The sequence below is a fragment of the Mustela erminea genome, chromosome 9, assembly GCF_009829155.1.
Source record: "Mustela erminea isolate mMusErm1 chromosome 9, mMusErm1.Pri, whole genome shotgun sequence".
Taxonomy (NCBI): domain Eukaryota; kingdom Metazoa; phylum Chordata; class Mammalia; order Carnivora; family Mustelidae; genus Mustela; species Mustela erminea.
This window is the reverse complement of record NC_045622.1, coordinates 66,753,398-66,986,290: the sequence shown is the minus strand read 5'-3', so window position 1 is coordinate 66,986,290 and position 232,893 is coordinate 66,753,398. Positions and strand designations below refer to the sequence as shown.

At 48.4% G+C, this 232,893-nt stretch overlaps 1 protein-coding gene across 11 annotated transcripts; it reads right to left on the bottom strand.

The window, feature by feature from the left end:
* Positions 1 to 8,613: 8,613 nt before the first annotated feature.
* Positions 8,614 to 220,848, bottom strand: LOC116600015 (F-actin-monooxygenase MICAL2). 11 transcript variants are annotated; one of them, XM_032359952.1, is made up of 37 exons: positions 220,668 to 220,848; positions 194,998 to 195,069; positions 172,039 to 172,379; positions 139,555 to 139,762; positions 136,155 to 136,271; positions 134,697 to 134,798; positions 132,171 to 132,326; positions 128,758 to 128,858; positions 124,274 to 124,531; positions 123,026 to 123,141; positions 122,038 to 122,164; positions 121,318 to 121,408; positions 120,466 to 120,613; positions 119,160 to 119,359; positions 118,673 to 118,779; positions 110,147 to 110,215; positions 107,150 to 107,299; positions 105,568 to 105,690; positions 104,281 to 104,499; positions 103,978 to 104,079; positions 102,619 to 102,744; positions 98,431 to 98,493; positions 93,493 to 93,600; positions 92,275 to 92,461; positions 91,060 to 91,148; positions 89,690 to 89,792; positions 73,889 to 74,072; positions 69,779 to 69,960; positions 65,030 to 65,104; positions 60,410 to 60,564; positions 57,833 to 59,162; positions 41,287 to 41,402; positions 36,487 to 36,579; positions 33,417 to 33,510; positions 18,306 to 18,405; positions 15,738 to 15,811; positions 8,615 to 12,440 (listed from the first exon to the last, which is right to left on the bottom strand). In XM_032359952.1, the coding sequence occupies exons 3-37, from the start codon at positions 172,300 to 172,302 to the stop codon at positions 12,256 to 12,258; spliced, it is 5,922 nt and encodes a 1,973-aa protein (XP_032215843.1). In that variant the 5' UTR covers positions 172,303 to 172,379; positions 194,998 to 195,069; positions 220,668 to 220,848; the 3' UTR covers positions 8,615 to 12,255. The 11 variants fall into 11 exon arrangements, 10 of the variants coding, with proteins under 10 accessions (XP_032215844.1, XP_032215845.1, XP_032215843.1 ...); XM_032359953.1 differs by lacking the exons at positions 102,619 to 102,744; positions 103,978 to 104,079; positions 104,281 to 104,499; positions 105,568 to 105,690 and having other exon boundaries at positions 8,614 to 12,440; positions 18,306 to 18,408; XM_032359954.1 differs by lacking the exons at positions 93,493 to 93,600; positions 102,619 to 102,744; positions 103,978 to 104,079; positions 104,281 to 104,499; positions 105,568 to 105,690 and having other exon boundaries at positions 8,614 to 12,440; positions 18,306 to 18,408.
* Between the last annotated feature and the right edge of the window lie 12,045 nt (positions 220,849 to 232,893).

The window sequence follows — 232,893 nt, the reverse complement described above, 5'->3', positions numbered from 1 at the left end:
TAATCCTACCTTTCAGGGTTGTTTTTTTGAAAATTATACTTTCTTTCTGTCTCTCTCACTCTCTTTTTTTTTTTTTTTTTTTTAATTATACTTTAACCAATGCCTCTTAACTAGCGGAAAGCAGGGAGGTCATGCTGACTGCTAAAATTTTCACCTAGGAGCAAGGAAAGATTACAACACCCTCCCAACGCCAACCACCACCTTGATAAATCTTAAAGGGATATGGAGAAGCCAAAATAGACTATGTTTTACATCACTAATAATTCTTGTTCAGGATATTGGATACATAAACATATCTCCAACATCTGATCTCCAACCCTGTGAACTCCTGTCAGGGAATCAGGAGACACACAGCTCAATATCTATGTGATCGCCGGCAACTCTACTCACTTATCTGGGTCTCCATTTCTCCATCTACAAAATGAAGTGGAGGAACAGAACAGTGGTTCTTTAACCTGATTGTGCATCACAACTCCTCAGGGAGTCGTAATAAACATTTACAGGCCCCATCTCTAGAAGTTCTGATTCAGTACATCTGGGGCGAAACCAAGGAATAGGTCTTTTTTCACCAGTTGCTGGTGTCTGTAAGCAAGGCTTAAGTCCTAAATACGGTGCGATCAAAATTATACATGGAGATCTCTTAAATTTTGCTCCTGCATGCTTTTGCTTTCACAACCCTCTTTGGTAATGTTTATGCATACTAAAGTTTGAAAGCACCTGAGCAAGACTACAAAAGAGAAACAGTCTTGGTTGTTGAAAATTGGCTCTCAGAAAATACCAGCAAAATAAGCTGTGGAGAAGACCAAGCTTGAATTTATTGTACACCATGGTAAGGAGAGCTCTGCCTTGGCCAAGACTGGGTTGCGTCTTGGCCTGGGGGAGGGCAAAGTGGCAGATATTTATAAGGTTTTGGAATCTGGTTTAAGGAAGGTCTTTTAATGAGGGGGTGCTTGTTTAATTTTGGCTAACGATTGTACTAGTTTAGGATTGGTAGGTAAAAGGCAGCTCTTTTAAAAAGTTTTGAAGACTAAATAATCTTTCTGATGCTATTGCAAAGTTTAAAGGTTTTACGTTCATTTCAATAAGGTTTTGGGAGAAGGTCTTGAAAAGCATGATAAAGTTTTTTGTTTTGTTTTTTTTTTTTTAAATTGGACTTACTTATTTGAGAGAAAGAGCATGCAAGCGAGCAGGAATGGGAGTGGTGTGGGTGGGAGGCAGAGGGAGAAGCAGACTCCCCACTAAGCAAGGAGCCCAACATGATGCTCAATCCCAGGACCCTGAGATCATGACCTGAGCCAAAGGCAGGTGCTCACCATAAAGTTATTTGTAACTCTTATCTTTCTGTGAAAGATATTTTTGGAATAGTTATGTTGATAAAGACAGTGAAATGGTGAAGTCCAATTAATGTAAACAGAACCTGTATGGGTATGAATGGTTTCCAGGGTCTACATATTTTGCAAATGTCTTGTTGACAAACCTTCCTGCCTGTGAAATAATTACCAATCTCTCTTGAGAGATTTCCGTTGGGGTATGAACAGTGAGATATAAATCAGTGCCCCTCAAAGTGTAGTCTGAAAACCAGTGTTGATCTGCAAACAGTTATTGGTCCTCAATGATAGAAATACAGAAATTTAGTGTTTAGAAACTTTTATACGAATTTAGCCATGCAAGTCTGTATTTGTTTAGTATAATAAGAAAAATTGAAAGCTGCTATTTGGAATATCTTTTTTGTTTTTTTTTTCCTGGTAATTCTTTTTCTATTGTATTTTCCAAAAATGTTGGTCTGGGTTGGATTCGTCCTTAGCCATTGATCATTTGGAAAGCACTGTTCCAACTGCTCCAGTGTGCTTACAGAGTTCAGACACACTTTTCTGATAGTATGTGTTTATAGTCCTTATGGATATGATCTAGTTTCTGCTCAGAAGATTAAATGAGTTAATATATGAGAAGACATTTACCCACGGCCTGGCTGGGTAGAATCTAAAAGGTGCTTAATCAAGGACCTCATGCTGTTCTTTGATAAGATGCATAGAAAACCCTGCACCAGCCCCCTCTATAATATCTATAATAATGGCTCCACTGATGAGCTGCCCCTCTCATGCTTGGTCATTGGTCTCGCCTTATCCAAGGGTTAATGATAAAAGCAGCTCAAAAATGAAATGTGTGCTACTGTGAGACTCTACTGAATCTCCAGGTCAGTCTCTCCTTGAAATCTAGACTAGATATCCTGCCTCCGGGAGAGTGTGAATCCAGGCTCCAGTCCTGACTCAGTGGCTGAGTGACCCTGGATGAATGGCTGTCCTTTCTCTACTTCCATTTCTGGGAAATGGAATCGCTGGGAAAGTGAGGGCAGTGCTTATTAAAGCTAAAAATGTAACACACCCCTGGTGATCCACAACTTCAATCTAGGTTAGACCCAAAAAGAATGAGTACATTTGTGCACTCTGATACATCTTCTAGAGAGTTCATGGCAGCACCATTCGAATGCTTATAAAAAGTTGAAGCCATAAATAAATTGTGATAGCCGCACAATGGAATATTATACAGCAAGAATAATGAACAATTTGCAACCACAAGGAGCAGCAGAAATGGAGCTCACAATATTGAGTGAAAAAGGATCAGATGCACCAAAAAGATAATTCTATTCGTATAAAGTTCAAAAACAGACTAATCTCTGATGTTACAAGTCAGGATAATGATGAGCCTTGAAAGGGGGGTGACCAGAAGGGGGCAGTGTGGGTGGGAAGGCATGAGGGGAGGCTATGGACTGGTAATATTCTTTTTCTTGATCTGGGGGCAGCTTGCATAGGTGTATTCACTTTGGAAACTCATGGAGCATGCACTTAATACTTTCAACAATTTTCTATATGTATATGGTTCTTCAATATACAATGATGGCACCGCCTGCCCTTTAGGGTCCCTTTCATCTCCATGGCCTCCTCCTCCAACTCCCTGGGGTGGCCCATATCACTCAGAATTCCATTGGTCTTAAACTAGATCTCTTCGGTCCCCAGACCTTCCCTTAGGAGTTTCTAGCGGAACATGTGCTGCTCTCAACCACCCAGCATTGCTCCCATCCTGGTTCTTTCATCTTCCCTCAGTGATTCCCATGGGAGGCGGGGAGTGTAATTTACAAGGCAGGAGCAGGTAATGGTGAAGGTTGGGGGTTCGAACTGCCATTCTGCAGTCAAGTAATCTGTGCCATTTTGTGCAAATGATGTCACATCTCTGTGCCTCAGGTTTCTCATCATAATGAGAACAAATGAGCCCTTGCCTCACAAGGTTGTTGGGAGGATCAAGAGAATGTAAATAAACTACATTGCTCAGTGCCTAGCAGATAACAAGTCCTAGCTCAATGAAGCGTTGATTATTACATTTCTTTGGAGACTCATAAATGATATCATTACCTCCACTTTACAGGTGAGTAACATAAAACTCGAAGAGTTTAAATAACTTGCTTCAGAGCACATAGCCAATAACTGAGAGATTAATACCATAGCCTTTAGAATCTCTTCACCCAAATATCTGTAGAAACCACAATTTTCAGCTGGGCTGTGGTTCCTCAGAATAAAGACTGTATCTTCCAGCTAGGTGCAGTCACATGACTAAACTATGACCCAGGGGATGAGACCAAATGTGTTATGTGACAGCTTCCAGGAATCCTGACACACAGATGGGGAAGGGGCATTTAGTTTCTCATGTCACCAGACTACATAACATGGGCCAAACCTCCCACTGAGAACTGGAAAAGATGGACACTGAGTGTAAAGTCAATCTTCTTGAGAGCATTGGAAAGCTAATAACACAGGGCCACAGTCTCGGAGAAGAAGGGACCCCAGAGAGGCGAGCCCATCACTTGGGACTACTTTCAACCAGTTTGAGAAGAGAAAGCTGGGAAGCTGGGAGGTTGAGCAGTGCAAGCTCACAGGGATAAGCAGACAAATGTCCAGAGGTCACCAAACCAGGGACCTCCCAGGAACCTCCCCCTGCTTGCTTTAGTTTGGGACTTGAAAAGACTGTCCTTTGGTAGACAAAGAGAAAATAAAGGCGTTTACATTAAAAAGCACAACTGAGAAAAATTGTCAATAGCGGACCCAAACTGAAATAAAGTGTATGACATAAAGAAAATTATTCCAGACGGAAGCCTGGTGACACAGGGAGGAAGAAAGCACAAATAAAAGGATAAATTCAAAAGGAAATTGACTAAATAAAGTAATCATAATGTCTCATAGTGTTTAAAAATATAGAAATCAAATTAAAATGCACAAGCAAAATCATTTCAATTGGTAAGTGAATAAATGGTGTTAGAGTTCCAAGGTCCAGGCACTATCTGAGAAAGAGTGAAGGTAACAATTTATATTGGACTTTGATAAATCAAGCAATCGTGTTGTAGCCTGTAGGGTAATCATGAAAGAACAGTGAAAGAGTAACTATTACTGGTAAACAATGGAGAGAAAATTGGAGTCTGCTCCATTCAGACAGATTTCATAAATCATATTTTTGATCTGTACCTGTCATATTTAAGCAGCTCGTCTTTTGCATTCTGTTTCCTTTTTCTTTTGCTGTGTTACTTTTTGTTGTTGTTGTTGTATAGATTAAAAGCCCAGAATATAGAGGTAACACATCTCAAATTAAACTCAAGTCAGACTGGAAGAGGTTTTCGCTGGGGAAAGTTGTACATTTCCCAAACGTGAATACCATCTGTTATGGGTTGAGTTGTGTCCCCTAAAATATATATTGAAACCCTAACCCCAGAACCTCAAAATGTGACCTTATTTGGCAATAGAGTCATTGCAGATGCCCTTAGTTCTGTTAAAATAGGATGTGAGGCAAACCAGATAAGAATGCGCTCCCAACCCAGTAAAACCAATGTCCTTGACAGAGGAAAGTTTGAGCACAAACATGCACAGAAGAAAGATGACGGCAAGACACACAGAAGACAGACAGCCACTGAGATTATGCTGCCATAAGCCAAGGGATGCTTGGGGAGGCTTAGAAGGAAGCATTGAGGGAACACACCTTCATTTTGGACTTTTAGCCTTGAGAACTGTAAGAGATTACATTTCTGTTATGTTAAGCCATCCAGCTTGTGGTCCTTTGTTATGGCTGCCTACCAAAATAATATATGTCTAAGGGACAAATGTCCCTTAGATCATGAAGAGGGTCCTACAAAGGGTCTGGATCTTAATTAATAATCAGAGTTGTCTGACCACATCAAAGCAGAGGAGGCTGGTTGCAGAGTGGGGGTGCTGGGCAAGGGTGCTGGTGGTGAAGAAAAGCCAGCCAGAGCCTCCTGGGGACTTCTTTGATCACTGAAAGTGAAGAGAGCTCTCCGGATGAAAAGAATGTGTGAGAGATAAAATGGCTCTGGAGTGGGACACTTAAGTAAGAACTCTTAAGGGAGTGTGCCTCTTGGGAACTCTGGGATATTAGCAGTGGCCTCTGAAGGCCAGGCTGCCAGCGAGCATGTCCTTCAAGAGCGCTGCTTGCATGGGGTAAGGCAGCCAGATGGCAGGGTGGGGGGTGGCCGAGTGAGGAAAGCCCTCAGGGCAGGGAAAGTTGAAAGACCTAGTTGGTTTGTGACAGGGGAACTGAGGGTGGGGTGTTGTCAAGGATCACACAGGACGATGCCATTCAAACGGCCAGTGATTCAGCCATGGCAGAATGTGTCCCAAGATCTTTGAGACAGGTGGCCCGCTTATCTATCCTTTTAGAGTCCAGTAATGAACTGTAGACATTAGTGGGGGATTCATCACCTGGGCATGGTAGCTGAGGGCCCACTACATGCACAGATGGGGCCCTAAAATCAGTGGCTGCTACTTGAGTAGTCTAACAAAGGACTGGAGAATACTCTAGAAGAACAGCAAAAGGGGCAGAGCTTTTAAGCAGAGAAAGCAGTGATCAGACACTTCAGACACAGCCAGACAAGAATTCCTGGAGTCCCAGTGATTCTGTTTGTGTGTGGTCCATGTCACAGGCCACGAATATTACTCCCAAGTCTCCCTTACCCTTTCCCATGCAGGCGTGATTGGAGGAGCAAGGTCACGGTTGTCACGGTTGTAATCGGTTATAATCCACCTTCCTCCCACACCTGCCTCCAGACTCCTATGGCCTGGAGGAACAAGTCTCCACTCCCATCTTTGCTTGGGATGTTTCCTTGTAGGGAGGAAGGTGATAAATATTACATCTAGCCATGAGCTGGAAGCCAGTCACCATGGCCAGATGGTGTTTTCAGGGTGTACTTGAGAAACCGTTGACCAAAGAGGTCAGCAGAGCCCAGCTCGGAGACACAGAGCCCCAAAAGGGATGTGACGATGCTCTGGGAAGTGTGGTCCCTGGCCTAGCTTACAACTTCTACCTCCTCTCGTGGGAACTGCCCCCATTCTTCCCTGTTCTGCTGAGATTTGAGATGTCGTTTTCTGCTTCTGCTGTTGGGATTAGAAAAGTTCAAGATTCACCATGGCCATTCCAATGACAAAAAGCATATTCTGGCCAATCCCATTTTAAAACTGGAGCCTAAGTACAGCAGACAGACTCTTGCAAGGAACCTGGGAGGGAGGGAGGAAGGGAGGCAGGGTCAGCTCCATTTCATAGACGAAGACATCCAGGCATAATCGAGGTGTCCAGTGAGCAAAGGCAGAACTGGAACTTGAGCTCTGAAATAGAGACTCTTAGCTCCAGTTACCATGTCTGGAATGATCACCCTTGTTGGGTTTTTCTTGAGCTATCTTTTCAGCTCACACACTTAAGGTGTTGGGACTACTATACATAAACACACATGCATTTCTCCCAAACTCTTATGGGAACATTTTCAGTTATTCTGGGGATGGAAAAGGAACTAAATTCAGATGTATTCTAACCTACTGCCTCAATAACAGGTTATTTGGTTCCATTTCACCCAGGACCATGAGTGCTGTTTTTTGGTGACTTCTGTCCTACTCCTCTCTATCTGCATGACCTAAGGACCTACAAAAACCAGCTGGTCCCCAAGACACTCCATCTGTCCTCACCTTCTCCCATCCCTTCAGTGCTATGTTCTTGCTCCCCAACCCTTGGGACCTGGGATTTGATGGTGTCCTGCCATGCTTCTCTATTTGGGGCCAAAAGGTGCCCTCGAGGTCCACGGCAGTGTGTCAGGGGCGTTTGGTAACCTGGGATAAACAAGATGCATCTTTCTAGAGTATCATGCTTATTGAAGATTTTTGTGAGGGGTGGTGGAGGTTAGGTAACTTACCTATTCTAGAAGATTGTTGCCATGTGAGAGTATAGCTAGATGCAGGTTGGAAGGAAACACAAGGCACGCCAAAGGGATGGCTTGGGCTTCCATGCCTAGTTTCCCCGGAGCAGGGCTGGGCAGAGAGCTGCTGGGGGAGACTGACAATGGGAACCAATCTAGGAAAGGAAGGGAAGGAAACAGCAGGTGCAGGCCTGGGTGAGGACACAGGGTAAGGCTGCAAAGTCTGGTGGTCGAGGGCCCAGGTTCTGGAGGCCAACATCTGGGTCTAGCCCTAGTTTCACTCCTTCGTACCTGGACAACCAGGTCAACTGAGCCTCTGTGGCTCAGTCTTATCCCCAGAATGGGCTATCTGAAGGATTTTGCTTCCAAGATTAAATGGAATAATGCACTCACAGAGCTTATTATAGCACGTGGCAGGTGAGGTGAGCTGAATTCACAGTACCCAGCACCACGATCAGGGTGAGAGGGCTCCTCGGAGGAGCCCTGACAGCATTGGTTGGGCTTTTCATTTTTCTAGAAACAAGCTGGGAAAGGGAGTGAGCATGACACTACCACGCATGCCCGGAAAGCTGAGGGCTGGTGAGTTGCAGCGAACGGGCCAGCTAAAGGTTGAGAGTCTGTGGCTCTGAGAGCCAGAGGAGGGCAGATGAGCCACAGCACGAGCACAAGAACATTTGTAAAGTGCCATCAAAAGTGTCTGGCCTTAGCTGCTGCTTCCCCTGCTGTCGATATGTTAGTGCTTGCAAAATAGGGGCTCTTATCTGCAGTTATGTTTACTTTTTGTTAATATTCAATGGGAAAAAGTAGATCATGGCAAATATTCCATCAGCAGACAAAGCTTTTCAACAATGGGGAAACTCAGTGTGAAATGCTGGGGACTGGCCACTTGGCTAACCTGATGTGGCAATTCTGGTGGATTGTGCTGCCACATTTCATGAAAATTTGCATTCACTGGGATTAAGAACTGAAACAAATAAACTTGGTCTTGAAAGTATGCATTGAAGAAAGAGGCCAATTCGGTGTAGGCGGGAGCATTCCTGCTGAGCGAAAGGAATACAAAATCAGGCCAGGCCAGGTGAGAAGGTAAGAGGAATTGGGAGGTGGAACCAGGATTGGCTCCTTATCTCCCCTTCCCCAGCTCTGAGGGTCACTTTCTTTGCTGCAACAACAGACTGGAGGCAATTCACTCCTCTTCCCATTCCAGTCTGATCCACTGGCCAGGTAAGTCCTTCCAGGTGCCCCAGTGGGAATAAAGCATCCAGCTGTTAATTCACAGTCTCCCCCATGAAATCAAAGCTTTGCCCTGGTCCTTTTGAAGAAAGAAATGGAATGGATGCTGCCCTCGGAAGTGCCAGACCAAGCCCACAGGAAAACGTTGTGATTGCTTTAACAGAAAACCATTTATTTTTGGTTCATTTCAGTATTTATAGCAGCGTACATGTAACGCTTTTCAGTCCACATGAATAGTTTCCAATGCTTGGAGCAAATTAATCTTTTACAAGCTACTCAGCAGTGAGGTTAGAAGATAAACAGTAGGTGAGATAGTACACGCTCCCCTGTATGTGAACCTTCCTATTACAGTAAACCCCATTCGAGCTCACCATGTCCAATGACTGCCACTCACTCTGTTCATGTGGCAGCCCCAGCTGTCCCCTGCCACCTCTGCCCTGCTGAGGCGCTTCTCTGATCAGCCACCTGGGTGGGACTTACTGCCATTTTCAGTTTGGAAGGAAAAGCCTGTAAATCTGCTTCCCGGGAAGACAGACATTGCTGAATTGTCATTTGCCTCCAGAATGCAGAAAACATCAATTTCATTGCAGCTCATCAGAGTTGGAAACACCTGCCACTTCCTTTCTCGGTTGCAATTAACATGCTGCATCTCAGCATTGATTGATTCCAAGCAGACTGACACTGCCCAAGTCAAGGTTTAAAGGAAACGGTAGAAGCTGGTATTACTTTTCACAGTTGTAGAAACGAACTTATTTTAATTGCCACAGGAGTGCTGCGGTTGTTGGGGTTTAAAGTCCTTATGCTTGAGACAAATGTGAGTAGACTAAGCTGATGCTTATAATAAAAATAGTTATCTTTGTATTTATTTGGGAGTGGTACTTGTTTATTTATTTATTTATTTACTGTTTGTTTGTTTATTATTCTTTGCATTTATTTGTGGGTGGAGTGGGGGACGAACATTCTTCCCTCATGCCAGTATCTGCTCTGGGCAGCGCGACCCCACAGGCCGTCAGAGAATGTTTGTTAAACGCACAGATCAACCAACAAATGGTTTGGAAGAGGAAGCTTAAGAACTGTCCTCTCCGTCCCTCTTAATGTTAAATCCTTACCTTGCGACCATTGTGAGCCCTTCAGTTTAACTTAGAAGCTGTGCGAGACTGCCTCTAACACATGACCCGAGGCTGGGGCTTTATGTCTCATCCAGAGCCCTACGTTGTCCGGCTTTGATCATGAGTGCTCTTTTATGGGACCGAAGAAGTTGTTTTCATCATAATCCTTCCTACTCGTATTGTGTTAAAAAAAAAAAACAAACCCATCTTTAAAATGTACAGTATTTTACATTTTGAGGGTCTTACAACATTCTTTATTTGTGAATAAGGAATGGAACTATGGAAAATAATTCAACAGCCACATTATTTATGTCCTTTTGGAAGTGTTCGTTGAAACTGTCACGTACCGCCAAGCTGAAAGCCATCGTAAGTAGAAGGCTGTTACGTACGAGGTTTATGTTCCAACTTGGCCAGATAAGACTCAGCTTTAAACTACAAACAGTCTGCAGAAGAAAAAGTGAACAAATTGCTTCCCTCGTCTATTAACAGAAGACGAGGGCCAAGAAACACCTTCTTTCTTGGCCCTCTTGGGAGAACCTTTCTTTTAGATGAAAACAGAACAAATTAAAATAAGTGGCAATTAATTCTTTTTATAACAACAACCCAGACACTATACATGTGAGCAGCCTCCGTGAAATGATAGCACGCTTTCACGTAACTGACAGAAAAGAATGGGTTTGGATATTTCTGAACATTCTAGAATAAAAACCGAAGTTCTGTATCTCTCTTCTTTAAATGAATTAAAATTCCTGAGTATCCATAGTCTTAACTTTAAATACCTAATGACTGAAAATGTTATTTTCACTACCTCTATAAATCTTTAATACGCTGCAACTCACTGTCCCCAACAACTGGGTTGTCTGTTAAATAGCTTATATACCAATATCTTAGAGCCCGTAGCATAACACAGGAAAACCAGAAATAGGAGGAAATCCTATTAGCAATTTCCACCAAATATATAAATAAATAAGAATAAATAGCCATAAATGGCACAGTTTTGATAGCTCGATGCTTGCACATATTCCCTCATAGAAGAATTCATGCACCAAAAGATCTGATTCTTTTTTTAAAGAAAGGGAAAAGGAAGAGAAAGGAAGGAAAGAAGATAGGAAAAGAGAATTGCAACCTTTGGAATTTGGTATGCCATGGAAAGTTTCCATTTAACACCTCCTCGAGTGTGGGCGGGCTTGGGAAACCCAGTTACATTTCTAATTTCCGGCTTGTCAGCTGGCCAGATTGGCATGCGTGGACAGTATCTCAGTCAGAAGTGGTTCACGGTCAACTTACGTTGAGGAGAGTTAGGTCTCTGGTCAGAGTCAACTGTCGCAAAGCACCTTCTGTTCAGCGACCCATTTACACACTTGCAGAAATGAGAGAGGCCAAACACGTAACAAAGAGTTCCTCAGTCCGTCTCTTGTCAGTGACAGACTGAATCTTCAAAGAATCCCACTGAGGGAAAACAATCAATTTCTGACAACAGATCGCTATGTAAAACATGGTTCGCATGGGACCCATCAGAAGGGCCCAGGAATCCCTCGTCAGTGCACCAAACTCCATCTCTTGGCTTTCTTTTCACATTGAAAATGTCATTTAAAAAATCCACGACCCAGTCTGGGATTTGGTCCCTACATTTGGTAAATGGGGTCATGGCACTCAGCTACCTGGGGGAAGTCGTGAAGTGATTTCATCCTTATCCCATGGAGTTCAGAGGGGATCCCTGGATAAAGTGTTGGAGATGCTTGTCTTTGGACCCGAGAAGACCGCCTTCAGGAAGCATCCTCATCTTGGATCTCTAGTGGGTGTGCTTTCGGTAGCAGCACCTGCCTCAATGACGCTTTATCAACAAATGAGTTTCCCTTTTGCCATCACCAATAGCCATGTAAGAAAAGCACTGGAAAACTATTCATCTTCTAGAAATTCTTTTCACTATGTTCCAGGGGCAGAGTTTTCTTTCCTTTTCTCTTTCTCTCTCTCTCTCTTTTTTTTTCTGTTTTGTTTTTTAAACAAAATTAAGGCTAAATGTTGTCTTCAACTCTCTTTGCTTATGTATATTATATTAAGGCTTACAAATACAACTGGTAAATTAAATCCAGGATTGAATTAACACCTGCTATATGAGTTATTTGCTTTATGTAACCAGTAATCTCAAGGTTTCTCTTTTTTTCTCTGGAAACACAATTTAAATATTAACCTAATCTTTAAACTGCGGCTGCTTCTTTCTGACATTTGGAAACCGGTCATCCATGCAAAAAAAAAAAAAAAAAAAAAAAGGCAAATATGGATATATTAATGAAAAGGCAGCTTCTTAAAAACCTGGAGACGTGTAACTCAATGAATTGGGAAGATAAATGGTAAAGGCAGCAGGAAAGTCGATCTCCATGTCCCCTTCTCGGGAAAACAATGCTGGTCATCTGCCAAGGTCACCTCCAATGTGAGACCTGCCAGAGGGACTGCTGATCTCATAACAGTCTTTGTATTTTCTTCATTAGAATCTCTGGAAGGGTCTCGGGCAGCTGTACTCCAGATGGGAGAATTTTCATGTTTAAGAAAAGATGGCAATAGGGCATCGCTTAAGTTCCAAGTACCCCAGATCCTGCCAAAGGAATCGTGAGTGCATGGGGTGTTCCTGGCCCCATCCGTCCTCAGCCAGCATCCAGGGGGCACGCCCCTTGGGCCTGCTCATGTCCTGCTCAGCTGACAGCCCCTGGAGAATATGAAGCTTTCAAAGTGCTGGTCTTCAGCCTTTTCTTTTATGCGCTGCTCCTCTAAGGAGTCCACGAGTCTGTCCCTTTGTTCAATCACTTGCATCATCTCGCTGAATATTTCTCTCTCCTCGTTCAGATCATTCTCATCTTTCTGGCTCTCTAAAAAACAAAAAGGGAAAAGCATGAGACCTCAGGTAACGTTTGGCCCAGGGAGAGAGCTCTTGGCGTGGACGTTTCTTGATTGTTTTGGACTTGTTTCTGCCTTTTAATTTCCACGGAGAAAACAAGGAAATGAATTTAACACCGGGGGACTGTTCTTGAAGCCACAGATTTGTAAGGACTGTGCTCTGTGTGGCAGTCGGCTCAGTTTTCATCTTGGGGCTACAGATAAAGCAACAGGGGGAAATCCCTTTGTGAGGGAAAGAGTATCCACCAAGCCTGACCTAGTCCTCCAGCCTCCTCTCCCCCGCAAAAAAGAAACCAAACAACAAAAAGGCTGTTTTCCCTAAACATGTCTGAACTGCAGCAAAGAAATCTACGTGCAAAGTTCTGAGTAAGCCATCTGCATCAGCGGCTACAATTTAATATGGAGAATCCTTTTCTTCATGTATAGTTCATGACAAATTGCAGCCTTTGAGTGGAGACCATGCAGGAGCAAAGCAAGACTCCTGTTGGCCAATGGGACTGTGTCTCCAGCCTGTGACTGTGTTTTCCCTTTTGCCTTCAGAGTACAAGAGCTTCTTCCTAATTGGCCTGATGCCTCCAATTGCCTGGGGGACATGAGATGGCTGCAAAAGGAAAGCAAGAGTAAGAAACAGGTAGTAATGGCTTTCCGACAGTCAAAAGAGATGTCAAGGCAGATGGAAGTCTTGTCATCCAGACTACTGCCTTGGGAGAGGACATTATAATAATACCTTCGCCCCTTCCCTTCAGCAAACTGGGGACTAGGCAGTGAGCCTGATCCTGGAGCAGCCAAGGGCCTCTGTTTCTCGCAACAGGATTAGTTCTGAGGACAGGATCAGGAAGAAGGTATACATGACAAAAGGGAGATGGAAAAGCATCATTTTCTTTCCACCGCATGTTTTATGGGAGAGAGAAGAGAAGCAGAGGATGCTTGCCCTGTGCTCCAGCCTCTCTATTGTGGGCCAAGAAATGTCATACCATTTGATGGGAACACTGGGGGCCAACGGATTCTTACCCTGCCCCTCGGATGGAATTCTGGGAAGAAGTTGGCTGGAAGGGCGCCTCATGTGTGAACATGGGGCAGTACGTTGTGGTTGGGGAGAGAAGGGTCTGAGTCTGGCTTTCCAGCTCTCCATCTGCTGTGTATGGCCCAGGTGGGACCCAGAAGTGCCCACCAGTCCCGGAGCCATCAAAGGTAGCTGTTCTATAGGCCCCCAAGAGGGCTTCCTCATGTTGAAGAGTGATATGGTCCCACAGTAGAGACGTGTGGCCAAGCTGAATGGAGGAGGTGCCAGGGAACACCATTAGGCTCCAGGCACACCGAGGAGGGCCCAGGTTAGGGCGGATGCCAGCCACACTCCTTAGCTGCAAATGCCAGCAGAGAGAATGGCAGCCCGATGACTGGACAGCTGTGTGGGGGCTCAGCCAGTCAAAGCAACCAGTACAGAGAGCTAATGCCTCAAATTCACACAAACTTGCCTTGGGCTTCCCTGGCCTCAGGGAGAAGAACAGAACAGAAGGAAAAGGTTGCCGTCTCCAAGACTGAGCATTTTCATCCCAAAGAGACTGAGCTCTTCCTACACGGACTGTCTAAATTATTCCACAGACTGAGTTTACTAGAGAGGGATACATTTCTTTTCTTTTCCTTTCCTTTTTCTTTTCTTTTCTTTCTTGCTAACTAGGGGGATAAAGCTTTTATGGAAGATGAGCTCAGGTATAGTCAAAATGAAGAATATTTGGGGGGGGGGGGTGGTATACCAGAGAGGAGTGAAGAAATGTATGATCCTCGATCTTCATGAAAAATTAAAAAAAAAAAAAAAAAAAGGGACGCCTGGCTGGCTCAGTTGGTTAAGCGGCTGCCTTCGGCTCAGGTCATGATCCCAGCGTCCTGGGATCAAGTCCCACATCCAGCTCCTTGCTTGGCAGGGAGCCTGCTTCTCCCTCTGCCTCTGCCTGCCACTCTGTCTGCCTGTGCTCACTCTCTTGCTCTCTCTCTCTGACAAATAAATAAATAAAATCTTTAAAAAAAAAAAAAAAAAGAAAATTCAAAGGTGGCTCATGGGGTCTGTTGGTGGTATTTATTTTGCCACCCTGAAATGGAGCAAATTGAAATTTTTATTAAATGTATAAATCAGATATTATGTTGTATATTTTGTTCATCTAGGTATATCCCAGTGTTGGTCCTTATTTGGTAGTTAACACAGAAAAAAGCTTCTCTCTCTCAAAGTTGGCTTCTCATCAGGGGACTCATCTGAGTCCATCTGACAAATACAAGCGACGTATACCAACTTTATCTATTCTGTATAGTGAGTGCAGCCCTGTAAGGATTTTGCTAGAAAAAGAATTTTTGGCTATGAAGAAAGTCCACAGATCACTACTTCATGGGAAAGAGCAGGCGCCCCTGAGTCTGTGGTGGTTTGTTCTGGAACCTTAGCCCCCTTACCACTTACCTCGCGCATGCCAAGCATGCTGAGATTTCGTTTCTAAACTGTAAAATGGGGATAAAATGCCTAAGTAAAAATAACCATGATGATGACTAATATTTACTAATATCCAATATTTACTAGGTGCTTGCCCTGTACCAGGCAACCCCATAGGGAGGTGCCATGTTTGGGCCATGAGGTATAAAGAAATCATTGAACTTGTCCTTTCAGACCTGGGTCTAAGGCACAAACAGTGAATATACCTGGCGTGCTAGAGCCAATGAACACATAATCAAGACAGCAAGTCAACTGAATTCCTTTCCATTCTCCCTCCTTTGTGGCGGTGATCATTTTCTCACGTGTGCCCTGGCCTGGCCCACGGGGGGACGGCTGTTTCTGGTACCAAGTCTAGTGCCCTGCAGAATGAGGCCCGCCTTCGTCAGGCACCTGTGTCCTGGCCCTCATCTCGGTGTATGACAATCCCATCTGCACACTGGCTTCTCCAGATCCCAGGGCAGGGGAGCTCTTCTCCATGCACCAGGCCCATACTAGACTCTCAGCAAATATTTCTAAACTGAATAGAGGGGGGAGTGAATGAACGATTTTGTTCTCTTAGCTGGTGCGACGGAGTCCAATGCTGCCCTCATAGGCCAGATGAACGAAGCCAGCCAGAGCGTCTCGCTGGGCAGCCCGTGGGCTTCCCCCTCTCCAGCCTCTCCCTCCGCCTCCAGGCTGCTCACACAAGGTGGGTGGGGTGCCCTGCATTGGGATTTGGGGCGTGCTCTGAGCAAGTGCCTTTCTAGGGAAAAATATCCTTCACAGGGGCCCAAACACATATCCCTGTACTCACCCTCCTTGAGCATTTTCTGTCTTAATTTCTGTTCCAGTCGGCTTTGTTGATCTTCCAATTCCAATTCTTGGGCCCTGGGGGTAAGAAAATGTTCACACCTTGTAAATACTGAAGATCTGCCTAAAATAGTCAGTAAGCTCAGTGACTATAGTTACTATATTCTTTTTTTTTTTCTTTTTAATTAAAACTGGGGTCTTGGAATATCTCTAAATGGAAAGGTCTGGGGCTGAAGGAGCTGAGAAGGGCTGATGGGTTCCGCTGAAGGCCAGAGATGAAGGAGCAGCTGAAGGTTGGGATGTGATCCCAGGGGGCATCTGGAAGGCCACTCAGGCCGCCCTCTGGGGACGGATCATTAAGAAAAGGATAGTATAATCTGGGGGAGAAGCAATGACAATCTGAAACTCTTTTCTCTTTTAGGGGCAACATGACTTCGAGTATTGCCTCTAACAGCTCCCAGATCTCTGATTGTGGTAAACAACAAAACCAGGAGGAGGAGACAGGAGACATTTTGTTCAGGCAGAGAGCCATAACCTCCGCACAGCTCTCCGTCCGGTGGTAGGAGATGTGCAAAGAAGAGTCTGTGATGCTTTTGGAGTCATCAGGCTGGGGTCTCTGTGCTTCCGCCAGTAGAAACAGCAGAGTCAAGGAGTGAAGTTCGTTCTCGGTGAAGGTCAGTTAGGCACTTCTTGACCTTTCGATGCCTGGGGCTATCCGACATGTGGGCAAGGGGCCCACATGCCAGGCCGTGTGTAATGTGGAGGTTCCCCCCTTCGGAAACCCAACTCTGGAGCGCATAGGAGAAATCAGGACCACACACAGATGTTGTGGGGGTCAGAGATGGTGGTTGAAACCCTGTGATCCCTAAAAGGAAGACTACAGAGAAAGGAAAGTTTGAAGACAGGAGCTTGGAAATGCCTACACTGAGAAGCCAAAAAAAAGAGATGTAGCCAGGAAGGAAGCCATCTGAGCTCTGAAAAGTGATCAAAACAAGTGAAGCAGCATCACAGAAACCCAGAGGAGAGAGTTTTGAGAGAGAAAAAAGAGGCTGAGGTGAGAGAGGCTCACTGCTACAGAGACACCCAAGTGGGGAAGGGCTGGGAATAGGGCCTCTGTTTGATAGCACCTGGCCTTCCCTTCCAGGCCCTCTCGCCGTGTGCATGGAGCTGCCACAGCTTTGGGGTCATTTTGCTGTGCCCTGTTGTTGCTGGGACTGTGGTCCGCTCATTCTTCTTTCCACTGTACTCAGCACAGTTCCTGATACAGAGGATGTGTTGGATATGCTTTTGTTGAATGAACGTTGTGATTCAGATCTGGTCCAGAGGCAGATGGTAGGGTTGTGTAAAAAGGGCTTTGCAGTCAGGTGGACAAGGACAGGTGTTGCTCGGAGTCTCAGCACGTGTATCAACTTAAAAAACAGTGATCGAAAAAAATAATTGCTAAGGAAGATGCCTTCTTCCTCATTCCTGGGCGTTCTTTCCATGTCCATGGTGCTCAATGATTATAACTCCTGGCCGCCTTCCCCAGAAGAGTGGAGACCACTCTTACTCTCACCCCTGGGAGAGGCAGATTTGGGAAGAAACTAGGTGAACTCAACTCACACCCTTTTTTTCTTGGAATTAGCCAGCCTGGAGCAGACCTGCCTTCTTGATTACTCTGAGCCTTGCCATAGATCTAGGGCAAGACTTCTCAATCTTGACACTATTGGCATTTTAGGCTGAATAACTCTCTGTTGGTGGCGGGAAGAGGGGCATCCTGCGAATCGTACAATGTTAAGTAGCACTCTCGGCCTCTCTTCACTAGATGAGAGACCTCATCTAGATGAGCACCTGCCAGGTGTGACACCCAACTATGTCTCCAGATATTGGTGAATATCCCCTGGGGGGCAAAACTGCCCCCAGGTGAGATCCGCTGGGCTAGAGTAAAAGACTTGCCCCTAAGAAGCAAGTGGGTCCATTAACTTTTGTGATGCCATAGGGGAATATGGGTAACAATGGGGTAAGGTTAGTGCAGTGGGTTGAATGGTTACCCCAGAGATATGTCTGCATCCTGGCTTGAGTGACCTTCAACTCGGTCCCAGTGTGATGAGATCCAGCTCCACATTCTGATCTCCCAGCAGCCTGCAACCTCACATTTAGAGTCCCTCAGTATGGTAAATACTCAAGGATGTGGCCAGGCAGATCTTCCCAAGTCCTTCCAGGGTTCATACCCAGAGGCCAGAACATGCCTCCCCATCACAGGTGCATGGCTGCAGGTGCCCCCCCGCCCCCACCGGCCCAGGGTGGGGGACAAGGCTAGACTGAGAATACCTTATCCAAATGCTCTCCAGCTCCAGACCCGTCACCTGACATCTATTTCAGCCACAGGACTCCAGAGAGAAAACAGACAACGGAAGATTCTCTGTGCTAATGCCAACATGATATGCAAGACGCCAAATATCAATTTGCCTCAATCACAATTCTGTATGCACGAGGAGAAGAATTCTTGGGACTTCAACCTGGGCGGGCGAGCCACCCCTCTCCCACCCCCTTTGCTTTTAGGACTCACTGTTATCTGTGTTGCCTTACTTACATGATCAGTAGCTCCGACTCATATCGCATTAATTTATTCTTCTCCAGAGCCAGCTTAAACCATTCCTGCAAAAGCTGTGCTTCATCTTGTGTGCCTGAATCTGCTTAAGACATCAACAGCAAATGTGTTAGATTGGCGTTTCTCTCCCTGTGATCAACCTGGTTAGGAGCTGCGTTAGTGGCCATGTTTGTAGCGGAAAAAGGCTCAGCAGGTGGCAGCCCCCCGATGGCCTGTTGACGCCTCGGTTGCAGGTTGCGGTCCGACAAATCACACCCCCCTGGGCATGCTCTGGGGAAGAGGTCCTCTTGGACACCGAGGGCAGGAATCCTTTGGCTCCAACAGCCATGTAATCTTGATAACACCCTGCTGTAAATGAAACTTCTCCTGCCTCTGAGTATGTCCTCTGTAAAACTTCTGTATGTTTACACATCACATTCTCCACCAAAGAAAACCCTAGATACTCTCCTGGTTACTATCTCCTCCTCCCTTTCTTCTCCCAAATCAAACGATTAATGAGTGCCCAGGTGGGGTGTGGCTCCCTTCATGGGGCTGAAACACCCACGCCACATTTAATCATAGAGGGGTGGCGATGGATATTTTTAATTTTTGCACGAAGAAAAGCCAATAATGGGAAAAAAAATGTTACCAACTCTGAGTCTCACTGGGAGAGCTAAATTCATATCTTCTTATAACTTAGATTACGACCTTTATTGAACGTAAGAATAACCATGAGAAAACTGACACTGCTTTTAGATATGCAATGCTAGATGCTAAAGGTTTAGAAGATATAATGATAAAACCTGGGTGTATTTCTAAAGTAGCAACATGGAGGTGGCTTTTTAGTATTTCACCCTGAAATGAGGACACGGGCTGTATTGCAAAGCCCATGGCCACTCTAGGAGGATTTGTACTGGAGTGTCCCATAGGCAGAGGGGATGACAGTGCAGAGGGAAGTTATACGTGACCTTGAGCCTTTACTTCTTCACTGGTTAAAGTGAACAACAAGACATGCAAGTAATGTAACAGTAATAAGCTACTGTTTATTAAGCAGTGATCACACGCAAGTCAGCGGGTTCCATGCATTACATGGGACGTCATATTTAGTCCTTGTGACAGACTCACCAGTAGGGGTGCTTATTGTCACCACTTGAGAGCTGAAGAAAGCAGAGGTTTAGAAGATTAATTTTCTTGAGGTCACAGTTAGTAAATGGCCGAACCAGGGCTTGAACTCAAGTGACCTTTATCCTAAGCCCAGGCTTTCTCCTGCTTGTATAGCACTCCCCCTCCTCCTCACTCCTTCCCTCCTTCTTATAGGCATGTAAGGTAAGTCACACCCTTAGCACATTGCCTTGTTCCTAGTAAGTCATCCATAAAAATGAGTTCCCTTGTCTCCCTGTCTTTTTTAAAAAATGATTTTACTTATTTGAGAGAGAGAAAGTGGAGGGAGAGGCAGAGGGAGAGGGAGAAGCAGGTTCCACCGAGCAGGAAGCCTGAAGTGGGGCTCCATCCTAGGACCCTGGGGTCATGACCTGAGCGGAAGGCAGATGCCCAACCGACTGAGCCACGCAGGTGCCCCCCTCGCTGTCTTCTTGACCACCTTTTTGTTGATATGGACAGTTGGGTCTAGAGAGATTTTATTAAGTGCCCCAAATTACATAATTAATGGGTAACTGGTGCTATAACGCAGATCTTGACTTCTGATGAATTCATTCATTTGTCCATTTGATCCATCCTTTCATCCATAAATTCACTATGTAATAACACCCATGTATTGAATAGGTATTGGACACTACTTTAGGTACTAGAGATACAGTGACAGGTAATGCTATATATCATGGGAGGGAGGCTTTTCCGGGCCAGGATATGAGGCTTCCTGAGCAAGGTGGCACTTGAACGGGTGTGTTGAAGAATGAGTAACACCTGGAGAGGAAATAATGAGGATGGGAGAGGACATTTCTAAGAAGGAACAATGTCAGCAAAGACATAGGGATGGGACAGAGGTAGTAGAGACATAGATCAGGCAGGGCTAAGGGGGAGGGAGGGGTGCACGGTGAGGTCTGGGAGTGTCTGAGGATCTCATCATAGAAGCCCTTGAACGTCACACTAGGATTCTCGTACTCTATGCTGTGGAACACAAAGGGACACTCAAGGTGGCTGAGTAGGATAATGTAAGTGAAGTTTTACCCAGAAAGGATTAAAAGGGAAAGAGGGAGGGAGAAAAATAAGCAATATATTATTCTTCCTTAGGTTTCTTGGGTGAGTGAGTGAATGAATGAATGAATTTATAAATATGTTGAATACCAACATCTCCTAAGTCACGTTCATGGTGCCAAGGGCAGGGATGAATAAGCATCAGTTTCAACTCTTAGGGAAACTGGGAGCTTGCAGTTCAGCAGGGAAAGCCAACACTGCACAGTCAAAAAGAATACAACATGTCCCTTGCTATGACAACACAGAAGGGAATGAAAGAATAAAGTATATAGACCAGAGATCATATACAACATAGAAGTTACTTTAAACTCAGACTTGGGACCCAACTTGCACGCTTCCACCCCCCACCACGTGGGCTTGAACAGTTTGCATAGCCTCCCTGAGCCTCCACCTTTTTTTATCTGTTACAGAAATGTAGTGGGATTGACTGTGCACACGAAGACCTTAACCCAGCCCTGGCAATGGCATGTGGTTTAAGCTCAATAATTATGGTAACAGTCATTTTTCAGGATGCAACTGAAAGCAAGTCTGAATCAAACAGAGTATCAACAGCTCACAGTGGAGAGACCTGCCGTGAGGCTACAGAGGTGTCTTAGCTGCCCTGTGTCTTCACTGGGCTCCTACTACCTTGCACGTGAAGGTGGTCTTTCCACACCGGCAGTGGTGAAGTCTGATGACTCCGGGTTCTATTTCTACAACTGATCTTTTCTTTCACCTGATTCAAGACTTTCTGTATCTTGTGAAATATCATCTTGTTTATTCTGTTCCGTCATAGGGGAATCTTTGGAATATTTTATCTAGCTGACACAGTCCTTGCTTTGGGATTTCTGCAGAATTGATAAATGGGCATCTTGGGCCTTTATGCAATATTGAAAAACAAAATGTCAGATGGGACTGGACCAAGAACAGAGCCATCTGGCCCATCATTAGGGACCCTTCTCAGGCTTTGGGTGAGGCTGTTCTACACACTGTGAATACACCCGATCATCCAGCACACATGTCTATATTTTGTCCATGAGGCTGTTACAGGAAACTTTGGTAAACTAATTTCCTGAAATCAAGCTTCACAATGTCTGCCATGTCCACTGGCACTACAAACCACACAACTCCACCCAGAAAAGGAAATGACATTTGTTTTCACAGCTTCTCAGTAAACACCAGTGGTTCCTAATAATCTCTAAATTTCTTTCTAAATATTCACAATTTCTTTCATAATGCTTTCTAGAATTTTGACCAGGATCAGAATTCCTATTTCTTTCCCATGTGATGTGAAACATAGAAAATATACTAGCATTCAGTCTTTGATTCTGGAATTCTCCATGGGTTTCCAAAGACGGAGTTTACATCTACCCAATATTTCAAACACCAGGAGGTTAATTTGGTTCATTCAACCAATTCTGAGTAATGCCACACCCAAGACACTAGTCTATATACTATCTCTCACCTGGGCTTACAAACCTGAATTCATTGCTGTCTCATTTTTCTCATCTAGATTTCTCATGCAGTTTCAATTCCCTCTTCTAGATGTGTTTAACATTTCTAGATTGAGAACCATTTTCCTTGATAAAGAAAACATAAAAGCTGAGAGTTGGAAATTCTGTCTTTTTTCATCATGTAACATTACACCATCTGCCTCAGCACTGGGCCTCTCCTTTCCTTGTTGTCGATCCAAAAGAAACAGCTTTAAAGGCACTATTTTGCTATCTTTAGAGTTTTTTGTTGTTTATTTGTTTTTGGGGGTTTTTTGCTTTTTTTTTTTTTTTTAAATTCCAGATTCGGCCTCTTTGCTGCATTATACCCACAGGTTCAAGCCAGACTTTTACCCTGCATTACATGTCTCCTTAATCTCTCTTATGTGTCCTTCTAAAACGTGGTCCAAGAGAGAACTGCCTAGCCGCACTGATTTCTACTTATGCTACTATACTCAACAGACACAAGCTGAACTGTATTGTTCCATCCAATTTTCTTTTTTTCCCATGAAATAATTTACAATAGTTTTTTCTTTGTTTGTTTGTTTTTTGGAGTCTTCCTTTCCTCAACAGTCAAAATCACTTTGGGGGATATCTTTGAACCCGCAATTGATCTGTTTCCCTGTTGATGGAGATCTAAGTTGCTCTTCACGTTCTGCTCTGCAATATACACTTGCAAATGAACTTCTTGAATAGTATGGTATGCAAAGGGTCGGTCAGTTTCACAGCAGAAAACCGAAGTGTTTTCCAAAGAGCTATGACTGTTTTTACTCCCACTAACATTGAATAAAAAGCTCTGTTGGCTTCTTATCCTTGCCACATCCTTAGTGCTATAAAGGTTTTTAAATTTTGCTAATTTAATAGTTTAAAATAGTTTCTCATTGTAGTCTTCATTTGCATTTTCCTAGTTACTAATGAGTATTCTTTCTGTGATATATATATTTTTATTATTTGCCTACTTTATTTTTTTAATTTAAATCCAATTAATTAACACATAGTGTTATTATTGGTTTCAGAGGTAGAGGTTAGTGACCCATCCGTCTTACATAATACCAGTGCTCAGTACATCGCGTGCCCTCCTTAATGTCTATCACCCAGTTACTTCATCCTCTCACCACCAACCGCCCCCCCCAGCAACCTTCAGTTTGTTTCCTGAGATTAAGAGTCTCTTATGGTTTGTCTCCCTCTCTGGTTTCATCTTGTTTTATCTTTTTCTCTTTTCCCCTATTATTCTCTGTTTTGTTTCTTAAATTCTACACATGAATGAAATCGTATGATAATTGTTTTTCTCTGATTGACTTATTTCACTTAGCAAAATACCCTCTGGTTCCATCCATGTCATTGCAAATTATTTGCCTATTTTTATACAGGCAAATATTTGCTTCTCTATTTCTTATTGATTTCCAAGAGTTCTTTACATAGGCTAGAACACTGATTCTTTTTTGTTTATATTTGTTGCAGATGTAGTTTTTGAAGTAGCGGCTTATCTTCTCTTTTCCTTCATAGTGTCTACAGACTACCAGCTTGAGGTTAAAAAGATTCTTTCTAACTTTTCAAGTTTCATTTTTCATATTAAATCTTTCATCCTTATGAAACTGATTTGTTTGTGTGATGTAAGGCTCAATTTCATCTCTTTCCTCTGTTGAAAACCACTTGTCCCAGAATCACTCATTTCCTGTGATCTGCAGTGCTACTGCAGGCTTATACCAGGTTTTTGTACATGTGAGATTATGTTTGAATCTTTTGGTGGCTTTCAGTGAAGCATTAAAATTGGCTTCATAAAGGTTCTGTACATTTTTTGTTTCATTTTTTCCCTAGGTACCATATGTTTTTATGCTAATGCAAGTGACATCTTTGCTCTTTCATTTTTTAATTGCTTTATGCTGAGATCTAGAAATCCAATTGCTTTTTCTATTTTAAGCTTATATCCCATAACAGTCATACAGGCTCTTCTTACATTTAATAATTTATTTGTCCATTTTGGGGTGCTTCTCATGTGGATAATTCTATTATCTGGAAGCAACAAAATTTGCTTCTTCCTTTCCAAACCTTAAGCCATTTTCCCCTTGTCTTACTGTACTGACTATCATCTCCTGTGCAATGTTGACTAGAAGAGGTAGTCATTCTTCTCTTATTTCTGATTTTTAAAGAAACGCTTCTAATATTTCACCATTTAACCGTGATGTTTGCTATAACATTTTCAAAGATACCTTTCAAACTAAAAACATTTACCCTGTTCTAATTCCTTTTTTGCTAAAAGTTTTTGTCCCAAATGAGTGTTGAATTTTGTCAAATGATATTTTCTTCTTATATTGAAAAGACCATGTGATTTTCCCCTTTCATTTGTTAATATGGTGATTTTTAAATCACCCTTAGTTTGCCAAATTTTAAAATTAATTGCATTAAATATTCATTTATATTCTTTTATTTTTTTGTGTCTGCCATATCTATGGTTATGTCTGCCCTTTTCAATCCTAATCTGTTTATTTCAGTATTCTGTTTTCTTTTTAAAAATCAGTTTAAGAGGGCTGCTTTTAGTCTTTTATTAGTCTTTTCAAAGAACCAACATTTGGCTTGCTTGGTCTTCTCCCTTTTACAATGAATGACTCTATTTCATTTCCTTCTGCTTATTATCTTCTTGCTTAGGTTTATTTTGTTTTTGCTTTTTCTAAACTAAATTGGAGGCTTAGCTCATTAACTTTCAGACTTTCTTCTTTTCTAATAAAAGTATTTAGGGCAATACCTCTCAATAGAGTTTTCACTATATCCCCTGAGTTTTGATTGACTGTTCTCCTGTATGTAAAGGTATATTTTGGTATATTTTAAATATATTTAGATATTTAAATATATATACTTTTATGTATTATATTTTTTTATATATTTAAATATTTGGAATACTTTAAATTTCCAAGTATTTTTAGAAATTTGATTTTTTCTTTGATCCATGAGAAATGTATCTTTTTAAAAAAGTTATTTATTTATTTATTTATTTGACAGAGAAAGAGAGAGATCACAAGTAGGCAGAGAAGAAGGCAGAGAGAGAGGGGGAAGCAGGCTCCCCGCTAAGCAGAGAGCCCGATACGGGGCTCGATCCCAGGACCCTGAGATCATGACCTGAGCTGAAGGTAGAGGCTTAACCCACTGAGCCACCCAGGCACCCTGAGAAATCTATCTTTTAACTTCCCAAATGCATGGTTTTAGAAATTATCTCTTGGCTTCTCACTTCTAAGTTAAGTACATGGTAAGTACATGGTACTATCGGATGTGGTCTGTGTAATTTAAGTTCTCTGAGATTTATTTTACGAACTAATATGGTTAATTTTTATAAATCACCATGTGAACTTGAGAAGAATATATGTTCTCTATGTTGGTGGTAGAGGAATTTATAAATGTCTTTTAAATTAAGGTTATTAGTTGCATTGTTCACATTTACACCTTTGTTTGGTCTGCTTGACTGCCATTGGCAGATATTCTAAAATCTCCTGCTGCAGTAGTAGAAATTCTCCCTGTAGTTTATCTTTTTTTGTTGTTGTATATATTATGAGCGTATTATTGCCAATATATACGCATTTAAAACTGTGATATCTTCCTGGTGAGTTGATCATTTAAGACTTATGTAATAATATGGGGCACCTGGGTGGCTCAGTTGGTTGAGTTTCTAACTCTTGGTTTCACTCAGCTCCTGATTAGGGTCCAGGGATCAAGTCCCACATCAGGCTCAGTGCTGGGAGCCCCTCTGGACAGAGGGAGAAGGACAAGCACAAAGTCTGCTTGTCCCTCTCCCTCTGCCCCTTCCCATGACTTGTGCTTTCTCTCTCACTCTCAAGTGAATGGATAAACAAAATCTTTTTTAAAAAATAAAAATTATGTAGTAATTTTATTCCTGTTTATTTCTAATCATCATTTTGGTATTAAAGGCTATTTTATCTGCTTTTAATGTAATTACCTCCAGATTTTTTTTCTCATTTCTTAAATATTTTTGTCATGGAGAATTTTAAACACATACTACCCCCAGCTGTGTTTAGTTAGTATACTTGTTGTGTATTTATATTTTATATGGATTTGCTAAACAGCATACAGTTGTCTTGTTCATTAACTTTCATTATGATTACTGAGATATTTGGAGTTCCTTCTATGTCTTACTTTGTGCTATCTTTTTGTCTTTCTAAAATGCTCTTCTGTTTTTATTTGGAATTGAGTGGGGATTTTTGTTTGGCTGATTATTATTTTTAAAAATTTCTTCTCCCTTTGTTTCCTCCAACAGATTTGGAAGTTACTAATTTTATTTCCATTGTTTCAGTGTCTACATTTAAGATTTGAAAAGGTATTTTTAATATCTTAACAAAGTTGACACTGTCTGAGCCTTCTTTTAAACAATATAAGGGTCCTGGGACACTTTACTTCCAATCATTCAACTCCAAACTTGTACCTTGTATCCAGTACTTCAGTTCTGTTTTAAAAATCCATATTATTTTATATCAACAATGTTTATTTGATTTACTTACATCAAATTATTATTTTTTTATTCACTATTTCTTCTTTCATATATCAGACCATCCTTCTGCATATATCCTTTTCTCCTTAAAGTATATTGTCTAGAATTTTGTTTATACATAGTTAACTCTATTTGAGAAAAAAAAATGAACATTTATTTATTGTATACTTGTTCTTGAAATACAATTTTTCTGTTATACTGTTCTAGCTTGAGAGTTGGGTTTTTGTTCTGTTTTGTTTTTAGCTGTTTGACCCTTTTACTCCACTGTCTTGTAATGCCCATTATGGCTGTTGAGAAAAGGGCAGTTAGTAAAACTTTTGTTCCCTTTTGAGATGATTTATCTTTACTCTTTATCTACTTAAAGATAATCTCTGCCCTTGATGTTCTACATTTTCCCTTATTGTGCCAAGGTACGTATGGATGTATTTCAAATTCACCCTGATTTCTGTGTCCCAGAACCTCTGTCTCTATAGGTTTTTGTCTTTCACCCACTTGCAGAAGAAGGAAGCTAACATTTATAAATGCCTCGTTGTCATGTTTCATCCATTATCTCTTCAAATAATACATGACCTTAATTTTCTCTATTCTCTCCTTCTAGGACTCTGATTGAACATGCACCACACCTTCTTGTTTCATCTTCTACATCCATCCACAAACCACACTTCCATATTTTCCATCCCCTTCTCTCTCTCTGCGCTGCGGTCTGGTTCATTTCCTCAGATATACTGTCCAATTTACTCATTCTCTCTACAGCTGTGTCCAAGCTGCTGTGCAATACATTCAATGAGATTTTAATTTCAATGAATATATTTTTCATTTTCAGACTCTCCATTAATTTTTTAAAAATACTTAAAAAAATATCTGGTCATTTTCTCAACTTTTTACTCAGAAAAACTTAAACCTAAAGGATCAAGCATTTTATTTAATTGTTATGTTTCTTTGGTCTTCTAGTCTCATCTAGAACAGTTCCTCGATAGCCCTCCGCCTTTTGTTTTTGTATAGCATTGACATTTGTGAGTTATTTTGCAGACTGTCTCTTAGTTTGCAATTGTCTGATTATATCCTTGAGGTAAAATTCAGGCTAAGTATTTCTGCCACGTATGGGATGCTGTGTCTTTCTTGGTCCATCACAGCAGGAAGCTCACGATATTACATTTGACTGTGGTTACGGCTGGTCAAGGCAAAGGTGGTGTTGCCTGTCAACTTCTGTAGTGGTTTTTTTCTGCTTGCTCATTTTTCTATGTCATCTATTTCTGCAAACGTTTGTCACAAGGACATAATATATTCGGTAACAATTTATAGAAGTTGAAGTTCTTGGCCATTTAAATTTGTGGTTTTGGCCATTCTTAGTGGCTCACTTCCTTGTGTTTTGTAGGATTATTTATTATTATCATCTCACAGTTTATTGAACTTAATTTGTCTGAATCCCGAGTGCATTAACTTAAGCGTGGTTTCTTTCACAGAGGATCTGTACTTGCTGTTCAGGGAGCTGGAAGAACTGGTGTGGTGTGGACTCCCGAGGTTAGTGTTGCTCCTTTTTGTTAGTCCCAAGGCTTAAACTCTAAAACCACTGATATTTATCCTTAAGGCAACCCTGGATTTCTTTTTTATGCTTGCTTCCTTCCTGGCATGTGGAAGTTTCAGCACACTTGTCTTCTTCTCTTCCTTCTTCTTGGCCCTAAGAGGTTTACCTCGCTAACTTGGGAGCCAGTGGTATTTCAGAAAGTAGACTTGTGGGGAATAGGCTGTTAGAGCGTCTAGTCTACCATTCTGCTGCTCTGGGCTTCTTGGGAACTGCATTCTATATTTCCGGCTGAGTCAGCCACTTGGTAATGTAGTTTCAAATATTTTTCCAGGTAAAGATTATTATGATCATGTTTTTTAAACCTGAGGGTTGCAAAGTTAACTTAATGGGCTACCACAAGCACTAAAAATAAGACAGACTGGAAAGCACTAGTCATTTACATGTAGCAAAATTCAATGTTATTTCTTGATGAATTGTATTCAATTATGTATTTATATGTACTAACTTGTGATATAAAATGCACATCTTGCTGTTGTCATGGTGGTTTTTTTGTGTAAAGAAATCCTTTAGGGCAGATAACCTTAATGTGCCTGGAATCCACACAGTGGAGAGGACTCGAGGTTTCTTCCTCAGGAAAAGAATCTCGGGGTCACCCTCACAGGGCCTATCTTTGTTGTGAGGCCCCTGACTTTCTACAAGGTGGTCATGGAGGCTGAATCCAAGGGGAACACACAATCAAAGGATAATTCCTATTTGTCGAGTAAAGCAATCTGCAGTAGACCCTGAGCCTCTCTGCACGTCTCTGCTGAGTGTGCCAAACGGCAAGTCCCTACCGTCCTCCAGCCCCAAGCCACTCCTGCAACCACCCAAGGAGATAATTCTGAGAAGGAGGTCAGGATCCCACAGGGTGACTAGTGTACAGCTACCTGGTTCCTGGGTAGGGGCTGACTTGTTCAGTGCTTGCTATAAAGGCTGCTGAGTGCCCTGGCCTGAGCTCCTGAGCTGTGGCACCATCCACCGTGTGCACAGCTGCTATCTGGGCCCACCAGGTCACATGGCCACACTCAAGTAGAGGACAACTTGTACCATGCTGTGTTCCCTCTGCTTTCTGGGAAGTGAGTAAAACACTCCCATGCTCTAATGCACTGAATTTCACTGTTTACTTTCAGCGTTTCAGCAAACCCATCTAAATTCCTGGCTTGCTGAGCCATCATTTTTGGAATCTTTTTACTCCTGGCCATTTTCTATGAATGGTGTTGGGACTCAAACTCACAAGTGCCTGATTCCAGTACCTGCGTTCTTTTCAGGACACCTCATTGTTACATTACCAAGGAAAGTATCATTTCTTCTGCTCCTCAGCAGCCATCAAGATGGAAACCACAGAGTGTAAGCCAAACTACTTCCCTCTTCCTGACTAGTTTAGCACTGCAATTTCTCTCAGCATAACATGTGCCCCTGCTGCCACCTACCGGCAGCCTCACACATCTGCTATTTCTTTGTAAACTCCATTTTTGCGAAGGAGAAGCCATCTGGCTCTTAGCAAACCTTCCAAACAAACAACAAGCTCAATGCAGACAACCAGCTGCTAAACCTTCCCCCAGAGTTGGTAGAGCTATAAGGGAGAAGTAATTCCCATATACCTCCCTTAGGGACAAATCTTTTCTCCTTCTAAGTTGCTCTCAGTTTCCAAGAGATTTCACCTGCTTCCATGTATTGAAAGAAATCGCAGATTCTGTGATCCACACCATCTAAATTTGGATGGTGGTCTCCTGCAAAACTGGCGAATTCCATGGCCCTAGCACTTAACACTGGCCACCACATTGATATCGATAACAAAGCAGTGGGTAACAGCACCCTTGACCAAGAAGGGTCTAAGTGGCTGGCAAAGCGTGGCTTGTTTTCCTCCTAGAGGGTGGGGCCTGGGGGCAATCATGCTCCTGCACATCCTGGACCATCACTCTGGGCAGCTAGGAGCACCAAGGGAATCCATTCCCTTTTCCAAGGACATCATCCATCCGTGACACTTCTCCCTGCCTCCCAACACCCACCCCACAGGACATCATGACTTATCATCCAGGGTGGGTGGTTGGATTTTTGTTTTTCTTTGTTTCCCTTTCCATGATAAAATGGGGGAACAACCCTTCCTGGGGGTGGGGGAGTTTATTTCTGACTGTTGGGAAGAAAGAAAGAAGGAATTGTTGTCACGACAATTAGGAGCTCATCAAAGCTTCATTCTGCTCATCAGCCATCATTGCCCTCCGTCCTGCACCCCCGCATGTTCCTCTAATTCAATGCCCGCCTAATGAATAACTCCTAGGAACAAAAGAGCCTTTCAGGCTGGCGCACGTAATTATTAGAGGAGCCTTGCATAACTGTCACAGACTACTCATGTTTTCAGGCCTGTCTCTAAATTTGGTTATTCACAACCTTTATAGCTCAATATTATTGCCTAACTGTGATCATTTTCTAATTATCCTAATAATACCTATTAAATAATTCCCATTAAATCACTTGAACCAGAGCAGCACAGGCCAGCTCAAATACAACTTAACCTAATAAGCATTGGTCATTCATTAAGCACCAGGGCAATCTTTTAAAGGGGCTGAATAGAATATTAAACTGCAAAGGAATATTATTATTGCACAAATGTTATTACAAGTTGGAGTGTATTAATTTCGATGCCTGGTTTGCACATCTTCCGTTTGGTTTCCTTCGGGGCCGCTCTCCTTGACTCGACTCTTCCAGGCTCCAGCCCCGCGTTGATCTGCATCTGTCACCCGCACAAGGACAATCAAGGGAGGAAAAGGCCCATAAGCTGAACAGGGGAATTAAATTACTAAGGATGTAACGGGAATGAAGGGAATCCATCTTCTGGCTGGGTCGACACACCTGTGAAAACGGAAGCTGGCTTTCTTCAGCTGATAATTCAAAATATCCTTTCTGTACACTTGGGGAAGAGGGAGATTTTCAGAAGCTTGAAAAATCTCGTGTCTAGAATTTAAATTTTAAGCGGTAAAGATTAGCGAGTCAAATTACAGTGCATGTGCGTGCGGATATTTAAGAGTACTTCGTAAAAAAATGGGTATCGGTGGCATTTGTTGAATGTCTGCAACGTGGCAGACACTCTTGAGAGGCATTCTGCCCACCAATGCCCTTAATTCTCAAAATGACCCCGTAATGTGAGGGTTATTAGCTCCATTTCTCACGTATGGAATCTGCAGCCCGAGAGGCGAAGCAATTCTCCCAGGGTCACGCAGCCTAAATGCAATGGGGCAGAATTTGCACACAGGGCTCTTGGCCACCTTTCCCCAGCACACCATCCTGCCTCCCCCGCAAACTGAAATATGCCCCAGCTTTGCTGGCTTATTCTTTCCATGTCTAAGGCTCTCACTGAACCCTGTGGATTCCCAGACACCAGAGCAGAGCCTTCTTGATGGGGAATCTGGCTGTGCAGCCAACAAGGGCAGTTACTTGTACGGAATGTCCCAGCAACAGCTGTAGAGGTAGGCAGGGACCTTCACTCCAGGCAAGAAACAGTTATTATTTTTGTCATGAAGTCTACTCCTGATAGGTGGATTTGGGTAATCTTTGCCAGGAAATGCACAGTGTATTTTAGTAAGAAAAGGAACAGAGGCGCCTGGGTGGCTAAGTGTCTGCCTTCAGCTCGGGTCATGATGTCAGGGTCCTGGGATCGAGTCCCTCATTGGGCTCCCTGCTCAGTGGGGAGTCTGCTTCTCCTTCCGTTCCTCCCTCACTCGTGCTCTCATTCTCTTTCTCAAATAAATAAATAGAATCTTAAAAAAAAAAAAGAAAGAAAGAAAGAAACAAATACTAATCATCTATCCCATGCCAGAGGCTATGCTAGGACTTCCACATAAACCATTTTAGCCAATCCTTACCACAAATCAAAGACATAGGTATGCTGATCACTCCCACCTTACAAACCAGAATCGTGGCTCAGAGGGAGAAAGTCAGACCCCAGCATGTCCCTGCCACTCAGAAACAAGCAAACCATGCAGCTACAGAAGCCCACACCGCGGGGCCCCTCACTTGGTTGAGACCTCACAAGGCTCCGGGAGCAACCCTCCCAATTTTGCCCATGGGACTTTGTACAAATTTCAGGCCTCACAAAATCCAGGTCTGCCCCTATTGGTGCCATCACTCTCAAATAACTGAACTTTTAAGAGAACTGAAATCCCAACCTTCCGCTACGTTGTTGAACAAGTACCATGTTGCTTATGCAATAGCACATGGAGATGTTTTCAGGGTCTAGTTTTTCACATGTGATATCCAAAACACAGAAGGCTAAAGACATCACATTCGAAAACTAAAGAGACAATGCCACTCCACCCCCACTAACTGTAAGCGTCACTCCAATTCACTAGACGTGAATTAGTGCTGGGGCAGTTTCCCAAAATGTAGGCTTCTTTAAGTCATCCCTCACCTCAGAATCCTTGGCAGGCTCCTTGCTCACTGAGGCACTTCATGTCTTTTCCCATCTGGACTTTGCCGGTGCCATTCCCTCTTCCAGAACAATCTCCTCACCTCCTAGTGAAGAGGTGAATTCCTATCCTTCCTGTGGTTTCCATCGCCATGGATCACCCCTTCCAGGTGCTTAGCCAGAGCACCCTTCTCCCCAAGTTCAGTGAGAAAACTCGCGACTATGTTCCCATGTCCCCCTCCCCGAATGCTGTTCCTATCCCTACCCCTGTCCTTCTGTGGTACAGTCTGTTTATTTACATGTCCACATCCTTCAGTGGACCATGGACCTCTCAAAGGCAGAAACTGGGCTGTGCTCATCCTTATAGACCCATTGTCTTCATGTCTCCCACATCGTAGGTCTTCACCAGAGTAATTCTGTTTGGATCCAAGAGTCTGAAGCTATTGGTGGAACACTTACCATTTCTTGTACCAGACAAGACACTAATTGATTTTCTTTATTTTATATAGATATAGATATATAACATCTTCTTTAAACCTTATATCAGTTCTAAAGGAAACCACAAATATCCCCATTTTAGAGGAGAAAATGAAAGTTTGTAAAGGTCTAGGACGCAATTGGCCCAATGGACATGGCTAGAAAAGGAAGAAATGAGGACTTTGAGTCCAAGTCTGGGTTCTGATTCACTTCCAATGTTGTCTGAACACCCCAGTGGTTCTTCTGAATTTCTCATCACCCGTGGATTGCAAAGAACATTCACATAGAGATGAGATGGTCAGGCTGGAAACCCAGGTACAAGGCCCACAGGTTGGTAGGACCCTAGGAATTTCCACTGGGACCGTCAGTTTGATATTGGAAACCAGTGATGCATGTCTGCATTAATGGTTCCATGGGGTGACGGCATGGCTATACCGGCACTATTCTCAGACCATGGACGTGGGCCCACACCCACCTCTCCAGGGCTGCCTACCTGCTTCCCCTCTCAGCGCCTTCTCCAGCCTCACGCCTTGGATCTCTGAAGCCCTCTGGCGCTCCTCGACCTCCTCCAGCTGCCTCTGGATGGCCTGCAAAGCCAGGATTGTGTGTCACACAGGGACTCTGAAGGTGCAGTCACGTGGCGGGGGGGGGGGGGGGTGGGGTGGGGGGGGGCGCTCAGCCTGCTACTTACTTTTTAAGAAAAAGAGGCCCTGTTATTATGATGTCCCTCCTTGGGTAAGGACCTCTGAATTCCCAAATAACGAGATCTTTTTTTTTTTTTAAGATTCTATTTATTTATTTGACAGACAGAGATCCCAAGTAGGCAGAGAGGCAGGCAGAGAGAGAGATGGGGAAGCAGGCTCCCTGGTGAGCAAAGAGCCTGAAGTGGGGCTTGATCCCAGGACCCTGGGATCATGACCTGAGCCGAAGGCAGAGGTTTTAACCCACTGAGCCACCCAGGTGTCCCCCCAAATAACAAGATCTTGACGTCTCCCTTCTATAGTGTGACGACATAAAGCAAGGAGTCTGTCTAAAAGCTCCATCTGCCCCCATGGAGACGTGAGAATGGTCGTCCTTGACCAGGCCAACCACACAGATGTGCCCTTAGGCAGAGGATGCTGGGCTAGATGGGTGGTCCTCATGGCTCCCAGACCCTTCCGCGCCTTTGCCTCTGACAATGGACAAAGCATACGCAGACAGGCAGCAACTACTCAGAGGACGCGGTTCTGGGGGTAAACACGGAGCATGGTCGCATTCCATTCTGCCAAGAAGAGCCAGCAGATACCTCCTGAGAAGCTGGTCTGGAGCAGGAGACCCCAGGCCAACTCCCAGGCTTGGTGCACCTTGCTCGGCGTGTCCAGCTCCCGTCCTCAGCTATAGATGGTCCCTCTTCTTTCACTGTACCAGGGGGCTGACGCCCAGGGGCCTCTTAATGGGCAAGTGTGCAGCGGCTGTTAGTAGCAGATGATGAACACAAGACCCAGTGAGGGACAGCCTCACACCCTCCGTAGACTCACTGTTGGTACCAGTCAAACTTGGGTTTGGGTTTGCATTTACATTCCCAGTTTCCCTACCGGCTAGTTCTCTCTTGTCGGTGTTAGGAAGGAAAATGAGGGGAAAGACTTTCCCATGTACATTCTGTGCCCCATCGGTTTCCTCCAGTTTCAAACAACATGCTGCCAGAAGGCAGATCTCATGGCACAACAGACTTGGCACCTGGCCGAACAGGGACACAGAAGGAGCCGGCAGCTGTCTGGGCAGGTAGAATGTGCTGTCCCTCCTTCACCTCCTGGCAGCCGTCCCACCCCCGCTCCTCCTCAACTGCACATCTTCTCGGTCTCCCCTGGATTCGGAGGACAGTCACCGAAGTACCTCCAACCCCATAAAGACAAGCAAGTGGGGGTCAGGCCTGAGGGGCCCCCTGGCCCTCCTCCTCCCAGCTAAGGGGGTTCACATCCCAGGGTTTAATGTAAAATCTGAAATTGACGGGAATTCTGTATAACTTTCGTGCCCTCTGTCTCTCTTTTAAAGACAATTCTGCTGTTATGAATCCATCTCTTGATGGGATGACATAGAATCACTCTTGGAAGGGAAACACTTAAATGACTTTATGACCGACTATCATGCATTTATGGCTATATGGTGATTACAGACTGAACTGTTTCGTGCCCCTCCCCCCCATTCATATAGTGGAGCCCTAACCCCCCAGTGTGACTGTATTTGGAGACAGGGCTTTTAAGGAAGTAATTAAGGTTACGCAAGATCATTGGGGCGGGCCCCCAATGCCACAGGACTGAAGACCTGATGGGAAGATGAAGTGACATGAGAGACATCTCTCTCTCCAGCTGGGCCCAGAAAGAAGGCAGTGTCTACAGGCCAGGAAGAGAGGCTTCACCAGAGCCCAGTCCTGAAGGCACTTTGATCTTGGGTTTCCAGCCTCCAGAACTATGAGAAACAAATTCCTGTTGTTTAAGCCACATATTCTGTGCTCTCTTGTTACGGCAGCTGAGCAGACTAATAGAGCGGCTGTTCTTTGGAAGCCAAGGATGAAAATCTTGAAGACTAGAAGGGGCTGCTGTGAGCACTAGCAGTTGAGGCTCCCAAAGGCTGTGGTGGTTCTCATCACCACCTGCAGTCCAGAGGGAGCAGGTAAGGAGGGGGAGCGCCAGTCTGCCAAGCCACAGCATGAAGACAGCTCCTCACAAGGCCGTGTTACAATGTTTCAAGGAAAGCTGTTTCAGAAGTTGAGAGGGGACAAGGGGACTTTCTGGGGATTTTCCCTGTCTGTTGGGTGAAAGGGGTGGCTCCCTTGTCAGTCGCTGTGAAGGGTAAAGGATGCTGGGTTAAGAGGCTTCCTTCCTCAATGGAACTACATAGCCAAATAAAGGGGGCAACTGCAGGAAGGAACAGTAAGGAACACTGAGTGAATATGAGAGGTCACTCTAAGTCCTTCTGTCCTAAAACCTCGCTGTTTGTCAGGGCTAAGTCTGCTTATGTTTCCTTTGACTTTCTGTTTCCTTTGCCTGTTTGTGACAGATGAGGGCAGACCCACTGGGGCAGAAATGTTAGTGCTAACAACCAAGACGGGAATCTGTATATTGAACTGCTAGATGCCTGGGTTTGTGACGAACCCTGGAATAGAGAGGGCTCCTAATAGCTGTCAGTTCAGCAGGGACACTGGCAGGAAGTCAGGGGAAAGTTGTATCCTCGCGGAGGACAAGACCAAGTCCACTGCCAATGTGGCAGTCAGGGCTTGGGATGGTTCCCATGGCCCTGTGTTGGCTGTCATTCCAGGCTCACTTTGTACAACACACATTTTCAGATGGAAAGGCAATTGGGAGTGGGCCAGCTCTACACCTGGGCTCCTCAGGCCCCAGGGTCCCACCAGGGACTGAGTCAGGGCCTTTAGGATGCCCACGAATCTGGTCATTCAGAGAAGAGAGGCTGAACTTCCCCCCAACCTATCTCCCTCAGTACAACAGAGACTTCCAAGGGGCTTTCCAAGCCATTTGCCAGGTCCCTGACCCCAGGCTCAATCACCCAAGTCAAGTTTGTTTTCTGACCTGAGCTTTATGAAGTCTTTTCAATTCTTCTTGCTTAACCAATTGTTTTGTTGCCCTCTCCAGCTTCCTCCTTCTTCTGAGCGTCTTCCTTTCCTACAAAAACCAACAGAGAAGAAAAAATGGATGTGAGAGAAATGGGATTAAAATCTGCCAAATAATGACACAGGCTTCTATTTGCTCCAGCCAAGCTACTGCTTAGCTTCTAGAACAATGACATCCAATACAATGTCTGGTGATGATGGAAATTTCTGAATCTGTGCTAAAATATGCAAGCCCCTAGCCACATGTGGCTATTGGACATTTGAAATGAGCTAGCATAAATAAGAAACTGAATTTTAAACTTAATTTCACTTGCATGCATTCAAGGATAAATTTAAATGGCCACATGTGGCTTGTAGATGCTCGATTGGGAAACTGGTGTGTATGTTTGGGGTTGGGAATGGTGTCTATGTAGATACGTAGAAGGGCTTTATAGAGAATTGACTTGGTTCAGTTGAGGAAAGGAATAACACAAAAATTATATTCTACACAGGTGTTACCATAAGGACCAAGAAGAATGAGCCTGAGAGGAAAACACAGACACACTCAAACATAAACACCCACACACACACACACACAAACATGAAAACCATTTAACAACTTTAAACCTCAGGTTAGGTCTACATTGCTTAATTAAATCTGGGAATAGAGGAATATGTCTAAATATTTCTAAGATAAGTGTTTCTTGGCTTAAAGTAGCCATAAGATTGCTCCCTTTCCTACTTTATTTTGCTTGTGCAAATATGTCATTGATGTCACTGGATTTTGTGTATGCCTGTGCTTATAAATCCAGAACACTCAAAATCTATTTGAAATAGAAAATAGAAAGAAATTGAAAACAGAATGTGAAATAGAAAATAGAATAGAATATTGAAAATAGATGTGGATCTTGGTAATATCACTTCCAGGTTTGGAAGACCAGAGAAAGAAGAAATGGTATGGCCAGACCCACATATTGGAAAGCAGAGGAGACACTTCTGGTTGCAAAGAGAGCAGAAAATACTGGTGGAGCACTGGGCCCTGGTGCCTTGCAAAGCTGACATCAAATCTCAGCCAAGTTGTGTGAGTTTCAGCCTGCCACACAACTTTCTGAACTTCAGAGCAATGAAAATGATTGAATGCCTATCTTGTAGGGATGTTGTAAGAATCAGCAGGGAGCCTGTTTCCTCCTCTCTCTCTGCCTGCCTCTCCGTCTGCTTGTGATCTCTCTCTGTCAAATAAATAAATAAAATCTTTAAAAAAAAAAAAAAAAAAGAATTAACTGAGAGAATGTGGGTCATTCCCTTCATAGAATACTTGAAAAGGATAGGGGATAAATACGTAAATATCATGATTTTTATTAGTTTTCATCATGATTATTATTAGTGGCATGATTATTAGATCATCGTATTATAAATTAGCATGATTATAATGTCCTAAAATCAATTATTTTTCATATACGTGTGCATATATATGATATATACCCACATACATATATATATAGATACACATATCTATATATATTGCTCTCCTATGTATACAAAGTAAATGTTAAATTTAGGCTAGTTTTACTATCAGTTTGTCTTCTTGGAGCATACTCATCCACTTTCTACATATTAGATATGTAAAATTATATTAATATTAGATAATAATTAGATAATATTAGATAACATATTAGATAAAGATTAGAGCATGCTAGAGATTTCTTTTTAATGTTGGCAGAAATAGATATGAAATTAAAATTTTGTTACGGCTAGCCTGGTGCCTGGGCATTCAGTATCTGTGATTGAACTGGATGTTTGCCCATTAAAGGGAGTATAAACCCACAAGGGCAGAATGAACCTAACAGGCGTATTCCAGATACTGCCCAGAGGAATCCAGGTCCACGACAGAGATCAGAGATTATGCCTGAAAAGCACATTCGGGCTGCAGGGCCCCGCAGATCCTGGTCATTTAGTCACCCATTCCGTGGATATGGTTGGGGAGACTATCATGTTCCTCAGCAATCAGCCAACTCTGAGGCCTCAGAGTATCTACAGATCGTCAGTGAAAAGGTTTATCTTGATGAAATTTCATTTTTCTAGAATTTTCCTTAGTATCTAGAATCCCAAAGACCTTTTTCATCCTTGAAAGGAAATTCTAGCTCTCAGAACTGAAACTTATTCCATATCATATCATCTTCATTTCTAGGAGCTAACTTCTAGATTGACTGTCAAACACCCTGAACAGAGGATCTGGGACATTTGGGGGGGCAGGAATGGAACCCCACCATTAGACAGCCAGGAGCTTTCTGGAAAGGTTAAGGCAGAGGGGCATGGTGGAAACCCTGGTGGTTGTTGCCCAAAGACTGCCTAACTCCATCACAAATATCTCTTGAGCTTCCATTATATTAATTTATATAATAAATCCCAGCACGTCGTGAGTGCTACATGGAAGATATTACACAGATTATTTCACATGTATTAGCTCATATATCCCTCAACTTATATTAATAATATAAGGCAATCAAATCTTGGACCAAAATAACTTGCCCAAGATGGCACAATTAGTCATTGGCCAGGAGTTAAGCCCAGGTAGCCTGAAAACGGCAACCACATTTTCAGCTGGTCTACACGGCCTTTCCTAGGCCAAATACTGTGCAGGCACATCAAGGACCCCTGCCTTATAGAAATGTCAAGGTTTCCTCCTAAATTAAGACCATTTAATATAATTTCAAGGGGGGTGACTTGACAGCATCACACCATGTTAATACTTCAAGCAGCAGAACTGCCAAACATTTCCTGCTCTATCAAGAGTTAGCAAACCAGAACGTAGAGGAGGAAAGAAAGCCACTATTGCCTTTTATTAAGAGATGTTGACATAGAAAAGAAGGACGATTTGTTCACAAATGCTCATCTAGTCTTATGATGAGCTGGGCACGGTCCTCACATCCTCACGAGTGGCAATGACAGCAGAGAGAGGCAAGGAGAGAGGCTCGGGGCGACAAAGGAAGAGACAAAGGACAGAGAAAGGGAGAGATCTGGCAGGACCCAGGACGAGTGCCTGCTCCAGTTTCCCAGGTCCAGGCCTGGCTTTGGGAGTGGAGAGGGTGGGGAGGACCAAAGCGAAGGGAAGGGGTGGAGTGTTCACATCCTGTCTCCAGTTTCCTGCGCAAAGGTTCATTTGAGCTGATGTGAGCTCTGTGCCAAGGGGCTGGGGACACACCTGTAAAGAGAGGAGAAAACCCCTGTTCCTTCAGGGTGGGCCCTTGGGAAGTAGTAAAGAAATAACTTTTGGCCAGCTTCCCTTCCTGTAAGAGTGGTCAGACACCAGGTGAAGCAGGCAAGCTTTTCCCCGCTGCAAGTTTAAGTGCTGACAGGCTCTGTTCTGGGCCAGCAGGAGGACAAGGAGCTACTTGCAAGGCTTGCCCTAGATCTCACAGTCTTGCTATTTGATGTGTTTGGGCTATTCCATTCTCTTCTTCTCGAGTGTTGGAATGGCTGTTAGCATGACTGATGAATGCGTGTATTCATTTGAATACCGACTTAACTCAAGGTCACTGAAAGGGATGAGAGGGACAGGAAAGAAACCCCAGGAAATCAACATAACACACCAAATTCATTTGTGTTGAGTACTGAACTAATCAGAGGTGTCCATGGTTAAAAATGAAAAATGCATATATATTCTTTTTCATTTGCATTCCCTTCCTCCTCCCTCCCTTTTACCCTGTCTCTCCCTCTCCCCCACCACACACACAGACACACGTGCGTGCACACACACACACACACACACACACAGTCTCTCTCTCTCTCTCACTCTCTCTCATGCCATGTCCCAGCCCCCTCCTGACTTGCTCTAAGCTGGGCCGTGGGGAGCTGGAACCCCTGAGTGACTTGAGATGACGCCAGAAGTTCCTAATGCCAGATATGGAAAAGTTGAGTCTAAGTAAATAAATTTGGTTCTCTCCCCTTCTCCTCAGATCCTCACTGCTCCAAAAAATAAACACTGTTAGCACAGTGAACTGCTCCTCTGTTCTCCTGGGAAGCATTTTAGGTCCAACCATTCATCCCTCAGTCCCAGTGAAAATGCCCTGGCCCCAGTGGACCAAGAAAACAACAGTGAGGGTTGGTCATGGGATGTGTCTTCATGTCTGTGACACACAGATGCCTTTAAAGACATATAACAATGTTTGTGTTTTTAAAATCTGTGGGTATGGAAGTTGCTTAAAGTGTTTTCCAGAAATACGGTCATGAAGCTAAGAGGACAGCCATCTCCCTAGCCAGCACGCAGCTAGACCCTTCCTTTCCACAGCGGGGACTCTTGGAGTACCCACGTCTGGATGCAACTGCATGGTTCATTTCATAGTTCTGATTAGAATAAACATAACATTTTCCATGCAATCTGCCTCTAGTGCTTCTTAAATGAAGCTGTGTTTCCCCCCGGGAAATATGCATCTGCTTGTTGTAATTTTTTTCGATGGTTTGCTTGTTGGACCACATATTAAACCCACTTTAAGAGCTGCAGTCACCAAATGATTTTAAGTAAATATGTCTGGTTTGTTGTTGTTGTTGTTGTTTTTTCTTTCTGCCGGTTGAAGTTTTTGAGAAAGGCAAGCTTCTAAAAGTTAAAAAAAAAAAAAAAAAATCATTCTTGGTGTTCCAGGTAAAAAGCGGTTGTTGTCACATGCAATGAAACGTGATCCTAATGAAACCACTGCAGCTGGAGTCCACCGCGGGTCTGAAACCTGGAGGGTAAATGGCCCCCACAAGCCAAGACCTTCTTTGGTTGGCCAGGTGTTGTTACCTTTGACCGCAAGGAAGGCTGGGGATGAAATCCTTCATCTGCCGAGGAGGAGTTGCTGGAGGAAGTAGAAGAGGCAGCCCCTGTCACCTGCCCTCGGCTAGGTATGTGTTTGGAACCTGAAATGGGAAGAGAAGAGCTCACTGAAATCCCAACTTCTTTTCCTACCGTGTGGCCCAAAGCTCCTTCTCCCTCTGCCTTCTTACCATCATTCCCTTCCTCCCTGCTCTTCCCTCACTGCACCTGCCGTGAGCAGGAGGAGGCAGTACCTGAGGGCAACTGAAAATTTGGCCCTCCATGCTAATTACATTTCTGGGTCCCTGCCAAGAGCTTTGCAGCTCTCCTTTCATATTAAAAAAAAAAAAAAAAGGTATTATGCAGAAATCAATTAATTCCTTAAACACCATTTATATGGTGTGTTGCTTAGAACACATTCGGCGATGAAATCTATTATTAAAACGCTTGTCTGAAGTTAGCTGAGTTACCTAAATGCTCGGGTAAGGTTCGTTCTGCAGAGTAATTGAATGCAAAAAAGTCCGAGCCAGCTCTTAAACAAATCGCCCTTCTGTGGCTCACAGCATCTGGCACCCATTTTTACTACATGACATCTGCTCAGTGTAAAAGAGCTGGCGTCAGAATGTCTGGTCATAGAAAAAAAAAATCCCAAATGTAATCAGAAGCAAAAGGACGCTAAGCCTGAGGTTTTATCACATAGTCTCATGCAACATAAATATTTCATTAATTATGGCTAAACAAATGCCACTTTTATTTTCCCAACTTGCAGATATTATCACATCATCGAAGTGATGATTCAAATGCCAGGAAAGGCAGTTGAAGATAGGGAGGGCTCGACAATGCAGGACCCAGGGGAGAGCTGGAGTCCAGGAGCTCGGCCAACCTCAGAACAAGAGGTAGATGGTTAGAGGCGGCAAAGGGCCCGTGTTCGCTAGAATCTCTTTGTGATCTGGCTGGAGACCGTGTGTGGTAAAGTCCTCCAGGTGCCACAGGAGGCTTTTATTCTTTTCAGCAAGGACATCTGTCCCTGGACATCCTCCTGATGCGGAGTTAATGAATGATGTTTCGATGAACCTGCGCTGGATACTGACTGTCATAATGCGTGAGGAAGCCACGAAAGGAAATGTACAAATCTTCACTCTGCCGTGACAGCTTATATCCGAATAGAAATACGTGCTGGGTGGAGAGGGAGAAGGAGAAGCAATTCCATGTGACTCACATTCTCTCCAGTCTGCCTTTTCCTCCCCATAATTTTCAACTATTTACCCCAGTGGGAGAGGCCAAGTTTTAAAAAAGAAGGGTAATTTTAACCTCTGGGAGCACATTTACATATGCTGTTATTCAAAGCAAAATAATGCAAAACATCTATATACAAGCACAGCCTCCCCAGGGAAGGAGTTAACTGTTTTCCACTACAATTTGCCAGATGGGGAAGCTCAGGTGAAGAGAGCATCAGAGGGCAGCATAGTAGTGGAAGGGGCACCACTGAAGGTGAGCTCAGATTGTCCTCCAACTCCAGCTACTGGGTTACTATGGAGTAATGTAGTCACAGAGTGTTCACTTCTTAGTGTGTGAGCTTGAGGAGCTAACTTCAATTTCCTGAGTTTTTGGAGCTCACAACTTCTGACTTGCAGTACTATAGTAAAAGAATAAAGGTGATCGATGGAAAGAGCCTAACACAGTGCCTGGTTCATTGAAGATAGGTAAATAAATCTTGTCATCGTCAACAGTAGCAGCAGCAACTGCCTCATTGTTCCCATTGACCCAAATCAACAATACTGTAATATTAGCAACACTGCCTAATTAGCCTCCATTGTACAGAGAAGTGTAGTGACCTAAAGTAGAAACTTCCAAAAATGAATATAATAGTCCCACTGAATCTTATTTTGAAATCGAGAAGAAAATATTTCCAAATATACTGCATTTCTTAAACTTCTGGCCAACATTATATATAGTTACCTCTGAATCTCTCCCCCGTTTACTCTTTTCCATCACAGAACCATCGATTCCAGAAATTTACTTTTCAGTTGCAAAATTAAAAAAAACTTGGCAGCATTGTTTCACTCTGGCTATGATGGAGTGACTGATTCTGGGATTGATCTCCCACCACAAAGCACCAGAAATCAGGACAAAATATACCATGCATCTGTTCCCAGACATTAGACAACAGGCAGTGCAGAACTGTGATAAAGGTAAGAAGAGAACCAAATGAAGTCCTACAATCACACTAGCTTCCTCTCTCAGGTTCACTGAGTTGAAAAGACAGAGGTCAGGGTTTGGGTGAGTGGAGGCAGCTGGAATGTTGGGGGAGGGGGTAGAGGAGAGAGCTATGCAGAAAAAGCACAGGAATAAGCACAGAAGTCCCCTTGAGTCTATTGCTTAATAGTAAACTTTAGATGCATAGAGTGTAACTAGATGACACTAGGCCTGTTACTGTTGGGAAGTTATAGGCTAAATAACCTCTAAAGCTTTTTAGAGGATTGAGAAATCCTCAAGTTCCACTCAGCTAGGGTAGAACAAACTTTGCGGGCATTAGAATAGAGGCCACAGAAGAGTCATACTTTACTAATAAGGATAAATTAGCCCTAGGGTAAAGGTTATTATAAACTGCCCCAAATAAGTTTAAAAACAATCTTGAAAGAAACAAATTGATCTTCAAATTACCCTACTGTCTGACAAACATTTTTACTGTTTATATAACATTCTTTAAATGAAGAAACAAAGTCTAGACACCCTACAATGTAATCGTCATCAAACCTAGCAGCGAGAAAGCAACTACTAGATATGTAAAACAACAGGACAATGAACTCATCATCAAGAGAAAAATCAGTTAATAAAAGCAGACTCAGAGATAATGAAATTAGCAGACAAGGATTTGAAAATAACTATTATAAATATGCTCAAAAATGTAAAAAGACAGTATGAACAGAATAAGCAGGTAAAAAATGCAGAAAAAGAACTAAATGGAACATAAAAATATGAAAAATACAAAATCTGAAATGAAAATTTCACTGGGTCAGCTTAATAGTAGATTAAACATTAGAGAGAAAAATAGGCCGTGAAATTAAATAACAGCAATAGAGATAATCCAAAATGAAACATAGAGGGGGAAAAAGACTGAAAAACTGAACAGAACTTCAGTGATCTGTGGGATAACATGAGGTGGTCTAAAATACATAAGATTGGAGTGCCAGAAGGATAGCAGGAGATAGAAAAAGTCATTGATGTAATATTGTTGAAAATCACACAAATTTAATGAAAATTGTAAATTCACAGTTCCAAGAAGCTCAATAAACCACAAACAGGGTAAACATAAGGAAAATCATAGCAAGTCTCATGATAATAAACCAGACAGAGAAATAAAATCTTAAAACCAGACAAAGAAAAATAATATATTACATACAGAGAAACAAAGATAAGAATGTGCATGGACATCTCATCAGAACCTAAATAAGCCAAGGGATAATGAAACATCATTAAAATGCTAAAAGGAAAGTCTGTCAGATTATAATTCTATGTCCAGTGAATAATTCATTTAAAATGAGGGGAAAAAATTAAGCCTTTAGGATAATTTGTTGTTAGCAGACATACATAAGAAAAATGTCAAAAGAAGTTCTAAAGCAGAAGGAATATAACACATGGAATGAAGAGCTCTAGAAAGAGTAAATATAAAATAATTTCCCTTTCGGTTTTTAACTTCTTTAAAAGATAATCAACTATTTAATGTAGGATAGTGTGAAATAATAAGAAATATATAATTTGTTCTCTGTCCCTCATTCCCACCAATATTTGGTCTTTGATTCCAGTTCCTGACACAGAGCTCCTAAAATGCTTATCATTCTGAGTGAAGAGTTCCCAAGTCCCCTGACTGCCAACAAGCTGAGAACAACCAGAGAAAATACATCCTTTTCTGGAGCACATTGAATATTTACTAAATTGGTGCTATGCCACACCATAAGGAAACAACTGGAGTCATACATAGTATGTCTTCTGACAATAGTGAGATTAAGCTGAAAATCAACAATATAAAATATAACTAAAAAATCTGAAAATTGTTAGAAATTATGTAATACTTTTCTGAAAACCAATAAAAGTAAATTGAAGCAGATGGGATAAGAATATGTCATAACAACATAACTAGAATGTAGCCGAAGTAGTGACTTGAGGGAAATTTAGAGCTTTCAGTGTAGACACTGTGCAAAAGAAAAGTTTAGAATCAATGTCATAAGATCTATTTCAAAAAGCTAGAAAAAGAACCAGCAATGAACCTAAGAATCTAAAAGGAAGAAAATAATCAAGATGGAACAGATTATGAGAAATGATAAAAACAAAACAGAAATAAAATGGAAAATTAACAAAGCAAAAATAAGATTCTTCAAAATATATAACATTGATGACTTCTAAAAAGAATGATTAAGAAAAAAGAGAAAGAAAACACAAATCACCAATATTGAGGATGAAAAGTATTCAGGACTCTATTATACAAACTATCTAAATTTGAAAATTTGGATAAAATGGACAAATTCATTGAAAAACATGACTTACCAGAACTGACATAAGAAGAAATAGAAAATCTGAATACTTACGTATCTATTAAAGAAACCAAGTCCATAATTAAAAACCATCCTACAAAGAAAATACAAGGCTAGATGACTTCGTTTGTGTTCAAATGTTTAAAAACCAAATAACACCAGTGTTAAAACAAATAAACATACAAACCTCTTCCAGAGAATAGGAAAAGATGGAACACATCTTAACTTGTGTTACAAGGCTAGCTTAAGTTTGAATCCAAAACCTGACACAGATATTGCAAGAAGGAAAATTTCAGACCAGTAACTCTCATAAACATAGCTGCGGAACTACTAAAAACAACTAGCAAATCCAACATAGTGACAAATAAAAAGATGATACACGATGATCAAGTTGGGTTTACTCCAAGAACACAATAATATCATAATATTTTCAAATCTCTATTAAAAAAATCAGTGTAATTCAGTACATTTTTGATTAAAGTAAAAAAATGATTATCTCAATAGATTTTAAAAAAACATTTGATAAAATTTACTATTACTCATGATAAAAAGTCAGAGTAAGCTAAGAATAGAAGGAATCTTCTTTAGTATAATAGAGAGTACCTATCTTAAAAATTTACAGCAAATAATATATTCAACAGTGAAATATAATCCCTCTGTTATTGGTAGAAAAAGACAATGATGTATACTCTTAACATTTCTATTTAGCATTGTATAGGAAGTTGTAGGCAGAGCAATAAGGCAAGAGAGTTAAATAAAAGGTATACAAATTGAAAAGAGAAATGTCAAACTGTAGTTGTAGACAACATGATTATTTATTTAGAAAATCCTACAAAAAAGCTCTTAGAATAATAAGTGAGTTTAGTAAGGACATGATAAAAAGTTAACTGTGTTTCTTTATATCAACAATGAGCACCTGAAAATCAAAATGAAGAAAGCCATTCCATTTATAAGAGCAACAACAACAAAATGAAATACTCCAGGGATACATTTAATAAAATATATGCAGAATCTACACACTACAAACTCCCTAAGAGAAATGAAAGAAACCCTGGCTAGAGAGATATTCCATTTTCACGAACAGGAAGGCTCAGCAGTTGTCAAATCTTCTTCAATTGACTTAGAAATAAAAAAAACAATCCCAATCAAAATTCTAGCAGGTTTACTCTGTAGACATTGATAAACTCATTCTAAAATTAATACAGAAACACAAAATACCTAGAATAGCCAAAATAATTTTTTAGAACAATACTGGGGGACTCCACTACCTGTTTTCCAGACCTGCTCTAATGCTACAGTGAGCAAGAGTAGAACGCTATTAGTGTAAGGATAAACATATATAGCAGTGGGAAGATTCAAGGGCACAGAGACATATCACATGTATTTAGTCAGTTGATTATCGTGAAGGTGTCAGAATAACCCAATGGAGAAAGAATAGTCTTTTTAACAAGTAGTGCTGACAACTAGATATCTATAGACAGACAAACAAACAAAAACCAGAACAAAAACAAAAAACCTTGACTTTTATTCACTATAAAAAGTTAATTAGAATTGGATTACAGATCTAAGCCTGAAAGCTAAAAACTGTAAAGTTCTGGGAGAAAACACAGCAGACATTCTTAGTGACTTTGGTCTTAAAGATTTCTTAAATATAACTCAAATTACAAAAGAGAAAAATTAATAAATTTGACTTCATCAAACTAAAAAATCTTCTATCTTTTGGAAGATGTGATGAAAATAAAAACACAATCCACTAACTAAGAGAAAATATTTGCGAGTAAGTATCTGGTAAAGGATTTATAGCTAGAATTTTAGAAACTCTGGCTAAATAGAAGACTAAGAATATTGTACATTCTTAGATCAAAAGACTCATTTTTCTAAAGTTATCAAATGTCTATAAATTGGGACACCTGGGTGGCTCAGTTGTTAAGCATCTGCCTTAGGCTCCGGTCATAATCCCAGGGTCCTGGGATTGAGCCCATTCCTGCTCAGTGGGAAGACTGCTTCTCTCTCTCCCACTCTCCCTGCTGGTGTTCCTGCTTTTGCTATCTCTCTCTCTCTCTGTCAAATAAATAAATAAAATCTTTTTTAAAAAGTCTATAAATTAATCAATTAATGGCTATCATTTATAATCGCATCAAAAAGTCAAATACTAGAGAATATATCTAATGAAAATAGGGCGGGATCACTACAATCATAAAACATGGACAGAAACTGAAGAAGACCTCAGGGAGGCGTCATGTCCATGGATTTGTTAATTCTCTCCAAATTTATCTCTAGATTCATTGTAATCCCAATCAAATGTTCAGACAATATTTTTGTGGAAATTGATTAACTGATTCTGGAAGACACACGGAGGCCAAGAATAGGCATGACAATCTTGAAGAAGAACGAAGTGGATGGTCTATTCCAGGCTGTGAAGATTTATTATAAAGCCACTTAATGAAAACAGTGTGACTCAGGCACAGGGACAAACCAGTCGGTGGAAAAGGATAGAAGGTCTGAAAACAGACCTGCCTAATATATGACAAAGTATCACAGCAATGACTTGGTGGGTAGGGTGGAGGAAGACAGCCTTGTTAATGAATGCTCCTGAATCAAGTGGATAACATAAAAAAATAAACAAACCTTTCCTCTACCTCACAGAATACACAAAAATTTAGCAGACTAAACTGTGAAAGGTAAAATAATAAAACTTCTTTAACTGTTGTCCAATAGAAATATGAATCATACATGTAACTTAAAATTTTCTAGTAGCCACATTAAAGAGTGTAAAAAGAAACAGATGCAATTAGTCTTAAACGTATATTTTATGTAGCCCCAAATTTCAAAAATATTATCATTTCAACATGTGGTCCTATACAAATTATGGAAATATTTTATATTATTTCATTCATACTAAGTCTTCAGAATCTGGTACATGTTTTATACATTCCTATTTAGGTTACACTTTTTTAGTGGTTAAAGCCAAATGTAATTCAAAAAGCAAAAAGTTGTGTTTAATAGAACATTTTCCATTGATTTGCTATTTAAATGCAAATTTCTTAACATTAAATTAAAAATTCAGCTCCTCACTCATACTAGCCACATTTCAAGTGTGAAATCATGACTACCATATTGGATGGCACAGTTCTAGAAAGTAACACAGAACATCTTTATGACTTCAGAGTAGGGAAAGGTCTCATCACTGGCATATAAAAGCAGCAATAAAGGAAACTATTGATAACTATGGCTGCATTTAAATAAGTAATGTGTGTACTTATAGAAGTTTATTATTAATATTTCACCTTTAAAGAGTGAAAAAGTGAGCCTGAGAATGAGAGTTACTTATAATACGTATATCTGACAGAGAAGACTTTTGTCTAGAATCTACACAGGTTACAAATCAATAAGGAAAGGGCCGTCTACACAGTAGAAGTATGGGCAAAAAGACTTGACAACACACCTCACAAGAGAATATCTAGATAAGCATGTGAAAAGTAGTGTAACATCACTAGCAGGTAAATGCCGATGAAAACAATAATGAGATACCACAATAAAAATGGTGGCAACCAAGCACAAAACAAAACTGAGACTGTCAAGCATTACAAAGATGGAGGTCAAGGGGAGTTCTCATCTCCTGCCGGAGTCTATACTCACCGGTACAAGCACTTTTGAAAACGGGGGACGGTACCTATTAAAGCCAACCACGTACAGGCCTACCCCACGACCTAACAAGTCCACTCCCCGGCATATACTGACAGATTCTGTCTTTGAACAAAGTCTAGGCAAGCTCTTCTGAACCGTCCTCTTAGCTGGGCCTCAACCTTGGCCTAGAAACACTGCAGACTCTCTGCATAAACAATTTAGCCCACCCACTTCCTCCTACATGGAAGGAAATAGAAAGAAAAAGTACCTTCCTGAGAAAACTCAAAGGCTAACAAAGGAATTTAGTGTTTGTTCTAGCCACACCTGCTGATAGGTGGTTGACTACCCTTTTTTAGAGAAGTTGCTAAAAAGGGTTTTTAAATGAGAATCCTTCCTCTGTCCCTTTGAGATGTGTATGTATCTCCTACCACTCAAGGATGTCTTTCTCAAGCACCTGAAAGCCAGTCCTTTGAAATGCAGTCATCGGGAAGGATGGGACCTTTGTCTCCCTGTCTTTATGTGAAGACAGAATCCAAACTTCAACAGTCTCCGGCTAACACACGTGGCTGGCCTAATCAGCACTGATGCCCACAGGGCCTTTGTCATTTTTCACTGCCTTGACGCTACTGAGCCTCTGTTCAGCCCTTCCTTGTCCCTCAATCACCCTGTGAAGCCCCCAGCCACCTCTGTGGAAATCAAAGGGGAGTTCAGTTCATATAGGACTCTCTCTCTTCTGTTGCAATACTCTATTATAGGAACCATCCTTAACACTTTTCATAGCATCTGGCTTTATCTTTGACAATAGCCAACCGAAACAATGGGTCTCCAAAGGCTCAGAAGCATTATTCACCCTAGAAAGCAACAGAAAACCCCTAAGTGCCCAGCATCAGATGACAAACAAGTTGTGGCATATTCACACAAGGGAGTAAAAGGCAGCGAGGCAAAGAAGGAACCGCTGCGGCTCGTGACAGCGTGTATCCCGTGTATCCCCGCCCCCACCCCAATAAGCCAGCCACTGTATAGACATGCACGTTCTGTTGTTGCAGAAGCAATAGGCTCAGATTCAACACCGGCTGAAGGTAGGCAGGGTTCAGCGGGGTCCTCTGTGCAGGGTCTGACAAAGCTGCAGTGGAGGTGTCTGCCGTGCCGGGGTCTCAGGGGCAGCTCAGGGTTCTCTTCCAGCTCATGCAGTTGTTGGCAGAATTCCGCTCTTGGTGGTTGTAGGAGAGGGGGCCGTTTTCTCGCTGGCTCCCCCCGGGAGGTCGTCTTAGCTCCCAGAGGCCTCCTTGCCACGTAGGGCCTCTCCTAACGTCAGTTCACTTCTTCCAGGCCAGCGGGATCTTATCTTTCTCACCCTGCGAGTTTCAGGAAAGGACCCCATTCTTATTAAGGGCTCCTCCGATTAAGTTAGGCCTACCCAGGATAATCTCCCTTTTGATTAGCTCAAAGTCAATTGGTTTAGAACTTAATTACATTTGCAAAATCTGGTAACCTAATCACGGGAGTGAGATCCATCATATTCAAGTTCCCACCAGAATCAAGGGCAGGAGATTCTACAGGGCAGAAAGCATGAGGTCCTCTCAGAATTCTGCCTACCATAATACTGAACGATCCAATGTTTGTACAGTCAAAAACCTGCTGAAGTAATCCAAGATGATAGAAGTGAGATGGTAAGCAAGCACTTTTGTTGGGAGTCACATATATGTCGGAAGAGGCAATGATGGAGACTTCTGAGTGTAAGGGCCTCTTTAGCCAGAGCGGCCCCACCTCGGTTGAACAGCCATTTTGTTGTTTATGCAGTAAAACTTAAATTTCCCCCCTCTCCCAACTTATTTAAACGCAAGTATGGAAACCAGTCCCAGGTAACAAAGCCCAAATACAAGGCTGGGTCAGGTCAGGTAGAGATAACAGCCCCAATGCAGGGATGAATCGGGTCAGGTGGAGACAGCCAATCAGTAAAGCGCACATACTGTCTCCCTAGCTACCAAGGAGTGTGGGCCCCACCTTTTGGGCGCCAATTCTCACCAAGGTGATAGGCTAGTTCAAATGTCTACTATGGAGTGAATTGTAGTTCAATTGGACACCCGTGTGTGACTGTGCAGCTTTCTCTGTGTGTTACAATCTCATTAGCCACCTGTGTGTGGCCAGGCTCAACCACATGGCCTTTGCTCTATAAAAGTTAGTCTGTGAGGCAGGGAGGGGGTCGTGCTCTCTGTAAGAGGCGTGGCCCCAGCCGGTCAAAATAAAGCTTTTCTTGATCTTTGCTTTGTATCAGTCTTGCTCTTTTAATTACGGACCCATTACTGGGGGACCCAACATTGGGACCTAACACTGAGTGCTGGTGATTTTCTATATCTTGATCTCAGATGTAGTAGTACAAACGTGCACTTTACAAAAATTCATCAGTTGTGTACTTAAGGTTTGTGTATTTGCTGTATATGTTTTATACTATGATCAGGACTTGATGCAAAAATTTAAAAAGACATTGTCAGGGTGCCTTGTTTAATGATATGCAAGAATGATAATCTGTGTTAAATTTGTATAAAATTGGCACTGGTAAGCACTTGAAATCAGTTTATGCCCCTAAGTAATTTAAAGAGAAGTTTATGGGGCACCTGAGTGGCTCAGTGGGTTAAAGCCTCTGCCTTTGGCTCAGGTCATGATCCCAGGGTCTGGGGATGGAGCCCCGAGTCGGGCTCTCTGCTCAGCGAGAGAGAGCCTCCTCTCTCTGCCTGCTTCTCTGCCTACTTGTGATCTCTGTCTGTCAAATGAATAAAATCTTAAAAAAAAAATAAATAAAGAGAAGTTTATATATACTGTTAATTTACCCAGAAAGTTTTGTTGTAAAAATAATAAAAATTAAATTTCAGCCGATTTATTCAAGTGATCATAAATTAGAGGTATTTCCATTCAAATATGTTTTGAAAGTTTCTCATTTTCAATTAAAATGCTGTTTTTCGGGGCGCCTGGGTGGCTCAGTGGGTTGAAACCTCTGCTTTCAGCTCGGGTCGTGATCCCGGAGTTCTGGGATCGAGCCCCGTGTCGGGCTCTCTGCTCAGCGGGGAGCCTGCTTTTCCCTCTCTCTCTGCCTGTCTCTCTGCCTGCTAGTGATCTCTGTCTGTCAAATAAATAAATAAAATCTTAAAAAAAAAATACTGTTTTTCTCTCTCCATTGCTTGAGAGTATACCCACATGTTAAATGTGGAGATAGCAATGTCAGTGTGTGTGTGTGTGTGTGTGTATGTGTGTGTGTGTGTGTGTGAGAGAGAGAGAGAGAGAGAGAGAGAGATTGGTGGGTGGGCTGGGCAGGGACAGGGAAATAAAAGGAAACTAATGCACCTAATCTGATAGGGTAGGTAAAATCTCTTAGGATACTGATCTAAGAACATCTGCAAGAAACACAAAGCTCTTCCATGAAATGGACCCAGACACTATTTCCAGAGTTGGTCAGCCTTAACCTACTTCCATTCTCCTTCTGTTCCAAACCAAGGAAGTCATACCATTCCCTAGTAAATATAAATGAAGCAGTTCTCCATGATAAGTAAGTCAGGAAAACACATTCACCTCCAGTTACTGTAATCAGCATATATAAAAGCCATATAAATGTGAAATAAATGAACTAAAGGCCAATCTTACTAATAAATTTGATACAAAAATATTAAATAAAATATTAGCAAACAGAGGAGCGCCTGGGTGGCTCAGTCGATTAAGCTTCCATCTCTTGGTTTCTGCTCAGGTCATGATCTCAGGGTCCTGGGATTGAGCCCTGCATTGGCTCTTTGCTCAGCTCAGAGTCTGCTTGTCTTTCTCCCTCCCCCTCTGCTGCTCTGCCTCCTCCCACCTGCTCTCTCCCTCAAATAAATAAAATCTTTAAAAATATATTGACAAACAGAACAGAAAAGCATATTAAAATAATAAGACATCAGGACCAAATGGTATTCATTTCAGCAATATAAGGATGGTTCAATACCAGTGACTTTATTATATAAGTCACAGTAGTAGTCAAACTATGGAGAAAAATAATCAGACAATCACCCCGAAGTGTACTGAGTGACATTTGATAAAATTCAACAACCATTCATGAGTTAAATACTTCCAATAAAATAGGATTAGATGGCAATTTCCTCAGAGTGTTTAAATTTATCCTGGTCAACCCAGAAGCCAGCCAGCATCATGCTTAAATGGGAAAACATTCACATTAATGAGATGCATTCTCATTAAGGTTAGGAATGTCATAAGGAAACCATAGCACTACGTTTATTTAATATTGTTCTGGAGGGTCTAGAAACCAAAGAAACTAAGGTAACAAAATAAATTGGAGGCATACATCTTTTAAACAAGAGGTAAAGTTACAGTTTAAAAAATATTACTTGTTTGTTTATTTGAGAGAGAGCAAGCATGAGCCAGGGGAGGGGCAGAGGGAGAGGGAGGAGCAGACTCTTTGCTGAGCAGGGAGCCTGATGTGGGACTTGATCCCGGAACAATGGGATCCTGACCTGAGCTGAAAGCAGATGCTTAACCAACTGAGCTACCCAAGTGCCCTAAAATTATCATTATTTATAGATTTGATGATTGCACATTTGGGAAGGACCCAGGAGAGGCTATTGGAAAGCTTTTACAAGCAAGGAGAACTAGCAAAATGGATGGGTGCAAAAGTACTCTACAGAAATGGGCACATTTCAGGTATACAAACAATAGTAGGAAGATAGATCAAAAGATTTTATTGACAATAGCAATAAAAACTAATATATGGCAATAAACTTAATAAATATGCACGACCTATAAGACATAAGGTTTGAAATTTTCCTAAATATTCTGGGGGCACCATAAAAAAGAGCATATGGGAAGGCAATTCATATCATACGGTTGTGAATTCTTGCCAAGTTTATTTGTAAACTTAATCCCATAAAAGTAGTCATAGGATTTTTTGGGTATATAAAGAAGCTGATGTTAAATTCATACAGAATATCAAACAAAGCGGGAAGAACCAGGAAGTTTTTGAAAGAGAGGATCAATCATGGGATACTTTTCCTACCTAATACATACATAAATTTTAAAAGGTATAAATATATAAAGTAACATAATTAAAACAGTGTGGTACTGATAAGTAACAGACAACTCAACAGAATATAATGGATGGTATTGAAATCAGTCCAAGTACAGGAATCTGATGCATGACAAAGATGTCATCTCACATAAGAGAGGAGAAGATGGGTTAGTCACTAAATTACTTTAGAATAACCAGGGAAACAGCTTAAAACATAAACAAAAACAGGGTTGGATCCATACCTCACATGTGATGTTAGGATAGTTTCCTGATGTAAAATTTAAATGTAAAAAAGTTTAAAACAAACAAACAAAAAAGACTAAGAGCAACTATAAGAAATTTCTTCTATAAACTTAGAAGCGGCTCTTTCTAATCTATTATATAAAGCTGAGGAGCCATAAAACGAAAAATTGCTTATAACTACTCTATATAAATAAAATTTTTATATAACAAAACCCACCATAAACACAGTTAAACACAAACAAGAAGCTGGGAAAAAATATGTGTAATTACCATCACAAAAAAGGGCTATATTTCCCTTTTGATAGAGTCCCTTCATATGATTCAGAAAAATACCAACAACCTTCAGAAAATGGAACAAAAGACAAAGGTGATAGCTGACAGAAAAGGAAATGCAAATGACTTTTTAACATATGAGAAGATACTCAATCACCTATCAGACTGGTAATGATTTAAAAACAGGGGCGCCTGGGTGGCTTGGTGGGTTGGGCCTCCGCCTTTGGCCCAGGTCAGGATCTCAAGGTCCTGGGATAGAGCCCCCGCATAGGGCTCTCTGCTCAGCAGGGAGCCTGCTTTCCCCTCTCTCTCTGCCTGCCTCTCTGCCTGTGATCTCTCTCTCTCTCTCTGTCAAATAAATAAAATCTTTAAAAAAAAAAAATGAAAAAAAAATGCTGGGTAGCACAATGGTTAGTGCAATAAGGGAAACACCACCCTCATCTTCTGCTGAAGGAGCGCCAGGTGATGAAGGACAATTTGGCAGCATCTCTCAAAATCCCTGGTCCACAGATCCTTCGTTCTAGAATTTCTACTTCCAGTACTTCCACATCTGCCAAACGCCCCAAGTTCCCAGGTCATTATTGCAGCACAGTTTACAACAGCGAAAGATCAGAAATAAACTTGCCATCCTAGGGGACTGGCTACCTACCTCCACACCCACACAATGGAATACAGTGCAGCTATAAAACATAAAGCTCTTTATGTGCTAATATGTGATGATCTCCAAAATAAAATTAAAAGTGTAATAAAAAGTGCTTCTAAAACGCGAGCGAACTACCTTAATGTGAAAAAGAAAGACTATGTTAATTTGCTCTTATATGCATGAATTCTGTCTGCAAGAATGCCCAAGAAGCTGGTGATCATCATGTCTGTCCTCAGGGACATGACCCGGATGGCTCAGGGACAGGGAAGGGAGATAGGACTATTTATTCTGTGCATTTTGTATCCTTTTCTTTTAAACCACATGAATTATTATCTATCAAAAAATGCACAATACATCAAAGTTTACGACAGGATATAAAGGATGTAGTTAAACTCCAGCCTGTTTGTGCTTATTCTGAGCCTGACTGAAAATAAAGTCTCTTGTTAATCTATGTAGCTTTCTGATTAAGGAAACAAAGAAGGAAAATAATTTTTCACTTGAAAACTGAAGCTCTAAAATAAAAGGTAAATAAGAAAAAAGTTAGCAAAAATAAATAAAAACAAAATTGCTCAGGGATAGGAGGGGTGCCTGGGTGGCTCAGTCAGTTAAGTGTCTGACTTTGGCTCAGGTCACAGTCTCAGGGTCCTGAGATCAAGCCGCACATGGAGCCCCATATTGGGCTCTGCACTCAGTGGGGAGTCTGCTTGAGATTTTCTCCCTCTGCTCCTCCCACCGGCTCATGCTCTCTCTTTCTCTCTCAAATAAATAAATACAATCTTTAACAAAATAGGGATAGGAAAATCACAGTTTGTTTAAAGCCAGCAAATAAGTATCAACAGCAACAAAATAAACCATGTGAGTGTTTAACTAAACTGTCTCTAGGGATATACACCAAAACTTTGGCAAGGAGGAGGGGGGGAGAGAATAGATGTTACTTTAAAAAAAATAAAAAAGATACTGCAGTATTGTTGGAATATTCCAATTCTCCGATGTATTAATTACTTCAATAATTTAAAAAATTACAATCAGATTTAAAAATGAAAAAGCCTAAGTTTCCATTGGTAAGAAAACATGAGTGTGTTTAAACAGTAAATTAAAAAAATATAAGCTTATGGGACGCCTGGGTGGCTCAGTTGGTTAAGCAGCTACCTTCGGCTCGGGTCATGATCCCGGCGTCCTGGGATCGAGTCCCACATCGGGCTCCTTGCTTGGTAGGGAGCCTGCTTCTCCCTCTGCCTTTGCCTGCCATTCTGTCTGCCTGTGCTTGCTCTCTCTCCCTCTCTCTCTCTGATAAATAAATAAAATCTTAAAAAAAAAAAAAAATATATATATATATATATATATATATAAGCTTAAAAGAGGCACCATTTTTTGACTAGTAAAACAGCAATGTTTTTAAAATGTACTCAATACAGTATGGTGAAAAAGGTATTTCAGACATTAGCACTGAAATATAAACTGGTACCCTTCCTTCCATTTAATCCATATTTACAACATGCAGTTGTAAGATATAAACCAGAGAACTCTCATAGATCCTTTATCCACACTGTTAAAAACAGTTGGTTCGTGCAAATTAAGAATCTTAAGAATATTCACATCTTTAATCCAGTAACCTCATTTCTTGGAACCTATCCTAAAAGAAAAACAATTCAAAAGAAAGAAAAACCTATATGCATAAAAATGTTCATTCAATACCATGTGTAAAATAGAAATACATCCATATGTATAATTTACATATACATATTATCTATGAATTATTAAAACAATTGTTTTCTAAATAAAAAATAAATTATTTGCTTAATGAAACATGTCCACTACATGTAATACAGCCATCAAACCACATTTGTGTAAACGATGTGCTAACTGTCGTAATAGCTATGATATACTGATTTTTAAAAATACAATTCTGTGGGTAAACCTTAGTAAAAGTTGCCATATACAGTTGGGAAGTGGTGAGATTATGGCTGATCCTTTGTTGTTTTCAAAAACTCTCCATAACATCATTTCAAACTTCATTTTTTCCTAATTTTTCAAATTCAAGTTTTCCTACTTTTGTCAGAATTTAATTTGGGAAGAAGGAGAAAGTGAGAGATGACTATTGTTAGTCCCGTAAGAATGACTAACTGCCCAGCAGGAACTGCAAACTTTCGTTAGGAGAGAGCCACTTACTTGCATCTTTGTCTGGAGAAGGAGGAGGGACTCTGTGCCCCAGGCCGGTGCTATTGAAAGGCTGTGCCAGCTTCTCCAGGGGCGGGGTGCTGTCCATCAGCTCCCCTGCTCCCCTGGGGATGCTGAAGAGGTCCTGGAGGTCCTTTCTTTGTTTGGATTCTTGGAGGGGACTCTCAAAAGATTTGTCTTTGAGTCTGAGGGAGGAAAAGAGCGAGATTTTTCCCTTTGGAACCCTAGAAGCATCTGGGGACGTCTCTTGCAAACTCACTTTCTCAAGGAGTGTGGGGACATCTTCCATCTTGGGGCAGGGAGGGGCCGGGAACGCCGGAAACACTTTGGACGGTCGGTTGGGCAAACTGTGGGTGCGGAGGGCAAGGTCTGGAGGGCTAGGGTATGAGGGCTGGGCAGCCCTGGCAGGTGGGGAGCCCCAGGAGAAGAAGGCTGAAGCTCTACTGGCCATGTCTCTCCCCGGGGACTGCTGGCTGCCGTCTTTATTGGAACTGGTTTTGCGAAGGCTGAAGGAGCGAGTGCTACCATGTGGCTGGCTGGTGGGTAGGTTCCTTGATTCTGGCTTGGCAGAGGCCTTCCTCCCACCTTCTGAGTTGGGTAGGAAGGGATCCAGGGACCTTCGCAAGACATTTGCTATGAGCCGAAGCGGGGACTTGGGTGGAGCCCGTTCAGCTGGTGTCCCCGTCTTCTCCTGAGCTCTTCCCTGGGCAGGCGGGGTTTCTCTTGCTGTCCAGGGGAGCTGCAAGGGATTAACTGGTTTCGGCACACGGCCTCCCCTACCATTGCCAGCACTTCTCTGGGCAGGCTGTGCCCCAGCTTCCAGGCTCACACTCTCAGGGATGGAATTGTCCCAGTCCAGTAGCTTTGTCTTCTGCTCTGGGGTGAGGACTAACTTCTTCAAGCCCAACTTCTTCTCCTCTGCCAGCCCTGACCTGTTCTCCTCTCCCTTGCTGGGTCTGTTGTTCTTTTCTCCTGGGTCCTCTCCAGCCCTGGGAGATACCTCTTGGTCTGGCAAACACCTGTTCGTCCCTCCAGTGGGGTCTGGGCCTCTGTGGATGAAACTGATGTCCCCAAGAGAGGCCTCTGCTTCGTGACACCCATTGGAAGCCATCTCTGCAGGGCTGGGGGGCTGGGGGCTGGCAAGGCCATCTTCACCAGGCCTCACCATGAAGTACTCTGCCCGCTCCAGTACTTGGCCATGGGGCAGATACAGGGGCATGTCCTTGGGTACCCCTTGGGCTCTGGCGCGCCTCAGAAAGATTGGAGTGGAAGGGCTGCAGTGACCTCTTGAGACCTGTGAGGGCAGGTTGTCAGCTGTCACCTAGAGGGGATGGGCAAAATGAATGCATATTTAGGAATTCCCAATATTCATTTATAAGGGGAGGCATATCTCAGCCCACAGACCCCTCCCTTCCTCTCTTCAGATCTCAGCCACCCAAAGTCTAAAAGAATTCTGCCCGGGATGATTTCAAAGGGCTGCTCTTCATTCTAAGTGGTTGCTTTGGGACCTGCTGGGATCTGCCTGGAGTCCCTGTACCAGCACTAATCAAAGGCTTTGCTGAGTGCTGGATTAGGTAGGTAAGAAGCCATAATGGAAGGCAGAGGCGTGGACAAGCTGCCGGGCCAGCCAGGGGGAGCCGGCCTGGCCCCTGTGAATGACCAGATGTGTACGGGAGGACAGATGCTCCATGACTGGCTTGGCCATGGTCCTTATTAAGGGGCACCTTGCATCCATAGGTATGTTCCTCCAACAACCAAGAGGCCAAGGTTTCTTCCTTGGAGATTACTAAGTTAAGGAGAGACAGTTACCCTTCTGGGCTGGAGCTGTGGTGGCAGAAGAGTGGCCTTTAGGTCTTTTCAATGACCCTTCTAGACCTGACTCATGCCTTGCACCACTCAGAAAGTAGTCATTTGTAGCATCCAAGAAGGTGGCCCTTGGCAAAGGAAGAGCTTAGGGAAATTCTAGAAGTGGCTGTGCCCTGCCAAGAGCGCTGGTGCCTGAGGGGCAGGTCATAGGACAGGAGCTTACGAGAGCGCGTACCTCTTCCCATCTTGTGCACTCTATATTCCAGAGCCTGGACCAGAGTCCAGCAGTTAACGGAGGCTTGATAAACTCATGTTGAAGGTAAAGTCCAAACTGGAGTATCTCAGTGATACCATTTTCTTTTCAAGGGGGATGTGCTTCCAAGAGTCCCCGGTGCCACCAAAGGGAGCCTCAGTGTGTGTCTGCCTTCCTTCAGCTGTGAATTCCTCAAGGTCACCTGCTAGGCCCTCAAGGGTAGAGCTTATATACTAGCAAGTCTGCATGCCACAGTCTTGCCCAGAGTCTGTGCCCCACAAAGTCTGCTGAGTGGCTGTGCCCCAGGGCTGGCTGAGAAGGATGGCTGAGCTCTCATGAAAACAACAAGTCAAAAAGGCCTGGGGGGACACTTGACAGAGCATCTCATGCCCCTGGCTTTGCACTTGGGTGACCCAAGAGTGCTAAGAATCCAGAGTTAAGTGTGGAAGTGGGTGAACTATGAGCAGCTCACCTTCTTAACACCCCACACGGCCCCAAAGGGTATTTACCTGAGGTAGAGAGAAGCCATCCAGAGCATTCCCTGGGACACTGGTTGAAGAGAAAGATGGCGGGGAAGATGGGGGAGGAGATGACGAGGAAGATGAAAGAGGAGCAGGTTCCTTTGAAGGTGACATAGTTTTTTTGTTGTTCACTGGCGTCAAACCTACCGAGGAAAGAACACACTCTCCATTACAGAGCTCTTATTACCTTACTTTATCACAAAGAGATTTTAAGAGAAGCTCCAACTTGGTAAATAGAGTCAGAGGGAGGAAGGTGTTGGAGACTGATTGAGAGGCGCTGGTGCCCAGAGTTTTGACCTGAGGAGGAACGGGTGAGAAGTGGCAGCCTCCTGTGGGGGAATGGAGGTTGGAGGATGAAAAGTCTAGAAACAATCACACTTCACACTCCCATAAGGATGTTCCCGAAAGACGAAACAGGGAGTCTCCGGGACATCTCCTGGAAATGGATGCCTACTTCTAAATTTTCCCCTAAAGCCATCGTGGGTGGGGTCTGGGCTGCATTAAGTCACTTAGTCAACAAACCACCTGAGGCCTCTTCCCACAAAATGCCAGATCCTCAGCTGTGGGCGTGGGCAGGGTGGGCCACCGCGGATAATGAATCCGGCTCATCCTTCTCATGTGGGCGCCAAGGGGCTCTCCGATGAGATGGTTTGTTTGAGATTTTAAGAGAACACTAGGGAAGGAGGTTATAATGAGCATCAAATCATCTGAAGCATATGGCGTGGGATTTGTGCCAAGCTCCTGTTGGTCAGGGAACGAACGAGATGCAGTGTGTGTACTCAGAATGAAGTGAGAAAGGAGTGTGTGGCTGGGACCCCGAGGACACGCTGAATTCCGCCCTGTGGGAGCTGCAGTCCGTTGGTCTGGTAACTGCAGAATTGTGACAGCCATAGCCTGTAAGGTCAATCTCTCTCTCTCTCTCTGTCTCATGAGTTCACACACATGCCCTCTGGGAACCTTAAATCTAAAATTTCAAGAGCTTCACTTCTATAGCCGACCATCCCAATGATATGTCCTCTGAGGGATTCAGAAAATGCCACACTCTGTTTTGGAATTGTCCGCTCAGTGTATGACCCTTCAGTCCAGCCACCTCTCCTGTGAACCCTCCCAACAAACGAGTCTGCCTCCCAGAGACTTCCCAGAACCTATGTGTGTGTATACCCACTCCTATCAGACTCCCTGCCTGCGGCCACTCTGCTGACCCATTCCGAGTTCCCTCCACAGTATCCAACCTTCAGATGTTAGCTCACTTCCTAACCCAAGACAGTCCTCGGCCTCAGTTTCCCCAAAGCTCCTCCTGTGGAACCCATATAGACCAGGTCAACCGTACCCCCAGAGAAGCTCCTTCCAAACCCATCTGGGTTCTTCAGGATTCTGTCCTGCTTTCCTTATACATGCTGGCAAGTGTGTCAGAACACGTATCCCAGTCCTGGGCTCTGGAAAGACAGCCACCACACACATATGTTCCACAGGCTTCCAAAGTGAAGCCCTCCAGAATGCTTCTGAGGAAAAGATAACCCAGGGGAAGAGATCCGAGGGTGGCAGGAAGGAGCTGCTGGGAGAAGGTCCCACGCTGCCAGGAGCCGATGCAGGGGAGGCTGGCTGGCCTGTCACCCAAACCCCCATTGCAGCCCACAATTAGATGGTTCGAGCCTAAAAAGGCAAACGCTGTGAGTCAGTTGTTGCCTTGCTTCCTGTCTTCAGCTTGCCAAATTCCTGCCGAATTCCTCCTCCTCCTCTTCCTTGCCCCCTCATTCCCTTCCCTCAGCTACCTCCTGAATCAAACTCCTCAGCTTGTCTCGGAGTCCCCTCGGCTCAACAGACTGTTTCTTTGTTCCCCCTAGGAAATCTCTGGAACCTCTGACACAGAGCCAGGGACACCTTGGGAACCAAACCTGACAGGAAAGCCTTGGGGTTCATGAGGTCACGACCCAGGGCTGCTCCCTCTCTTCTTTTATTAATCCCTGCCCCCCACTCCCACCACGGGGGAGTCCTCTCTGCACACTCGTTCCTCATGCACTGACTTCAGGAGAACTGGGACAGAGCTCGAGGGGACACCTGCCCGTCAAACTGCCACCTGGGAGGGAAAGGCCAGAGCTACGCTGAGAGGCGACGGGAGATCTCACTGCCTGAGGTGGCTGATGTCTTTGGGTTCCCTCAGAGGATGCAAAGGGGACCTGGAGCCCCACACTGCTTCACACCCACACCAGCTGCCTGACATTTGCCTCACGTGAAAAATAAGACGGCTAGCATTGCTTCACGGGGAGGCCAAAATGGATAAAAAGTGGCGCCTGGGGTAGAACGCAAAGTCAATGCAGCACGCTAGCTAAATATGAACTCCAATCCCTCTTCCTCCCACACACACAAGTTGTGGCCAGTAATGACACCATTGAACCGACCTGTTCCAGAGGGGGCTGCGCACCCCTACCCTGGCAGGGATTTCTCTTAACTTGTAGGCTCAGGGATTCCTCATTCACCAACTCAGATCCTTCCCTGCAGGTTCCTTCTTGTTTCCCGTGGACGCTTGGCACGGTCCAGCCAGGCTGTCTCAGTCCCGGGTGCTGCCAGCCTTGCTGGTCCCATCACGCCAGGGCTTGATGAGCAGAGCAGGCCTGGGTTATGGCCCTCAAGCCCCCTTTGGCTCAGTTGCCTCTTCTCTGGGCCCTCTGGCAGTAACCTCTCACCTTGGCTCTAGAGGTCACTGAGACTACAGTCAGCAGTGGGAGGGTGAGAAGGTCACTGACACAGCTCCCTCTGTCCTCCCACCAGTGCTGGGGCCAGAACTAGCCTTGACCGGGCAGTGAATGGACGCAGGAGACGGCGCCCCGGGTTCTGCTCCTTACTACAGTAGGACCAGTGCTGCCCCCTGGGGTTTCCTCTTGGGCAAAGTGAAGATGACAAAACGACGCTGTGAGGATTCTTACAAAGACGGGGATTCCAGGGTGAAGCTTCCCAGAATTTGGAGTTTAGGTAATGCTCCAGTCTCCCAAGGTCTCAGAGCGCCCTCTAGGGGCAGCTTCCTGCACAGGCGGAGCCCATGGGCTCCGTTTGTTTCTGCACCAGGTCCAGCCACCTCATTCCTTGGTTCCTGTATTTGTTCACTCATTTATACTCATTCATTTAGCAAGCAATGACTGGACACCTCCTCTGGGCCAGGCCCATAGAAACGACCCCAACTGAAGGCCTGCCCTCAAACCAGCTTTTACATACACTTGAGAACCAACATCTGGGATAACTAGAGACATGCCGATGCCCTCAGGGGCATCCCAGAAACCATGCTGCTGGTTAGCTGTCCTCTCTCTCCCGTGCCTCCTCCAGCATCCCCTACCCTGCTACCAGGGGCCCCCACCAGACTCACTGCTCGTACCCCGAGGAATCTCTCAAGGGCAAAGTAGAGCCCCTTGTACTAGCGGCACTCAGTGAAGTCAGCTGTTAGCACTGGGTGAAATCCGTACCCAAACGGACCGCCCCACCCCACAGAAGCAGAATTCCCGTAATCTGAGGAGGGGCTGGTGGGGAAGGGGAAATGGAGTGACCTGGGCACTCAGTAAACATTAAATTCCCCCTTTTCTTGTCACCCTCAGTGCCTGAGACTGCAAGATGATTCCACAGTCATTTCAGGGTGCCCTGGGTGGGGTGGCTTGCCGGTGTGCCACTGTAGTCCAGCTCCAGAGGCACCCATTATCCCAGCCTCACCCAAGGGAGGGGAGGCCTCGAATCTGAGGGTTGCTAGGAGAATGAATGACTCATGGGCCAGGAGTCCACACTGACTCAGAAGGAAGGAGCCAACTAACTAGTGCTCTGTTCCAACTTCAACAATGGCTCCTTTTAGAAACTTTTGTCTAACCCAAGGCTTTCCTGGGTCCACCTCTCCCAGAGCAAAGCCCAGAGAGAGAGTGTGGGGGCAGGGGAAGGTGGAAGGGGGACTTGGAGATGGATTAGAGGGCCCGGGAAGGGATGTCTGCCCTGTAAGGGAGGCCCCACAGCAACTGCAGCCAGCCCCAGAATGCGGTGCCCCCATGAGTGGGGATGCTGCGCCCCCTAGTGGTATATCCAGATGCCTTGGTGTCCGTTGTAGTCACTGGTCCTCACCCAACCCTGTTCTTCGCAGGGATGCTGGGATCAAAGCCTGCTCAGAGAAAGAAGCAGGTGTGTCTGTACGGATGGGTGTGTGCATGGATGTGGGTGCGGCTTCCTTCACTGCTATGCCCATGACTACATGAGGTCATTCAGCTGATTTGTCAATCCATCTCGAGTGCACAGAATGAAAACACATAGAAGCTCTGGGTCTCGGTTTCCTCATCTGTGTTTCAAAAAGCTTGCAGCCAATCATTACTAATACCCTTCCAGGTGCAACAGCAGAGCTCTAAGGCTCCATGATTCCACACTGGGGAGCTGAAGGAGAAAGAAAGGTCCTAAATCCTTGGAAAATGCTTCCTCGAGTCAGCAGTGGAAACAGTCAACCTTCTATTTCTTTCCTTGCCCCTAACATCCCAGAGGCCAGGTCAGAGAGGACACGCATGGAATGAGAACAGCTGCCCCTGAGAATTGACCAGAAGACACTGCCCATGCCTCTCCCGGCCCACTCCCAGAGAGCTCATGACTCACTCGACTGGAATTTTCTTCTCCAGCTCTGGTATTTGCTGGGACTTGGAGACTGGAAGCTACTGGCCCGTTGCAGAGCTGTGGTAGAAAAAAAGAAAGGGGGAGAGAAGACAGGGAGGGAGGAAGTTAAACTTACAGGAAAACTATGGGGTTTTCTCCTGTGGCACATTTTATAGACTAATAGTCATAATTGACTGAACCCCTTCCTTTTCCAGACTGCATCTTCCCATCCCTACGACACATACCTCTCACCTTTTTATTTGGTCTCATATTGAGACCCTGCTTTGGGACAGGTACGGTGATCATTCAGAAAATGCCTCAAATTATGAGCCATCATTCTAACTCACCCATAACTAACATACATGTGTCCCTGTGTATGTGCACACATGTATTCACACATGCCCATATATACGCGTGCTTTTGTGCACACTTGTATGCTCATTTTCAGCAAAGCAGTTCTTCAAAGCTGGTCTCACATCAACGTCCCATATATGGAGCAGACAAACCGGAGTTGCTCTCAATGAAGCCTGGAAGCTCCAGGAAGTTCTACCTCCTCTCCCCCTCCCCTACAAAGCCTCCCAAACCCTTCAGGAACCAGGATTCCACAGACCGCGTACTGAAGAACCTCCACTCAGGTGGGTCTTGAGAATTAGCTGAGCGAGATGAATATCATATGCAGAAGAACATGGCCTTGGCCTTTCAGGGTGGGAGAGATGCGCATGTACCCCATTCCCACTCTGGGCCCTCAGATTTGGTCTCAGGCTCCGGGTCCCTGTGGCAGTTCCTTCAGAGAACCTCTCCTTCAGAGAAAGAATGGGGAACCGCATGCACACAGGTGGGACAAGGGGGCGTGGAAGGAAAGAACGCCCCAGGAGTGATGTGGGTGTGGGGGAACGGGGTCGGGGAGGTTTGAAGCCAAGGCCCAGCCCTCTCTTGGTAAGAAATCCTGGGTCCCACACCCTGCCAGTGCTCAGAACTGGGCGTCAGCGCTCATTAGCCAGACTGTGGGGTGCAGATGGCAATCCAATCCCTTCTGGGGGCTTCTCTTCCTTGGGACAAGATATGCCAGCTCCTTCGGCCCCTGACTCCCCTCTTTTCCTTACTGTGGAGACCACATGATCCTGTTCTGTCTGGTGGGTTCTTTGTCCCACAGGCCTCCTGTCATATCGAAGCCACGGGTTTGAGGGGGAGCTCTGTGGAGGGGTCCAGGGCCCAGACTCCTGGGCTGTTTGGGCCTGTTCCTCCCTTCTGCAGGTGCAGGGCAGGGTCAGCCTGGCTGGACAGTGTGCAGCAGGGGCAGGCGGGCCTCTGGGAAAGCTACCTCCTGCCGACCATTACTACAGCCCCTCCGTCTGCTGGTGGAGAAATTTCCTGAGAAATGTAGAAGGCAGCGTCAGGCTCCTATTTTATTGCTTCTCCTCAGCCTTTTCACTTTGTGGAATGGAACTTATTAAAAGTGGCTAAAATTCACAAGCGATTTTCCATTGCTGGTGTTTATAGGACACACATGTGCACATTTTTAACCACAATAGGAACAACAGGGTGGGTAGCAATGATTCGATCCAGTCATTTTGAGCAGCATAAAGCAAGCCCGGTTCCCTTTTTCATCTTATATTTTATTTATATTTATTTTTAGGGAGCGCTTTTGGAGCTCTTACTGCATGACCCACTCCAAAAGGAGTAAGGGGTAAGTATTTTGCCATATGGTATTAATGATAATAATAATACTGCTTTATTGTTACAGACTATCAGTATGCCCTGTAGGTCATCAGACCATCCCTGTTGTCAAATTATTGCCAGAAAAAAAAAAAAATGGAGAAATACCAATTTTTCTAAAGCAGAATAAGATGGGGGCAGTCTGCCCCACAGCTCTAACTGATTTACGCCCCAAACTCACGCGATTGATTCATTTAATTGTTTCAGTGTGCACGTCACAACAAACTGACACAGACAGGCCCTCTTGGAAGCTGCTCTCCTGTGATCCCCGAAGTATAGGATGTGGCCCCCCCTGCATGGGAGCAGATGGGGCGCTTCCATAAAATGCACCTACTTCGTTCCAAGCTAGACCCACCAGAACGGAATCTCTGTAGGTAGGAACCTACGTATCTGCCTTTTAAACAAGATTTCAAAGATCCACTGAACGGTGTTTTAGGGGAGCATTACTGAACCTTTTCCACTGAGCCCTGATAATACAGGGTTTAAATTCTATTTCAGGCCATCCTCTTGGGGATGCTCTGTACTAAAGAACCTTGAGGATACAGTAGCTTCCTCGATGAGCCGAGGTAGTCCCAGAAGTCATGGAGAAACACTATGTAACACAAAAGGTACCATTTTTGTCACGTTAGAGGCGAGCTTGGTGCCGTAAGATCATTCACGCTGTTGTTCAACCATCACCACTATCCACCTCCAGAACTTCTTCATCCCAAACTGAAACTCTGTACCCACAAATCTAACCCCCCACTTTCCTACCCCCGGACTCTCTCTACGAATTTGACTATTCCAGGTGCCACACAGACGTGGAATCATGTAATGCTTGTTCTGGCTTGCGTGTCTGGCTTACTTCACTCAGCATCATGTCTGCAAGGTTCATCCACGTTGGACCATGTGTCAGAGCCTCCTTCCTTTCTAACACTGAATAATAGTTCATTAGATGGATGTCGCCCAATTTGTTTATCCACTCACCACTTGGTGAATCTGGGGGTCATTTCCCCCTTTGGCAATTGTAAATAATGCCGGATGAGCACGGGTGTGCAAACCAGGAGTCTTCTTAAAGCAGGTTGGCCAGGTTGGCCTGGTTTGGTATTCCCTTGGCTCAGCTCTGAGCCATTTACTCAAGTGAAAACGGTGGTGAGTGATCAACCCTATAGGATCTGGTAAAGTAACCGATTTATCATAACTAGCCACACAAACCACAGCTCTGAGACCGTGCTGGAGGTTTTAACCTTTACAATGGGGTCTGCCTAGCAATGATCAAAAATGTGATGCATGACAGTGAAATCAACAAAAGTTCGCTTGAAAGTCATGCAGCCTGTCCACGTCTCTGTCTACTCTGTATTTTATCCTGGAATTAAGCTGGACTCTTAGAAACAAAAGTCTTTGGCCACACTGCCTTAATGTCTTGACCCAGCCCCATCTCCCTGGAAGAACTCCTCTTACTAAGTCGTGGGTGATCGTGATGCCCTCGACGGCCAGGCAGGGATGCTGTACAAGACAGCCTCACCCAGGACATGAACTCATGCGTCTCCCAGTGCTGTCTGTTTGACACGAAGCACTAGGGAAAGGGCTACCAGATCTGGAACTTGCCACAAACCAATATGTTGTTTTTCTCATGAACAGTGAGAACAATGATTGTGTTTCATTTTTAACTCTGGCTGCCAGAAAACTCAGGATCAAATTTATGATTCCCCTAGAGCAACTGCTTAGGACCACAGTCTGCCTCTCTGGGGTTTCTACCTCCTAAAATCATTTGGTTAACCCTGATCTTGAGGATTTATCTTTTAGAGAGAGAGAGAGAGAGAGAGAGAGAGAGATGTAGAATTTTGTTTTATGTCTTTCTTGTAAATTGCCTAAGATCCCCTGGCAATTGAGGAGCAAGGAGAAACAGAGGGAAGGAATGAAAGGCAGGCAGGCTTCATATCTGTAAATGAGGAGGCTGGAGCCCAGGGAGACAGAGGCCAAGCCTGAGCAGACAGAGGCAGGCTGCCCCAGCCGGGCAGGGGGTAGTGTTCTGTTCACTGGCCATGCTAAGCCCTTCCAGACCACACCACAATGCTATTGAGCAAATATGTTCGGATGACAATTGTCCCCCTTTTTTTTTGAAAGCTCACAAGGAAGGTAAATCCAGAGTTTCTAAGAGGCCTGCCTCAGCCCTGGTTTTCCTGGGAAACCAACCCTAGGTTCGGGTGGAAATTCTGCTCTCTGCCACCAGAGGGATGTGCAGGACAAGCTGAGTCCTGACTGTCCCAGGGCAGCCAAGGCCGCTGGTGCCTAAGGTGGCAAGTTTCTGTTAGCCTGCTTCTTTCCACCCCGAGCTCGCAAGCTGCCGTTGGCCAAGTCAAAACATTCAAGGCCACCTTTATTTAAAAAAAACTGGCTGCTAAAGACAACTTTCTAGGGTCTGGAGGCCCTTGGCCCTGGGCCACACAGCTTACCAGCTGTGAGACTTAGGGAAAACACAGTCTGTTTGCTCACGGGTAAAAGGGTGAGCTTACTTACCCCACAGGGTCGTCCTGAGGATGAAATGGGGCCACGTATGGGAAAACCCTCAGCTGTTAAAGGTGCTTAGTAGAAGTGCATTTATTACTGTGTAAACTTCTAGGGCATTCCGCATGTTCCAAGCATGCTAATGCCCTGTGCTGCTCCTGGCTGCCTGTGGTCCAATGGCAGCTAAGCCCCATCCTTCCCTACTGGGCTACGGAACACCAGATGGGCCCCTAAGGAGATATGGCAAGAGGAGACTGTCCCAGGCAAGAGGGTGCTGGAGTCCCCTTATCTCCGCCAGCCTGGGACACACAACAGTCAGTCAGCCCCTCTGCCCCCTGCCCACCTGAGATTCCAAAGCTTCTCTGGGGAAAGAAGGCTGGGCCTGGGTCACTCCCACTTACACCCCAGCCCTGCTGCCCTTAAGCCCGAGGGCTGGACCTGTCACTGGATCCTCTGTGGTAAAAAACTGGCTGTGGGGAGTCTCTGTTCCTTCCCCATTTGCCAGGACCAAGCAAGCCTGGCCCCCACCCAGGCAAGCTCCCTGCTCACCGTGCACAGCTTGTGACTCCTCAGGGCACCATGGTGAGACTTTCCTGGTCGAGACCTCTCTCAGGGAGCTGTGCCTGGTGAGGCGCTCCGGGAAGGGCGGGGTTTCTGGCCGCGGGGGGCTCTCCTCATGGGGTTGGGCACTGGAAGCCTCACTGCCGCGGCAGTCTGGCTCTGCCTCGGAGCTGGAAGGAGGAAGCACAGGGTGGGTGAGTGGGGAGCCCTGCAGGTCACATCCCACACCCCACTGTGCCCTGCCTGTCACTGTCTCCCACAGACCACGGCACTCTGGGGCAGTGAGAGTGGTTTTGTCACCTCTGCACCCCAAGCCCAGTCACAGGCTTTGTTATGGGCTGAACTGTGCTCCCCCAAATTCATATGAAGTCAGAACACCTAGGACCTCAGAAGGTGACTGCACTTAGAGATTGGGGCTTTAAGGAGGTAAGCGAGTTAAAATGAGGTCATTAGGGTGAGCCCTAATCCAACAGGGCTGGTGTCCTTACAAGAAGAGGAAATTTGGACAGGCATAGAAGAAAACATCCCATGAACATGGGGTCAGCCATCGACAAACTGAGGAGAGGGGCCTGGAACAGATCCTTCCCCCTCGTGGCTCTCAGGGGGAACCAGCCGTGCCGGCACTTGATCTCAGACTCCCAGCTTCTAGAACTGTGAGAAAGCACGTCTCTGTTGTTCAAGCCACCCGGTCCGTGGTACTTTCCGGAGCCCTAGCAAACAAATACTGGCGTGGATCCAAGCAGGAGAATGAAGCCCCCATGAACATATGTTGACATGCTTGTGCGACGGCTGGTCTACCTGCCTTCAGCCATCCTTCAGCGTGACTCCTCAGCTCTCTGGGGCAAAATGAGCTTATCATTTAGGACCTGGTCCTAAAATGTTAGGTATTTGAGTGCTGCTCATGTCCTATGGGAACGGACGGGAGGAAAAAGGCTTCGGGGTTGGAGGGGGAGTCTGGAAGCTGGGCCTTGAATGACGGGCCAGAATTTGTGTGGCAGAGAAGTGGAAGTGGTGTGTCCTCAGCAGCAGGGACAGCACAGGCACAGTTCCCTGGGGGCCTAGGGAGGTGCCAACCTATAGGGCTGTGACTATTTACTGTCTGTGTATGTAAGTCAGCACACATCTTCCCACTGGGCCACTGCTCATTCATCTCTGTGCTCTGGTGGACTTTCCATCCATCCCAGGGCCCAAACCTGCCCGCCACAGTATCCCAGGGCTCTTCACCGATGGGTCCCAGAGGCAGTAGTACCCATTGGAGGTCTACCTTGAGACCTTGGGACATGGACATGGACAGATGGTCGTAGGCCGAGGTCCTCTGTAACCAGGAGTTCCACATGTGGATATAGCCTCCTTGTGGATGCTTGTAAATCCAAAATGCAAAGAGGCAACAGCAGAGACTGGCTACTTGAGTTCTGGGCTCCAACCTTGCCTGGAGAGAGGACTACCCTTGGACTTCCCAGCCAGAGGAGCCAAAGTATTTGCTTTGTTACTTAAGCTAGCTTTGGGTTTCTGTCTCTCACAATGAACATGGTCCTGCCTAACTGAGCTCTAGAAGGCTGTATGAGACTTGGGGCAGGGCCTTCCTTCTCTGGGCCTTGCCTTTTATCTCAGTGACTGCAGAGGGCACTCCGAAGCAGAGGTGCTCACGCTGACATGTGGTTAGAATCACCTATGGGACATGCTAAAATAAAATGTACGTTCCCAGGCCTCTCTTCCAGAATCTGAAGGCTCCAGACTTCATGAACTAACTAGCTGTCTGCACGGCGGTATCCATAGTCATCCCTCACATTCTTCCCACACCTAATCCAGTCAGGTTTCTGATCCTCTTATTGGAAAAACCAGAGGTCACTCCTTCAGCTCATCCATGCTCATCTGAAACAGTGAACCACACTCTCCATCCTGAAACTTCTTTCTTCTCTTAGCTTCCATAACTCAGCCTCTCTTGGTTTCTCTCCTTCCTGGGTTTTGCCAGCATCTTCTCTGCTTGCCCACTGAGTGTTCAAATGCCCTGGGGCCCTCATCCAGGCTCAGCTCTTCTTTATCTAGGAGAAGATAGCCTCTTTTTTTTTTTTTTTCCTGAAGAAACATTTTTACTCCACAGGTGACTCATCAACTCCCTTGGCTTTCATAGCCTCTATGTGCCACTGGCCCCTAAATCCTGTCTTTAGTTCTGCCTCGCAGAAACTTCTCTGTTCTACTGCTTGCTTGGCAACTGTGCAAAGACATCTCAAACCCCACAGGTCCAAAAGGCTACTCTTGATTTTCTCCACAGATCTGCATCTTTCCCCAAATCTTGTCCTCCTCAAGGCTACTCTAGAAATGACTGTACCTTTCATGCAGCACGTGGCGCAAAGTCTGGGAGTCACCCTTGGGCTTATTCTCACCTTCACGTTTAGTCCATTAGCAAATCTCCTCCCCTGCTCCCAACCTTGGTCCAAGTCCCTCATCTCTTACCTGCACCACAGGCTCCCACCGGGCCTCCCTGCCTCCCTCCCACCCACCTCTGCCCCAAGCATTTTCTGTACCAAGCAAGCCCTGCTGATCTTTGGAAATCATAAATAAGATGTCACTCTCTGACTTAAGAATTACCTAATGGCTTTCAATAGGACCTGTAATAAAGTTTAAAGTCCTGGTCCTATCTTACTCAGCCTTACTCCGGCCTTACTTTCTGGTATATCTTACTCTTCTTCCCCTCCTTGTGTGCCAGCCAGGTTAGAAGACATCAGGCCCACAGTTGCTGCAGGACCTATGTACTCCACTGCTTGGATGCCGCTTTGTCAGTCTTCACATGGCTGTCCCTTCTTGTCAGCAATTCTCAGGTTACATGTCACCTCCTCATGCAAGCTGTGGTTGATTGTTTGCAGAGTGCCGGCAATCATTCCCCTCCTGGAGCCACACCCTTTTTCATTGGAACTTAGCAGCTCCTCCCATAATGGCAGAGCCAATTTCCCCACCCCTTGAATCTGAGCTGGACTTGTGACCATGCAGACGTGATAGAACAACCAAGACCTCAAGAGACTTGGCATGATTGTACCTTCTCACAGGACCATGTGAATAAGCACAGGTTGCCTGGCCTGTTGGAGGATGAAAGACCCATAGCCCAGTAGCCTCCTGGCACCCCAGCTGACAGCTAGCCATGTTCTAGAAGTGGGACCCTGCTGGTCCAAACACACAGGAGTCCACTGAGACCAGAAGAACTGCAGGACTGAGCCTGACTGAATTGCTGGCCCACAGAATCGTGAGTAGAATAAGCAGTGGCTGTTGGGTGCTTTGTTACTCAGCATGATGATGAGAACAGATAACTGATACAAAGGCCTTTCTTGGGTTCCTGATTGAAACTAGCTAACTAGTCACTATCATAAACTCCTGTTTTGTTTTTCCACCTGTAACAAAGGTGAGATTTCTCCTGTTAACTATTTACTTGTTTGCTGACTGTCTACCCAGCTTGAACAAGAGCCCTGTGAGAGCAAGGCTTTTGTCTTGTGTGGGTCACTGCTATATCCTCAGAATCTAGTACATACTGAGCCATTGGTCCCTCTTGCTGGTTGACCTCCTGGATGAATTCGGTATCTGGGGGCGGCCTGGAGTCGGCACTCCTGATGACCACTCTGGGTGGTTCTAGTAATGGCGGTAAGGATGGCATTCTGAGAAATACTCATCTAGGGCAGCAGGGCTTCACTTCTCATGCCTTCTCCTGCCCCTGGCCCAGCCTCCCCATCACCGTGCACTGCCATCTTACATTTTACTGTGACAGTGATGCCCACGCGGCACCCCTTGCTGCAGCCTACATCGCAACTGCCTTTTGGGGAGAAGACAGTGGGGCCAGAGCCTGTCCTTTCTCTGAGAAAACAGCAATTTCTAACACTTATAGTGCTTATTATATGCCGAACATTGTTCTACATGCTTTATGTATGTTAATTGTTAGATCCTTACGATTGTCCATGAGACAGCTGATACCACTGTCTCCATTTTACGGGTGAGAATATAAAGGCACAGAGAGGTCACATGGTCAGTGAGTGGAGAGGAAACTAGTCCATGAATGCTGTAGCTCTTGTCCAATCCCTCTTCTGTCCCCATCCTGCAGCAACCTGAGCATACCTGCTGTCATCACTGGTGACCAGGACACGCACAGCCATCATCTCTTGTCCAACTACGTCCTCCCCAGGGCTGATCTTCACTGAGGTCCATTCAGAGTGCAGGAGAGAGGTAGCTTCACCTTCCATATCACTGGGCTCTGGCTCCAGAACACTCTTGGGCTTCTTGGGGGAGGTTGGCTCATCTGCTGGGAGGAGAAGAGGGTCTAGAGAGATGATGGGAATAAATGGGCCCTACAGGATACCTGCTTCCTATCCAGAAGATTGGGCAGGCTGCTGGGGATGGGGAGGTGGGCAGGGAAGCAGGCTTTGGGTCTACTTGGACACTCTAAGACTGACCTTCTTGTCCTCTGTTTCTACCATTTAGTCTACCAGATGCCCCAGGATTTAGAGCACCTCTGTGTATAGGACATGAATACACACATCTCATTTAGTCCCATAAAAGGGTCCTGAAATGTTCAGAGGGACCACCCAGGCCCAATCTCTAGACCGCCACTGTCAAAATCAGTGTCCAACATACTGCTAAACCTGGTGGCAACTTCTCCATTCTTGTCTTGACACGTCAGAAGCATTTGACCCAGTGGTTCATTCTCTCCTTCTAGAAACAGCTCTTCTCTCAGCTTCTAGGATAACACAGCCCAGCTCTCTTCTCTGCAGTGGTTGCTCTCCTTCCCTCCTTGTTTCTGTGCTGGGTATACCTTTCCCTGCACACACACCTCCCCCCAGCCCCCCGACCTGGTAACATTGGAAGGCCCCAGGGCTGTCTTTGAATCTCTTCTCTTACTCATGCCCGTGATAATCTCATTTGGTCTCCTGGTTTCAAATAACCCTAGATAACAATGACTCACTCCTACATCTGTATTTCCAGCCTGGACATTTCCTCTGAATCTAGGCTTATATATTCCATTGCTGCCTTGGCCTCTCCACATGGATGTCTAGTGGACACATCAGACTCATGTCTGAGCGGAGCTCTTCAGCCACACCGCTCCCCAACCCTGCTTCCCCCACAGCCCTCCCCATCTTGGTCAATGGTGACCTTGGCCTTCCTGCTGCTCAAGTCAAACGCTTTCACAGCATCCTTGACTTCTCTTGTTCTTTCATTCTTCACTCAAATCATCAGCCAATCCTGCTGGTTCTACCTTCAAAATGGGTCAGGAATCCAGCCACCTGTCACTGCCTCCTCTGCTACCACCCTGACCAAGCCACTGGGTCTCCCTGCTTTCCTTCTTGCCATACTCCCCCTGCCACTCCCCTGTCTTCTCAGCACAGCCACCCAAGTAACTGTCCAATGCAAGTCAGATGATGCTCCCCTGCTCCACACCCTCCAATGTCCCCTGTGACCTCATCTCCCACTACTGCCCTGCTCTCTGCTCTGATCACGTGGCCAACCTACTGTCCCCCCATCTCAGTCCTGTGTACCGCTCCTGCCTCTTCCTAGGAGATGCTATCCCTGGACAGCTTCCTGCAGGCCTTGCTCACTCACTGCCTCAAGTCTTTGGTCAAATGGCACCTTCTCCCTGTCATCCTATTTTAACTGCAACCCATGCCCTCAGCACTCTCTATTCCTCCTTACTTTTATTCATAACGTATCTCTAATAAACTCTGTAACTTTCTCTTTTGTTTATTGTGTCTCTCCCATGACTAGGACATAAGCAGTGATTTGTGTCTGTTTCCTTTCTTGCTAGAATGGTACCAGGTAAGGAGTAGATGCTTGATGAATGCCTGTTGAATGAATCAATGAATGAGTGAGCAAAACAGGCCACCTGAGGCCAGGTCCATTTTGGCCACAAACTCAGCTGGGTGGCCCTTTCTCTGGTCACAGTGGGACAGGTGTCTCTTCTTTTGATGGCTGACACCTCCCTCCTCACCAACCCCTCTCCAAGGACCATCACCTCCTCTTCCCTGTGCCATTGACGCCTATGTCTACCGGACCTTTTCCATCAGTATTTGCATGTGCTGAAGCCTCTCCCATTTTAAGGAAACTATTTTTAACCCAATTCCCATGTCTGGCGCCTAGCCAACCCTTCTTCCTCTTCTCCCTCCTTACCAGCCAATCATCTTGGAAGAGTCTCCTGCTCTCACTTTTTCCCTGTGCACCTTCCCTCACTCAACTCCTCAGTCCCCTACAATCCTGCCTATGTCTCCATGACTCCCAAACTGTGTCCCCCCAAAGCCCTTCAGTGGCCTCCTTATTGCTAAATCCAATTCACAAGCTCTGGAGTCCTCCTGCAGCTGCTGCAGCCCTCAGCCCTCCCTGCTCTGGGCCACCCTGTTCTCTCGCCCTCTCCCTGGCTCCTCCATCTCAGCCACCCAGTCTCTAAGCCCTAAATGTTGGGTTCTTCCCACCTCCACCAGCAGGAGGCTGGCAACTCTCTAACTACATTTACCATCGATGAAGATAACTCAAGAGATTTTTATTTTTATGTGAAATGCCTCATGCTTTAAAAATATTGTACAAATCAAACAAAACATATCTCCAGGCACATGCGGCCAGTGGGTGGCCAGCTTGCCACTCTCGGCATACGTGCACGCTTGCTTGTGCGTGCGCATTTGCACACTTCTGCATGGGTGTGGCTATGCGTGAGAGGCACTGGTAGAACAGGTGTGTAACTGGATGCTTGGCTCTGTAGTAGTAGCTGTAATAATATATTAATAATAGGAGCAGCTGACTTTTATTGAGCACTTTTATGGAGAAACGTTTTAAGTGTTTAAGGCGTATTAAGTCTATTAAACTTCAGAGAACCTTCTAGACAAGGATTATTATCCCCATTTTGCTGATGAAAAAACAGGTGCACAGAAAGGTTAAGACATCAGAGGACAGGGATCCGTCTGTATGGCTATGAGCAGAACAGAACCATAGACACCAATGTACGTGACCTTTATTCTGGGAGTTTGGGCTGGATTATGTTCCTGTTTTTCATCCCCTCTCCATAACAGAGCTGTGCTTTTTCTTCTGTGACCTTGCAGTCCTTCCTACAAGGGGTGGTTGGTAGGCCTCCTTGCCCAACTGACGTGGGACTTGGCTGTGACACTTGCTTTGCCCAGTGGAAACGAGTGGATGTGACGTGAGCAGTGGCTTCAAATGACCTTGCTGTTTGGCTAGTACACCCACACTCTTGCTAGTTTGCCATGAGAAGAGCTTGTCCCAGGTTGCTGCTGCCCCCGCAGCCGAGGTCCCTGACTGCGGGCACAGGGAGCATATCTGAAGCCTTGCCTAGCCAGTCCCATGGGAGCCCGGACCACCCTGACCCCTACAGCCTGAAGCAGAGCTACTCGCCGACTGCACAGACCCACAAAAAAATAGATGCTATGAGTCCCAGCAATTCAGGAGGCTTATCACACAGAATTAGCCTATACCTGCCTTATACCTGAGTTCAGGTGCGTGTGCCTCAGCGGGCTGCACAGAGACCTGTATGGTCAACAGATGCTCCTTGGCCTCCTCTGACCCAGGCCTGTGCTGGGGATTTGGAGATGAATCAGCCATGCTCTCTGCCTTGAAGGGTCTCTTCCCGTCCCAGGGGCGGGGGATGGGAAGAGTCATAGCTCCTTATCAGGGAGACCATCTAAGAGTCAGGCAAGACAAAGTGAAAGGGGAGGGAGATCTGACATCTGTACAATGAACACTTAGGTGGAAGGCACCATTTTAGTGGGTTAAGGATGAGTAGGATCTGAGCAGAGAAGGGAGAGATGATGTTCCACAGGATGGACCTCTGTGAGCCAAACCAATGAGGAAAAGCACTACCGTCTGCATGGAAACAGAAACCACATCCCCGTGGCCGGAGGGCAGGAGAGTGTATGAAAGAAGCCAGTGGGACGTCATCCCATTGATGTGGAACCGGTAAGGGCCTAAAGGACAAAGTGAAGCGTGCAGAGCAGCGCCCAGAAGTTTGGAAGCTGAAGACTGGAGTCATCGGAGTGGCCTCATAGAACGATGGCTCTGGTTGATGAGTGGACGGTGGATCGGAGGACCCACCAGGTGGGAGAGGGAGACCAGGGAAAGGGCCGTGATAACTTGGAGGAGAACGAAAGGCTGAGCATGCGTGGCTAGAGAAGAGGGGAGCGAGGCCAGCGAGAGCAGCTCGGGGGGTGAGAGCAGCTGCGGCCAGTGGAGGGGAGCTGGGCCAGGCTGTGGAGACACCACCTCAGGGACCAGGCAGACCTGTGAGGGAGACGCCAAGGGTCTGCTTGTACCCTCCCTCCTCCTAGAAAATCTTGACCTGGCCATCAGGGCCAAGGGGGTGGAATGGGCTAACGGCTCAGGCTGGAGGGGTGGGAACATGGCTGACCCACGAGCCCTTGGGACAGCGGGGTCAGGACCAGCGTCTCTCACCATGGAGCCCAGTTATCAGTGGAGGGGTTGGGGCAGGGGGAAATAGAGACTTGGAAAAAAAGAAGCTGGGACTTTTCTCTGAGCAACACCTCACCGAGGTAAAAAAGTCCCAAAGACAGACATCCCCCGCTCCTACCCCCTAAGGCCTGGGCCAAAGGCTACAGCTGGGTCTCTGGGGTTCAGTGCTATGCCCCAGAGCAAATCACTCCTCTCAAGCTCCTCCTTCCAGACCCTCTGTCATTCCCTGGGGCCTCCTGTCTGCACACACAGACCAGCCGCCCCTGTACAAGCGATGGGAGTAGTCTCAGGGCAACAACGAAAGCAACACCAACTCATTCTCAAGGCCTTTATCCAGGCTCAGCGTCTCTAACATCCTGAGAGCCTGAAAGGTCAGTGTTGTCATCTTCACTGCATGAGTGCCCGGAGTAAAACTCAGCCACAGACCCCCAGTGAGTCAGCTGGATTGGCCGCCGCAGGGACACACAGTGGCTTTGTCAGTGGCCAGGCCAGGGGAGCGTCCAGCTGTGCTCACCTGCCCTGCCTCCCCTGGGCCTGTCTGCAGTTTGTCCAAGATTTTTCTAGAGCTCTCTATTTCCATAGGGAGAAGTCAGGTCTGCAGCGCGGGGTGGAGGGTAGGGGCTGCCCGGGGAGGTGGTGTGCAGGGTGGGGAGGGAGAAAGATCCAGCAGCAACCTGGCCTCCTACAGGCAAGCAGGTGCTCTCAGAGCCAAGACACTCAGTCTCCTACCAGTGCTCCCTGGGGAAAGAGGTTATGCCAGAGGCAGAGCCAGCAGTGTCTGTCCTCACATGCTGCCCCCAGTAGCTGAGACCCAAGGCCTTTAGCAGGCCAGACTCCTGCTACACTGTCAGCGTGAAGACCCTGGCCCTCATTCTGCTGGTAAAATTGTTTGTTTTCACTCTAGGTCTGGAGACCCTTCCACTCTTCCCCAGAACCCACGCAGACAACAAAGCAACAAGTTCTCCTGTGTATCGTTATTAAGTCCATTTTACAGATTAGGAAACTGACACTCATTTGTCCAAGGTCACACAGCTCCTAACTGTCAGAGCAACTTCTGGCTCTGGGCTTGGAAAAACTCTCTCTGCTGTCTTGTCCACATTCTCTCTGAAGAAACAAATTTAAAAAGAGCCATGAAACTAAGTCTGTCAGGATCGAATCGGGAAAATAGAACTCAAGCCAGAAAGTTCCACAGAGAGAAATACAGGAAACTCAGCAATGAAGGTGTTGGATGAGCTGAAAGCCAAGGGCAGATCAGAAGGCAGCTCAGGGATAAGCCAGAGCAGGAGGCTGCCGGCCAAAGGGATGGCAGGAGGAGCCACTGAGTCCAGAGGCCAGGACTGCCAGGCAGGAGTGGGTACCACGGGGAAGACCCAGCCACTGCCTGGGATGCAAAAGCCGGAGGAATACCCAGGCTTCTCCCTCCATCCCACCTTCCACCTCCCACTGGTCAGACCGAACGGGAACCAGGTGCCAGGGAGCCTGGGAAATGTAGTTTCCAGCGAGTATACATCACTACAGAGCAGAGCAGGGGGAAGGCAGGGAGGGTATCTGACAGCAAACAGGCAAATGTCTGGGATACTGAGCACAGGGCAGTCTCCCCAGCCCCTTGCGATGTGGATGGTGATGAGGGAGGGGACACTGACAGCCCCCAGCAGGATGGGAGGGTCTTGGGAAGGGGCCTAGGTCAGGCGTTCCCTCCACTCATTGCCAGGGGATGGCACAGGTGTTGATGCCCCTACCAAGGTCCTGCACAGCACGTGTCCCCTTTGAAAGATAAAGGACCAGGTGCCTAACGGCTGCAGCCGCCATCCTGGGGCTTCTGAGAGTGACACCCCAGAGTGCACTGCCAGGAATGCTAGTTTCCAAGGGTCTTCAGGCAATGAGAAAATCGATGGGGAGCCCTGGGCCTCGGATGGGGCTGTCCTGCCCTCCTGTACTCTTGCCAGGCACCTCCAGGCTGAGTGTGGGAGCCCGTTTGTGTGCACACGTGTGTACTCACAGGCCTGTGTATACTCTGCTGTCCTGAACCAGGCTGAGCAGCACCGTTCGAAGGGCCTGCCTGGCCCCGGGGAAGACTCTATGCAGAGACCAGCTCAGGTAAAGCCAAGCGGGGGTGGGCATGGGGGTGGGTGGGAGCTCAGACCTCCCTGGCTGCACGCCCTTCCCTCACGGCCTCAGCAGGGCTGCACTGCTCCTGCCGCGGAGCCCTTGGCCTTGATGAAGGCCAGACAGCAGGGCAGCACTGTCGGCAGACAGACCCTGAACCTGGGGTGAACACACAGAGCAGCAGGGTCTCCCTTTTCAGGGACCAGAGGGGAGGGGGCCCGTGGTACCTTCCCGACAGTTCAGCGGACCTCCAAACAGCCAACTTGTTCTCCTTTCCTTTTGCAAACAGCAGCAGGTTTGGGCCTTAGTCCTTGGACCTTGACTCTCTTCTTGCCACGGATAGGAACTGTGTCAGGCCAGCCCTGGGCCTCCAACTTTGGGCACGGCCAGGATCTACACTCAAGACTCTCTGAACGAAGCTGGGGGTAGAGAAGTCTAAGTTTCAGTTAGGAACCCCAACAGCAACTCAGGGAAGTGGGAAGGGAAGTAGGCTTGGGGCTCCCAGTTCTTTGCTCTGGCAACACCCCATGACTTCTGCTCACAGCTCACCGCAGGGCGGGCACCACCGCTGAGCCCTGACAAAGTCCTCCAGTGGACACGCCGGGCCTGGTTGGGCCTCATGCTGGTGGTGGTGGGAGGAGGGAGCTGAGCTTCTGGACACTTCCAGGCCCCCCAAGATCAAGAGGTTGGCTTCTTTGTCTGGGTAGTGGTGGGGGTGTACCTCTGCTTCATCAGTCCCCCTGCAGCCTGGTCTCATGGTGTCAGAGACAGTCGCAAGAAGACAAGACTCAGGAGGTCAAAGGCAAGTTGAGCCAACCACATGCCATGGCAACAGAGTTCCCCCACCCCCTGCCACCTCTTGTCTCAAACCTGCCACCTGGATTCCTGTGTCAGGATCCCAAGCATGGGAGAGGATGTGTGTGAGCAGGTGGCTTGGGCCTCGATACCCAAGAGCATCCCACTGGAAAGGCTCTCCATGGCCAGCCTCAGGCCTGCTTCCACGGGCCACTCAGGATGGCGAGAGATGCAAGTGAAGGTCGCGCCCCTTGGAAGGCAAAATTCTAGTGAAATCGAGATGCCCCTCTCCCAATCAAAGGGCTCTGTGGAGGCAGCAGGATGCACAGTGTCATACTTCTCCTCCAGGTTCTCCTTTCTGAGCCATGAGCTGATGTCAGCAAGACCTTCCCAAGACAGGCTCCACAGTCTGGGGTCTAGGCCAGAAGTCAGGCCCCTTATTTATTCTGCGAATGCTTACTGAGAGTCTACTCGGTGTCAAGCACTGTTGTACCCATGGGATCATATGAATGTTCAAAAGAAACAAAGATCCCGGTCTTTGAGGAGTTTATGTTCTAATAAGGGGGGCGGGTACGTAAACAATACACATCATTAGTAAGACATAATATGGCCAGAGGCGGTAAACACTTTGAAGATCCGTGTAGGCGGCGGGTGAGGGGGTCAGGACAGCCGGGAGGACGGATTGCGGATTGCGGTATTAACAGCAGACCTCACTGGGAGGGAGAGGAGCGAACCAAGACCTGAATAAAGGGTGGAGCCAGTGGTATGAACTCTAGAGAAGGGTGTTGTTGGCAGAAGGAACAGCCAGGGCAAAGGCTCTATGGCAGAGCACGCCTGGTGTTGGAGGAGCTCAGCACCACTGGGACACAGCAGGTGGGAGAGGGCGGAGAGACAGCAGGTCAGAAGAAGGGAGTCCGACCCTCCAGAACCATCTGAGCCTGCTGTATGCATTGGCTTTTACTCTGAGTGAGCTGGGAAGCTGATGGAAGTTCTGAGCAGAGGACAGAGCTAAGTAATTCTGAAAGCATTACTCCAGCTGTTGTGTTGCAAATGGGTTGAGTGCAGCAAGGTAGTACCTGGAGGGGTTCGGGGTGGGGGGCACAGAGGAGGCCACTGCAGTAAATCCAGAAGAGAGGACAGTGGCCGGGGGGTGGGGAGGTCACTTTCGTGGGGGTGGTGACAAGTGGACAGGTTCTAGCTGTGCTTGGTTGGGATTCGTGGGTGGAGTAGGTGTTGTACGAAGAGAAAGAGTCAAGAATGACTCCAAGGCTTTGGGCTGAGCAATGGGAAGAATGGAATTGCTGTTTCCAGAAACTGTGAAGGCCAAGGGTAGACAGAGTCTGTTTCAGGGGAAGGTTAGGAGCGAGAGGTGGATATTTAGGTTTCTGAGACCCCTGGTACAATCTACGCAGAGGTAACAAGTAGGCCGCCAGAGACAGAGCTAGAGCCCCCTCCGTCTTCGTTGAGACTCAGAAGTCACTAAACCAAACCAAAGTCTTGCTGGCAGGTCGCAGGAGGAAAGAGGGACCCACAGTTGAGGCTGAGGTGTCTCAAGGGAGGTGACCAGTTACCTTCAAGAAGGCCGGGAGACCGGAAAGGGAAAGAAAAATCGATGGCGCCTTCCAGTGTGAGTTGAGACCTCTGTGTAGTGGCCAACCTAAAGATGTCCTGTCAGGCACGCTGATCTAGAATGATCTAGAATGCCCACGAAAGTCTTTCCCGCTGCGTAAAACCAAGAAGGTACCATCCAGAGCTCAGCGAGAGAGTTCCTGCTGCCCTGAGAGCCCTATCAGGAATGTTCCCCCATTCTACTGCCACAAAACCCTAAGTCAGAAGCCCCCATTTCTAGAAGGGATTTGCCCAAGGCCACTGAGTCCACACACAGTGCCGGAGTCAAAGCTGGGTCTCTGGCCAGGTCCAGGGCCTTCCCACAAGCCGAGGCTCCCCTGACAGTGGCATCTGACTCCTGGCTGGGACTGGTGACTCTCCGTTCCTTTACAGCTTGAAGATGCTGCTCTAGGTCATATCAGACAACTTCTGTAACATCAAGGTTCCCCTCAAGGTGGCCGCGAGGAGGTGAGGAACTAACAAGGTCCTGCACACTAGGGCCTGGCCCCATTCCCAGCACGGGTGTGGGGGGGTGCGGTGCTCCATCAGTGACAGCTGGGCCCAGAGCAGTCTGAACAACAGTCACTTTTTTTTTTTCCTTTTTGCAGAGATTAAAGAAAAAGCTGTAAAGAGGGAATGAGTTCACGGAAATAAAGGAAAACAGCCCACCCACTTTGCACGACCCACTTACTCTACTTAATACTCAGGGTGCACAGAGACTGATTTTTCTGGCTGGATTATTTCTTTAAGCTAAATTCCCTGGGGTAGGATTACTGCGCTGAAAGGTCAGAGCCCTTTCGTGGGTCTTCATCACTGCTGCCATGTTGCTTTCCAGAAAAGACGGTACCCATTTTCTTTCCTTTCTTTTTACCCAAGATTCTTTTTTTCCCTTACAATCAACTTACTTCGTTTTTTCTTTACTAATTCAGTAGGTAGGAGATATTGAATTTACATTCCTTCGAATGTAATTGTTATGAATATTCACTTTTTCTTTTTAGCATTTACTTGTTTAATATGACTGAAGGAGAACTGTCTATTCATAGCCTTTGCCCATTTATCATTGGGTCTTTAGTCAATAAACATGAGCTGGTCACCGACACTTCCAGGTGCCTGGGAACACCTCGTTGGTGTGAACTGTTTCAGGCCGTGGCAACGAAATTCTTTGTGATCCCGTCTAATTCACATTCCCCACCCCCCTGCCCCAGTCTGACTGCCTACTGAATATTTTCATTGGTACTGTTATACATTAAGTTTTTAAAACATGTACTGTCAGATTTGCATTACATGAATCCGACATACTTTTTTCTGTCAGAGGTTTTAAAGCTTAGAAAGTTATCACCCCCAATCTAATCCATAGTCGTTCTATTTAATATTTAATTCGATTGTTCAACTTGTGAAAGTCTTTAATCCACTGTTTCTGAATTAAAGAACATTCTACCAAATGCCTACGTAGAATGTGACATGCAAAACCAAAAACCCCACCCCAAACACAAAACTCCCTTCAAATAGGTATGGGAAAGCCTACCTCAGCAGAAGTTAATTAAGCCTCTTTACTGGAGGGTCCCTCAGAGATTTTTACCACGCCAGTAAGTCCTGGGGATCGCGGTTTGGGAGGAACACCATGTTTCCTGTAAAGCATTTCTCAAACTTTGGTCCTGTGGAGCTCCTCATTCGTAGAGCACCTCTGGGAGCTAGTATTCCCTTGCCACGCTTTGGAAAATGTTGCTTGAACCCAACTTCAGATCAGAACATCAAAACAAAACTCTAAGCTCCGTGGCAGTGAGCACGTTTGTCTATTTCACCCCTGCCACATTCCCAGCGCACTAGAGACGCTCCGTAAATACTAGTTAAGTCAACAAGTGAGTGTATGTACAAATAAAACCAATCAAACCCAGTGCACAACACTGAGATACGTTCTGAGATGCAGGGAGGGGTAGGGACTTTGTGTGGTTCACTGCTGCAGCCCTAGGACCTGGAATATGTCTAGGGTATGGTGTGTGTTCAACAAATACTTGGACAGATGAATAAATAAAGGAATGAATCACTTGTCTAACCGAGCTCCTAACTTCAGTGCCTAACACCTTTCCTTTTATGGAAGAGAAAGAGTATCTCACCTGGGTACATGACCCCAGGCAGCTCAGAGGACACTTCCAGGAGCTGGCAGTGGAGCGCAGAGGCCCAAGGCCCCAGAAATGCCCCTGAGGGGAGGCTCATCGCAGCATCAGAAGCCCAGCTACATCCAGCCTGGCGATGTCAGGCATTCCAACCCAGGGAAGCTGAGGAGGAGACTTCCTTGGCACTGCTCATACTAACCAAGTGAGATACTGAGTCCTTCCTATACGGGGAAACCAGCCTGGAACTGGGTCAGAGCCTGCCATGGGTTCTGTCCTCAGAATGGCTCTGCTGCCTAAGACACTGAGTAAATTGAGCCTTCAGGCTCACGGGAGGCTTCTTAGGATCACAAATGGCTCTCCCTCTGGATAAGCACACCTGCCGTGTTCACCACCATTCTGAACCCAATTTGCCTTTACCTGAACCCTTTTACCTTTCACCTCTCACTCAGCTGGATCAGCATAAGACTTGTAGCAACACTTGGTCACTTAGGAACCTAGGTTAGTGAACAGTTCCTCAGGAAAGCTCTGCGACAGGTGTGCAGTTTGGGTGGGGGGAAATGAGCACAGGCGCTATCAAGACAGTCTGTTTTTTCACAGCTCAGGTGACACTGACCCTCACCCAGCTATGCCCAGAATCTACACAGAAAAAGTACCATGAGTTTTCAAGAAAGAGACCCAAAAGCCTGGCCCAGGAGCATTGGTGACCTTTTTCCAAATATTACCCCTGGGTAATATTTCCTTTCAGAGTTGCCCAGCGCAGCCCCAGAGCGTCCCACGTCACCATGAGTGCAGGCCCCACCAGCAGTTTAGGGAAGACTGTCCCCCTAAACCAGCCCCCGTGTTTGAGGTTGGAGCAGCTTCCATGGCAAAGAAGAGAGGAAACAATGCGCTTTATAAAGAACCATATTTATTTTCATTTACAGCATCAATACCATAAATAAAGCTAAACATCGTTGGCTGTGTGCAAAACACAGGGTCCCATGTGGCACTGTAAATGGCTACCCAAGGTCACAGACATGCGTTGCGAGGAGATGGGCGGGCGGGTGGGGGGGCTAGCTAAAGAGAAGCCTGAGAGGGAAGGAGGGCCCTCTCTGGTTGACATTCTACAAAGGGAGGGAGACTCTGCAAGAGAAGACAAGACAAGAGCGATGACTTCGTACTGGCAAGACTCTGCACCAGTGCAGCAAGCAATGCAGCATGCGGGCCCGTGCAGACAGGCCAAGAGGTCGGCGTGCTCTGGCCGCATGCAGGACAGGCGCCCCCTTCCACCTGAGAGCCCGAGGCCCCGCGCACAACAGCCCCCCCAGCCTCGGCACGGCGTCCCCCTCTAAGAGCACTTGGAACACCCCGCTGCTGCGGGTAATGAGTCAGTGGGCACATGTGTTTTGAGCAGAGCCATGGCGGCATGGACGCGGGCTGCTCCAAGTCAGGGCTGAGTGGAGTCATGTCTCACAGTCACCCCTGGCCTGGGGCAAGGATTGCTCCAGTGGAAGCTTCTGCATCCTCTGGGGCTTGATGAGACAAGAACAGTCAGAAGAGCCACAGCAAAGCCCTGGTGTCGAGAGCAGAGGCTGCGCTGGGAAAGGATTTGCCGGGGGCGTGGTGGCACAAAGCACGGGTGGCTCAAGCCTGCGATGAAGGCTGGGAGCATTATTATTTTTTTTTTTTTTGGAGCCCTTCCCCAAAGAGTCACCCACGGTTTTGATCAAGAATCTGCATACGAGAATTGAGGTAAGAATGCTTGTCTGCGTGTATTTTTCAGCGGCTACTAGACTGAAGTTCTTTTCCCAGGGGACAGAGCCCTCTCTGGCATGCTGTCTCACAGCTGGGGGACCCGTCCCGGGAAGGTAAGCAGTTTCGCAAGGAGAAAGGCATGCACGCAGGGCACACGGGAGGCCGCAGGGAGGCAGGCATGCTGCCGGTGTGTACCCGGCAGCCGGCTCAGGGGTAAGTATAGTCAAACATGGCGTTCCAGCAGAATGCCACCCCACATCGCCAACCCCCCCAGGCCATGGCATGAGTCCATTAGTATGCAAGACGCTCGCAGTTAGTACGGCCAGGACCGCGGCATGGAGGACGGGGCACAGAAAGCACGTTAGGCATTAGTACCACTTTCTGAAAATTGGCAAGAAAACCAGTCACCTCCGAGCAGAAGTGTGTCAGCCAAGAAGTGGGTGTAGCACTGGAAGGCTGAAACGAACTGGTGGCCACAGTGTAAGGTTGGCAAGAGAGAGAGACAGAAAGGAGAATTTAGTTCAGGGTGGGGGAAAAAAGGGAAAAAGACTGGTAACACAAAAGGCACAGGAGTTGAAGATGAGGCAACCATCGATAAAAGGGAAACTTCTCCAAACAGATCATCGCTTGCTTAGGGCCGATGGACCTTTCTGGTAGTGACCGCCTACCCGTCATCGGCCAGAGTGGGTGCGGGTAGTTGGCCGAGGCCAGCACTTCCTGCTCTCCCCTCCAAGTGGCACGCATCCTCAGGACCCCACACCCCCCAAGATCTCTTTGTCCCAGTTTAGCTCCGGTGTCCCATGCTCATTCTTGAATGTGCTACGGAGACCGAGAGGCGTCTGCCTCCTGGAATCACCAGGCGTTTCAGTTCTGCCCACCAGGAAGGTTCACAGCCTCAGAACATACAAACATCTCAGGCTTCTGACAGGCACGCCCTGTCTCACCAGAGTAATTCAAACCAGTAGTCTCTTTATGGCCGTAAATGACATTCTCCGAGAGTCTAACTCTGGCTTCATGGAGCAGAACTCCACAGAGTGTCCCCGCCCACCCTGGGCTGAAGACAGAAGCAGGGACACGGCTGTGCACGTGTTCACATCATGCCCTCAAGAATTTCCTTTTAGACTCGAACACAGCATGACTCCAGGGCTCCTCCCACCATGCTGAATATGAAAATTTCAGCAAAAATTTGGAAAAATCCAACACAAGTCATTGGACTGAGAATGGTTCCAACAAGGACAGAGGTGCCAGTTCCCACAGGCTGGGACACAGCTGTGCCCCTGTTTGCTCCAAAAATGTCAAGGAAGGCTTGGTAGAAATACCTCTCCCATTCTTCCTGCCCTATGGAAACTTGTCATCTGCCAGCTCTCAAGCGCCCAGGCTCCTAATGCATGCCAGGTCCCATCCCTCCTTAATCTAGAGGAGCTCCCTCATGTCATGAGTGCACAGAGCCATCTCCAGCCTGGCCACTCTAGACATCTTGAGCACGTTGGAAGGCCTTGGCCTTGCTCCAGCAGACCCAGCAGCCGCACATGTAGGGGCAGGGCAGGGTGTGGAGAGGAGAGGTCTCCTCCTGGAAGCCCTGGGGTAGGGTGGACCCAAGGCCTGTTTTTGCCCTCAGTAGGGCATATTTCTTTATATCAGTCAACAAACAGCTTCTGCTCCCAGGCTCCCCAGCCAGTCAAGACATAGGAGGTGAGACACCTTCCTTTGCTAGGACAGTGTGAGTACAAACTGGCTGCTTTGGCCAGATCCACGTGGCAGCTGAGTGGCTAAGCCACCAGGATGTCTGTGAGCAGGGCTCATTGGGGAGGTCACGCTTCCCAGGAATCCTATACCCTGAGGTGCTAACAGACGGCCTCAGTCTCAAAGCACAGGATGGAAGAGGGCAGAGTCTCCCCTCAGCCCGACCGTTACGGACCCTGAGTGGTCGTGGCTCAGACAGCAGCCTGGGCTAAGGACCAGGCGGGGGCACAGCTCCTCCCCTGCAAGGCACCAGCTCACCAGAGCTCTGCACGGCCAGGGACCCTGGGGCCTCCCGGGTCGTGCTCATTGACAGGAAGGGACCATGTGTGTTTGTAGCAATCTGCTCGAAACCCCCTGGTCATCTGGCTGTGGTCTGGTGATGAGGGTAAAAACCTTTAAGCTACTAATCAGACATCAAAACCAGGGTGCAAAACAGTTCCCCCTCCATCCAGGAGGACAGATCACCGCCAACTACATACTGCCGTCTGTTTCTGTAAGGTTTAATTCTATTCTGATCTACTCTTTTCTTCGAAACTGATGATGCTTTCGTGTTGCCAAAACACTGTCCCTGTAAACAAGTGGTACCAGGGTACATACAACAAAAGGCACTGATCAGAAGGTGGCACGCTCACTTCTGTTTCTATAAAAGCCCAAACCATGAGTGTTGCAGGCAGCGACCATGGCCATGGACCACGCCGTGGAAGGGATTCGTGATACCAGTTATAAACTTCAAACCGTGTTGAGAAAAACGGACACTCATTGGGGGAAAAAAAAATGCTTTCTCTTGGCTGATTAAAAGTTAAAAATTGAAATGTAAACCTAGAACTGTGGCTCGCTTTGGTATAAAAGAAGTACAAAGCTATAAAAAAACATCCTTCATGTCATCCGGCCCCAGCACCAGGAGGGGATGTCCACCCTGATGCAGCCAGGCGCGGGGGGCCAGGGTAAAGCTCTTTGGCTTGGAACGAATGGGCTAGAGAACGTCAGGCTGCCAGCCAGAGTCCTGGCCACCTACACTGCCTGAACTGGAAATGTGAGGGCCCTTTGGGGTGCTCGGCATTTCACTGGAGCTTCACTGGGAAGCATCTGAGCACCCAGCTGCGGATGGTCTCCAGGGACTCCTCAGACTCGCCGTACATGGAGCCTAGCACCTCAGAGAACACCCAGAGGAGGGGCAGCCCGAGGCTCAGGAGCTCATACGTGTAGCAGTAGTTGTAAGCATTGTCCCTGAAGTGCAGGCCGGCTGCACACAGGAGTCCCCAAATCCAGTTAAGCAGGCTCCGGGGAACGTGAAGCAGGCCCCACGGCAGCACAAGGGGCCAGCTTAGCGCCTTCCTAAAGAGGGAATTGGTGATACCTGGAGGGCTGCCTTCGGGCGTGCCAATGGCAGCCGCTGCGCAAGAACTTTCCACGGGGGTGTCTCGCCGAGGGGCCTCTTGCTCCTTCCACGGTCCCTCCTCCTAAGAGAGGGAGCAGAGTGGGGGCATCAGGCCATGATTCTCACGGAGCACCCCACCAATGGAGCAGACGAAGAGAGCCCACACAAACCGACCATGGCAGACCCTGCATTTTGCAACCAGCCCTCCTCCCCCACTAAGAGCCCCCATACACTGCTGAAGGGGGGCTGAATACGGGCATTGCTTTCCTGGGGCCAACGTGACCACAGGGTTCACAGGCCTTCAAAACACACATCCTTTAAAAACAAAACAAAACAAAAACACAAGGCACACACATCCTTTGACTCAGAAATGCTTTCTAATGATCTGTCCTCAGTAAGTAATTTGAAACAGGGACAAAGACGGCTGTACCAAGATACTTGCCGTGAAAACATTTATAAGGTAAAAAGAGGACACAACATAAACATTCAGCAACATGGGGCTTGTTGAATAAATTATTAACCATCTTTTACAGGAATCAAAAATGATGCTTCGAAAGAATTTGTAATATTACGGGGAACGGCTCTTGGTATATTGTTGCTACATAAAAAGAAGGATATGAAAGTGTAGTGATAGGATTCCAACTAGGTGAAAAAACAATCACATAGGGCAATTTCACAAAACATTAGTTACGGGTTTCTCAGAACAGAGTAGTGATCATTTAACTTTCCTTCTTTACATACTCTGTCCATCCGTTTCTCTACATTAAGCCTCTATGCCTCGTGTAATCCAAAAAGAGCTGTACAGTGTGGGTCCCTGCTGGGGGGAGCAGTGGTTAATCAAGCAGTGGAGAAGGTATTTGCTAAGAGCTGCCAGAGGGGACACTGTCACCAACTGGCCACACACCCAGCAGCCTGTCACTTTGCTGACATCCAAGGTGGGGGTCCGGGGTGGGTGGACTTAGGGAAAGGCAGGCTCCACAGGGAGGGAGGGACATCCTGCCTACAACACTGTGGACATGTGGGACCCGGGCATGGGGGACCCTGTAGTTTTCCCACGACTGGGCATATAGTCCTGTCCCTGGGACATGGGAAAGCTCTTCTCAGGAGAAGCCAGCACCACTGCTTACCGGCAAGCCGGCCTCCAGAATGGGATAAACCCAGAGGCTGGCAGAACAGGCTAAGGCAGAGACCCTCCGCCCCGCACACACAGTAAAGACTCTCGGCTTCATCTGCTGGTCTCAGCCACTCCAGGGCCAGAAACTCTGGCCTTGCTCGCAAGGACCTTTGAAAATGGGTCTCCTATCCAGGGGCCTTCCCTGTTTTACCAGCGCCTTCAGGACAAAACATACCTCTCTTTGTTGCTTCAACTCTGCTCGTCTCTTCCTCTGCTGACTGTTGGTCTTATAGTGAATGAAATGAGGCTTGCAGAAGAACTTGCCTGTAAAACGAAACACACACATACTGGCATGCATGGGTTTTCTCCTGTAAATTAGAGCCATGGCAGACACATGCCAATGTCTGTCCCTGTCTAATACCAATACTGGGAATAAGCCCAGGAAGCCTCAAACTTGGCTTCTGCCACGTGCCTTAAAGAAGCCACATTGAGATGAGGTAGCAGGACCCTTTGCTGCCTCCAAGCAGGCTGTAGCAATGGGGGTGTGGTGGGAGATGCCAGGGACGGGGCCGAAGCCCTCAGATAATCCCTAAGCCAAACCGAGGCCAAGTTCCTTCCCAAGGCCAGCGGCCAGGCTGCAGAATGGACAGCTCCGAGTATCAGCACTCTTTCTAGTTCACAGTCCTTCCAGGGGCCCCTGAAGGTGGGAAAGGCTCAGAACAAATGGCAGCAGTGAAGGAGAGGAAAGACCCAGGAAAGGGCTGCCCTCGGCCACAGCCAAGGATCATTGGGCACCTTCCAGAAAAGACTTCTTTGTTCACCATTACAACAGTAATCTCAGTAACAATGGTACAACAGGAAAAAGTTATTTGGCACTCAACATATAGCAGACACTCCTCTGAACACTTTCCACAGAATGACTCCCTTGAACAACCTCGCAACAACCTTAGGAGCTAAGAGCTATTATTATCCTCATTTTACTGATGATCTGATGGACGGACCAAGAAGTTAGGTAACAGGCCCAAGGTTACATGGCTGGCTGACGGTTCATCCTGGCAGGCTCCTTCTTAGAGGAGAGGTTGCTATTATGATTGCTTTTGTAAGACATACTTTGTAAATAAAAACATTAGTAAGTCATCATTTATTGAACCCTTGTTACAAGCCAGTTGTGATCCTCTTGCTGACACGGGGCCACGGAAGGTGGGGGTACTGGTGAGGACACGTATGTCAAGCACTCGGCACACAGTAGGTGCTGGCCAAGGCTGGTACACAGCAGGCACTCATGGCCCCCCAAGCCCTTTGGGGGGGGGCCTCTTGCTATAGCAGGACCTCCCAGCTCCAAGAACAGCGCTCCCGGGAACACCACAGTCCTTGGGAAGAATGGGGGCGCCCCAGAGGCTCGAGCTGCGCCAGAGCAGAGACCAGCCGAACCCCGGCCCCCAGGAGTTACCTTCGTCACCGTCAAAGGCATAGGCAGCCAGACGCAGGGTGCTGGCGCAGACGCTGCAGCGGAAGCACTCGCGGTGGAAGAAGTGTCCCTCGGCGCTCAGCCGCTCCATCACATACACACGCTTCTTACAGAAGTAACAGGTGTCGCTGCCGCCCAGGTTCAGGGGGAACACCTTCCGCATGGATTCCTGGGGGCAGAGGGCGGCGGGAGAGGAGCGCCATGCGTCAGGGCTGACACCAAGACTCCTGGGAAGTTCTGAGCTCAATCGTGGGGACCCCCTGGGCTCCTGTTTGCCGCTCATCTCACTGCGGGCACTGTGGCGAGGCCGAGGGGCGGAGGATCCGCTCCCAGCACAGACCCCAACAACCCCAGCCCCGCGTGGGCTGCTGTTAATTTTGCACCCAGACAGGCCAGCTGACGACGAAGGAGGCCCGGGAGGGGTTCCTTCCAAGGCTGGCTGCTCCGATTCAGGTGGGAGTGGAGTCGCTCTGTCTGACAGAGGGGGCATCGTTCACAAACGGGCCTGCCCAGTGACACTGACTCCAGCAATGTGCCCCAGGGATGAAGGGCTGCCTGGGTCTAGAGTGAGGTTCCCAAAAGGATGTTTTCCACACCCCTGTCCCCCTGCAGTGACTTAGGCCAGGCCGGGAAAGCCTGTGGCAGTCAAACTGCTAAAGAGAACTGCAGGAAAGCAAGAGGCTGTGTCTTCCAGCCGCTGGGGCGGCCAGGCAAATTCCTAAATGCAGGAGAGGGGATGAGGGCAAGGCAGCCATGCGCCTGGGGGATTGGGTGTTTGTATCAAAAGGAAAGCAAAAGAACTGTCCAGTCAAAGGGCTGGTGATGCAGCAGGCAGCCTTGTTGGGGAAAAGGGAGAATTCAGAGGGCAGAGTATCTCTCTGTTACTGGATTCTCAGTCCTGTGCCAAAGGGCTACTTGAGCTGGACACCAAATACTGAGGGTAAGGGGTGGCCTGCTTGGTATTTTTACTGAGCTCTCTAGATATCAGGGGACAGGCTTTGCCTTGTGAAATGACCTGGAGGGGAGCCGAGTGAGGTTAATTGGTCAGAAAATGCAGCCCTCCCTCTAACTTTGGCACCGGTCTACCCCATTGTCACACCTCCTGTCCACAAGCCGGGGGCCTCAGGTGGGCCAGGCCGTCCTCCCTGGGAGACCAGAGCCGGTGTCTGCGGGTGAAGGCTGAGGGGTGTGCGTCCTTACCAGGTCTGGAGAGGTGGCCTGGGTCTTAGGTCTGTGATCATTCATGTACAGATTGACCAGGACTTCAGCTGCAGCCCCTATTCCGCTGGACACTTTCCCTACCGTCAGCTACCCGAGAGCAGAGGTAGAGGAGACAGAGACAAAGGTAGAGGCCAGTTAGCACTGAGAAGGAAAGCGCAAACAGGCTGGATGTGGGACAGGGCTCCACACCCACATGCAGACAGCGCCCGACGTCCCAGGAGATGCAAAACCAGCCTGGAATGGGCAGCGGGCACTCTGGAGATGGAGAAAAGGACAGAGATGGAACACTGAGGCCTGGGGTGAGCCAGCTGACTTTGAGAACTAGTTCTGTAGGCGTGCAAGGCCTGCAGGATTCGTCGAGTTTCTTGGTTCACAGATGGGGTAAATGAATCCCAGAGAGAGGAAGGGAGCTCTCCCAGGCCACTTAGCAAAGATGTGCAAGATTCAGAACTCCTCTCAGGTCTCCTGAGTCCCAGCCTGGGTGCCCTCACACCCTGAGGAACCAGGACCTCACAGACAGACAGCTGACCAGCAGCCACCCTCCCATAGCCATCTCCGTCTTTGGAGAGCTGGGAGCTGCTTCACAGGCATCATGAGCAGAACCGCTCCCCGCACCCCAGGCTGGGAGGAAGGGTTAGGACCCCAGCTCCATCATGAACCAGTTCTGAGACTGGACACAAAACTCTCAGCTGCTGAGCTCAATTTCCTTATTTAGTAGGACAGGGGAAATTGTGCCTGCCTCATGGACGTCTGGTATATGAACTGAGGGAGAGAAGGGGGATTCAAATGCCTGGCGCTGAGCGGGGCTGGGCCAGGAGAAGCTGGACTCCTCCCTCCCCGTTTCCCAAGTGCAGCAGCTCCCAGCCTGCCTTGGGGCCTCCACAGCCCTGGGGAGCCATGGCAGCATCTAACCTGGGTGCCCTCTGGCCTACAGAAGCAGTGACTGGAATGGGAGCAAGGAGGCTACGGGATGGAACTCCACCGCGTGCTCCAGGCGGCCGTGCCCGGAGGCCCCAGGCTGCTGCTGGCATGTCAGCTCCATGGGGGCCCTGGGCACCACTGCCGGCAGGTCACCAGTGCCTGTGCTCTGGAGGGCATGACAGCCACCCCCCAACTGTGAGCTTCTGGTTCCCCATCCATGTGTCCTGGGGCTGGGGCAGGGGTGGATCTGACAGCCCAAGTGGACATGGGCTGGACACCCAAATACCCCCAGCGAATCCCACCTTGCTACCCCTTTCCCATCAGCTATCAATGCCACCCCAGGAACACCGCAGTCTCCTCTTCAGGGAGGCACACAGCACAGAAATGGTTCTGGAAGCACCATTTCTGTCGCAGGATCCAGGAAGGAGGCAGGTCCCGACCCTCCCCAGCCTTGGAATCTGGTTTCTGGGAGGCGTGGCGGGAGAGAACCGTGGCTCAGGTGAACAGCCATTGCAAAGGCAAACAACAGTGACGGGTGTGGCTAGAGGAACGCCCTCCCTCTAAACCCGTGGCTGCCTCTGGGAGGCCACGTCTAATCTGCTACGAAAGCCTCAGCGATACAGGAGGAAGTTCGGGGGACGGCAAAGTGAATCGCTGTGGTCCCCCAGCTCCTGGTAGCAGAGCCCTGCCTCAGAAGCTGAGACCAGTTTACTGGATTCCAGCAACAGCACAGCCACTGCGAGGGGGAAGGAGAGGGAAGGATGCCAGGCAAGCTGGGGAGAATGACAAGATCCAGGAGGCTCCTGCTCCCTTTCTCATTAAGGAAGCCCTCAAACTCATGGCCACTTTGGAGCCCTTGGACCACATGTGGGGATTCTGGGGATTGTAGCAGGCCATGGACCTGCTAGGTAGGGGGTCTGAGTCCATGGCTCAGACAGACGGGAGCCTCTCAGACTTTACAAAGCCTGTCCTTCCCTAGGAGCACAGCATCCAGGCCAGTTACCCCAGACCCACTTCACCTCCCGAGCTGCCCCAGCCTTGGGGGAGATCAGCCTTCTGCTTCCAAGCACACTCTCTGCCATCTACAGGATGTCACGAATGCCAAGAAACCTGGCTCCTATTTCTAAGAAAGGTTCAGGTGCCCTGGCTCAGGACAAGCCATTGTTTGCCTGATGTTCCACTCCTTACCGGGACCCCCAGCGGGACCCCCACTGGGACCCCTCCTCCCGGACCAGGCCCCTCAGAAAGGGGTTGAAGAATACTAAATACTTCTTGGGTTTATATTAAATCAAAGAGGGGGAGAAGACAGAGGAGGTCAGATTTACCTCCCTGGCCACACTGCCTTTGTGTGGCTGTCTCCCGAGGCGCAGTGTGTGAACTGGCTCCGAAGCACTCTCCCAGAAACACTCCACGGTGATGCCGTGATACCCACGCGCAATTATCGCCTCCCCTGAGTTAGAAGGGGTTGAGACAGTACTTTCTGAGGCTTTAAATACAAGTCCCTAATGGGACCTTATTAACCACTTAGCTAATAAGCACTCTGTGCTGCTGAGCTTTTGTGCAACCCTGGCTTAAGAAGCAATTACAGAAGCTGGCAGATTGAGGGCTGGAAGGTAGCTGGCAGATGTCACCAGACCCATCTATGCACTCATGGACTTGCTCAGTTGCTCTGCCAAGACTGGGTACTCTCCAGGTCACCCGGCCAGGTGATCTAGGATAAAGACAAGACCTGGTCTTCCAGTATGGGCCAAAAAGGCTCCCTTCTCCCAGTTGCAATCACAGCCCCAGGCCATTGCCACAGCTTTCCTAAGAATAACGAAAGCACCCTTAAGGAGAGCAGCACTGGATCTCCCACATGCCCTTCCCAACCTGATGGAAACCAACCCAGAGTCACCACTGGCCAATACCAAGAGGTGGACCAACTTTCTGGAGAGGTCACAAGGAGACCTGGTGATGGAGAACTCATCTCAAGAGGTGAGGGGAAGCCCCCCGGAAGCCCACCCCAGAAGCCAGTGTGGAGGCAGACATTGCGTTGAGGGTTAGAGGTTCTCTTCTGTTTCTTGTCAACAGGATGCCTTATCGGCTCCAGTAGAGTGAGGACATAACCAGCTAGACCAATGCTAGTTCATTGCTCCTCAAACTGTAAGTGGCAAATCACCAGGTTTTGGTTAAAAAAAAAAAATCTAGAGGTTGTTGTGACCTAGTATTTCTGGACATAGTAAATGTGAATTACTGGAAATAGGATCACGCACTTGGATGCGAGCCAATGTCAGATTGCTCTACAAGATCTAATGCTCATTCTCACTCGCTGTGCTCACTGGGTCACAGACCAGTACTTGCCCATGAACTGTACCCTGAGTAGCACTGCTTGAGCCTATTAAACTCTTAGGATCCTAAGACAGAGATCAATTTGTGGAAAAACTTCCAGAAAAGTTTCCAGAAAAGTCAGTCCTGGTATTGACCTCAGAGTGAGATCCAGGCATTCTCAGCAAGGAGATTCATGCACTAAAAAGCAGACTGGTCAAGAGGAGAATTTATAATTTGGGAATTTGTTCCAACAAAAAGATGTGGCCAGAAATGATCACATCCCGGTCACTAGTTTTTAAAGAATTGATTATTCCGGAGGGCCATGGGGCTGTTTTTGCAAACCTTAATATAGCTTTCAATATTCTTGCAATTTTAAAGAACTGGAGTATTTCTTACTATCCTCCACCCCCTTTTGAATTCTAATTATTTTTTCGTTAATTAGAACAAGCTGGAATGGCTGGACATTTCTGGTGGGCCATTATCTCACATTACATTAGACTAACCTCACATATACCACTTCCCTTCTGTGAGCCTCAGCTTCCTCAGCTGTAAAATGGGGAGACCACTGCCATCCCTGCAAAAAAGGGTCACCACAGAATTCAGGCCATACCTCAAATGGTGCGAGACCCCCAAGAAGCACTTTGTGGAGAGTTAATGAGTCCAAAACACCGCCACTTGCATGGCTTTCACATTTCTATGTTCTAGAATTTCTTTTTTCTTTTCTTAGATGGCCTTCACTCTGGGCAACTCTAGGTCACTTGGGTGCCCTCCTCTGCATGAGGAAGAATGATGTGGCCTACCCAAAATGAGCACACGGACTTCAATGAGTCAACCCGGATTCAAACACGTGGCATGTGTATGGTTCTCAGCATCATCCCCAAAGGCTAAAGACAGCTGCGCCCCCCAAGGAGGCGTGTTGGAGGCAATCCTGGCACTGAGCTTAGAACGTGACGATCAGTCCCTGGCTGCATATTGGAGCCTTTCTCACCAGCTCTGAGCTGGCCCACCTCCCTTCTTGTCTGAACTCCCTGATGTCATGACTGTGTCTTACTCATCTCTACACTCCTGGCACAAGGCCTTTGCTCTGGATGAAGGAGGAAGCAGGTTCCTGGGCTGCTTTGTGTCCAAACAATGCTAACTACCCACCTCGGGCTTGGAACTCAGCCATGGATACCAGGTGTCCAGGCCGTGCTTCACCACGGAGCTGGGCCACCTGAGGCCACTTGGCCTGCTGTGAACATCATGAAGCCCACACAGCTCAGGCAGGGTAAGGGCAGAGGTTCTAGGGCCTCAAAGGTGAGGGCTTGCAGGAAGGGGAGCAGGGCCAGAAGAGGTCTCCTGGGCCCATTGGGGCTGACATTCCCCTCTGATGAGTCTCTAGGGGAGAAATATCATAGGACAGGCTGGGGGCCTGGGTGCCCAGGGATATGCTCAGGGCAAGAGCAAGAGAGGCCAAGAATAGAGACCACCTCCTTCGAGGGGGTCCAGAAATGACATGCTCAGAGTTGAGACTCAGGCAGGCCTTTGGGGCTGTGACCTCCCCTGGGCACCCATGTCTGCACCTGTGTCCCCTGGCACCAGGCACTGTGCTGTGATCGTACATGTGTGGCCCTCAGAGCCTTGCGAGGTGGGTCTCATAATCCCCCTTCGCAGATGAGGCAGCTGAGGTTCAGAGAGGCTCTAACTCACCTGAGGCCGCACTGTTGTTAAGTGGCTGGGATGGAAATGGGAACCTGACGGTGACTTCTTTGCCTTTAGAAAGAGAGGAATCAACATGCATTTCAGGTAAGTGAGATTTCTTTGGGAAGTCTCCTCCACTGGGGAAAGAGCACATTTATTGGACACTACAGACATTCTACTTTTGCCAGCTCACTGCATCATTCCTGGCACTACCAGGGTTGGCTGCCATCACCTCCAGTCTACAAATGGAGGACTGGGGTGCTGAGAAGTCCACTGACTCCTCCAAGGTCACATGGTGAGTGCCCGGCACTCTGACTCTAAGCCCATGTTCTTCTCCCTAGAGCACCCTGCTTCCCTGACACACACCAGCACTCTGCGAATTAAAATCTCCCTGAGAGGGGATGCACACAGGACACCTCCAAAGGCAGTCCTATCCCAGGAACAAAGAGAAGGATGAGGAGGCTGGGGGTACCCTTGAGATCTATCCCTGTATTAAATGAAAGGAAGACATACTACCCAGCCAAGACTCCCCTAGCTTTCCTCTACTGTGCAAATCTCTCCAGGAAACCCTGCAAATCCAGTTTTAAAACAAACACCCCCCACCCCCAGGTAGAGAAAGCTCCTTTTGTAATGCACATTGCTCTTCTGACCCAGGAGGACTGAACGTACAGCCCCCTCTTGCTCCTTGGCACAAACACTTGACCACCATCTTGTTCCTGCAAGAGCTCACCAGCCCTGGCAAATGGCTAGGAGCCACGCCAGTGCCAAATCGGCAGTGGCCTCCTTGCTCGAAAAAAGAAGTTAACTGATGGTTGCTAGGGGGTCAATAACACTACAGGAGGGCTGGTTTGATGGGATGGATGAGTCGAATGAGTGCTGGAGACATACAAGTGGACATGATCCCTGGTCAGGTCTTTGAAAGACAAGACTCTGGTCACGATCTAGATCCTAAATGAGAGAACCTCAATACGCCCTGTGACCATTCAGGCCAAGCTGCCAGCAACATTACTGAATCTTAAAGCAAACGTCCAGCTGAGAGGGCTGTCTGAAGGCATAGCCTGGCCACATCTCTTGGAACTGGTGACCTAAGTCTGCATCCCCATAACACGTGACCCCATTTGAGGTTGGTTGGGTCTGTTCCCACAGGCAGGGGAGTATCCCTGCTCCCTCAGAATTGGAGTGTAGGGCTCTGGGGCAGGTCAGAGACACACTGCCTGCCTCAAGGTTGCCAAGGACTAAGCATCAGTTTCCAAGTGAATTTTCCTTCCTCGGGCTTCCCTGAATGGAGGCTTGGACTCTGGGTAATGAGAGCAGGGGCTTGGAGGAAGCACTGTGGCCTCAGGCTCTCTCCAGCAGGGAGGCTCCCAGAGCTCCTTTGGACTGAATGAAGTTTGTCACCAGGTCGTCACTGACTTTAAGGGGCAGCCAGTTCTCTCTTTGGAGGACACTCATCTGCCAGATTCCACATGCACAAAACCCAGTGTCGACTCAGGGTGGGATGGGGTCCAGGAGAGGGAGGGAAACTGGTGGTGGGGGAGGGGGAGACTGCAGAGCCCATGGCAATACCTGGAACAGAGGGCCTGGGACTGGTCAGCCCAAAGCCCACCCCATTTGCAGCTCTCAGTGCACCTGGGCACGGAGCTCTTTGTGGCTATGGCCTCTGAGCTGGGGCATCTGACAAGGTCTCCCATTCGTGCTCGGCCACTGGTACAAAGAACACTGCGCCAGGGGCAGGAGGCCTGGGATCTAGTCTCCTCCTTGTACCTTTGTGTTCTCAGCTGTGGCTCTACTCCTGGTAAGTTCTCCTTCCCAGGAAGAACCCCCCACCCTCTCCCCAACAACAGCATGTAACACTGTTACCTTTCCCCAGCACGCCAGCTCCCTGCTACCTGCTATAATTTTTCCAGAGGAAGTACTATCTCGTCTTTACCTATATATTACATTGTCACTGATTGTTGATTTCCACCCACTGGGATACAAGCTGCATCAGGGAAGGAAGGTAACTCCAGATCACTGATGCTCATCCCCAGAGCCCAAAGGGCCTGACACCAAGTTGTCTGTGGTTTAGTAAATGTTTGCTGAATGACTGAATGTTCACTTGCTGGCTCACTTCATGAGTGACGTTGGTTAAAAGCTACTTGAGGAGCCCCGTGGAGGAGCAGCCAAGGGCCTCACTGAAGCATGATGATGACGGAGCAATGCCTCCCGATGAGAAGCGTCTCCATCAGACATGCGGGTGGCCTCTTGCCTGCAACTAGAGCTCCAATGCCTACAGGAAACCAAGTCAGGGAACTTGGGACATGTGGGGGCTTTTCTGGCCCCAGCTCTGCCCTTAAGCCAGGCCACCCTGAGCATGAAAGAAAGGCAGAGGCTAGAGGGGACAGTGACCAGGGCCAGCCAGAGGTGGGGGGCTGGAAAGAAGCACGGCATGGGCCCAGCTACTCAGCTAGGAGCACTAGCTGCTGCCTGTCTATGCCCAGGCACTCTTATCCCTTCCTGTCTCATGAAGGGCACTGTAATAGGAAGCACCCCTGCCCCCAATGGCCAGGGGAGGCTTTCCAAGCTGGGCAAAAGTGCTGCTCTGGAATTCTGGTGAGGATGATGACAAAAATGTCAGTCCCCACCCAGACAGCTTGCTATCACATGAGCCAAGAATTTGCCTCTTGCTGATGAGAAAACAGAAAATCCCAGACAGGTCAGGAGCCCTGAGGCCAAACAGCTGACCAGGGCTGACCTGGAGGAAGACGCCAGGCATCCTGGCCGAGGCGGTCTTCGGAGGAGCTGCAGGTCAGAGGTGTTTGTGCCGCCCTAGGCCACCTCCTGCTGCCCTGCCTGGGATGCTCCATAGCCTCACTGGGGATACTGGAGGGGGTGGGGCTGATAATATCCCTTGCTCCTTTCTTAGAGACCCTACCTGCACCCTTCTCCCCATAGCAGTGGAGGTCTCAGCTACAAACCAAGAGGCAGCTCCTAATTTTCCACTCAGGCAACAGCAGATGGCTGGTTTGTGCTTCAGCCTAACAGCATGGAAGCAAACGAGCCATGACTCTGATCGGGGACATCTAGCCTTCTGCACCAAGGTGAGCCTGGGGGAGCGAGACAGACCAGGTGTGTTTGGAGGAGCACAGTTTTCGAGGAAGAGACCAAGACCCACTTCCCGAGCGACAGCTGAAGAAGCGGGCTTCACAGCCATTTTCAGGCTCATCCAGCCCAGGGGCCAAGCTTCCTGGAGACCATCGCTCTGCCGCCCCAGCCCGCTAGAGTTCTCAGCTTACTTGGTAGACAGTAAGAGGAGGACAGTACGAGGTAGACAGTAAGTAGAGGAGGACAATGGAAACCATGAAAAGTGCTCCAGAACCCCAGTTTAAAAATTATTCTAGGGTTGCAATTCATGATCTACTTACTTGAAGTTAGCTTCCCACCTCCTCCCCTCCTCTGAGCCAACCTCTTCCCTGCTACTTGAGTCCTCCTTCTAGAACATGGAGCTGTGGCATCAATGGCTCTAAGACGGCAGAATGAAACTCCTTAACATGAAGAGTGGGCTGACTTCCAACCTCAACCGCCACATTTCCATACTTTTATTCCCAAAGCAAGTTGCTCCAGAATCTTCTTTCTGTTCACAGAAACCCTAAATAACTTCCTTTGCACAGGTTAGACCTTTCTAGAACCTTTGCCTCTCTCTTTCCATGGAACCTTTGACACTTGGTTCCCATATTGCCTTCTCTGTGAATCCCCTCCCGGCTTCTCCCCTCTGGGTTCCTATCAACTTGCCTTTTATATCCTCCAGAAGCAAGGGACAGTACTGAAAAGCGGCAGGTTCGTTATGTGAGATTGCCGTTTTGTTGGGTCAAAAACAGCCACAGACTGGCAATCGCCTATTTCTTGCCTAACGCACTGTTTGTCCTCAAAACTGGAGTACGCGAGCTGTGCCCCTGTCCTCCTCGTGTCAGCATCTGGCACACGGTGGCCTGGGATGGGCCCCGGGTAATGCTTGCTGGATGAGCTGCCTGCCCCCGCTTTGTTGCTTGCTCCAACACAGAAACCACCGAATCCAGGACCGCTGGAAAGGATCTTACACGTTTTCATTGCAGCCAAGCCAAGCAGGTTCCCGATGCTTGTCTGTGCAGGTCAAGCAGAGCAGGAGAATATCTCAGAACATGCAGGGAGTGGGGGAAGCTAATTGTTCAGGACGGCTACCTTTCTGGCAGGAGAAACAGAGTCAACAGTCGACGGAGAGGAAGCAGCAGCTGGATCGGGAGACGGAAGGCAGGAGGAAGAAGCCGGAGGGTGAGTGAGAGACAGGCCTTTAGAAAGTAGTTTATTCTGCACAGAACAGAAACAGAGCAAATGGTGATTGTCCCCGGACAGCGCGCAGTGATGCTCGCCTCCACGGTGTAACCCCACGCCTACACATTCAGGGAGGGGAAAGGAAATCCAGAGCTGGGTCTCAGGATGGAAGAGAAGCCTCTGTCTTGGGAGGCCAGCAGGACTGTCTGACTCCTGGATACACTGCATTCTGCTACAACCAACCTGGCTCCCTTCAAAGGAGCAGACCCATCCTGTCTGTGTGTCCATCTGCGACAGAATGCCACAGCGAACTCCCAATCCTTTCACTCTGCAGCATGTCAAGGAGCTGATGCCAACTTAGGAGAGGAGAACCCTGGGGCCACTATGGGGCAGATGGCCACAGCAAGTATCTCTATGGCCCCTGAGACCCAGAAACAAACTAGATACAAAACTTCCTTCCCACGACAATGACTCCGCCTGGTAGCAGAGCACATAGGTCTGGAGGAGACCAAAGGAAAGCAGCTCTCTGCAAGCAAGGGGGCCACTGACACACATGCCCGGTGGCATCACATTAGCAACTCTTCCCTCTCCTTGCCACGCACTCCCTCTTCTTTTCAGCAAGGTTCTAGGTCAGTTACCTGGCATAGAGAGGGCTGTGCTTATTACCAGCCTGAGGCAAAGCCTTTCTGCTTGCCTGATGCTGTGTTTTGGAAAAGCAGAGCACAGGTTAGAGCCTGGAGTTGGCTCATCCCCGTGGTCAGGGCCATGGGGAGATTTCTCCATTGTGCCTCAATTTAAGCCACTGGCATGGGATGCCTGCAACTGACCAGCTTTCCTTCTTTGTATTTCCTCCTAGGAAGCTCAGCGCCTACTCAGGCCTGTCTAGGATCTAACAGCACATGTTTCTGGTCATCACATTTTCCTTTGACCTGAGTCTACATTGCTACCTTGGTCTTCCCTTTGTCATGACTGATCTAGTGTTTTTGCATCAGCTCATCTGCGTCTTTTTTAGACGCTAGCCTGAATTCCTTAGTGGCTTGAAAATCAGTACCTCAGGTACTTATTTTCTTCCACCTGCCATCCTTGTTAGTGACACCCCATCTCGAGCCTCAACCAGACCCACCAGGTCAAAACCACCATGAGCCCAATCTCTTCCTCCTGGAAGAGGAGAAAGGGGGAGTAAATGAAGCTCCGGAGACGGACTCATGGCCACTTTGCCAGATGTGCAGCATCAAGCTTCCTGGGGGGCTCTGAAAGTCCCGTGTTTACCTGCGGGAAATCCCCGTGTCCAAACATGGAAGCAAGGTGAGCCGCCTTCTCCTTAATGTTCTTTTTGTGAAATTCCCTGTTGGCCAAGTTCTGAGCCCTCTTCTGCAGGCAAGGTGAGAGAGGGGCAAGAGAGAGAGACAGTGACAGAGACGATGGTGGCTGCCTCCAGGAGAGCGGCGGGATGAGATAGGAGACAGGGCGTGAACAGTACGAGGAGGAGCCCACCCAGTGCCGAGGGGACAGAGGAAGGAAGGAAGGCGCCCCAGACAGAGACAGAGGAAAAGCCACGGGCAGGGCTTTCACCTGGAGAATCTTGTCCTCCACTTGCTGCAGCCGCCGCAGCACCCCAGAAAGGGCCAGTGCTCCCTGGCAGGTGGGAGGCAGGCCGGCAGGAGCCTCGGGCCCACCGAGCTGCAGGTCCGACTTGGCTCTGGCCCTCCAGGGCCTGTTCGGGCACCCGCCGCCAGCAGACACTTGGTTTAGTTCTCGGAGCACATGCCCCGTCACAACCACCGAGGGGAACTGGGAGAGAAGGAAAGTCAAGCTTCCTTCCCGACTGCGGCCCATTCATACACCCCCACCATGAGCCCTCCCCACAAGGACCAGGGACCAAGGCACAGAAGAGGCCACTGCGAGTCGGATTCCCCGCTAATCTCAGGTACTGACCTTCCTTCCCCTGCCATCCTTGTTAGCGACACCCCATCCTGCCTCAACCCAGACTCACCAGGTCAGAACCACCACAAGCCCAAGCTCAGTCCTCGCTGCCCACAAAAGTCACTTAGGGTGCTTAGAAAAGGCCACCCGAGTTTGGGCCCAACCCCCGGACAGTCTGGTTTAACTGGCCTGGGGGTGGGTAGCAGCTGGCAATACTCTTCAAAAAGCCCTCTAGGTGATTCCTCTGTGCACACAGGCCTAACATCACTGCCATATACCCTCACTGACCTCACCGAGCCTCCACCATGGCAGCAACACCGACCTCCTGCTGCGGGCGAGACATTTCTGAACACTGCACTCAAGAACGGTGATTCTGTTCAAACCCCAAACCCAGAGATGCAGGCTGGACAGAGCCTCGGGCCACGGCTGCCAGCGACCTCCCTGGCCCCAGGGGGCAGGTCCTCATCTGCTTATCTGACCAGCACCAGGGGAGGTCTTCTCCACACCCGGGCCTCATCCTTTCAGTGGTGTGCAGCCAACTGGCCTCCCCCCCTCAAGCTTATCTCACCATCCCTGTCACTTGTCCGTCTACTTAGAAATCTCCTATCCAATTGGCCTGCAAATAAAGCTAAGAGTCCTGGAGCATCCCCCCAAATACCCCAAATCCCCATAAGATGTGGTCTGCTCCCCCCCAAGCAAATAAAGCATCAGGAGCACAGCAGCTGGGCAGACGACATTCAGGGCTGGCACGTATTTCCAGAAGCTGTAGACCTGGTTATTCTTACCTATATGGACTGTACCTCAAGTTCTGTCTGCCTTCCCAGAGAAGCTACCGTTAGCCCTACCTGGGGCGCACAGAGAGACACCAACCCCACCCCTCTGGACCAAAGTCCCCTCTGACTTCACCAAGACAGGGTCCACTGGAAGGAGCCCTACCTGCCTTTTCAGAGGAGGTGACGGGCTGGGTGTGGGCTCCTCTGGCCTGGAGCAGCGAGGGTTAACAGGTGGGTCAGAGAAAGTGCGCAGGACAGGCTTACCTATCCCTGAGACACGGCATTCCTGGGAGGAGGAAGGTGAGTCCCACAAAGCAGCCACAGGAAACACGAAGGAAAAGGAGAGTCAGACACTTGGAGGCAGGAGAGGAAGAGAGGCAGGCAGAGAGAGTTGGCAGTGCAAAGACAGCCCTGGGTTGAGCTCCCACGAGCCAGGCCCAGCAGGGAAACTTGAACCCTGGTTCTCTGTCCATGTGAACAGCAAGTCCTGGAGTCTCCTTCTCTTGGACAACGTGTAAATCCCAGGGAGGCCTTGCTCTTGGCTCAGACCTGGGCCACTGGACCTACACTGCCAGAGCCTATGCCAAGGCCAGGTGGCCAGCCCTGGCATCCTCCTGGAAATGGCCAGGTCTCCTGCACACAAGATGACAGGGACAGCACATTCCTTCCAATGGAAGAGAACCCTCGACTGACACTTCGGGACCCTTAGGGGCCAAACCTCTAGAAGGGGCAATTGAGGAAAATCATCACAAGTCTCAGGAAAATGGTCCCCTTTGAACAGAACTTGGCTTCTTGGGGAAGGCCAGTTTGTCCAGAGGGGCAGCCCCCCTCCCCCATCAAGACCAGGGAGACATTTATGATCACCTGTAAGCCTGATTAACCTAGAGTCTGTCCTTCTCCTGAGAGGAGCCTAATTCTGTTGTACAACAGGTGTTCTCCAAAAAAAAACCAAACCCCTTGTCCCAAGATTTTGCAATTTGATGATGGCATCCCAGAGCAATTCAGAGGAATGAACCACGCAGAACAGACCATGGAGTCAGTCTGAGAACAATCGGCTTGGTGTGTAGCCTGCCCCATGGTAGTCTGCCTCCTTCAGCCTCCCAGGTGCCCTGGTCGGACACCACAGCCCTGCCGGCCTGACCCGAGGGAACATGGAGGAGGGGACGTCAGAGAACACTTGGGGGGGTCGGTTCCCATGGAGCTGAGAGCTATGACTTCATTTCCCCTGGGGTGCCCAGGTCTCCTCCCTCTGGACTTAGACTTCTAGGCAGCCAGGGTCTCTGAACCTCCCTTATGCCGTACTACCGCAAAGCTGGCTGCAAATCAGGTTGTGGTCACAAGGCAAAATCAAATTCTGGATTTCTTCTCCAAGGCAGAATAGGCATCAGCCAACTATGGTCCTCAGGCTGAAGCCGGCCTGCTGCCTGTTTCTGTAAATTAGTTTTGCTGGCGCACAGCTGCGCAATTTGCGTCAGTCCCGCCCATGGCTGCTTTCAGGCTACAATGGCAGAGACAGTAGCCGTAGAGAGATGGGAGGCTCCTAAGGCCTCGAATCTTCGCTATGGCCTAAATGTGCTATGTCGTCCCTCCTGGGACCGCTGATCCAGAAGGAGCCCCAGTCTCACCTGAGCCAGGCCTGGCTGGCATGCCTGAAATCCCCCACTAGGCCTGTACGTTTCTGCTGGCTTCTCAGCAGGTGCTGGTCACCGGGAAGGCAGGTCCAGTGAGCGTCTGACGGGACTCACCTGCCTCAGGAGCGAGGGGTTCCGAGAATTCTCTTCGAACTTGGCCAGCAGCTGACTTGCCATGGACTTGACTTTGTTCTGGCTTCCCACTTCTCTCCCGCTGCTGCCCTCTGGACTGGAGCGCAGGCCGCGGCTGGGATAGGCTGAAGGCTGCAAACGCCGAAGGAGCACATCGGTTATTGGATCCCAGAACCCAGATATCAGAGAGCGGCCCGGGGACACAGGACACCAGACCAGTTTCCTGAAGAAGGACGCCAGGGTCCGAGGAAGCATGGCAGGAGCGGCTGGTGACACCCACTGAGATGATGCTCACATCTTCCCGAGGGACAGGCACACCCACCTGGGAGCCACACAAGGTCTGAAAATGGCCTCTTTCACCCCCCTGCCCAGGGACCTTGGCAATTTACTTCATTTCTCTGAAGCTCCCTCATCTGTAAAATGGGAACCTAGCCCACTTCACCTGGTTGTTGCAGAGAGTCAAATATAATAATAAAGTGACCAGCAAAACCGTTTTCCAATTACACTGAGTGGCAGCGAGAGGTTAAGAGTAGGGGGGGATGAAGGAAGCAAGAGGGGGTGTCAGGCAGGCAAGGCACAGGCTTTGGGTTCCCTTCTCTCCTCTCCTCTGCGCCCCACTCCCAACGTCAACCAGCCCTGCTCTGTGGTCACTATCTTTAAAAAAACTTTTTAATCTGGAAATAATGTCAGATCTACAGAAAAGTTACACAGACAGCACAGAGTTCCCGCCCATCCTTTATCCAGAAGCACCCAATGTTCGCACCTGGAATAATCGTGGTACTATTACCAAAACGAAGCAATGAACATCGGCACGGCTCTGTTAACGAAGCTAGAGACCTGATTCGGGCTACCTCAGCTTCCCAGCGGTGTCCTTTGGGTTCCAGGACACAAGCCCAGGTCCCACATGGCATTTAGCCTGTCTCCTCAATCTCCCTCCTGCATAAGAGTTCCTCCATCTTTCTTCGCCTTTCAAGACCTTGACAATTTTGAAGGACACTGGTCAGCTATTTTGTACAGAGTCCCTCGGGCTGGGTTGGTCTGGTGTTTTCTCATGGTTAGACTAGGGTTATGTGTTCTGGGGAAGATGCCTCAAAGTTCAGAACTGCTTGTGTCCCTGATACCAATGTGAGTGTTGACTGGTGAGGTGCCAGCTATGGTCACTTGGCTGTGCTGTTTTATAAAATGGAGTTCCATGGGAGCCTTCCTGAGCTCATCTGCTAAAACATAAAACTTGGAAAATTACCAGCGTTCGCTGGTTCAATGTTTGCTCTCCTTGCCGAAGGACCTGCTCCCACAGGCCTCAGCAGCAAAAGCCACCATGGAATCAGGTAGGCCATCCGCCTTCCCAGGGAGGCAGGGCCTCTCCCTCACAGGAACAGATGTTCTCAAGACAACAAAGATATGTTCACTTAGAAAGGTCATGGGAAGAGGCAAGCTAAGGTCAATTGATTTTTCTTTTTCTTAAAGATTCCCTAAGAGCACCAGCTCTAAGTGAAACCTTATATGCATAGCCACTTTGAAGTGTTGGATAAACATGGACGGAAGAGTCACTCTCCACTTCAAAGTGCAGAATGGAACTCTGCATATCGCTGTAGTCTTGAGTGGAAAACCATAGGTTTACTGGAGCGTCACTGTTGGCACAAGGCCAAAGTCGTGCAGACTAGCACTGCTCAGATACAAATCACTGCAGGGCTCTTTGAAATGCAGATTCAGATGAGTCCATAGTCTGGGGTGGGCCCTGACAGGCATTTCTAAGCAGCTGCTAGGTGAGGCTGATGCTGCTGGTTCCTGGCCCACACTTTGAGTAGCAAGAATTTGGAAAGAATTACTGCTTAGTGAAGCCTGACTTTAGTACAACAGCTGATTCAGATCAGCCCAGAAACAACCCAGAAGGGCAGGTGCAACCGATTTCTTCCCACACTCTGACTCCTGGGCTGCCAGCAACAGAGAGAGCAAAAACACTCCCTCAAAGAAGCCACGGATGAAGGACAGGAGCAGGTTTCCACCTGAGACATCATGCATCACAGGGAAACTTCTAGGGAGGAGGCAGGGGCAAATCACAGGCACTTTAAGTGAGAGCCAACACCCCATAATCAGGGAAGTGGGAGGTTCCCTCACCCTGTTCATCAGCTTCTGCTTCCTCCTTTCAACTATCTATTCAGGTTCACTAGGGATATTCACTAGGTTCCTGATCACACCAGCACCAAGAAATGGAGAACCAACTGCTCTTGAGAGGATCAAGTAGTCTAGAAAAGGATTGGACAAGCGTGATTTGAATCCATTGGATAAAATGTGTTTGTGCACATTTTAAAACATGAACTGAACTCCAGGGTTCCATTATCAGAGCGCCCCTTTGCCCCTCCCAGAAAATGGGGTAAGAAACAGGCAGCTTCCCCCCACCCCCTAGATTGGGCCTTGTAGCTCCCTTTGTTATAAAAGTCACTGTTTTGAGAACCCATGTCTGGAGAGAGATTAGGTGCTTCGTTTTGACAAAGTAGCCTGTAATTTCTGGCTTTCACCAGAAGGTGGCACTTGTGGGCACCGGGACATTTGCCTTGAAGACAAGTGCAGAAAACAAAAGGCAGAAGTTATGGCTCAAGGACAGGAAGGGCTCCGGGTGCCTGGTTACTAGTCCCCCTGCTAACAGTGATGCTGTGTTGATTAGCACAGGTGCCAGACAGCATGCTCGGCACATTGTATTCCCCTTCGTTTTTAGTCTTTAAAAATCCTGCAATAAGTTGCCTACATTTCCATTGTATCATCTGCCTTTCACAGACATGAGGCACAGCCTGGGAGGCTCTGTTTCTCCAGCTGACACAGCTAGGAAACAGTAGAGGGGGGACCAGAGCCCGAAGGTTTCTCCATCAAGCCAAGCTTGGAACCGAGGGGCTCACGAAAGAGGAAAGGGAAGGGCCAGAGCTGTGGCCACTGGCTGCCAGGCAACCAGCCTTTGCTTAAATGGACACTGTGGGCACAAACCTCATCCAGGTTGTTGAAGCCTTTCCGCCTCCGTTTGTTCATGTCGCTGTCTTCAGTCTGGGTGTCCACCTGCAGTGGCCAAGAAAGTGTCATGAGTTCAGGGTCTGCGAAGTCTGTGGTTCCACCAACCGCCCTGAGGCTCTAGAGCGGGCCTGGCACCAGCCCTGGGGATGCCCCCCGCCTGCAAACAGCTGCTGGCCCAGGAGAAACACGGACACAGGTCACCCTGTTCTGGGACAGACACAGATTTCTATTCAGAGAAGGGAACCTTACCGAACCGGTGTGTGTGAAGGGGGTTCCATCAAAGGGGTGGGAATCACATCCCCAAAAATCATTCTGAAACATCCCTAAACATAAAGAATCCCTGTGACACAGGTGGGGCAGGGACCATCTCTGGGGTGGGTGTGACCCTGGGCTCTGAGCAGTCACAGGCCTGCTGATGTCCCTTGGCATAGCATGCTGCCATAAGGACACCCCCTCCCTCCTGCAACCTGGTGCCACTGCTCACCCCACAGGCAGGGATTCTTGGGGCTCAGAGCAGCTATCTAGCTGCTCTGCATAATTTAATGGCAAATTATGCCCGTCATTTGGTCACCGTTGCAAATGCCAGTAAACCGTATTTTATCAACTCAAGGGGACATCAGATAAGGTCTGAAAACTATAGTGATCACACAGCTCTGTGTGCCCAGGACCGTTTTAATTTGTTTCCCCAGCAAAATTATTTAGTGTGTCCACTTTCATTTTTGAAAGTATCCTGATTAGACAATAAATCACATGGATGCCTTATCATAAGATTTTCCAGCCCACTTTCTGCTGCTTGAATCTGAACACTGAAATCTGGAGAACCCCCACTCTGCACAAGGCCACTGCTGCGACCCTGCAAGGGCCACCAAAGGGCACACGCATTGTCAGTTTTATCTCCTATGGCGGGGGGGGGTGAGCTGCACACATGAAGTGGGCTGTGGGCTGGGTTGGGAACTGGGGGCTGGACTCAGAGCCTCCTCTGTACCCTGCCGGGCAAGTCTATCCTGACCCTGGGGTTAGACCTGTCTATCTACCCACATCTGGTATTTCTGCCACGAGCATCTTTGCTGCAGACAGTTTGGCCTCAAGCACTTTTGCCACAAGCATTTTTACCACGTAACTCATTGGGTATAAAGCAATTTTGCTGTAACAGATACAGAGATAATGGGCTGACAGCTTGAGTTCATTGGCTGATAGACAGCCTGGCTTCATTTCTCCCCCAACACAGTACTCCTGTTTTTATATTACATAAATCTTAGCCCTTGTGATGGTCTCTATGGTGGTGCAGAGTTTTGAACCCGCATTTCCCACAGAACTTTGGGAGGTCTTCTGCTGGACTCGTGACAAAAGGCCAAGGACAAACAACAGGTGGAACAGGTGCTCACAAGAAAACATAACGCTTAGTCACAAATATGCATCCTTGTGTTTGGAAATGGATACGCCCTCTCTCTTTTTTTTTTTCTTAAGAGAGAAGAAGAGTAGGGGCATAAGGGGGAAGAGAGAATCTTAAGCAGGCTTCGCGCCTAGCACAGAGTCCAAAGCAGGGCTTAATCTCAAGACTCTGAGATCATGATCTGAGCAGAAATCAAGAGTCAGATGCTTTAACGGACGGAGCGCCCCAGGCGCCCTAGGACACCTCTCTTTAGGAAGAACGTTTAGTGAAAAGAGAAAACGTGTAATGTCGAACATGGAGATGGATCAGTAAGCAAAGAACACATACTAGCATGAACGAAAGACCGTGAAGACAAGTGCTTAGTTAGGTACGATCTGCGAAATGAAACCAGCTGTTCGCAAGGTGTAGCCATGAATCCACATTACATGTTCTGAAGGAGTCAAATCTTTTGTATTTCACACGAAGTCCTTTTAATTTTGTTATTTGTTTCTTGTGTTTCATTACATCCTTTTTAATGATTGCCCATTTTTTGTTTCTTGTGCTTTTTCTCGTTTGCAGCACAGCTGCCTTACAGCTGATTGGTTACAGAGCAAAAATGCTTGCAGCAAAGATGTTTACGGTGAGACGACCCAGACCCTGCGACCACCGGTCTCCAGCGGGGGCCTTCTCCATACAGCCAGCCCCCTGAGGGCCATGGAATCCCCACCCCCAAGACTCCTACGCACTTGGGCCCTCCAGAGAAGGCCAACTTACATCCCAGCCTTTGTTCCACTGGGCAGGCAGGGGGAAGGGCTGCTGGCCATTCTCTCCCCTCGAACCCAGTACGGCCCAATCTGCCTCACCTCTCCTGCCCTTGCTACACCACGGGAAGGTTTTTTTTACTTCTTGCCTATTCTGCTATAAGAGCTCGGAGCCCCAGCACACATAACTGTGTGCCCACTTGCTCCCAGCAGAAAGCACCTGCTTCCCCAGCTTCTGTAGTCCCATCACCCCTACCCCCTTCCCACATTTAGCAGCACCTTTAATATTTTCAAAGAAAAGATCCACCACAGTTTAGGCATTGATATTTGTTCAAAAATTTGACCCTTCCCTTGTTCAGGGAGCACAAAACAACAGATCAAAGGGCCCTGCCTTCCCTCTAGCATTTTTCTCAGCTTCTAATAAATCATTATTCTGTGAATGGAAATGATTTCAACCCAAACGCTTGGGCAAACACCAAGAGAAACAAATGACTTTATTCACAACAATGTTGGGTCTTAGAGGCGCAGGCCATCTGGGCCCCCAGTTCCACTGCATGTGAATGGCTTGCTGGCTGAGACAGGGGCCTGAGAAAGTACAGGGCGTCCTACCCAACAAGAACACTGCATGCATAATCTTAGGGTTTTCTCTTGTTTTGTTGTTGTGTTGTTTCCACCTTAAATGAAGACTTGGCTTTTCTCTCAAAGAGCGACACCTCTTACTCTCTCTTTTGCATTCAACAGCTCCAGGCTTGAGTGTTCCAACATCGGAGCCAAGGAGAACCAAACCCAGTAGACCAGCCGCAGCTCCTGGGAGGGAGTGTGCCCAGCACCTAAGAAGACCCCAGATCCTTCAAGGGAAATAAAAGAAGCCTGTGGGGCAACCTCCACTCCTCTGATTCACCCTGACCCATAGGACAACAAAACGCAGTCCATATGAAAAGGTTGGCAAAACACATACTCAAACGGTCTGTACTCTTCCTTACGGATTTCTCATGGAAGCACTGATTCTCAACTAAAGAGCGAGGTTAAAACAGAAAGGTGGAGAAAACTCAAACCTAGGGATTTACCTAATATTTTCTTATTTGTATATCTCTATCTGCAAGCCAATGTCACTTTAGTACCCCCATCTCCTTGGACTTTATTTTGCTCTACAAAGAATGGGGGACAAGGAGGAAGAAAACACTTATGGTGCCCAGCCATACACAAACAGTTCACTTTCTTTTGCTATTAATTTTTTCCTGCCTTACCCCCTAAGAACACTTTCTTACCATGATTTCCCAATGACCTGAAAGAGTCCATGCACCAGAGGGCATTTATTAAACTAACTGGTATCTCCACTTTAAAAAAAAAATGTATTTGCTAGTCTGATTATTTATTTGATTGGTACAAGATAACCATGTCCCCCAAAAGCCCAACGCCATGTGATCTTAGCCCAAAGGAAACAACCTTTATATTTTACTAACAAGTATAGCCTAACTCTGGAGAAATTTAGGTATGGGACATAGGAAGAAAGATTGGCCATTACAGGCAATGGCCTGGTTAAGTAGGGAGGCAGCAGGGATATTTAGGCCAATGATACTAGCAGGAAACTCTTCTCTCCTTCAGTAACAGACTAGTAAGGACTCATGAGTTTGAGTTCTGACATGACTTACTTCCCAGCTGTGTGACCTTAGGAAAATCACCTAACTTCTCTGACTGCCATTTCCTTGTCTATTATTTCCTTGCCTGGATATACTATCCAGCTCACAAAGTCCTGTACATAAAACACTTCTTGTAAGGCACTGTATACCTCTTAGGCACTGTTATTTAGATTAATACCAGTTAACAAATGAGAAAACCTTAATTCCAGGTCCAACTTTGACTTTTACTACAGGACAGTTTACAGGCAGGACATCGCGATTTAATGTCCCCACAGGCAAGACTCCCCTTCTCGACGACCAGGCTGAGAATACACGCCCCGTCTTCCTCCAGAGAGAACACAAGGAACAAATGAGATACATATGAGACTGCTTTGCACACCGTAAGGTATCCCGCGATCATGGCTGCGGTGCCGAACCCAGGGTCCGGTCCTGCTAGCTTGACTCATTTTCTCAGGAAACAGGCATCTGCCTTGTCTCGGTACTCCTAAGGGACAGCCTTCCCACTTGGCTGGGCAGGGGCTCTGAACCACAGCACATGTCTGTGCACCGGGTCTTCCCGTGATGCAATTACCGTGACACAATTACCGTGATGCAATGCAGGGCTGACATGATCGGAATCAGTCCGCAGACAAGCAAAGAAACCTTCGGAGAGGTTCAAGCATGTGCCAAATCCCCGGCAGACCTAAATACGTGTTTGTCTGCCTGGCTTCTAACGTACTCTCACTCTGTGAACCGCTCAGAACACCTGGCTGTGTGGCACAGAGGACAGAAGAGTGACTGGCCTGCAAATCGTGGGGGCCTGAGGGGCAGCTCAAAGGCCCTGTGCTAGCTCAGCCCGGCTGCCCGGCACCTGTACTTTTGGCCCTCTGGGACTTTCCCCAAGTCTCCGAGTTGAGAAGCACTAGAAACTTAGAGGAGAGCTCTGGCTGCTGGGTGGGGGTTCTGTGAGAGCAGCTGGGGAAGGGGAGAGGAATTCAGACATTCCACCTAGAAGGGCAGCGTCCTTGGGTAGAGTCCTTGCTTGTCTTGTTCTCGGCTCTACCCCCAGCACCAGGAGTGCTGAGAAGAGAAACCCGCATCAAAGAGGCACCAGGCCGTCTGGATGGAGGAAACGCTTCCTTACTTCACGCGCCTGGCTCTTTGGAAAGTGTCTGTGTGGGAGGGGTGAGGAGAGGAGAGCTGGGCGGGCACCCTGACTGCTGGGACCAGACACCTACACCAGCCACGTCCTGGGAACAGTGCTGGAGGGGAGCCTGTGTCACCATCGGCTAGATGAGAGGATAAACACCCTGCGGCCACGACCCTGGCCTCTGGGATGAGCTTTTCATGAACAAGTGACACCTCTGTGTTATGTTGTCTCGAAAACTGACATCAAGTGTCCTGCGTGTGTCCATACTGTCACGTGTGTGATGACAGCAATGGCCCTAAGTTCAGGCATGACCCACATGCCATAGGCCTAGGAGGGGACATGCGGGAGGACAGAGACCATGTGGGTATGCTCAGATACCGCCTGAGGTCCATGGTAACAGGAGATCTGGAGTCCCCAGCAATTTTCCCAGGTCCCAGGCTTTTGTGCGGGTACATTTAGGATCAGAGGTAGATCTTCAGGAACGAACCAAGGGCTTCTGAAGGGGAACATGGAATCCACAAGCTCTCCCTTTGCCAGGCCTGGCCCTGCGACATTTGCAGCTCACCCATCGACCTCAGCGGTTTGCCACTCACCAGAGGGACAACTCTCTGGGCAGATCGATGGGAAAGTTACATTCTCTGGAAGTAAATAAGGCCCTCGGTGGAGGAAAAGTCTTCTCTTTTGCCTGAAGCTGACCAGTTTTCTTGGGATTTGGATGCTATCTGGGATGAGACAATGATTTGACACCAACCATGAAAACCAGGAAGAGGAAGAGATTTTAAAGGCCGGCTCAGTAGAGAAAAACAGACCCTCTCCAGATTAAGATGCTGTGTTGTGAACAAACATGGGCTTCTCAATTCCTGCATCGAGACGCTCCTCTGAGAGTTCAGGAGGACATAGGGAGGGTCGGAGAGGGCTGAGGAAAGGGGGATGAGGTTGGAGGCAGATGCATCTGTGTGTCCGGATGGTGTGAGTGTGTGTGCTAGCGTGCACTCATGGGGCCACAGCTGGGCCTGCGTCTCTAGTCTATCAGGGCACATGGACAAGGGTGCGGGCGGCTGTGTGCCTAACTGCATGGCCATCTTCTGGGTATAACCACGGTGGAGACTTGATGTGCGTTTTTGGAGTGTCCCAGACAGACATCCTCCATGCCCATCCTGAGGGATGCTGCTGTGGACTTAGTTCTCTCTGCTTGTGAGACATGTCAAGACCAAAGAGCATGGCAAATAGGTTCTCCAAACCAAAAAGTATCCAGATACAAGAAGACTCACAGTGGATGAGGAGGAGGTACTCTGTGTGTGGTCTGATCGGTGCACGGGCACTGAGTGGTAGACAGTGTCTGGGGTATTGCAGTGATGACTATGGCAGAATGTGACCCAGGGGCCTTTCTAACTCGCCAGCCCACTCAGAGGAAGCATTCAATCAAAAATCATGCCCACCTCAGCACTTACTTTAATGACCTAATCTTTCTACCTATCTAAACAGCAGGGCAAATCTGAGACATAAATGAAGCTATGGAGGGGGACTGGACCCCTCTCAGGATGGGCAGACCCTGGGCAGCCCCTCAGGGGGCATGGTTGAACCTCGGCCAGGGCTGGGCCAGACAGAGCTGCCCATGCCCCCTGCATTTTCTAGCAGAGCCAGTGGGAAGTGGGATGAGCACCTCTCAGGCCTCCGAGGGCCTGGCTGGCCTTGCTGACCATTCCCCATGTGACCCAGGGCTGGCCAGACTGTTAGAATTCCGTCATTCTGTAAACAGAGGTGTGGCGAGTGAAAGGTTTCAACATTCCTCTCCAGTTCCCCCTGCTGTTCCCAGTTGTGGGCTAAGTGGTAGAGAAAGCAAGTGGATGGAGAGAGGCGTTCAGTGTTGGGCTCAGACAGTTCCCAGAAAGGCTGCCCTGGCTTGCTCGGTTGGGGAAGCCTGAAGTGGGGAGGCTAGACGGAATGAACCTATGACCTGTCTCCAGAAGACAAATTTCACTCAGTGGGACATGTGGTAGGCCACACAGCCCTCACACAGAGCCTCTGAATGGGGCAGCCTGGGGAGCAGGGGCCACAGTGCCGCTAGGGGCAGTTCAGCCCTTTGGCTGCTCTGCTGGAAGCCCCAGCAGACCGGCACACCTTCCCTCCCCAGCCCTGGCCTTCCTAATCCATTCCCTCCTATAGACAGGGTGAGCCCGCTCCTGGAGTTAGCCCAAAGGCTACAACGTTGCAGGGAGTACAGACCTCAGTGGAAAAAGTGACCGCTGCTCACAGAGCCGAGGCAAAGACAGGAGGCTACGTGGCCCCAGCCCCACCCTGGGGGGGAGGAGCGGGCAGGACCAGGCATGACTGACCACAAGTAGGAGGCTGTCGGCAACCTAGAAAGTCAGACACACATAGAGGCCTGCAGCCCTCTGGGGCCCCGTGGAGAGAGGCAAGCTTTGTAGGAGCACTTGCCACCTAACATCTCTGGTCCTTCATTTTTGAATGTATAAAATGAACACATCACATAAGATAACTTGTATCATACCTACCACAGACATACCATCATTCAAATGAAATTATAAAATCACTAGCCTCACAGTTCCCAAACTGTGTTCCAAGGCACCCCATGGCCCCACCATGAGCTGCAGAGGAACCATAGGATGCTTTAAATTTTCTAGGGAAATGTGGTGAAGTCTGTTATACATCTTGTAAAATGCCTGTACCAAGTCATTTGGACTTAACTTCTTAGTAAACAGAACTTTTAGATATTTCTTTCAATCTAGGGGCACTGTGATAAAAATCACGGAGACACTAAGGATGCCGTTAAGAAAGTTCCAGAACCCCTTTCAGCTCTGAGCTCCTCAAAGGCATACCTTATTTACCTCTGTGTATTTGCTACTCTCATAAAAAACAAACAAAAAATGGGTGATCGGGTGCCTCAGTCAGTTAAGCACCCAATTCTTGATTTTGGCTCAGGTCATAATCTCCGGGTGGTAAGATCAAGCCCCGCGTCAGGTTCCACACTCAGCATGGAGCCTGCTTGGGATTTTCTCTCTCTCTCCCTCATTCCCTCTTCTCCTGATATCTCTCTTAAAAAAAAAAAAAAAATTAGAAAAACAAACCAAAATATTCAGCCCTAAAGTTGGCAACATTTGTGAAGGAAGGAGAGAGGGACAGGAGGAGGAAGAGCAGGAAGAAGGAAGGAAATTAATGGAACAGAATGTATAACTGTAGCCTCACCATATACTCTGTCACTGACAGGCGTGATATAACTGATCAAAACTGAACAAGTGAGAAATCGTCTCCCCTTCCTCTTAGGGAAGAGATCATCTCCCCGTCCTCTTAGGAGGCAGGGCTCATCTGATTTACTTAAAAAAATACTCAGCAGCATGACCTCTCAGATCTGAGCTATGCCCTTCCTAGAACCAGTGTATGTCACTGAAGCCAGCAATATGGTGCCGGGGGGACTTCCAACAGCACAGGGTCACTAAACTGCGCCTTACTCATATCTCCCGTGGGCTCTCGATCTGTGTCCTTTATCAGCATTAACAGACTGAGCACATGACCTTCTCCCGTCCCCTGGCCCCATCCATGGGCAAAGAGAAACCCAACAAAAACCAGGCCAAAACTTACCCGTGGCATCCTTTTTCTCGGAAATGTGAGGTTGAGATAGTTATGAGAAATGGAGGATTTGGCCAAACTGAGGTCAGCATTTTCTCCATAGTTTTTGCCCCAAGAATCTGTTAGGAAATAAAAATGGGACAGCGATCAGACCTTGCCACCACTACCCCAGGGCTCACGGGGTGTCACTGCTATAAGATCCCTCCAAGTAATTCCCTCACCCTCAACTACAGATATGAATGGGCTGGGAAGGGGGCCCAACAGTGACCTCCCAGTCACAGGGGCAGACCTTCGGCCTCATGTGGCCCCTGCCCCACATGCCCACTCACACACACAGGTCTGGGTGGGTGGGGGCCACCCCGGTTTGGCCTCCAAGTGAGAGGGAAGGCAGGGGCCGGCCTGAAAACATTAGACACTGGTGTGGAGAGCAGCCAGACATGGGCACAGGGCGGAGATGGCCCAAGGGCACAGCGAAGCCTGCCCCACAGAAGGGCCTTACCCACAGGCCTCAGCGGGGTGGCCCGGAAGAGCTCGTAGAACTTGGAAAGGTACATGACCATGCTGAGCTTGTCCGGCTCCTGGGCCGACGCCATCTCCTTGCCCGTGGTCACCGGGGGGATGCCAAACTCACGCTCAGCCACATCAAATGCTAGCTGGTTGTTCTCCACGGCATCATCTTCGTTCAGAGAGTCGAAGTTGCTGGAGAATCAAAACGAGGTAAAGTTCAGGCACAGGAGACAGAGGTGTGAAGAGCTGAACCAGCTTCCCTGTAAGGAGCCCTGTGGGCAACATTCTGCTGGGTCTCAGCAGGTGGGGAGAGGTGAAGGAGCTGTGACCCCAAATCCCCCCAAATCTCCCCACCCACTGCTGCCTTCCCTGCACTACCCCACTGCTCCCCCCACCCACGACTGCCCAGGGAGGCTCCTTTTCACTTGGGGTGGGGACCAAATCAGATTTAGGCCATGTCAATGTCTTTGCTGCCTGGGCTGAAATAATCAGAAAATAATTTACATCTTTGGAAAACGTATAGCTATTTTACTTTTAAATAGTTCCTTTATGTGCTTGTGCTTTTAATTATAAAAGTATATGGGTATCTTGCATTAAAAAAAAAAAAGAATCAAGGGATCTACAACATACAAAGTAACAAGCAAGCACCCCATCCCCTTCTTGAGGCAGCCTCACCCCTAAAGGTACCGACTGACAACCTCTAGTGAGTTTCCTTTCAGCCTTCTGGATGAACATGCTCGTGGCTGTGGTTACTCTGCAGCTGGCCTGAATCCAACATTAATACATGTATGGGACCTTCAACATCACAAAGTGTGCCCGATCTTCCTATCGACACTGCCATCATTCCCAATTTATAGACAAAAAAACAAACTCAGAGAAGCTAAGTGACCTGCCCAGTGCCGCACAGCTAACTGGTCTGCATCTCAGATCTAATTCCCTTGGCTGTAAAATCCTCAAACTGGTCCCCAGAATGAGGTCTTGCCCGTAATTTCTCTCTGATGGGGAAGTGCCTGGTGTGAATGCTCCACTTCCCCAGCGCAGTGATGGCAGGGATGTGGGGACGAGTGTGAGCACGGAGCCGGGGCTGCTTCTGCTCCTGGTGTGTTCGGAACACAGGTCAACTGAGCTGCTGACAGCTATCAGTGCAAACAGAAAAGAACAAACTCAAGAAAAACTCAATCCAAAGATGTATTTTGAGCCAAGATTCTGCCTCCAGCAGAACCCCTCGTTGCCCTTGTCTCCAGGGTCCCCCCGGGGCACGGAGGCCTCAGCAGGTACAGCCTGCACCCCCGACTCACATCAGCTCAGGCCGGAAACGGTGGATGATGGCACACAGGGCCAGGCCGCTGCGCCAGGATGTGGTCAGGTCAGTGACCTCGACGTGCTGGTAACCCTCGGTTTGCTGCTGGCACCAGGTTAAGAGCTTGCTGGGCCGGATGTCTAGCTCTGCAGCAGGGAGAGACAGACAGTGGTGGAGAGAGTCCTGGAGCAGGTGTGTCGGAGCTGCTTCTTGAGGAACGTCGAGGGAGTCATCAGATAGAAGGCGGCACTCCAGGAAAACAGAAGAGGGCCGTGCCATGGGAAAAATCTAGAAAGGCCTGGCAGGCTATACACAACAGGGGCGGCAGTGGTGGTTCATGTGGGAGGGGAAGGGAGAGTAGGCTGAGAAGGCTGGGTGCCCAGCAGTGGGGAGGAGCCGGTGTCTGGGCAGGCAACAGAAGCCTGAAAGTCCTCTCAGCAGGATGGTGACCCGAGCAAGGCCATACCGATGCTGGAGAGTCATTCATTTAACCATCCCCTCCCTCCACTAGGAAAAGAGTGCAGCACATGCGGCCTGTTATCTGGCTGGGGAGACAAGATCTCCATACGGGAAACAACAGGGAAGGAAAAGCAAGGCCCAGTGAATCAATTGCACAGTTCACTCTCATGCCCTATGTGCTCGACACATATTCACGCCTTTACAACCAATTTGAGGTTGTCCTTGTCCCGGTTTTACCGATGAGGAAACGGAAGGACAGAGGAGAAGTGCCTGGCCAAGGTCACATGGGTCATAGCAGCAGAGCCGAGTGGGCTGCCGGGCCTGGGCCCCCAAAGCGTTCCCCAACCCTATACCCCTGCAACCTGGCCAAGGACCTGGGGCAGTGGCTTACCCCTCCTGGAGAGGCTCATGGATCTCCTCACCGAGCCCAGCCTCTCGAGAGGGCATGGGTGCAGCTCCTTAGTGATGTACAAATGCTTCACCTACAAGCCAAAGAGACCACACAGCTGCCCATGGGTATCTCCCCAAAGCTGGTCTCGGGGCCAGCCCTACTTCGATTCTGTGTCCACCAGCCCTCTGTCGCTGGAGGGCATGACTTTGGGCAAGAGGTCCTGGGGAACGTGAGATGCTGAGCAACGGACCTCAGCTGTCCACCCAAATGCGGGGGGACTCAAGTGTAAAAGCACGAGACTGGCTGATTTTACAAACATCACACTGTTCTTTGCGCTGTTGCCAGAAGTTGGTGGCTGTGGGTTCCTGGGTCAATGGGAGGAAATGGGACTGCAGAACGGGGAACTGAAAGGACCTGACAGTTGGCGGAGCAGACTCTGCCGAGAGGCGTGCTTAGCGACCCCTACTCATGGTGACAGGAAACACGTCAGCGTGTGCGCAGACGAGGACAGATGCTGCCTGTGTTCTAGTTCTTTCCTGCAGGCTAGAGAGATGCTGACTCTCTTGTCTCTCGTGGCTCTCCTAGAGACAGGAACTGGTTCCACAGCTGAGCCAGGAGTTATCAGCGGCCTCAGCCCTAGGGATGGGGCCAGATTTTCCATGGCCTCCCACCTACCGGTCAGGGCAGGGTGACCCAGATGGGGCCTAGGGGAGGACTTACCTGATGGGGCCGGACACAGCTGGAGTTAAGATTTGGGTACCGTGTCCCTGGGTCCAGTGTGTACTGCTCAAAGTTCTTGTTGATGTTCTCCGGAGTGGTCTGAGGTAACAGTCGGTAGAGACTCTCTCTAGGATGAGGCAGAGCCCGGGGGTCAGGGACTGCTCTGGCAGCCGCATGCCTTCATCCCCCCAAACTCCTTCCCCTGCTCTGAAAGGTTTAGATGTGTTTGTGTACTTCTTCCCTGCAATGCCTGGCCCCCGTGGTTCCTGAGACTCACACAGTGGGAGACAGTCGAAGGACTAGGGAGAGGGGGTGGGACGAGGTCCAGCGGCAGTGATGCTGGCCTCTTTCCCCGAGCAGAGGGCAGGGACACCAGAGCTGGCAGCTGAGGGACCTGTGGTTTTGCTAGAACCTCCACTCAGCCATGCTGCCTCCTGTGGCCTCCTGTCCCCTGTGACCACAGGCCTCCACACCCAAGACCCGCAGAGGCCAGTCCCCCTTCCCCGCCCCACCTGCCAGTCTTGATGTCTTCCAGTCCACCAGATGTTACAGCCACGTGGCCAGCAGCAGGGGTCTGGGAGGGAGCCCAAGGTCTCAGCAACAGCAGAAGAGGCCCGAGAGATCAGAAGCCCAGGCAGCTGAGACTTCCCCTCAACCTCTTTCATCTCACAGTGACCTGGCTGTGTTGGGAACCCCAACTTTGGGGCCACTCCAGATCAGGATTTCTCTTTTGCATTCAGGTCCTAAGGTCCTGGCCCCAAGAGAAGTCACTGGAGGAGGCAGAATCTAATACAGAAAGTCTCCCTGGGATCCTGATGATCAAATCAGGCCACATGTGAGAAGGACAAGAAAGAGCACAGAGGCTTCAGGTTCATCCAGGAGCCGCCTGATGGCCAGCCCTGCTCCCTTCCTATCTAAGCTGTGGAACCAGCATGCCCTGCCCCTACCCACCCCCACGCCCAGCTGGAAGCCCGGCAGCAGTACTCACCTTTCAGCAAGCAGCTCCAGGGGAGGGGTGCCCTGATCCCAGCTTTTCACCATCCAGGCTGTGTCAAATGCTGCCAGGAAGCCCCGGGCACAACCTGTGCCCATGGGCCAAAATGGCTAGAGAAGAAAACGTGCAAAATTCCAGTTGGTTCTCATGCCTCCCATCCCACTCCCCAGGCTGCTATCCCATTCTCTCCAGCATTCAGTGTTTGCCCAGCCCGTGGGAGGCACGGGAGGGAGTGTGGGGCGACAGGACAGCCCCCTAGGATTTAGCACGAACACGTTCAGCTATAGCAGCAAGTCACACATAAAAGGGGCTGTGTCCCAGGAATGGAAAAACTGCCAGGGGTCGGGGGTGGGGAGGAGGCTCAAACAAGGCACAGGCAAATGCCCCCCACCCCAACCCAGGGAGATAGAAATTGGGAAGGCTTCACAAAAGAGTTGCATTTATGCTGATTTTAAAGAATGGGTAGGCTTCTAATCTTGATCCATTCAAGAGCAGCAGCGTGGGCAAAGGCCTGGTGGAGGAACGGAGCAGAGTAACAGGAGGGAATGCTGAGAAGGGAGACAGTGGGGTTGCGGGGGGGTTGCCGATCACAGCCCACACACCATGGTAAGTGAGGGCTGGTCCACCAAGCTAAGTTCCAACTGACTGTCCCCTGGGCACCCAAAGCATGGTTTGGAATTTGACTCTTACTTGGGATAAATAAACATTTTTTGGTTACTGCTTACTTTAAAGATAAAAATGTAACCCTGCTGAAAAAGTTGGTTCAAGCTAAGGATGCTTGCAGTTGCCGATGCTTTGGGCAGCATTCTGAGCTGGAGGCCATGGAGGGAAACCGGACTTTGGGGCCCACATGTCTTTTTGTCCCCTCTATGATCTCCCTGTTGCAAGGCCCCAGAGATCTCCCCTTGTGAGGAAAAAGTTGTGGCCCAGTTGAGGGGGTACACGTTCTGAAGAGACCTGCCCATGCAGGCCAGAGTAGGGCTGACTAGTTTCCTACTCTGACAAAGAGGTCAGCGCGAAGGCCCAGAAGTGCGGAGAGGAAGACACCATGAGCTCCTCTGGGTCTGGTGAAAGGGCAGGCCAGGTGCAAGCTGGAGGCCAGGACAGCCTGGCCAAGTCCGGCCCACTGGCAGGGAGCCCGTCCTTCCCCTGGCTGCGGGAGAGCAGATGCCACTGGCCACACCAGAAATGCAGGGATCTGTCTTCTACCGGGAACAGGGTGGTTCCAAACACAGATGCTACCTCGAGCAAGCTGTCGCCCACCAGGGCCACGAGGAGCTGGTGGGACTGGCGCTCGCGCACCAAGGCGGCGTTCTCTGAGGCGTACATAGAGGTGAAGTCAAACATGGCCACGTCAGGCTGCCCGTAGTGGTTCAGAGCGAAGTCTAGTGATGGCAGCTGATAATTGGTGGCGAAATCTGCGGCCTCACGGGCGTAGGAAAGCAGGTTGTCCTGGTTCACGTTCTCTGCGCACAACAGCATCTCTGTGTCGATGTAGTCCTGGGGAGAGAACGAGATTGCAGTGTGGGAATCCACCCCCGTAACGGGCAACCGTTCACACCCACATCTTTGCAAAAGAACTTGGAATGGTTTTGTACAGCAAAGCTAAGCAAAACAGAAACTCAGGGCCAAAGGAATCAAGAGGAACCAAGTCAGTCATCTGTCAGGGTTGACAGAGCTGTGATTACGCCTCACACTTGGCTTTGAGCTTCCTGGCATCCAAGGCAAAAGGGAAATGTGATCTATGGCAGTGCTTTCCTTATCAGAAAGAAGGAAGCATAGACATTCCTAGGGGAGGAAATTTTTTTCCTGGCACTAAATTCTAAAAGAACTATCTCACGTCGGAATTTTGATAGAGAACATAGTGTCGTAATAACCAGCTTACTCAATAATGGTCTTGTGGTAAATACAGAAGATATTTTACATGGCTGGTTCTTGTGATAACTTTAAGTACAATTAAAAGATGAGAGAGCAAATAAGAAATAGTGATTTCATAGCAGACTAAGCTAAGCTAATATGATCCAGACATGATACGTTTGGTGGTCAAGCAAGACCAGAAAAGGCATGAATGCTTGGCAGAGCTCTCAAACCTTCCCTCCAGAATCAGCTCTCTCTTTTCTTGAGAGGCTAGGGCTGCTCAGGGCTCTGCTTTGCTCTTAAAATGTAAACTGTCACACTCCTTGCTAAAAGGAGGAGGGCCGTGGCTTAGAGAGGCAGGAGATCCATTCCTGACAGATGCTGGCAGTGACCTGCAGGACATCCCCCAGAGTCTAATCTGCTCATCATTCATCTAAGAAACTAGAAGGCTTTCCTCCCAAAAGGTGACACAGAAAGTGCAGATCCCAAGGTGGGGCAGGGGCGTGGGCGGGAACCAGTATGTGAGACTAACACAGGCCTCGGGGTTATCCACAGCCCGAGGTCAGATTCCACCTTCGCTTTTCACTAAGCAAATGTGGGCAAATTACTGAACTTCTCTGAGTTTCCATTTTCTCATTTCTCATTCTGGGAATAACAAAATCTACTTCACACAGTGAGGACCGAAGGAAATCATAGACATAAAATCCCTAACCTGACTCCTGGCACATGGTAAGTGCTCAGTAAATGGGAATTTCTGTCCCCTATAATTTATGATGGCACAAAACATAAACGTATGGTGAAGTACGCTTCTGGACCATTCCTCACCCACACACCGACAGGAGCATTTAGAAGGCACAGCCACATCAAGAAATATAGTGACCCACTGTGTCAGTTTTCCTAAAACCAGGATTTCAAATACCTTGTTCCAGAAATTTTAACAGGCTCACACCAAACTACGTCACCCAGATCGTACCCAGCACTGGCCTGGGAGCCCTGTGTCGGGTTGTGGCGTTCAGGTTGGAGTTCTTGCTATTCACGTGTCCTTTCTCACACCTGTTCCTACAGTCACATGACCAATCCCCTCCCTTAAAGGCGTGGAGAGGAGACGGGGATGGAGAGGTCTTGAAAATACCCTTCTTCAGAGCATGCTGTAGGTAGGCTGGCTGACCAGTGAGTGTGAGCACTGCACAGTGAAGGTCGCTGGTGCTGGTGGCCCGGAGAGGAGCATGTGTTGGCCTGGGAGCCCACCTGGGCCAGGACTGCTGGGTGGAGCCACCGGACCTTGTTGGGCAGGAAGTTCCAGGGGAGTGGATGGATACAGGAGCAGGACCACGGGGACGGGGTGAGAACAAGGACAAGGGAGAGAAAGGTGGGGATGGGACCCTATGGAAAGTGGGCAGGCCTGGAGAAGGCGTTTTAAATTAAGACAAAGGCAGGAGAATGAGGGTGGGTCCCATTTTCCACAGGCACAGGTACGGAAGAGAGGCTGTGTCCTAGGCAGAGAGGAGGGCCCGTAGAGGGAGAAGCATCAAGAATAGCCCAGGTGGGGAATCGGACAGAACAGTTGCCCCATGTACTAAGCTGAAAAGAATGCTGGAGACTGGAAGAGGTCAGGCAATGGCTTCCAACGAGGGTGGGTTCAGCATTTGGAGACCAGCTCTGATACGTGCTCACCTTGCCCATTGGCAATGGCACTCCCTCACACAGTGGCAAGAACAAGCCTGCTGCATCCGGGAGCCCTAGCCTGTATGTATACGGCCCAGCAGAGGCAGGGACCGGCAATGGTCCACCCTCCTCATGACAGAGAGCAAGAAGGACAGAGCTGGGAGCCTGGAGACATGGTTTCTTGAGGAGAAACTTCACTCTCCCTTCAGGAGCCATGGGAAGCCCAGAGATCAGCAGGAATAGATGGGGAAGCAGGTCAATCAGTTGATACACTTTCACTCAGCACCTCTGTGTGCCTCTTGGAAGATGCTGACCCATGCAGGGAGAGAAAGTGAGAGAAGACTTGCCATTCCTCTGGGAGCATGACAAGAATGTTAATTTGAGTGGCTCAGGGTAGATGGACCAGCTCCCAGCTATGCAAATGCCACAGAGCTTGGCTGGACACGGAGAGACTCAAGGCCAGAGCTCCTGAACCAAATGGCCATCCAGCTTTCTCATGTCTGGCCTGGGGCCTGTAATTTCTAGCCAAGAATTCCTATCTTATACCTAGGGGGCCCTGCAGCACCGGCTTGGAAAATGCCCCCGGAATCTGTGAGGAGAAGAAAAGCCTTGGTGAGGACACCCACGAGCCTGGGATCTGCTCCCAGCTCCTCCACAGTCATGATGGATTCACAGTGAGTCACGCTGGCCCACCTGTGCCGTGACGGAGAGAGGGGAGTATGCAGGGGCTACGACAACTGTCAAAGAGTTGAGTCACTGTGAGCAACGTGTTGTGGTCTGGACAAATGCCCAGGGATGCCCTGAGGGAACCTTAGTATCCCAGAGGCTGGAATACTCAGCCAGTGAAATAGGAAACCCATGTCGAACTCTGCTTGATGCCCTAGGGTTGGTGTGTGGGGCCGACAAAGCCCTCCTCCGTCCCTCCTTTGCAGAGATGCCCACCATGCTTATAGCCTTGGACACCAAACAGTCCTTCACTATCTGCCACAGGCTTCCCGAGGGACAAGGCAACTTCGGGAGGGATGCCTGTAGAGCAGAGGGAAGAAGGGGACCCCACCCCACCTCCCCCAGACTGGGTCAGCCAGGGAGTACCAGACGTTGAAACCCATCGCTCACACATCTACTAGCTGTGCCCAGCAGCCTCCTGCACCCCCCCATCCCACCATTCACAGCCTCCTGTCTGCAACTCAGGCTCTGAGCAAGGAGGCGTCCCAGGGGACGGCTGGGTTACTCATGGCACCCGGCCGGCAGCCAGCACAAAGTGGCAAGAGGACAGACGTTCATCTCCGACAAGCAACAGTGAATGGTCACCATGCCGCCCAGGCTGCTGGCTGACACCTGTAGAGCAGGCTGACTTCGGACAACAGGATCCTTATCTTGAGGTACCAGGCAGCAGCTGGGGCAGGAACAGAGGCTCTGGAAGGGTTATAAACTTGCCCAAAGAAGCTTCCAGTTCAGGGTCCCCAACTCCAAGTGCTTTCTTCCAACCCGGTGCTCTTTTGAAGATGCAAAGGCAGGACACAGAGGCCAGGAAGCCAGCAGGACAAAAAAGCAGGTATCCAAACCATACAGAAGTTACACAGGGAATCCATAACCCCCCTAGATGGGCCGGGCACTGGGACAGCTACTCTGTACATTCTCTCCTTTACTCCTGCAAACAACCCTTTCAGACAGAAACCATTATTCCAAGTCTCCGGAGAAGGAGACTGAAGTTCAGAAAAGCTAAGCAGCTTAGTCACAGTCCTGAGTTAATCTGCCACAGAGCCAAGATTCAAGTGGAGCCTTTCTGACCGCAAGAAGAGACAGCTCCCTGCCACCCCCATGACAAGAGGGCCACCAAGGGAAATTCACAAGCGCATGCATTCTCAGTGCCCCAGTAGAACTAGGAGCCCCCATTGGCCTCCAAATGACATGGGACCTCTCCAAAACAGGGGCAGGGTTGAGAGAGATGTGGGGAAGGAAAAGACCCCACTGATCTCTTGGGGGCAGAGGCTTACACAAACATCTGGGTGCGGGTCTCAGCCTGGCTCTCTGCAGGAACACGTCCGCCCATAGTGCTGTGGGCTCCTTCATCCAATGCTCACACAACAGCACGGAGGAGGAGAGCGGTGGGCGGTGGTTCCTTCCTGCCTTCCCACCCCTTGCTCTTGCACATGCTGGGTCGCAAAGGGAAAGAAAGGACATGGCAGCCAAGAGATACGTACATTAATGATGACACCTTTGTCAAGCAGGCTCTGCTTCTTGGCGGTCATGACAAAATAGTGGGTGCAGTCCTTATAGTAAACAATGTTCTCAAGATCAATCCCTGTGAAGAGAAGCGTGCATGGACTCAGTCTGACTCCCGCAGGGCCTCGCCCCAGCACAGGTGTCATTACTTACCTGCATGTATTTACGTTAGGCAAGTTTTTAAAACATACAAGCCTAGAAAAGATAACACTGAGGGCTAGAATTTACCTATCTCCACACAGCTAGCTTTTAGCATACTAAGACACTGTTTTGGGGTTGTTGTTTTTTTAAGATTTATTTTAGAGAGAGGGAGAGAGAGAGAGCACGTGCCCGTGGGAGCAGGGGGAGGGGCAAAGGGAGAGAGGTAATCCTCAGGTTGAGTCCTCTGTGAGCTAGGAGTCTGACACGGGGCTTGATCCCAGGACCCTGAGATCAGGGTCCAGACTCTACAGTCGGCTGTTCCACCAAATGAGCCACCCAGGCGTCCCAAAGACACTATGTGTTTTTTTAAAATTAAGATATTATTGATATATAACATGGTGTCAGTTTAAGGTGTACAACATGTTCATTTGATATATTTATATACTGCAATATGATGAAAACACTTTAAAAAAAGAAAACCTCAAAGTCCTCAACGGCTGAGGACCCGTATTTCCAGGCTAGAGCAAAGTGCTACAGAAGGGCCAAGAGTGGTCCGAGGCATGGCACCAAGCAAAAACAGAGCTGGGACTTGAACCCCAGCCAGTCTGATTCCAAGTCCCATCCACCACGCCCCGTATATGGCCAGAGATTCAAAAAGCTGGGTGAATTCTTTCAAGACTATGCTAAGCAATGTTTCTACTATCCCCCTTATGTTGGGGGGTGGGGGGCGGAACCCAGATACCCTGGCAGGAACAACTCAGTTTAGAGGCCTGGGTTGTATAGCTTTGCACTTTCCAGCAATTGCCAAAATACTTTATAGACTAGGTTTCTGCATTAAAAAAAAAAATGCTGTGAGAGCTTAGCTCAGTGGTTCTCAAAGTGGGGTCACCCTGGCTGGCACCATCAGCATCACCTGAGAAGCTAGAAATGCTAAGGATCAGGACCGTGCCCTGGATCTAGTAGATCAAAAAACAGAGCATGGGGCCAGCAATCAGCACTTTGACAAGCCCCACAAGGTGATTCTGATGCACATGCCAGTTTGAAAACCACTGGCTTAGCTTCTCCGAAGGGAAGGAAGAGACTCAAAACTTATCAGAGGTTGACACAGGTGTGCTGGGTAACCATAGGAACCCCTTTATTACCGTTAAGTAGGAAATAGCCATCAATGCAGAGGGACGCCCAGAGAATCGGAGGAAATTCATGGTTGTCACTGTGCAAGGGGCACTGTGAAACAATGGCCAAAGGTGACTATCACAGCAAAATTCAAAGGAAACTCATTGAAACATTTGGAAAAACACTCTCAATGTCCTGTCAGAATCCGTATTTGGTGGTTTGTTGAAGTATTTATCTTCTTAGTTTTTGAGAGGAATGGAGGGTTGAACTCATTCTTAAATCGTGCAGAAGAACACAATATGCTAAAAGAAAATATTCAATAAATTCGTGCCACGTGGTCAGTCAGAGAGTCGGACAACGAGCACACATCCTCATAGCCAAGGAGCAGCACAGTCTGCTCAATACGGAATCCCATTCCAAAAAACCCCACTGGAAAGAGTCCAGCAGGAGCAGTGTGCTCTGTAATGGTCAACAGCCGAAAGGCCTCAATCAGGGGCCAGCGCACGTCTGCCACAAAGGGCCAGAAAGTAAGCATTCCAGGCTTCGCGAGCCATCGGGCCCACAACCATTCTTGGGGGAGCTGCCATGCGCAGTGACATGCAAGACCAGGGGTGACCGTGCTCCAGGAAGCTTTTGTTTATGGACCTGGACACCTGAGTTCCAGACAATTGTTGATTTGCCACAAAATACTCTTTTGCTTTCTCTTCGGCCATTCCAAACTATTGAGACCATTCTTAGCTTGAGGAGAATATGGACCCACATGGCCAAGCACAGTTTGCCAGGCCTCCCATTTGGATGTTTGGGGGCAGAGATGTACAGCCCCTTCAAGAGCCATTCTGCAGCCTGCAAAAGTGACCACTGGGGGGATGCAGCTGCAACATGAACAATATTTACAATGCGATGCCACATGAGAAAACCAGAATCACAAAGAGTACTGACACTCTGCTAAGAGCTGGAGCCATGTGGAAAGGGAGGGTACAAGTGGACGGTTACCGAAAAGCAGTATATGGCAATGAGCACTATTTCTGTGCTAGGTGATGCTGAGTGTGGATGATTTATTTTTAGCATAAAAATTTTAGGGGCACCTGGTTGGCTTAGTCGGTTAAGCGTCTGACTCTTGGTTTCAAGCCAGGTCATGATCTCAGGGTCATGATATTGAGCCCCACGTCAGGCTCCCTGCTCAGTGGGGAGTCTGCCTGAGGATTCTTTCTCCCTCTTCCTCGGCGCCTCCCTCCCCCTCTGTGTCTCCCGACTCACACTCTTTCTCTCTCAAAATAAATAAAAATTTTTTAAAAATTTATTTAACACTGTTGTCACACTGCCTTTCAAGGAGAGATATAGATTTTTTAATCAGGTTAAAAGAAAAAAATCTGGAATTTACTTAATTGGCAGCAGGGTTTCATCCCTCTTTCTCCTTGCCATGCTTCCTTCTCTCCACCGTCATTGTGACTGCCAGACGTGCTAGTTGTTTGTTTACTGTCCCTCCCCAGAGAGGGGTCTCATTTTGCCCACTGCTCTTTCTCAAGCCCTTGAACAGCATCTGGCCTCGGGCAGGCAATCAACAAGTATTTGTTGAGTAAATGAGTATCTTCAAAAGATTTCAAGGCTCACAGCTAGGGGACAATTGATGCGTGGGGGTGAGTACACATTCCCTGGGTTTCTCTGGATGTTCTTCATGCGGAAGGACACCTGGCACCCTGAACCAAAGCACCTACACTTCTTCAGAGACCCACCCAGGTTGCTGGCTCCCTCCTCAGAAGGCTCCCTAAAGCTCATGCTGCATCAGGCACAGTCAGATCTCCACATCAGGGTGGTTTCCCTGGGTGTCCATCACTAGACAAGGAGCTACTTGGGGAGCAGACCATGCCAGCCTCAACTTTGTATCCCATGGTACTGAATACCAGCACTGAACGGGCATATTGAGTAAATGCTGAGTAAATATATCTTTACCCATTTTGACGTACAACATCCAGAACTTTCCCTCGAGAATCTCTCTTGTCCTTGAAGGAATCTGCCCATTTCTATCCTAAGGAGAAGTCCCTGCTTCCACGTAATCAGAGTTGAGTCTCTCAATCCCAAGAGCCGGGAATGCCCGGCATGGACGATGGTTTGGTTTAGAGAAAAGTGAAGGTCCCACCTGTTTCTTCTTTAAGGTCCTGAAAAAATTTCTGGTTGAAGATGAAAGCCACGCCACTAATCTCTTCCACCTTGGCCTCAGCTGTGCTGTTTCTGTTTATGAAGTTGGCGGTGATGGCAATAGCCAACTTCCCACGGAATTCTTTCCTTCTGAACCCTGCATGAAGAAAAAGGGGAAAGGAGAGTCTTTCTTCTGCATTTGGTGTGAAAACTGAGAAAGATTATGGAGGAAGCTGTCCTCAGATGCCTCACAGGCCAGTGAACCCAGAGTTCTGCCTGGAGAACGCGGCAGGTGGACAGGCCAAGTTTTGTACCCCAAGAAGAAACCCATCCCCAGAGGCTTCAGTCAAGGGGACTTTCCCCCTTCCTAAAATCTATAGGACCAATTATTCTGGTGAGGCTTCTACAGACAAAAGGCTCAAGTGATTTTCCCAGCAGGCTCATCATGCTAAAGGCTTGCTAGGCACAGCAGCTAGATATACCCACGATACATGCATTTTGAACTTTTACAATTAAAACTAGGTTGTCAGCGTTTTTTGTGTCCCGCCCCCCTTGAAAAGTAGGATTATGAGATTGAATTCCTGTAGGATGGGAATTTTAACAAATTTTCTATTTCTAGTCTCCAGTGGGTGCTTAGCCCACACTCAGTAAATATCTAATGAGGAGACAGAAGTCTAACTTGTAATTGATTTGATACAATGATTCTTGGGGTTCCTCTAGTTTTTGATGGCTTACATTAACTTTGGTTTTTAATGGTGGTGACACAGAGGATCCCAAGCAGGGGTCACAGTTCACTGGAACACCTTCTGCCCATCCCCTTTCTTTCTAGCATCTGGCTATCCCACAGTCCTGAAACTTCCCTCTGCTCCAGACACTACTGTTTACTCTGCTTAACTCAAGGCTCTCATCACAAGGGCAGGCTCTCTGGACATGCCTTTGTCTTCAGCCTCCTCCGGGAACTCTCCCTACATTTGCTTACCACATACTCGGACCTCATGATGATTCCCAAGCTTCTCTGTCAATATTGCCTTTGACTAGAAACTTTGGGGTTTTTTCTCAATACCGCCTCTTTAAGTCCATCTTCATTAAACTTTTATTGAAATGGTCAAAAATGGCCATTATTCTCTAGTCTAGTATTTCTTAACTGGGAGTGACTTTGGCCCCCAGGGGCATCTTGGCAATGTGTGGAGACATTTCTGGTTGCTACAACTGGGCGCGGGGCATGGCGGTGGGGGGAGCCAGTTGTGCTACTGGAGCCTGGCCTGGAGAGGCCAGGGATGCCGCTAAGCTTCCTACGGGGAGCAGGACAAAGAATGATCTGGCCCCATATGTCAGTAGGGCCAACATAGAGAAACTCACACTCTAGTCTACTTAGTTGGTGCTAAGCTGCCTAAGTGGCTCTCCTTCTTCTTATCCTTCTTTTCCTGTCCATGAAATGCCTAACTATACTCAGGAAAGTGTGGATTTTGGATTTACAAATATTCAGACTTGCAGTTCTACCCAACCATCAAAATGGCCCCCAAAATTCTAGTAGCACAACATTCAGGTTAACAGCTTAAAAAATCTTGGTCAAATATGGGTTACTGATTGCGGGGGTCTGGCAAGTGTAGGGATGGAGGCAAAGAGAGAGGCAAAGGAGTAGGGAAAGGGTCCTGGTGGCACAGCTGGTGGGTAGGACCCAGCTAGGCAGTCCACACCTCTCAAATCCTCCAGCATCAGCCCTCTTTTCCAGGAGTGTGTTCTGTCTTTGGGGGACGTGCCCTCTCCATCAGAAACCGACAGCCTGCAGCCCGCGAGCAGGGCAAGCTCGAAGAGCAGATCTAGCCGCCAGCCTGAGAGGCCATGTGGGACCACTCCTGTCCGCCATCTGTGGTCTCTTGTTCATACAGTTAGTGCCAATTAGTACAATCTCAGCATCAATTACTCTTTGGGGGGAGGGACTAGGGGATTGAAGACATTTCTGGTGGTGGCGCTCTTCTCCCAACCTGATTAGATCTTACTCCAAGAAAACATGTTATGCTTCTAACTTCAGAATTCAGAGAAGCATGGTTCTGCACCCTGAAAGTCTGGGGAAAAGCTCATCTTACTGCCCAGCAATGACTGTGCTTACAAGTTACAGAAGAGATGGGCTCTTCGTGCTGGGGTATTACACGTGACAAAAGAAGAAGGCCACCAAGACTCTAAGAACGGTTGTCTTAGCTGGATGAAGTAAGTGTGGGAGTGCTCAGTACCGTGGACTCACTGACAGGGGCTCCATAAATGCATGCTGACTCACAACTGCCATGGCACTTTACCTTTATAAAGCATTTTTACATATAAGTCCTTTCATAGCCCTCATGACAAGATTCTATTATCTTCATTTTACAGGTAGGAAGGCTGATGGTTCACAGACCATGAACACCTGCGCTCTCGATGATCAGCCTCAGGCCTGGCAGGACAGTCTGCCCTTCTATCAGGGCCACCATTCTGCAGCCCCCTCCCAGTCCCGAGGCCCCCATCCTCAGCTCCAGGAAAAAGGAGTCTTCACCTTCCAGTGTGTTCCTGCGGCCGTCGGCGCCAATGATGACATCGAACTCAAAGTCCGACAGACAGTGGTCCGCAGGGAGAAATTCCGCCCGCCAGCCGATTTCTACCAAAACAGAAAAATGGTTTGAGTTGGCAGAGAAAGGTGGGAGGTCCCTGCAGTGTTGGCCGGGGGAAAGGGGATATCTCTAGGTAAAGGAACCCCAGATAGATCTGCCAGGGAAAGACCCAGAGTTCTCCTGATTCACACTCACATCTGGAGACCTTCTAGCTTCAGTATCCCTTCAATCCTGGAGAAGGTAAACCAGCAGCGCCCACCCCATGCCTGATTTAACTGGTTTCTGTAAAGGCTGAGAGTCTGTCAATGGTCCTCAGGCCAGTCCCACTTGAACGCTCTCTGTCTCAGTGCACTCTACCACATTCTCTTCATACTCCCATACAATCCTCCTTGTCCTCCCATTACCGACCAGACCCAAATGATGGATGTGCAGGGTGTCCAGAAACCAGTTCGAATTCCCACTTCATTACACTCAAAATGTTCTGTTGGGCAGCACAGAGCTTTTGATGGGAACACTTCCAGGTAACACCTTGCTGGTCATCCAGAATTGGGTCTGGGAGAGGCTAAGGGCACACGTATCTCTGGAAGGTCCCTAAAAGATGCTGTCCTGCTACAAAGGTCACTAAACGCCTCTCCTACACTCTGGAATGTTTTGAATGGAGGACAGGAATGGTCAGAGCCCTAATGAGCCCATGAGACTCTGAGGTCTCCGACACGAAGCTACCCAAACCACAAGCCCTACCCAGGCAGCAGCGGCTTTTATGGTAAGAGATAAGCTGCAGAGGCATCATGAACAAACTCTTGGACCACAGTGTGCGTGAAATCAGCACCTACATGAACATATACTATAAGGAAAAAGAGCAACATGGCTAAATAAGACATTACCCACCACGGGTGACTTCCGTGGTTGGTAAACTATGCTTCAGAAAGGCTTTAAAATAATTACATACCAAATAATATTATGGGCCCTTATTTCATGTTTGTTCAAGAAGCTTCACTTTTTTTTTTTTCTTTACTGGATTTTAAAATATCACGTGGGAACAAGTGCAGCCACACGTCCATGTGTGTTCCCATGCGGCCTGAAGAACTAGGAATGAACTTCAACAAACAACTGAATCTAGATCTTCTATCCTAATTACCTAGTACTTCGTTTGTCAAAGTACCACCTCCCACTGACACGGTAACCAAATGATAGGTTTAGTGGCTTAATAGCTGCCCTGGCCAGAGAAGAGCAAACCTAAGGTGGCTGCGTTGAGCAGAAAAGGTAAAACGTCCTTTGATGGGATTACGCCCAATAGCTCCCAACAAGAGTAACTCTTATGGGAACATTCTCTGAGAGCTGCAAATGTGATCTCCACTTGCCAATATCTGACTTGTAGCCATAAGAGGAAGATTGTACTGTACTTTGATTTTCTTGATCTTCAGGAGGCTCTAGAACCTTCACGAACTCCACATTCACGTGGATTTCAACTCCCAGCATCAGGGCCACCTTGAATAGGATGAGCTGCAGCTGACGAATGCCTGTTAGGTAGGAAAGGGGAAAGAGAAGAGGTGTCAGCAGCCATGCTTGAGTGCCTCCTGTATGCAGGGTACTCTATAATCGCTCCTCACTGATCTCTGAGCAGAGCAACAGACCAATGATGATCACGACTGAGAACTAGTTATGTGCCGGCCACTCAGCGTTTTCACATTTAACCCTTACTGTGGGATAATTATTCCCATCTTATAGATGAGAAACTGAGGCTCGGCGAGGTGAAGTGACTTGTTCAAGGTCATACAGCAGCAAACTAGAACATGGACCCAGATCTGTCTGGTTCCAAGACTGCGCTCTAGCTTTTAGAAAATGTTCTCAAGATGGAGGCTCTTCCTTTCCTGCCTCCTCCCTGAGAGGGGCCGTTGGTCTGACAAGGCAAAGATGGAAAGAGGAGTAAACCTCAAGAGTAATGGCCACAAGTAAAGTCAGTGATGAAATGGCTCATTTTGTGGGGGACTGGGCCTAAGCCCTTAGCCATCCAGGGTCAGCATGAGGGGGGATTTCTCTCCACAGAGCTGGACTCATGGTAAGTCACCTTGTACCCATTGCCCCAACTCCCCCGATGAGTGTCACTAACTCATCCCTGGTCATTCAGCACACATGGGTCTGTCTCTGAATATTCTACTGTAGAGTGCAAAACTCTCTATTTTGTGGGCTTTGTACACTTAACATTTATTGAGCATCTACAGTGGACCAGGTGCCATAGTAGGTATAGAGACACAGAACGCACTCTAGTGGAGGAAACACAAGTGGACAGGTGAGGGCAGGCCACCATGGTCGGAGGCAGGTGGGGGGGTGCAGGGGAGTGGCAGAACAGGGCTGGAGTTGCAGTCCAGGAAGCCAACAGAGTACCAAATCCCACAGACAGATTAGGGATTATGATGGCTGCAAGAGGCCAGGGCACTTGGGAGTTAGGAGGCTTCTAGGAGTGGAAATCTCAGCGAAAATCTCTTTCACAGGAGGTGGGAAGAAGTCAGATCTCAATGGAAGGAGTCATGGGTGGGACACAGAGACAAAGTCGACAAAGAGTCCTCTCTCTCTACGGTAAATGTTTTGAAATAGAAAAAAATTAAGGTAATAAGAGAGGGTAGAGGGGCAGTGAGGTAAGGGGCAGGAAACCAAGAGGGAGCAGAGTGGAGCTGAGCAGTCTGCTCAGACTCAGACACGGCAGGGAGGGCAGGAAGGGGAACTCAGGTGGAGGCCAGTGCAGGAGGACAGAGAGGGGCTGGCGATGGGAGTGCCCGCCAGTGGCTTCTCCTCCCCAGAGCAGAGGAGGAAGGCCATTTGCTCAGAAGGAGTTTTGGAGTGAGCACATGGGAAGGGGAGGAGGGTGCTGACACAGGACATTTGGGAACTGCTGAGGCGTGCTGGGGGCTGGGGCACAGCTGGGGCTGGAGACCAGCATCTGTCTGAAAGGAAGCCAGTCAGCTCGGGCTTAAAGAATCCGATCCCCCTCCTGCCTGGAAACAGGCCTAGGCAATGGCCTGGCCTCTCCTCTTCATTTCAAGGCTCCTAATCTAGCTTGTTCTAACACACAGTAGGTATTCAGCAAATTCTCCCTGCCTCCCTTCTCACAGCCAATGGAACCGCTCTTAACAATGAGTGCCCCAAATGTCAGAATCTCAGATCCAGAGTCTTGCCAGGGTTTCTGAACACGGGGAATTTTCTGAGAACTAGGGATTAAATGGGAGCCCCATCAATGGGGCAGAGAGGGGCTCCCAACTGGCAGGGAAGGCAGCTCAACAGAGGGGGCGCTTGCAAGGTCCCCTGGTGCCCAGCTCTGCCTCCCAGGAGCACTCAGTGTGAAAGTGGTGCTCAATGCTGTAGTTCTGATTTGGGCACCAACATACATTCTTCTGTGGGTGGTAGAGAATATTCCTGAAAGCTGACACAGCAGCCTTCTGGGCAAACCCAAATCTCTTTCCAACGGACTCCTGGAATTTTCTCATCCCAGAGTGGGAATACAGTCTGGGGCCACTGCTGATAGGTTCCCCTGTACCCGTGACTAAACTACACCCAATGTGGCTGACCACTGTCTTCAGTCATTCTTCTGAGCCCCACACCCTTTCCTGTCAGTTCCCATCCTCGTGAGAACATGGCTCTCAGGGCTCTCCTGCCCCCCATGAGTTGAAAGAAGGCAGCTCTGGAATCTGAAGCTGGGGATGCCAGCTGCCTCTTCCTCTTGCTTGCTGTACACCAATGGAGGCAAAGCATTCTCTGAGTCCCTACTACCTGGCAGGCACAGTGAAAAGCACATCACAAACTTGACCTCACCTACCTGATCCTCTCGAGGGTCCAGGGAGGCAGGCATTCATCACATGTGAGGGAGACAAAACTTGGGCCTTGCAGAAGGTAAGGAATTTGACCCAAGTCCCACAGCAAATGGGCAAGACAGATTTAGAGCCCGGATCTGTCTAAGCCCTTGAACTCTCCCCACAGTGTTAACCTCCCTGACATTTATAGGACACAGTTTTATATATGAAATGGCTAAAGGCCTCCTCTCTACTCAGCACGAGAGGGAAATCTGTTCTGCCACAGCCTGTCTGCACAGATCTTGCCTCAAGAGACCCAGGCTGGAGTAACAGAGCAGAAGGGCTTGGATGTTGCCCTGAGCATGCTTGGCTGCAGGGCTGGCCCAGGGCCTGAAATCCATGTTTCCTACTTCCCCCTCCTTGTCTGGGTGAACCCCTGTCATGATGCCCTCCCTCTTTTTAAAATGCAAGGAAACTTGGTCCAGGGCCTGCCAATTGTGTCATTCCTCTTCTAAAACTGCCACGGTTTTCCCCAGAACCGGCACCACAACGTCCACGTGTTGCTCAACACCCTGGCCCGTTTCATGGTTTTGTGTGCCTCCCTCATCTGAACCCCTCTAGCGAGTCTAATGGCTCTGTTAACGTGCAGTTTATCCCTGACAAGATCTCGGTGTGAGCTCTCTGCGAGGGCAGACCGTGTTACCCACCTCTGATTCTCTTCCCCATATTTCATCCATTCACTCAGCAGAAGTTGACTGAGCACCTACTATGTGTCAAGCACCCCTTTATGCCCTGAGACAATCCGGTGAGCGGGGCACATCACAGGCCCCAACTTCATGGTGCCTACAACTCAGTGGGGCAGACGCAGCCCAGAGGTAGCATAAGGCACGGAGCAGGCACTTCACGAAATGTCTGCCGGTTGAACGTACGGACCCCCACGGACGTGTAAGCTGGAACATCCTGGAGACTCAGTGTGGAGAGGTGTGCCCCAGGGGTTGGCCCCATGGGCTCTACTCACTGATGTGGTCAATGGAGCCAGCGCAGAACTTCCCATAGAACTTCTTGGCTCCCAGGCCCCGCAGGTCATGGATGGTAAAAGGCCACAGGTGCAGCACATTGTTCCTGGAGAAGGTGTCTCTCTTTTCCACCACAACCACTTTGGCTCCTAGGTAGGCAAGTTCAATGGCAGTGCGCAAACCACATGGTCCTCCCCCAATGATGAGACACTGCAGAGGTAAGAGAGGAGAGAGATGTTCGGTGACCTCTAGCACTGTCAACACAAACCCCTTGCCAACAGCTAACAGGTCCACTGAAATGAACCAGCAAGTAGTAAATGAAGCACCCGTTAGGACCTGCCATTCATCCACCCAAGGTACCTCACCTGTGGGCCCAACCAGTCCCCGCACCAAACCCTGGGAAAGACACAGAAGTCCAGGGACTTGGCAGGGAGGCACAGAAAGATACACTTGAGGTTCTGAGTCAGACTAACCTGAGCTTAAATCCCAGCTCTGGCACTTGACCTCTTAGCTTCCTCATCTGGGAATGGGTATACTACTCTTTCTTCACAGAGTTATCAAAAATAAGACTGGCTTTTAAAAAGCTCTGGTGCATCACTGTGACCTCAGATGAGGCAATGGTTTCTTAGATGTGATAACCCTTACACCAGCAAAGCAAGAAGGAAGAGATAAATTGGACTTCATTCCTAAAACCTTTTATGCTTGAAAGGCCACCATAAGAAAGTGAAGAGACAGCACACAGATGGGAGGAAATAGTTGCAAATCATAAACGTGATAAGGGACTAGTAGCCAAAATATGTAAAGAATTTACCAACTTAATAATTAAAAAATAAAAAAAAGATGACCCAATTAAAGAGCAGGCAGATAATCCCCATAGAAATTTTTTCCAAGAAGACATACAAGTGGCCAGTAAGCACTGGGAAAAATGCTCAGAGTCATTAGCCATCAAGGAAATGCAAATCAAAGCCACAATGAGATACTACTTCATACCCACTAGGGTGACTATTATCAAAAAGACAGACAAAAATAAGTGTTGGCAAAGATGTGGAGAAACTGGAACCCACATTTGTCGCTGGCAGGCATGTGGATGGTACAGATGCTTTGGAACAGTTTGGCAGTTCCTCAAAAAGTTAAATAGAGTTGCCAGACAAGCCAGCAACTGTATTCCTGTGCATCAGTCCGAGAGACCTGAAAACATACATCCACACGGAAATGGGCACATGAATGTTCATGGCAGCATTATTCATTATAGCCAAAAAACAGAAACAACTGAAAAGTTCACTAGTTGACAAAGACACAAAATGCGGTATGTCCACACAAGGGATGATTCAACTCCAAAAAGGAACGAATCACTGAGCTATAGATGAACCTTGAAAACGTCATGCTAAATGAAAGCAACCAGACACAAAGGGACAGAGACGGTATGATTCCATTTATAGAAAATGTCCAGAATAGGCAAATTCATAGAGACCGAAGGGAAATTAGTGGTTGACAGGGCGGGGGAAGGGCAGTGGGGAAGGACTGCTCACTGTTGTGTGGTTTCTTTTTAGGGTGATATTTTAGGATTCAGCCGTTGTGGTGGTTGTATAACTTTGTGAATATATTAAAACCATTGAACTACACACATTAAAAGGGTGAATGATATGGTATGTGAATTAGATATTCATAAAGTACTTACAGGATAAGAAAAAGCTCATATTCAGGAGTTTGGTACACACTAGGGTAGACACTCTCGCTCTTATCACTGAGACCCCGTCCCTGTCTTCCAGGGACTCTCCATCTAGTGGCAAACTCAGGCTTGTGGGGTAAGAACCAGAACTTTGTGGTTGGTTCTACTGGGGGCCCAGAAGAGGAGATGCTGACTCTGCCTGATGAGCTAGAAAAGACTTCGCAAAGAAGGTCTTTAACAATGATCACTGTCACCGCCATCCTCACCGTCACCGTCACCAGAGCCTGCATGTGTTGAACATTCACTACGTGCCGGACGCTCAGTTCACATGCGTCATGTGTTTTAGCAGTTAGTACTCCCAGCACATTGGAGAAGGAGAAACTATTATTATCCTCATTTCACGGATGGGAAAACTGAGGCACGACACAGCTAGGTAATGGGCCCCTGGCTTCCCAGATCCAGAGGGACAGAACCAGGATGCAGACCTGGGTGGTCTCACTCCAGAGCCCATCATGCTGCAACTATTACTTCTGTCCTACTTCCACCAGGAATAAAGAGAAGAAAGAACACTTCTGCAGAGGGGTCACCCATCCAAGAGAAAGAAGTTCCAGGTGGATGGAGAGGAGGAGACTTTGGGAGAGGGAGAGGAGGGAGAGGAAAGAGATGAGGTCAGTCCGGAGCCAGATGCTGAAGGTCCTAAACACCAAGTGAGGGAGTATGACCTTGGCCCCACAGACACTGGGGCCATGCGAGCAGAGGCTGACAGAACAAGATTCTATACAGGTCCCACACTAGGTCTCAGTGGACACTGCAGTGTTGAGCAAGACCAGGGTCTTCCTCAAGGAAGCTACAGCCCTATTAGGAGAGAAGGAACAACATGGAATGACCTAACCTTTTGTCCGGGGCAAAGCCCTTCTACTTAAACAAAGTCACCAGTACTGTGTAAGGACAGAGGGAAACGGCAGTATTCCAGCTGAGAGAGTCAGAGGTCCCCATGGGTGTGGTAGGGCCATACCCATCCTACCCCCGGGAAGCCCCTGAAGCACCTTCAAGAGGCAGAATCCTCCTGGGGTGGGAGCCCTGAGGCCACTCCAGCAAGGCCAGAGGGAAGGAGACGTATGCAGACACTTCATTGCTCAACATTACAGAGGCATCTGGGAACTTCCCCTCTGCTCAGGATCAAATCTTATCTTTAAAAAATGCATTTCCCTTCCTCTAGCAAATATTCCATCATCCAGTTATCACTCCCCTGGGGTCTCTGGGGTCTCCAAGGGAAAGTACAAACAAGCCTATCAGAAACTCCCACACCACAATCAGTGTGGCTTGCTGGATGGAACCTTCCAGGGAGTTTGTGGAAACCCCGTTAAGGGAAATGAAGTCACTGCTGAGATACAGCTCACTCCAGAGATGTCGTGGAGCGGGTATGCAAATCCTTTTGCTTCCTTTATGGTTGGAGCAGACAAGAGAGAACCACTCCTTATCTCACACCAGGAACAGCTCCTCTGGCTTGACATAGCCAGACCATGACGGGCACTGTAAAGGAAGATTCCAAGCCCTGACTCTCTGAAGTTGCCGTTGGGGTTAAGCCTGGATTCACTGCATTTCTTAGCAGTTAGTGCATCTTTTCCTGTTTGCTGAGTCCTGTCACTCCGGGGCCAGGGATGCTGCGGGGGTGGAAGGATGTGGGGGGGAGAAGGGCAGGAAGAGAATGAGGGGGAGCTGTCCTGCCGTCCTGAGTCCTTCTGTCCACCAGGCCTGACCCCACACTGCTCCCGGAGCAAGGCAGGAGCTCCCTTTCCCACCCGTCGGGGGGCTGCTGGGCAGATTTCATGCCAACAGCAGCCAGCGTCCTGTTGCCCACCTCCCAACTGAACCTGAAACCCCATGGGCGAAAGCTTCATTTTCCCACCACTCTGGGCCCCAGCACATATTTCGGGCCTGAAATTTCGGAGACGCCAGTCACACTGTAATCTCAAGTCAAAGCAAATACCTAATTATACAAAGGGAGAAAATTCAGTGCAGATGTTATCAAGACAGGCGAGAAGGCTTGCTGGCAGGGGCCCCGCGGCTCCTCTCAGAGGACACTTGTTATGATTAACATGGGAACTCAGAATTCTGAGCAGGGACGAAAAACTGCAGCCACCAAGAGGCCTGGTCAGAGAACAGGAGAGAAGGCAGCCGCCCCCAGTGTGCCCACAGGTGATGCTCTGGATGGTGGACTTGGGGCAAACAGACCACAGGTGCAAAGGGTTGTGATAACTCAAGCTGAAAAAACTCCCCACATTTCCCACCCCCGTCTGGGCTCTTACTGTTGAGGATTTGTTGCCAAGGAGAGAAGACTTTTCATTAAAACTCAGCCTCGAGGCCTTTCTTGAGTCCCAAATTACACTGTACATTCCGTCCACAGGTTCTGTCCTTAATGCTACTCCAGAACTCAGCTCTGCATGTTATAATTACCCGCATCTGTCTCCCAGGCCAGAGGGAGTGCTCCTCCAAAGCTGTCCCCAAGTCCTCTGCACTTCTGTATGCTCACAGCCCAGTACCCGGCCTGGCACACAGGAGGCTTCAATAAACAGCTGACGAAAGAATGAACTTCTCACACCCGCCCCACCCACCCAGTTCTGGCTGTCCGTCAGTCACTGGGATGTTCAGCTCATGTCATCCCGGGTTTGCGTCTGCATTTCCCACCCAGGCAGGGGGAGCTGGGGTCTGCCAAGGCCACCAGCATTACAGACGTCAGCAGATCAGTGTGCTCAGGCGACATAAATTTATGACCCGGGGGGGAGTGGGGCAGATCCAACACCAGCAGGAAGTCCATTGTATAGATAAGCTTCGTGGTGCTCAGTCCTCTGCGTTTGTGCAGAGACAAACACCACATGGAAAAAACAGCTCTTATTTATCAAGGGGTGGGAAGAAGGGACGAGGGGACTAGCCCACAGTCAAAGGCACACGCGGGTGCATCACACCCGTGGCTGGGGCAGCCTCGGTCACGCGGGCCCCTCACGCCATCCCAGAGGAGCCCCACAAGCACTCCTCACTGCTTGATAACATGATGCAGCTTCCAATCCACAAGTGGGTGGGTGCCCTGGGCCTATGCCAAGAATGTGAAAGGTATTCATTGCCTAGAGGGAAGCCCCAAAGGGACCAGGGGCTAAGCCAGGGGTTAGTCGTCTGGAGACTGGATTTCCGATCCTCAGCTCTGCCTCCAATTTCCTGGGGAGCTGTGTGTGCAGATGTTCCCGGGTGCGGAGAGCCAGCACCCGCAGGCAGACTGGGGCCAGCCATCCGGGAGCGGGCCGACCTCGCTGAAGTGGAGGATTACAGTTTGTAAAAGGTATCATACCCAGGGGCTCCTGGGTGGCTCAGTGGGTTAAGCCTCTGCCTTCAGCTCAGGTGATGATCTCAGGGTCCTGGGATTGGGCCCTGTATTGGGCTCTCTGCTCAGCAGGGAGCCTGCTTCCCCCAATCTCTCTGTCTGCCTCTCTGCATAATTGTGATTTCTGTCTGTCAAATAAATACATAAAGTCTTAAAAAAAAAATAAAAAGGTATCATGCCCAGAACCTTCTAGGGGCCAGGCGCCATCCCAGTCCCTTCATGTATGGTGTCCTGTGCACGGCCCTCCATGGTCAGAGTCAGCATCACCTCCACTTTGTAAATGAGCGAGCTGAAGACCAGAAGTTCAGCTGCTTACTCCAGGTGCCCTTATTATCCCCATTTTGGAGCAAAGAGACAGGGCCAAAAGAGAGTAAGGCCGGCCACAGGAGGGGGAAATGGTCAAATGGATACAAATGGAAGCAGCATGGGTCCCAGGCATGTGCTGCTCTGAACCGCATGTCTGACAGATGGGGAAGCAGACTTCAGGGGTGCTGTTGGGATGAAGCTGGATGAAGCGAGGGGACTGAACGGAGCTGGGCTGCCGGCCGGGCTTCCGGGGCCGCCGCACAGAGGGCCTAAGCTCCGATCCAGGCCGAGCCTCCTGTGCTGCCCTGGAGTGAATGGAGCTAGGGCTCGTGCAAGTCCAGGAAGCCACTTCAGCAGGTGCCATGGGCGTGAGGGTTCGGCCCTGGGCCATGCAGGCCTCCTGCGTGCCTATGGGGCATAGGCGGCCCCAGGCGGTGAGCTGAGTCGTGTGAGGTGGTGCACAGTGCCATCTCCAGCTAGTGTGCTGAGTTATAGGCTAGCTCTCCAGGGTGGCACTCTAGTCCCCGGGGTGGTTTCCCAGCTTCACTGGCTCTTCAGACGAGCTGCTCATCTGAAGCCAGGCCGGAAGGCCCTGACTGCTAGTGGGTTCCCACGAGTGCAATCATGGGACACAATGGGACAGAGCATTTTCCAATCATAGGTGCTAGTGGGGGAGGCGGAATGGCAGGGGCCGGCCTCATGTCCCCATTCCACGGGGCAGCACTAAGGGGAGTGATGCAGCCACTGAAGCTTCTAGCTGGCAGGAGTCTCTGCAGGCTGGGTGGCTGGGGATTTCAAGGGCCACTCCAGGCAGGGAGCAAAATCTCCCTGGACTGGACAGGGCTCTGCCCCACTCCAGACTCTCTGTATCTGGGTCACACCCAGTTATTCCTGAGTAACAATTAACACTGCTTACCGACTTCAGAAATTTACAGAAAGGAAAAGGAAAAAGATATCCTGTTCTCCCTGCCTGCTCTCAAATAAATAATACAAATCCCTCTGAGAAGCATTCCACTCCTCCCTGTCCTTCCCTTTCAGCTTGAGCCTGGGCTCCGAGGAGCAACTGTACCTGCTGGCCACAGGGGCTGGGTTTTCGGGGACAGTTTCCTTTGACATGTTCTGCCCCTCGGCCTTGTGAGCTTGCTATACCAGACCGCAGGTCTAAAGCTCTAAGTACAACCCTCAAGGCTGTGCTTTCTGCCCCTGGGTGCTGTGGATACCTCATGGGATCTCCCCACCTGGGCGTGAGTCCCCTGAAGTCGGGCAGACATGTCAGTCCCTGCCCAACCCCCCACCAGCAGCAGAGCCCAGGACTCCTCAATAGCACCAACTGTGCCCCATCCGGCCTTTGTTGGTGCCTGTACCTTCCATAATGGGAAGAGCAATAGTCACCAACTCAGAGCATTGGTAACAGTGGGAATAAAAATCAGAGCCCGTGCTTACTGCCTGCTTACAACGTGCAGGTCTGTGCTGAGCCCTGTGTGTGTAAGAAATGCATCTCATTTCACTTCTGCAGAAATCCTGAATTAGGCATACTCATCATACTCATCGCTGTCTGGCAGCTGAGAAAACTGGAGTTTGGGAAGCTCATAGGACTTGTCGAGGGTCAAGAACTAGGGTAGGAGTTAACCAGTGACCCCAGAGCCCCTGCTTGAAACCATGAGCCTATATATTCACTCATCTGGGGCCCAGGGGGTGCTAGGTGGCAGAGGATTAAGATGTCTCCTCTTCCACTAGGACATGTAAGGACTCCTGAACACCCTGTAGGATTATGGGGATGCAAGAGAGGACTGGTGTTCCCAAGCCTCAGAGACTGGCTGGCTGGGACCAGGGAAAAAGTACAACAGAAACCATGAGAGCTGGATTGTTTGAGGATTACCTGTGACGACTAACATCAGCTTGCTAGAGAGACAGACTGGAGACTCTATGTGATAAGAAAGACCTCTCTAGGGGAAGGCTCACAAGGCCGAGGTGGAGAAGAAATGGGCACACTGAGGTCTGAGCCAGAAAGAAGGTTTGGAGAGAGTGGGGAGTCCTGCTTCCACCCATGTCCCACCCCCAAAGGAGTAGAAAGGTCCTTCTAAGTCAGATCATTCACTCCAGCTCACAACCTCTAGCATCTTCCCATGGCACACAAAGCTCAACATCAGACCTTATCATGGCCTTGGGCCCTACATGACCCTCCCCTCCAATTTTTTTCTGTCTTCTGCTCCGACCACACTTCCCTCCCTCTCTGCACTTCAGCCATAATGGCCTCACTAAATACACACAGGGCCTTTTCCATTTGTTTTGCCCCCTGTATGGAACATCCTCTCCCCCAAATTATATACATAATCTATAAAATAAACATATAAAATTATATAAAATAAAAAATATTTATTTTCTAATACAAGAAAAGGGAATCTACTACAGAAAATATATAGACTTAGTTTTATTTACCTTCATGTTAACATTCAGTTTTCCAAACAGCATTTTAAATGTTGGTAAGTATTTCCAAGCCTACTTGTGTATTTTTCCAGTGCGGACTATTTTTTTCTCTTTGTAATCTAGTAGCTTTACGATATTTTCTTTGCAACATTTTCCCAAAGGTTTTCAAATATACAGAAAATTTGAAAGAATTTTAGTGAACAACCAAGTACCTACCACCTAGATTCTATAATTACATTTCACTCTCCCTTATCACATATTTATTCGTCTACCCATTCATCAACTTATCTTATTTTTTTGGTGCATTCCAACTAAATTGCAGAATCAGTACATTTCCTCCCAAATACTTGAGGATGAATATCACTGACTGGAGTTCAAGATTTGTACAAACCCTTTTTGTTTTTTTAAGATAAAATTCATATATGATGAAATGCGCATATCTGAAACATATGCATTTGAGCTGACAAACTATACTCTATTTTGCTTCTTGGAACATGGGTTTCTCCCCACCAGTGGTCTTTCTTCCTGAGAGTTTTTAATCCCCTCTGGTGCTGGCTACTTGGTGTGTGCAGTTATCAGCCAGAATTTTCTAGTCAAGGGGCAGGGTCGGGGGCTGAGCAGCCAGCTGTCTTGGCTCCTTCTTCTCCCTCAGGAAAACAGAAGTCCCAGGCCCTTCCGAGACCCCAAAAAAAGGGGTGTGGAGGAATCTCACATTCCTTGAGTAGGAACAGGGGGAAGGAGCCTTCTGAGATGGGCTGAGGCCAATTATATTCAAAGCTAAGAAATCTCAGGCCAGTTCTAATCCATATGTGGGGAAAAAGCAGAGCTAAGACACACAAACAATGTAGCATCCAGAAATAGATACACTAGTTCATGTTTATCACTTTCTCTTTTTGCTAAGGCTCCGAGAGCCTGTGAGCTCAGTCAGGTAGGGATCCCCAGCATATGTGACACCAGCCAGTGCTCAGCCCTTTGTTCACAGCCACCCGAACCTGGCATGCCAGGGCCACAGCTGTAGCTAGTAAGAGGCCAAGCCCAGACTCAGACCCCAGGCACATGGCGCCAGAGACCATGCCTTTGGTCACTGGCCACGGAGAGCACTGTAGGTGACAGGGGCAGAGAGGTAGCAGACTGGGAATGCACACAGCCCTCTTCTGTGCCAGTGAATTCTACCTCTGTGCGACCTGCCCAAAGGAAGAGATGTGTCTGGCTTGTCTTTTTGTCCCAGACACCTAGCCTGGCACAGGGTTAGTGCTCAGTGATGATTAGAAAAAAGAGAGGTACGCCTGTTGTTGGGCCTTGGGTGGACCAGCGCCCTTGGGGGGCCAAGCTGGTAAGGGGGCAGGGAGAGCAGTGGCGCTGGCAGGATCCAGTAGGGAAATTATGGCAATGGCAGGACACCCCTTCCATTGAGACTGTGGTAACTTAACCCAGTGAGAAAGGCAGAACCCAAGCTGAGAACCCATCGAGCCACACCTTCCCAGCCTGGAGACCCGAGCCATAGCCACCCGGAGGCCAACATTTCTACTTAACAGGGATCGTGACTGGGGACCACCTGAAGTCAGGAGAAGCACTGCTGAGTACCTTACACAAGCCGACCTGCAGCAGATGCTTTCAGTATACGAAATCATCTCCACTGTGAAGGGGGCGCGGCTTTTCCCACTGTGTAGCTGAGAGCCTGAGACTCAGGTGACAGGAGTGAATAGAGCAAGCATTTACTGAACTCGAATTCTGTGTCACGCACTAAGCTAAGGGCTTCATATGTGTTAACTCATGGAAACCACACAGCAGCCCCAAATTAGGAAACCGAGACCCAGAATGGTAGCATGGAGTGCCCAAGTCTGCATCCCAGGAAGGAGGAGCTGGCATTCCAACCCAGGTTTCTAGTTCTGAAGGCCAGACTCGTGTCACTCCTGCCAAAGATCAAACAGCTAGCAAAGCACAGAGCCTTGAGTCACTGAGGGGTCCTCGGGACACCGCCATCAGGCTCTTTCTTCTTATCTCACCCTCTCGGACACCTTTCTCCCATGAGTTAGGGTCCACTGTCCCTTTCTGGCCCATTTCTTTCTCCCTCACTGGTACTCCGACTCCTCCACTGCGGCCACCTCATCCTGTGGCCACACAGGGTGATGAGCAAGGCTGGCCTTATTGGTGGACAGCAGCCTTGTCCTAGGCTGACCTCTACAGAAAGGCCACTGTGGGCCTGTGGGTCTTCATGAGGAAAGGCCAGGCACTCCTTCCACGTTCACCGACTCCTCCTGCTCTGAGGTCCGCAAAGGAGAGGCTATTTACCTGAGCCCAGCAGCTGTCTCTACAGCCAGTGCGGAGCTGGGCTGAGGGCCCAAGACATGCAAGGCCACCCCTGCCACTCCACAGCCATATCTGGACCAACAAAGACTCGACCAAGAGCCCTGGAACATTCCCCAAGGAGGAGACGGCATGTAAGAATACGCTATAAGAGCATACTGTTAAGAATATGGTGGTTTCCTTCACCCTTTTCTTCTATAGGGTCTCCACCCTCCTGGGCAGGTACCAGATGAATATGGCTGAGGGTCTCAGCAGGGCTTAGTTCAGACATTCGAAGAGATGAGGACTCCCCACCAGGGAACCATTCACCTGGCTGCAAAGTAAGGGATCCGGGTTCTGAAGCAGGAAGGTCCCTACCCAGCTGTGTGACTTTTGGCAGAGTGGCTCATTCCAGTGCAGGCTCCTGATCTCCATTTCCTTAACCACAAACAAGGAATCAGGGTAGCTCCTACCAACCAGGGTTGTGATGGGAGTGGAATCAATAAGATGCAAAGCTGTTCCTAAAAGCGCCTTAGAGAGCACGTGGTAAGCATTCCATAAATGGTAGCATGACTGACAGCTCCTCTCCTCCCCGCCCTCCCTACCTTCGTGAGCAGAAGCTCTCCAAGTGAAAGCAGCATTTTCACCTCGAAGATCTCACAGCCCAGTTCACCCAGAGACATACACACTGCGGTCTGGCCAGTTTTGAGGCTGAGAGTGTTTTGCATTCCCTGGGGCAGCTGTACTGCCTTTCCCAGGGTATCTGTAACTTGGCTGATGAGCCCTGCCTGGAGTCTGGGCACCCAGGAGGCTGCCAGGCCATCAGCAAGCTGCCCTGTGCCCCCCCCCACAAGCCCACAGGGGTGTGTACTGCCCAAGCCCAAGATCAGGGGTCAGCACACTTTCTCTGGAGAGGACCAGATAGCAAATACTTTAGACTTCTTTCCAACTTCTGGCTTAGATCATCCTGTCTGATGTCTTCTTCCACAGCGACCCCTTTACCTTAAGGGATCCAAAGAGGTATTCGTGACAGCCCAGCAGTCTTTGTCAGTATCTCCTGCATTCTGATGGATTTCCCTTGCTGCCCTCCACCCACTGCCTAGAAGCCTGCCCTGGAACCTTGTACAGCAGCAGCTTCTCACCATTCATGTCTCTGCTCAAAGATCACATTCCTCAGAGGTATCTTCCCCACCCCACCCCCATTTACTCTTACCACCTTTTCTTGTTTTCCCGTGGTACTTACCACAACCCTCCATCTCCTTTTTGTTTGTTAACCAGTTCATGGTGTCTCTCTCTCCCTCCAAAGGGGAAACTCCCATCAAAGCAGGTAACTTGCCTCCCTTATTCACGCTGTGTCCCCAGAGGCCAGAATAGTCCCTGACGCATGGGAGCTGCCTTGCCAAGGAAATACGGGAACCCAATCAAACCATACATTTACCCAAAACCAGGACACTTGCAGAGATGAACCAAAATATCACAGTCCATATTTATTGAGACACTATCTTAGGGGCTGGGCACATACTATCTTGTTAAATGAGACAGAAACTAACTTATGAGATAGAAACTATTTTATCTCCTCTCTGGTGACACAGAAGGTCCCACTGCTCAGAAACATTTATCTGCTAAGAGTCAGCTCAGTTCAAACCCAGGTCTGTCCAACACGGCCCCAAGCTACTCACCACCAGTCTTGCTTAATTTTGCTGGGGTTTTATCAATTTCGTGGGTACACAGATTATCTGCGGCAGATTAGAAATGCCGATAGGTAGTGATGTGCCTTTGGATTTTTCAAAAATGGAGGGAAGATATTATCTAAAATATGCAAACGTGTTTATTAAACAATGTGTTTCAAAGCATAGGTTTTGGGGAGAAGGAAAGAAAGGAAACTTACAAGGAGGCGGGGATTTTCTCCTCTCACCAGTGTAAGAGTTAGGGTTGGGTTAGGCAAACGACTTCAGACGCAGTTAGAGTAGAGCGCAAATCCTGACATTGCCCAAGGGAAAATCCATTTGGTCATTGTATCTCCATCCACCTCCTGGGGTTGGGAGACACACGCGATACCCAACCCACAGAACGCTGTATAGGGAAGTCCCAGATCTGGCTGTGCCACTCCCAAAGACACACCACTGGTGTATTTACAGAGAGATTCCTTTCCCAGCGAAAGGGCTTTACCCCTCGCCGAAAACAGCAGCTAGCAGCATCTAACATGTGCCTTCCGGGCCATTCTCACCAGGGCAAGGGGGTTCTGACTCCACTTGCAGCTGCCACGAAGGAAATGAGCAAACTTGCCCAGGAGCTCTTCCAAGTGGGTTACCTTACACTATGGAGTGGTTTGTAATTAAATGTTTTCAAAACTGTGAACAGATCACAGATCACAGTGTCTAGACATCGGGAGACTCCAACCCTACACCCTCGTGCTGGCCCATGATTACAACCTGCTCAAGAACACGTTTTCTTTATCAGAGCATCTTCAAGGGCACATTTCTGGAGAGCCTCTCCTTGCAGCCTGGCTGGGGGCTGCTGGGGAGTTCCTTCTGCCACCAAAAGGAAGGCATGCCTGGGCGTATAGAGCACCTGCCCGCTGCAAGGGGCCCTGCCTGGGCCAGTGGAATGGCTGGAGTCCACATATGGAAGGCAGGACTTCTGGGATTCAGAAATGTATTGCATCATGGCCATAACCCCGGAGGCGAAGAATTACCGTAAGCCTTGAGGTAGAACAAAGACACTGCTTTCCCAGGGCGAACAGGAGGTAGGGGGGAAAGGGGGAGTGATGAAGTAGGTAAAGACATGGTTTCAGCTCTGCTGAGCTATTAAAAGGAAAAATAAGGCATTTGGAAAACATTATCTTAGCTCCTGAAGTACCTGTTCCTACCCATGAGCCAAAGAGGAAAGGATGTTCATCATTTATTCGTTCGTGTATTCATCCAAAAAACACTCAACTAACGCATTTTTTTTCTAGGCACCCTGCTGAGTGCTGGAGAGAGATGGACACATCATATGTACTGCCCACAGGTACTCCCACGTTAGCACAGGGGGAAAAAAAAAAAAGAAAGAACATGAAGTTTCTTGAACAAGATGGAGTTCACCAAGCACACAATAGAGGGATCTGGAAAGAGCAGGGGCAGAAATCTGGAAGGAAGCCACTCTCAGGCTGGGCGAAGAGGTCTAGCTAGCTGGGAATGAAAAGAGTTACACAAGACACACGTAGCCCATAAAGAGATGTAGTTTCCAAGTTGTTGTATGAGTGTTGGGTACTCAAAGAAAAATCTAGAAGGCATGTCGAAATCTCCATCATTGATCCACAGAGCCAACAGAGAAAGACATTCAGACTTTTAACAGGAACAGTCAGTTCTATTCAGTGGAAGTCTACTCTGTGTCAGGCATGGGATATGTCGGTTTCATTCACTTATTAGAAACCTGCAGACTAGGTGTCATTCTGACTATTCCACTGATGATGAAGAGGAGGCTCTTAAGTGTTAAGGAACTGGCCCGTGGTTGCAGGCATCTGGTAATGGCCATTATGCATTTTCTGCTATGCCCTCGGACCTCTAATCTTGAAGTCATTGCCCCTAAGAGAGGACAACATCATCCAGAGTGAAAGTATCCACTCAATTTTCCTGGATCTGGCTCCAGATTGACTAAGACTCTGTGGATTTGAGGGCTTTGTTTCAGTGGTTCCTTGTGCTGAAATCAGCCCTGTGTCAGCCGCTGCTGGTGGAGGGGACCCTGGGTGTTCCCTGATTGTGGGTAAGTTGTCTGTGTCTGTTTGACTGTTTGCTTTGGCACTATGGGCATTTAAGGTCGGATCATTTGTTGTTGTGGGGTACTAGCCTATGAACAGTTGAATGCTTAGCAGCATGCCTGGCTTCTACCAACTAGATGTTAATAGCAAGACCCTCTCCCCAGAGCAGCACAATGAAAAATATCTCTATTGCCAAATGTCCCTGGGGATCAACACTGCCACCAGCTAAGAAATATAATGTGAGCCACACGTGTAATTTTCAATTTTCTAGGAGTCACATTTTAGGGGGAGGGGACTGAAAAGAGAGAGAAAATTAATTTTAATAAATGTATTTAATTCAACACATCCAAAACATTATCATTTCAACATGTAATCAATATAAAAAGCACCTGATGAGATCTTGTACAATCTTTTTTTTCTTTGTAAGTCATTGAAATAAGGCATGCATTTTATATAGACAGCAGAGCTCAATTTGGACTTGCCACATTTCAAGTACTATAGCCATGAGGGTAATGGTTCCCATGCTGGACAACACAGACCTAGTGAGAAAAGAGGGAGCTCACCCACACTTAAGAACGGGTACAGACAAAGGAGCAAAAGACAATGGTGAAATGGTCAGACAGTATAATAGACAAGTTCTGGGGATGTTGAGAGTTGAAGTTTTTCTTTCCCCCTCGGAGAACTGCCTCTCCCTACCAGCAACCCACTGACCCCGTGGGATGGGGCGGGACAAGCAGAGAGTGAAGAAAGGTATCTGGTAAGGAAGGGTGGAGGGGAAACCAGAGAGAGGGAGCCCAGGGGAGGGGGCCTGGGAGGCCCACCCACGCAGCCAACAATGAGTTAGGGAGGCTTTCAGGGAGGCAACTCGCAGACTCCAGCAAGTGAGGCAGAGTCAGGGAGTCAAACAGACACAGACAACTCACCCACAATCAGGGAACCAGGAAAATTGAGGCCCTTGCCTGGGCCCACTCAGCCACCATCCACACATCCTTAGGGTCATGCAAATGGTAGGGCTGGGGGCTTGCCACTGTCTGGACTTTTCATCTACCCATCTGGCCACTGCTAACCTGACAGGAAAATCATTCTCCACCTTGTGCTGATGAAAATTCAGGACCACGCTGTTGGGAAGGGCTGGGGCTGTGACACTTCACTAACAAAGAAGAAAACTTAACTGAAGCACGTAATTCAAGTTCAGACTAAGAGATGGTCCTCCCTTGAATATGAAACCAATTAACTAACTGATGCTTTAAATAAGGAACAAGAAACTGGAAACCCTTTGCAATTAAAAAGCAAACAGCTCTGTGGACCAAAGAAGGGAAGAAGGCACGTGAAAGGCAAGGCGGAAGGAAGAGCACAGAGAAGACAGAAAGGGACAAGGGGAGGGGCAGATCCCCACAGAGAAGGGATGGCCGAGCTCATGGAGATAGGAGGACCAGCCCCGGGCCTCAGGTGGGAGCAGGAGAGTGCTGTCCACCTCCACTCCATAGAGACTGGGGCACTACCCTTCAAACTCTTGGGGAGAAACACAGATCAGCACTCAGAGGCCCTCTTTGATGAGAATTAGCATGACGGTGGACCAGGGGCCCCCGCAGATATCCTTGAGAACCGGGTCTGGAGGGCGGCCAGGGTAGGCAGGTCAGAAGCCCACCAGGACTTGGGGCATGCACCTCTCCACCTGCCTGCCTCCAGGAAGTGGCACATCCCACCCTCTGAGTGGATAGTTCCAGAAGAGCACCTCCCCTTAGCTGACGTCTGGAGTTCCACCAGCTGTGCTGGGTACCCCTGAACTGTCAACATAGCCCCTGCTCCCCGCGCTCCCACCAGGCACCTGAACCAGGGAGGGGTGCATTCCCTCACACCATCTCCCCTAACAGGAGCTGTCATCCTCACTGTGCAGGTGGGTAAAACCGAGGCCCAGGGACTGTAAGCCAACCTGTGCGGTATCTACTATGTAACAGGCAGAATGAAGAGTGTGTGTTGTTAACATAATAACCTTAAAGGGGAAGGTTACATGTGGTATACACACACACACACACACACACACACACACACACAGAGAAAATGCATGTGGAAAGGGCTTTATATATTGCAAAGATTTACAAATGATAGCTATTAAGTTGACTCAATACAGACAGCATATTGTCCTCTCGACAAATTTACAGACCTCTATCAACTGAACTAAGGCTGGCTTACAGAGCTCTTTCTAGTCTGTTATTCAACTGAGCCAAAAAAGGCACCATAACTAACCTCCGCTTCATCCCTGCGTGGGCAAGGTTTTGTTTCTTTTTCAAAACCCACTTTTCAAGCACTGGAGAGCTCTCTGCTCTTCCCACATGGCTCTGTGTTCGGGCTGGAACAGGGAGCAGGACATGCAGAGTATGGACTGTGATCTTCCCCTAGTGTATTCCAAATGGGCGCCCATCAGGCTGACACTCTGCAGCCTTTTTAACAAACAGTGCCATGTTCAGCAGGCACGCCATTCATCTTCACCTACTCTGCAAATTGAGTTAGAACAGAATATGGTTCCAAAGCCCAGAACAGTTAAACAACAGAAATTAAAACCACAATACATGTCATCTGAACTCAGTGACCACAAAGCCTTTTTTGATTCAGTGCTTAATTAAGAAAAACAAAAAAGGAGGATATGGAGTCATGATGGCATCTAGCCACTTCTCCTCCCCCCCACAACTTCCTGCATAATGAAGCATTCTATCACTTTAGCACCTTATCACCAAGATAACAATAGGCTACGTTTTTCCATCTAAGAACAGTTGGCTTGAAACAAGACAAAGAAGCAGTGAGAGCAGCCGAGGGTCTCCAGAGCCACCGAGGACACTGATTAATGGGTTTCCCAGGCCTGCTATCAGCTGTTCCAGACACAAAGTGTAGGCATTGCTCTTAGAACATGCTACACCAAAGGCCCTATCGCAGGCACGCCAGGGAGATCAGCCTACGCGTTCCCAACCTGTGAGTCAGCCTGGAGGTGAGCCAGAGAAAGCCAAGGTGGACAGAGTAAGGGTCAGGAAAGGTCTGAGAGCCTGTAGTTCTCACTGGTGCTCCAGGAAAGGAGCCTGGCATTCCCACGGGGCATTGAGACACCAGCTCTGACTTGAACAATGGACCACCTGGTCTGGCCTTAATTAAAAGAAAGCCACAGAGTTACACCACATTGAGAAGAGGTCTTGAAGAGGCCATCTGCTAGAACCTTGCATATCATAGAAGAGGAGACAGAGTAGAGTAAGGAGGGAGAGAGAAACTTATGCTGTTGAGGACTTCCTTTGTGCTAGCAATGATTCTTTATGTGGTGCTAAAGCTGGTAAGGTATGTTTTAACATTGCTGTTTTAGAGAAGAGGAAACTGGGACTCAAGCCACTCAAGTGACAGACTGAGGGTCACAAACTAATAAGTGAAGGAGCTGAGATTTGACCCGATTCTTCCCTGCATGCTCTGCTGCCGTGCACTGGCAGACCCCACACAGCTCCTGACCCCTAGATCCTGGCTCTGTTTCATTGGACCAGCGGTCCTCTATATATGCATGAGTCACTCTGGTAACCTGGGGAAGCCCACAGACAGGTTCTTAGAATAACATCTTGAAATGCACAAAACAAAACGTTAACACATTGAACATATCTAATAATATATTAAATAATATGATCTACCCACAGATCTAATACCTTACGTGATTTCCAAACAGTAAGTGTAAATGAGAGTCTGAGGAGCCCATAAGAAGCAAGAGGACAAATGGAAACATCTGTGACTTCTATTGGTAATCAAGTCACAGGCACTACTCATGTAGGCCTGCTGCCTACATTCATGACTGGGGACAATGCTACATTTCAGTTAGAGGTGAGTGAAAATAAAAAATTGTCCCCCATCCAAGTTCACAGACTCCTGAAGATGAAGCAGGCCTCACTACATAACAGGGGGCAAATAAACACATGAAAAGATACTCGTCATCACATGTCATTAAGGAAATGCAAATTAAATGCTAGCAAAACCATAATGAGATGCCACTATGTGGCTATTCAAGGGGCCAAAATCCAGAACACCAAGTGCTGAGATTGGAGACAGGAATGCACACTCATTGCTGGAGGAAATGCAAATTGGTACAGCCACTTCAGGTGACGGTCTGACAGCTTCTTACAGAACTAAGCATACTCTAACCATATGACCAATGAGCCATCCGGGCTCCTTGGTATTTGCCCAACGAAGCTGAAAACTTTTGTCCATACAAAGACCTGCACAGGGATGTTTACAGCAGCTTTATTCATAATTGCCAAAACTCGGAAGCAACCAAAATGTCCATTCAGTAGGTGAATGGATCAACTCTGCTACATTCAGACGATGAACTATGACTCAGCCCCCAAAAGAAAGAAATATAAGGCCAGGAAAAGGCAGGGAGGAGACTTAAACGCATATCACTGAGTGGAAGAAGTTGATGGGAAAAGGCTACATACTATAATGGTTCCAACAATGTGACACTTTGGAAAACAATGTCAAAAAACAGTGGAGACACTTAAAAAGACCAGGGTTGCCAGTGGATGGGAAGGTGGGGAGAGGAATGAACAGTCAGAGCACAGAGGACTTTGAGGACATGAAAATATTCTGCATGATATCATAATGATGGACACGGGACATCACCGTTTAAACCCACAGAATGAACTACACCAAGAAAGAACCTGGAGGTAAATATGTACTTTGGGTGAGGAGGGTGTGTGCGTGCGGGTTTGTCAGTCGTAATAAATCTACCAGTCTGGTAGGGGTTGAGGACCATGGGGGAGGCTGTGCCTGGGGGAGGCAGGGGGTATGGGGGAGAGCTCTATACCTTCCCCTTAATTTTGCTGTGAAGCTAAAACTGCTCTGAGAAAAAACAAACAAAACAAAACAAACCCAAAACGTCATGGAGCAGAGCAGCACTGCCATGAACCCTCAGCACAGGGGACACCTGTAAACCTTTTCCTCAAACCCATAGGGCAAAATAATAAGTTTGCATTTACTGAATGCTCACAACACTGCGGGCGCTCATCTAAGTGGATGCATTTTCTACAACTCTTCGAAGGGGATAATATGACCTTCATTTTACAGACCAGAAAATTTGGGTTTCCAAGTTGAATCTTTTTTTATATGGTTTTTTAAAAAAATTATTTATTTGACACAGAGAAAGAAATCACAAGTAGTCAGAGAGGCAAGCAGAGAGAGACGGGGAAGCAGGCTCCCCGCCGAGCAGAGAGCCCGATGCGGGGCTTGATTCCAGGACCGTGAGATCATGACCTGAGCCCAAGACAGAGGCTTAACCCACTGAGTCACTCAGGCGCCCCTCCAAGTTCGATCTTAAAACAAAGTTAGAACTACCTACACTGTATGTTTGACTGCAACACAAGCTGTTAAAAACCCTTTACCTGAAACCCTTTATTTTTTTATTTGTGCAAATAAAACAAAAACAATGAATGTTAAAGCTGATATAAGTCTGCAAATGCCATCTTTAACCCCAAATTTCAAACTACTACGTCTGTCAAAAGAGCTTCATGGTACTAGAAGGTGAACTGAGAACATCTAGTAAGTAAACACTCAAATGTGAAATTCTAAAACCATGAATGCGTACATACAAGTTAATATTAATTAACACCTTAAATATCTTTGACAGGATTTCTTTTTTTTAAGACTTTATTTATTTATTTATGGTGCATACAAGCAGAGGGATGAGCAGAGGGAAAGGGAGAGAGAGAATCTAAGTGGATTCCGAACTAGCACAGGGCCCCATGGGGGCTCGATTCCAGGACCCTGAGATCATGACCTGAGCTGAAACCAACAGCCCATTGGTCAACTGAGTGAGGAAACTGGATGCCCCCAGACAGGATTTCTTTTTAAAATAAAGCTAAGAATTATGTCTGAGCAAGCTTCTCCCATGCCCTATCTTTGACATTCAATAGTAAGTGTTGAAAAAATAGTACAGTAGGAGGTACAATGGATTTCACATTTCTGACACTGTCAGTGCCTCCAAGTGAGGGCCTTACACAAAGGCCAGTTAACTGGGCACTGCAGTCTGGGACCCCGGGTTCTGAACTTTCTTGCATTCTTCCATTTATCCCACAAAATTCCAGGCAAGCCCTTTAATCCGGTTCAGCCTCAGTTTCCCCATCTAATAAGTTGGGATGATAAAAGCAGCCCTTATTACCTCACAAAATTAGAGGAGAATCAAGTGAGATGCTAGGTGCAAAATTGCTTCCTGAGCAGAGAAACTTAATCCCATTGTGACGCATCACTAAACTCTAATAAAGGACAAGTCACCCAGGACGATCTGCAGCACCACGGCAAATCTGAGTGGAGGAAATACAGGAGACTCCTGCAGCACTAGCAGGGATCATAAACCCACACTACCCACACCTGTCGCTGAGTTCAGCAGCAGTGGCAGCAGAAAGGCTGATGATGTGCTCTTTATGGCAACCCTTCCTGCCAAGGAGGCATGAAAACACTGGAAAAAATTGGACCTGGTGGTACTCAGGTTTACGACTCCGTGCAAGGGAGCATAACCTGCATTCTCTCTTCCCCCAGTGACCAGGTCTCGTGGACTTCCCCTAGGTCCCTCTCTACAGAGACGAGTTTCAAGGAGACAGTGACCTGCCATGGAGTAGGCAAGGATACAACAGTTGTCATAATTTGGCTAACTCTGAGGCCCCCAGGGCCCCTGAAAACAATCAGCTCTACTGGCATGGTGGGAAGGAAGCTGGAATGGGAGGTAGGCAAAGCCACAGGAGCGAGGAGCCCAGAGATCAACTTCTCCGAGTATTTGGTTGAGAAGGGAGGAAGAAACAGATTTGACGGCATTAGTCTTGTGAGAAGAGACGGTTGCTTAAAGGGAACGGCCAGAGGGATGGGGAGGAAGATGAAGGAAGTGAGGAAGTTAGACAACCAGGGGAGGCTTTCTTAAAAGTCTGTCCTGGGAGTATCATATATCTCAGCAAGAAGTTATCCTAAGTCAGTCCGGAGACTGTCTGCTCTGCTACCTTCTCACCGGGGCAAGTTCAAGGCAGATCTCCCAGGGCAGGGTCAGCCCGCAGTCCAGGCAGCGAGATACTGCTGAACATGACTGCAACAAGAGCACACGGGGCCCAGGATAGGCAAGCCAATGAAGGCAAGGAGATGCGAGGCTGATGGCAGGGCAGGCAAAGGAGGAGCCAGTCGAGGACTGGTACCTGGGCTGGGGGAGGGTACGTGGGAGGGCGGCCTATTAGATAAGTTTAGGTGGCGCAGTTCTGGGTGGTGGCAAACTCCTAGGCATGGGCCTGGGAAGGGGTGGCTGAGGCGGAGGTGGAAGGTGGCAGCTGCTGGAATGGCAAAGGTGGAGGGCCTCTGCAGAGAGGGTCCAGGGGGTGGGCATCAGGCATATGGAAACACTGGCCAGAGCAGGGTGGGGAAGGGGTGGGGAGCAAGGAGCATGGCATGGCTAGGAGAGGAAGGGAGTTCTGGAACCCCAGGCTGGTGAGGGAGGAGTGGGCCGATCAGCCAGGGCACCAGGCCAAGCTGTGGGTGGGACTGGACGGCAGGCACCAGGGAGCCACAGATTTGAGCAAAGAGCTAAACTCACATCTGTGGCACAGAAAGATGGGTGGATAGCTGGGCTGGAAAGAGAGAAAGGCAAAAGGAAATTGAGAGACTGACGATTGTGACCACCTAGGTAAGAGATCGCTGCTACCACCAACGTGGGGGAGGTGGGAATGGAGGGCAGGGGATGGGCACGAACGACACTGCAAGGGAAAGGGAAGCGAAGAAATGGGAAGAGAAGCGGGTGCCAGAAAGAAGCTGGTGAAACTGGTTTATAGGTGCCCAAGGGGCATCCTAAAGACAGCCTCAGGTACCCAAGTGGGGTCATGGGGCTCAAGAAGGTAGTGACTCCAGAGAGTCATCATCATGGGAAGGGACAGCTGAGTGTAGGGAAGATCCCTCCCCCCCGAGAAAGCACCCCCAGCAGAAGCAAAAGGAGTCAGACGCAAGCCACCGGAGGATACCTCGCATGCCTATGGAAAAGGAGAAAGAGCATGAAGACGACTTTCTCAAAAAATGAATCAAGAAAGTTGTGTCACATATGCAACAAGAGAGTTTCAAGGAGGAGGAAACTAACTGCTGCAAGTGCTTTAAGTGCTTACATGTATTTCGCATATAACCTTCATCTCAGCCCTGTCAGATGACAGCTCTTAGTATTCCCACTTCACAGATGAACAGAGACAACATCACAATACTTAGTAAGCAGTCAAAGAGAATACTCAGAATAAAGCCAAATGTTGTTACAACAGGCTACATGGAAGGCCCTTCAGTGATCTGCCTCCTGGCTTCCACCCCCTGCCTCCCCTCATACCACTATCCTCTTTGCTTATCGCAGCCCTGACTTGGCTGCTGCTTCTAACTAGCCAAGAGCTTTCCCCGCTCAGGACCTTTGCATTTGCTGTCCTCTCTGAACAACCCTCTCTTTGCCTGGCTGACTGCTTCTCACCTAGAGACCATAGCTTTAAATGACACCTCCCTGACACCCTGCCTGGAATCAACTCCCCTCCCCCAGTCTAGCACAACACCCAAAACATAAGGCCCTTCTTGGGGTGACATAATAAAATTATGTTTGCGTGTTTCTCTTCTCTCCTAACTAGACGGAAAAGCCTGCAAATGTAGGGGTCTTCTCTGTCCTCATCCTTCTTTCTGGTGTCCAGCATAGAGCCAGGACTTACCAGTCACTCAATGAGGGAGTAAAGGAGTAAATTAATGAACATACTTTTTCTTAGGTAGTGTTAAGTTCTGTGAACATTCCTTCTAAGAAGACTTTCAGTCAGAATGACCAGCTCTACCCGAGTCTGGGCAGCAAAGCTGGTGTTAGCCTTTCCCTCATCTGCTGGTCTATGGTGAAAGCACACACAATAAATCCCTTACACCTGAGACAGCTGCTCCTCACATTGGAGAGACCGGTCTACCTTCCCTTCCAGTATCACTCAGATTCCACATCCCTTCCACAGTGAAGTTTCGTGTGACTCTCCACTCAAAAGCCTTCCGTGGCTTTGTGTCCTCAGAGTGAAAGGCAAAGTCCTCCCAGAGGTTTCATGGTCCACACATCCCAGCCCCCACCCTGGACCCTACCTGGTGCCATCCAACCTCTACATTCTTCTTGTTGTTTCCAGAACATACTGAGCACCTTCACTGGTCAGCACCTCTATGACTGCTGCTGTTCCTTTGTCTAGAATTCTTTTCCCTCTAAGAGCCTACATACTCATGTTCTTGTTTTCTTTAGTTCTCTGCTCAAATATTACTGTCACATAGAAGCCTTCCCAGCATATCCTTAAATAAAACCACAACTCACCTCTCCTTGGAAACCCCCATCTCCTTCACCTTGCTTTCTTCTCTAATTTTCTCCCTAGCACTTATCACTAACACACACTCTCTCTCTCTCTCTCTCTCTCTCTGCTTCCTACTGAGAAGAATGTAAACTTCAAGAGGGCAGGAATTCTGTCTGTTCTCTTTACTGCTGCATCGCTGGTACCTGGCATGTAGTAGACACTCAAAATGATTTCCTTAATGGATTAATAATTGTGGGAAATTTAACTCAGGGATGGCAATTAAAAACAATGAGTAGGTGTAAACAGTCTGGTTGTTATTCAAAAGCGGAATGCAGAATTACTATGTGACTCAACAATTCTACTCCTGGGTAGATACCCCGGACAACCAAAAACGAGCTCGATGGGTTCACTGTGCCAGTATTCCCAGCAGCCAGAAGTGGAAACAACCCAAGTGTTCACTGATGGATGAATGGACAAACAAAATATGGTCTCTACACATACAATGTGGAACTATTCGGCCTTCAGGAGGAAGGGAATTCTGACCCATATCACCACATAGAGGAACCCTGAGGACATTATGCAAAGCAAAATAAGCCAGTCATAGAAGGACAGGTATTATAGGGTTCCACTTATATAAGGCCCCTAAAGTAGTCAGAGTCATAAAGGCAGAAAGCAGAATGGTGGTGGCCAGGGGCTGGGCTGGGAAAGAATGGAGAATTCTTGGTTAACGAGTATAATTTGGGATGTTTCAGTTTGGATGATTAAAAAAAAATCGGGGGTTGGGGAGCTGGATGGTGTGATGTTGCATAACAATGTAAATGTACATAATGACACTGAACTGTAGGCTTAAAAGCGGTTACTAGGGTAAATGTTATGTACCGTTCACCATTATTCAGCTATTGGAAAACTTTTAAGTGGATTTGCAATAACTTGCATGTCTGAGTCTACTCTCTCAACTGTAAACTTTACAGAATCTGAATACAGATGAAGTATCTGATTAAAATTTAGCCTTCAAATTGAGATGTGCTCTCAGAGTAAAACACATTTTGAAAGCTAAGTTTAAAAATGTAAACTATTTTATTCCTAACTTTTATACTTTTATTCCTAAAAGTTATTCCTAACTTTTATTACTTTTATAGTAATTACATGTTGAAATGATCCTATATTTGATACATCAGGTTAAATAAATTATTAAATCTGACCAAAAAAAAAAAGAGACAGAGAAAAAGAAGATCAGATTCTCATACCTGCTACCACACAGCCAAACCTTGAAACACTGCTAAGTAAGACAAGGACCAGATGCAAAACAGCAAATATTACATAATTCCACTCATCTGATATACCTAGAATAGAAGTTTTATAGAGACGGAATGTAGATCAGAGGTTACCAGGGGCAGGAGGCGGGGGGAGTTACTGTTTGGTGGGTACAGGGTTTCTGTCTGGGGTGATGAACAATTTTGGAAATAGAAACGGTGAAATATGGTAAATGTAATTTATGTCACTGAATTGTACACATAAAATGACAAAATCAAAATAGCAAATTTCATATATATCCACAGCTTAAAAAAAAAAAGCACAAGGAATGGGGGAAAGAACTAAATGCAAGAGATCACTTTCTTAAAGCTAGAGAGAGCAACAAACCACTGTGGAGTAGCTAGCTTCCTGGATTCGGACATAAAGGGAAGTTTCCCAGATTTAGACAGCTCTCTCCTAGAGAAAGATTGCGAGAATGAAAATCTTCCCACTGCTGAACTTCCATGGACAAACGTCTGGTGACAGCTTGCTATCCTGTATTTATATCTCTTAAGACTGTGACACGTAAGAGGAGGTGGGGAGCATGCCAGGTGGCAATAAAACATGGTACATACAGCAGGAGGCTCTGAGCAGGCTCTGAAGTTAGAACATATTTGGGTTTTCTTCCCAAGAAGCTGCAGTGAAATTTAAGGTGAACAGCTTTTATGTAATATAAGAGAATGCACGGAAGAATGTATGTCTATACTGTTACATTTACAACTTACTGTATGCTCCTATAACTACGTTAATATAATATACTCCTTGTATCCCTACCTGTGAAACTTGTTATGTAGAGAACTGTGGCCTCCCACCTTTTGTCTTCTGCAAAACTCATTTGCTGAAAGGCAAAGTGAGAAAGGACCAATTGCTTGAACCTGCAGGCATTTGGTTCTCTTGGGCACAGTCTTCTTCCTCTCCCACTCCTTTCACAGGTGTTAATTGCTAAGGAACACCTTATACTCCAAATACCTTCCAAGCATCTGCTTTGGAAGATCTAACCTATGAAAAATACCTACCATTTGTCAGACATTAATCTAAGTCCTGGGGAATCAGCCCAGTATAGACAACAACTCTACCCCCATGGGGTTTTAATGGGGTTTCTGGGAACACTTCTGCCTATATGATAAGGCAATGTTTGTAGCTAGAGGAGTACCTTCTCCCCGTCTTAGAAGCAGATGTGATGGCTGGAGCTACAGCAGCCATCTTGCTACTACAAGATGGCAAGTATGATGAAATGCCTAGGGCTGCACTATACAATTTAACAGCTACCAGTCACATGTGGCTATTGAGCATTTGAAATGTGGCTAACCTGAATGGAATTGAGCTGTAAAATATATACAGGATTTTAGGACTTAATAAAAAAATGAATATAAAATATATAAATATTTTTTAATATTGACTACAGGGTGAAATAATAGTGTGGATATATTAAATAAAATATATTACTACAATCAATTTCACCATTTTTGGTACTTTTTAAATGTTGTTATGAGAAAATTTTAAATTACACATGTGGCTTGCATTATATTTCTACTAGACAGCTCTGGCCTAGAGAATCAGCGAATACAGCCAGTGAACCTCTAGCCACTATCTTTCTACTGATATGTGGTTTAAAAATAAGCTGGGTGCTTAAGACCTGGGGATGAGCCAGGCATGTCCCTGTCGCCACAGAGCCCACAGTGACAAAGACACAAAAAACAATCAAGGAGGGATACCAATCAGCAAGATCTCATAGAACTAGAGCCTGGGGTCCCTAGAGGGCACCAAACCCAGACTGAGAATGGAATAAGAGTAGAGGGAGTGGAGAAGAGCTCAGGGGCGGCTCACTGGAGGAAGTGATGCTTGGTTGAACTGAATCACACAGAGAAGGCCAGGAAGGGGCCCCTGTTCAGCACAAGCAGTATACATCCTCCATGGGCTAGGGCTGTAAAAGCTCCCATTATCTGATGATGTTTGAAGAGGAAAGTATAAACTTGTATTTGTTCCCCTTTTAAAGAACATTCATCGTCACTGATAAAGAAAATCTCTGAAGAAAACCACGTATGTGCAACTATTTTTCAACATAAAGTGCTATGCAGATGTTGGGTGTTAATAGCAGTAATGAAGTTGTTGGTGTTGTGGCTGTGATTGTTACAGAGGTGGCAGCCATCCCTGCTTATTGTTACTGGACTGCTTTTCACTCAGTGGCCCTGCCCAAGACCACCCAGCCCAGAGTCCAGGATTCAGGGGGTGTCCATCCCAGCGCCCACTCAGCAAGGCCAAGGAGATCCCAGTAGGCAAAATCCTGCTGTGGTAGCTCCCTTCCAGAGAAGGACTCTCCTCGGTCCTCTCCTGCACTGTGGGTGGGGAGTGTCCTCTGGAAGAACCTCCAGGGAGAAAGCCACAAAGCCCATAATGTTTTCAAGGTGATGCACACTCCCTTTGGATCAGAATCCTCATGACTATCCATCCCACAGATAGGCTTTTATGTGTATACGGAATGTGGGTGAGAAAATGTGCTGCAGCAGTAGTTAAAATGGTAAGAGTCTCGGAATGAGCTAAGCAGTTGAACAAATTGTGAGATGGGAAGCCATGAGAATAATAAAAGGGTTGGAGTCCCACATACAATCTCTAAGATAGAGCCGAGTGAAAAAAGCAAGGTGCATAATATGTAAACAAGTCATTTTCCAATAAAACAAATCGCAGGGGTTGCACACATCCAGGTACACACACACATGCCCACATGCACACACGTTTAGAGACTTTTAGGAAAAGCAGATAGGGAACATCCCAGGATTGCCTCTAAGGCTGGGACCTGGGGAGATGATACACTTAGCACAGTATATGTTCTCATCCTGCTTGGATTTTTTTTTTCATCATAAGCATACATTTCTTTTTTTAAAGGAAACTAGTTTTGTTTTTTTTTTCCTCAAAAAGACAAAGAAGTTTTTATTTATAACTGTATTTATGAAGTGAACCCCAGGGAGCCTGAATTAACCACTTTTTATGAAGACATCCAAAAAAGAGAGCTGCTCATCTCAGGGTAATATGTGGGGGCCTGGATTCACTCGAGCTTGCATCTAATGCCCAGTGCACACACTCACAAGCTGAGCTCACCAACTCCATGTGGGACAGTGGTGACAAGTGTAGGAATGAAAAACCTGTCGTAACCTAGGCTGGAAAGCCTGTCCAAAACAGTGGCACTGGGAGGCCGTTGCAGGTAAGCGGACAAAGCCAGAGTTCCCCCACAGGAACGCAGATCCCCCAAGACTATCCTCTTGCTCTGTCGGCTCAGCTGCTGCTGACCATATTAGGCAGAGTGGTACTTGACGTGCCCCAGGCAGCTCGGGGGAGCCCAGCTCTGAGGGCAGTCGTGGGTGATTTCAGAGGTCAGGAATGTCAGATAGGCTTATCTGGACCAGGAGACAGCAGCCTTGCCTGCCAGCTTGCCCCTCCCTCCCCCCCCCCACCTCCTGCTGTGCTGGGTTTAGGACTCCAGAGCCACTGGCGTCATGCTAGGCCCCCCTCAACCCCACTGGGGAGCCCCTGCAGAGGCAGAGGTCATGATGGGCAAGGGTCACGGTGAGGAACAAAAGGTAAGCGGTGACCCTGCTGGATGTTCAAAAAATACAGACATTTCCTCCTCCCAAGATAACCCAACAGTCTTCATGTTAGAGGCGGGCCCCATTCCTGCTGGTGACAAGAGTCCCTGAGTCATTTCCTGCACGCATGTTTTTTATGATGTACAAATGCGTTCTGGTCTTCATTGGGTTATCTGCAATCACTGCGATCACATGGAGCAACCCCATGGAGGGTGGTAGAAAGAACCCTCGATTGGGAATCTGATCATCCTGAATGGGCCCCCAGGTCCTCTGTTTGACTATGAGACCCTCTCTACACAGCCCGGCCCCAGGAGTCTGTTTTTTCCAGGTCTCCTCTTGCATCCTTCTATTCTGCTCTCCCTGGATCTCACCCTCTCCCACTCCTCTCTCCCCACCCACACCTTCATTCCTCTTACACAGCCACACACTCTTCCTGGAATATAGTTGTCCACCTTGTGTGCCCTCCGCTCAGCAAGGCAAACTTCTTCTCATATGCCAAGCTCCAAATCATACCTTCTCTTCCAGGAAGGATCCCCAGACTGCTCCATTCAGACTCAGTCATTGCTTTTCTCTACTTCTGCAGAACAGAGGACGCAATTATCTCATACACTTAGGATATTAATTAAAACAATGGCTCAGCATTTGCTGATCGCTTATGATGTACTAGGCAGTGTTCTAAATATGTGACAAAGATTGCCTTAGTTAGTGCTCACAGCAACTCTGTGAGAGAGAGACCATTACCATCTTCATTTTACAGAGATACTGAGGGTCAGCGATTTAGGTAGCCTGCCCCACGCCACAGAGTTAGTTTGTGGCTGACTGGTACCTAGGCAAGTGCCTGGCACACAGAAGCTGCTCAATAATTATTCACTTCATGAATGGCTAAATAAGTTAATAAATACAGAAATAATGTTTCTGTCTCCCGAGAAGTGGCTCAGAGCCACTTCTCATGTCAGAGGCCTAATAAGGCCCAGAGCACTAGAAATGCCTGTTGAATGAACGAACAAAAGAATATTGGAGCAAACCCATCAATAGAGTTCAAATCCTGACAAAGCCACCTGTTAGCTTCAGATCAACAGCTTCAGGTCCCTGGGTCCCTCTATGTCACCTGTCAAATGGAAAGATGATACAGAACATCCTCCCAACATCCTCCTGACATTAGGTACATATAAAATAAATGTAAGGTTTCATGATTTTATGATGATGGCAATTCCCATATCAAACGTTATATTGTTTTGTTTGGTTTTTCTTCTGGGCTGTTTTCCCCCAGGAACATTACACAATTAGATGGGACATTTGATCAGTGTACTACCCTGACACAGAGCCAATATTAGTCCTTAAAGAGTTAATTTGGCTTGATCCTTGGTTCACTCTATCCTTAGCAAAACAGGTCACACCCAAGGAAAGAATTACTAAGTGCCTGACAAAACCCGCATAACTAATCGATAATGAACCATGGTCCCAAGTTAGATTATGCAGCTAACACCTAAGCCACTGCTCTAGTGACACTGCAGGTCTTTCCCTCTATTCCCTGGCACCCGTCAGAGGCCTTCTTCTCCCAACAGATGCTGGTCAATCTCCCCCAACCACCACTGCCAATATACCTGCACACACACATATATACATACACACACACTCACACTCACTCACTGCTGGCGTGACGACAGCAGCACAGCGCTCAGCACACGGAAAGCTACTGATAAAAGATTGTGAAATGCTAAAGCCCAGCTCCACTTCCGGTGGTGCTGAGATGTCCACAACAATGGAAAGATGAGGGTTCTGGCTGAATTCCATTTAGTTCTACTCTAACTCTGGCTAGCCAGGGGCTTGGCTATGGGCCTGAGACCAGATCCCCCCCGCCACCATGCTATAGGTCTTACCATTCATGCTCATCCACGTGCATGCTAAAGCCCAACATTTCTTGTTTGGCTGAAGCTCAACGTCACCTACTACACCCAAGGATACCTAAACGAGGTGTGTGAGTGAGACAGTGTCTGTTCATGTTAGAAGAGGGAGGAGCCACATTCTGTGTTTTGTTTGACTCATAGCAAGGACTACAAGCTCTAGGCTCCCCAAGCCAGCTATTAACTATCCACATGAATCCAATATGGACAGAGACTATATGATAACCAGAGTGCACATAAACAGTCCCTACAGAGGACACCTGTTATTTCTCCATCTCACACCTCTGCGATCTTGGGAACCTGCTCCTCCCTCATGTCAATCATGCGATGCTTGAAAAGGCTGCCAAAGGCACTAGTCAGTTCTCCTGGTTTGGGCACAATAATTGGTCCAGAGACCGGCCAATCAGAATCTTTCCTTGAGATTTTAATTCAATATTGAGCAGGAGGAGAGTGAGTCTAGCCTTTGGGTCACAGAGCTATAAAAATATGAACTAGAGGCCACCAACATGGAGAGTAACTGTTCACAGGAGGGAATAATGGAGCCAACATAGAGCAAAATGTCCAAGACCAAAAAAAAAAAAATGTCCAAGACATAGATGGAAGGAGACAGGCTGGGAAAGGCTGTGGAGACCTTCCTGTTTATACAAGTTAATGATTCCCTTTTTTGTTTAGCTTTGAGCTGGGTTTCTGAAGTGTGCATCTCAAGTGACCTTACACAGTCCAAGCCATACTTAGAGCACATTTTCAAATGTGTTCCACGCTCTGGGATCTATGTATTTTTTAGGAGATGGGCCACCACACATGTGAAAGGTCTTTGTTCCTCCTCCCATGAGGCATAAAATTCCTGAGCAAGATGCACTCTCAATTCTGCATCACTAACCACAGATGTTAGTGCCTTCCCTTCATATCTCAGGCACCAGTGGTGACGTGCTGACTACAAGAGTCCGCAAGGACTCTTCTATCTCCACCCATCAAAGCTTGTAAAATAAGGGTGGCCAGACAAGCGAGACAACCGACCAATGGGTGATATTTGAAAAAAAAGCACATCTTCCTGGTGGTCAAGCCTCCATCCAACCTCCATGTGGGCTCACTCCCTTGGCAGATCTGTCTTCGCATTGCTGCATCACCGAGAGAAAGAGCCCTCTCAAAAGCCAGATACTGTGGGTGCATGAGGCCATGGCACTTCCTCATAGAATAAGGTCTCTGAAAACCTTCCTGAGAAAACATCTCACAGCCTGGCCACCTGACTTCCATGCGACCTTTTCAAAAGAAAGCCGCCACATGTTGTTACTGAAGAGGGTGACGCTTTGAAAACAAACAGCACACCCCCTCTCCAAGTCTGAAGAGCTTCCCAGTGATCCAGCCGCTGGGAAGTTAGAGCAGTTAGGTGGGGGTCACACTCCTTTCTCTCCTTTCTCTTTAATACTTCCGTCTCTGCTCTGAAGGGCTAACCCCCTTGGCAGGTTATGGGCTCAAGTTCTGGCCTGGTGGAATGCTCTTCTATGCCCCATAAAGTCAGCGTGCCCCTGGGCTTGGAGGAGCTTTGGCAGCTGTCCCCCAGGGGCAAGGGAAAGGCTGTATCCCACGGTATCCCACGGTACACTTAACAGCTCCTCATCACCAAAACAAAAACACAACAGTCCTGATCGCCATGGAGAGTTCAATCCCCTTCTCTGGGATTGGCACCAACTAAAATTCCAAGGGCTCTGGCTGAGCTACCTCCTGTGAAGTCTAAATACAGCAAGCTCACTTTTAACCTAAACATACAGTCTGGACCGTGGCCCAAGGCTGACAGCCCCCAGGGGCCTGCAGGAAAATCTTGACTTCCGGCTGCCCATTAGGTAATGGGCATCGCAGAGAGAGAAGAGATGCCATGCACTGCTTACTTAGGCCATGTTCATCGAAGTAGCCTATGGTCAAACAGTTGGTGGGGAGGGGGAGTAATCAGCCAGTTGGGGGTTTACTGCAAGCGTGACCCAAGCACAGAAATGTATCCTGGGGAAGAGGGTGGGGGGGAGAAGGGGAAGAGAGAGGGAAGAAAAGGCAGTAAGGACCAAAGACCTATTTCTTAGCCAATAAAAGTCAAGGGATCTTTCTATAACAGTGGCTCCCAGGAGAACAGAATTTAGGGCGTAAGCTCAAGAATCAGACAGACCAAGACTGCCTCCTTGGTGTGTGATCTTGGGCAAGATAACTGACTTCTCAGTTTCCAGAGCTCTCAAATGGCCCAAAGGACCATGGTGGCGTTCACTGAGACCATGCTTACAAAGTGCCCGGCGTGCACTAGAGCAACTAGCTACTAGAAGTAGTAGCAGTAACAGTAGGAGGATAAAGACGAGCATGCCTTTCTTCTCTCTGCCATGGACAGGACACAGGGAGACTAGCTAAGGCCACCAGAGTAGGGCAGAAGGTCCCACACAGGACACACTGTGCTCGTACAGACAAAGGAAACCTTTAACCAAGCAAAATGCTCACACACCCCCACACCTATTAAGAACCTAAGAACGGCAGAATGGCAAGAACTGCCTCACTTCCCAAGCCAACCTGCACGCACCATGCGGGCAAGAAATCCCAGGGTTTTCCCTTACCTTGGTGTTCATACAGGACCTCCCTCGCTTGTACTCCTTGTGAGATCCACGCTTGTCCAGTTTGTACCATAGGGCTTTGGCCTTCCAGGTGGTCACCTTGGACTTGAGCTTGGAATAAAAGTTCCTGTGGTCCAGAGGGTCTAGGTCCAGGTGTCGTGTGAGGATGTTGAAGGCCTGGAGGGTGCCTTTGCACGTGGAAGCCTGGACAAAGTTCTCGAAAACCTGCCCGGCCTGGCTCTGCTTCTCATCTTCGTTTTCCCCCATGTTTCAGGAGCTGTGTGGTGCAGTGGTATGGAGATGTCAGAGGAAAACACCATCAAGTATCTGGAGATACGTCACACCTGCAAAGGTAGGTGGAAGGAGAGGTGAACACCACGGCAACACAGGCAGAGTGGGGGGGATGGGCGCTGGGAGGGAAAACCAAAATTCCTTTGGGATATTAAGCATACTAAACATAAATACTTAATGCTAAACATAAGCCATCTACAGAAGATATACAGTCATCCCTTCTGACCTGGCAATGCTGTCTTGCTAGCAGTCTTTCTCCCCCTCCAATACCCTACTCCTCTCGCGGGCTATAAAGAACTACAGATTGCTCAAAGCTATGCCTGGGTTGATGTCAGCATTACCTGGTCAACCTCACTATGAGCCAGATAGTTCAAGAAACAGGAACTAGTAAAGGGCAAGGGACAAAGCAGAGAAGCACACTAGATTTTGTGAGCACCACTGAAAACCTTTAATTCATGGTGCTGTAAATGAGTTGACTGATATTAGTGTATCTAGCCATGTAACAGCACACAAAGCAAAACATTCAAAGCACGTGCCTCCCTAGATTTCGTGGCCTTCCTACCTATCCATAAACACCAAACTTGGAAGTCTTTCTCCATTAGTTACCAGAGGACAGGTCTTTCCCCTATACAGATGACAAATGGCAACTTCTTGAAACTTCTCTCTATTCCTTATGTCTGCTGCAAGCACAGCATCCATCTCAGTCAGACAGACACAGACACACGTGGGTCTCCACCCCATGTACCAAAGGAGTCTGTGCTTTGTGAGCCCAAGCTGTGAGCTATTTGGAACAAGTGCTCAGGCTGATGGAAGGAAAAATGCGATGGGTATTCATTCACAACACGAAAATAGCTTGCCTGGGTTTTGGCCATCGGCCTCTCTGCACCACTCTAACCTCAGGCATTTCTTAGGAAAGTCATTCAAGTTTCAAAGGAACAAAAATAAGTTAGGGTCGATTTTCCAAAGCAATAGCTATTTTTCCAGAATCCAAAGCTAGTGCAAAAAGACCAGCCTGGAGGAACTAGGGACGCCCAGCTGTCAGGATGGCTCGAGAGGGTCTGTAAACAAGACGATACAGCATACCAAGCTCCCTCAGACAGAGGCCTGGCAGGAGGAGGTCAGCAAACACAGAGGCAAGGCCCTTGGGCTGGGCAGCTTCCCACTCTCCAGACAGAAACACTATTGTGGGTGCTTTGGGATTGTGGGCTGGCCTTACAATATTAAAAGCAGACAATGGTGTTTATTTTCTTCCTCCATCCTTCACTCCTTCATTCGGCAACAGTTCCTGGAGCCTAGCAAGAGCCATGCATCACTGTAGGTCCTGGGGATGCAGAGACAGGGCCTTGTGAGGAAGACAGGTGTATAGAGAGTTGATTATAAGACAACAGGCAAGCACTTTAAAAAGATGAACATGGTGCATGGAAGCCAGATAAGGAGGGGTCTAACAGAACCTAGAGGTATCCAGAGGAGCCACAGGGCGGGGTGGGGGGGAGATACTCAAATACTACAATTTTAGGAAGAAGGTGACTTTCATTAGGAGACCAGGGAATAAAGTTCTTGGGCAAAAGAAATGCCACACTGGTGCAAGTCTGGAAAGAGCCAGGACAGCTGCAGAATGACAGCAAGTTCAAGGCATCTGGAGGTTCCAAACTCACCACAAGGGGTGATGGGCACTTCCAGGGCAGATTGTGGAGGGGACCTGGTTTCTCCTGTGGGCTGCAGGGTTCAGGAGACAGAGCAGCGGGCCAAGAGGAATCTCTGGGCAGAGGCGGCAGGGATGCATAGGAGAGGGAGGCGGCTGTAAACAGAGCTGCCAGGAGATCCCTTAGAGAGCCCTGGGAGAGAGCAGCACACACACACACACACAGGGATGCTAGACAGCAGCCCCGCCCCGATGTATCACCTGCAGGAGCGGCCGGCAGACACCCAGATGCTGCTGGCGGAGGGGGCACCAGCCACAGTGTGGGACCCCTCCCCTCCTCTCCTCTGCCCCATGAGCCCCCAGTGTGCCTGGCACTGAGTTCGGCTGAAGGCACATTCTCTGCTCCAGCCAAGTTCCACTCTTAGCCAGGCCTCTGTCCTCCAGGGGCACTGACCTGGCAGCTCTGTTCCCTGCAACTCAGCAAAGTAAACACATGAGGAGAGCTGGGCCTGTGCTTTGCTAGGTGCTGATGAGACGTGGATTCCCTCCCAGAGGCTCTCTCGGCTCCTTAAATGTCTGCAATGCTCACTACGGCATCGCTCACGTTACCACTGCCTCCTACTGTTTCGGCTCTCCCCCACGTACAAGACTTGCCACCCAGAGAGCATAAACGGAGAGCAAGACTCATTCGCTTTTCAGAGCGAAGGACCATCCTCGGTCTCTATCTTTGGAACCACTGTGTGCCCAGCACCGAACAAAGGATGCAGCTGCTGACGGAGATCCACAACTACTCGAATTCTGTGGCTATCCTGTGGTCCTTTTTGGGGACAGGCTGGTGGTGCAGAGAAAGCCACAGGTTTCAGGGTCATTGGAGCCCAAGTCCAAAGCTCAATTTAGCCCCTGGTTGCCCTCATGGCCTCACACGAGTCCAGACACTCTGAACCCCAGTTTCTTCTTTTGTAAAGGACGCGATAATCTCCACCTTGTGGGGTTGCTGGGAAGGGCAAGAGAGGTGTGTGATGGCAGACACCAGCCCCAGGAGGCTCCTGGCAGAGGTGGAAATGGGTGCTGCATCCCTCACGTGGGGCAGACTTGTGCCTGGGGAATGCACTGGTTTGAGAAATACTTCTGTAAATCAATTCTTCAAGTTGTCAACCCCTCCTTGTCTAAAATGGTGAACTGTTTAGAGGTATCAAGCCAAACCCAGGGAATCATTTACGAACTGGAAGAACCTGTCTCCTTCCAACTCCAGCAGCCACCACTCCTCCCCCAAGAGGAAAATGAAGGCCTTAATCTTACTCCAGTGGAGAGCCAAAGGTGCTGTGGAGGGGGCTGGCTGGGCGTGGGTCCAGGAGCTGGCTCTTATCTAGAGGGAGATGGGGGGGCGAGGGGGGTTTGTGGTGGAGAGAGATGGCAGGACAGCAGACAGGCTGCCTTGGACTGTATCCCAGCCCCTCGTACCAGGCTCAGACCTGCCTCCCCGTCTGAAGGGTCTGGTTTCAACTGTAAAATCAGCTTGAATCCAGTTGATGTTAAAGACCTTAAAAAACGACTCTGACACCCATGTGGGGTAGGTTTCCTCCGGAAGAGCCTCAGTGTTTCGAGTCTGCCAGACGGGGGTGTGAATCTGGTCTCACGCACCAGGGAGGCAAATTATCTAACACATCTCAGCCTGTTTCCTCATCGGCAAAACAAGATGATCATGCTCGCTTCATAGGGCCAGAAGGAATAAACTCCCTCACAAATGTGACGTATTTAGCACCTGGCAGCAACCCGATAACCAGCAGTCATTACTATTCCTCCAACAACCCAAACGCCATCAAAGCACAAGGAAGGGACCAGCTGCCCAGGTCAAGGAATTATCTGGACTTTAAAAGTAGAAGCCACAGGGGCGCCTGGGTGGCTCGGTGGGTTGGGCCGCTGCCTTCGGCTCAGGTCATGATCCCAGGGTCCTAGGATCGAGCCCCGTATCGGGCTCTCTGCTCAGCCGGGAGCCTGCTTCCTTCTCTCTCTCTCTCTGCCTGCCTCTCTGCCTGCTTGTGATCTCTCTCTGTCAAATAAATTAATAAAATCTTAAAAAAAAAAAAGTAAAAGCCACAGAAGATGGCTTTCAACTCAGAAGATGTGACTTTAAATCCACTTCCTAGTTGTGTACCCTTGGACGACTCACTTAATTTCTAAGACTTCAGTTCCCTCAAATGTACACTGAGGAAGAAGGAGGTTTCAAGAACGAACAGAAAACATCCTTGGTATGAGGTAGTTCTACTAGTGAGCTAGAAAGGCTGACTTGGAAGGGCTCTGGGAGTCTGAATCTGCGCTCCAAGCCCCTTCTTCTGGAGACTAGAGTGGAATTCTTGTAGTGTGGATCCCTTTTCTCCTTCCCCAAAAGAAACTCAAGGATTACTTAAAGCAGAGGATCCTGGGTAGTGGCTCTTCTTGTTAAAATTTTCCTTGTCAACCACCACCCAGCTGTTGCTTTTTAGAGTTTGATACGAAATATAAATAAAACCACCCAGAAATATGAAAGGTTTCTGCATTTTCTGGGAAGAAACAAGACGTGATGCTTTAATTTCCAAGAATAGCCTTGAAGCAATTTGGTTTTTGCCAACTGGAGTCCCTTATTTGTGGTTCTGCCTGTGTGACTTTATGAGTCACGAAGCAACCCCCATTCCCTGCCCCAGGCTGCTATAAATTAAAAACCTCAGGGCCTCCAAACATGAGGAATGGGCTTGGTCCAGGGCATCTGAGAGACAAGTTCAAGATTGATACAGAACCCCTAAGCACTTCTCTCAAATGAGAGAAGGAACCTCCTAGCCAAAGAGCTTCCAGTGTGCTCACATTTAGGAACCCTCCTCATCTTCCCTGGACCTCTTCACCTGCCAAATGGCATCAAACAGGGTAACGAGGTGGTCGATAAATCAGAGTTCTATAAAAACTTGAGGGCCAGAGAGACACCAGGCAAAACCTTCTCCCAAAGCAGCAGTCTGGCCAAGAGAAAAGCTCAGCCCTCAACAACACCCTCAAAGTTCAAAGGCAAGGTATGCCTCAAGGTAAACAATCTAAAGATGAATCCCATAGGGTCAGAGGAGGGGTGTGGGCCAAACAGAAGAAGGGGACAAGGAGGTACAGACTTCCAGTTATGAAGTAAGTCACAAGGATGAAAAAGACAGCACAGGGAACAGATTCGGTAATACTGTAATAACCTTGTAAGGTCACAGTACCATGTACACTGGAAACCAATACATCATGACAACTTGTACTTCCATTAAAGAAGTAGATCCAATAAGAACTAGACAATCAAAACCAGACCGTCTTGCCACGGATATTGCCAAGCCCCCCATTCAAACATACCGTCTCCCAGGTATCCCGCCAATGAGCCCCCAGGCAGGGTCAGTTTCCTACACAGTGAAACAAGGCTGCTCACCCCTCCAAGCACTCCCAGGGTGGTCAAGAGAACTAGAAGGCCCAGCTCTGAGCTGCACACATAGAAGACCCTCAGTCATAGCAACTGGGACCCAACACCTGTGTGAGGCAAGAGACCAGCCATGGAAATGCCTCCCACATACACTGCATCTCCACAGAGCCCAGGACCACAGGTGATGCCTGCAGGCCTCATCTTCTCACTCTGGCCAGAGGAGGCCTGACTTTCCAACTACAAGGGCATACAGCAACCAACCTGAACCAAGAGGGCATCTCCAAGAGTTGGGAAGGGACTTCAAGGGCCCCCTTGTCCCTGTCATCTCCTTCCAGCCAGAGGTCCCCAGACTTCCCTTGCCCACCTCCCCACATGGAGAGCACACTGCCTCCTGGGGTCGCCTGCTTCATCCACCCTTGCCTCCTCTGAAAGGAGATTAATTTGCCTTAGTCACTCCCCAGGGAGATCAATCCTGTCTGTCCACAAGCTTCTTTCTGTTCCTGATTTTAACCCCAGAGATCACCCACAGGAAGTCAAAGCCCTTCCTTCCACACAGGCTGAACCCACACATGCCCTTTTCTAACACGTGCCATCTGGAGCCCTACTAGGAAAGGCCCAGGAAAATGCATCCAGGAGACACACTGGGAGAGCCCAAACAAGTTCCCAGCCTGCCACAAGGGACTAGATACTTCTCTCGGTCTACACTGCCCCAGGCAGGGAGCTCAGGTCCTGCCTTCTATGGGGTTCCCCCACTGATAGCCCAGGCCACTGGGGCTCCTGCCCTTTCAGCCCCAGCTCTCCCCTTACTCTTTCAACAGTGAGTTGACTCCATTAGTCTGGCTTAAAGAGACCTCCCACAGCCCCACATCCTCACCTCCATCCCCTTCTTCCTGGAATCCCAGCAGCAGATCCCTCCCTGCTCCAGTGAGCCACAGATTCCTGTATGCTGACCAGTCACGGTGCCAGGAAGAGGCCCACAGGACCAGAGACCCACGGCAGGCCAGAGTCTTCTACCAGCATTATCCTAAGGAGCCCTCACAACAAGTCTGTGGGGTGTGGTGGTCTTCTTTCCTCTGTTTCTGCTCTGCAACAAGGGCTTTGGTGGGGAAGGGGCAAGGAGTCATCCCAGAGTTTTCCCACCTTGCTTCTTTATAATGTAAGTATAAGTTAGCCGTATGTGCTTCCTGTTGTGTGTCTGTATATACATGTGCGTATACACGTATACATATATGTGTGCATATATGTGTGTGCACATGTGTGTGTTTATGCATGTGCATTGTGTGTGAATGTATATACATGTTTGTATGTGCATGTATAAAACCATGTGTGTAGGGGCACCTGGGTGGCTCAGTGGGTTAAGCTGCTGCCTTCAGCTCAGATCATGATCAGGGTCCTGGGATCGAGCCCCGCATCGGGCTCCTCGCTCAGCGGGGAGCCTGCTTCTCTCTCTGCCTCTGCCTGCCTCTCTGCCTGCTTGTGATCTCTGTCTCTCTCTCTCTGTCAAATAAATGAATTAAAAAAAAAAAAAAAAACTTAAAAAAAAAGTGTGTATATATGCGCGTGAGTACACACGTCCCTATTTTAAACATTTTTTAATAAGGATTTTTTTTTAAGATTTATTTATTTATGACAGAGAAAGATAGCAAGAGAGGGAACACAAGCACAGGGGGGCTGGAGAGGGAAAAGTAGGCTCCCCACTGACCAGAGAGCCTCATGTAGGGCTCTATCCCAGGACCCTGGGGTCATGCCCTGAGCCCAAGGCAGATGCTTAACAACTGAGCCACCCAGGGGTCCCTCAGTAAGGATTTCTAGCCAGCTCTCCACACCTCCTCTTGGACCACTAAGCTGCTGTTCAAGGACCTTCCAGGAGGAGCAAAGCCTCTGAGGCGGGCAGCGCTCCAGTCTGGCCATGGGGAGTCTGGGTCCGCCCCTTGCACCACCTCGGGAGGACACCAAAGGCAGTGCAGCTCAGCGGGGCGGTGTGCCAGGTCCTGTCCCAGACGCCCACGTCTGTGATCTCATTTACCCCTCTTTGTTTGACAGAAGAAAAGGCAGACTACAGAGTAACCTCCTCAGTAACCCACAGGCAGGACCTAGGGATGCTGTGATAGGGGCCCAGTTCCAGCTCACTTCAAAATCCACACTTAGTCTCCAACCGAGCAGCACCATGTAGGCGGAACTGGTATGGCCTGCCTTTGCCGAAGCCACTGGGCACAGCAAACGGGTCCAGTCCCGGGGTCTCTGAAGATCTTTCAGGCTCTGACTGTCTATGCATGTCAACAACAGGGCACGGTCTTGTAAGTCACAGTGCCACCAAATAATAAAGTATTAGGTGGTCCCTTAAGAATCATATTTAAAAAGACATTTAATCCATGGGGAAATGTTTGTACCCTAATGCAGAGTGAGGAGAGCAGAACACAATTTTAAATGCTCAATAGGATTCTGACTCCATAACGCAATATCTAAAGAGGAAAAACAAACCAAATATGAGCAGTGTGTGTGTGTGTGTGTGTGCGTGTGTGTGTCTGAGAGAGAGAGAGAGAGAGAGAGATGGTCTTTCAGATCATTTTTATTTTTAGCTTCATACTTCCTGCATATCCCAAATGTACCAGGGCTGTGTACAACTTGTATAAGGCCCTCCTGTACACACATCCCAAGTCTAGGAGTCTTTGGTCCCTGACTAGCCCAAGGGTCCCGACAGAATGAGCCAGGTTTCAGGAATCTTAGACCTTCCTCAGTCCAGCAAGCACCTCACTAGCAGCATCCTTTTTCTTCAGAAAAGAGAGAGCCCAAGCACCATGCTGACCTGATGAATAGGGTTTGCATTCCAGCAGATAAGTGAGGCCCCAAGGAGGAATTCTCCACAACACCCCACCCCTCCAGGCTCTGTTCTCTGGACCTCAGGCCTTTTTCCAAGAAGCCACACCTTTGCCCCCATTTCCTGCTGGGCCTGCAGGATGCCTTGCCCAGGAACCCACAAGGAAGAAATCTGCATACCTGGCTATCGGCCAAGAGGTCACAAAATTATACAGGTATCTCAACACACACACATTGGGTTCATCTTACCAACAAAAAATTAAGTCTATTCTGAGTGTGCCCCAGATGGTCCTGGTCACACGCTGGGTGCCCAGGAACACTGTGACCTCTCAATTTTGATTTCCAGGAGGCCCTCCTATCTCAGAACTTAATGGGGGTGCTGAGGATAAGAAAATGTAGAGACAGAAGATGGAAGGTAGATGCCAGGGGCTGGAGGAAGAGAGGAGTGGGAAGTTAGTGTTTGAGGGATAGCGACTTTGAACCTGAGAAGATGAAAAAGTTCTGCATGTGGACGGTGGTGAAGGCTGGACAACATCGCGAGCATACTTAATGCCACTGAGCAGCTCGACACTTAACAATGGTTAAAATGTTAAGTTTTATGCTATGTAGATTTTCCCACAAAAATAAAAAAGCATTAAAAAGACCATCATCACCACCTCATAGTAAGCTGTCCAAGGCCAGAGTACAGAATTTGTGGCCCAATTAATACTGAAGTTAATTTTCTAAAATACATTTGAATTAAAACATAATAAGCAAAATAAATCATTAGGCCAATGAAAGAATCTTGCTCAGTGAAATAATTTATAACCTTTTTTTTTTTTTTTTTTGTAAAGTCATCTAGGCTTTTCTCATTCTTCCTTCCAAATCTTCTTTGACTCCAAAAAGACTATGGAAGCTCAGTTCTGACAAGCTGTAATTTTATCTCTTGTTCTGCCCTCCCCAGGCAACCACCACCACTAGCCTCCACACACACATTCAACACCTGTGAAATTCCTTTCAACACCCAGCTCCCCAGTCTTGGCTCCCTGAGCCCACCACACGCTGCTGGGGGAAAATGCCCCTGCATTCTGACCATCCCAGGCAGCAGTACCAGCAGACCGCAGCTCTGTGAAAGCAGGGAACGTTCTTCCCTGCAGCGTACAGACTCCCTAAAAGCTCCCTGACAACAGGTCTAGGTCAGCTCAGATCTGTTGGGCATGCCATCACGCTCAAATGAGTGGAGGCAATGGCCATGCCATTAGATAAGCCTCCTGTCCCTCAAAGTCAGGGCTGGGCATATTTTTCATTGGCTAACATCAATTTCAGGGACCCTGGGCAAGGATCCTTTTGAAGAACCCTGCTGTAAGATAGAAAAGCTTCCCCATTTCAAAAAAGCATTAAGTCTGATGTATCGCACAGCATACTTGGTGTTCTTAAGCAGGGTAGGGAGCAAATCCTAACCCTACTAACTCCTAGACTTCTTTCCAGGCCCTTCTCCTCCAGACACTCTAGCTCCCTAACCCCAATTGGGTCAGATCCCGCCCACAGCATGCTGTACTTGCTTCAATTATAGCAGGCTCCTCTGTGAATTTTTTACTTCCCTACTCCCTATTCCTAGCACAAGACCCTCTGCATATGGTATGTGCTAAATGAATGAATGAGTATTCAATCCTTGAGAACATAGGAATTGTTGACCCTAAATGAGCATCTATGAAGTCTTGGGCAATGTGTTAAAAGCTTCATATGTATTAAAGAAGTTAATCATTATAACAAACTTATTGTTAGACATTGTTAGACACTATTGTTATTCCCATTTTTCCAAGAATTAGGAAAGTCAGCCAATGGCCCGAGGTCACATGGCCAGAAGTGGTGAAGCTGTAATGTGAAGCCCCATAGCCAGAATTCAGACCCCACATCCTTACCCACTACACCCATAGCATTCCCACTCAGAGTGGATGGATCCGAAAGGTATAGACGTGGTGCCCTGCACACCACAGCAGAGACGTGGTCTCTGGTCCAGGCCAGGCACTGCTCTTCTTCCATCAAATTCCAAAATGCTACGATCTGGAAAATGAGATCTTGATGCACCATGAGTGGCTAATCCGCCGGCAGAAACTCAGCAAGAAGCTAGCTAACTTTCCGGCTTTGGCGGATACGGCAGAGACAGGCTAGCTGATCGCTACACGCACTGCTCCTTCCTCCTGGGCCCTTCTCTGCAGCTGTGAGCACCCATGACCAGTTCTAGGTAATGGGCTGTGCCCACAAGTGATGTACACAACTTCTGGTGAGAACCTCCCGGTGGGCGGGGGCCCTCCGTGCTCATTTGCTTCTGCTGGAGCACAGCAGCTTTGGAAGCCACAAGGGGAAGACGGCCCAGCCATGAGAGGGGAGGAGCCGGATTCCCTGGGTGCCAAGCTACGGGAAAGCCCTCTGTGACCAGGAACATTTGGACTTTGCTTACGTGACACAGGAACTTCAAGGGCGGGACAAGTGACCGAGATTCCGGGGGGGTTTGCTGCTAGGCAGTTAGCATCCCCTTAAGTAATGCAGGAGGTAAACCACAGTGTGGTAGACACGGGGAATTGGGCCAGAATTGTGTCAGAAAGCTTTCCTTCCCAGTTACACTGTCGGTCACGTGGGAGTAAATACATGAGAGGGGTCTCTCACTATCACCATTATTGTGGGGAGTTAACTTCCAAAACAACCAGTTCTGCTGTTTTATAGCTCACTTTCCATCGGGACCTCAATATCCTGGACAAGTTGCTTGACGCTCAGAGCAAGCCTGCCCACCTCTCCATTCAAGCCTCCACCCCCACCCACCCCCCACACATCTATACCCTGTACTGAAAATCCACAGCCCTTCCCTAAGTGAGAATGGATCAGGACAGGAGAAGAGGACAGAGAAGCAAGTCATTTCCTTGGTTTCAATCACCACCCCCGCCTCCCGCAGCCCTAAGCTCCTGAGCCCCTGGGAGCTGATGCGGTGTGGTGGCAACTACATGGACTCTGGGCCACTGAACACTCCCTTGAACATAAACAAGCAAGTGTCTGTGAAATGTAGATGCGGTGCCTCACGACGCACACTCACGCATCTGCTAAGCATTATTCCCGCACCTGCCGGGGGGGTGGAGGGGTGACTCCCACCACCTCAAGCTGAAGGCAGCCAAAACCAAGCCAAAACAGAAACTGGTGCATTTTCACACAAATTGAAAAGATAGCTCCTTCCTTTTGATCTAACTTATGTTGGGATGGGAGAGCTAACAGCGTATTTTCCGCCAAGTCCTTGCCCAGCACATCCTTAAGGCCTCTCCCCAGATGAACCTTTATATCTGGAGGGCACTGCATCCCCTGATGTGGTGAAATCAGGTGGAACTGGGTGGAGCCCAGTAACTGGTCTGGAGACAGACGCCAATGCCAGGGAGGAGACAGAAATCATAGCAAAGTGAACACGAAACGGATTTCTCAACAATGCCCACTCACTCTGCACACAGCTCCTCAACCAGGAGCCTGGGACGACTACAGACCAGACCCGACCCTGAAGAGCTCACAGGCCAGCAATGTCTCACGGCATTTGCCTTCTGAAGGCCGAGGTTTTAAAGAGTTGTGCCAAGTTGACTACATTTGTCAAGCCCCCCAACATTTTTTTCATTGCCTGACACAAGTTCTGGGTTTTGTTGTTGTTGTCATGTGAATTTACCCACATAAAGTCAATCTTGAAAATGTGCACCAGCTCAGTCAAACTTAGGTCTGTATCGCTTCCACCGGAGAAAACGAACTGGAACTCTCCCTCCTTCCCTTACTAGGCTAGGTTGCCTGGCAATGTCCGTTCCCTCACTTCCGCCTCCCTTTCCGTCCACCACCAGTCTGGTTTCCACTCACGCACAGAGCCCAGTCCAAGCCTCATGCCCAAGGCTGCCACACCAATCGCATTATCGCATCTGGGACACTATCTTACCCACTGTCACTCCCATTTTCAGTCTTCCCACACTCATCTCTTTCTAAATGCCCCTGAGACTTTGCTGTGTCCCCAGGTTCTGATCTTTACCCTCCTCTCACCGCCAAGGACCTAGTCACTCCTATAGTTCAATCAATATCTACGTCCTTCCATGGCATCTGCCACACTCTGGCATAAACCAGCTGCAGTGACTCCTGTACGGAGACCTCCTGTGTGGTCAGCTTACCTCCCCTGTCCCTCCCCTGTACCCTCAAACTCAGTGAACAGCACCAGCTACATCCAGACTCTCAGGCCAAACCATTAGAGTCCCCCCTTCCCTGCCTCTCTCCCTCGCCTCCCAGGCGGTCCATCGCGCAGTCCTGCCTGCCCAGCAGCCCTGCCTGCCCAGCAGCCCCATCCACTAGCAACTGCCTTCCTCTCTGCTCGTACCTAAACCCTCAAAATCTCCTCATAAAGCCCTTCCTCCTCCTGGATCACCTCCCTCCAACCCACTAGCCAAATTCTCAAGCCGCCAATGAACACACCTTTACACCAAAAATACACGCTTGGTCAGGTTCTGTTCCTTTTTCAAATCCTTCAACAGCTCCCTGACAAGTCCAAATGCCCTAGAGGAGCAAAACAGAAACCACCTTCATGATTCCCCCCCTTGCCAGTCCCCAACTGCTTCCCCTTCCCTTGTACTCTTGACTTACTGAGCCACTGCCACTCCTGACAAACCGGACTCCTCCACGGCCCCCTGCCTGTGCCTCAGCTCCCGCTGTGCTGTCTAGCATGCCCACAGAGTCTGTTTCCTCGGTGAAGGCCCAGTGGGCTCAAGCACTTGAACATGGAAGCTCACACGGTACCAGGGGTCCCAGTTGGAACGCTGGAGTCAGGCAGACTTGTGACAAACAAGACCCACCACTGTCTAGGTGCATGAGCCTGGATGAGTTACTGAAGTTACTGAACCTCTTTGAACCTCAGTTCCCCCATCCATAAAATGGGGATAATAATAGTCCTGACCCCACTGGCCTCCATGAGGATGAAACACAATGATGGCTGGCTAGGCAGTCTTCTAGACGGCACTGTTGTTCTTTGAAGTCTTTTTTTTTTTTCCCCCAAAGATTTTATTTATTTATTTGACAGAGAGAGAGAGAGAGAGATCACAAGCAGGCAGAGAGGCAGGCAGAGAGAGAGGAGGAAGCAGGCCCCCCGCCGAGCAGAGAGCCCGACACGGGGCTCGATCCTAGGACCCTGACATCATGACCTGAGCCGAAGGCAGAGGCTTAACCCACTGAGCCATCCAGGCGCCCCTGTTCTTTGAAGTCTTTTTTTTTTTTTTAAGATTTTATTTATTTATTTATTTGACAGAGAGAGAGATCACAAGTAGGTGGAGAGTCAGGCAGAGAGAGAGAGAGAGAGAGAGAAGCAGGCTCCCGCTGAGCAAAGAGCCCGATGCGGGGCTCGATCCCAGGACACTGAGATCATGACCTGAGCCGAAGGCAGCGGCTTAATCCACTGAGCCACCCAGGCGCCCCTGTTCTTTGAAGTCTTACCTGGACTTTCCCTCAACCCCTTTACCACACCATACCCTGTGGAGGTTCCCATGATGGTTTCCGACGTCCTGCTGCACTTGATCCGCTCACAGGGCTGCCCGCCTGCTTGCACTGCAAGCTCTCCACCACACAGCCCACGGCCTGACCCTTGTGCCTCTGGCGGTGATAGATGCCCGACAGCCACCGCTGATGGGCAAAATCGTGACTACCGGTTGTCTCCTGGCCACCAAAACGACTGCAGGGGCCTCCAACCTAGCCTCTACTTCCCATCTTGCCACCACCCTCCTCTACCCTATTCCCAAAGCCCTCGAGGCTCCCTGCACACTTCTGTGTAAGTCCACACTCCCTTCATGGGCTCCCCAGGCCCTCCATGTGGACACACAGACAGGATGGAGTGACCGATGGCGTGATCAGTAGCCCACAGCAAAGCTCCAAGGAGTGGTACCGGGAGGAGCCAGAGTGTCCAGGCACCAAAGCTGCCCTGCCACTTACTGACCTTCCTTACCTGTGTGTTGTTTTCACCCCTGGAGTCCATGCCAGAGGCCACAAAACCTGTCTGCACCGCAGATTCACCAGGAAGGGTCCAAAAATACAGCTTCCTGGGCCCACTCCCAAAAGGGGCTTATATAGCCAGAGGGCTGAGGGGGAAGATGTTTTTAACTCTCCGGGGAATGCTGTGGCCCAAAGCCAGGTCTGGGAGTCACTAACCACATCCAGTTCCACTCGTTACATTTACTGAGAACCTGCATCATAGGTGAATAAGCTCTGTCCCCCAGCTTCCAAGAAATTGCCATCTGGGGGCGGGGTAGTGAGCAGGATGGGTGGGGGGCTAGACAAACAGTCACAACACAGGGATGCGGCACGGGCCAGACTATCTAGTACTTCATTTAGCCTTGCACCCAATATATTTTTTTGTGCATTGATCTTGTCTAGATGATTAATAAAAAAACTTAAGGAAAAAACCACTGTCTTTTGTTTTTTTGGTGTTTTCCCCTATTTTCCAGAGTACTCAGCTCATTCTAAGGACACAATTGGCATTCAATCAATATTAAAGATTCAAATAATTAGACTTTTTATATCATGCCCCTTTATCACTAATTCAGCCATCAACGAGTTGTCTATTTCTCTTTACCTTCCTAATGTCAGTGTCAGTGTGGGGTCTACTCCCAGGAAGCGGCTCGTACATGTTTGTCGAGTAAATGAATGTCTACCAGTACAAATCTGTTTTGGCAGGAACAGAACAGTTGATACTGTACCACCTTCAGAGTTAGCATTTAAAAGACTTCCAACATTTTTCATTTGAATGATAGACCTTTAATCTCAGGATCAATTTCCTGATATGTAATTAGACCACTTTGTTGTTTATACTGTCACGAACGTTATGAGCAACTTAATAGCTGCCCAGACCTCGGCAGCCAGCAGTGGGTGTGCCCAGGGCAGGGGAAGGGGCGATGCTTGCCCACTCCTTCCATGAGGCCGGCCCTCCTAGGAGTTGGTCCAGTCTCCTGTCTCCATACAGGGGCCTGTGAACTGCATTCAGCTTTTATGAGCAGGTATGCGCCCCTGCCTGGGCAGCTCAGCCCTGCCTGAGTCAGAAAGCCCCATGGGCTGTTCAAAGCCTACCCACATGTCAACATGCTCCAGAAGCCAGGGTCTATGATTTAAATGTGAGATCCCCTGTGCTGCGGAGAAGCTGCGTGATGAAACAGGGACACCCAGCAGGAGGTTCTCGTGTGAGATAGCCAGCCATGTGGGAGTAGGCAGGGCAAGCGGGAGTAGCCAGCAGAACGGACAGATTCTGCTTTCCCTGGGCCCAGCGTGGCCAGCGGTCTGTTGTTGTTATTGTGGTTTGTTTATCTATTTGTTTTAAGCCCTGAAAACCAGACGCATGTCTTGAGTGGGGAACATTCTGGATGTGGCTCAAAGATCATCTGGCCCTCCCACTAGGTCCAGTTTAGGGATGGGAGATCTGTAAATCCCTCTACACCAGGGACTGGAAGGAATTTTCCTGGAGTGCATGCACTCAGGGCAACTCAGTCTGAGACCTGTTCGCTTCCTTTTTCTTCTGCTGGAAAATCATAGACTCTACACACTGGCTATTTATTTGTTCCCGTCTTCCCCACAGACACTGATCCCCATGTGCCAGGCAAATGAACACTGCTGAAGAGTTCTCAGATGGGACCTTGGGGAAGTGAACAAGCCAGAAACAGAATGAAAAAGCTCTTGGAAACCGTGTCTGCCTTTCAGCGGGACCCACTGAGGGGGTTCTCTGTCCACGTCAAGTACACTGTTCTTGGGAGGCAATTCATGTGTTGAGCAGAAGACAGAGAGAAAGACAGTTTTGTCCACTTCCTCGCTGTGCAGAGAAACTGAGGTCTCCTGGGAACTCTTTTCCCAGAAACTGCATAAAATCAATGATGTTTCCAGACAGTAAATACAGAAAGGCCTCTCTGATAATACAGGGCAGACCCAGACCCTAAGAGACACTCAGCTGCTGAGCTGACCTCTGAGGACATTACTGGCTTGCCGAGTTGTCCTATACCATCGGTAGGAGGCTGGCGTGGAGGGCAACGTGCACCTGTGTGGGTGGGAGGCACAGCTCTGAGGACGTGGATGCCCCATGTTCCTGCTGACATGCAAAGGCCGTGTTCCTATGAGCTCAGAGATGCTGGGATAAGCACTCCTGGACCAGAGCCTACCCTGGCCACTCCCCATTCAGTGGTCAAAGTGTCCCTCACTGACCCACAGCCCAACAGACAACAGTGCAGGGGAGAGGGCTATAGGTGGGACCACTCTGGTGAATTTTCTCTGGAGGCTGTGGAGGTTTGGGAGATGGTGGCCCACCATCCCAACATAAGAAATCTGGGCTGGCTGAATGAAGATGCTGGTCTCCTCTCATGGTGTTTGGGCTTATGCTCTGAAAAACGCACTCACTGTTTTTTAAGCAGCAACCATCTGAAAGAATCTTCCCTTTTTCTTCATAAAAAGAAAGCAAAACCCAGGAGCTACAAAGGAGACTGTGAGGTGGGACTGAGAAGCCTTTGACTCCAAATTCCCTCACCTCCTCCCAGCAAAGGACAAGTCAGGCTCAAAGCTCTGTTTCCCAAATGGATTTCCTGGGGCAGAGCTCAGCAAGGATTCATCCATAAGGAGAGAGTCCAGGACTGCTAAAGAGTTCTCTCTCTCCACCATGACTCTTCCCTCTCTACAGAGCTGATATTTTTAAAGATTCTGGCTCTCTCTCATGGCAAGTCATCCACTTCCTGGATCGTTGTGCCTTGTAAATATCATCCTTAAAAACAGCTATATCTTTTCATTGGTCTTTATTTTTAAGTAGCCTTCTCACCCCACAGCCCAGCTCCTGCGGAATGACTGTGTGGCCCTGTCTGGAATGCAGAAAGCTCCCTGGAGAGACAGTCTGCCCATGAACTCACAAGGGTGTTTGTTATCAGCTTATTTGGCAAGAGGAATCAGAGACATGCTGAACATGAGCTGCCAGGGTGGTGGGTCCCACCGGAGGCCTTCGCCCCATCCATAGACATCTCTGCAGGCGCATGAGACATAAGATGTGGAAAATGGACGCATACCACCTGAAAACAAGCCCCATGCACGTTTCTGCAGGGAAAGGTACTTCAGATGCCTGGAGAATTCATATCAGGAGAATCTTTGCTGGTCCCTACGGATGTTTCTTTCAACAATGCTCACATAATTATCAAGTCTGGTGCCAAACCCCCTCCTCCTCCCCTAGCTTATCTCTCAACTAAATGTCTCACTGCTTTCACCCTCAGCTAAGAAGAAAACAGGCACGTAACTCTTCCTTATTCACAAGCACCAAATCGAGAGCTTTCATACCACCACATCTTTTTCCTTGGAAACCTTCTGCCTTTTTATCTGCCTAGCAATCTCCTATTCATCCTTCAGAACCCAACTCCTCCAGCACCTACTTGGTGCAGTGTTTCCAAAGTGAGGTTCTCTTTTCAGGGATTCCAGAGCATTTGATGTGTTTACGACAATGCCTAGAACAGTAGCTGTCACTTTGTACGCATCCACCTGGCTGCCAGCCCAAGACGCAAGCTCCCGGGAATAAAGGGATAAGGGCTTACTCACCCCTGCGTCTCCACAACCTAGCCCAGGAACTAGCTGTCAGAAGTCGCCTAGTAAATGTTTGATGCCCCAATCAGTGCCTGGCCCACTTAGCCCCAGCCCACCATTCTTGGTGTTGAGAGAGAGGCCATGTAAAGTGTGGAATGAGAAGAGACAATGGAGTCAGACACCCACCTCTGAGCCCTGGCCCCAGTGAGTTAATTCACCAGTATCTGCCTCAACTTTCTTCTCTACAAAATCACAAATAATGACACCTCTCCACGGGCTGCTGTGAGGGACTGACAAGGTCGTAGGTATCACCTAGTGCCTGCTCATTTCCTAGAGCTCAGTAAGAAAAGCGAAGCCAAATGGAGTCCTATTTTAAAAAAATAATAAAAAAAAAGTTAATGGCTCCCGTCATGTGCCATTAAGACCGGGATAATGTGGCCACCTCCCACCCAAAGTGGTCTCTCTTGGAGTAAGAGACAGTGCAGGCTGTATTCAACCCACACTCTGAGCTTGGGATTCTCAGAACGAGGCCTGCTTAGCAACAAAGGTGATTTTTATCTGAATGACAGACCCACAAGAGGCCACTCTTATTGAGGCTAGGAGATCAGAGCCTTCGTTTCCTGTCTTTGGTTAACCTTTCACCCCAAGACACACCATAAGACAGAGGAACTCCATCCCAGCCATGGTAAGTCACTAAGCGCAAGCCCAATGGCCTGTACATGAGAAGAAGCCTCCTCTTCTCCATGTGGCTGCACCCGGGTTTTATTAGGTCCCAATAAACAATGAAGTGGCAGCAGTGGGGCCCTGCTAACATGTGAGGCAGTCATGCTCAGGGTCAAAGGGAAACGTGGGAAGTGTGGTAGCTGGACCCACATGAGGATGCAACATGGCGCTGGGGGAGAAGCCACTTCAGGGGGTGTTTTGGGCTCCCTCGGGGGGGAATCGGGAGACCTAGCTTTCACCTGAGTTCTACCCCTACCCTGCTCCAAGGGTCTTGTTAAGTCAGGTCTCTGGTTTCTTTACCCATAAAATCAAAGAACTGGATTGGATCATCTATAGATTCTTCCCAGTCTTGATACCTTAGGATCATTGATCTTAGAGGCAGACCCACCTTTCTCAGCCCTTCCTCTTTCTGTGTTATTTGTGTGAGACCTCTCATCTCTCGTAGCTCCCACCAAGCAGACTTCTACCAACACTATGACTTTTATTGCTCCAGAGCGTCTGGTCACTCCTGAGCACAGAGCCTGGCTGGGCAAGAAGAGGAGAGACTTGGGACCATATTCCTCAGAACACACCCACTCTCTCTGGTCAAACAACGCAACAACTCAACTCCAGAAAACTTGTAGCACTGAGAGCTTGGCTATGCCAACAACCTCTGGTCATCTGGGTTGGCTTTTTCTCTCTCAAAGCTTTTCCTCACTCCCCTCCAATCCCACCCACACCCCCTAGGTTCCCAACTCTCTACCAAAACGTTAGACTGTCCCCATGCTGCTTGGCAAGAGACTAGAGCTATAACAGGCAGTTCTTCTCTCTCCTCTGGCATGTCCCAGGGTTGGGTAGGGGAGAGAGAGGTGGTGAGGCTGCATGGGCCAGGAGAAAAGTGCCTACAGAAGCAAGCTCCAGCTACATGAGGAGGAGGTGACCCGGAGAAGGCAGTGCGGATCGCCAGGACAGACAGAAAGCACTGAAAAGTCACAGAATTTTAGGAAGCTCCTTGAAATGCTACCTAGCCCTCTATACCTCCCCTATTTCCTCAATGAGAAATCAGAGGGCAGGTGAAGTTCGGTGAGGGGCCCAAGGCCACGCAACTACTGTTGTTGACAATCAATACCAGAATATGGGTCTTTGGTCTCAACCCATTCTTCTCTCCACTCTACCCCGTTGACCTCAAGACCTAGTTAGGTTACTCTAATGAGGCCAGCTGGATCCCCTACAGACTCTAAGAAACATGACCCAAGTGCCACTTAGGGGAAGAGCAGGCCCGGAAGATACTTTGATAACTGTCTCCTGACCCCATGCGTTCCTTCCCCAGCTGACATGTCTGATTGTTCTTTCTCCAACCTTCCCCGCAAAATCTTGAGTTCAGAGGTCAGTGAGAAGGGAGGGGTGGGCCTTCCTGTCCCTATAGAACTCTGAATATCTAAGATAACCACAAGGATCTCTCTTCCTTGGTCTAAAGGAGGTTGATGGAAAAAAGTAGCAGACTGAACTAACTCACTGGAGGCCTGACCTTATCAGGCCAAGAATAGTCATTATGAGCAATTAGATGGGTCATCTGAATGTTTTTGACACCAAACAGTAGGATTTGCCCCTGTCCAGAACCTTTCAAAGACTAATGATCACATCAACATCAGGAGAGGGACGCTCAGGGTAAAAGATTCAAGGAATTAATTATTCAGCGCCCATGACCCAGTTCCCGGAGGTGAGGCTAGGTGAGAAGAGAACTTACCAGCTCCTTATCGTGGCAAGAAATGCAAATACTTCACAGAGTAGTGTTCCTTTTGCTGCCAAAGAGGATCCATTTATGGTTAAGAGTGCCTCCCACCCATCCCCCGCCCTCCCCAAAGAGCCAAAGTTCACTCATTCAACAAATATTTATTGAGCTCCTCTTAAGTCCTAGGCCCTCCAAGGATTTACATATGGCTGGGGCTTTGCAGAGTCTAAAGATCATGGGATTTATAAATAGGAGGCCTGGGCTGTGTCCCAGCTCAGCCCTTAGGCAGCTATACTACCAGGCACAAGGTAAAAATTTAAGTTAATTTTCTCATCTGTGAAATGGGAAGGAATCCACCTGCTTATTATAAAGTTGAAATGATCTTTATAAAATGTAAACTGCAATGTAAACCCAAGGCATAAACAACAAAAGACACAACAGTGCCTGTTTCTCCTGCCCTCGAGAAGTTTATAACCTGGATATCTTTGGAAAATCACCCAAGGTACATATTTGGCAAACACCACATTCCCTATAATTTGAGCAAAGGTTATGTTTCAACTTGCCAGTAGAGATGGGGCCTGTGGTCAGTCCCAGCCTTCTGTCTGGAAGCCCCAGAAGTGGCAAAAAGGGCAGAGTAAAACAGAGTACCCAGGACCTGCCTGGCCCTGTATCATGCCTGGGTGAGTGAAAGACCCAGCAAAGCCTTATGACTGAGACACATGAAAAGACCAACTGGAACTCTGGTCAATCAGAAACAAAACAAAGTTCCACACGAGCGCAACAGGAGTGAGCCAGCACACACATCCCTCCCCATATGCATTTAGACAAATGCCTGACCCTCCTCTATGGACATATTCTGTATTCTGCATTTCTCCAGGAACAAGGAAGGATTCTCAGGCCAGCAGATCGGCTGATCAGGACCTCTTTGCCTACACAGAATCAGAATTCATGCAGTAGCTTTTCCCCAGGTCCAGCCAACCCCTTCGTAGCCTGCTGTTCAGGATCTCACCTCCTATAGATCCTCAGTGCCCACCAGGCCAGCCTCTAAATGCAAGACCTGATTGCCTGCTGCTCCTCCTTGGGGATCTCCACCCTGCTCCGGCCCTGGGTTGGGCACTGATGCTCTCCCCTTCCCTCCCCTTCTCCACTATCCCCTCTACCAGGACCAGCCCTGGTCTCACAACTCCGGGAAAGCTCCTACAGGCAAGGCTGGTTCTATTCATGTCTATGATCCCTCTGACTCAGGGCATTCTGTTAAGTCCTTCACCATCCTGTAAACGCAGAATGATGGCCCCCAAATGTTCTCTGATGTCTATATAAAGAAGGGAGGCAGAGGAAGAAAGAGGGGAAAAGGAAGGATGCTAGACAGGAGGTCCAGGGCCCACATCCAATTCGCCATTTGGCACCAATTAGGTAGGTAACCTTGAGAAAGTATCTTCAGGCCAGCCTCAGTTTCCCTGTCTAGTAATAAGGGGTTTGTGCTAAATAGTCTCTTGGGTTCTCTCTAATTATAAACCTCGGTATCACAGAAACCGGACTAGCCCGGCCATAGGAGACATGTGTCCGGGTCCTTAGGAGCTGCCGCTGGGGCTGAGTTAGCTGACTGCCCAGATCTCAGTCTCCATGGTCTATAAAAGAAGTAAGGATAATAGGACCACCCTTCCCGGGGAGTGGGGTCCCCATCAGACATGGCCATAGAGCTTCAGGAGCCACAAAGCCCTGGAGAAATCTTGGGGTTTGAATTTCCTCAGTCAACAAAGAGCTGCTGACCCCTGCCATATGCCTCATACTGTGCTTCCAGCATGGTGCCGCCTCATACAGGAAGGCTGGACGATGGATCCATGCCCCCAATGTTCCCACAGCTAGGGACTGAGACAAACAAGCAGACAAACCTTTACTCAGCCAGTCAGTCATGTAGCTGGCATCCGAACAAAGCAGCTATGGGAGTACAGAGGAGAAGGAGGGGCCAACTCTGCCTGCAGAAGGGAAAGAAGCTTCTAGAAGGAATGGCATGTCCCCAGTGTGGATATCTGTTCCAGGAGTTGTGGGACCCAAGCCAGGGTCAATGAGAGAGAGGCAGAAAAATGAGGCTACAAAGTAAGGCTGAGATATAATAGGAGGGGGCTCTGAAGGCCACCAGGGGAGTGATAGTCAGCCAATCTTCCAGAAAGGTCTGGCAGCACATTAGAGGACGGAGCAGGGGAATAGAGTGGAGCTGGGGAGAGTGGTGGAGGCTCCCACAAGAGTTCGTGAGGGCAACTATGCCAACAAGTCATTATCCATCACTGTCCATACCTGGCTGCCCTACCTACACCTCTGGGGACTTGCTGAATCTACAGACAGAGCTGAACAGTTCTGCTCTCCTCCTAGGGGAACCCAAGCAGAGGAAGAGGCCATAATCACATTTGCAAATCTTGGACGCACGCTGCAGTGCTCTGCAGTCACTACCTCCAGAAGCTGCCTGGCTAGATTCTTGCCTGGGCCCACACCTGGGCCAGCCAGAGACAGAAACACCATCAGGTCTGGGACTGGAGTTGGAACAGTCTTACTAAGGGGACAAAGGCAGAAAGCCCGCCCACCTGAAGGCCACTGACATAGGTCCCAGACATACCTCAGATTCAACCCCTGCCTCCCTCCCTCCTCTGACAGCACGGAGAGGCAAGGGAGGCCTTCACCAACCAGTGTCTCTCCAAACCGGGTCACATTCACTTGGGCTTAAAGAAAGAGCACAAGCACCCCTACACTTTCCAAAGCCTGAAGCCTACTCCTCAAGCACAACTCAGCATCATGAAAGAGACTTACTTGATTCGTAGGCATCACAGCAACTAAAATCATCTCCTCCTGGGACAAGCCAAGCACAGGTTGCCACGTTCCCTTAAAGACAAGATCCAGGCAATTAATGTCAGTTACATTATCTTACATTACAGCCTCCTATCTTCTCCCAGCCACAAGGTCCCACAGGCTGGGGACTTTACCCCGTAGCAACCCTACTCAACAAGAGGAAAATGCACAGGGAATTTCTCTCTGTGCTCCAAGTTTTGCATGTGAAGACAGGAACTGCTAGGTGGTTAAACAAATCCCACTGTGTCTGCTATATGGGCCTCCTAGGGTTTATCACATCGCTAGGCAAAGGTTTACAGAGAAAGTCAGAGGGGTCTGGGAAAGATTACTTCAGTAGCTCCTTTAGTAGAAACAGAGAGTGCCAGAATTTCTAAGGTGAAGACATGTTGAAAGTAAGTCAAGCTGAAGTAAAAACTTGGTAGTAGTCACCAATGTGAAGCCTGCCATATTTCCCAAGGTGGAAAGGGTCCAAAGCACTAAATAAATTAGGAAGTTCTAGAAGCAGACCATCTGGTCATGGCAGAGTTTCCTAAACAAACTACTATCTTGGCTTTCCTTGACCACCCGGATGGTTTGGTCATATCCTCCCGCTTCTCCAGAAAAATGCCCCCGCACCTGTTTGGAAATGGAGCCCAGTGTTCTAAAGCACTTCTAAGAATTTACTTTCACAACTCCACATTTCTGAGAGGTGGCCTTAAGAGGACAAAAGTCAACACAGAGGAGAAATCAGAGATGTCCAAGAGGTAACACACATATTCCACTGACAGAGACATACTTTGCTCCACAGGGCGGTGGGCTGACTTGCCCACATGGTCACACTTGTATTTTCTCTGTACACCAGGTTCTGTGTGTAGAGCCTGGGACTTGAACTCACCTTCAGAATTCTCAGTCTACAAATGTGAGAGCAGCTACTATCTACTGAGCACTGGCTGAGCACGGAACACACACTGGTAGACCAGATTCTGTTCCAGTGGCTCCTCACAGACTGGAAGAGAGGCCTAGAGAGCAGAAGACCCCGGCCCCAGCTCCATGACACAGCAGGATTCAAGCCCAGGGCTGGTTGACCTAGTGCTCACCGGCTTCCCAACCACATCAAGGAGTGAGGGGTCCCAGCACAGCCCACAAGCAGCCTGGTAAGCTCCCAAGGCAGCCACTTGGGGAGAAGTTCCAATCACCACCATCATGATCATCATTGTCAAGCCACACCTCTCAGGCCAGTGGCAGTGGACAAACAGGCTGGCCTGCCTCACCCACATTCTATCAGCCTGAGCTGTAGGCTCAGAGAGGTTGGAGGACTCCACTTCTCTGCCCCACTGCTTCTCAAAAGAGACACACAGCACTCTCTGCGCAGTGGGATGTCGGTGGGCATTCCTGGACCGGTCTGTAAGGGCTGACCATTGGTCAAATTCCCATAGAGGCCTGGCCACATTGGAATCCAGCCATAGCAAGAACCAACTCAATTACTCTGTCTGACCAACAGCTAAACATACTTCAGACTCCCCTTAACTCCACTAAACCAGAAGGTCCTAGGTCCCAGCACCTCCCTTCCCCTTGAGGGGTCTCTGTTTCCTTATCTATAAAATGAGAAGCTTGACTTAATTAGTGATTTCCTCACCAAAGACCCCCTTCTAGCTCCTCCCCTCCAACGGCTCAGACTTTAAGAGACACCTACAAAGCTCATCAGAAGTTAAAAGGAAGAATTAAAAGGATTAAGCTGAGCCCAGGCACTACAGGGGGTTAGCTCAGAGGATACTCCCAGCAACCTGGGGAGACAGGTGGTACAGTCAGTGATGGGGGAAGGGGGAGATGCAGGGGGACTGAGGTATGGCCAGGTAAGTGCCTCACTTGGCCACAGCACCTGGGACTCACAGCAGAGCTGGCCTTAGGCCACGCCCGTGTGTGTGCTCCTTGACACAATGTTTCCCTTTGTAACAAGAGGAGGAAACAATGTCTCGACTCAGACTTGCCATCTTGCCAGTCCCAAGCAAAGAAGCACCAAGTCTCCAGGTCCCTGTGCACCTGACTTGGGTGGTTCAGGAGAGATTTCCTGTGTGGTTAAGTCGCTTCGGGGACTCGAGGAACATGAGAGTACCTCAGGGAAACTTTCTCTCCGCTGCGCTCTTGGTTGAGCTCCTTCACGGAGGGACCCCGAGCCCTTGGAACAGGGCCTGGCACACACCAGCTGCTCAGTCAGCATTTGCTGAATGAAGGCCTGAAGAACTCCAGAGGTGAGATGCACTCAGGCTCATTCAAGAACCTTTTGGTGTAAGTTAGGGTGAGACACCCTAGGAGTGGCTTGGAACCACAAAGCTGGCCCCTGAGCAGCCAAAGTCTCCAGCCCACATGCCCCAAACCCCCAGACAGAGAAGGAAGGCTCTGAGGCTGACCCAGGGATCAGGTGAGCAGCTGCTAGAACAAGAGAAGCATCTGAGCATAAAGGCCACCCATCGAGATGGCCATGGGCTCAGGCCCCAGAATCAGGCAAACCTGGCTTCCCACCTCAGCTCTGCCACTTGAAATTAGTCAGATGGCCCTGGGCGAGTCCCATAATTTCTGTGAGCTTCCGTTTCTTACGTAAAAATGAGACTAATGTTGGTACCTACTCCGCAGGTTTATTGTTCTGAAGAGGAAGGGAGAGAATGTGGTTCAGGATGCAGCCCGTGCACACAGCCCACGCTCATGGAGAGGACATGGGTCGTGATTGTCTGCACTAGAGTGGACGATAAAGAGCACACTCGGAATCCCCTCTTGGGTGTGAGCCCAGCTCTCCTACTAGCTCACTGTGTGACCTTGGACAGGTTGCTCCACTTCTTTGTGCCTCAGCTCCCCAGTATAGAACACAGGATTGATTGCAAAGACTAAATGAGTTATGTAGGTAAAGACCTTAGAATAATGCCTGGCACAAAATAAGCACTCCAGACCAGGGAGTTAGTATCATTCTTAATTATTAATATCACAAGCATCCTTCTCCCTTTGTTCCAAAACAGAGTCCACCCTACCTCCCACTCCTCAACCAAAAAGGTAGGTATGGGACTCAGGATAGGTTCATTCTGAGTATCTTCCCTCCTTGGCCACGACCTTGGTACAAAGGGTATGATGCACCTGTTCTCAGTTGTGCCAGGTTCTAATCTAAAAGCCTGGAGAAGGCCTGGTCCTTTTGGAATGGGTGGAGAGTTGTGTGGTGGAGCTGCCCGAGGCCATGGGACACTGAGCAGGGGATGCCAGAGCTCACCTGTTCTTTTCCTGGTGCTGGATTCTGTAGCATTTCCTTTGAGTCTGAGTCTCCCCTAGAACCTTCCAAGGCATCCCATTTTTGCTTAAGCTCATTCAAGTTGGGTTCCTGTCACTTGAAACCAAAGGAGTCTCAACTAACAATAGCACTCAGCAACTGGCCGCTTCATTAGTAAATCCCACCCGGGGAAGAAAAGCCAGCTGTACATGCTCAGTGAGCCCCAGCCAGCCAGGGAAAAGTGAGTGTGGTCAGCAAGGGGTCTCTGCAAAGAAAAGCAATGGGAGGCTGCTACAAGCCCCTGCCCCATGCCCTTCCCGGGAGAAAAAGATGCTGCAACTAAAAATGGAAATCGCCCCGTACTGAGACCCCTGGCTGGGAACCCAGCCTCTGACATGGGTCCCTCTCACCCTGCCATGAGAGGTCTGAAAGAGGAAGAAGAGAAAGGGAAGCAGATCTGCATGGACTTCACAGTGGTGTGGAAAAAAACTCCAGGCAGTTGCTTGGGACAACTCTTTTCAGAGGAGGAAGGAAAGTGCTTCAGAAAAGGGAAACCACCTTGTCTGGGCCCTTAAATTCAAGACAATTTCCCTGGTGCAAACACCTTGAACTTGCAGCACAGTCCTAGGAGCTGGATGCTCATCCAACCCATTTTCCAGTGGAGGATACTGAGGCTCAGAGAGTGTCATGTCTAAATCATCAAGGTCATGCTTCTAGTGCCCGATGCCCAGTCGACCCACCAGGGATGGTGCCATGGATGCCAGCACGCTCGGGTCCTGAGCCTGAGGCCTCCTCATCACCCAGGCCTGTGCCAGACACCTGGGGGAGATGGTCACATGCTGCTCCCTCTCACTTACAACCTGCCCTCCAGCCCCACCCAGAGACAGCTTCCCAGAGGAAGGGGCTGCCTTCGGGTGCTGACAGCACAGGGAGCATCATGGTATCTGGAGGCAGTCCCTGGGCACGTTTCCTTCATCAGTGACTTTAATCCCCAAGAACCGCGGTATGATGTATGGGCATGGCCCATATCCATGGGTTTTAACCAGAATATGCCTGTCAGAGCCCACACAGAGTTTCCCAGGATTTGATTTTCTTTTTTTTAATTCTCAGTCACCTTTCCCAAGAGGTCTGACTTGACAGGTGCAACTACAGCGCAGGACACAGTACCGTGCTCAACAGGGTCTCATCTTCCCACCACCTTCCGGCCACACTAAAGCCAGTCTACTCCTGTACCCCCAGGCCCTCCCATAGCTTCCTCTCAAGTCCTTCCAGGAAAAGAAGCTCTAGCTTCAGGTATGTCTTAAAGAGTTCCAGAGAAATAGCAATAAGAAAAAACCAAAACCCTCTCCTGGGAGTAAAATCACACTGATTGCCTCCCCATGTCCCGCAGCATTAGCCAGGGGGCAGACACACACCTCCACACACGGGGTCCCTGCACCTGAGTCTGCGCATAAGCAGAGGGAGGCTGATGCAGACGTGAACTTTGGCTGGTACAGACGGCCTCAGCTGCCACAGGAGGGGTAGGGACGACACTCAGGTCAAGCAGAGCAGCCCTGGCAGGCCACGGGCTGTCCCCGTGGGGGTGCGGGAGGTTTGCTAAGCCCTTCCGAAGAGGCCTCCCCCACGGACCCACGCAGACACCTACGTCACAGTGCCACATGGTGCCCGAGACCCTGCCAGCTGGTGGCCTGCTTCCTCTTTGTTTTGGAGGAGCCCTGTTAGGGCAGTGGCTATCCCAGTCACGGGGGACTATCCAGACAGGTATTTCCCTTACTCTTCTTTTTCTTTTCATAGTGATGCTATTTAAATAGCTCTGGGATTTAAAAAGAAGTAAATCAAAAGGAACAGGCTGACTTTCCCTCAGGGCATGACCTGGTCGCACTGCTGGGGCTAGGAGTGATTGGCCGCAGGACCCAGCACGGCCTGGTGTTGGGGTGGCACACAGTCTACCTGGGGACCCCATGACCAAGCTGGATCAGCTGGAAATCAGAAAAGGGATGGAAAGCTCTCCGGGAAGTCCCATTTCCTACCCCTCCCCGCCTGGTTCCCTTGAAAACAGCCAGGAAAAAAATCACTCCGTGAGAATACGCTGAGTGTTCTGGCAAAAACTATGAAGAGCACCCCATAGCAAGGGAAGCAGGGGGACACTGGAAGCCAAGGCAGTAGAAGGAAGAACGCTGTGGCCAGGCCTGCCAGCACCTGGCCTCGAGGCCAGCCTCACCCCCGCCATGGCCTGCTCAGGCAGGCATGGCATTTTGGCGCTGAGGCTCAATTGCTCCCCTCTGGGGGACAAGGTCTACCTTTTAAAGCTAGGGTGTGGATTAAATACAGCAGTGCCTGTCAAAGGCTGGTAACGGCTGCCATGGGAGAGCCACTGACAAGAGCCAGGAATGGCAAGCTGGCTAAGTGCCTTGCGAGGTTTACTTCAGCAGAAGCTTACAACTTCCCTGGGAGGTAGGTACCACATCCTTAAGTTCAGAATAGGAAACAGAGACTCAAAAATGAAAGCACCTGCCCAAAGTCACCCAGCTCACAGGAATCACAGCTAGAACACACACCCAGGCCAGCCAGACTCCAAAGTCCTGGCCTCTGCTCTGTTGCCTGCCGTAGGGTAGGTGCTCAAAACACAATATATAACATGTAGATGCCGAGCTGGGGGCTGCTGACTCTCCACCCAGGAGGTGCATTGGAGAAAGGAGGGGGAGTTTGGGCCAAGAGGGTTTACGAAGATTTTCTAGAGTAGACAGGGCTGAATCCAGGCACTGGAGATGGAGAGAGGCAAAGAGGATGAAGCAAAGCCCTGCAGACCAGAAACACAGAAGCAAGGAGCAGGAGGCAGAGATGGCCAGGCAGGCGGCAGAGAGCGGCCGCGCAGGGGGAGGAGAGGAAGCGGGGTTGGCATGAGGGCAGGATGGGCCACCCTAGCTATTGCCTTGGGGGCTCGTCCACCTAGGAGCTTTCTCACCCACACCCCAGCGACACTCCTGTGTCTGCTCCTTTGGTCACGTGACAGTCCTGGAGGGAGACAAGAATCACAACCATAACAGCTCAATAACCCCTCTGTCCGCACAGCAGGCCCAGCACCCAGCACAAGAAGCAGCTCCTTGCCCTCGCTGCCGTGCCCACTGGCCAAGCCCCAACTCTAGCTCCGGGACGCCAGGAATCTGAACATGGCCACGTGCATGGAAGTATCAGCACTGCCACCCAGACTTCAAGGTTCCCCGGAGAAAGAAGAGCTCTAGGATGTGGTCTTCTTAGGGCTGGCTCCCTATCTCCCTGGACATCTCTTCCCCACCCCTGCTGGGACACTATTGGTATTTCCTCAATAATGCTTGCTAAGCTGAACTAAACAGAAGATTCCTCTGCTTAAGCGACAGCTCTGGAGTTTGAGAAGTCTGGATTCAAGTCTGTGCTGGAGCCCTGAGCTTAGTCCCGCTTTTGCGTGAAGGATCACTTGCCTCTTTCGCCCCTAGGAAGGAAGTGCCTCCCACCACCAGCAGTCACTACTCTGGCACCCCCCAGGAGCCACCCTGCACCCTGGACAGGGTTCTGGGCACCCAAACTAGCACCTGCTCCTCCACCTAGGAGAAGCATGGGTGCCAGCCTCCTCCTCCTCCTCCTCCAATAGCAAGTACCCCCAAGGAGGATCTGTGCTCAGGCTTGGCTCTGGCTTTAAATGCTTAAAGCTATAGGGCCATACTCACTGTCTCCACTTCCCAAGCACAGAGCACAGAGCCCCAGCCCAGGCCTCAGACCCACGGAGAAGGGAAATGTGAGTGGAATGGAGGTGATTTGAGCAAGTGTCATCCCTGGCCTAGCTGTGCTTTTTTGGAACTAACAGGACATGGAGGGGATGGGAGGGAAGAAAGCAGAACTGTAGAAATGTCTGTTGGTCCCATGGTCTCCCACCAGCCCTCCTGGGGCAGAGAAGGGCACAGGGGAAAGGACAGAGAGGCTCCGTGGATCTGAGCCTCTAGACCCACGCTTCCTGGGACAGGCAGGAGACCACACATTCTGTTACCTTCTGCCTGTGGGTCTATGGACAGATTACTAAACTCCGTGGAGGCTGGGTCTCCTTACCTATTAAATGGGGATAAGAACCAATGACCACAGGCGACAGCTGTAAACACTGAGTAAAACATGAATGTGAATGTGCCTGGCTAACTGTAAAGCACCCTTAGAAACATCAGACATTTTCCATAGTCCTGGGCGGGGGGAATGTGCAGGTTAGACTACGCAGCTGCTAGTGAAGTGGAAAACTAGGAACCCATTCCATTTGGCAAACTTCTTTCCACATCTTCTAGGACAAGGCACTTGTCTCCAGGGGTTTCAAAACAAACAAACAAATAAACACTGAGACCTATTCCCTGGTCTCAAGCACTCACAGTGTGATGAAGAGTTGTGCCCACATTTACATAAGGCAAAACAAAATGCTACCGGAGGGCCCACGCAGAGAGGGTGGGACATTTTATTCTGGCCTCAGAGGTCAAAGGAGGCTTTTATAACATCATAATAAAATAGTTATTAGCATAACATTAACTCTCAGGGCTTGCTGGTAATAGGGTATTCCGGGTATTTGCATGGCTTACCTCATTTAATTGTCATAAAATTTCTATGAGTGAGTTTGCAGATAACAAAACTGAGACACAAGGAAATTCATTCCTATCCTGGCCTTACATGGCAGGTAGGTGGTAGAGCTGAAATCTGCACCCATCAAACTCTGCTCCTCTAGCACACCAGGGGCTGAGTCAACCAAGACAGGTCTCAGGCACACTCTGTGGCCAAAAGGCTCTGATAAGGCCCATGGAGATGAATCACTGAGGGAAAGTGCTCACTTACCCACATTATCTCCCACCGTGTGCAACCCTGACTCTGGCTCCAAGGTCCTGCCGCTGACACTGCCCCTGGTCTATTTGTGAAGGTGGCCACAGCTCTGTATTCCCCAAGGCTCCATGTCAGCACCAATACCAAAGAAGACTGATGGAGCCTAAATGTCAACATACATGTACATAACAGATCACGCATGAAATAATTTGTTATTATAGAAGGTAGTTCAATGTCAGAGGGGAAAAAACTCTCAAATCCTGGTTCTGCCACTTACTGGCTGTGTGACCTTGGGCAAATCTTAGTATCTCTGAGCCTCAGTTTTCCCATCTACAAGATGGGGTTAACAATGCTGCTCTCAGGCAGGTGTAACAAAGATGAAATGATATGGTATGTCTAGTGCACACCACAGACATGCTAAGCAATGGTTAAATAAATGATCTTACAAAGGATTTCCACTGGAAAATCATTCTCTGTGTAATAATATCTGGTGATAATACTTCTAACTCATATTCATCTGCCACTAAGCTAAATCCATCACATGCATTATCTCATTTAGTCTCTAAAAGCATAGTTTTTTTCATTTGACTTAGCTTTAGGACCACAGAAAGGGTATGCCCAACACAGTAATTTTACCTATGCACACCTGTACATGGAGAGAGAAACAGAATGGTCGGACCAGCTAATATCTCCTGGGTAGACCAGTTAACTGGTATACCAGTTAACTGTTCTAAGCATTCCACATTTAGTAACTTATTTCATCCCCCAAAAATGCACCTATAAGGTAAGTCCTACTTCATCCCCATTTTACAAGGGCTGGGGCTTGAAGCACAGAGTGGGTAAGTAACTTTCCCAAGGCCACTGTGGCAGGACTCAAACCCAGAGCCCAGATTCTTCAGCACTATACTCTTCTAAAATAAAGAAGTCACGGCCGTAAATTCTAAGCTTGTCATTCCCCCTCTAACCTAAGCTCTGCCTGTGTTCCCCTTCTGCCAGTACCTGCTCGCCCCCTCACCCCTGCCCCACTGCTCTTGCTCCCCAGCTCCACCACCACAGTACCTAAGTCAGACGTGTCAAACTAGCGGAATTTTGTGGGCCCTGGTTACCTGGGCCTTCAGCCCCCTATATCCCATCCTCTACAAAGTCACCAGGGCCATCTTCCCATGCACGGCACTCTTCTGCTCAAGCACGCTCAAAGGCTCCCTGCTGCCTAGACTGAAGCCCCCAGTGTGGGGGAAAGCATCAACTGGGGCCTCAAGGTCCCTGCAGGATCTGGCCTGGCCTCCTTCCCTTTGGCCCCAGACCTCTGTTTTGCTGCCTTCTAAGTGCCAGAGGCAGGGCAAGTCAGTAAGGTCTTTCCCGACCAGCCCATCTAAAATTCCGGCCTTCTCCACAACCCTTTTCCTCCACCTATGCCCAGAACATCCTGTCTTCTCCCCTGCTTAGTGCTCTTGATCCACTCATGGCCTGGCCTCATAGGTTTAACCTCATTGTTTACGGTCTCTCTCCCCCTCCTAGAACATAAGGTCTATGAGGCAAAGGATTTTACCTTTCTTTCCCTTTCTACAACCATAGCACCTCGAAGAGCTTCTGGCACAGCGTAAGAACTCATAAATATCTGCTGGGTGAATCGACATTAAAACATGCCCAAGAAGAAAACGTGCAAACAGAACAATGGTGGGGAACGGCTAGCATACCTTTGGCCTTCTTCTCTGCTCCTGAAGACGTTTCTGGAGCAGAGACTGTCGGTGCCAAGATCAAGATGTATGGCAGCCAGAGCCTTTCTTGTTCATTCTCCCTGGAATTACAGTAGGACAGCCTCCCATCCCTGTTCTGAACTTAGATGGGTGCTTGCCCCCCCCACACACACACACACTCCCTCTCTCTCCCTGTCTTTCTGAAGGCTGTCTGCCTCTGTCCTGAACGCTCAGCCTGTCCTGGCTGCCCAGCCTCGTCTCCTTCTGCCCACCTTCAAGCCAAGCCACTTCCCATCTCCCCGGGCCTCTACACCCACGAGACATGCTCTCCTCTTCCCTCCACGTACCAATGTGCACCAGATCAAATGCAGTCTCCTCCCCACCCCCCACCCTCCTTCTTTCCCTTCAGAGCCTTCCAGGTGTCTCCAGCCCCTAGAAAACCACCCACTGCTATCTCCAGCATCCTATGGAATTAGTCATGAACTACCTTGTGATTAGCTTTCAATGACCTGAACCGTTACCACAATCTCCTCCATTTTTTTTTTTAAACATGTATGTCTTGTTTTCTCAAGTATGTGGTGAATGTGCTTTGGAGTAGAGGTGAGGCTGGGCCCTACCCACACTGCCATCCCCATAGCACAGGGCCCAGGCCACACAGTAGGTGCTCAAAGGTAATTACCTGCCCAAGGGAAACAAGTCACTTTCCTAATAAGGTCATTTCCTCAATCCCAGGTGCCTGGACTGGCTTCTCCCAAGGGCCTATATATTTTTCTTCAGAATCTGCCCTGACCTTGGTTCTCTGCAAGGCCAGTCCTGGGCTTCTGTTTTCAAAGGGGGTTAAACCCACTCTAATCATGCTCCCCTGTGCTGGGCAGAAAAGTCCAGTGGGAGAAATTTCAAGGTCCCACAGGTCTGGGGAAGGAAAGTACATCGTTCTTGGAGGCAAACCCAGGATTCAGAGCATTTCAACTACCTCAAATCCAGGAATTTAACAGGGAGTAAAGACCACAGTGTGAGCTGTAGGTGAGTCACGGTGGGAAAACCAACACTTGAGGCCCAGTGCACCGACTCTTAGTAAACTGATTACAAGAGGCAGCAAAATCTCCAGTTCCTTAGGAGCCTCAAGGAGAGAGTCAGGGAAGAGGCGGTTTACTCAGACCCCCCCAGGTGCCAGGCTGTAGATGAGGGTCCCCTTGGGTCCCTACTGTCAGGTGAGTGAGCTGTCATTAGCTCAGTGTGCACCTGAGGAGCGGAGACCCATGCTAACAAAGTGAGTGGAGACCCATGCTAACCAAGTGAGTCCTGCTCTTTCCACAACCACCAAGCAACAGTCCCGGGTTGTCTGTGGTTGGTTTTTTTGTTGTTTTGTTGTTCTAAGTTTTGAGTAGGAAATACATTCAAAAATCAAAACTCACAGAAGTATACAGGAAACGTGTCCCTTCTACTGTACCTACCTCATCCGCCCCTACTCCAAACCAGGGAACCACTCTCCTTGCTTATGCCTCATCTCTGACAATCTTTTTGTGTATACACACAAATATAAATATTTATTCTTTTCTTTACGTAACTGATACACACTTCTCAGTGCCCAGCATGGATCTCTTAAAGGGATGGACTTGGGATGGGGCCCAAGACAGAGGATCTCTATGCAATAAAAAAAAGTGTGAAACAAAAAGGAAACTATTCTGGAGAACACATGTTCCCTTGAGGACCTGAGGCCTCAAGGGAAGGTCCCTGTGGGTCCCATGGGGTCAGCTGCTAATGGAATCTCAGGCCAGCCTGAGGGGAGCTTGAGTGGTAGGTGGGGGCATGGGTATGGGGAGGGAAAACACCAAGGGAAGTCCTGAAACCCCACTGGTTGAAATCTCTGGCTGGCCTCACCTTCCAGAAGAGGAAGGAAGTATCCATAGAAACAGGACTAACCTGATTCCTGCAACAAGAGCAGAATAGGTTAGTGACCAGGAGGATACAGGAACTATGGAGGAAAAGCAATCATTTCCTCTGAAATTTATGAGACCAAGAAGGGGAAGCTGGTGCCTGAGACTCTCACAGACTTCAAATGGCTGGAGCACGGAAGGGCTCTGGGACCTGGGATTGAGGAAGTCAATGATTCAGACTCCAAAGAGGTTCCAGTTCTGCAAAGGAGTGATGGGGGAGGGGCAGTGAGGAGGAGGGAAGGGGAGGAAGGGGGGGAGAGGGGGAAGGAGGAAGAGAAGGGGGAGGGGCCTCTTAGGAAGCAGGCCACTTACACAGAGGTTGAGAGCCGGACTCTGGGGATAAACTGGCTAGACTCCAACTCCCCCTCTTGCCCTAACCATGAAACCTTGAGCTAATCAGTTAACCCCTCTGTGCCATAATTTCCTCATTGGGAAGTGAGGCAAGTGACAAGATCTACCTCATGGGGTTGGCACAAGAATTCAATGAGTTCATGTTCATAAAGCCCCAATACGAGGGCTTGGCACGCAGACAACTACAGAACATGTTGTGGAACAGGAGCCGTGTGATTGCCGAGGGAGCCCTTGACAAGGCCAGCTGTTAGGAAGCCCACATTCCCAGTCATGGGAAGAATGCATAACCAAGAAAACCCTAAGACGGTGATGCAAGGCCTATTCCTGCGACAACCAGAGGAGGCAAGCATGGAAGGAGCTCAGGCTGCAGAGCAGAGGGCAGAGGGCGGGAGGGTCTGGGGGCATGGGGTCATCTGGAACCAAGAGGTCCAGGGGCAGAATTGGCTCCCACTCCAGGTACATAGGGGCCCCTCTCTAAAAGGGACATCTTTAGACTGACAAAGATCACACGCTGAGATGAGAAAGAGAGGTGGGATGGGGGACAAGCTCAGTTTTAAAATACATCTATTTAGATATTTTCAGTGACTGTAAGAACCCTGACCCAGAGCGCCGGAAACTCTTGCAGATGAGACCGCTAAACTTCCAGCTACATCTCTTCGGGCAGCCTGGGGACACTCGAAAGCAGTCTGGGGGCCCTTTGGGAACCAACAACATGTGCTATCAGCCAGAGTCCACTTCCTCCTATGACAGGATACTTGGTGGGAGGTGGAAAACTGCAATAGGCACAGCACATCCAGATTCAAGAAGACTTCTGGCCAGAAGTCAGAAAAGCAAATGGAAGGCGACTCAGGAAAGGGGCAGCCTAGACTGCCAATCCCAAAGCAAGCTGATGAAAGATCTAACGGTGCCTAAGGTGAGGTCTCTAGTAGCATGCCAGAGGGCTCTCTCCTGATAAGCATTTTATCAGCAACGGGGTGATGGTATGGAAGGCATACGTTTAATTTAATTTTATTTATATTCAATGAATTGACATATAGTGTATTATTTGTTTCAGAGGCAGAGGTCAGTGATTCATCTGTTGGGTATTATACCCAGTGCTTATTGTATCACATACCCTCCTTAATGCCCATCACCCAGTTACCCCATCTCCCCAACCCCCTCCCCTCCAGCAAGGATAGGGAAGGCATACTTAATAGGATCCTGAAAGAGCTCAATGGAACATAGTTGCACCGAATTTAACAAAGTGGAAATTTAACAGAAATGGTTGTTCTGAATCAGACGGGAACAAAATAGGAGGCTCTGCATCTAAGTTCTAAAGCCACACCTTAAGGACAGAGGAGATGCGGCTTGGCAACACCACATGTTAAAAAGATCTGGTCAGCGGGTAACGTCAGTGAGTCAAGGGTGTGATGGAGCTGCCAGAAAAGCTGATGCAACCTTGGGATGCATTAAGAGGAGCAGAATGGCCTCAACAAGGGGGGTGATGGCTCCCTCCCTCTGCTGTGGTCATACCACACCACGAATACCATGTGTGGTCAGGAACTGGCCTCAGCATATGAGAATTTGAACATGTGGGAGTTTGCTCAGAGGAGAATCACTGGGAAGGTAAAAAGAACTGAACCTACACCACAGTTTGTTAATCCGGAAGGAAACTCAAGAGCGAGGAAGAGGGCTGCCTTTAAATACCATGTTTTACTAATTAGAAGCTGCACATTTTCAATTATAAATTGTCTGAAAGCAGAATGTATCTTCTAGTCCCTTAACATCTAAGTAAGATTGAGAAATGCATCATCATTTTACCAAAATGTAATAATGTGTCAAAAGAGCCACAAAGATGGCAGAGTCAAAAAGTGAATTGGAAGAGTCAGATTCTAAAACTGAAGATGTTTTAGAAATGCCCTAACCAATTTGCTTTCCTCTTTAAGTACATACAAAAGTTATGGGATATAAACTTGGGCCTAAGTCTAAAAGGGGTCTTCTTTCAGTAAATATAATACTTTTCAGAGGTAACACAGCATTGTTCCACAATTTAATTGGAAGCACTTTTTTCTTGAAGGTACAGGAAATAGTGGTACTTCTTCTGATGGGTGGTTTCATAGACTGGATTTAAAAACCGTATCTGAGGTTCTGGGGAGGGAAAGAGGCAGCTTGTTCTCTGTGGCTTCAAGAAGGAAGACTGGGACCAAATGCCAGAAGCTTTTGGGAGCCATGAGGGAGGCAAAAGGAGGAACCATCCAAAGATGAAACAGGTCCGCTCTGATCTGCAAGCCCAGGCTAGACCACCACGGTGGAGAAGTCAAGCACCAATGGAACAGCCCTATGGTTCCGAGATCTGATGGTGAAGATCTCGCCATAAAGGGAAAAGCGCCTCATCTCTCTTCTTTGCACACATAGGTGCTTCAGCTGAGCCATTCTCTTAACAAGTCACTAGCCAAAGGTAGAAGCCACTTATGGAATAGGACTGAATGGAGGCCAGAAGCAAAGAGGAGCCCTGACCACATCTGTGGGCCGGTTTGGGAACAGACTTGATGAGGAAGGGCCTCGATGGCCCCTAGGTGCCAGGCACCAGGCTAGGTGTGCTATGCGTATTGCCTCATTTAATCCTCACAGCCACCCTGACAGGTGGGTATTATCATGCCCATCTTCCAGAAGAGACACTAGAGGCTCAGAGAAAGAAAGTGGCTTGCCAAAGGTTTTACAGCTCTGAAAACCATGGTTGGTGGGACAACAGGAAGGAAATTCCAGAAATCTTGGTTGCAGAATGCATAAATGGAGAGATCAGCTGATCAAAGAACCAATGTGGTCTCATGTTGGTAGCACTAAAAAAAAAGACAAAAAGGAAAAAAAAAAGACAAAAAGCTGGTTCCGTGCACCCCACCCCCCCTATCAATAGCTTTCCCGGGCACTGAAGCCACGCCATTGGCTGCTTGCAGGAAGGATTTATTCCATCATATACAGCAAGGGTGTTTCTAAGACCTCTATGACAGAGGACAGGTGCTGGCAACCCAGCTCAAATGTCAAAGCCTTAAGCACACCGGGTTGCCAGGCCTCCTACCAGCTGGGTTAACGGGTTAACAACGGAGCTGGCGGAAGCTGAGCTCAGCTTATGTCCCCTCCCCAGAGGGCGGGGGAGGGGAGGAGGCTGGGGAGCTAGCCAATCCCCTGCCTGGAAATATCAAGTCCTGCCCCACCTGCATGCCCAAGCTTCCTCCTCCACTGGGGAAGTAAACCCAAAGTGAGCACCAGGAACCCAGGGCAGCACCCTCCAGAAAGGGATATTCAGGTGCTTGTGAGACCACAAGCAAAGGAGGATCAGACCCTTCAGAGGTTGGCCCACAATGCTCCATGATTTTCTGACACCTGCAGAAAACTCCCTACCCCACCTCCACCCCCAGCACTCAGGGCTGGCTGGATCCCAGCCTTCCACACTTCACAGCTCCCACAGGCAGCCCCCATGTTTCTACCAGGTGGCACCCTGAATGTGCCTTCACTTTTCCACATTTCTGTGCGCTGTATCTCTGGCTATCTCTCCCTACAGAAATCCTATTTTCTAAGTCCCATTTCAAGCACCAAGTGCCACATCCTCCAGGAAGTCTCACTTCGTTCCACCATGACACTCTCCAAAGCACGTTCCACACTCCCCCTCGATAGGTGGGCATCCCTAGCTTGTCTAATGTACCTCCGTGTGTTAAGTAAGGGCTCTGCTCCTGTCGTTCATCGCAGCACCCCCAGCACGGCAGCTGCACCCTGAGCTCAGGAGCCTTGGCCGTGGTGCTCCTTGTCCTTCCCGACGGCACCCTACTCACAATCCTGACTCCCTCCTCCACCTCTTCCCAGCTGACTCATCTCCTTGGGTGCAGCCCTCTGCTAACAGCTTATCAGAGATAAACTAATCTGTCAACATAACCTTCCCAGTTAAATTCTGTATTTTTCGTAAACCTCTGAAAAGAAGGACTGAAAACAAAGGCAGGAATTTTAGGCCCTAAGGCCTTGGGGGAGGTATTTCTGATAAAGAAAGATCTCACACCAAGCAATGGAGCAAGTCAGTGCTACAAGTGTATACACATCCTAAATTTGGAGAATACCAGAGCTGTGACAAAGGGCGCAGGCCTCCGTCCCCAAAAGCAAAGGCCAACTGCAAGTAAGATTGCCCAAGTCCAACCACAGGATCAAGGCTGGGCAGCAATGGTGGAGGGAGAACAGAGTTGACTCCCACCTGGCTGGGTGACCTTGAGCAGGGAACCACACCTCCCTTGCCTCTTCTCCATACCAAGAGGCCTCTGAGCCTCAGTGTCCCCCTAAGTAAAAACCACGGTGGTGGGAGTGAGAGCTGGATGATCTCAGAGCGCCCTTCCAATCTGACATCCAACGTCCTGTCCTGTGACTCATGGCCTCCGTCTCTCTCCCTCCCTCCTGGGAAGACGGTATCATTTGAAACTACCCTAGTTCCACTCCCTGCTCACCTTGAGCCCCACCTGAGTCCAAAGGGAAAGGGAATGCTAAAGATCTCCCAGCCAGTCAGCAGGAAGCATGGCGGTGGTGGTGGGGGGCGGGGGTTGCCACCACAGGTGAAAGGAAGGGTCAGAACTGGGGGCAGGTGTTGGTTTCTATGGACACAGAAATGCCCCTATTCATGCCGCCATCTGTCCCAGCCTGGAAAAAGACAGCTGGTTGCCTTTGCTTCCCTGACCTACCTTTTTAAGAGATTACAACTGCTTGCCAAATTTAAGTGCTGCTCTAAAATCAGGACATATAAGGTCTCTCAGCCTGGACCGGAAGGTTTCAGACTGGGTAAAGAGCAGGAGCAATGCAGAATAAAGCTTGGAGGCAAACTAGGCCGCTTTGTGCAGCCATGCCAATTAAACATCTTTAAAAATAGCCTCTCTCTTCTCTCATGCTGAAGATAAAGATGAAGTTTCAGCAATAACCAGACATCTGCTAGGAGCTTCTGAAGAGATCACAACATAAACACCCCAGAGAGCAGCCATAAACAGCTCAGAACCCTCTCCAGGCAGCCAGCGGCTCCTGCTCACTACGGGGGTGGGGGACACAGAAGGAGGTGGTGCGGAGAGGCTAGCCTCCCCAGGACCGGAGGAGGTGGTGGGGAGGAGCTTGTCCGGATAGAAAATAGAGAACCAGCTACCTTCTGCAGGGAAGTAAGAGTTCAGGAACCCACCAAGAGGATTTCCAGGAAGCCATCCAGAGGATTCCAGGCCCCTGTCATTTGTTCTGAAGATGGGTTGCTCCTTGAAGGTGGAAGTAAAGACACTTTTGAGTGCCCACCCCTGCAGGGTGCTTCACAAACAAATATTTTAAATTTATCTCTATATCAACCCCTGTGGTAGGTGTCTTTATATAGACTAAAATACTAGTGTTCATGGACTTGCCCAAGGCCACACAGCCAGGATTTGAACCCAGGTCTGTCTTAGTGGAATTGTTTGTTTGTGCCTATCATCAGAACAGGCCCCTGGGGTTTATTCTCAATGTCCGGGCTCTCTACACCCACAAATCTAACACCAGGAGATTTGGCATGGGGAGAGGTAGCAAAGTAGGGGGGAAGGGTAATAGTTAAGCGTTGGCCAAATGAAAGAACCGCCATCTCAGCAGCCCTGTGGGCCACTCCACACCCTGGGTGTTTCCTAGCAGGTCCAGAGAAAAGCAAAGGAGGAAACAGGTACCAATTGATGTCTAGATTCTGTCTGCCAGGATCCACAGGAGACTAATGACAGCAGATGCCACTGAGGAAGAGAACAGGGTTGGGGGGGGCGATTGGGGACGGGGCTGGAGGATGGGCAGGGCAGACTTTTCATGGGATTACCTTTGTCCTGAGTGAATGAGTATGTTACCCTCATCCATGCATGCATGGGGGAGGGTGGCGGGAGTGCCCTGTGTCTGTGTGTGTCTGTGTGTGGGCGGGTGAGTCATTTTTTAAGAGAGTCCGTGATGTCAGGTCCAAGATAACAGACACACCCAAGCTAGAGATGGAAACCTAGAGCAGGCAGGAGTGCTGGGCCCCTGGCTGCCACAGACTGAGAAGCCTGAGACCTCATCCAGAGCCTCATCCTTCCCTCCCGACAGTCCTGTCCTGCAGCTGCGGGCAGAGAGCCGACAAGCTCTCCTGGCATGGGCCCCATAGTCCCCAAGGCCCCCATTTGCCCAAGCCCCACAGGACATTCCCTGAGGAAAGAGATGGACCTAGTCCTCACTCTAAAGTCTGGAAAGAGGCCTCCCCAGTGGCCCCATCTGTTCCTCTCTTCTGTTTCCCCTTCATCTGCTATCAGACCCCTACTCCTTCAGCAGGGATCTCCTCGCCTGCCCTCTGCTTCAAGCTGTGCGGAAGCCCCTCTATCCTGATACTCGGAGCTGTCAGTGTTCTGACCACACAGCGGCCATGGACTCTACTCATTACACCTCACTACCCCCTTCCACTCATCCAGTATGAACAGCTCTGTCCGACAGATGGCTCAGCGTTCTGCCAGGGCCTCAGCAGGCCCTGGGCCCATTCTGCTCCAGGCAGCAGCTCTCCTAGGAACCAAAGGACCCAACTGGCTTTTTCCTGGAACTTCTTCACCCTCCCCTATACCTCGTCTCCTGGCCCCAGGTACAAGCTAAACTCTGCAATCCTGCAAATCTTCACTAGATAGAGTCAGTGCTCAGATATGTAGCCAAGGCCAGCCACTCAGAGTCATGAGAGCAAAGCCGTGGTTTCAGCATCTGCTACAAAATGCTGCTACTACCAAGGCAAGGCCAGAATAGGATGTTCCTAAACTCCCACTCTTGCCTCTGGCAAAGCTGGGCTTCTGGACTGGGTGTGTCAGGAGCTCCCCGCCTGCAGACCTCCCGTAAACCTTCTCTTGTGGCAGCTCAGAGATCAAAAACCACCATCCAGCTCCTCGCCAACCTCCTCTTGCTGCCTACAGAAAGGACATCTGGCCTGGACATCCCTCACTGCAGGGGAAGGAGAAAAACCGGAGCCCCAAGCCAGCAGGAAACAAGTCTCTCCCCGGAGACCTGCCAATACCTGTGTATTCCCCAAAGAGCCATCTGACCCAGCCTTGGAAGGAATGCCAGTGCAGCCAGGGATCTGGGCTGGGAGATTCGGGGTGGGGTGCAGGCAGGGAAATTACCCAGACCCTCAGGGGAGAGAAACACTAGTGCAAACAAAGAACATACTATAGTCTCAATCCTAAAAACACCAGCACTGTCCACACACAATTGCCTGCCAGCACCACCATGGCGACAGGCCAGAGCTTCCTAGGATGAGCTACAGTGATATTTAGGTGCATGCAGGGTACTGGGCAATTACATTTAAGAAACGCTATCACCCCTGGCCTTCACCAAAGCCTCTTCAGGGATGGACACTCCCTCAGCAGCAGACAGGGAAGGGAAGGGCCTCAAAAACCCAACTCCACGGTGATCCAGTCTTGCAGTGGAAGTTTGTTTGTGACCCAGAGGTTGCGTATCCCCTATCATCCCTGCCAGCCCTGAGTTTGTGAGACCAGATGATTGGTGCTTTAGAGAGGAGGAGACTTATCAGTGCAGACCAGCCGGGTTTACTACCTCAGGAGAAGACGCAGGGAGGACACAGAAATGGTGGAGGGAGCGGTCAGCCCCCTACCCCATTCCCCAACAAAGTGAGGTCCAGGGGGTGTTTGGCAATCAGGCACTTCCCCAAGGGGACAAGAGAGCCACTGGGGCCTGAAGCTTTGCCCTGCCTCCCTGACCCTAACAACCATGTCATTCTGTGTTCCTCTGATAGCTCAACCTTCCTGAATAAAAAAAAAAAAAAAAAAAAAAATCAAGAGCCTACCATTAGAACGATTTCATTTTGGGGAGTCCAAAATGAAATCCTCAGGAAGGAAAGGGAGGAAGTAGAATGGGAGACAGGATAAGGCTGCATGGGTTCCATGGCTCCCTGTCTCCTAAACCCCAGCTTTTTTTTTTTTTTTAATTCCCTAATTTGAGGAAGCCCAGGTAAGTTAAGATAATGTCATAAAACAAATAAATAAGTAAATATCAAAATCACGGTGGCTCTGACCTTATCCACATACATAGCTATACAAAATGCAGGTATAATTTTGTCCACCCATCCACACTGAAGAAAATTTGCCTTTTTTTCTTTCTTTCTTTTTTTTTTTTGCTTTGCTTGGAATAAATTTTTTAAATAATTTTTATTAACATTTAATGTATTATTTGCCCCAGGGGTACAGATCTGTGAATCACCAGGTTTACACACTTCATAGCACTCACCACAGCACATACCTTCCCCAATGTCCATAACCCAACCACCTCTCCCTATCCCCCTCCCCCCAACAACCCTCAGTTTGTTTAGTGTGATTAAGAGTCTTTTATGGTTTGTCTCCCTCCTGATCCCATCTTGTTTCATTTTTTTCCTTCCCTACCCCCCAAACCCCCACTTTGCCTCTCAAATCCCTCATATCAGGGAGATCATATAATAATTGTCTTCTCTGATTGACTTATTTCACTCAGCATAATACCCCCTAGTTCCATCCACATGGTTGCAAACGGCAAGATTTCATTTATTTTGATGGCTGCATAGTATTCCATTGTATATATACATCACATCTTCTTTATCCATTCATCTGTTTCTGGACATCTAGACTCTTTCCATAGTTTGGCTATTGTGGACATTGTTGCTATAAACATTGGGGTGCACGTACCACTTCAGATCAGTACCTTTGTATCTTTAGAGTAAATACCCAGTAGTGTGATTGCTAGGTCGTAGGGAAGCTCTATTTTCAACTTTTTGAGGAACCTCCATACTGTTTTCCAGAGTGGCTGCACCAGCTTGCATTCCTACCAACAGTGTAGGAGGGTTCCCCTTTCTCTGCATCTTTGTCAACGCCTGTCATTTCCTGACTTGTTAACTTTAGCCGTTCTGACTGGTGTGAGGTGATATCTCATTGTAGCTTTGATTTGTATTTCCCTGATGCCGAGTGATGTGGAGCACTTTTTCATGTGTCTGTTGGCCACCTGAATGCCTTCTTTGCAGAAATGTCTGTTCATGTCTTCTGCCCATTTCTTGACTGGAATATTTGTTCTTTGGGTGTTGAGTTTGATAAGTTCTTTCTTCTAGATTTTGGATACTAGCCCTTTATCTGCTATGTCATTTGTGAGAAAATTTGCTTTTTTAAGAGGAAAAAGAACCCAAGTGTTTGGATTTTCCATTAGAAAAAAATGTTTTTATTGTAAAAATTTGGGGGAAATACTAAAAGATGTCTAAAGATGAAGGAAAAAGAATCAAATCTAGCACTGCCATCAACAAAGAAGGACTTGCTTCGTGGAAAAAAGACTATGTGAAAAACAATAACAAAAGCTCAAGACAAAACAAACAACAAAGGAGGAAAAAAAAAACTCCTCACTGTGAGGGCTATTTGCAGAGGGGGCCTCTCCCAGGTGGGTCAGATCTTAGGGAGATTTGACAGGGCATCCAGGAGTGAAGCGTACCTTTCCCTTCCCTCCTGAGCCCCAAGTCTCCTTCATTAGGATGCCCACAAAGGGTCCAGAGGCGACTAGCTCTTCACTGCAAATTCAGACAAAATACTGAAAGGTCATGAGTGTGTGTCGACCATCCCAACCAGCCAGCTGTGATCTGAGAAAGGTTCCACTACTGGCCAGGTGGGGGGCAGGTTAGGGGAAGCTCAGGAAGGTGTAGGGAAGGAGTGCTGCCTGGGCAGAAGTATGCAGAGTTCTCCGTGCAGCCCAAATGCCAAGTGTCTGGGTCAGAACGTGGTGATGCCCATGGCTGAGTAAGCAGGGATTCCAAGCTCTGGCAGAAATGACCTCAGTCCCTGTCTGTCCCACAGATGATCGGGGGAGACCGGTTGCTGATCGGGGCATAAGGGCAGCCATCTGGGCTCCCTACCACAAACCAGAGCAGTGTGGTGAGCACAGCAAATAGTTCTGCTCTTATTTCACGATGTTTACAGACTGACGCTTGCTGAGGAAACCTCCACACGCGAGCAAGTCATCTTTTTTTTAAACCTCTTATCTAAACACAGTCACAACCAGTCATACAAGCCCAGGACAGGGTTCATTCACTCAAAACACATTGCCCGAGTGGCTGTGACACCACTGGACAGAGGCTCAGCCAGCCTCCGCCCCATCCCAGATGCCACGAAGGGATCCAGCTGGGCACCCAAGGGGATTTCAGCCTCACAGTGTTTGGCGCCTTTGGGGGGGCACTTAAAATGGAGGGTCACGGATACGTAAAAACTGGAGAGGAGTCTGCCCCAGCTTAAAGAAGCATAAACAGACTAGCAACCAAATGCAGCATACAGATTTGAATCCTGATTCGAACAAACCAACTCGAAGGTCCTTTCTGAGACAATCTGGGAATTCTGAATACAGACAGATGAGACCAAAGAACTATTGTTCATTTTCTTACATGCAAAAATGGCAATGTGGTTATGCCAAAAAAAAAATCTTTTAAAAATAGATATATACTGCATTAGATAGGGGGAAAATCACATGGTATCAGAGATTTGTTTTAAAATACTTAAGGAAGAAAGGACAGAAGGGGAGAAAAAGCGAGAGATGAAGCCAACCCAGCATAACCTTGACTGCTAAAGCTAGATAAGGAGTGTATGGAGCTCGTTATGCCATGGTCTCTATTTTTGTGTCTGAAAATGTTCATGGATATGGCAAAAGAGAGGACTGCAGAATATTATAGTGGACAGCTTCATGAAGATTAGGACGAGAGGCTAAGGGAATATGGAGCAAAGAGCAACAAGTATTTGTAAAAACCAGGAAAGAAATCTGTTACGTTTGGTAAAGGTTTTAAAAGCCATTTCATAGCGGGGTAGGAAACCATGTTCACAAAGAATTACAAAAGAAGTTGGAGGAATAGTGAGTGCAGTGAGGGAGTTGCCCATACCACCCCTCCAGAGGACAGAACACAGCCACCAGGTTTTCCTGCTTCCTTCAGTCCTTAACTCACCACCTCGATCTCATTCATACAGACTGAGACCAGAATTTTAGATCAGTTACCAACTGAGGTGGTGGCAAGGGGATAGGGGGGTAATCTTCCCCAGTCTCAGTCTCCTCATCTGTAAAATGGGAACAGCCCCAGCAACTTCTTTGGAAGGCTAATGTGGGGACCTACTGATATAAACAAAGAAAAGTCCCAGCGTGATGAACAGTATTCCCTTCTCTGGCTCTTTAAACAATAGAGACTTTTAGTCTTGGCAGGGCTTCTAAGACAAGCAATGTTCAGCCCAAAACTTCTTGCACCCATACCTTACCCCTCCCACCAGAATCAATGCTCTCCACCAAACAGACAGGACCTCTCCACTTCAAAAGCAAGAAGTGAAAGGGACAGGTCCATGGCTGGCAGGCACACCCAGATGAGAGTATGAACATGGGCGAAGAGGAGAAATACGCCCCAGTTATAGGCAAAGGAAGGTTACCCAGCTGATGCTCTGCTCCTTGTAGCTCCTGAGAACGGGGCTCCAATGAACACAGCTAAAACCAGCCTCAGTCCATAAGATGCTTTTTACTAAAGAACAACTCGTTGGTATTAGGCTAATCATGATTTTCTTTTAGAAGAGAGGGATGAGCAGAAAGCCAGAGCTCCAGGACTAAAGAAGGAAGGAGGCACACGGAAAAGTGATAGCATTTTTTTTATAAGGAGATGCTCAAACTGAGGGTCTCAATCACCTTACAATCATAACTAGTATAGCTCAACAACTGTCCCCCCAAAACAAAACAAAACAAAACAAAACAAAAAACAGAATTGGATCTAAAGTAGAGGTTATTTCAGGTAATAGTCTTCCTAGACCATCCCAGAAGCCAACTTTCAGAAGTGAGACCAAGTCAATGGCACAAGCAGGCTTCCTCTCCAGACCCTCACCCCCCAGATGGTACCCAAACACCAGCAGGTCAATCCCTCCCCAGTAGAGCATGAGCCAATACCAGTCATTCATCCCTGACCGGAGGACAGAGTGAGCAAGTCGTCTGCAGGTTGAACAACCTGGGCTAACCAGGGTCATTTCAAGAGCTTTGCCGAAGAAGCAGCCTCTGAATCTTTAGACAGAATCTTTTCAAAGGCCAGAAAGCTCCAATCACACACAGGAGCACCATGACCCTGCAGACATCACCTTCCAGGGCCATAGGGCAGCAGGAAGAACACTGAATATAGTTCTGGCAGAGCCTGGTCCAAATCCTGGCTCAGCCACTTTCTGTGTGACCTTGGGCACTTAAACTACCTGAGTCTGTTTGCCCACATCTAAAATGAGAAAGGTAAAACTGAGTGTTTGGAGAGTAACCAAGAAATCTGCTGCAAAAGTGCCACAGGGCAGGACCCATCTGTCCGTAGCCACATAATAAATCTGTCTTCTGCTGGAAGGCAAGTTCTTACTGCAAGGAGTCTTCAGAACGTCGGTTGGGGCTGTCCTGGAGACTTGACGTCCACTTGTTGGTCCCGGGAAGGGGACAAGAACAGAGTTGGTCCAGGTGCCAGGCACCCAGGCACATAAACACCAGAGGGCCAACCCCCTGCTGGCTTTCTTTCTGAGGGACCTGCCCACAATGGGGCCAGTTAGTGACTTCACACACACACACACACACACACACACACACCAGGAAACCACAGAAGACTAGAGTGAGCAAGGGAGGCTGACAGAAAGACACTGCCAACCCCAAGCCCCACAAGGCTCAATGGCCATCAAAATTAAAGCTCTTTTGGCCTTAAGGACCCAGGTTATAGAATTAACACTGTGGAAAGAGGCACACAGTTTACTCTGGTTTCAACACGCCTCTTCCCCATTCAGCAAAGGCTATGATTCCCAGCTCTGACGGGCGGCTGGTCTAGGATAAAGTTAACCCCACTTGCTCCAGTCTGGAAGCCAGGTCAACAAGGGCTGACGCTGCTGGCAAAACCCTACTTCTCCCCAGGTTTAGTCAATGACGACAAAGCGGGAGCCAGAGACGCCCTTGCCGGGAGCTCCCAGGCCTGGGGTGCGCCTGGGCTGCTGGAGGGCACACTACAGACAGGACAGCTCCGCGGTCCCCTGGCCACCTCCACACCGCGCCCCAGACTCAGTCCCAATCCCAGCCCGCAGGCGGCCAGGCCACTGACTTTTGGCCCAACTTAACTTCCTGTTGTTAAGGAGGGAGGAGAACCAGGGCGGGCAGGGGAGCGCCCAGTGAAGAGCCAGGAAAGAGCATGAACAGAGCGGAGCCCAAATTATGGGAAAGCAAAGTTTGGGAATGGTCTGCCCAGGCGGCATGCGGTACTGCTGGTGCGTCGCGCCCACTCCGTGTTGACGTTTGGAGATTTTCTCGGCTTAGAATTGCAGGGTTTGGGTGCTGGGGCGGAGTGGGAGGTAGTTCGGGGTCCGGGTGGCAGGCTTTTATTGCGTTCTTATCGATTCCGAGACCAATCAGGCAGCCCCGGCCTTCCCGGGCAGGGCCACCTGCTTGCCGAGCGCCCAGCGGAGTGGGTTTGAGGCGAGAGATGCTGCGGCCGCACCTGACTGTCCCCGGCGCGGGCCAGGGCGCAGAGTCCAGACTCGGCTGCCACGGTCCCAGCCCGAGCCTCCCTCTCTGGAGCCCCGCACCTTACCCCCTTACCGAAATCCGCGCCAGCCACCGAGCCTCGGGTCAGCTTCCTGCCTTCGCCTCGGGCCGCGGACCCGGTGGTCACGACCCGCCGGCGGCCTGCAGAGCTGGGAGCTGGAGAGGCAGCCCCGCGCAGCCTTAGTCAGGCGAGCGCCTGCAGTTCTGCGCCGCGCGGCTGACTGAGCTGGGAGCCGCCCCCATCGGCGGTGCGGCCAATGGCAAAGCGGCCGGGGGCGCACTCCGCCCCCGGCAAGAGGCCCGCGGCCAATGGCAGTGCGGCGCGGAGGCCACCCCCGCTCCACGCCCGCTCCGCCCCCGTGGGGCCAGCTGTCACCGCGTCTGCCGACGGGCGCACGTGGGCTGCAGCCGTGCCCCGAGCTCAGGGAGTCCTGGGCGCTCCCACTCAGACCAGCACAGGTCTTCAGACCAGCGGGGGGCCGATGGAGGCGGGACGTAATGGTGCTGCTAGATGAAAACCTGGGTGCTAGTATCCTAGTGTCAAGGGAGAGACAGGGGCTGGGCCTCAGCTTCCCCTTTTTGAAGTGAGGGAGCAAGCTTGGCACTTCCTGTATCGGCTGTGGACCTCCCTCTTTGCTTTGCCTCTTAACCCCCGGGGCTTCAGCAAATGCCGTTAGCTGATAGGCTCTTCCCCCGACCTGGACTGGCCTTGCTTCGAAAGCAGCTCATGGGAAGAGGGGCGGTAACGCAGACCACCTGTGTGACCTCTGTCACGTCACCTAAGCACCTTCTTCTCTTTGCTGTCAAATAGCCGCCTCAATCTCTGCTCTGCCTGCACTCCTGGGTTGCCCATAGCCCCCAGCTGCCGAGAGCACCATCCACAGAAAAGAGTGTGGACAGTGTGGGGCCGAGTGAGGACTGCAAAGCAGCTCCATACACGTACTCTTACTCAGCCCTGGAGCCCAGGCTCTAGCACCAGCTGGGCCCAGTGCAGGCATCCATAAATATTCTGGGAACTGAGCTGACCCAGGAGAGAAGAACAGGAAAGCTTGGGCAGTGTGAGAAGAAGGCTGTGGCTCCAGGCGGCTGGAATTTCCACAGCTCCAGACCACCCTCTAGAGAGACTGTGTTCCCTTGCCAGGCACGTTCAAACAGAGCAGCTTGGCCCCATCAAACCTGGGGCTTACTTTGTTCTCTCTGCTCCTTACCAGGGGATCCTACTCCAGGCCTTTTGGGGTTTCCCAGGGATTGTCCTACCTGGTAGCTCTCAGCATCTTCAGAGTTCAGTCAACTTCCTGTAGATGAACTTCAGCAAAAGCTGTCTCGCTCAGACTGTAGAAGTCAGCAGTGACTTCCAGAGGGGCAGCTCTCCTCTGATGGAAAGCTGCCTGCGATGCCCATGGATGGAGTGGTCTCTGTGCATGTTTTCTCAGTCCTGATGATGGCTCTGCAAGGTCTGTGTTTTTGCCATTGTTCCCTTTAACAGATGTGGAAACTGAGACTCAGGAAGGGAAAGTAACTTTTCAAGGTCACATGGTTAATAAGTAACAGGGTCGGAATTTGAGCCTAAAGCTATCTGATCGCAGCCTCTGCATGCCTAACTACTGTGCACTGGGGCCACTACAGCCTTTCTCGTGGCCCAAGAGCATGGTACAGAACATGTCTATCTCTAAAAGAACTGCTCTAGGGACTGACCTGCCCAAACATTCTATTAAGCCCAGGTCTGGGCACTTTTAGGGCCAGATGAAACAAGCATGGCCCTGCTTTATTTACAGACTGCTACAGGAAACCCTAGGCAGAGAGGAGATTCGGGAAACAGCATTGCCCCTGCTCCCAGCACAAAGCCTCACTGGACACAAGGCCTCTTCCTTCTGGCCTGGGTCTGACACACACACACACACACACACACACACACACACACACACCCGCCTGGGGATGGAGATGGAGATAATCATTCATTCAATTCACAAAAGCTACTGTGAGCTGGATGTGGTTCCTTCAGTCATGTAACTTACAAAACAGCTAATAAATAACCAGAAGTATAAGGGGCTACAGAAGCTCTATATTTCTTTTATCTTTTATAATTCCCACCACCTTATCTCTAGCACAATGTTCTCCAAGTTAAACACATTTAACACTACTTCAGGAACACTTTGGGCCAACCAAGTTTTGCAAAAACAATGCTCAATATAGAAGTTCTAGTAGCTCAAAAACTAAAACTTATCCGTGTCTTCATAGGCGCTTTGCCTCTTCTCCCCCACTGAACCTTCTTGTTTTGTTTTTCCACACCCCACCTTTCTAACTCAGGGGCTCAGGCAAGAAAGACCCTTGCTAGGTGAGATTTTAGGGCAATTTGGGAGCCCATGGGGGCTCAGTGTAAGGACGGAAATAAGCCTTGGGACCTCTCAAGCCAGGGCCCCTCACCTCCACACACAAGCCGCCCTTCCCGGCCATCTCGCTGGAGGGTAGAGAGAAACGGGGACAGGAGATGACAATTCCACCCCCTCTAGACCCAGCAGCAACCATGGCATCTCCCATTGGACTGTGTGTCTGAGAGTTTATACGACTAAGCTCTTCAAAGAGAAGAAGGTCATGCAAAGTTAGAAAGGGCCACAGAGGAAATACCATCTAAGCCCCTCACTTAACAGATTAAAGAAATTTAAAAAACAAATGGAGCCCCAGGGAAGGGAAGGTACTTGTGAGTGTCATGGAGTGTGGGAATGGGTTCCAGAGTCCTGAAGGCTCTGGCCTCCCTCTAAGCACACAGGCAAAATCAAGATCCTCATGCAGTGGCTCAGTAGGCTATATTTAATAATAATCTCTTCCCCAGCCCACTCTTCTCAGGACGGTGAATGTGTGCTGCTGAAGGTTGTCTGGGAGATGCAGATGGCCACATTAGCATCAGAGGGAGGAAGAGAAGGAAGGCCCAGATTCATCCCTAAAAATATCTGCATCTCAGACTGGAAGCCATGGGTCTACCAGCATGTACGTGTCTCCCTCGAGAAAACTTCAGCTGGTGATCTCCATCATCATTGGTTATCTACCTGACAGTGTTCCAAGACGCTGTGGGGGTGTTAGGCCTGGCTTCTTTTTATTTCAAGCCTAGCAATTTGCTTGAAGAAAGGTCAGAGTTGAAGTAAGTGGATTCCCGATGCAAAGATTTTCTGTGGAGAAGCCAGGGTGCCTCTCAGGGCATTAGAAGGGCAGGGAGAAGAGTTAGACCACCTGTGTCTCCCCCTCCAAATGAGAAAGGGTCCCTGCCCTCGGACACTTTCCTCATGTACTTACATTCCAGGAAGGGGTAAAATAGTGATTAAGGTTCTCACCAGTTCCTGCCAATGCTGCCATGAAAGGCCTTCGGGCTTTCAGAGGAAGTGGAAGGCTGGTATCTGTACAAAGTCCGATGACCTTCTTAAATGATGAGAGAAAGCTGATTGGCCCAGGGCCACCTTGGGAGCTATCTTGGGAGAAGGATTTTCTAAGCCAGGAAGTGGAAACATTTGTACCTCCCTCAAACAGACACAGGAGTGTGTGAGAAGGAAGATCACTGGGGCCTTGTTCTAGCTGGTTATCTCCTGATAGGCCCCAGAATGCTCTGTTTCATAGATAAGACATATAAATATTTTCAAGGTCACTAGGCGCTCATCAGGCCCACCACATTTTCCAGAGACAGGTTAGGGGAGAAATGGCACCTGTCAACATCAGCAATGCCCTCAGAGAGACTGTAGCACTTTGGGGAATGTATGTCTGTTGGCAGCAATGATGGGAAACTCAGTGCTGGAGAGCTGAGAGCAGGTAGGAGATGGCATACCAAAGCAGAGACAGGGTAGGTGTGCAGAGGGTGAGAGGAAGAGACACAAGGCTCTGAAAGTAGTCTAGCTCCAGGCCCAAACTGCTTGAGGAGTGTGTGTGCGTCTGTGTGCGCACGCAGGCACGTATGCTCAAAGCCAACTGTGAAATGTGAGGGCATAATTCTGGTCCTTAGAGAAACAAGAGGTTAAACAATGCTACAAATGTACCCTCAAGGCAGGCTTGGGCCACCTGCAGCTCAGGCAGACTCCTGTTCATGCAAACTAGAAGCCGAGTCTAGAGCACTCTGGTCACTGAATGGAGCTAGGGAGGCAGCTCCCTAACCCTCCACAGTGCAACTGGCTGGGAGCAAACACAGGGATACTCTGCTCTGCTCTGGCTCATGGGGGGCAGGGCACTCATTCAAGATTATCTGTCTATCCATCCATCCATCATCTATCAACCCCTCCAATATGCATAGTGCCATTATTCTAAGAGATGTCCTAACAAGGGAGTTAGTAACATAGTCTCTGAAGTCAAGATGTCTGAGTTTGAATCTCAGCTCTGCCACTTGTTGACTGTGTGACTTTGGGCAACTGACTTAACCTCTCTGGGCAGCAGGTTCCTCACCTGAAAGAGGAGAATAGTAATAAGGAGATGTGTGCATAGTACAGTGCCTGGTACATTGTAACTGATGTATAAGGGTTTTTGAATAATAAATTGAGGGCTGATAATAATAGGGCTATAGAGAACAAGAGTGTCTAAGAGGCAATGTTATGAGCAATTTCAAGTCAGGCACACAGCCACTTCCATCACTGAACTTGACTGTTTGAAGTAAATACAATTATCATCCACACCTTAGAGATGAGACAATGGAATCTTACAGAAGTGAAGTCACTTGCCCAAGCTCTCCCAGGAGCCAGCATACGGCAGGGTGAATCTGCCTCACTGACCTCTGAGCCTGTGCTCTATGCACCCTCCTGGTTACAAGACTAGGCACAGCTCCCAGGCCTGGCCAACTGTAGAACCTAGTGGTGACGGGCCAACAGACACACCTATGGTCCAGGCAGATTCCATCTACAGGAACAGTGTATAGATAGAGCGGTCTCTTTCCACAGAAGTCAGGGAAAACTGTCAGTGTGTTCCACATGCAATAAAAGAAACCCAACCACGACAGGAGAGAAAGAGACTCCTAGAACAGAAAAGGCCGGAAATAAGAGCTCTTGCTACCTTTCTAATTCTCTTGGCTCCTCCATCCTCTGTGTTGGCTTTGTCTTCAGACTAATGTTTTCCTCATCGAGGCCAGGGCCAACGGCTTTTGTTGCCACAAGCAACATTATCCCAAAGAGAATATTTCTGACCCAGCATTCCAAGTAGGAGTCCTGAGACCCACTCTGCCTGGACTGGGTCACATGCCCACCTGAATCAGTAGGGTAGCCAGGGGACTGGAATGTGCTGATTGGCTGTGCCAGAGGAGGCCCCTGCCTAGCACTGGGAGGGCCTCAGCTTCCCCTGAGACGCCAGCCTGCGGGGAAGAGAGGCAGACACTTGACTGAAAGCTAAGTGTCATGAGGAAGAGAAAAGAGGGACCTGTGGCTATTTGCTGGGTTGGTATGGATAACGGAGTGCATGAACTGCAGAAGGAATTCATGCTTTTCACCTCTCAGAAAGTCATGCCATCTGACCTCCCCTCTATTATGCACTCCGCACCTCCACCCTCCCACATACCAACCCCCCATTAAGCTCTTCTCTAGCTTCAGTGCATTCTGTAGTAAATACATTTTAATTAAAATCAAATTCCTGCCCAATTGCTTTTCTCTTCAAACCTTTCCCCTTGAGGCAGTTTAGATGGCAGGAGACCACAGGAGATGTATGGAGAACAGGAGGGGTCATTCTTCCCTGGTCAGAGACATGGGGTCTGCAGGGGCACTCAGGGTATCACCGTGATGGAGCTGGAGCCAGCTTCGCAGGTCAAGTTCTGGTGGAAAGTTCTCAGGCTCCAGCAGCCTGGCTCCTGCCTCCGCTCTCTGTAACAGCGTGACTCGGAGCAAGCCAGCTAATGGAGATAATAGCCCTTGCTTGTAAGGGCAGAGTATGGATCACATCAGATGCCAGACATGGAAGGCTTACTGTTGATCTCATTACGTGTTAGTTGTTTTCTCCTGTTTTGTAAGTGTGGTGGTTTTATATCCTACCAAGTTGCCAAGCTAGAACTGGGTTTCCCAGAACTCCCTTTCCCGGATGGTTCCCAGAGAGGACTGGCCGCTCAGCACATGTGCATGAGATGAGGAAAGTGGACGTGACCACGGGCCTGGAAGGTCAGGGCTGGGCTTCAGGCTCCAGTGCAGTGCATGTGTGTTGCTCATAGAGTTGGGGTCAGGGGGGCAGCAGCTAGGCCCCTGGAGACGGCTTCCTCTGGCATCTCTGAGTCTGGGGCCAGTGCACATGCCCCAATTTGGCAGAAGGTCTGAGCTGCTTCTAAGAGTCACTGCATTGTTAAGGTTGGAGGTGGTTAAGAAATAAACACGAATTCCAGCTTCTCTTCAAGGGCTCCAGCTTGTTCAAGTTCCGTCTCCTCTTGATTTCTGCCACATCACATCCAAGTTTTCTTTGAACTTGCCAGCTCTGCTGAGGGACACAACTTCAGGCCCACCAGCAGACACGAGATGCCTGCCTTCCAGAGACCTCTTCACCAGCTCCCACAATTGTGTTGTAAACTCCAATCCCTACAATAATCCCTTATTCCCTATCACAGTAATGGTCCCACTTCCCTGATGGAACCCTGATACAAGTCTACCATGGGCTCATACATTATTGTTCTTCAAAACATCCCTATGGGATTACCTCTGAGAATTACTGACTGAGATTATTAACCCTATTTTGCACTTTGTATGTTAGTCAGTGTTCCAGAGAAGCAGAAACAATAGGAGACATAGAAAGATAGATAAATGGATTATAGGAAATTTGCTCATGTAATTATGGAGACCAAGTAGCCCCACAATCTATCTCTGCAAGCTGGAGACCCAGGAAAGCCAGTGGCATAGCTCTAGTCTGAGTGAAGGCCCGAGAAAGAGAGTCAAGGGTGAGAGTCCTAGTTCTAGGGCAGGAGAAGACCCATGTTCCAGCTCAGCAATCAAGCTAAGAGAGTAAATTCTCCCTTCTTCTGCCCTTTTGTTCTATTCGGGCTCTCAAGGCAATGCGGTCTGCTCCCACTGGGGAGGGCGATGGCCTTCCTCGTCTACCAATTCGAATGCTCACCTCATCCAGAAACACCGCCACAGACACTTCCCAAAATAATGTTTAATCAAATATCTGGGGACCCTGTGGTCCAGTCAAGTTTGCACATAAAATTAACCACCACACTTGGACAAACTCAAATTGCAGAGGTTAAATACTATCTTAGTAATTGGCAGAATTCGGATTCAGAGCCTGGTCTATCTTGCTCTTGTGTCTGAACTCTGGTCACTCACTCACCCTGAAGCTCATCAGAAGCATTGCCTCATTAATTATAAAAGGCTGCAAATGTGATGTATACTCATTAGGAATAGGAAAGACTCTCAGACATATCAGTTTAAAACACTTAAGATGCCTAAGACATGACACAAAAAGAGATGGACATACCCCGAAAGATGTAGAAACACCACCAACAGGGAATCAATTGCAGATCCACAGGTCATCATGCTGAAGTCGCACACTAAGCAAACTGCATTAGGCTGTGTCTTAACTGAAGGGGTCCGATCGCTCTCTGTACAGCCATGTCTGAAAAGAAATCTGACTACTGTTAGAAAGAAATATTCTAGTTGTTTCTCTGCACAGCTCACCACTCAGTACCCTCCCACTGGCCAACAATCCCTGACAGTCCAACCGGGAGAAAATCAAAGAAGCAATTGAGTGAGGGTTGTTCTGGGTTTGTGCCTGAGAGTCACAGGATTGCTGGACAAAGCAGGAAGGCACGGCCACAGTGGCCTTCTAAGAATGCCTGAGAGGCCAGCCCTCGAGGTTTTCCATCTCCCTGAAGACCGAGGGAAGCATCCTGGAAGGAGGATGTGGCTGTCCCACGGACAGAATGGAGCAAAGCAAATTTATGTGGCATGGCTGGTTCAGGGCAGAGGAGGAGGAGAGAGACCTGGGAGAAGGGCAGAGGAAGGATCAGGAGGGAGGTGACATGAAATATTACTCCTTTGGTTCCAGCCTGTATCTCCCCATTCCTCCCCCGTCCCTCCTGGCCTCAGGATTTTCTCTTTGCTGTTCCCTCCAAAGGCCCTTCCCTCTTCCTTTCCACCCACCCAGAACCATCATTCCCCTTCAGACTTCTCTAGGTCACCACCTTGTGTGGTCTCCTCACTGCCTTGGTTCCAGGCTTCTTGGACATCCTGGGAGCACTGTGTCCCTCAGACACTCCCGTTGTTTCTCACACACCTGTAACATCTGCAGAGAAGGGCCATATCTCTAAACTCCTTTTCTTCTTTATAGTAAAAAATGGGCTTTTTCCCTTTTTTAATCAAAGCCATGCCCAATCAAAAAGAAGAATGTGAAAAATAATGTCCTCACCCACAGATCTGGAGCATCACTTCCTTGGTGTCTAAGGACCGATTTACATTGTCCATACATGTACCTCTGAACATGTGCAGTTAGAGGGGCGAGGTCGGAGAGGGGTTAAGAGTTTGAGTTTTGTAGTTACATCGCCTTGGATGGGCATCTCAAGTCTAGCCGTGTGACCTTGGGCAAATTAATGTCTCTGGGCTTCAGTTGTCTGGGCATAAAACGGGGAGTAAGGTTGTTACAAAGTTGTCACGTGGCTGTTTTAAGGATGAAATGAAATGATCCACAGGAGGCCCACCAAGCATGCATATACAAAATCACTATTTGTGGTGTGTGTTGCATGTTAAAATACACATGAGCAATTTACCATTTCGAAGTGTAAAACTCAGGGGTATTTGGTAAATTCAGTGTTGTGCCACCATCAGCACGATCTCATTCCAGAACGTGTCTAGCACCCCAAAAGGAAATCCTCCACCCACTAGGCAGTCTCTCCCCACTCCCCTCTGCCCCAACCCCTGGGAACCACTAATCTGCTTTCCATCTCCATGGAAAATCACTTTCTCTTCAATCTTTGTCTCTTAGTTTTTTCCTGAGCGCTTTGCCTTTAAACCTTTCTCATAAACTAAATCAAACTTTATAAAGGGGAAACACAAAACTACAAAGGAAACACGGAGAAATGATTTGGCTCCTCTCCTTGGGACCCTGCCCCAGCAGTCTCACTGCAGAACTTTTAGAAGAGTGCTCTGTCCCTGCTTGGTTCACCTGCCTCCAGGTCTCTCACCCCAAACGCAGTTGCCTGGCTCTTGTTAGGTGGATGGGTGGTCAAATCCATGTTCGGGTTCCAGCCTTCCTCTTCCATCATGCTTTTGTAGTGCATGATGCCATGGACCATCCCCCCCACACCCCCAGAAACCCTTTCCTTTGATTCCAAACACCACTTGTCCTAGCTCTCTGGCCACTCAGCCTCAGTTTCTCAAGCTGGTAAGTGCACTTTCCACTCTCCACCGTCCACAAGCCTCCTCGGGTCATCACATCCATTGCCCCCGTGTCAGCTGTAACACAGAACACTGGCCACTCCAGCTCTTTCCTCAACCAGATCCCTGTGTTCCCCGCCCTCCAGACCTCCCAGAAGTCACTCACACATCTCACATTCAACAGTCACACTGAATCGTCTGAAACACACTAAATGATATATAGTCCTAACCTCACTAATGGTGTACCGATTTCCCAAACTAGACTTTTCAGAGTCACCTGTGGTTCTTCTCTATTTTCTAAATCTTCTTTATAGTTGTCCATATAGCTCAGAACCTTCTCTTGAGTCTGCTCCCTCCTCCCCACCCTGTTGCCACTGTCTTAGTCCAGATCCCAGGATCTCTTCTCCTGACAACTACAGTGACTTTTTAAAAACCCATACATGGGGGCACCGGGGTGGTTCAGTAAGTTAAGCATCTGCCTTTGGTTCAGGTCATGATCCCAGGGTCCTAGGATTGAGCCCCACATTGGGCTCCCTGCTCAGCAGGGAGCCTGCTTCTCCCTCTCCCCTCTGCTCATGCTCTCTCTTGGTATCTCTCTTTCTCCCTCTCAAATAAAATCTTAAAGAAAATGAAACCCATATATGTCCTTTCCATAACTGCCAGAATTACATGCTCAATAGACAAAAGCGATCAGGTTGTCTCCTATTTGAATATCTCTGTCTTCTAGAAAATACAGTTAAACTCCTCACTCTTAGCTCCCAGAACATACCAGAACACATCACAAATCCTCCACTCTCCACTGTGTGTGGGCTTCTAGGGGAAGCTGCCTCCAATCTCTGGCCCCAGAGGTGGGACACATGACTCAGTCTGCTCCAATAGGCAACCTCCCCCTCTCTGGCCCCAGTAATTGGTTCAGGCCCAAGTCGGAGCCAATGAAATAAAATTCGAGGCTTTCATCTGAGCTATGAGGAAATCAGGCCTCTTCTTTGCATTGGACGTGAAACAGGAAGGTATAGAGACTGGAACGGATTCATCTTGTGACCAAGGGGAGCCTGAGATTGGGGGTATCCCTGACCCTGGGGACATCTTTTGAGATTTGGAGCAAATCTTACCCATAGACGCACACCCTCTGTTTCCTTTTAAAACATATGCCAAGGGACACCTGGGTGGCTCAGTCGGTTAAGCCGCTGCCTTCAGCTCGGATCATGATTTCAGGATCCTGGGATCAAGTCCGGCAGTGGGCTCCTTGCTCCTGAGGGAGCCTGCTTTTCTCCTGCCTCTGTCTGCCACTCTGCCTGTTTGTGTGCTCGCTCTCTTTCTCTGACAAATAAATAAATAAATTCTTTAAAACGTAAGCCAATACATCCCCCTGCTCTTTTAAAAAAAAAATTAAAAAGTTTTTCTTAAAATAGTTTGAATTGGGTTTTGTATTACTTGCAAACTGAAGTCCCTTCTCATTACCCTTTAAGACAGTGCTTTCCAAATTTTGCTGAATATTAGAATCACCTGGGTGGGGGGGGTTAAAACACCCAGCACCAATTCAATCCTAATGTCTGGGGTGCAAGCCAGGCATCAGTAATTTTTAAAACTTTCAGGTGATTCCAATGCATAGTGAAGTTTGGGAACCACTGCTTTAAGCAAAGTAAGCTACCTGCGAGGTGCTTCCCCAGCTCCCTGTCCACTAACTAACCAGAGCTCTTTTTACCCCATACTACAGGCTGTCTCCCTCTTTGGACTTCGTGCATCTTGATGGCAGATTCACGTCTTTTTCCCTCTACCTTGCATATGGTAGGGCTCAATAAGGGTTAAATAATGAGCAGATGACTGCATGAATGGGACATGTCCATTTTTAACATCAAGGCCCCACATACTAGGTACAAAGTAAGAATGTTCTGGCTCTGGAGCCAGAGGGCCTTTGCCCAAATTCTCGCTTGCTATGACTCAACTGCTCAATTACTCCTTTCTTCATCTATAAAATGTAAACAATAATAGCACTTGCATCACAATAATATCAGGATTTCATAGGTTAATATACATAAAATTCTTAGAACACTGCTTGGTATGTAGTAAGCACACAATAAATGTCAGCCCCTTCCAACCTTCCTTCCTTCCAACCTTCCTTCCTTCCATCCCTCCTTCCTTCCATCCCTCCTTCCTTCCATCCCTTCTTCCCTCTAGCCTTCCTTCCCCGATCAATATTAAGCACAGACTCCCTGGGTTGGCTAAGAGAATGGGAGATGAGGAGGGGGGAGACAGTGAGTGTGGAGGACTCCTTACAGGATCTCACAACTACAAGGGGACACAAGGAACAGTAAAACACAGAGTAGAGAGTGTTCTGGTGTCTGAAAGCCTTGCGCATGTTTCGATGCTGAAAGAGCGAGCCAGGCGGCAGGAAGATGTTGAAGTGTCAGAAGGGGCAGATCCAACACCTGCCTGCCCGAGCCAGACCCACAGGAGGTGGGAGGAGGTGGAGCCTCGGGCCAGAGGATGATGAGCCTCTCTCGGACACAAGAGGGGTCCCAGAAAGGAGGTGCAGAGGCTGCAAAGATTTCACACCTGTATGCACTTTGGCTCTTTCCTTTGCATGTATAAGAATTTTGTTCAGGTGACTGGAGGTTCACTATGTTGGGGTGGGGAGCCAATTCCTGGTTGGTGGCAGAACATAAGTCTCATATAATTCCAGTTCTGCTGGGCTTGCTCGGCCCACGGTGTCAACGGCACACAATCAGGTGTTTATAGAGCCACCTGACTAGAACGTGTGATTTGGATGAGGCCAGGTGAGGGCGATTGTTCAGTATTACTCATCTCAGAGAATTTCATGGGTCTTAAAGGAACTCTTTTTCTGCCTGAGAGGGAAAGAAAGCACTTCCTTATGAGGAGCACAGCTGTGTAACAGGATTCATTTTATCGAAACTTTTTACCTACCAGGTCTAAAGTCTATGTGCTTGTGCATTTGTTAGCAGAGAGGCTGCAGA

Coding starts and splice junctions, on each gene's coding strand:
- LOC116600015 (XM_032359952.1), bottom strand. CDS start 172,302: ATGGGGGAAAACGAAGATGAGAAGCAGAGCCAGGCCGGGCAGGTTTTC. Junction 120,614..121,317: donor CATGAGCCTCTCCAGGAGGG/GTAAGCCACTGC, acceptor TCCCTGCTGCAG/AGCTAGACATCCGGCCCAGC. Junction 33,511..36,486: donor AAAGACTTCATAAAGCTCAG/GTCAGAAAACAA, acceptor CTGGCTTTGCAG/GCCATCCAGAGGCAGCTGGA.